The sequence below is a fragment of the Miniopterus schreibersii genome (genome assembly GCF_964146895.1).
Source record: "Miniopterus schreibersii genome assembly, chromosome: X".
NCBI classification, from domain to species: domain Eukaryota; kingdom Metazoa; phylum Chordata; class Mammalia; order Chiroptera; family Miniopteridae; genus Miniopterus; species Miniopterus schreibersii.
In genome coordinates this window covers 70946380-71200856 of record NC_138104.1, presented here as the reverse complement: position 1 = coordinate 71200856, position 254477 = coordinate 70946380, and the positions used below count along the sequence as shown (strand labels likewise).

Here is a 254477-nt window from a genome sequence, read left to right as displayed (position 1 = left end):
ACTCCCAGCCCCTGGCAGCAATGGAGCTGGGCCCCAGGCTCACTTTATAGAGAGAGGTTAAAACAATAGTTACAGTTCCTGGAGCCCAGGCAAAATGTCCCCAGGGGCCCTCAAGACTGTGCAAGCCCAGCTCTCATGGACAGGAACTCACATTTTACAGAGATCCTGCTCCTTGGAGCCCTGGGCCGAAAGCCAGTCTCCACAGTTCTGGGGCAGGTCCTAGACTGACAGTCTAAACAGAAGAGATACAGTTCTGGTGGGGGAGATGGACACTGAAGAAACAATGGCACAAATGCCTATTTAACTAGAAACAGTGATAAGGCCTAGGAAGGAAAAGAGCTGTTTGTTATGTAGGAGAATATGAGGGGACTGGTTTAGAGCAGCTTTCACAGTTCTTGTGGTTTCACTTCTTTTGTCCAGATTTACGACGGCTATTTTATTCATTACTTTGCCCCCAGAGGCCTTCCACCTGTTGAGAAAAACGTGGTGTTTGTTATTGACGTGAGCGGCTCCATGTTTGGTACCAAGATGAAGCAGGTAATAAGACACCTGGGGACCTCTCAGACCTCCTCTTTTTAAGTCTTAGCAAGTAGACATTGCTGAAACATTGGTTCCCTGGGGCTGGCGCCCCTACCATTCCATCACCCTTGGATCGTATAGGCCTGGGTCTACTTTAGGGTCCTGGTACCTTAAGTAATCAGGAACCATGCAGACCTGGAGCTACATAATTTGAGGCACACTGAAACACTGGACTATGGGGCCTGAACCGTTGAAACCCCGCACCACAAAACTCCTGGGCTGGTAAGGTCCCAGAATCGTAGAGTCTTTGACCTAGAGTACTCTGGTATCATAACACCCGAGTCAAAAAATAAATGAAACCTTTGTCATTTTAGACTATGAACATTTCCAAGGCTTCAGGTTTTCTTTATTTTTTACTTCATAGCCAGAAAAATACAGTGTGCTAGCATTATAATGCTTAGAAATCATAGAGTCTTGCATCCAGCTAGACTTTAATCTTGTAGCCCTTCTACCAGAGCACCCTTGAATCAGAGCGGTAGGCCAAAAAGATTTTGACTTTAGAGCCTAAATCCTTAATGTTCTGGAAGCAGTATTTATAACCACAGTACTCTGGGACTCTAGAATTATAAGGCTTACGTTTTCTGGGACAGTATTGAGTTTTTACCTAAAACATTGATCCACAGTACTCTTGGGAGGTATTGTGTAGGATGCAGGATCTACTGAATTTTAGCATCATGGGTAACTGGATGCTGAACAGGAAGTCATGGGACATTAAGTTCTATAAAGTTAGCTTGCTTTCACCTCATAAAGCCCCAAATCTCTAAGCCTAAGTATCTTAGAGTTAGGGTGATCGTTTAGCTTCTGAGCCATAGTATTTTTACATGACAGTGTGTTCTCCTGTGTCCAGTCTAATGTTAAACTGATATAGTATTTAATTTCAGGTATTATATTTTTTAGTTTTAGAAAGCATTGTGAGTGAATTCAAAGACATGTCAGGAGAAAGTTTCCGAACTGAGGCATTAAGACCCAAAAATAATGAAAAGAATATAATAAAGTGTTAGAAACATGTTGCAGAAAGACAAATGATAAAATGCATTAACTTATAGATTCTAATAGCTGAGAGAATATCAATTAGGAACAACAAAGAAAACTATTTAGGTACACCATCTGTAATCTGTTGGAAAGCAATGGAAATGAAAAATGTAAAGAGCATTAATAGAAGGATTATCTTTTAGGGATCAACAATACCTCTTATAAATGAACTTTGAAAATAAATTATAGGGAGATTAGAGATGGTGGCGGACTGAGAGAAAGCTACACTGATACTCTCCCAGGACCAAACTGGAATTACAACTAAAATATAGAAAAACTATGCTGAATAATCAACTGCAACTGAAGACAAGCTGGAGAGCACCCTCATAACCTAGGAGGAAAAGTGGAGGCTGCATAGAGACTGGTAGGAAGTGCAGAGGTGCAAGAGGGCTGGCCAGGATCCCATAGGCAGCAGCTGAAGGTTCAGAGGGATATCTCAGCTGTGGGGGGTTCCCACTGAGAACTGTGGGGCCTAAACCCCAGGCTCGGCTTCCCAGCCAAGAGCACCCGAACTGAGAAAGGTGCCCACATAACATCTGGCTGTGAAAAACAGCAGGGTTTCTGTCTGCCAGAAAGAAACAGGCTGGAAATGCACGCACCCTCTTAAAGAGCCAACACACAAAGTTTTTTGTTCAGCCACTGACCTTGGGCTCCAGCACAGGGAAGGCAGAGTGAACTGGACCTGTGTGAGGAGAATCTAGGGTTGTCGGGTCTGGAGACAGAGCTCAGAGGGCTCCCCCTCCTGGATTCCTGTGTGGAATCATTCTCCCATACATCTTGCACAGGCAGACATTTACCTTTTAAGAAGCTTTTGCCTGAGGGGGAAGCAATTGCCCCACCCTGCTGGAAAACCTCTCCCGACTACACCATGGAGTTTCTACAGCCTGAAGCTCATTAAGAGAATCAGATTAATCAGTCTGCAGGCAGAGACAGACCTCAGAGTGCTTTGAGTCTTTGCCTGATCTGCTTTTGGACCTGGGCCTTGGAGAAACAGACTTTGGTATGCATCTTGGTCCTGTCCAAATACACTTAGCCCCAACAGAGGGGACCTCAAGTCGTGGGTTGTTGATAGCTCCAAAGAGGGTACTTAAGGCCAGTCACAAACAGCGTCTGACATTGGCCTGCACCAGGGACTTTCCAAAAAGACTGAGAGTTCCTAGCAGACCTACCTAATACATAGAAACATACCCAATAGGCAGCCTAAGTGGGAGTAAAAAACCCCACAAAAACAAGCCCCAAATGAAAAAAGAAAAGAATTCTCCAGAAAAAGGGTTAAATGAAATGCAGATAAGCAATTTATCAGCTATATAGTTCAAAATACTGATTGTAAGGGTGCTCAACAGCATGAAAAAAGATATGTAAACTATGAAAAATTACGAGTCAGAAATGAAGAGTGACATAGCTGAAATAAGAATACATTGGAAGGAATAAACAGCAGATTAGAGGAAGCTGAGGATCGGATCAGTGAATTAGAATACAAGGTAGAAAAAATCACTCAATCAGAGATCCAGAAAGGAAAAATAATTAAAAAACAGAGCAGTCTAAGGAAGGTGTGAGGCAACATGAAATGTAACAATATTCTCATCATAGGAGTGCCAGAAGAGGTCAAAAGTAAGCAAGGGTTAGAGAACCTGTTTGAAGAAATAATGGTAGAAAACGTCCCTAACCTGGTGAAGGAAAAAGTCACACAAGTTCAGGAAGCAGAGTCCCAAGCAAGAAGAATCCAAACAGGCCCATGCCCAGACACAGCATAAGTAAAATTCCAAGAATTCAAGACAAAGAATATTGAAGGCAACTAGAGAAAAGCAATCTGTTACCTATAAAGGAGCTCCCGTAAGGCTGTCAGCTCACTTCTCACCAGAAATTCTACAGGCCAGAAGGGAATGGCATGAAGAATTCAAGGTAATGCAAAACAAGGATCTGAAACCAAGACTAATCTATGGAACAAGGCTATCATTCAAGAGAGATGGTAAAATAAAGAGCTTCCTAGACAAAAAAAAGACTAAAGGAGTTTATCACCACCAAACAGCCTTATAGGAAATGTTAAAGGGACTACTGTAATTAGAAGTAGAAATAGAAGCATTGCAAAAAATGTTAAAGGGAATGCTGTAATAATAAGAAGAAATAGAGAGAGAAACATAGGCATAAAGAATTAAAATGACAATAAATAAGGACCTATCAATAATAATCTTAAGGACTTTAAGGGAGAGATCAACAGCAATACAGTCATAGTCGTGGACTTTAACACCCCACTGGATAGATCTTTCAGACAAAAAGTCAACACAGAAACAGTGACTCTAAATGGCACACTAGATCAGATGGATTTAATTGATATTTACAGGACATTTCACCTCAAAGCTGCAGAATATACATTCCTCTCAAGTGCACATGGGTCATGCTCAAAGATAGACCGCATGTTAGGACACAAAATGAGTCTCTATAAGTTCAAGAAGATTGAAATCATATTGAGCATCTCAGATCACAATAGCATGAAATTAGAAATCAAGTACAGTAAAAACATTCAAAAACATTCAAACACATGGAGGCTAAATAGCATGTTATTAAACAATGAATGGGTTACCAATAAGATCAAGAAAGAAATAAAAAACTTCCTGGAAACAAATGAAAATGAACAAACAACCACCAAAATCTATGGGACAAGGTGAAAGCAGTCCTAAAAGGAAAGTTCATAGCACTACAGGCCTACTTCAAAAAGGAAGAAAAGCTTTTTGGTAAACTAACCCTACAGATTAAAGAATTAGAAAACTCCCCTGTGAAGCCACCCAGACCAGGGCTTTTGTTTGAGGGGAATTCTTTTATGACTGCTTGCTTTATCACTTGCTATTAGCCTATTCAGGTTTTCTGATTCTCCCTGATTCAGTTTTACATGATCTCACTCATATGTGGAATCTAATAAACAAATAGACTGAGGATCAAAATAGATCCAGAGACACAGGAACATGAAACATATTGATGAATCTCAGAGGGAAGGGGAGGGTGAGGCAGTGGGTGGGGAGAGATTAATCAAAGAACTTATATGAATATATGTGTAACCCATGGACACAGACAAGAGTATGGTGAAGGCCTGGTGGGGGAGGGTGTGCGGAGTGGAAGAGATTAATGGGGGAAAGTAATCCCATCTGTATTACTTTCAACAATAAATATAAATTTAAAAAAAAGAAAAATAAACTTTGGAAACTAGTAGGCATTTGAGTGACCTTTTCAAGGAGTTAGGAAAAAAGTAAACCCAAGGTAGTGTTGTGTACCCAACAAAAATATGTTTCAAAAATGAAGGTAAAACAGTGATGTTTTCAGACAAGTACTGATATAATTTAATTCCCTCAAACTACATAATGTATTAAAGAGTCTTCTTTAAGCTAAAATGAAATGAACCAATATGGATAAACAGAATTGTAGGAAGGAATAAAGATTTTTTGGAAAATATATATATGTGTATATGTAAATATAAAAGAATACTGACTGTTGCGAAGCTATTGTTATAGCATAGAGAAGCAAAAGATATGAAAGCAATAGTGTACATTGCATAAAGAAGGTAAATGTAGTAATGGTTCTTTCATTCTTTGGGAACTAATTAAATTCTAATACTAATTTAAGGTAGAGTATAATAAGGGAAAAACTGCATATTTTAATATGTAAGATGATCAGAACTACAATGCAACATTTTGTAACTAAAAATTCTAATTAGTGAGATAAAATGGGAAAATACTAATTAATCCAAAACAAGGCAGGGAAGTATTACTTAAACTAAACAATAGCCCGGCCTGTGTGGCTCAGTGGTTGAGCGTCGACCTAGGATCCAGGCGATCGGGGTTCAATTCCCGGTCAGGGCACATGCCCAGGTTGTGGGCTTTATCAATGACTCTCTCAACATTGATGTTTTTATCTCTCTCTCTCCCTCTCCTTTCCTCTCTCTGAAATCAATAAAGATATATTTTAAAAAAATAAAAAAATAAACAATATCTTTTTTTTTGGTTTGTTCTTTAAAATATTACAGATGTCTCTTTTTCTCCCCAGTGCCCCATTCCACTTTATCCCGTCCACCTCCCCATTCCCTCTCTCCACCATTGTTTGTGTCCTTGGGTTGTGCATATATGCATATAAATTCTTTGGTTAATCTCTCTCCTTCCACCCACCTGCTCTCCTCTATCCCTCTGACATTCATCAGTCTCATCTATGCTTCCATGCCATTGAATCCATTCTGTTCATCAATTTATTAAGTTCCTTAGATTCCACATAATAAGTGAGATCATGTGATGTTTGTCTTTCTCTGCCTGGCTTATTTCACTTAGCATAAAATCCTCCAGGTCTATCCATGTTGTCCCAAAGGGTACGAGATTCTTCTTCTTTACAGCTGCATAGTATTCCATGGTGTAAATGTCCCACAGCTTTTTTATCCACTCATCTACTGATGGGCACTTGGGTTTCCAGATCTTAGCTATTGTAAGTTGTGCTGCTATGAACATAGTGAACATAGGGGTGCATATATTCTTTTTGATTAGTGTTTCAGAATTCTTAGGGTATATTCCTAGAAGTGGGATCACTGAGTCAAAAGGCAGCTCCATTTTTAATCTTTTGAGGAACCTACACACTCTTTTCCATAGTGGTTGCACCAGTCTGCATTCCCACCAGCAGTGTACCAGGATTCCCTTTTCTCCACATCCTCGCCTTGTCATTCGTTTTGTTGGTAGCCATTCTGACAAGTGTGAAGTGATACCTCATTGTGTTTTCATTTGCATCTCTCTGATGATTAGCAACGTTGAGCATTTTCTCATATGTCTCTTGGTCATCTGTATGTCTTCTTTGGAGAAGTGTCTATTCAGGTCCTTTGCCCATTTTTAAATTGGATTGTTTGTCTTCCTCTTGCTGAGTAGCATGAGTTCTTTGTACACTTTGGAAATTAGCCCCTTATCAGGTGTATCCTTGGCAAATATATTTTCCCAGACCATGGGGTTCCTTTGTATTTTGAGGCTGTTTTCTTTTGCTGTGCAGAGCTTTTTAGTTTGATGTAGTCTCATATGTTTATTTTTTCTTTTATTTCTCTTTCCCTAAGAGATGTATCAGTAAAAATTCCACTACGTGGGATGTCTGTGACTTTACTGCTCTGTTTTCTTCCAGGATTTTTATGGTTTTGTGACTTACATTTAAGTCTTTTATCCATTTTGAGTTTATTTTTGTGTGTGATGAAAGTTGGTGGTCTAGTTTTATTTTATTTTTTGCATGTAGCTGTCCAATTTTCCCAGCACCAGTTATTGAAGAGATTTTCTTTACTCCATTGTATGTTCTTGCCTCTTTTGTCAAATATTAACTCTCCATGATGGCATGGGTCTATTTCTGGGGTCTCTGTTCTGTTACATTGATCTATATGTCTGGTGTTGTAGCAATACCAGGCTGTTTTGATTAAAATGTCTTTGTAGTACAGTTTGATATCCGGTAATGTGATCTCTCCCACTTTGTTCTTTTTTCTGAACATGGCTGCAGCTACTCGGGGTCTTTTTTTGGTTCCATATAAGTTTTTGAAATGTTTGTTCTAGATCTGTGAAATATGCTGTTGGTATTTTAATAGGAATTGCATTGAATCTATAAATTGCTTTGGGTAGTATGGACATTTTAATGATATTAATTCTTCCAGTCCTTAAGCATGGTATATTCTTTCACTTGTTTAAATCTTCCTCTATTTCTTTTTTCAATGTCACATAGTTTTCCAAGTACAGGTCTTTTACATCCTTGGTTAAGTTTATTCCTAGGTATCTTATTTTTTTAGTTGCAATGGTAAATGGGATTGTTCTTTTAGTTTCTGTCTCTGAAAGTTCATTGTTGGTGTATAAGAATGCCATTGATTTCCGGATGTTGTTTTTGTATCCAGCTACCTTGCCAAATTCGTTTATCAAATCTAGTAGTACTTTGATGGAATCTTTAGCGTTTTCTATGTACCATATCCTGTCATCTGCAAATAATGACAGTTTTACTTCCTCCTTTCCAATTTGGATACCTTTTATGTTTTCTTCCTGTCTGATGGCTGTGGCTAGGACTTCCAGTACTATGTTGAATAAGAGTGGTGAAAGTGGACATCCCTGTCTTGTTTCTGTTTTTAGGGGAAATGACTTTAGTTTTTGCCCATTGAGTATGATGTTTACTGTAGTTTTGTCATATATGGCTTTTATTATGTTGAAGTATGATTCCTCTATTCCCACTTTGCTGAGAGTTTTTATCAGAAATGGGTGTTGGATTTTGTTGAATGCTTTTTCTGCATCTATTGATATGATCATACAATTTTTGTCCCTCATTTTGTTTATGTGATGTATCACTTTTATTGATTTGTAAATGTTATATCAGCCTTGCATCCCCGGAGTAAATCCCACTTGGTCATGGTGTATGAACTTTTTAATGTATTGCTGGATCCAGTTTGCTAGTATTTTAGTGAGGATTTTAGCATCTATGTTCATCAGGGATATTGGCCTATAATTTTTTCTACCTTGTCTTCTAAGTCACTTATTCTATCCTTTGCTTCATTGAGCCTGCTTTTAATTTCTTCCAGTGTATTCTTGCTATCAGATACAGCATTCTTTTTTTCTGTCTAATTTTTGTTTATGTTATGTATCTCTTTTTACATGTTTTCACTAAAGTCCTTGATCTTATCCTCTAGTGCCTTATTTTTCTCATTAAGTTCCTTGAACATCTTTATAATCAATATTCTGAACTCTGTTTCTGATAGCTTGCTTAACCCCATCTCATCAAAGTTTCTGGTGATTTTTTCTTTTCTTTAATTTGGGGCTTGTTTCTTTGTCTCCCCATTTTGGTAGGTCTTAGTGTTTGTATCTATATATTATATATATTTGCTGTCTCCCAGTCTTGTGGAGTGGAATTTTGTCTTGTGAGACCGGCGGAGCCCAGAGATGTGTTTTCCTTATACTTCTGAGCTCTTTGCTCTAGGCCTGTCCCTTTTGTGTGTGTCCCTTTTGTGGGTTCTTTGGGTTCTGTTGTGGTTGGGTCTAGATTGTTGTTGACCAGTCCTTGGGAGGACTCTCCTCTCAGGTTGGCTAACTGTGTATCTCAGCCCCAACCTTGTTGTGTAAGTTGCTGTATGGGTGTGGACTCTATGATATTTCTTCAATACTCCCTACTCGCAATATGTCCACCCAGGTATGTTTCTCTGTTTTTTCCGAGCTGGTTATGTAGTATTTTAGTCATAAATAGAGTCCATGGCTGGGATTGGGGATGCTCTCTTGCTTCTCACAGTGCCATCTTTCCTTCCCCCCATATCTTTATTATATTAAATATAAAATAGACCTCACATTTCAGTGAAAAGTTAAAAAATGATGGAATTGTGGCCCTGTAGCACCTAAGGAACTGGATCAGCAGCCCACCACAAAAAGTTCTTTTAAAAGGCCCTGCAAAAAATAAGATTAAACAAGGAAAAGCTGGAAAGGGAGAACCTGTAGTCCTTTCCAGTGCTTTGTTTTTAAAGGAAGTAATTTCAATATACACAGCTCCATTTCACAGGAGAACCCTGCAGTGAAACTCATGAAGCAATGAAAGACTGTGGATGTGTTATCTAGAAAGTTAGCAACAAAAAATAAGGCAGTTTCTACAAAAGTTATGAATAGTGGTGTGATGAAGAAAACTGCCAGTTCTTGCCTTGCTAGCCTGTCCTGTGACTGTTATGCAACAGATAAAGATTGCAGTGTTTGCCTTTCAAGGCAGCAACAGGTTGCTCCTAGGGCAGGCACAGCAGGATCTAGAGGTCTTGAATAAGTGCCCCCGTCAAACTACAGCAATTGGCATGTGGCCTGTAGGTTTCACATTATTACTTTGCTTAATGGACAATATTCATTTTATAAAGCAAGTGATTATTTAATGCCTTTGGCTCAAATTATGACAATTTGTGGATCTAGAGAGACTAGCCAGGCTGGTAAAACCTTTGGCAAATCAATATTGTGCAGCAAATACATCCCAGCACAATACTTGAGAAAACTCTGTGAGAAGCTCAGAGGTATAGATTCTAACACTCCCGAATCAACAAGTGACATACAAGGGTTTGCTTCTCATGACCCAACTTATTCAGAGAAGACTGACAATAAAGCTTCTCACCTTATACAAAAACACCTCAAGCACAGCTCTCAGGGAATCCATTGTATAAAAGGAACAGAAATGACTGTGGCAGTAGTTTTGATGCATATACTACCAACCTAGAAGGCTGGGACAAGGTGTCTGATGAAGCTTATGACCTGCTTGATAAACTTCTAGATCTAAATCCAATTTCAAGAAGAACAGCAGAGCTTTGGATGGGAATCTCCTCTTTTTCGTGCCACAAGTAAATTAAACTACCTTATGACCCCAAATAAAGGAAAAAAGAATTTCATTATATGTTTTTGTAAAAATAGATAGAACTTAAATATCAGGACACAAAAAGGCTGAAACTAAGCCCAGATAGTGTAGCTCAGTGGTTGAGGGCCAAGAACCAAGAGGTCATGGTTCGATTCCCAGTCAAGGCACGTGCCAGGGTTGCAGGTTCGATCCCAAGAAGGGGGCGTGCAGGAGGCAGCTGATCCATGATGTTTTTCTCTCAAAGATTTTTCTCTATATATATATCTCTCCCTTCCTTTCTCTCTAACAATCAATAAAATTTTTTTTTAAAAGACTGAAACTAAAAGCATACTGTTGTGCTTATATTAATATCAGACAAAATAGACTTTGAATCAAGAAGTATTATGAAATATAAGGAAGAATATTTTATAATGATAAAGGGATAAATTCAATTGGAAAGTATAACATTAAAAAATTTGTATGCAGCCATTATACAGTTTTGAAGTATATAAAACAAAGATTGGTACAGACATAAATTCAAAATAATAACTAGACATATCTGTGACTTTACTGCTTATGTTTTCTTCCAAGATTTTTATGATTTTGTGACTTACATTTGTCTTTTATCCATTTTGAATTTATTCTTGTGTATGGAGTAAGTTGGTGATCTAGACATCTCATATAGTGGAATTTTCACTGATACAATTCCTAAGGCAAGAGAAACAAAAGAAAAAATAAACAAATGGGACTACATCAAACTAAAAAGCTTCTGCACAGCTAAAGAAATCAGCCTCAAAATACAAAGGAACCCCACAGTATGGGAGAACATATTTGCCAAGGATACATCTGATAAGGGTCTAATTTCAAAAGTGTACAAAGAACTCATACAACTCAACAAGAGGAAGACAAACAATCCAATTAAAAAATGGGCAAAGGACCTGAATAGACACTTCTCCAAAAAGGACATACAAATGGCCAAGAGGCATATGAAAAAAATGTCCCACAGCTCAACATCATCGATAATCAATAGAGAGATACAAATAAAAACCACAGAGAGGTATCACTTCACACCTGTAAGAATGGCTACCATCAACAAATCAACAAAAGACATGTGCTGGGGAGGATATGGAGAAAGGGGAACACTGGTACACTGCTGGTGGGAATGCAGGCTGGTGCAGCCACTATGGAAAACAGTATGTGGGTTCCTCAAAAAATTAAAAATGGAGCTGCCTTTTGACCCAGTGAGCCCACTTCTAGGAATATATCTTAAGAATTCTGAAACACTAGTAAGAAAGAATATATGCACCCCTATGTTCACTATGTTCATAGCAGCACAACTTACAATAGCTAAGATCTGGAAACCCAAGTGCCCATCAGTAGATGAGTGGATAAAAAAGCTGTGGGACATTTACACCATGGAATACTATGCAGCTGTAAAGAAGAAGGATCTTGTACCCTTTGGGACAGTATGGAAGGACCTGTAGAATATTATGCTAAGTGAAATAAGCCAGGCAGAGAAAGACAAATATCACATGATCTCACTTATACGTGGAATCTAAATATAATCAACTGATGAACAAAATAGACTCAGTGACATAGGAACATGGAACAGACTGACTAATCTCAGAGGGAAGGTCAGGGTGGATGGGTGGATGGGTAGAGACTAACTAAATAATCTATATGCATATATGGATAACTCATGAACACAGACAATAGTGTGGTGAAGGCCTGGGGCAGAGAGTGGGTGTGGGGTAAAAAGGGTTAATGGGGAAAAAAGGGGACATCTGTAGTATTTTCAACAATAAAGATAAATTTAAAATAATAACTAGAGTGTTTTAACATATTTCTCTCAGTAACTAATGAAACAATTAGTTAACAAATATATAATGATATAGGATATTTGAATAACAACATTATGCAGTTTGACCTAAGTTATATCTATAGAACACTACCTCAAATGATAGCAGAATATACACTCTTTCTTGTTTTCCTTCGTTTGTTTATTTATTAATTAGAGTTTATATTCAATATTATTCTGTGTTAGTTTCACATGTACATCATAGAGGTTAGATGATCATGTACTTACAGAGTGGTCTCCCTGATATTTCAAGTACCCAACTGACCCCGTACATAGTTATTACAATATTATTGACTATATTCCCTATGCTGTTATTTACATCTCTGTAACTAATCTGTAACTATCAATTTGTATTTCTTAATACCTTCATCTTTTTCACCCAGCCTCCACAACTTCCCTTTGGCAATCATCAATTTTTTCTCTGTATCTATGATTTTGTTTCTATTTTGATTGTTTCTTTATTTTGTTCTTTAGATTCTAAATATAAGTGAAATCATACGGTATTTGTCTTTCTCTGACTTATTTCACTTAACATAATACCCCTCAGGTCCATCCATGCTGTCGCAAAAGGTAAGATTTCATTCTTTTTTATGGCTGAGTAGTGTTCCAGTGTGTGTATGTACCACAACTTTCTTATCTACTTGTTTATTGATGGGTATTTGGGTTGATTCCATATCTTGGCTATTGTAAATAATGCTGCAATGAACATGGAGGTGCATATATTCTTTCAAATAAAATGTTTTGAGTTTCTTCAAATATATTCTCAGAAGTGGAATCACTGGGTCATAAGGCATTTTCTTTTTTAAAAAATATATCTTTATTGATTTCAGAGAGGAAAGGAGAGGGAGAGAGAGAGACAGAAACATCAATGATGAGAGAGTCACTGATCAAGCCCGCAAGCCGGGCATGTGCCCTGACCTGGAATTGAACCCTGATCGCCTGGATCCTAGGTCGACGCTTAACCACTGAGCCACTCCCGGCCGGGCGGCATTTTTATTTTTTGAGGAATCTCCACACTGTTTTCCATAGTGGTTACTCCAATCTGCATTCCCACCAACAGTGCATAAGGGTTCCCAGTTCTCCACATCCTCATCAATAGTTGTTTGAGGATTTATTGATGATAGCCATTCTGACAGAAGTTAGTGATATCTCATTGTGGTTTTAATTTGTAGCTATCTATGACTAATGACATTGAGTATCTTTTCATATGTCTATTGACCATTTATATGTCCTCTTTGGAGAAGTGTCCATTCAGGTCCTTTGCCCATTTTTTTAATTGGATTGTTTGTAATTTTAGTATTGAGTTGTCAGACTTCTTTATAAATTTTGGATATTAACCCCTTATCAGATGTGTCATTGATGACTATCTTCTTCCATTAATTAGGTTGTATTTTCATTTTGTTGATGGTTGTCCTTGTGCAGAAACTTTGCAGTTTGATGTAGTCCCATTTGTTTATATTTATATTTTTTTAATTTATTGGGGTGACATTGGTTAAAAATATTATATAGTTTCAGGTGTAAAATTCTATAATTTATCATCTGTATATTGTATTGTGTATTCACCATCCCAAGTCAAGTCTCCTTCCATCTTATTTATATTTCTTTTGTTTCCCATGCTCAAAGAGATATGTTAGAAAAAAAAATTACTAAGAGAAATGTCAGAGAATTTACTGCCTATGTTTTCTTCTAGAAAGTTATAGTTTCATGTCTTACACTTAAGACTTTATTTCATTTTGAGTTTGTTCCTGTATGTGGTGTAAGAAGGTGGTCTAGTGTCATTTTTTTGCCTGTATCCATTTAATTTTCCCAACACCATTTATTCAATAGACTGTCTTTACCCCACCGTATGTTCTTGCTTCCCGTCATAGACTAATTGGCCATATAAGCGTGTGTTGATCTCTGGGCTCTCTATTTGGTTCCATTGATCTATGTGTCTGTTCTTATGCCAGTACCATGTTGTTTTGATTACTATATCCTTATAGTATAGTTTGATATCAGGTAGTGTGATACCTCCCACTTTGTTCTTCTTTTTCAGGATTGCTATTGCTATTTGGGGTTTTGTGTTTCTATACAAAATTTCAGATTATTTGTTCTAGTTCTGTGAAATACATAGTTGATATTTTGATAGGAATTGTGTTGAATCTGTAGATTGCTTTGGGTAGTATGGACATTTTAATGATGTTAATTCTTCCTATCCAAGAGCACAGTATATGCTTACATTTATTGGTAGCTTCTTCTATTCCTTTCTTCAGTGTCTTATAATTTTCTGAGTACAGGTGTTTTACCTTCTTGGCCAAATTTTTTCCTGGGTATTTTATTTTTGTGATACAATTGTAAATGGGGTTTTTTCTTTAGTATGACTTTCTGATAGTTCATTATGGTGGGGGAAAAAATGCAACCAATTTCTGAATATTTACAGGGGTGGGCAAAAGTAGGTTTAGAGTTGTGAAAATGTGAAACACAGAATTTATTCTGGTATTATTATTTATTTATTCATTATTGTATTTATTATTATTAAACTAATTTTGCCCACCCCTGTATTTTGTATCGTGCTACTATACTGAATTCAGTTATCAGTTCTAGTAGTTTTTGGTGGACTATTTAGGGTTACTATATACAGTATCATGTCATCTGCAAATAATGACAGTTTTATCTCTTCCTTTCCAATTTGAATACATTTTATTTCTTCTTCTTGTCTGATTGCTGTGGCTAGGACTTCCAATACTATGTTGAATAAGAGTGGTGAAAGTGAACATCCCTGTCTTGTTTCTGATCTTCAGGGAAACTCTTTTAGTTTTCCCCCACTGAGTATGATGTTGGCTGTGGGTTTGTCATATATGGCTTTTATTGTGTTATGTCCCCTCTATTGCCACTTTACTGAGAGTTTTTATCATAAATGGGTGCTGGATTTTGTCAAAAGCTTTTTCTGCATCTATTGATATGGTCATATGATTTTTATCTTTCATTTTGTTTATGTGGTGGATCACATTCATTGATTTGTGGATATTAAACTATCCTTGCAGTGTATGATTTTTTAAAATGTATTGCTGAATTTAGCTTGCTAATATTTTGTTGAGGATTTTTGCATCAGGAATATTGGACTATAATTGTCTTTCTTTTTAATGTCTTTATCTGCTTTGGGAATTAGGATTATGCTGGTCTTGTAAAATGAGCTTGGGAGTCTTTACTCCTCTTGTATTTACTGGAATAGTTTGAAAAGTATAGGTGTTAATTCTTCTTGAATTTTTGGTAAAATTCAGTTCTGAAGGCATCCATTCCCCGACTTTTGTTTGTTGAGAGATTTTGATTACTGCTTTTATTTTGTTGGATACAATTGGTCTGTTCAGATTTTCTGATTTCCCTTGATTTAGTCTTGGGAGCTTCTATGTTTCTAAGAATTTGTCCATTTCTTGCAGATTTTCCAATTTGGTGGCATATTATTTTTCATAGTATTTTCTCATAATCCTTTGTATTTATGTGGTGTCAGTTGTTACTTTTCCTCTTTCATTTCTGAGTTTATTTATTTGGGTTCTTTTTCTCTTTTTCTGGATGAGTTTGGTTAAAGGTTTATCAAACTTGCATATCTTTTCATTGATCTTTAGTATTTTTTAGATTCTACTTCATGAATTTCTGCTCTGATGTTAATTATTTCCTTCCTTCTACTCCCTTTGGTCTTTGTTCTTTTTAAACTTCCTTTAGGTGAAAGGTTAGACTGTCAATGTGAGGTTTTCTTGTTTCTTGAGGTTAGCCTGTATTGCTCTGAATTTCCCTCTTAGAACTTATTTTACTGTGTTCCCTAGATTTCGGGATGTTGTGTTCTCATTTTCAGTTGTCTCATGGTATTTTTTATTTCTTTCTTGATCTCATTGTTAACTCCTTCATTGTTTACTATCATGTTATTTAGCTTCCATATGTTTGTGTGCTTTTCAGTTTTTCTTGTAATTGATTTCTAATTTAATAACATTGTGGTTGGAGAAGATGCTTGAAATGATTCCAGTCTTCTTAAATTCAGTGTGGCTTGTTTTATGGCCTAATATGCTGCCTATCCTGTAAAAAGTTCCATGTGTACTTGAAAAATATATATATCCTGTTTTCGGGTATAATTCTCTGAAAATATCAATAAATCCATCTGGTCCAATGTATCCTTTAAGGCGAATGTTTCCTTGTAGATTTTTTTTTTTTGGGTCTGGAAGATCTATACATTGATGTCAATGGGCTATTAAAGTCCCCTGCTATGATTGTATTACTGTTAGCCTCTCCCTTTATGTCCATGAATATTTGCTTTATATATTTATGTGCTCCTATGTTGGGTGCATAATTGTTTACAAGGGTTATTGCCTGTTGTTAAATTGATCCCTGTATCAGTATGTAATGACCTACATTGCCTCTTGTTTTAAATAGCCATTGTTTTAAAGTCTATTTTTGTTTCATTTGCATGAAATACTTTTTTCCATCCCTTTACTTTCAGTCTGTGTGTGTCTTTTGTTCTGAGATGGGTGTCTTGTAGACAAGACACTCATATATATGAATCTAGTTTTCTTATCCATTCAGCTACCCTTTTTTTTTTAAATAGGAGCATTTGATTCATTTACATTTAAAGTGTTTATTGATAGATACATCTTCATTGCTATTTTATTCTTTATAATTATGTTCCTTTCTTTTTTTCTTTTTCTTCTTATAGAAGCCCCTTTAACATTTCTTGTAATTCTGCTTTGTTGGTAATGAACTCTTCTAGCTTGTTCTTGTCTGGGGAGCTCTTTATTTCTCCTTCAATTTTAAATGATAGCTTGCTGGGTCGGGTAGTTTTGGTTGTAGGTCCTTGTTTTTCATCACTTTGAATATATCATGCCAGTGTCTCTGGCACAAAATGTTTCTGTTGAGAAATCAGGTGACAGTCTTATGGAAGCTCCCATGTAGGTAACTAACTGTCTTTCTCTTGCTACTTTTGAGATTATTTCTTTATATTTAACCTTTGCCATTTTAATTATGATGTGTCTGCTGTGGGCCTCTTTGGATTTATCTTGTTTGGGACTCTCTGCACTTCTTGGACTTGTGTGTCTTTCACCAGGTTAAAGAAGTTTTCTGTCATTATTTCTTCCAATATGTTCTCAGTCCCTTGCTCTTTCTCTTGATCTTGTGTCAGAGGTCCCTTAGACTTCCCTTATTTAAAAAAATTTTTTTCTTTTTCCTGTTCTGATTGAGTGTTTTTTTTGCCACCTTGCCATCTAAATTGCAGATTTGATCCTTTGCTTCATCTAACCTGCTGTAGATTCCTTCTAGTGTATTTTTCATTGCACAGATTGTATTCTTCATTTCTGAGTGGTTCTTTCTTATGGTTTCTATTTTCTTTTTTATGCTTGTAGTCTCTTTGTTGAAGTTTTCATGCATTCATTCATTCTTCCTCTAACTTCCCTGAGCACCCTTACAACCATTTTTTTTTTTTTAACTCTGTATCTTGTGTCTTGGTTGCCTCTATTTCGTTTAGTTTTTTTCCTGAGGATTTCTCTTATCCATCCATTTGGGGCACATTTTTTTGTCTCCTCATTTTGGCTGCTTCTTTGTATTTTTTTCTGTGTATTAAGTAGGTCTGCTATGTCTCCCAATCTTGGTATGTAGGGCCTATGTAGTATGTGTCTTGTGGGGTTCAGTGGTGCATTCTCACTGGTTACCTGAGCCACTTGCTCCAGGATTGTCCCTTATGTGTGTTATGTCAGCCCTCCTGTTGTAGTTGAGTCTTGATTGCTGTTAGCTCATTGTCAGTGGAGTTGACTCTCAGGCTGGCTAACTATGAGGACTGACCTTAACCACAGTGTACTAGTTGCTGTGAGGGGGTTGACACCCTGAAGTGGAATTGGCCCCAGCAGGGTCTGGTGCCTGTGGGGATCTTTCTTTGGATGTGCCTCTTGTGTGGTGAATTAAGTTGTGCTCTGGTGTGCTCTGAAGCTTGCCACTAGTTGTATTGGTTCTGGGGCCTCTTAGGAGGGATTTCAGTGCAGGTTAATGTTAGACACTGCCTGTAACCAGCCTCGGGCTTCCTGTCTGGAGCTACCAAGCAATCTGCATTTATGGCTGCCTCTGTTGGGTCTGAGTGCATGTGGAAGCACCCAGCTGTGTACCAAAGTTGGCTTCCACTAGCTCCAAGCTTGCAATATCTTCTACAAGGCATGAGCTCAGCAGCATGGTACCACTGGGATTCGTGAGGACAGGAATAATGGATCTCCTGTGGGGCAGAAGGGCTGGTTAAGCATGCAGGGAGTGAAATGGTCTCTGTTTCAGAGCCAAACAACTCAGTCTCTTCTGGATCAGTCTCTGACAATCCCTGAGACTGCCCTGATCTCCTCAGGTGCTCCCTAAGAAAGATCACGCCATGAGCTCAAGAAGGGTGCAGCTAGCAGACTTTTCTGCAGGGCAGGAGCTCAGCAAGGTGGGGCCACCTGGAGTCAGAAGGATGGGGTTAGTGCACTACCTCACGCTGATGTTGTATGGAGAGGGGTGCTCAGCCCAGGGAAGACGGTGTCTCTGGTCAATGTAGGATAGGGACTAAGCATAGGGACCTTGGCAGCTGACCGTGCAGTTCTATCCTTGGGGCTACACAACCCAGTTTTTCTCTGTATGGTTCCAGTTTGCTCTGAGTTGTATTCCATCTTTTGGCGCCTCAGGCAAATGGCTGAGAATGAGAGTTTGTGCACTGACCCTTTAAGAGGGTGCCTGGGTTTCTAGCAGACTCCTATCTCTCCCTGGCAGACAGAATCCCTGCTGATTTTCACAGTCAGATACTATGTGGGCTCTTCTTCCTGGCTCTGGTGCTCTGGGCTGGAGATCCTGGTGTGGGGCTGAGACCACTTGCTTTTAAGGGGGAACGTTTGCAGTTGAGATAGCCCTTTGGATTCTCAACCATTGCATGTGGGTGCAGGGCCAGCCTTTTCTGCATCTCTGCCCTTCTAACCAGTCTCTGTGAGACTTCTTCTGTAAATCGTTGGTTATAAGATATCTGTTCAGCTAGTCTTCAGTTGGTTATTCAGGTTGATTAAGCTATAATTTAGTTGTAATTCTCATTCGGCACTGGGAAGAGGTGAATGTAGCTTCCACTTACTCTGACACCATCTTGAATTTATTTTTTAAATATGTTTTATTGATTTTTAGAAAGAAAGGAAGAGGGAGAGAGATATAAAAACATCAATGATTAGAGTCATTGATTGGCTGCTTCCTGCATGCCCTCTGCCAGGGATTGAGCCTACAACCTGGGTATGTGCCCTGACCAGGAATTGAACCGTGATTCCCTGGATGTTAGGTCAACACTCAACCACTGAGCCACATCCGGCTCGGCCACCATCTTGGATTTTTTCCCAGCATACACATTCTACCAAAAGAGATCACATTCTGGGATATGTTGTGTGTTTTTTTTTAATTTTAAAAATGCACAATGCAATCATGAGATACAGTACACATTAAAATGTCTTAAAAAAGAAAAACACAGTTCATAATACTAAGTACTGGTGAGGCTACAAAACAAGAGAAACTCTCATATATTGTTCATGTGAATACAAAATATTATAGCCACTATGGAGAGTGGTTTGGGAGTTTCATATTAATTTAGAAATAAACTTTCCCTATAAGCCAGAAATGATATTCTTAAGATATTTTTTCCAGTGGAAAACAAAACTTAAATTCAGAAAAAAATTTGTGAAGGAATGTTTTTAGTAACTCTGTTCATAATCACCTATTAAAAGAAAACAACTCAAATGTCCTTCAACTGGTGAATGGTTAAATAAACAGTAGTACATTCCTCTAATGGAATGGCAGGTATTTACCCTAGAGAAATGAAAACTCATGTTCACGTGAAAACCTGTGAACATATATAGCAGGTTTATTCATAATTGCCAAAACCGGGATAAAACTCCAGTGTCTTTCAATTGGTGTATAAATAAATCAGCTATGATACAGCCATACAATAGAATATTACTCAATAACAAAAAGAGACAAACTACTAATACATGCAGCAACATTGATGAATCTCCAGTGTGCCATGCTAAAAGAAAAAGTTACATGTTAAAAAGGATAACTACTGTATTACTCCAAACATATGAGTTTATGGAAAAGGCAGCATTATTGACAAACAGATCTGTTGTTGTCAGGATCTGAGAGGGGTGGAAAAGTTGATTTCAGTACAAGAGAGTGTTTTGAAGTGATGGAATTGTTCTGTATCCTTGTTTTGAGTTACATTACCATAGGTATCAAAGTTATAAAATTATACATTAAAAATAGTAACTTTTAACTAATTCTAATAAGGTAAGTAAATAAAAAGTACTCATTATGAACAACTTTATGCTGGTAGAACTTGGAACTTCAATGAAATGATCAAATTTCTTAAAAAATAGAATTTACCAAAAATCAGATTAAATTAAAGGTGTGAATAACTCTTTGTATGTTAAATAAATTGAATGTTTAACTGAATCCTTTTCTATCAAAAAAACTCAGATGTAGGTGGATGCACTGGTAAATTCTTTAAAACATTTAAGAAAAAATTATTTACCTATGTTACATAAACTCAGAGAATACAATAAAAATTAAACATCTTCCAATTTTTAAAAATATATCTTTATTGATTTTAGAGAGAGGAAGGGAGAGGGAGAGAGAGAAAGAAACATCAATGATGAGAGAGTCATTGATCGACTGCCTCCTGCACACCCACTACTGGGGATTGAGCCTGCAACCCGGGTTTGTGCCCTGACCAGGAACTGAACTGCCATCTCCTGGATCCTAGGTCGATGCTCAACCACTGAGCCACACCTAGCCAGGCTCCAAATTGTTTTATAAGGCAAACTTACTCTGATACCAGAACATGAGGTTATTAACTGTCATGAACAAGCAAAAATTATAAATAAACTTTGCACATTGAATTCCATGATATATGGAAAAGATAATACATTATGACCAAGAGAATTTTATTCCAAGAATGCAAGTTAAGGAAACAATCAACAGAGTGAAGAGACAACCTACAAAATGTGAGAAAATATTTGCAAATCTTATGGGATTAACATCCAAAATATACAAGGAACTCCAACAACTCAACAGTAAAACACCTTAAAAACCCAATTAAAAATGATCTAAGAAATTAAATAGACATTTTTCCAAAGAAGACATCAAATGAGCAATAAACATGAAAAAATGCTCAATATCACTAGTCATCAGGGAAACACAAATCAAAACCACAATGAGGTATTACCTTACACTTGTCAGGCTGCCTATTATATGCATACACAAAAAGACAAGTGTTGGCTAAGATGTGGAGAAATCGAAACCTCTGTATAGTGTTGTTGGGAACACAAAATTGTGCAGCTGCTATGAAAAACAGTACAGAGATTCCTCAAAAATGAAAAATAGAACTAACGTTTGTTCCAGCAATCCCACTTCTGGGTATCTCTTTGAAAAAATATCTACACTCTCATGTTCATTGCAACACTACTATGCACAATGATCATATTGGTATATACACACAATGGAATAATATTCAGTCTTAAAAGGAAGGAAATTCTGAAATATGTGACAACATGGATGAAACCTGAGGACGTTATGCTATTGAAATAAGCAGATTGCAAAAAGACAACTGCTGCATGATTTCACTTATATAAGTTATCTAAAATAGTCAAAAGTCATAGAATCAGAAAGTGGAATGGTGTTTGATAAGGGCTGGGGTCAAGGGGAACTGTGGAGTTACTAATCAAAGGGCATAAAGTTTCAGGTAAGCAAGATTAATAAGCTCTAGAGATCTGAGCTGTACAATATTGTATCTATAGTCAACAATAATGTATTGCACACTTACAAATTTCTTAAAAAGATAGATTTCTTGTTAAGTGTTCCTACCACAATAAAATACAAATTTTAAAATAATAATTGTTTAAAGACATTATAAAAAATGGAACTAAAAGAAGTAGAAAATATGTATACCTTATGTCTACTAAAAACTGAATTCATAATAAAATATCAAAGCCCAAAGAAAACTCCTGGCTTAGATATATTCAGTGGTAAAATGATCAAACACTTAAGGTAGAAATAATACCAAACCTGCACAAACTTCAGAAAATCAGAAGAAGGAAATATTTCCAATTCATTTTATGAAGGGAACATTACAAAACTACATTAGAAAGTAGAGACTAATATTCCTCATTAACACTGACACAAAAATTCTTAATAAAACATTAAACATAATCTAGCAATATATAAAAATATCATGTCAATTCAAATGGGTTTTATCCCAACAATGTAAGTTTGGTTTAACATTCAAATTTGAACAATGTAATTTACTATATTAATATACTAAAAGCAAAAAAAATATGATCTTTTCAATAGATGCAGAAAAAGAACTTGTCAAAGTTCACCACTCATTCATGATGAAAATGTTCAACAAGCTAGGAATTTCCTCAACCTGATAAAGAATATCTACAATAAACTTACAGGTGACACCATACTTGACAGTAAAAAAACAGAATGTATTTTCCCTAAGATTAAAAACAAATTAAGGCTCTCCACTCTCATCACTTCTACTTAACATTGTTATATAAAACAAGAAAAATACGTACAAGTTATACAGCTTGGAATGTAAGAAATAACATTGTTCAGTCAAAGGTGAAAAGCTTATATATATACAGTCTTAAAAGAATATACAAAAAGCAACTAGAACTAATAAGTGAAATTTGCAATGTGGCAAGAAACCATATAACATACAAAATAAACTATTTCTATATACTAGCAAAAAGCCATTTAAAAACAAAATTTGAAAATACCATTTAGAACAGCACCTTAAAACATGTTATTTATAGGGATAAATTTAACAAATACAGAAATATACCATGCTCATTGATTGAAAGCCTCAATGACAACTCTCCAAAAACTAATACATAGTTAAAATGACAACTCTCCAAAAACTAATACATAGATTTGATGCAGATTTAGTCAAAATTTCATTAGGCCTTTTAATAGAAATTGATAAACCTATTAAAATTTTATATGGAAATGCAAGACTCAGAACAATTTTGAAAAAGAACAAAGATGAAGAATTTACACTACATAATTTCAAAACTTAAGATAATCAAGTTACTATGTTATTCATGTATACATACAGATCAATTTGATTAGAATAGAATATTCCAAAATTAGATCCACACATATATATCATCAATTGATTTTCAAGAAAACCTCCAAGATAATTCAATTGGGGGAATAAGGAGGAATATTAGTCTCTAAAATATGGTTTCAGAACAACTGGATATCCACTTGGTAAAAAACAAACCTAGACCTTTATTTCGTTCTATCTACTGCACTGAACTTGAAGTGAATCACAGATTTAAAGGTAAAAGCTAAAATTCTAAAATATCTGTGCAGAAAGCACAAAAGAAAATCCTCAAGAACTTTGAGTAGACAAATGTTTATCAATACAAAAACAAAGCATGAATCATAAAAGGTAAACTTTATTAATGGACTTCATCAATATTACTAAGCTCTGTTCTTTGAACGACACTGTTAATAAAATAAAAAGGCAAACCAGAGACTGGGAGGATATACTTGCAATATATATTGGATGAAAGATAGGTTCAGAATATATTTTTAAAAACTTTTTAAAAGCAAGAATAAGAAAACACAGCATCAATTAACATTTGGGATAAGCAATAATAAGTAAAGAATCCAGGCCCCAAGTCATACAATATGATATTTTCAGAAAACGAAACTATAGGATGAAGGACAGATTAGGGGTTGTTCAGGATTAATGGTGTGTGAAAGGTTTGATTGCAAAGGCATAGTATGAGAACATTTTTTTGGTTATGGAACTGTTCTGTATCTTGATCATGGGGGTGGTCATATGAATCTATGTTAAAATCCATAGATCTGTATACCAAAAAACAAAAATTTCCACATGTAAATTAAAAATAAGTAAAAAATTAGGCTAAATATTTGAACAAACCATTCACAAAAGAAGATGTACCAGTGTTCAGTAAGTATGTGAAAAACATTTAACATCACTACTTATCAGGTAAATAAAAATTAAAGCCACATTAATTAACCACTACACAACCACTGGATGAATAAAGTTAAAAGACTGAACATTCCAAGTGTTGGTGAGGATGTAGTGAAACTCTCATACATTGCTAGTGGTAGTGTAAAATGTTATAGCTACTCTTGCAAACAGTTTGGAAATATTTTAAGTTTAAACATACAGTTACCATATGACCCAACAACCTCATTCTTAGGTAGTTACTCAAAAGAAATAAATACATATCCTCAAATGATGTGTAAATAGATGTTTATAGAAGCTTTATTCACAATGGCCCCCAAATTGGAAACAAGCCTAATACTTATTGACAGGTGAATGAATAGGCATATTATATTTATATAATGTTATATTACTAGGCAAGAAACAGAATGAACTTATGTGTGCAAAATCATGGAGAAATTGCAAATACATTATGATGAGTTTCAAAATCCACTCTCAAAAGAATGGATTAATCATCCACTCAAAAGAGTGTGTGATTCTATCTAAATGAAATTCTAGAAAAGACAAAAATAATCTTTTCTGAAAGAAAGCAGAAAAATTGTTGTTTAGGGCTTTGAGCTGGGGGATTTGTCTGCTAAAATGCATGAAGAAACTTTTTTGGGTAATGGGAATATTAAATATCTTGGTGGTGGCTCTTTCATGGGTGAAATAAATAAAAACTTATTAAACTGTAAATGTAAAATGGGTGCACTATTCTGTATGTAAATTACACCTCAAAGTTAATCTTAAGAACTAAATTCTTAAAATTACCAGAAAAAAGCAAAAATGGCAGTCTCAATAGATGCACCAAAAGCATTGATAAAGTTCAATACCAGTTCAGGATTAAAACTCTTGGCAAACTTATTTCAGTCTGATAAAGGGTATACACAAACAACCTACAGATGATATCTTAATTTCTCACTTTGATTTCTTTCATCAGAGTATTGTAGTTATCTTCATATTTTGCACATATTTTGTTAAATTTATAGCTAAGTATTTCATTTATTTTGGTGCTAAGGTAAGTTATGTGTGCATTTAATTTCAAATTCCAGTTGTTTATTACAGGTATATAGGAAAGCAATTGACTTTTGTACATTAACCATGTATCCTGCAACCTTACTATAATCATTTATTATTTCTAGGAGAGTATTTTTGTTTATTCTTTGGGATTTTTTACATAGACAGTTTTGCCACCAGCAAAAACAACAAACAAACTTAATTTAGACCTTTCATTCCAATATGTATACATTTATTTACTTGTCTTGTCTTATTGTATTATCTAGGACTTTCAGTATAATGTTATAGAGGAGTTGTGAGTGAAGACATTTTTGCCATGTTTCTGATTTTAGGGGGAAAGCATCTAATTTCTCATGGTTAAATATGATGTTAACTGTAGGTTAATTGAATTCCTTGGGGTAACATTGGCTCACAAAACCATACATGTTTCATGTGCACAACTCAACAAAACATCATCTGTACATTGCATCATGCACCCATTGCCCCAAGCAAAGTCTCCTTCTGTCCACATTCCACCCACCCCCTTTTGCCCACCTCCACCTACTCCCCAACCCCACTTTCCTCTGGCTATCACCACAGTGTTGTCTGTGTCTATGGGTTATACATATGTTAGTTTTTGCTTAACCCCTTTACCTTCTTTCATCCAGCCCCTCGACTACCCTCCACTCTGACATCTGTCAGTCTGTTCCATGCATTCATGCCTCTGTTTCTATGTTCTTTGCTTTGTTTTGTTCATTAGATTCCACATATAAGTGAGATCATATGGTATTTTTCTTTCTCTGACTGTCTTATTTCACTTAGCATAATAATCTCCAGGTCCATCCATGGTGTCACAAAAGGTAAGAGTTCCTTCTTTTTTATGGCTGCGTAGTATTCCATTGTGTAAATGTATCACAGCTTTTTTTTTAATCCTCACCCGAGGATATTTTTTCCATTGATTTTTAGAGAGAATGGAAGGAAGAGAGGGAGGGAGGGAGAGAGAGAGAGAGAGAGAGAGAGAGAGAGAGATCAAGGTGAAAGGGATACATAGATTAGTTGCCTCCCAAATGAGCCCAACCAGGGCAGGGGATAAAACCTGCAATTCAGGTATCTGCCCTTGACTGAGGATCAAACCCAAGACCTTTTGTTTTGCAGCCCAACGCTCTAACCACTAGGCAAAACTGGCAAGGGCTACCACAGCTTTTAAATCCACATATTGGTGCACAGTTGAGCTGTTTCCAGATCTTGGCTATTTCAACTGAGTTTCCAATTTCCTCCTTTAAACAGGAGGAATCAGCTTAGCCTTTACCACATTTTAACCTGTCTGGGGCTATGTAAAGGACTGTTCTCTGTTTTGCCCAACTTTGTTCTCAGGCAGGAGAAGCAGTCAGAACACCCTGGGAAAGCTGCAGGGACACTGAGAGTGGAGACACAAAAACCATCAAAGTCTTCAAGGAAAGACTCCTTCAGAAATTATAATATTTAAGAGCAACTGAGTATTTGGAGAAATTCAAAAAGCCACACAAAGGCTCAGGCAAGACATGCTCAAAAGAGGCCTCAGATGATGATAAGCTTTCTCCTCATGCAGATCCTGAGGCTCAGAAACAAGGCCCAGCTAATTAGGACTTCCCCAGTACAGGGCCAGTGTGCAAAGAATAAGACAGTTGACAGTTTTTTCATATTCCCAATTTTCAACAACAACAACAAAATCACAAGGTATACAAAGAAACAGGAAAAACAGCTCATTCTAAGGGAGAAAATAAAGTGACTGAAACCATCCCTGATGACACACAGATATCAGACTTAGTAGGAAAAAAACTGACTTAAATATGTTCCAAAAGCTAAATAAAACAAAGACAAATAACTAAGAAATCAGAACAATAATATATGATCAAAATAAGAATATCAACAAAGAACTAGAAATTACAAAACAGAAACAAACAAAAGTTTGGTGTTGAAAGAAATTAAATAACTGAATTTAAAAATCACTACAGAAGTTAACAGCAGACTTGAGCAGATAAAAGAGTCAGTGAACTTGAAAATAGGATATTTGAAATTAGTGAGTCTGAAGAGCAAAGATTAAACAGAATAAAAACAAGTGAAGAGAGTCCAAGGTACATATGGCACACAATAAGTAGGCCAATATATGACTTATGGGGGCCCAGAAGGGGAAGAGAGAGACAAAGAGATTATTTGAAGAAATAATAGCTAAAGTTTTGCCAAATTTGAGGAAAAGACATGACCCTAGAAATCCAAGAAGCTCAACAAACTTTTAAGTAGGATAAACACAAAGAAATCTATACCACAAAATATTTATAATTGAGTTGAGAGGTAAAGACAAAGAGAGAATTTTGAAAGTAGCAAGAGAAAAGAATTTCATCATATACAAGGAGTAATCAATAATATTATCAGCTGATTTCTCAGCAGAAACCTTGCAGATGAAAAGATAGTGCAATGACATGTTTAAAGTACTGGAAAAAAAACCCCACCTGTCAACCGAGAATACTTTCTTTTCAGCTTTATTGAGGTAAAATTGACAAATGAAACTGTATATATTTAAAGTATACGACATGATGATCCACCGCCTTTAGAGGTAAAGGCCAACCTAGAAGATGCCTGAGTTGGCTACACCTCCTTGGACATTGATTTGGACATCTCACCAACCCCTGAAGGGGCCAGTCTTTCAACCTGATTAGTTCTCTAATTGTTCCCAGAGTCCTTCTCTCCCCCGCCAGATTGCTGCTGGAGCCTAGTGTGCCTGGCAGCCAAATTGTTGACATTTCTTTTCTCCTATGCACCAGTTTTGCATAGTTGTCATTTTTCTTTAAAAATTGCAGCAGTCCCACAGATGTGTGCATTTGGACGAAAATACTAAAAACAAAACAAACAAAAACAGGCACTCAGCCCAGCTTCTCAATACTACCTGGAAAATGAACTTGCATTCTTATCAATAAATATCAAGCACTACGAAAAAAAAAGTATACAACATGATGAATTGATTTACATACATTGCAAAATGATTAACACAATCATGTTAATTAACACATCTATCACCTTTTTTTGTGATGTGAACACTTAAGATCTACTCTCTTGGTAAAATTTAAGTATGCAATACAATATTATTAACTATAGTCAACATGCTGTACATTAGATACCAGAACTTAGTACTTTTATAACTGAAAGCTTGTATCCATTGACTAGCATTCCCCATTTCCCAGGCCATCCAGCCCCTGATAATCATCATTCTACTCTCTGTTTCTCTGAATTTGACCTTTTTTTAAAAAAAAAAATTCTGCCTATAAATGAAGTCATACAGTATTTGTCTTTCTCTGGTTTATTTCACTTAGCATAATATGCTCCAGGTTCATCGATGTTGTCACAAATGGCAGAATTTCTTTCTTTCCCATGATTAAGATTCCAATATATATATATTTCACATCTTTATCCATTTACTTATTGATGAACACTTGTGTTGTTTCCATATCATGTCTATCATGAAAGATGCAGCAATTAATAACAGAGTGCAGATATCTTTTTGGGATAGTAATTTTGTTTCCTTTGAACATATACTTAGAAGTGGGATTGCTGGGTCATGTAGTAGTTCTATTTTTAATTTTTTGAGGAACCTCCAAACTATTTTCCATAATGGCTGTACTAATTTACATTCCAAGTGCATAAGGGTTCCCCTGTTTTCCACATCCTTGCCAACACTTATTATCTTTTGTCTTTTTGATAGAAGACATCCTAAGAGATGTGAGGTAATATCACCTTTTATTACCATCATCTTTGGAGGTTTTAGAGGGACACAAACATTCAGACCATAGCTCTCTCCATGCTACCTCACCCCACCCATACAGATGAGGTTGACTTACCGCATTCCATCAGGATTGACAAAGGAGAAACCTGTATCTGTATCATCTTCTACCCATCCCTGTGAGGCCAATCTGCTTAGGCCTCATGGCAGACTTCATGGTTCAATATAATGAGGTTATGGAGGATATCACTAGATGTGTATAGATCAGGGACCCAGAGAAGTAGAAAGAGCATGGTCTTTGGAGTTGATACCTGTTCTTCTATTTCCTAGCTGTGTAAGAGTAGCTAAGTTCCCGTATCTCCTTAAGTCTCAGTTTACTCTGATAATTGACTTCTTGTTAAGATGTTTGACTGAGTTGATGTGGGAAGCCCTCCTCTTGCACCCCCTTACATACTTCTGTGAGAAACTCTGGATATTTTCCTGTTCCCTAATCTTACAAGTAAATGGAGCACATAACATAAAAAGAAAGCATACACACGCACACACACATTAGACAGAGTAAAATTTAAACTTAAATTTACTAAATAAGATAAAGATGGTCATCAATAATAACACGTCATATTTTCTGAAGGAATCATAGCAATATAGGAGCTAAATAACTACCACCAAGATTAGTAGAGTGGGAAATGGAAACATACATTTATAGTACAGATTACAATTGTCTTATTTCAAAATTGGAGCATGTCTAGTAGAAAAATGTTAAAAGACATAAAACAATTAAGTAAAACCTTCTAAAATTGAATATGCGTATATATTTATACATCTTTCAGATAGAGGATACTGATTTTTTTCTCCATCTATACATGAAACTCATCATCAAATAGTTCCCAAGCTTTCATATTCTGTGTCTGCCCTCTGCTTTCTAATTTTGGGACTCCAAGTTTAGTCAGACCTACCTTCATGCCTTGTATGGGTTAAAAGTCCTACTAGGAAGCAGATATGTGAACAAATAACAGAACTTGGTCTATGTGACATGTAGACATATCTACCAAATTATTGGAACACAAATAAAGAAGAGGTTATTTTTACCTGTGTTGAGGGTGAGGGATCAGAGATGGGGGGACAAAAAAGGCTTTGTAGAGAAAGGAATATTTGAGTTGAAACATAAAACATAAATGAGACCATAAAAGGTGGACAAGATGCAGGGAAATATCATGACAGCCAGAGGGGATGGTATGTGTGGAAATATGGGAATATGAAACATCATGACATGTAGGAAGAAAGCATTTCATCCATGCAAAACTGGAGGGAGCTTCTACTCTAGAGTACACTGCCATCAGGTGGCAATAGGAGCCTTATTCTTGCATTCTGAGGCATAAATGTGGTTAGTTAAGGGAGAAATTTGTTAGATTTTCCCACTTATAACTGTTTCTAAACTTAACTATATTAATAGTGTAAACTAAGTCTACCAACTTAAGGGTGTAAGAAATTTTGCTTTTTTCTCTAACACTGATCTTTTCTTTTCTTTTTAAAAATTTCCATCATACCAGAATGTGGAAACTTAATTTCAGCTATTTAAGGACTCTTTTCCCTTTGACCCTCCACTTTTCACCAGGGTTGTATTTATATTCTGGAGGGAGGATACAATTAGGGTTTTAATACTCTGTGCTCTTATATATCCATGTTGGCATCACTTAGATATTTTCTTGTGTAACCTTTGGTCATTTGTGGATGCCAGTCACTGATACATCTTTCTTGTTCTAATCACAGAGTCACTTTGGTTTTCTTACCTGGGAAATGTTCCATTGTTCCTTTGCTGCTCTTGACTACAGCAAATAATGGGCTAGCCTACTTTCCTAGATACAACACAGCATTTCTTCTTTATTCTTGTATACTGTGATAAACTAGAAAACTCTGGGACCTTTGTCAGGTACCTGTCCTCTACACTAGGGAGGGAAAACAACATTTAATTCTTCTTTATATTCATATGAATGTGGGAGTTCTGGAGTCTTAGCCTCAGCTTTAGCAGGCTATCGGCTCCCATTTCAGAGTCCACAGTGTAATCCAAGCTGTCTTTGCTTGTCTTTGCGATTTTCCTCTTCTTCTTTTTTTTACTTTATTTTTATTGTTGACACTATTATAGATGTCCCCATCCCCTTTCCTTTGGGTTATGCATATACAGTATGTTCTTTGGCTAATCTCTTCCCCTTTTTTCATCCAGTCCCCCCTGCCCCTCCCCTCTGACAGCTGTCAATCTGTTCCATGCATCCAGGCCTCTGTTTCTATTTTGTTCATCAATTTATTTGTTTATTAGATTCCACATATAAGTGAGATCATATGTTTTGTCTTTCTCTGATTGGCTTATTTCACTTAGCATAATAATCTCCAGGTCCACCCGTGCTGTCGCAAAGGGTAAGATTTCAGTTGTTTTTTGTTTGTTTGGTGTTTTTTGTTTGTTTGTTTGTTTTTTATGGCTGAGTAGTATTCCACTGTGTAAATGTCCCACAGCTTTTTTATCCACTCATCTACTGGTGGACACGTGGGCTGTTTCCAGATCTTGGCTATTATAAATAGTGCTTTAGTGAACATAGGGGTGCATATATTCTTTCCAATTAGTGTTTCAGATTTCTTCGGATGTATTCCCAAAAGTGTGATTGCTGGGTCAAAAGGCAGTAATAAAAAAACTCCCAGCAAACAAAAGCCCTGGGCCAGATGGCTTCACAGGTGAATTTTACAAAACAGTCAAAGAAGAACTAACACCTATCCTTCTCAAACTATTCCAAAAATTTCCAGAGGAGGGAAGACTTTCAAGCTCTTTTTAGGAGGGCAGCATTATCCAAAATTCAAGCTGATTGGAAACCAGGTCCTCAAACAGCAGATTTTAAAGTATGCGAATATACCTCTTTCAGGGGAAGACTGGGAGATGGGCATTTCTGTCTGCACCCTCTTCACTGAACCCTTGAATGATAGCCAGCTAAGAACTGTTTCTTTCTTTGCTACAGTCTTATTGAACTTGTGAATATGAGCTCCACTGGCCACCAGAGCCTGGCAACTAAGGGGATTCCCCTGGGTAGCTGCCACAAAAACTGTCATCATACATAAAAACCAGGGTATAAGATGTGTGTACAATCTACCCATTGGGAGTTACTAGTGTTATAGAGCATGGCAGGGAAAGAGTATTAAGATAGTTACCACCCTCTGTGGTCTTTGGAGAGGATTACGGTTGGCCCTTACATGTGTGTTTAATCAGGCTGCAGCTATGAGAATAAGCTAATAGATCTCTTACACAATAGACTGGGTGCCTCAGACTGTTGGCTTTCTTCTGTGCCCTAGGGGTGGTAGCTGATTGAAGACTCTTTCTGAGAGTGACATCAGCATTATGGCAGAATGAGAAGGCTTCTTTGTATCTCTCTTTAAATCTACAAGTTAGACATCTATAACCCAACAAAGGTTTCTCTGTTTAACATACTAGCACAACTAATAGATCCACAAATTGGAAGTGTGCATAATGGAATACACAGGAGAGGCAGGAAGGGGGAAGGACAGAGACAGTGTCTGCAGATGTGGTTCCCAGCCCACAACAGCTGAGACCATGACACCAGCTAATGTGACAGCAGTGAAGAATTCAGGGTATGGACCTCTTACCACTGCCCAGTGGAGGGTTACAGGGGCAGAAGCAGCATTAGCACGTGAGAATCTGGCTCCCTCTCCCCACTTAGGCAGTGGTAACAGCAGTGGGGAAGTTTCTGTGGCCTCTCAGCTACAATGCAGCAGCCATAATGAACAACTAAACAGTACAGTGAGCTCACAAACCCAGCCTCCTCCCCCATATGTCACCTCCCCACCACCACCACAATGGTGGTGCCCCATGACTCAGGTGACCTGGACACCTACCATCCAAGTCATCCAGGCACTGACTCTCACTACCTTTCTGATGCCCCCCACCCCCAACACTGCAACCACAGTGGTGCACGTAGAAAAGGTAAGAGAAAACAAAACGAGCACTGTAGCACAATTTACTGGAAAACAAAAAGAAGGACCTCTAACTATCAACCTACTGAATTGTTAAAATCAAATGGGTATCAAAATAAGAAAAGTGTTCACTACTTCAAATGCTTCGACAGAGGAACGATACATCAAGCGCTATGAACAATCAAGGTAATATGGTAACACAGAATGAAAATGACAGTTCTCCAAAAACCAAACTCAAAGTCATGGAAGATTGTGATCCATGATAGAAAATTCTAAATAGCAGTCATAAAAAAACCCAACAAGAGAGAAGAAAACTCAGAAAGGAAGTTCAATGAGATTGAGGATAAAGTTAATGAACAGGAGGAGTACTTTACTAAAGAGATTGAAATTATTATTCAGGTTCTTCTCTATTCTATTTGTTCTATCAGTTATTGAGAAAGGAATGTTGAAGTCTCCAACTATTATTGTTGATTTATCTTTTTTTTTTCCAATTACATAAATCTTGTCTTATATTTTTGAAGCTATGTTGTTTGCATACACATTTCAGATTGTTATATCTTTTTGAAGAATTAATTTTTTACCATTATATAACATTCTTCTTTATCCCTGATAATATTCTAGTTCTGAACTCTGCTTTGCACCATTGTTCCAGCACCATTTGTTAAATAGGCTTCCTTTCTCTATTGAATTGTCTTTGTATCTTTGTCAAAAATTAATCGACCATAAATGTGTGGGTTAATTTATGGACTCTATTCTGTTTTATTAATTTATATTTTCTTTTTATTCCCCCAAATTTAAAACTATGGTGACTATTTTAGCTTCTTTTTTCCCCTTAAATATTTTTTATTGTTGACACTATTACAGATGTCGCCATTCCCCCTCTCTTTGCCCTCCCACCTCCACCCAGCCCCCAAACTCCTTCCCTCTGGCCATCACCACATTGTTGTCTGTGTCTATGGGTTATGCATATATGTTCTTTGGTTAATCCCTTCACCTTCTTTCATCCAGTTATTTTAGCTTCTTAGTAAGTCTTAAAACCAAGTTGCCTTCTGGTCCAATATGTAAGGATCTTGAAAATCATCACAATGACATCAAAGGAATGGAGGTGTGAAAGATCCTCTTGGTCTCTTCCCCTGAAATTTCAAAAAGTTGAACAGATATAACTCACAAAGGATTCCATGCTCAACATATAGGCACACCTGAGAGATTTTCACATTGAAGCATCTAAAAGGGAACAAATGGGAACAAACAGGGGAGGCGAGAAGGGAGGAGAGCTCAGACTGGCCACAAACGCAGTCCTGCAGCAGGGGGCTCACAGCAGGCTCAGCCCAGAGAGGGGAGGAAGCCTGCTGTAGCTGGTGCTTCCTTCAGCCAGGAAGAGCAGAGACTCAGTGGGCACTCCTGCAGGAGTGAGCAGTACAAACTGTGGCTGAGTTGAGAGACTTAGGAATAAACTTAACAAAGGATGTGAAAGACCTATATACTGAAAACTAGAAAGTATTATTAAAAGAAATTGAAAAAGACACAATGAAATGGAAAGATATTCCCTGTCTATGGATTGAAAGAATCAGCATAGTTAAAATGGCCAGATTACTCAAAGCAATATACAGATTTAATGCAATTCCCATCAAAATCCCAATGTCATTTTTTAAAGAAATAGGACAAAAGTAATCAGATTGTATGGAACCACAAAAGATCTTGAATAACCAAAGCAATCCTGATAAAAAAGAACTAATCCAGAGGTATCACCTTACCTGACTTTAAATTATATCTTGGAGCTATGATAACCAAAACAGCATGGTATTGGCAGATAAACAGACACACATGATCAATGGAACAGAACTGAGAGCCCAGAAATAAAACCACATGCATATGGGCAGATAATTTTCGACAAAAGAACCAGAAACACACAATAGAGAAAGCCTCTTCAATAAATGGTGCTAGGAAAATTGGAAAGCCACATGCAAAAGAATGAAACTATATTACAATTTGTCCCCGTGTACAAAGATTACTAAAAAAATGGATCAAAGACCTAAATATAAGATCTGAAACATGTAACCCTTTTCTCCCACACATGCTCAGCCTCCTCCCATCCTCCACCACAATGGTATATTTGTTACAATTGATGATCCTACACGGGCATATTACAATCACCCAAAATCTATTGTTTACATTGCTGTTAATTCTTGATGTTGCACATTGTATGGGTTTGGAAAAATGCATAATGACATATTTCCACCATTGTAGGATCTGCCCTAAATATTTGTACTGATTTTTATTTAATTTGCTGAGGTTTTTTTTTTCATTCACTTGATCTAGAGCCCAGGTGCAAGGAGAAAATACTGCAATAGGGTATGGTTTTCCCTTGGCTGTACTTTGAGATTTTACACAGTACAGGTGCTTAAAACTTAGTACCTTAATAAGTAAATTTTTTACATTGAATATTATTTTGTATTAGCTTCAGGTGTACGACATAGTGGTTAGATAATCATATACTTAAAGTAGAAGAAAACATAGGTACTAAACTTATCAACCTTGATCGTAGAGAACATTTTATGAATTTGACCCCAAAAGCAAGGGAAGTAAAGGCAAAAATAAATGAATGGGACTATATCAAACTAAAAAGCTTCTGCACAGCAAAAGAAAACCCCCAACATAAAAAAGGTAACTGACTGAAAGGAGATGATATTTGCAAACAATAGCTCTGATAAAGGTTTAATATCCAAAATATATGAAGAACCCATAAAACTCAACACCAAACAAACAAACAAACAATCCAATTAAAAAATGGTTTGAGGACATGAACAGATACCTCTCACAAGAAGACATAAAATCAGCCAACAGATACATGAAAAGATGCTCAACTTCACTTGCTATTAGGGAAATGCAAATCAAAACTACAAAGCGATACCACCTCACACCTATTAAAGCGGCTGTTAGCAACAAGACAAGGAATAGCTAGTGTTGGAGAGGTTGTGGAGAAAAGGGAACCCTCATTCACTGTTGGTGGGAATGTAGACTAGTACAGTCACTATGGAAAACAGTTTGACTATTCCTCAAAAAATTAAGAATAGAGTTACCATACAACCCAGCAATCCCTCTTCTGGATATATACCCAAAAAACTAAAAACCATGGATTCACAAAGATATATGCACCCCTAAGTTTACTGCAGCATTATTCAAGGTGGCCAAGACTCAGAAACAACTGAAGTGTCCTATGATAGAGGACTGGATAAAGGATATGTGGTACATGTACACAAGGGAATACTACTCAGCCATAAGAAAGGAGGAAATACTGCCATTTGTGACACTATGGATGGACCTTGAGAATATTATGCTAAGTGAAATAAGTCAGTCAGAAAAAGCTAAGAACCATATGATTTCACTCATAAGTGGGATATAAAACTGAAACTTGTGGACATGGAGAGCAGTGTGGTGATTACCAGAGGGAAGGGGGGGGGAGGTGGTGGGGATTGGAGGGGGCCTAATATATGGTGACAGAAGATGGTTTGACTTTGGGTGGTGGGCACACAGTGCAATACACAGATCCTGTATCATAGAAATTTATACCAGAAACTTATATGATCCTATTAACCAATGCCACCCCAATAAACTTAATTTAAAAATTTTTAAAAAAGAAATTGGCAGAGTTTCCATCAGAGTTTTAGCTACCTGTGCTGCTTCAATCCATGAGTGGGACACAATTTCATTGCAAGGCTGAGAAAGAAAAAAACCTGGATAAGTTACACTCAGGCAGGTGACTTGTCTATGTTTTAACTTTCCTCCATTACCTGCCTGCTTTTCGTTACTTCTCAGAGTCCTCAGGTAGAATTTATCTTTTTAAAATTTCGTTCCGAGTTTATAGGTGTAATTAATGGAGAAGGTTGTCTGTTGGAGGGTTTACACTGCCGTTGCAAAATGCAGTCTCCCAAGGGCACTGTATTTTAAATCTCATTCTATTTCTTACTCTTTCATTTAACATTATGTTGCTAACTCTCCATGTTATTATATGTAGATTTAATTGATTCTCTCTTTCCATTGCATAGAATTCTATCAAATGTTCATATAATATTTTACATATATATTCCATGATCATACATTCCTAGGTTGCCCTAACTTTTTGTCACCACAAATAATACTGTAATAAACATACAGTACATGTTACTTGGTAAGCCTGAGAGAGTGTCTCTGGAGTAGCACTGCTCAATTATAGTGTGAATGGATTCTACATTTCATTTAATACTGCCAGAGTGCTCTTTGAGATGATTTCACTGGTATACATTCTCAACTGAAGTAACTGAGGGTTCCCATTTCCCCATATCCTCACCATCAGCTGACATTATCTGATTTGCTAATTTTCCCCATTTGATAGATGTTGACAGAAGTCTTATTTTTTAAAATTTGTATTTATCTGATTACCAGTGATAATGGGTGTTTTTCCATATACTTATTAACTATTAGGTTATACACTTTTGTGAAATGTCTATCGATAGTTCTAACTTATTTTCTACTCGATTTTTCTAGCAGAAAAAAAGATTTTGTGCGTCTTTTTTTGCTGATTTTCAAGAATTCTTTACATATTCTAGATAGCAGTCATTTTTTAGAGACATTGTAATTTTCTGCCAGTCTTGTACCTATCTGCTTTATTTTGTCTCTTTCCACTGAAAATATTGAATTTTGATGCATTTTCATACATTTTATCGTAACGGGTTGTGCTGTTTGTGTCTTGTTTAACAAATTCTTTCCCACCTCAAAAATCACTAATATATGTTCTATTATAAAGAGATCCTCAAAGCCTTGATAGTTGTATATTCTCATGTAAGTGTTTAAAACTTAAAAATTTTGTATACAGTGAAAGGTAGAGATAAAAAGGTTTTTGTTTTTACTGTACTAACAAGCATGAGGCAAGCTCTTTTTACCGTGATTAATGTGTGCTCTTTGCTTTCAGGCATTTGTGACAGCAGCGGTATGGATGCTCATGGAATAGAAAATCAAACGACTTTGAATTTTAATAAATTTTTATAAACCGTCAAAAAAATGTATTTTTTACATATTTAGAGGTCAATTTTCACAGCACCGTTTCTTTTCTTTTTTTTTTTTTAAGTGAAACACGGAGTTTATTCTTGTATTATTATTTATTACTGTATTCCTTTTACTTTTTTTGAGACAGAAGTTTCAGTTTTATTTCATTCACTTTTGTAGCCCCGTAGCTCTATACATGTTAGCACTCGTTAAATAGTTACTGAACAAATTAATGAAATAGATAAATACATGTTGCTTTCACAGCTCCCAACCATTCATTAGAATACCTCAGGGCCTTTGTAGAAACACAGATTAATATAGTTTGTGTCTGGAATTCAGATAAGTAGGAATTTTTATTTTTTAAAATTTATTTTATTGTTGAGAGTATTACAGATGTCCCCCATTTCCCCCCCTTTGTCCCCTCCCCCTGTCTCCCCTCCCCCAGGCCTTTGCCTCTCTATTGTCTGTGTCCATGGGCTATGAATATATGCTTGTAAGTCCTTACATAATCTATCAACCCCTCAGTGATTTATCTCTACCATATGTCAAGTATCCCTATAACATGAATGTTTCTGGATTATCTACTCTGTTCCAATGATATATTATTGATTTGTTACTGTGTTACTAGCACACTTAAAAAAAAAACCCCAAAACCTATGTGTTTTCAGGATTCTTTATATCTCCTAAGGAGATTCCATCTTTTTTGCTATTTTTCAAGTTTGTTTTAGCTATGTGTATCATTATCCTTCTAAATATATTTTAGAATTAGTTTGTCTAGTTGCCCTTTCAAAAAATTCTTGCTGGAATTTTAGCTGAGATGGCACTCAACTTACAGATAAATTTGGGAGATATTGAAATGTTTATAGTGTTAAATCATTCTATCCATAGATGTGATACATCTTTTCATGTACTCAGGTCACCTTTTATGTCTCTTAATAGAATTTTAGGTTTTATTGTGAAATATGTAATACTTACGATGCATTAATGTACAGATTATAACATAGTGAACACTTGTTAACACATTATCCATACCTATCAAAACTTAACACTTTTAAGGTTTGTTTCCAGAGGTGATATTCAAAATAGTTAAAGACCAGTATGGCATAAACATTGACTAATAAGAATGATCCCTGGCTACCATTTTCTACCAGCCCAATGCCTATGAAGCTCTGCTTGATTTATATATTTTTAAATATAGAGAATATTTTAGATAGAATTAAAGGTACTTTTGTATCTCTTTACAAATTCAATTTTTCTTTCCATTTCTGTGCATTTTTTTTCATACTATTACTATAAATGTCTGTATCCATAAATAATGTATAATGTAGTTTTGCATATTTTCACACTTTGTATAAATGGTATCATACTGAATATATAAGTAGGTAAATGTCCATTTTGATGCATATTTTAACTGTTGTATAGTATCCTATTGAATGAATATGCCACAATTTACTTAACAAATTGCCAGTTTCTTTTCTTTTTAAAATTTTGAGCAGCCTTCTAATTCTGTTCTAGTACAAATAATTGTGCAATAAACATTCATCTTCATGGATCCTTAGGAACAAGTTTCTCTTGTATACTACATAGTAGTGGAATTTTAGGTTCTAGGTTATATTCATCTTTAATTTTATCAGATAATGTAGTTGGACAAATGCATACCAGGACAAATACTCAATGAGATACTCATACTCTCCCCAACACTACGTATTATTAATATTTCTTTTTTTAGATTTTAAGGTGTTTTTTTAGTTTTTACTAATTAGATAAAAATATTTTATGCTAATTTGCATTTCCATAATTATATGGTAATTGATTTCCACTTTGGCTAGTCTCAGATGCAGCTTGTTATTTTTGTAGAACCTTTTTTGAGGAAACCTAGATGTACCAAACATACTCTCATACTCCATACTTTTCTAACTTGTGTCCTCTGTTGCAGTCCCTACCTGAAACAACTTGGTACATTCACTGTGCAGGTATGGTTTTGGCTGCACTTAAGAGAAAATCCAACCCCAAACCAACTTCAAAGAAGTGGGGCTTGTATTATGTACTAGGAAAGTTCAGGGATAGAACTGGATTTTGGGACAGCTTAATGAGAAAAACAAAAACAAAAAAATACATTGGGAGAAAGGAGGACAGAAAGGATAAATAGCAGAGGAGGAAACAAAGAAGACGAGGTAATGTAATGTTTCGTTCATTCAACCAATAAACACTTTCTGATGCCCACGCCCTGAAGCAGGACGAGCTTTGGGGTCTCAGAAATGAACCAGATCTGCGTGATAAGGCTCTCAAAGAGCTCAGAATCCACCAGGTAGGACAGAGAGTAAACCAGTAAACAGAGAGCTCTCACCAGTTTGTTAAGTGCTCTGACAGCGCCATGCAAAAGAGTAAGTGGGGTGACCTGAGGCTTCTTGCAGAAAGCAGCATTTGAATTAATCCTCTCAGGAGGGCAGGCCTTTTACAGGTGGGCGTGGGGGACAAAGACATTCCAGGTAGAGGAACAGCTTGAGCAAAGGTATGGCAATGACAGAAGGCAGGACATGTATGGGGGATGGTGAGCAGTCCACTGTGACAGGAAGTCCTTGAACAACAGGCTGAGGAGCTTGGATTTAAGCCTGCAGGCCAGAGGTCCCTTGGGGGCTGTAGGCATGGTCAGCTTTGTGGTTTGAAATATGGCTGTGAGAGCCTCTGTGAGAATGGAGTGGAGTGGAGCAGGCACACTAGGGCAGAGACCCATCCACGTCTGAGTCACGTGCCCCTACACTCAGAAGGGGCTCCTCTGAGCCTGCAGGCCTCCAGGACTGCTCGTTCTCCCCTTCCCTTCTGCAAATGTCCGTCTCCCACAGCACTCAGCTCAAACATACCCCATGTGGAAGCTTCCACTGCCTTCCTGTCAGTAATTTCCTCGGTGAGGCCCTCAGTACCCTGACCTGGGATTCCTAGGTGACATGAAGTACTGTTATGCATCCCAACCACACGGAGGACTCTTCAAGCACAGGGTACAAATCTCATCCGTTTTTGCATCTCCAGTGTCTAGCATGGGTTTCGCACATGGAAAAGCACTGGGAAACCCTTCACTAGGGAGTCAGAGAAAGTACATGAAGGGAAAGAAGAAATGGGAGAAAAAGGGGAGGAAACTGGGGAGGGGGAGGGGGAGTGCAGATAAATAGGGTGTTGGGATGGGCCAGAGAAAGGAGAGGAAGAGAGTGGAGAAAAGGGGAGTACAGGGCCAATGTGGGCTTCTTTTCCCTTCCCATGAGCAGAGCCAAGCATGAGCCCTGGCACAGTGAGCGTCAGCCTTTAGCATCATGTGAATGTGGGTTCATATCCCGGTTCTGTCACTCATTGCCCATGTGCTTTTACACAGGGCACTTCACCTCCCAGGCATTAATTTCATCAGCTGTGAAAGGATTACAATAGTTCCTCCTTCCTGGGGTCTTGGAAACTTAAGACTAGATGTGAGTTCTTGCGGACAGGAATCCTCCCTCACTTGTCCCTGTTAGCCTAACATCCAACAGGGCCTGGGCACAGCTGTGTGCTCACAGGTAACTAAGGCTTCAGTGAGTCAATGATGCCTAGGAGACCTGGAGAGCGGTCTAACCACTTGCCTGGTCTACAAATAAGGGAGGACCATGGCCCCAATAAGAAATTTCAGCTATGTTGATTTTCTTTGACAGCACCAGTGTAGTCATCAGGGACTCAGTGGAAACCTTGGGCAGACTCTCTAACATGTACGGTTTGTATTCTGAATTGCGGATGCTGTGGGGCACCCTACCTTTCAGTGTTTCTTTAATCGTCATACTTGAGACAGAAATAGATGTGACCTAGTGCCCTGTGCCCCAGAGGAGGTCCCGGGGAGAGACCCCGGCGCCCCCCCCCCGTGGAATCCGTGTTGGCACCGACAGGGCCGTTGCAGGCTCTGTGTGGGAGCCCAGAGGCGCTCGCTGCTCTGCGTGGGAACAGAGGAGTCAAACGGGATCCCGCATACACGCTGCGGGACGGAGACATCAGCTGCAGAACCGGGAAACTGATGGCTGAATAGGGCAGTCAGCAGAAAAGAGCACACCGAGGAGAACGTGAAGAGGGACGTGGGGAGCGGGAGGGGGGTGCCGGCGGAGAGGGAGACCCCTCCGCAGGCGGAAAGAGGCAGGACCACTTCCGGCCCGGGCGGGGAGCGGGCGGCTCAGACCTCAGGACAGGCTGGGAGGGAGCAGACGCCTTCTGGACTCGGAGGGACCAGGTGAGCTAAGGTGCCCAGCGTTAGTGAAAACTGGGGCACAGGGCACTAGGTCACATCTATTTCCTCAGGCCCCTAGTTTTCAAGAAAACTTGCTAGCGTTCGGAAGCTAACCGCATGGAAGTTGTTGGATTTAGAGGTACCTGGATCCGGTTCGCAAGGGAGAAAGGAGGGGGCAGAATCTCCTTTGGGCCACAGAATGGAGAGATTTGGACTCGGCCCTGGCCACAGGATGGAGAGATGTAGACCCTTTGGTACTGCAGAAAGGAGAGACAGAGAAATCGTTCAGGCAGCAGAAGGGAAGGAGCAGAACCCAGTTCTGGAAGGAGATAGTCATGGCAGAAATCCTTAAGCCTGGAGAAGGGTATCGGGACCTGATCTGAACCACAGAGAGTAGGAATCAGGACATGGAGAAAGGGTGAAGCACAGTGCCATTTGAACAACTGCAGTGACCTGGCTCAGACGGGAGAAAAGAGGGGCTAGTGCTTGGTAGACTGTGGTTTGAAAAGGGAAGGGACAGAACTTGGTAGGTTTTGGGAACGAGGAACATACAAAAGCATAATACGGTGGATGAGGAGTCCATGTCGCAGAAAGGATGGGACTGATCACTTGTAGATGTGGATGTGAGGGAGCGGTTTTGGGGAAAGGGTGGTGCAGGGACTTACTGCAGGGAGGCGGGAGGGGGCGTATTGAAGGGAAGGGGAAGTGCGGAGAAGTACTGCAGGGCGGAGGGAGGGGGCGCATCGGGAAGGGGCTTTGAGTGGCGGTGCTGCGGAGGAGAGGTGGGCGGTATTAGGCAAGGGGCGGTGCAAGGACATACTGCAGAGCGGAAGGAGGGCGTCGATGTCGGGGGAAAGGTGCACTGAGATGTGATGCAGTGAGAAAGAGCGAGCCGAGATGCTAAAAAGGCAGGGAGGGAGATTGTGTGGGAGTGAGGCAGTCAGATTGTCCTGTCCACCGAAGCCTCTCGTGCGCTGAGGTCCTGAGATGGGCGGGGCTCTCTGTTGCGCAGACGCAGTATTGAATTGCGGTAGACTTGTGCAGGTTAAGGGGGCAGAGTGGTAGAACTGACTTGTGGTTTCTTAGAGGCAAAGGGAAGTAAGGTTTAGAAACCAGATGGTCTGGGTTTCTAGGTATGAGAAGCCAGTAGTTGAAGGGTTTGGGGCCCAAGGTTAGATGAGGTTTCCCCCTCCTTTGGAAAGCCTGATGAATCACCTCTTCCTTCTCATTCTCCCCTAACTCAGACCCCTTCCCCTCAGGTTCAGCTGTTACATGACTTCCCAGAAAAATGAATAGGAGAAATGACTACGGTTATAGGATGCCCCCGGTCCAGGTGAGGCCTCTCTGCACTCTTGCCAGGCCAGCTTCCCCATCTTGAGTTCACTTCCCGCTTCGAGCCCCCTACCATTCTGTAGTTGCATAATTTTCTGCCTAGCCCATCTCAGTCCTCCCTGCATGGTGGAGGAGGAGGACAAAAATGTAACGCCCGACTCTTTCTTTTGCTCTCTTCCTTTTCCCTCACTCTTCAGTCACTGCTTAGAGGAAGGGGAGACATTCATGGAAAGGGTGGGCTGTAGGAAGGTCAGATGGATCAGCAGATCATTATCCTAAATGTATAGGGTCCTCTGCCTCCCCCTGGGAGCTTGGGACTTCACTTCCTCCAGATGTACAAGCTGAGACCACTGAAGAGGACAGTGTCTTGCTGATTCATACCCTCTTGGCAGCAACAAAGGACCCCCTGGCTATGGACCCACCAGTTGCAAACCGGCCTAAGAAAAGCAAGACCAAGAAGGACCCTATTAAGGCACTTACTAAGACAATATTTGTTGCCCACCCACCCCAGTCCCATCATCCACTGTGATTACCATCAACAAGCCTAAAATACCTTTGCAGGCTTTAAAACTGCCAATCATCCCCCAGATAACCGGGCTTCAACTACCACCAAGGCAGCCAATATTCAGGCTTCTTCAGTCACCACTCAGCCTAAGAAAGCCAACAAGACAAAGAGAGTTACTGCTAAGGCAGCCCAAGGCCCCCAGTCTCCAACTGGCAGTGAGAGTGTCACTACACAGATCAAGTCACTCTTCTAAGCCCTAAACCTAACAGTCATCCCACAGACTATCCAGGCTCCACTTGCCAGTGAGTCAGCCAATTCCCAGACCTTAGTAGCCACCATGAATCCTAAGAAAGCTTCCAAGGCTAAGAAGGCTGCCAGTAAGGCCACATATAGTGCCACTGAGATCTCACTGGCTTCAAACACCACCCACACAGCTATCATCCAAGGTCAGATTACCAGTGAGACAACCAATACTCAGGCAATAGCAGCCTCCATTCGAACTAAGAAAGCCTCCAAAGACAAGAAGGAAACTGTTAAAGGCACAAATACTGACACTCTCCTAGGGACCCCAAATACCACTGAGAGAGATATTAGGCAGATTGAGGCCTCAGCAGCAGCTATCCGGCCCAAAAAATCCAAAGGCAAGAAGGCTGCCAATAAGGGCATACATTTTGCCTATGAGGTCTCTGAGGCCCCATCTGCCATTCAAATGGTCACAAACCAAGATCTAGGGTCAAGAGAGGGTCCAGGGCTTGGAAGACTCCTAGTAAGGGCTGGGAAACTGAAACCCAGACTCAAATTGTTGACCAAGGAGCTCAGGCCAAGATGGCCAGCTCTCAGACCAACATAAGTACCCTTGAGACTCAGGTTGCTGCTGCTGTCCAGGCCCTGGCAGATGACTACCTGGCTCAGTTGAGTCTGGAGCCCGCAACCAGGACCCGGGGCAAGAGGAACCGAAAGGTGAGACCTCTGACATTACATCCTTAAATTTTCACTTGGTTTTCATTCCTATCCTCTTTGCTTGTTCATTTATTCTATAAAATTTTACTGAGCCTTTTTACTCTGAGACAGTCTCTGTGTTCAGATAGGCTGTGAGGAATGTTGAGAAGAATGTGATGTAGTTCCTACTCCCTGGCACTTCACAGATTGGTGGGGGAAATAAGACATCCATACATTTAGCTACGAACTGAATATAATACAACATGTATTTACATAGTAGTTACCATGTGCCAGGCTTTGTGTTGGGTACAGTCACACAGGTTATGTTTTTATGTTTTGAAAGTAACTCTTACCAGCTAGGGATTATATGTCCCAGTTTTACAGATATGAAAATTGAGTCCCAGAGACATGAAGACACTTATCCAAGGGGTACAGCTTGCAGAATTAGTGGTGGCCAAAAGAAGAGGAACCCCAGGCCCTGACCTTGGGTTGCTCCTTTCCAGCAGGGAAATGAAACTCCTGCCTGGAAGACAGTGAAAGACAAGTCTAGGACTCAGGGGGACCAAAAGTAAGGCCAGGAACCCACTACAAGGAGGGTTTAAGGGACTTTCAGGAAGAGGCAGGGTAAGGAGACAGAGCCATCTCTTTCACTTGGTGACTCTGGTCCTTCCTTCTTTCTGATGATGCAGTTCAAGCATCTGAATGGGGATGAGAGAGGTGGCCGTAATTACAGGTGGATCCCGTGGGGCCAGAGGCCTCCACCACCCCGAGATGTGGCCATTTTGCAAGAAAGGGTAAGAATCCTATGCTGCCCAGTCTTTTCTTCACCTGCCCTCTTCTCTGTCATTCTTCCAAGTTTTCTGAAACATATTGAGATTTCCCCATGTGTTCCTCCTCTCCCAGGCAAATAAGTTGGTGAAATACCTGTTGGTTAAGGACCAGACAAAGATCCCCATCAAGCGCTCAGGTAGAGCCATACCAACCCTCCTCCCTTAGCTCTCTCCACTCACCTTTCCCCCATGCCCTGGGGGTAATCATTTACATTTATGGCCTACTCATTCTCTCATATGCCCTCCCCTGCTCTCTTCACGCTGTGTTAATGGCATCTCCCATTAAACATAGCTTAGGACTCAGACTCTACTGACCCCACAGGGCTAGCAAAAAGGCTGAAGCTTTGTGGCCCCTGCTCAGCCAAGTTGCTCTCACCTCTCCCCTCCTGCAGACATGCTGAAGGATGTCATCCAAGAATATGATGAATATTTCCCAGAGATCATTGAACGAGCAAGCTACGCTCTGGAGAAGGTGAAGGGGCAGCCTTGGGGGATGGGTACAATGGCGAAACCTTGAATCAAACAAAGGTGTACTTGTCCCTTCTGGGGAGACCACAGAGACTCAGTAAGCCAGCCCCATCACTGTGCAGATGGGTAGACAGTGGCCTAGGGAGGTGCATAGATTTGCCAAGGGTCACATAAGTCAGTGGTAAAAGCACAGCTATGACTCAAGCCACCCAACTTATTCCTGGCTTCTGACTGCTGCTACACAGTTCCTGGAAAGTATTTCAGATGCTCACCTCTTCCTCCTACTCCCCATTCTCTGTCTGCTTAGATTCCCCCTAATCACAAGGGTGATATTGATAACAATAGCACATTTGTTGCCTGTTTGCTGTGTGCTGGCCTCACAGCTAAGTGCTTTACATTCATTTTTCTCACTGAGTTCACACACACACACACACACACACACACACACACACACATTCACTCACACTGGCCCCTAGGTACAAGGGGAGCTGTGGGGTGCTCAGGAAGCTCATCGATGCCTAGGCTGAATTTTGTAATCTCACAGGTTATTTTTTTACTTGGCAGATGTTTCGAATCAATCTGAAGGAAATTGATAAGCAAAGTAGCTTGTATATTCTCCTCAGCACTCAGGAATCCTCCGCAGGCATACTAGGAACGTAAGCTGGGAAAGGGCTGGGGTGGGAGGGAGGCTTCTGCCTTTGTCCATGGTACTTCCCCATCCCTGTCCTCTCTCCCCAAACCCACTTGGAGAGTCAGGAAAGATGGGGTCTAAAAAGCCCCTGTTCCAGCTTCCGCATGTAGCTGGAACCCTGCCCACAAAAGTGGTGCCTGATTATAATTGACTGAAGTGTGTAGAAGCCTGGGGTGGGGCATTCGTACTGTCAGGTTGTCTGTTTGTCCAGAAGCTCCCCAGGAAAGCAGACCTGTCATTGTTTGTCTCTTCCTACTGGTCTTGATAGAGTGGTTCTCAAGGGAGGACTTCCTAGTGTGGGTGGATCGTGATGCTCGAGGGCAGGAGGATCAGTGGGCTGTGAATTCTCTCGTGGCTGAGGGTTCTGAGAGAGAAATAAAGGACTCACATTGACTGAGTGCCTGGGTTGAACCTTGTTGCCAGGACTTCTTCCATCCTCTCAGCAACCTGGGGAGGGGAGGATGTGATTTTCCCATTTTACTGAATAGGAGGCTGAGGGTCAGGGGTCTAAGTGTCTTGCCCAGGGTCACATAGAGCTTGAAGCATAGACTGGGCAGAATCTCCCATATCTGAGGAATCTGGGAGAGGCTAGCCTGGTGAGCTGGCTGGTGTGTTTTTTGCAGATGGCTGTGGGACATAAACATTCTCTCTGTCCTATTGTTCCTCTAGGACCAAGGACACACCCAAACTAGGTCTTCTCATGGTGATTCTGAGTGTCATTTTTATGAATGGCAACAAGGCCAATGAGGGTGAGTGGCTGAGCATGCAGCTGAATGGGTGACCATGGTCAGAATTCCACATGTTCACTTTCTGTCCCTGTCTCCTCTTGCCTCCCCTTGCAGCTGTCATCTGGGAGGTGCTGCGCAAGTTGGGGCTGCGCCCTGGGTATGATTGGGCTCTCTCAGTGCTTGCTGTCCGTGTTGTCCTTTGGCAAGAGAGGATGGTCCCAGGATTGCATCAGCCTGGTGGTCTGGTGGAGTGGGCTGGGGTGCTGGACTGGGTAGAGGGCCCATGGCTCTGACCTGGGTGGATGGGGAAATGGTCCTGAGCTCCCTGCTCCCTCTCTCCTCTATGCCCCTTATCTGTTCTAAGATGAGATATAAGATAGATCTTCACGGTATCCCTGACAAAGAACCATTTGGTCTCAACTGCCTACTTCTAGTGGTCATCTATGTGTTTACTACTTTTCTGGTTTCATTAAGATGGCCACATGTGCTAGAAAGGTCTCTTTCATGTTGGGGAATGCCTCTGCTCTCATCTGAGAAGTTCTGATTTCTGTTCATGGGTTATTTTTCCCATTGTCAGGGTGAGGCACTCGCTCTTTGGGGAAGTGAGGAAACTCATCACAGAGGAGTTTGTGAAGCAGAAGTAAGTGGTGTTTGGGGGCCTTATGAGGCCCCAAAGTGTTCTGGGTATGCTGGTCTGGTTCAGAAAGACTTGATTAGCCCTTTTCTTACACTAGCTTTAGAGGTATCAGCATTCTGTGCCCTAAATCTGAGTCTTGTCTACAATTCCCACGGGTGGACCATTCCAAGGCTGGACCAGATTAAACGAGAGGCCCTTATTATAGGGTGTGCTCAGAGCAGGGTGTCTGAAGAATGGCTCCTCTGTTTACAACACACCCAACAGGAACTTGGGTTTACTCCTCACAGGTGGCAGGATACTTTGGCCTTCTTGTGACATCATACCCTACACATGCCTCCCCTGCAGCACCATGTAACTTCTTTGCACAGAGCCAATGGGAAATGGCTTAATGTTGGAGGTCAAGACAGTGAACTGTGTTTGGGTGTGAGTCTGGGGAAGGATGGTCTTGGAAACCTTCTCCAGGAGCTGAGTTTAGTATGTGTTTGAAGGAGGTTGCCACCTGGTCCTAGTGGTTAGACAACAGATTTGTTTGTTTAGAAGCAAGTTTCATTTCCTTTCTCCAAGGTACCTGGAGTACAAGAGGGTCCCCAACAGCAGACCACCTGAATATGAGTTCTTCTGGGGCTTGCGCTCCTACCATGAGACTAGCAAGATGAAAGTCCTCAAGTTTGCCTGCAAGGTAATAGGAGACCTGCCCTGACTTGGCATATTAAGGGTACGGGTTGCCCCTGATTGGGGCAGGCTGTGTGCAGGGATGGGCAGGTACAGGGCAGCCTGCAGTTCATATGTAAACATATGGAACTTCATTTTGTCCTAGGATGCTGCTCAACACAAAGTTTATATTGTTACATTGTTTCATTCATTCTTCATATTTTGTATTAGTATGCTGAGAATGCTATAACAAAATACCATTGACTGGGTGGCTTAAACGACAGAAATTTATTTTCTCATAGTCCTGGAGGCTAGAAGTCCCAGATCAAGGTCCAGTAGTATTAGTTTCTGGTGAGGACTCTTTTCCTGGCTGGCAGATGGATGCCTTCTCACTATGTCTTCACTGGTGGAGAGAGAGCCTCTTCTCATGGGGGACACTAATCCTAGTGGATCAGAGCCCTTCCATTATGACTTCATTTAACTTTACCTCCATAAAAGTCCTATTTCTAAATATAATCACATTGGGGGTTGGTGCTTCAACATATGAATTTTTTTGGGGGGGGGGCACAGCATTTAATCCATAACATATTTACTCTCTTATCATTTCCCATATTACAGATGAAGACACTTGGGCTCAGTGAGGTTAAGTAACTTATCCAAGGTCACACAGCACCTAAGTTATTACAGCTGAAATTGGATCTTAAGACTGACCAATGATAGAGGCTCAGTAGCTAAGAACTTAAAAAAAATACTACTATTGGCTTTATACAAAGCCCATAATATGTACTTAATACATGATTATAATGCTATTTTCCTTTTAATGATCATCATTCCCATTTCAGGTGCAGAAGAAAGACCTCAAGGACTGGGCTGCTCAGTACCGGGAGGCAGTGGAGATGGAAGTTCAGGCTGCAGCAGTGGCTGTGGCTGAGGCTGAGGCCAGGGCTGAGGCAAGAGCCCAAATGGGAATTGGAGAGGAAGCTGTGGCTGGGCCCTGGAATTGGGATGACATGGATATCGACTGCCTAACAAGGGAAGAGTTAGGTGATGATGCTCAGGCCTGGAGCAGATTTTCATTTGAAATTGAGGCCAGAGCCCAAGAAAATGCAGATGCCAGCACCAACATCGACTTCAGCAGAGGAGCTAGCACCAATGGTGCTAGTATTAGCTTCAGTGGTGCACCCAGTCCCAGTGGTGGCTTTGGTGGCAGAACTGGCATTAGCTTTGGTGGCACACCCAGCACCAGTGCCAGCTTCAACAGTGTAACCAGTGTTAGCTTTGATGGCACACCTTGTACCAGTGCCAGCTTCGGTGGTGGGGTCAGCTCTAGTTTCAGTGGCCCACTCATCACCAGTACCAGTTTCAGTGGTGGAGCCGGCTCTGGCTTTGGAGGCACACTCAGCACCACTGCAGGCTTCAGTGGTGCGCTTATTACCAGCACCAGCTTTGGCAGTGCACCCAGCACCAGTGCAGTCTTTAGCAGTGCACTTAGCACCAGCACTGGCTTTGGTGGCACACTCAGTACTAGTGTCTGCTTTGGTGGCTCTCCCAGCTCTGGTGCCAGCTTTGGTGGCACACTCAGTACTAGTATCTACTTCGGTGGCTCTCCTAGCACCAGCACTGGGTTTGATAGCATACTCAGCACCAGTGTCTCCTTCAGTGGCTCTTCTAGCACCATCGCTGACTTTGGTGGTACACTGAGCACCAGCATCTGCTTCAGTGGCTCTTCCAATACTAGTGCCAGCTTTGGTGGTGCAATCAGTACCAGTCTTGGCTTTGGTGGTGCCCTCAACACCGGTGCTGGTTTCAGCAGTGCTGTCAGCAGCAGCACCGGCTTTAGTGGTGCACCCATCACCAACTCTGGCTTTGGCGGTATGTTCAGCACTAGTGCTGACTTCACTGGGGCACTTAGCACCACTACTGACTATGCAAGTGCTCCCAGCACCAGCATTGGCTTTGGTGGAGATCCCAGCACCAGCCTCTGCTTTGGTAATGTGTCTAATACCAACCTATGTTTTGGTGGCCCTCCTAGCACCAGCACCTGCTTTAGTGGAGCTACTAGTGCCAGTTTTGGTAATGGGCTTAGTACCAGTGTGGGCTTTAACTTTGGCAATGGGTTAAGTACCGGCACTGGATTTGGTGGCGGACTGAGCACCAGCACTAGCTTCAATGGTGGACTAGGCACCAGTGCTGGCTTCAGTGATGGACTGAGCTCCAGTGCTGGCTTTGGTGGCGGACTGATCTCCAGCGATGGCTTTGGTGGTGGATTGGGCACCAATGCTGGTTTTGGCAGCACACTTGGCACCAGTGCTGGCTTTAGTGGTAGCCTCAACATCAGTGATGGCTTTGGTGGTGGGCCTAATACCAGCTTCGACGGAGGACTGAGTACCATCATTGGCTTTGGCAGTGGTTCCAACACCAGCATTGGCTTTACTGGCGAACCCAGCACCGGCATTGGCTTCAATGGTGGACCCAGTTCTATCGTTGGCTTCGGCAGTGGACTGAACACCGGTGCTGGCTTCAGCGGTGGACCGAGCAACGGTGCTACCTTTGGTGGTGGAGCCACCAGCCTTGGTGCCTGTAGCTTCTCCTATGGCTAGTGAGGTTTCAGGTAATTACAGCATTTCCACAGCCAAAGCCCACTTATGGATATAAGTGCTGGGAGATGTTATAAGAAACCCCGAGGTGGGAGGGCAGGGTGGGAAGATGAGGACAATGGAAGAAGTATAAGAAAACAGTGTATTTGGTGCTAAAATATGTTCCTTTTTGGTGTTTTGTTTTCAGGTTTATTTCCCATATTTACGGATACCACTAATGAGTTGCAGCAGTCCTTCCTTCCCATGGAGCCAAGGTACATCCTTGGAATATTTGTCCACCCAGCAGTCTAAGCAGTGCTACCAATCAGCTGAGGTTGACATGCTATGAAAAATCTGGTTGGCAATCCTGCTTTATTGTTTGCTTTCTGTGTGCTGTCGTATTTTGGTATCAGAGTTACATTAAAATTTGCAAAATGAATTGGAGTTTTTTTTCTTTCTTTTATTGTATTTAGGTTGTTGTGAGTGACATTTTGGGTTCATAGAAGAGCTAGAGATCAACATAGCTCTTTGGGGAAGGTGGAGTTTAGTTTTAGGCTAGTACACTGCTGGTGAGAGTGCAGACTGGTGCAGCCACTACAGAAACAGTATGGAGGTTCCTCAAAAAATTAAAAATGGAACTGCCATTTGACCCAGTGATCCCACTTTTAGGAATATATCCTAAGAAACTTAAAACACCATTTAGAAAGAATATATGCACCCCTATATGCATAGCAGCGCAATTTACAATAGCTAAGATCTGGAAACAGCCCAGGTATCCATCAGTAGATGAGTGGATAAAAAAGCTGTGGGACATTTACACCATGGAATACTATGCAGCTATTAAAAAAGAAGGATCCTTTACCCTTTGAGACAGCATGGAGGGACCTGGAGAGTATTATGCTTAGTGAAATAAGCCAGTCAGAGAAAGACAAGTATCACATGATCTCACTCATGTGGAATCTAAAGAACAAACTGATGAACAAAACAGATACAGAGACATTGAAGCATGCAAAAGACTGATGACTCTCAGAGGGAAGGGGGGAGGGTGGGAAGAGGTTAATCAAAGAACTTATATGCATAGCCCATGGACAAATGATAGTGTGGGGAAGGCCTGTGGGGGCGGGAGCAGGGTGGAGAGGGCCAGTGGGGAGAAAAGGAGGGGACATCTGTAACACTTTCAACAATAAAGATAAAGCTTATTAAAAAAAAAAAGAAAGCATGACTTCAGTGGGATAGAAACCTGGAGAAAGCATAGAAGGCAAAGGGATAATAGCTTGAACAAAGATAGGAGGGGGAAAGCCTGGAACAGAATGCAGAGGGAGAAGGTTCTGGACGGTAATTATAGATTAATTTTTGAGATGTTTGTGTAAGAATGGAGGGACAAAGAGGGAGGTAACTAGAGGGGAACACAGGAATAAGAGAGGGTTTTATTGGGATAGGAGAGAGACCTGACCATGTTGCATAGACCATGGGGGCAAAACCCAATAGAAAAGGACAGGAGATAGAAAAGGAATAGTCAGGAATTGACTGAAGTAGGCCATCCCTGAGAAGGTGGGATGGGATAGAGTACCAGAAAGTAGTGTATGAGTTTGTCTTTTCAGCACTGGGTTGCTGGTACCTGCCCAGAAATACTACATGTATGTGCCTACTCTGCAGGAGACGTGCTGCTACGGATCCTGTGCATGACACAGAAAGTTGTAAGGACTAGGGGTCAGTGGCCAGATAGTGGGATGCTTGTATTTAAGAAGTCAGACTGGGGAGAAGTCTACATGATGCCAATGTCCATGGAGTGGGTGATGAGTGGAGCTGACGGGGACTGGAAGGCCAGGGTATTGTTTGGATTACTTATATGGACAGTGACAACACTCAGAATGGCAGCAAGAGTTGGAGAAGAGAGGAGCACTGCGGTCCAAGTACATCTCTGAGTATAGGGATGATAGTGTCATGTGTCCAGCCACACTGTCCACCAAAGAAAAAGGCCTATAGGCAATCACAGAGACCCATCTCCTCCCTCACTTTTGGAGGTGCTACTCCAGAAGTCTTTTCTCCAGGAAGCTCTCAGCCATTCCACACCCCCACAGTGCCAGAGCCACTTCACAGGGTCAATATCTTAAGATCCTGTGGGAGATGCCTCACAATGACCATCTCTCTTCTCTTAGAGGCAGAAGTTTTCATTGATCAGGGAATAAAAATAAAGAAAAAAAGTTTTGTCCAGAGCTAGACAGCTCCTTGGTTGTAGCTAGAAATCTAATGACACCTGTTTTGGAACGGTTGAGGGCTTCTTCCCTGGAAGCAGGGCTCTCCCAGTGAGGCCAAATCCAGAGTCTTCTCAGTGTAGAAGAGCAAGGATAGAAGCTCCTAAAGGTGGAAGACAGTCAGGAAAGAGGTAGTTTGACCTCCTGGAAAGGGCTCAGTAGTGGGCAGGGACGGTGTCCAGGGCTTCCTCAGGTTCTCGGGTGATGTCCACATTCTGAGAGAAGAAAGCCCATGATTAATAGGAAGAAGACAGCAGTGTGGAGCCCGCAGCTCCTCCCCTGTCTGTTGTCCTCACTACCAGGCTCTCCTCCTTCAGCCAGGCCTGGATCCTGATCCTTTTCTCAGGAAAGCCTGGCGGAATTTCAGCCTGAGGCCTTTTTGACAGGGTTTGCTCTAGCCCTGCATCTCCATGATGCCTTAGTCTGGGCCGTGATTCCAGCATTTCTAGGTGCTGGCTATCTACTTGGTGATGCGAAACACCCAAAGTCTGTGGCACTGGAGTGGCCTTTCAGTGGGGGAGGGTGCTTTCACCGTGTGCCTGCTTAGGACACAGAGTCCTCACCTACCTCAGGCTTCTCCCGATGTGTGTTTACAGCCTCCACATTCAGGTAGATGGACTCCACTTTGCAGCCTCAAAAAGAATAAATTGTCCATACAAGGAGCCCATAGGTCTTCCCTGAGGTGTCATTCCCCAACGCCCCCATTGCTACCCACATCCCCAGCTCCACCCTGTGTGCAGTTGTGACTTCCCTGTAGGGAGGGGAATTTAGACCAGCTCTGTGATGTGTGGGAAGACACCAGGCCTAAGGGGCAGCCTCACAGCTTTTCCCCAAATAGTCCCAGTGTTCCCTGAGCCTCAGTTGCCCAATTGTCAACGGGAAGATGAGAAGAGATGATCTCTGGGGCCTCCCCTAATGCTTGTGTTCTGTGAGGCAGCAATCTAACCTATACAATAATGATGGAGCTCTGCAGGTTCTCTGAGCTGTGTCAGGTGGTGAAGTGGTGGAAGAGTCCTGGGGCCACTCCCTTGGGACCATCAGTTCCAGGTAAAGTTTACTTAGAGGACAATGGTTATGGCAACATCTGAGGTATGGAAGGTCACAGGGAGTTTGGGGGAGCTTGAAGAAGGAGGATGGTGGTATCACCAGGGCCTGGGGCTGGCAGAGGAGGCCCAATGCCTGTGGAAACCCCCTTAGCTCCGTCTCTGGATTGCAGTCTACTCTAGGCTTCAGTACACCAACTGCCTGTTCACAGTCCAGAAAAGATTTGAGTCTGTCTCTTCCCTGCTCATGAACATTTCACAGCTAACTAATGCCCCAAGAGAGAGTCTAGATTGCCTAGGCTAGCCTTTGAGCCCTTTCTTCAGTTTGACTCCAGCATACACTTACTTGTTCCTCTTGTCCCCTTTGGAGACACCTCCCCCCACCCCACCGCTATAGCTTGGTGTTCTATGCTCAGTGCACAGGGAGAGGCAGAGAAAGTTGGGGCTAGGCTTCAGTTTAGAGGCTGTCCCAGTTTCCCCCCATTCTTATCCTGCCACCACCAGTCCCTCCTCTACCAGGACATCCAAATATCCACCCAAGGAACTGCCCCCAGGACTCTACTGGGCAAATGGTAGGCACTGGAGGCATGCTCATGGCCTTTATGTGCCTTTCCCCAGATGAAGGTGGGGGCTCTCACCATAAGCCACAGGTGTGAGTTTGAGCACTGTGTGCAGAGGGCACTTGAGATATGGCAGCTCATCTGGAAAGGAGGAGAAAGCAGCCATCAGAGACAGGGTGCTAGGGAGGTCCCCAAGTCCCCAGGCCTGCAGGTTTACAGCACTCTCCCCTGTCCACACCCCTTCCCCATGGTCTTCCTCCCCAGGGGCCCACTCCTCTGCACCCTGCAAGGTGGCCAGGGAGGAGGAGAGCAGAGGGGAGACAGGAGGGCCCTGGGGAATGCAGCCAGACTGTGGGTCCCCCAGGATTGTCAGGATGGTCACCTTGGAGGTGAACTACCTCCTCACTCACAGGGCAACCACGACACAAAGGCAGGCCTCCCCCCCCTAGCCCCCGCCCCAGCCACAGTTCCTCCACAGGCTCCCCAGCCACAGAGGCCCACAGTGCATCTCCCCATGTGTTTCCCGAGACCCTACTGTGCACCAGGCCCTCGGATGAGGTGTGCGGGTACCTGGGAGGCTCCCACAGCTTTTTCCCCACCCAGGCCTGCGCCCTCTGACTCCTCTCACTCTGGTTGATGGACAAGCACTCCTCGATTCACCGATTCGGGTTGTTGACTATTATGCATAAAGTTCCCTGAATGTCCACTTACCATTTCTTGTGTGGGCCTAGGTTTTATTTACCGGACAGCCCTCAGGGTCATGCCCATTGCACGGATGAGGAAAGCGAGGCTCTCAGAGTGAAGACACTCATCCTAAGGCACACAGCCAGGGAGTGGCAGCCCTGGGCCTGGAACCCAGAACCCTCTTAGTTCAAATGTGTGCTCTGCCCACTGCAGTCTGCCGTCACTGCCTTCGAGGGGCTCACAGTGTTTTGGGGGCAACACCCCCACCTCTCAGCACTCTCTGATCACACCCACCTGCCCACCCACCTGGACTGGCCGTACCACTCCTCGTCTCCCTTCATTGAGCCAGAACCTAACCCCTCACGGCTTCCCACGCTGGAGGTTCCTCCTTCACTTCTAAGGGGCCAGCCAATGCCCTGCCAGCCCCCTGAGACATCTGTTTTGGCAATGTCCTGGGCGCCCATCCTGCTCCTCCTCCTCGCCTTGGTCAGCATCACCGTCAGGCCCTGGGTCCGGCACTTTGGTGCACTATCTGCTTCCAACCTCGCTGATGCTCTGCGGGAGTTACTGTTCCTCGTGGCACAGGTGACCGAAGAGACTCCCAGCAGGGAACCCAGTTGCCTGAGGTCTGGCACCCCGCTCTGCCACCGCCTCCACAAGTGGCCTGGCCCTGCTTTTTCTCCCTTTGGCCCTTAGGGTTCCCATCTCTCACAGCATAGGGTTGGACTAGATGTCCTCCGAGGGTGCCCCAGCTCTGAGGTCCCCTGGGTCTGCATCCTTAGTCTCGTCATCTCTCGGCCTCTGTTTCCTCACCTGAGTAATAGGGGCAGGAGCATGTGCTCAGCCTGCCTGGCTCAGCTCCCAGGGCAGCTGTGAGCAGGTGGTGTGGCCTGTGCATGGGAGCAGGTAGGAAGTGGGTAGTGTGCAAACAGGACACGCGCTTGCTACCCACACACTCCATGCATGTGTGTGTGTGTGGGGGGGGGGCTGCTGGAATGCAGATGGGATCCATGTCCCTCCAGCCCCTCTGAGCCCCGTGACCTAGGTGGGGAGTCACTTCACTCTCAGAGCCCCCATTTCCTCACCTCCACAGTCAGGTTACTGTGCCTGCCTCGCCGTCTCAGACAGCACCGAGCAGTAGGTATGTGGACAGTATCAGAAATCCAGTAGCACGGGAACCCCCACCCCAATCCCTACCACCTTTTTTTCAGTAAGGAAATTGAGGAAATGATTTGTCCAATGTCAAGTTCTCATGTTCCCCAGGTTCCAATTCTGGATGACTCCATACTACAAGTGCCCTTGATTTTAAACTTAACAACATAGAAACCATACAAATCGGCAAACGTTGCCCACTTCAAATATGGCTTTGCGCTGTCCTCACACACCCTCACAGTGTCCTGGAAATGCCAACACTTCAGCATCCACGTGGACTCTACACCTGAAGGTGGCACAACAGTCCCTTGCCAGGCCACCTGCCCTAGTTTGCAATTCAGTATATGTAGTCAGTATATAAATACTCTATAAATGACAATGCCTAGATATTTTTTAAAAAAGAAATGATTTAAATTTAAAAAAATGAAAACACTATCTTGAGAAAATCATCTCTACAGCAAATATAGAAACCTGTCATCAGTATCATGAGGGCATGAAAGGTCCATTCCCACCTGATGACAGCAAGCTTCAGAGAAATACTAGTTTTGCTTTTCCAGATTGAGGCAGATTGTTAAGGCTGGCTTTGAAGACATTAGCTCAGAATGGTAGGAATACTAACGATAGCACCTAACACTTATGCAGCTCACACTATGTGTCATGAACTGTTCTAAGCTCTTTACATATGTTGATTTATTTAAACTTCATCATTATTGTCCCCGCTTTACAGATGAGGAAACTGAGGCCAGAGAGGTTGAAGTAATTTGCCAAAGGTAGTATGTGATAGAGAAAGAACTTGAATTCAGACATCTCTGTTCTAGATACTGTGCTCTTAACTAATATATAAACCACCAACTGCTAGTGCCAGGGTCTCGAATCCACCCATGCCAGAAACGGAGAGGATAATAGTACCTGAGCTCTTATCCAAGAAGTAGGCCAGGAGGCACCGCATGACAGCCTGGTGGCAGATCACCAGAACATTTTCCTGCCGTTCTAGTTCCATTATAACTGGCTCCAGACGCTGAACCAGATCCTCATAGGACTAAAAATAAGAAAAACATTTGGGTAAGAAAGGGAGATGAGGTACATTTGCCCAGAGGAGAGGAACTCTAGACTAAGGATCAGGAAAACTTAGATGTGGTGCCACTTGAGTTGTTGACCCAGCAGTATGACCTTAGGCAACTCACTTCCCTCTTAAGGTCTTGGTTTCCCATCTATTAAATGGGGAGCAATCAATATATTCAACTAGATATCAATAACAATAATAAAACTTCCCACTACAAAAAATTACTCGAAAAGTTAGATAAAATAAATGCCTGCATTGCTGACTTTTCAAGAAAATAAGGGAAACATTATAAATACAGGGTTCCAAAATGAAGAAAACCTTCGTAAAAAAGAGTGATAAGTGGATGTAGAGGCCACAACTGCCCTGGGGATATTTGTCAATCACATTATCCAAAAGACTTGAGTTTTTAAAACCTTATAGAGACAGAAGACAAGGCCTTAGGTATGCACGAGGTAGGGAGTTGGGACTGAAATTCTCAAATAAACCTGAGACCCTCAAAGGGCTACACCTTCAACAGAAGTATGAACTAGAAAAAAGTATATATAAGCAAAAGGAAACAATAAAAACCTATATCTGTCTCTGTTTGACTCTTAGTACAAAAAATTAGAAAATGCCTCCTACAAGAATGTACAACCATAAGTCTACCCTCAATGGATTTGAGGTTCAGAATTACACTACCCATGTGTTTCAGGAAATGCTAAGCTGAGAGTTTAATAAAAAGTGATTTCAAGTTGTTAGCTCCTAGGAGTGTCTAGAAGAAGCAAATAAAAATTTTCTCTGGATTTTCTCAACTCAGACTGCATGGGATTGTCACAGATAAATTTTTGCCAAACTGAGGCTAATATAATATGCAAGGAAAATGAACTATCATGAGTGAAAATAAGCAGGAAAAAAACCCTGAGAGGAGAACCTTAAAAACTTAAGATAAATAATCCAGAATATAAAACAAATATGTTTAAAATTTTTAAAGAAATAAAAGATGGAGTAAAAAATGGAAGGAAGAAATAAGATGCTAGTAAATACATGATGTAGATTTGAAACAGAACTAAATAGAATTCTAGAAACAAAAAATATATATTCATTAAAACTGAAGTCTCAATGGATGGAGTAAACAGAAGTTTAGATACAACTGAAGAAATCAAAATTTGGAAGACAAAGCTGAAGAAATTTCTCCAACTGCAGCAAAGAGATCAAAAACAAGGGGAAAAAGTTAGGAGACCTACAGAATAGAGACAGGACAAATACACATCTAATTGTATTTCCAGAAGGAGATAGTAGAGAACATATGAGAGAGAAATAGTTAAAGATATAATGTCTAAGAGTTTTTCTAGAATTGATAAAGAATTCCAATTCTCAGATTCAGGAGTCCAACCCAGCAATATAAATAAAAAGAAATTAATATTTAGACATATCAGAGTGGAACTCAAAAGCAATAAAAATATGACGACCCTAAAAACAGCCAGAGCGAAAAGAAATATCAATTAGACTGATAGGAGACTTCTTAGCCACATTAAAAGTCAGAAGACAATGGGGGTAATATCTTCAAAGTGTTGAGAGAAAACAACTATGAACCTAGAGTTTTATACCAAAAGTATCATTTAGGACTGACCTCCTCCCACCCCAAGACCTTTTTAGACAAAAATGGTGAGTTTATTACCAACAGATCCTCCTAAACAAACCTCTAGAGGAAAATGGAAACTGAACCCAGAGGGAAAACTTGAGATGCAAGGAGAAAAATTGACCGAGGGATTGATAAACATGTGGTTAACTACAAACAAACTGTATACGATAATAAAATTAATAATAATAATATGAATTCATTTGAAGATTAAGACACAAGGTTGGACTAAAATACAAAACAATAGATTTATTTCAGGGATGCAAGGCTGGTATAACATCCGCAAATCAATAAATGTGATACATCACATAAACAAAATGAAGGAAAAAAATCATATGATCATATTAATAGATGCAGAAAAAACATTCGACAAAATCCAGCACCCATTTCTGATAAAAACTCTCAGCGAAGTGGGAATAGAGGGATCATATCTCAACATAATAAAGGCCATATATGACAAACCTACAGTCAACATCATACTCAATGGGCAAAAACTAAAACCATTTCCCTTAAAAACAGGAACAAGACAGGGGTGTCCACTTTCACCACTCTTATTCAACATAGTACTGGAAGTCCTCGCCACAGCCATCAGACAGGAAGAAAACATAAAAGGTATCCAAGTTTGAAAGGAGGAAGTAAAACTGTCATTATTTGCAGATGACAGGATATGGTACATAGAAAACCCTAAAGACTCCATCAAAGTACTACTAGATTTGATAAACGAATTTGGCAAGGTAGCTGGAAACAAAATCAACATCCAGAAATCAGTGGCATTCTTATACACCAACAATGAACTTTCAGAGAGAGAAACTAAAAAAACAATCCCATTTACCATTGCAACTAAAAAAATAAGATACCTAGGAATAAACTTAACCAAGGATGTAAAAGACCTGTACTTGGAAAACTACGTGACACTGGAAAAAGAGAAGATATTAACTAGTGGAAGAATATATCATGCTCAGAGATTGGAAGAATTAATATCATTAAAATGACCATACTACCCAAAGCAATTTATAGATTCAATGCAATTCCTATTAAAATACCAACAGCATATTTCACAGATCTAGAACAAACATTTCAAAAATTTATATGGAACCAGAAAAGACCTCGAATAGCTGCAGCCATCTTGAGAAAAAAGAACAGAGTGGGAATGATCACTTTACTGAATATCAAACTGTACTACAAAGCCATTGTAATCAAAACACCCTGGTATTGGTACAACACTAGACATACAGATCAATGGAACAGAACAGAGACCCCAGAAATAGACCCACCCCATTACGGTCTGTTAATATTTGACAAAGGAGGCAAGAGCATACAATTGAGTAAAGACAGTCTCTTCAATAAATGGTGCTGGGAAAATTGGACAACTACATGCAAAAAAATGAAACTAGGCCACCAACTTTCACCATACACAAAAATAAACTCAAAATGGATAAAAGACTTAAATGTTAAGTTGCGAAACTATAAAAATCCTGGAAGAAAACATAGGCAGTAAAGTCACAGACACCTCACATAGTGGAATTTTCACTGGTACATCTCTTAGGGCAAGAGAAATAAAAGAAAAAATAAACATATGGGACTACATCAAATTAAAAAGCTCTGCACAGCAAAAAACAGCCTCAAAATACAAAGGAACCCCATGGTCTGGGAAAACATATTTGCCAAGGATGCATCTGATAAGGGGCTAATTTCCAAAGTGTACAAAGAACTCATACAAGAGGAATATAAGCAACCCAATTAAAAAATGGGAAAAGGACCTGAATAGACACTTCTCCAAAGAGGATGGATATACAGATGGCCAAGAGACATATGAGAAAATGCTCAGTGTTGCTAATCATCAGAGAGATGCAAATGAAAGCACAATGAGGTATCACTTCACACCTCTCAGGATGGCTACCATCAACAAATCAACAAATGACATGTGCTGGTAAGGGTGTGGAGAAAGGGGAACCCTGGTAAACTGCTGGTGGGAATGTAGGCTGGGGCAGCCACTATGGGAAACAGTATGGAGGTTCCTCAAAAAATTAAAAATGGAGCTGCCTTTTGACCCAGTGAGCCCACTTCTAGGAATATATCTTAAGAATCCTGAAACATTAATCAGAAAGAATATATGCACCCCAATGTTTATAGCAGCACAATTTACAATAGCTAAGATCTTGAAACAGCCCAAGTGCCCATCAGTAGATGAGTGGATAAAAAAGCTGTGGGACATTTACACCATGGAATACTATGCAGCTCTAAAGAAGAAGGATCTTGTACCCTTTGGGACAGTATGGATGGACCTGGAGAATATTATGCTAAGTGAAATAAGCCAGGCAGAGAAAGACAAACATCACACGATCTAATTTATATGTGGAATCTAAACAACTTAATAAACTGATGAACAGAAATGATTCAATGACATGGAAGGATGGATCAGACTGACGAATCTCAGAGGGATAGAGGATGGTGCATGGGTGGAGGGGGAGAGATTAACCAAAGAATTTATATGCATATATGTGTTACCCAAGGACATGGACAATGGTGTAGAGAGGAATTGGCGGGGGGGGGGGGGTGCGGGGTGGAATGGGTCATTGGGGAGAAAAAGGGACATCTGTAATATTTTGAACAAAAATAAACAAACAAAATAAATAAATGAATAAATAAATAAAATTTAAAATAAAAAATAAAAATAAACAAAACAGTAATAAACATGTAAGTTATGAGACAGAGTGACTAGGATTTAAAATTCTTATTTTAATTTAGGAAAATGTGGAAATATTCATTTTAGATTTTGCTAATCATGAATATTAAAATGCTGAGCAACCTCTAAAAGAGTGGAAACAGATTATATAATTCAAATATAGATTTAAAAACTCTACCAATTCTAAAGGAGGGAGGAAAAGAGAAAAAATAAACAAAGCATAGAGAGCTCCAAATGAGAAAACAGAAGTAAGCTGAAATAAATCAGTAATGACAATAAAAGTAAATGCACCAAATCTACCATTCAAAAGACATATATTTTCAGTCTGTATTAAAAATCAACCAAAGCCAATTATGTTCTGTTTACAATAGACACAAAATAAAAATATAAAAAGAAGCACAAAATAATGAGTAGATACAGATGAACTAGGCAAGTACTAACTATACAAAATCTTATGTAGTTATATTAATATTAAATGAAATACACTTTTAGGTAAAAAGCATTTTTAGGAGAAAAGAGGTTTTCTCACTATATAATAATAAAATGTACAATTTACTAAGAAGATATAATTGCTTTAAATATATCTACCTCTAATAACAGAAGCTCAAAATATATAAAGGAAAATGAGGGCAAGCTCAGGCAGACTTTGTAATGTCATTTCTGGGGATGAAGATGAAAATGTGAGAGTGCTTTGCAACAAAGGAGAGCTACTGTTTTATCTTCCCTGATGTTGGCTTTTGTGATAACTGTTCTTAGGAATTTGTATCAGAAATGGAGTATGACTAATAAATACTCTAAAATGTAGAATTGGCTAAATGGAGGCTGAGTAGAAAGGAATGAGGATGCACCTCATACAGGGATAGAGAACTGATGGTCTGGTTCATGTGGTGGCAAAGAAGTAGGTTAAAATATTAGCCATTGTCCATTTGGATTCCAACCCACTGCTCAGAGAGGCTGGAGCTTTAGACCACTTGACAATAAAACGCCAGGAAATTAGAGTATGCTGAAGTACCTCAAGTGCCTTTAGTGAAAGTATACCAGAGACAAAGTCTAGGATAAAGGGAGTCCTCCTGAAAGCAGAGAGGAAATAGTGGGCAAAATGTAGCCTTTATTTTTATTTTTTATTTTTTTGTTAACTCTCACCTGAGGATATTTTTTTCCATTGATTTTTAGAGAGAGGGAGGGAGAGAGGGAGGGATGGAGAGAGAGAGTAAGAAAGAAAGAGAGAGAGAAAGAAACATGAATGCGAAAGAGGAACCCTGACGGGCGTGGATGAACCCGCAGTGCAGGTATGTGCAGGGAATACAACACACAACCCTTCAGTGAGTTGGCCGACACTCTAACCACTGAGCAACACCGGTCAGGGCAAATATGTAGCTTTTGAAACAGAAGAATCTGTTGCTCATAGCCAAGAATCTGAGACAGCCCCAGGCCAGATAATCATGTACCTTGTGGGATGGCAGTTGCTGCAAAATATGCTTTATCCTGTTTCTAAAGCAACCTAGGAAACTATGGAACCTAGCAGTTGGAATGGAGACACTGGGGAGGAGTTCTGGGAATCAGTCCAACCTTCAAAGCTTACCTCTCCCTTGGGATAGCGGTAGCGATATTTATCTTGGTCCCGTAGTGCAAATTCTTCAGGGTAATGTTCCTGGATTTCTTCATAGGTCATCTCCTCACAGACACCCTGAGAAAAATTATTTGGGGACAAAAGTATTTAGAAGGTGAAATCCACACAGCCTTTACCACAGTTTTGAGGCCAAATGATTGTAGAACTGTAGCACCTAGGTGTCTGTAAACACAGCTCTAGGTTTGTGCTGTTGCCTGAATGTATATGTGTGTGCGCACACAAGGTATGTGGCTGTGCAGATGTGAGAGTGAGTGCATGTGTATAGATATGTTCAGCATGAGTGTATGGTGGGTCTCTGTTGTGTTTCTATATGATTGTCCCAATAAGTTTGTAGGTGTACATTGTCTATATATATGTACGTATTTTTATAAATATGTGGGTTTAAGGATTTGTGACTTTGCATGTGTGTGTGCAGTATGCTTATGATGTATACCTGTGGCATGTTTAGGGATCTATACTTTGCGTTTGTATGTTTATCTCATCATATGTAGTGTGCCTGTGTGATTGTGTGTGTACAGGGTGTCTGAGCATCTGAAAATGTGCCTGTATGAATGTTTCTGTGATCTGTCTTTGGCATGTGTATCTGTGAGTGTGTATGTGCCTGATTATGTTTCTGGTGGATATGTGTGAACACATGTATGCCTATGTCTGAGGTCTGTGTGAATTTGTAGTAATATGCTTGAGGCTGTATGATGTACCGTGTATGTGTCCATGGTATGCCTCTGTGTTCATGTGATGTAGAAATAAGCAAAGACTGCATGTGTGTCTATGGTGACTGTGATTGTGTCTATATGTATCTCTAGGTGTGTCTGTAAGTGTGCGTGTGTGTGTATGGTGTAGATGTTTTGGTAGATGTGTCTGACAGAGAGCCTGTGTCTGACTAGTGGGCCCATGTGTAAAGTAAAGGTCTGTGGCTGTAAGCATACTTGTGGTGGGTGTCTGTGACTATGGATGCAAGTTTATGCACATCTACAGCAGGGTTCTCCTATTAGATAGCATTTCTCATCCCTCCTGCCCTACCTCTGCTCCAGAATCTCTGGCAGATAAAGAAACAGCTATCCACAGACATCTCAGAAGGCAAGAATTAGTAAATTCCTAATGGTTTCAGAGTGGGCGTAGGGGAGATACACTCTCCTTACCCAAAAAAGAAATTGAGAGTTCAGACACTGTCCCTCAGGAGCATATGAGAGATCCAAGTCCACTGAGAAATTCCAAGAGTGAGATGGCTGTTGGTAGGGTAGGGAAGTGATGTTGAGTTTATATGTTTTCCTTCTGGTGTGTGGATTCCAAGGATTAGAGCTTCCTGTAGGGGAAGCAGCAGGCTCTGGTTGCCGTCTTTTGAGCAATCTACCAGGTTTCCCTTACGGGTGAGGTTCACCTCCACCCCAGCCCACAAACAGCTCTGCATTGTCAAACTTCTCCAACTGACACTGCCCATGGGAGAAAGTGCACCCTACAGGATGCACACAGTCCTTCCAGGTTGGCTTTGACTCTCTATTCTGAGGCATTATGAGAACCTGTTGCCTGTGGAAATGGTCACTGATTCCCTGTTGACTTCAGAAAAATTGCCTAACCTCTCTGAATTTTATTTTCCTCATTTGCAAAATGAGAATTACAATTAGCCTCCAAAAACGTTTTGAATATTAGAGGTAATATGTGCAAAAGGGATGTACAAGGCACATTTTAAAGACTCAATCAATGGAACGAATTATTAATATATTATTGATCATGGAAAACACACCAGAAATTTAGGCATCATTCTAAATTCTTGCTTCATCCTCACCCACAGCCTCATTACCGAGTGCTGAGACTTGACCTTCTAAATTCCTCTCAGATCTATCCCCTTCTTCCCTCTTAGTCCCCACTGCTACAGCCTTAGCAGCTGTACAGACACACACACACACACACACACACACACACACACACACACACACACTACCCTCTTTGCTTAAGCTATTCTCTGCTTGGCACACCACTCCAGATCTTCTCTGCCTGGCTCCCTATTAACCCTCCAAGTTGACACTGACATCGCTTCCTCCAGGCAGATCCTGGCTGGGCCAGATGCCCTGCCCCAATGTCTGCCACCCACAGTCTAGCCTATCAGAGCCTGTATTGCACACCCTCTTTGGTACTCCTCTGTTTATTCCTCTGTTTAACCTGTTTAGCTGGAAAATCCAGTGAAGACAGGAACCAATCTCCGTCTCCAGCAAAATCTGTTTCACAGATTTTGTGAAACAAAGTAGATATCAAATAAATGTTTACATCACATGTGTGCCAGAAACAAACCATAACTGAACTCTTAGGATGAAGAATTTACATATTTTCTTGCATGTATTTTATAGCAAATACCTGTGATATGTAGAACAATGCTATATATCCCTTTTGTAAGTATGTGCATCGCTGTGCACCTGTAGTTAAGTACATATGCATGTATGTATACACACACATACTTTTCTGTATTTATAGAGGTACATTTAGTAGGCAAGCAAGTTAACCTACCTACATTCGAGTTATCTACACCTGTGGTGAAGCTTTTACTTTGGGGTCTAATGATCATAACCTGTGTGCTGCTACCTGATGTCAGTGATCTATAGTGCAGGTGACAATGGAGAGGAAACAGTGCTTTTTCAAAGAGCTCACGGGAAACCCTGACCCTGAAGAGAGATTGCCATGTCATGAGGGTCAAATGACATATTTTTCAAGTTCCTCGTTCCAAATCCAGTGCCACTACTCTGGTCCATCACACCCTCACCTCTTGCTTGGACTAATGCAGCCATCTCCATACTAGTCTACATGCTCATTCTGGCCCTCTTCCTACCTAGTGTCTACACATGACCAGAGTGGCCTCTTTATTTTAAAAAATGAGAATCGCATTCAAGCCACTCCTCCTTGACTTAGACCACATCAATGACTCCCCATTTACAGGTCAGCATCCAAATCCCTCAACACAATATTAAAGCCCTATGAGCTGCCTTCCTTCCCAGCCTTATCTCCCTTATCTCCAGACTTCATGATCACTGTCCCAGCCTCTCTGCTATTCTATCCTCAGTTCTCTGAACATGCCATGCTCTCTTCTCACCTCTAGGCCTTCACATGAGCTGCTCCTTGCCACCAAAACCAAATTTCTTCCCTCACTCCCAGTCTGTTTCACCTGTTTCTTTTCTTTTCTCACCTCTACCTTCATCTAGCTTTCCTTGTAAATCTCCTACCACCAAGTGTTGTCAGGAGTACCCTCATCTTCTGAGCCTCCATAGTCCCTTGTATTTCCCTTCTTACAACACTTTGTCACATGACATGTAGTGTCTTATTTACTGTCTGCACTTGGGCTCCATGAGGGTAGAGAACTTGTCTGTTCACTGGATCCTCAACACACAGAATAGTGTCTGGCACATGGCTGGTTGTGGAGAAATGTTTATTGAATTAATTAGGTTACCAAAGGAGCAAGAGCAGAGGCAACCCAGGGTATAAGCTCAAAGACAAGCCCCACCACCCGTCAGGAAACCCATTCCCCTACATCTCACCGCATCAATCTCATTCAGGGCCTTCCACTGCTCATAGGGGACACCCAAGGCCTCGGCTGTCTGGATAGTCCTCTTCATGTGGCTGGTCCACACTTTCAGGGAGCTGATGCCCTGGGACTGAATGAAGTTGGCCAGGGCATAAGCATACTGAAAATTGGGGAGTACAGGTGAAGAGAGGAGGGGAGAAAGAGAGAGATGAAAGAAGACAGGGTAGCCATGAGAATAAGGTCAGATCTGTCACAAATGGTAAAATGATGATGAACAAACAAGAATATAATTTAAATGTTTCCAATTTATAAAAAGTCATATTCTTTCTCATGTGACTAAGGATCAAGGGAATATAGTATGTGTGTTTGTGTGTGTATATGTGCATGTTTCTTCACTGAAGCTTGCTCACTGAACCCCCTACACAGTTACTCATTCACTCAAACAGTCCACCTCTAACATTTGTGGAGACTGGGACAAGAGTACCTATGGAGGCACTCAGCCCACACTCCACCTCCCTTCTCTTCATGCTTCCATCCTTCACTCATAGATGCCTTGAGGGGATAAGCCAGTCACATGACCAAGTTCTGTCCACTTCGTATCTTCACAGATGCCCCTGATCCACAAAGAGTGACCCTTTGGCCACCTCTTCACCTAGGGGTGAACATTCCTGTGATGTGGCCTGTTCTTAGGTGGACAGACTCTGGGATAGGGCCACACAGGCACTGGAAACAGGCGCTAGACCACAACGGCAGGGATTTCTAGGGTTCTGGGTACTCAGAATATGGTCTAGATGTGGAGTGGTGGGATTTGGGGAATATTTCTTTGACTCTGAATTCTTATTGCTTTAGTAGTGGTGCTGGTACTCAGGTTCTAAGGGGATTCAAACATGTACTAAGTGCATGTGGACCTGTACTGAGTACCAGAGTGTCCTGTTCTCAAGACACAGCCAGTCCAGTGAGGGAAACAATGACAGCACCGAGAGAAACCACGAAGGGCTGTGGGAGCCCAGATGAGCAAGTGATTCACTGTCCTTCAGTGTATAGGCATGCTATTAGTCACGGATGGTGTGTGAGGAACACCTGCACAAGTGCACAGATACAGGCACACATTGATATGTACAAATAAGGGCACTGTGTACACACATTCTAGTTATGGCTTCTGAGTCAGCAGCAGTCAGTGTGCTCTGGTGGAAGGAGCCCTGGACTGGGAGGTAGGTGATGGGGGTTAGACTGCTCCAGCTTCCTCACACAGTCTCCATGTGCCTGGGGACATGTCCCTGCCCCTCTCTGGCCTGGGATCTCCTGCCGGTAAGATGTGAACAGCATTAGCTCACCCAGCCTGGTCTCTGCCAGTGCAGATTAGATAATGGATGGGGAGCACCCAGAGCACTCCCTGGCACACAGTAGGTGAGAGCTACTGTAATTGATGTGAGTGACAGTGGATGGGAAAGTGCAGGGTGCACTGTGCCCATGACTGTGAAGGTTGAGGCCAGGCAGGGGCGTGTCCATGCTCACATTTGTGTGGAGGGAAGCATGCGTGTGGAGATGACCACGTGTCCAAACTGGGTGCTGAGCTATGAGGGCAAGGCCGAGGCCAGCCCAACCAAAGAGACCTCTGGCTGCAGGTGGTGCCCGGAGGTGGGAGTGATGCCTCCGGTGGCCTCTGACTCTTCTCTGAGGAGTGAGAGAGGTGGGAGCCAGAGGTCAGAGTCCACCTTGAGAGGAGGTTGCCAGTGTGAAGGCAACAGAAAGGGAGCCATGAGGACGTGCCTTCTGGTGAGGTGACTTGCCTGTGACATTGCCACCACCACAGTGGGGATGCTAAGGGGCAGGCAGGAAGGCCTGGTTTTCAGTCCTGGCTCCTGTTGTGTGTGACCTGGGACCACTCTCTGCTCCTGTGTGGGCTTCAGCTTTGTCATCCCTAGACTGGTGACAGTAATGCCCACCCCACAGAGCTGCTGTGAAGATTAAATGAGGCCACAGGCATGGAAGCAGATGGTGTCATGGCTGTGCAGTGTCCAATGAAAGAGGGTGTTCTTTCCTTCTTGCACCCCACTTCCCACTTTCCTATCCCCAAGAGATTCCCCCCAGCAAGCTGTGCTAACAAGCCCAGGCACAGGGCTGACCACTCAGGAAAATGTGTCCCTTTATTGAGCTGGCACCCAAAATGTGCAGGTCACTATGCTTGGCTGGATAGAAGGGACTTGTGCCATAGTCAGAGATGGGCTAGTAGTGGGATAGATGGAGGCCAGGGCATGGTGACCTGCCTGGGTGCTGGAGGGACGGGGGAGGGCTTCCTAGACCAGACCATGGAGCAGGAACTGGACCCTGGAAGGGGGTGTGGAAGGTAGGGCAGGAAAGAAGCACTAACTGGTAGGAAATAAGTGCTGATAGTGTGATGACCCACAGTGGGGTGGAGGCGGTATAGCATCAGCCCTGAGTAAGGGAGAAGATGGATTCAAGGGTGGGGCACCTCAGGGTCCCTGTCTGTGCAAGTGATAGTCACCAGCTTACAGAGGAAGGCAGCATAAGTGGGGAAACTGCACAATTGAAGGCACAGAGTTGTGAAAAAGGTGAGAGGCCCAGTCAGGCAGGGGTCAAGAGTGCTCTTAATGCAGGGGCTGGAGAAGCAGCTAGATCTGGGCAGGCCTGGAGTGCCAGGTCCAAGCTCTCAGATTTGCAGCTCTTGTGGGCACATGATAGCCATTGGAAGATGGCTCAAGACCGAGTGGCTGACAGGGCAGAAGAGTGGGAGTGACCAAACCCTGCTTCTACCCTGTAACTGAGACCCCCAATCCTCAAAACCCAGGCAGTGGTCACTCTACCCCCCTGTGGCCCCCCTGGTCCAGCTCAACCAATGCCTCTGGGTACATGGGGCCCTCCCTACCTGCTTGCCCCGAGCTGAGAGGCCAGAGTCACCTCCGATGCGGCCTCTGAGATTGAGTTCACTCTCACCATGCCGGCATAGGTAGATGGAGCGGGGTGTGACGTGGATGTTCATAAGATAGTAAACTGTGCGGCTCTGGATGTGGTCCTGCACTCTGTTCACCATGTAGCGCGTGCCCACGTCGAAGATCTTAATGTAGGACAGGTGGCTGGGCCAGTCCAAGCAAGAGCAAGTGCAATTCAGGGGCTGGTGGTGGAGAGGCTAATCCCAAGAGAAACCCCAACCACACACCCTGCCTTCAAGCCTCCTCCACAACCCAGGTCTCATCTACCTTTCCTCTAACAAGATGCCATGCCTTGTCTTGTTCTAGGTGCCTGTTCTAGAGACTTGGTTCCTGGCCACCTTCAGAAGCTCCCTGCCTGCTACCATTTCTGTCTGTGTCCTTTTCTCAGTCTCAACTTGAGTCAGATTGTCTTTTCACCTTCACTTATCATACTGCAGGCATCTGGGGTTCTCCCTTCTGTGGTTCACACTCCTGACATACTTGGAGAAAAGCAGTAATCCTCTGTGTCCCTGGATACCTCCAACATCTCACTGGCAGCTCCAGACTGGTCCACTCCTTCACCCTTTCAAATCATGAGCTGAGCTCTGCCTCTCTGTTCTTTGAACTTCTGCTATGATATATTGTACTTGACACTATAGGCAGTTACCAGATTGTGTCTGTGTGTGCTTGTGCCTCTGTATGTCTCTTTCCTTACTCAAAAAGGGGAGGGAGTTGGGTCTTTTCCCTATCTGCCATGCAGTCAACAAACACACCCCTGTCTGTTCTAAGCATTGTGCTTGGGCCGAGGAGTCAGTATTTGCTCTTTGGGGGCTCATAGGCCAGTTAGGAATATATACTTAGAAATGCATGATCAATGCTCATCACCCATTCCACAGTCACTAGTCACTTACTCTAAGGTGTGCCAAGTGCCGGGGTGTGGAAATACAGAGGTGGTTCAGAACATCAATGGGGAACTTGTGGTCCTTGCTTAAAGCCCCCTTTTAATCCCCTCAATTCTATGCTTTGTTATAAACTAATAACTATAAACAGAATGATAATCAAATTACTCAATAACCTCTTTGCAGAGGAACTCGAAATGGGGGACTTTGACTAACCAAAAGACTAGAACCATGGAGCAAGACTTCTGAGGCACCTGCTGTGCCAGGCATTAATTCCTACGTTGTTTTATTATAAGGAGTTCAGGGTGATCCCTGGAAAGAGGTGGGGGAGGCTGGGGCAATGGGGTGACACACCAGCAACCCTGTGTGCACAGTAAAACCAAGTGAATGGAATTAACTGCACTAACCCAAGGCAGGTAAGGTAGTGACTGATGAGTTGGGTTTCAGAAAGCCTCTCTGATATTCCTAAAGAAAGCCTTTCTATCTGCACCATGCTCATCATGCCCATCCCTGTCACTCATGTCCAACGGTTCCCATAGGACATTCATTTTTGTTGAACATGTTGGGGGCTTCTGGCAGGGAATGTAGACTTCAAAGTGCATGAATCCTCATAACAATCCCAGGAAGCAGAGATTATTATCTGTTTTATGGGTGAGGAAACTGAAACAGAAAGAGGAAGTGATTTGCCTAAGGTCAATTTCTCCAAGGACTCTCAGAGCTTAGGGGTAGAAAATATATGACACAGCACTGTTGTCTGCTTACTGTCTGTTCCTGACACTGGATTCTTGGTGGCTCTAAGAGAATTTCCAAATTCCTCAGCTTAATCTGACATTCTAGGTGCCTTCACACACTGGTCCCACTTGGCCTTGCCTTACTGTCCCATGCCTGTGCTCAACCTCTCTGTTTCACTCTAGCCTTCACGCCATTGCTGGAATATTCTCCGTACTCTTCTACTCTTATTCAAATTTAACTAGGCCATTACAAAGTGCTGTTCTCCTTGCTTGAAAATGTGTTCATTGCCTGGTCTCCAAAGTTGAGCTCCTATGCATCCATCCTTCAAGAGCTAGTACATTCACTCTCTCTAGGAAGACCTTTGAGCCCAGGATCATGTGAACTCATTTGGAGGTGCTTCACACTGAAAGTATTATAGTAGCTAATACCCATCCCCACCATGTATAATTTAAAATAAAAATTATAAACTATATTACAGTATAAGGAGGTCCTACCAAGTTCTGGTTTTATTTTTTCTATTTTGACTACCTTGATGCTGGAAATATAAAATATTAAAAGATTTCAAGATTTATTTCTTCTTTTTTTGGTAACCTCTGCCTTGCTGGTGCCCTAAACACATGTATAGTCTATCTACTGGGTAAATCTGCTCTTCTAGACCTCTTCCTCCAAGCTGGGCTGGGTCTCCTTCTCTGGGTTCCTCCAGTCCACTTGTTTTACCATCCTCACTACTCTGATCAACTGCATACTCATTGTCTTCCCCAACCAAATGGTCATTCTATCAGAGCAGGGACAGACCTTCCCTCTTTGGGTTCCTAGGGCACAGCTTAGGGCTGGGCCCTGAGGCATGGACTATAAATGTCTGTTCACGGAACAATGATTAAATAAAGCCAACCTTCATGCCCAAACTGATTCATCAAATACTAACCAAGCACCTGCAGGAGTATAAATTGAAGGCTAAGGGCTTTCTCGGTGCCATTCTTTCACTTCAGCTCCTCCCCTTCAAATTTCTTTCACTGTATGCTGCTAGCCCCTATGCTGCCTTTGTGGAAATTTGAAAAGTTACACTTTCCTCAGGGCAAAAACAGCCCCACTCTAGCACACATGTTGGTGAGAAAAGCAAGGATACCCTTGACCTAAATGTCCTTGCACAGTGAACAATCTTCACAATTGTACATAAGGTCCTGCCCCTTGTACTGAGTATCTAAGCTTCATGTGACACTTTTTATGACCTAGGGATGTGAGAAGGGAAGAACCAGGCTGGAAGTTTGAAGATAAGGGTTTGAGTATATATTCTGCTGCTGGTTAAATATGTGGCATTGGGTTAGCCCTTGCCCTGCTCTGGGTCTCTGTTTCCCTATCTGAGGAGTGAGGCAGTAACAATGCTCACCTCTTAGGACTTTGGTTAGACAAAACTGAAAGGATGTTCTTTAAACTTCTTAGGGTAGTATTCATTGTTTGAAATCTCCTTACCCTTCTCACTTGGGTTTCAAAGAGTCTCAGTGACTCTGAGAGTCTCTTCTCATCACAACTCATTTTGCCAAAGGGTTGGACTCTGGGAACACCCTATATCTAAAATTTATGAGTTCCCTCTACTGCCAGCTAACACCTCTATCTTTATCTAGTATTATGAATAAAAGTTTCAAAATTTTCATGTATCTTCCCATATTTCAAGGCACTATGGAAGCTACCTGAGGATAGAATTCACCTCTCTTGACCTTATTTACACTCCCTATGTACACCACAGCCCAGAGGGACCAAATACTTATTCATTGATGAGGTATATGTGGGCATTGTAAGAAGAGACATGGCTAGGAGATAGAATATGTGGTTAGAATCCTAGCTCTACCATTGACTTACGGTGGGAGCTTGGGCAAGTGGTTTCAGCTCTCTAAGACTCAATTTCTTCTTGAAAATTTATGGTGTAAGACCTATTTCATTCTCCTTTACAGGGGTGCTGAGGGGATTCAATGAAACAAAGAAGGTGAACATGTTTGGAAACTGAAATACCATCCATGGGTAAAGAACACATTTAAAAAGTAATAGCAACAAAGACAGGAGGGAGGCTTTCTGCTCCCCCCGCCAAGAGAGCAGGTCCCTGATCTGTCCATATTGCTCAGGAAAGCACTACTTCAATCCTCTTGTAAACACCTTACACATAAATTAATAATTAGAGATAGGAGGGCCCTTGAAAACGAATCAAGTCCAGCTTCCTAATGTTACAGATAGAGAAGTTGAGGCCCAGAGTGGGAAGAAATTTCCCTAGGTCCTACAGGATATCAAACAGGGCTAAGGATCCAGACCTGGACTTTGGGGTTCTTGGCTCTTACCTGTCCAGTTCGTCATCCAAGGGTTGGTAATTGAGCTCATAGCATTCAATTCTTTTTAGAAAGTCTTCCAGAACCTTTTCTCGGTCACAGTCTATGTAATCAGGGCTGCCGAGTTTCACTTGCTGGGAGAAGGGAGAAGGACAGAGGGACCGTGGGAGACAGAGACTCTGACAGTGCCCTTGGGAAGGGCCTTTAGAGATCACTGAGTACTACATCTCTCATAATAAAGATGGCAAAATTGAGACTTGAAGAAAGGGTCTTGCTCAAGTTTATGAAATGAGTCAGTTGAAGAAAATCTAGACTGTGTGATTCTTTATTACTTATATCTCTGTGTGGTCAAACAAGATATGTTACATTATATTCAATTCTAGAGCACACACTGTTTTAGAAGGTTTATAAGAGGACTGGAAATTGTAATGTGAGAAATGGTTGAAGAAGAGGAACAGGAGATCTTGGCCAGGGATTAATGGCTTGCATGTATCTAGTGTTTACTGGGAGAATATGGCATGTTGGCTTTAGATTTCTGAAGGGCTAGCATCTCCAATTCCCTTAATACCTACCTTCTCCGCCCATCTCAGTGATCACTATCATCCACTCAGTCATCTGAGCCTAAAAGGAATCTGGGAGGCATCCTAGATGTGTTCCCTTCTAAGATTCCCCACCTCTCAGCAGGCACCAAAATCCTCTCCATTTTATCTTCTAAATATCTCTTCAATTGGCCTTAATTTTCTCTTGTCTGAATGTTCATGATACATTTGTGACTTATCACTGTCTAAAATCTTGTTACTTCTGATGTATTCCCCATACTAGTAGCCAGAAGGGTATTTCTAACATGCACATCTGACCATGGAATTCCCTTGCTTAAAACCTTTCACCATTTCCTCATATAATTTAGGACAAAGTATGAAATATTTTAGTGGCTTGCCCTGATTGGGCACCAAATGATTTTTTCATCTTCATCTCCCATTACTCCCCTATTCCTCCACACACTTTGCTTTAGCCAACCTAAGCTATTTACAGTTCCCTGGAGATGCCACACTTGGTATATGCTATTCACTTATTTCCCATTCTTTGCCTGCCAAACTCCTATGCATTCTTCAAGATTCAGGTCAGCTATTACCTTCATTGAGAAGCCTTCCTGATATACCCTTCCCCTCCCATGCAAAGTTAGATCCTCAGCACTGTGCTCCCACAGCCTCCTTTATTCCCTCCTCTTAGCATTGATCTCACAGAATCATGTCTCTTTCACTAGACTGTGAGCACAAGAGCAAGACTCTTCTCCACCCATTTCTGTCTCTAATACCCAGAATGGCTCAGCGCAAGTATATGGATTCATTTTCTGTTGAATCAATAAATGGGTGGGTAGATGGATAGATATAGAGGAAAAAGAGGGATTGGACATGTTCTGTGCCCTAGAGGCAAAAAGAGGACCAAATGAGTGGAAATTACAAGGAGGCGGATTTCAGCTTGATTGGGCTGCATTTGATGAAGGCAATGAACCTCTTGTCACTGGAGGTATGGAGAAAAAGCCTAGACAAACATTTAGCTGAGATTCCAAGTATCTGATGGAGGGTTGAAGGAGATGACTTTTAAGGTCTCGTGTGTCCCTGAGCTCCAATAATTTGATGAAATAAGAAACAATAAGATGTGATAAGTGATCTAGTTCTAGACCACATGCCTAGAATCTAAGAGCAGTGATAGCTGTGATATGATTTGTGGGGCAGAATAAGGAGCTTTTAAGGCAGATAGCCAAGTCTGAGGTCTAGTCCCAGTTCTACCTCTTTCTGGCTGTATAAACCCCTGACAAGTCACTTCTCCTCTTGGAACCTCAGTTTCTCGTTTCCAACACTGAAGCAATTCCTGACATACAGGTTTGTTGTGAAAAAAACCAATGAAAGCTTGGAGACTAGTGCATATTAATAACTCTATATATGTTGGCTTCATTTAATTTCATAGGAAAATTGTAGGCCACAATTGTCAGAGAATGTTTCCTATATGAAGTGGGAGGAGAATATTGGGGGAAAATACCTCCTTTAATCTTATAGAGCTATTTTTAGGCATGATCCAAGCCTAAGGCTAAATAAGGAGGAAAGGTAGCTGGGGCTCCTTACCCTGATGTTCTCTGCAATGATGCCAGGGTCATTACAGATGGACTCAATAAAAAACACCTATAAGAGAAACAGAAGAGATATTTCCAGCAGGGAATTGTTTGATAGGAGCTTGACCCCTTCTCAGTGGCTCTGAGTCATCCCTAGAGGCATGTATGACAACATAATTTCATACAGTGGTGCTTTTAGGATTTAGAGTTTTAGGAGGCAGATTGGCTCTAAATTGAATGGCTCCAGATTGTTGCTTTGCATTTTTACTGTCTTTTAAAAAGTGGGATCCTATAAGTAATGTCTACAAAATAAATTAGGTTCTTAGAAAGACATAATGCTCCAAGAGGGATAGACAGTCTTTTGTAAGTAGCATGCTAAGGTAGTGATGGGGATTTAGTTCACCTGATACCATTTCATCTGAATTCACTTCTTCTGATGCCAATTCATCTAATTAATTCACTTAAAATGGTCATTTTCTGGAGCAGCTCTGTTCTTTCTTTTATTGCATAGAAAATTTTTTAAAATTCCCCTTCACTGTTTACACCCATCTCCCCAACCCCTCTCCCCTCTGGCAATCAACAGTTTGTTCTCTGTATCAATGGGTCTGTTTCTGTTTTACTTATTCATTTTTTTAGCTTCTACAAATAAGTGAAATCATATGGTATTCATCTTTTTTGTCTGACTTATTTCACTTAGTATAATACCCTCTAGGTTCATCCATGTTGTCACAAATGACAATATTTCATTCTTTTAATTGTTGAGTAATATTCTGCTGTGTATGTGTATATATGTATATACACATTCCTCTTGGAGCATCATGTCTTTCTAAGAACCCAGTTGCTCTCTATATACCATTGATGGACAACTAGGTTGCTTTCATAACTTGGTTATTATAAATAATGCTGCAATAAACATAAGGATGCATATATCTTTTTGATTTAGTGTTTTTGTTTTCTTTGGATAAATAGACAGAAGTGACATTGCTAGGTCACATGGCAATTCTGTTTTCAATTTTTTGAGGAACCTCCATACTGTTTTTCATAGTGGCTGCACCAATTTACAGTCCCACCCACAATGCATGAAAGTTCACTTTTCTCCACATCCTCACCAACATTTGTTATTTGTTGGCTTTAAATTTTTTAAAATTGATATGAGGTGGGGAGAAAGAGAGAGAGAGAAACATTGGTGTGAGAGAGAAACATCGATCTGCTGCCTCCCTCACGTGCCCACATCAGGTATCGAACCAGCAATCCGGGTATGTACCCTGACCAGAAATCGAACCCACCACCTTTTGGTGTACAGAACCACACTCCAGCCAACTGAGCCACACCAGCCAGGACTTCTTGGCTTTTTTATGATAGCCATTCTAATTGGTGTGAAATGATATTCATTATGGTTTTGATTTGCATTTCTCTGATGATTAGTGATGTTGAGCATCTTTTAACATGTCTATCTGTCATCTGTATGTCTCCTATGGAGAAATATATATTCAGGTCCACTACCCCCTTTTTTAATTGGATTATTTGTTTTCTTGATATTGAGTTGTATGGATTCCTTATATTTTGGATATTAACCCCTTATCAAATATATCACAACTGTCTTCTCCCATTCAGCAGGTTGTTTTTTATTCCCCTTTTGTTAATGGTTTCCTCTGCTGTGTCTACTGGTTTTTAGTTCTTATATATGCTTTTTGTAGTGGTTCTATCTCCTTTTTCCTCACTGCCCCCCCCCCCGTGTCAGCCTGTCAGAAATCATCTTCGTTGCTAACAAGGCACCTCTCCTTTCCTGTTCTGTTCTGTTTTGCTGCTTCTAACCATGATCTGGAAAGCCAGCTTAACCAAATTAAAATGTTGAGTCTATGGTAGCTGAGTTGGGATCTATGAGTCCTCTGGTTTGCCTTTCTTTGGGATTTGTGCTGGATCAGTAGGCTCTAGATAAGAGTGGCAGTGTTACTGTACCTTGTAACCATGTTCCTTAGCAAACTGCAAAATCAGTGACCGTCGTTCTCTAGTAGTGTTGGTGGCATCAAAAACCTAGAGGCAGATGATGAGATTGGTTTACTGTGAGTATGGTGCTGATAGAATGCCTACTCTTTGACCATCCCTGTGTTTAGCTAAGTGAAGTGCTACCAGGAGGGGGTAGAACTTGGACTGGGTGATGAAAGATAGGAAGGATTTGGAACTGGCCTATACCAATTTTTCAAGTACTCACTGAGCCCCGCTATGTACCCCAACATGTAGCAGACTCTGTAGGTATAATAAGACAAGAGACAAATTGTAGGTTTTTATTAGGGTTATTATACATGGGAAGTAGCTGAGCCTTAGAGGAAGGATTTGCCTTAACCAAGGTCACCAAGAGTTGCTGACAACAGAGCTAGAACTGGTTTCTCAACTCCTAGGTGAGGATTCTTCCTTCCCTATCACTTTGGAGCTTTTTAAGAATAGGAAGCAACTCCCTATCCCCAGCACCTTAGATGGGACAATTTGCATATTTGAGGATCTTTTCTCCTTTTAGAACTTGCAAATCCTATCTCAAAAGTCTATGAGATTAAATTTACTAAGATGTTTAGGTAAATCTCAGAACTCAAAAATGTTTAACTGTAGTTTTAAATTCTAGTTGAGTGGTAGGTATAGTAGTTAACAGTGTAGATTCAGGAGATACACAACCTGGATTTCAGTTCTGTCCTGACACATTATATACTGTGCCATTTTGGGAAATTATTTAATCTCTCTATGTGTCATTCTTCTAGGATATAAAATGGGGCATAATAACAATACTCATCTCATGAGGTAAGGTGGAATTAAATTAATATGTACAAAGCACTTAGAATAATGTGTGGAACAGTAAATGCTCAATGTGTATGAGCTGTTCTCCATCCCAGCAGAAACCCTAGGGAACAATGCAGATCTTTACCGCAACATGACCTTCCCCATGGCTGAGATAATCATGGACATCCTTCAGGGCTGCCAGAGCAAACCTCCTGGAAAAGATGGAGAAAGAAATAGAAAAGGCCTATCCTTAAGATTGGTTCCTCTCAATTTTTTTTTCTGTAGTATCTTTTGCACCATCTCTCAGATGTCCTAGATTAAATTATTCACCTATTAAACATCTACACAAGATATCCTATGTTCTAGGCATCATGACAAGCATAGGTGAAAACAACTCTGTGTGTACATCTTAGGGGCAGGAATAAAGTGGCATACCCAAAATTGTATAATGACAGAAGCCATAATATTAAATAAAGGTTCCAACCCTTGAGCTAATAGAGCTCAAGCTGAACTGGTTCTTGAACCCAATTAAAGTCTGAGTATATGGTTCGTGAAGTAGAAGGCATTACTGACATGGGTAACAGTGCAAAGCACAGGTATGACATTGGCAATGTATTTATGGTTTTGGTAAAAATCTATTTAGTGATTACTCTTTTCAAGGTTCTATTATGAGGGCATGGATCAGTAAATGAGACACAGGCTCTCTTCTGAATGTGCTCAGTCTTGCAGAGGAGACTTTGAGGTTGAATAAATGAGTTGGGAGAGACTGAAGTATGCCAAAGTATTGAGACTCTTGTCTCAAATGCTAGACTGAGAAGTTTCCATTCTTTCCTGTTAGAAGTAAGAGCCTGTTTAAAGTTCTTAAGCAGGGGATGGCTATGACTAGAAACAGGCTTTGGGTAACATAGTAAAAGGGCTGTCTGAAACATCCTTTGAAAGTCTAGAGGGCCTCCTTGCTAACCCTAGTGGCTCTGTCTCAGTCCCTCATCATCTGAACAAAGCCTTCCCTCAGCCAGGGGGCAGCACAGTTCCCTAAAATATTAGGTACTTACTTCCTGATAAGTTGGGCCTCCATATTGTCTGGGAGAAAGAATTCGTAGTTCTTGTAGCTCACTGCCTCTCGTCGATACTGACCTAAATTAAATACTGAAAGCAGGGAACACTGGTGAAGAATTTGGGAAGTTCTCAGTAACAAAAAAACATGTCCTTCCTGGGAGAGATTTTAGAGGTAGAAGAAGGTATAATTTGTACCTACATAATGTGCTTATAAACATTCAAATTTTGGCTACCAGATCATTTACTGTTTGCAACAATCCTGCAAAGTGGAAATCACCATTTCCATTTTACAAATGAGGAAACTGAAGTTCAAAGATAGTAAGTAACTTTTACAGTTAATTAGTGGGGAGCTAGGATTTAAACCCAGGGCTGTTTGGCTCCTAAGCTGGTTTTCTTTCCACTATTTTATTTTATTATAAACTCCAACACTTTTCCTGCCCCACTCCACTGAAGAGATAAAGAAACTGAGATCCAGGGAGTAAAACCAATCACTAAGAGTCAAACAGTGAGTCAGAACTAGTATGGGCTTGCTGAATCGTAGTCCAATGTTATTACATTTTTCTGTATCCTGACAAAGAATCTAAATTTATGCCTTCTCTAGGCCATATTTCCCATTTGTGAAGGTGAAAAACCAGAGAGGAGGGAGGGAAAGGAAAGGGGATAATAGGCAAAGAGGTAATGCAATGTTTCGTTCATTCAACTAATAAACATTTCCTGATGCTCACGCCGTGAAGCAGGACGAGCTTTGGGGTCTCAGAAATGAACCAGATCTGCGTGATAAGGCTCTCAAAGAGCTCAGAATCCACCAGGTAGGACAGAGAGTAAACCAGTAAACAGAGAGTTCTCACCTAGTTTGTTAAGTGCTCTGACAGCGCCATGCAAAAGAGTAAGGGGGAAGGAAAGACTAGTTAACGTGGGGTGACCTGAAGCTTCTTGCAGAAAGCAGCATTTGAATTAATCCTCTCAGGAGGGCAGGCCTTTTACAGGTGGGCGTGGGGGACAAAGACATTCCAGGTAGAGGAACAGCTTGAGCAAAGGTATGGCAATGACAGAAGGCAGGACATGTTTGGGGGAAGGTGAGCAGTCCACTGTGACAGGAAGTCCTTGAACAACAGGCTGAGGAGCTTGGATTTAAGCCTGCAGGCCAGAGGTCCCTTGGGGGCTGTAGGCATGGTCAGCTTTGTGGTTTGAAATATGGCTGTGAGAGCCTCTGTGAGAATGGAGTGGAGTGGAGCAGGCACACTAGGGCAGAGACCCATCCACGTCTGAGTCACGTGCCCCTACACTCAGAAGGGGCTCCTCTGAGCCTGCAGGCCTCCAAGACTGCTCCTTCTCCCCTTCCCTTCTGCAAATGTCCGTCTCCCACAGCACTCAGCTCAAACATACCTCATCTGGAAGCTTCCACCGCCTTCCTGTCAGTAATTTCCTCGGTGAGGCCCTCAGTACCCTGACCTGGGATTCCTAGGTGACGTGAAGTACTGTTATGCATCCCAACCACACGGAGGACTCTTCAAGCACAGGGTACAAATCTCATCCGTTTTTGCATCTCCAGTGCCTAGCACGGGTTTCGGCACATGGAAAAGCACTGGGAAACCCTTCACTAGGGAGTCAGAGAAAGTACATGAAGGGAAAGAAGAAATGGGAGAAAAAGGGGAGGAAACTCGGGGGGAGGAGCGCAGATAAATAAGGGTGTTGGGATGGGCCAGAGAAAGGAGAGGAAGAGAGTGGAGAAAAGGGGAGTACAGGGCCAATGTGGGCTTCTTTTCCCTTCCCATGAGCAGAGCCAAGCATGAGCCCTGGCACAGTGAGCGTCAGCCTTTAGCATCATGTGAATGTGGGTTCATATCCTGGTTCTGTCACTCATTGCCCATGTGCTTTTACACAGGGCACTTCACCTCCCAGGCATTAATTTCATCAGCTGTGAAAGGATAACAATAGTTCCTCCTTCCTGGGGTCTTGGAAACTTAAGACTAGATGTGAGTTCTTGCGGACAGGAATCCTCCCTCACTTGTCCCTGTTAGCCTAACATCCAACAGGGCCTGGGCACAGCTGTGTGCTCACAGGTAACTAAGGCTTCAGTGAGTCAATGATGCCTAGGAGACCTGGAGAGCGGTCTAACCACTTGCCTGGTCTACAAATAAGGGAGGACCATGGCCCCAATAAGAAATTTCAGCTATGTTGATTTTCTTTGACAGCACCAGTGTAGTCATCAGGGACTCAGTGGAAACCTTGGGCAGACTCTCTAACATGTACGGTTTGTATTCTGAATTGCGGATGCTGTGGGGCACCCTACCTTTCAGTGTTTCTTTAATCGTCATACTTGAGACAGAAATAGATGTGACCTAGTGCCCTGTGCCCCAGAGGAGGTCCCGGGGAGAGACCCCGGCGCCCCCCCCCCGTGGAATCCGTGTTGGCACCGACAGGGCCGTTGCAGGCTCTGTGTGGGAGCCCAGAGGCGCTCGCTGCTCTGCGTGGGAACAGAGGAGTCAAACGGGATCCCGCATACACGCTGCGGGACGGAGACATCAGCTGCAGAACCGGGAAACTGATGGCTGAATAGGGCAGTCAGCAGAAAAGAGCACACCGAGGAGAACGTGAAGAGGGACGTGGGGAGCGGGAGGGGGGTGCCGGCGGAGAGGGAGACCCCTCCGCAGGCGGAAAGAGGCAGGACCACTTCCGGCCCGGGCGGGGAGCGGGCGGCTCAGACCTCAGGACAGGCTGGGAGGGAGCAGACGCCTTCTGGACTCGGAGGGACCAGGTGAGCTAAGGTGCCCAGCGTTAGTGAAAACTGGGGCGCCCTGCGCTCTGCAGTTTTCACCTGCTTCACTCCTCAGGCTACCTTCATCCAAGTGTGGGTCCCTTCCACCTGTAGCTTCGATGTGCTTGATTCCATATGCTGCTAAGTTTTGAAGAAAACCTTAAGGTTGTGATGAAATGCTAAAATAATAATAATAATAATGTGTAATAAAGAAATAGTGATAAAAATAGTCTGCGACTCATAGAGTTGTTTTGTGGTCTTGCAAAAATGGAGGTCCTTTAGGAAAGAGTTTTAATCTTACTAGTTTTCCTGCCTAGCACCTAGCATGCGGTTGGGCACAGAGTATGTGCTCAAGAAATTTTAAAATTTATAAAAGTGTAGTGGTAGTGGTAGTGGTAGTAGTAATAGTAGTATCACTAGCAGTAATAGTCCATATATTATTAATTATTGAGACTTTCCTAGTACTGAGGCATGCTACCTTACTCTGTTTTCAGCCACTAGCCTATAGGGGGCCTATATAACAAAAGGTTTAATAGGCTTACCTTTAGTTGGTGTTCCTATCCAGTTCAGATATCGGGTGAGCTTCGAAGAGATGTAAGTCTTTCCTCGAGCGGGTAAACCCACCATAATCACCATTGTGGGGGAATTGGTAAACTGGGGTATGGTTGCTGGAAGACAAACAGAGCCTCAAAAGCTTATCTCCAGATTCACACAATCTCCTGGTATCAGCTCAGGGATGTAGAATTGGAAGGACCTTCTCTCCCACCTTTATAACTACATAAAACCCCCTGGAAATTGCTACTTGACTACTCTTGAATTCATCAGAATACTGAGATTGCAGTGCAAACAGCTAACCCAAAATCTGTAGAGTCAAGCATCTGCAGGGAGCAACAGTGCCCAGATATTTATCTTTCATAGATACAACTGAACAACATATAAACTCATAAGAAATTCAGCTAAAATGGTTAAGGAATTGCTAAATGTTAGCTGTGGGCTAGTGTAAGAATGTGTAGACCCTGAGGTGCAGACATAGGTGGTTTTGCATAGTCTTGTAGACTTCCCTTAGGAATTCCACCAAGTGCTGACAGGGAAGACTGAGAAGAACCCGAGAAAGATATCCTGTTCTGGCTTGGGTTGGGAAACAAAACTACAGCCATTGCTGAACTTTTCCCCAGCCCATTCTCCCTACATACCCTATGGAACAAAAAGTCTTAATCATCACAGGGAAAGTCAATAAAACCGTAGCTTGAGAGCACTGGTGGAAATTCAGTGAAGCTGGTAGAGAGGAGTGGCCAACACCACTGAAACTCTGCCCAGACCAAACTTCTCTATCTCTGCTAAGGAAAATAAGCCTCAATCTTCAGAGGGAAGGGCAACACGAACTGAGGGCACTGGTGGAAACTCAATACAGCTGGAGAAGAAAAATGGGAAAAATTTTCTAATCCAGGAAGAGTAGGAATATGTAGTAAGCCCACCATTATATTTAGAGGGGGGGCAGGAACACTTGGGAAGGTTACACTTCCAAGACTTAGGACAAGCCTGTCTAAGACTTAGGCTTAATCGGAATAGCATAGAATGTCCTTAGTCCCCTATTACCCACTACCAGGCTAAAAAATCAAGTAAAATAATAATGGACTATATCTTTAAAGGATGCAAGAAATAAATTTGTCTCCAGAGAAAAGCACAAAGGGAAGAATCAAGGCAAGAAGATAACAAATCTTCTGAAGATACAAATCATCAGGACCAGACTGATTTATAACACACATGTTGGAATTATCAGGGAATTTAAAATAGCTATGACTACTATGTTAAAGGCTTTATTGGAAAGGTAGACAACATGCAAGATCAGAAAGGTAATTTCATTAGGGGAATGAAAAGTATAAGAAAGAATTAAATGTAAATGCAAGAGAAAAAAGAGATATGAATGCCTTTAATGTGCTCATCAGTGGACTTGATACAGCTAAGAAATCAGTGAACTTGATAGATCAATAGAAATTATACAAACTGAAATGCAAAGAGGAAATAAAGAGTAAAAAACCCCAAGACATCCAAGATCTTTGGGACACTATTAAACAGTGTAATATATGTGTAGTTAGAGTATCAGAAGGGGAATGGGGAAGAACAAATATTTGAAGAAATAATTGCCAAAATCTTCCAAAATTAGTGATGGAAACCAAACCATAGAACCAAGTATCTCAGATAACACCAAGCAGGGTAAATAAAATTGTTAAAAGAATCACATATCAAATTCAAACTGCAGAAAATCAGGCAAAAATAAAATACTGAAGGCAGCAAGGAAAAAGGGGTGGGGGGGATATCTTAAAACTGAAAAGTACAATAACAAAAAAACCCTCACTGAATGGATTCAATGACAGAAGAGAAATGATAGAGAAAGGAGTCAGTAAACTCAAAGATCCATTAATAGAAATCATCTAATATGAACAGAGAAATAAAATATTGAAAAAAAGAAGAGATTCATGGGCCTGTGTAGAAAAAAAAGACTAATGTTCATGTTACTGGTGTTCCAGATGGAGAGGAGAAAGAGAAGGGCCTATAAAAGTATTTGAGAAATTATGACCGAAAGATTCCAAAGTTAATGAAAAATATAAACTCGGAAATTCAAGAGGCTGAGTAAACCCTAAATAGGATAAAACCATAAAATCCATTCAGACACAAAATAATCAAATTGCTAAAAACCATGAAAAAGTAATCTTGAAGGTAAATGGAGAAAATGACACATTATTATAAGGGAACAATAATAATTCAAACGACAGCAGATTTGTTAGTACAAACCATGAAGGCCAAAACAAAGTGGCACAAAATTTTTTAAGTACTGAAATAAAAGAGTTGTCAACCTAGAACTCTATATCCAGCTAAAATATCCATTATCCAAGACCGTGAAATAAAAACTTTCTCAGTGAAGAAAAACTAAGAATTCATAGCTGTCAGACCTTCACTAAGAGAAATGCTAAAAGATTTCTTCAGATAGGAAAGAAATGATACCAGAACAAAGCTAAGAATGCCGGGAATGAAGGAAGTGCAACAGAAATGGTAATTATCTGGGTAAATATAATAGGTTTTTCTGCATTTTTGAGTCATTTAGAACATGCTGGATCCTAGAAAGCAAAAAATAGGACATTGTATAACATTGTAAGATGACAAAATTCAACATCCATTCCTGATGAAAACTCTCAGCAAACTAAGAATATAAGGGAACTTCTTCAACCAGATAAAATATATTTTCAAAAAGGAAAAACTCCTACAGTTAACATATTTTATTTTGATAGACTGAATGATTTCCTAATATCAGGAACAAGGCAAGGATGTCCACTCTCACCATTCCTATTCAACATAGTACTGGAACTCCTAGTCAATATTGTAAGAGGAAAAAAAGGAAATAAAATGCATATGGATTGCAAGGGAAGAAATCAAACTGTTCCTGTTCACAGACAACATGATTGTCTAAGTACAAAATCCCAGGAAATCTACAAAATTCCTCCTAGAACTAATGAGTGCATTTATCAAATTTAAAGGAGACAATGTCAACACACAAAAGACAATCATATTTCTATAAACAAGCAATGAACAATTCAAAACTAAAATAAAAAGTAAACATTTATAATAGTTCTAAAAAGATAAAACATTTAGGTATAATACTAAAAACAAACCTGTATAAGATCTATATGCTGAAAACTAGAAAATTCTGCTGAAAGAAATCAGAGAACTAAATATACTGTGTCCATGGACTGGAAGACTAAACATAGTAAATACACTCATTCTCTCCAAATGGATCTATAGATTAAACACAATACCAATAAAAACATCTCATCAGGATTTTTTGAAGATAAAGACAAGCTGATTCTAAAATTAATACAGGAGGGCAAAGGAACTAAAGTGGCTAAAATAATTGGCAACATAAAAACATTTTGGAGGAAATTCCCTACCCGATACTATAAAGCTACAGTACACTAGTCCTCCCTTATCTGTGGTTTTGCTATTTGTGGTTTCAGTTCCTTGAAGTCAATTGTGGTCCAGAAATATTTAATGGAAAATTCCAGAAATAGTTCTGGCCAGTGTTTCTCAGTGGTTAGAACATCGCCCGCACACCGAAGGGTCTTGGGTTCAATTCCCCGTCAAGGGCACATACATGGGTTTCAGGTTTGATACCCACCCCAGTTGGGACACATGTGGGAGGCAATCAATAGATGTGTCTCTCTCACATCAATGTTTTTCTCTCTCCTCCCTCCCTCTCCCTTCCACTCTCTCTGAAAAGCAATGGGAAAAATATCCTTGGGTGAGGATTAACAAAAAAAGAAAGAGAGAGAGAGAGAGAGAGGGGGGGGGGAGGGAGGGAGGGAGGGAAGGAGGGAGGGAGGGAGGAAGGGAGGAAGGGGAAGGGGAAGAGGAAGGGAGGGAAGGAAGGAAGGAAGGAAGGAAGGAAGGAAGGAAGGAAGGAAGGAAGGAAGGAAGGAAGGAAGGGGAAAGAAAAAAAAGAAAGAAAGGAAGAAAGGAAGAAAGGAAGAAAGGAAGAAAGGAAGAAAGGAAGAAAGGAAGAAAGGAAGGAAGGAAGGAAGGAAGGAAGAAAGAAAGAAAGAAAGAAAGAAAGAAAGAAAGAAAGAAAGAAAGAAAGAAAGAAAGAAAGAAAGAAAGAAAGAAAGAAAGAAAGAAAGAAAGAAAGAAAGAAAGAAAAAGAAAGAAAGAAAGAAAGAAAGAAAGAAAGAAAGAAAGAAAGAAAGAAGAGAAAGAAAGAAAGAAAGAAAGAAAGAAAGAAAGAAAGAAAGAAAGAAAGAAAGAAAGAAAGAAAGAAAGAAAGAAAGAAAGAAAGAAAGAAAGAAAGAAAGAAGAAAGAAAGAAAAAGAAAGAAGAAAGAAGAAAGAAAGAAAGAAGAGAAAGAAAGAAAGAAAGAAAGAAGAGAAAGAAAGAAAGAAAGAAAGAAAGAGAAAGAAAGAAAGAAAGAAAGAAAGAAAGAAAGAAAGAAAGAAAGAAAGAAAGAAAGAAAGAGAAAGAAAGAGAAAGATTCATAAACAATTCATAAGTTTTAAATTTCGCGTCTTTCTGAGTAGGGTAATAAAATCTCATACCATCCTACTCTGTCCAGCCTGGGACATAAATCATCCCTTTGTCTAGCAAATCCATGCTGTATACACTACCCACCCATATCCATCATCGTTATCAGATTGACAAAATATAGTATCATAGTGCTTGTGTTCAAGTAACCCTTATTTTATTTAATAATGGCTCCAGAGCACAAGAGTAGTTAGTGATGCTGGCAATTCAGACATGCCAAAGAGAAGCCATAAAGTGCTTTCTTTAAGAAGGAGACGACCACTTCGTTACAATGTTCTTCCAAAAGGTTTTGGTAAAACAAGGATCAAGGATCCCCAACCATCCACATCATCTGCCTTTGATGTAATGATCCAGGATCACCCCAAGTAGACGATTCTCCTTCTGACATGTGGTCAGAAGGTCATTATTAGCCTAATGCTATGTCACAATGCCTATGTTATTCACCTCACTTTATCTCATAATATAGGCATTGTATCATCTCACATCATCATAAGAAAAAGAAGGGTGAATACAGTATAAGATATTCTGAGATTGAGAGAAAAACCATATTCACATAACTTTTATTACAGTATATTGTTATAATTGTTCTATTTTATTATTGTTGTTGATATTCTCTTCTTGTGCCTAATTTATAAGTTAAACTTTATCATAAGCATATATGTATAGGAAAAAAACATATTATCTATAGGGATCAGTATTATCTGCAGTTTCAGGAGCCTACTGGGGGTCTTAGAATGTGTCCCCTGCAGATAAGGGGGGACTGCTGTTCTCAAGACAGTGTGGTATTGGCAAAAGGGTAGACAAATACATAAATGGAATAAAACAGAGAACCCAAAAATAGACCCACTCAAATATAGTCAACAGATTTTGGACAAAGGCAGTTCATTGGAAAAAATAGAGTCTTCAACAAATGGTGCTAGAACAATTGGAAGTCCATATGCAACAAATGAACATCATCACATACCTTTTATCTTATGCAAAAAGTAACTCAAAGTGGATTATTGGGCTAAATATAAAATATTAACCTAGAAAACTTCTAAAAGTAAACATAGGATAAAATTTGCATGATATTGGGTTTGGCAATGAGTTGCTAGTTACATTACAAAAAGCACCATCTGAGGGAAGATGGTAGCCTGTGAGAAGCAGCAGAGCGCCCCTGGTCCCAGCCACGAACTCGATTTACTCTTAAAATCCTACGTGGCCAGCTTGGAAAAACCAGAGAAACATACCTGAGTGGACGGAGTGCGAGCGGGGAGCACCGAAGAAGCATCACAGAGTCCGGTAAGAGGGGGGGCGTAGGAAGGGGGAGTTCCCCTGAAGCCTGTGTTGGGCTCTGAGCCCTGGGGCTTGGAGGATGCAAAGCTCCCTCCCCTCGGGAGTGCGGATGGCAGTCAAAAGCGGGGATCCCACACCCGGAGAGACGAGAGGGGAAGGAGAGCCCCGCGCACAGGGCAGAGGGACCCAGGGGAGCTGTGAGCCCCGGAGGGATCGGCGCCTTCCTAGGAAACAAAGCCTCTAATTGCAGGCGCCGCCTTCCTAGCGAGACAAAGCTTCTAGTAGCGACTGGCATCTAATGGTCAGGGCTAATGGTCAGGGCGCTGACCATAGGAAAGGTTGTCCTAAAGTGTGTGGCACCTGAGTAGTAAGGGACCAGAGTACTGCACTGAGCAGCCACACAAGGGACCCTCTGCCTCCCTGTGGGGCATTGTGTTGAGCCCCAGAAAGCACTGAATCTGCGTGGCGTGGGGAGGGGAGGAGCCCTCCTGCCCTGAGCTCCCGGTTCGGAGAGTCTGGGATCTGTGACCAGCCCTGAGGGGTGCCATGGTGGCGCATGGAGCAGCTGCAGCTTTGCTGAGACCAGCGGTGCAGGGAGCTGACTTTGGGTCCCCTCCCACTGGGGGCCTTGGTGCACGGGCTGTGGGACTTTGCAGGGCAGACGCTGCCTTTGTGTTGCTTTGTGTGTTTTTGAATTCTGATCACGGAAATGACTCCCACCTTCCCGACCTGCACTGCAGATAGACCAGCGGAAGCTGGGATTGGGGTCTGCACACTAGAGGGTCTGAGGGGCGGGCCTGGTGCGACCAGCCAACCAGAGCTGAGCAGGGAGGGGCAGAGCCCGCCTGCCTCTCCTGCAGCCAGGAGCGCCACCCCCAATAGGAAAGGGGGGGTGTTCCAGCTCACTGAGGTCCCAGAGACACCCTCAGGTCACAGTCCTGAGGGAGAAGGGAGAACAGCTCCCAGGAGGACTGTACAAGAATAAGACTTTCAGGGACTGTTGTTTGGGAACTGGAGGAAACACTGAAAACCCCTACTGGGGGATGGGCAGGCATAGGGCTCACCAGAATGTTCTTTAATCGAACCCACTGAGCCCAGGCTGCTAAAACGGCCCATACAGAAAAGGCAACAGGCTGAGATCAATCTGAAACTCCAGCAGGCCAGAGCCTGGGGAGCTAGAATCAGAGGACAGGGTAGGGACTGAGGAGCTGGCTATGGAGCAGAGACTAACTCCCGCACAGTGAGTGCCTGATAGCGAAACCTCTAAGTAAGGGGAGTGATACCCTGAGCTACACTAGCCACCCTGCACCCTAAAGACTTTACAGAAGACTCTGGAGTAAGACCAGGCAACTACAAGGTTGCAAAATAGCTGACAAGAGGAGGTGGTCCACGGAGAGCCTCAGATCAACCATCTACCTAAGGACACCAGAGCCCAACCTAGACGGCTCCTCACATTGGCTGATACACAAATACCTCCCAGGAGAACGGAAAGCAGCCCACAAAACAGTGTGCCTCAGGCAACATAAGCTACCTAGAAGAAACCCACCTGATTGGCTTTTTTTTTTCTCTGTTTTTTTTGTTTGTTTGTTTTGTTTTGTTTTGGGGTTTTTAAAATTTTTTTTGCATGTTTGTTTGTTTGTTCTCTTTTTCCTTTAGGAAGAAGACAAAGGGGGAATAATTATTTTTTATTCTTTTTAAATTTTATAATAATTAAAAAAAAATTTTTTTTAAAAAATATTTTTAACTAAATTTTTCCGCTTTTTTTATAAAAGAATTTTGTTTTGCTTAGCTTGTTTTTAGTTTTCTTTCTCTTGTTTTGTTTATTTGCTTTGTTTTGTTTTATCCTTGCTTCAACTATCAAGACTTTCTTGATATCCCTGCTTAATGACTGAGACTTCATCATTATAACCAAGTTTACTGCTTTCCTTTATAGTTTCCCCCAAATCTCTTATCAGACTCCCTCTCTGCCCAGGCTTTATCTCTCTCTCTCCTCTCGATCCATTGGCATAACTTTTTTCTTTTCCTTCCTTTTCTTCTTTTCTTTTCTCTTTTCTTTTCTTTTCTTTTCTTTTCTTTTTCTTTTCTTTTCTTTTCTTTTCTTTTCTTTTCTTTTCTTTTCTTTTCTTTTTTTTCCCTTTGTGTTCTTCTTTTCTTTCATTCTTTTGTTATCCTCCATTCTGTCTTCCTTTCTTTCTGTTCAGTTGTTAGTTTCTCTTTTTATTTTTTATGTTATTTTCTCATTTTCAACTATTATCCTATTCCTATTCTCTCCCCCAATTTTTTCCTGGACCTTCTTTCAGAATCTTTTCTCTGCCTCTATTATCTTCCAGTAGCTTCTTTATTTTATATATTCTAGTTTATTATTATTGTTTTCTAAATATTCACCACTGTTAAAAACAATTACTTCTCTCTCTCTCGGCATTACTTTTCTTTCTCTCTTTTTTTTAAGTTGTGTGTGTGTGTGTGTGTGTGTGTTCTCCCTTCACTCTCCAAGTTCTATTTTCCCTTGGGTTGTTTTCATTATGACTATCAAGATATTTTGTAAGATACTCCGTGTTTTCTGGAAGTTTAGTTATGTATTGTCCTGCCTTGCCAGTACCCATACAACAGCTTACACGACGAGGTTGGGGCGAGACACACAGTTAGCCAACCTGAGAGGAGAGTCCTCCCAAGGACTGGTCAAAGACAAGCTAGACACAACCACAACAGGAGAACATAAAGAAACCACAAAAGGGACACCCACAAAAGGGACATGCCTAGAGCAAAGAGCTCAGAAGTATAACGAAAACACAACTCTGGGCTCCACTGGACTCAAAAGACAAAATCTCACCCCACAAGACTGGGAGACAGCAAATATATCTAATATATAAATACAAACACTAAGACCTACCAAAGTGGGGAGACAAAGAAACAAGCCCCAAATTAAAGGAAATATTGCCAGAAAAGGTCAATGATGAGATGGAGTTAAGCAAGCTATCAGAAACAGAGTTCAGAGTATCGATTATGAAGATGTTCAAGGAACTTAATGAGAAAAACAAGGCAATAGAGGATAAAACTGAGGATTTTAGGGAAAACATGAAAAAATAGATACATAACATAAAAATCAGACAGACATAAAGAATGCTGTATCTGATATCAAGAATACACTGTAAGGAAATAAAAGCAGGCTCAATGAAGTAGAGGATATAATAAATGACTCAGAAGACAAGGTAGAAAAAAATCACTCAATCAGAGCAGCAAAAAGAAAACAGACTTGAAAAGCATGAGGACAGTCTAATGGAACCTTGGGAAAACATGAAACAAAACAATATTCGCATTATAGGAGTGCCAGAGGGGGAGGAAAGAGAGCAAGGGATAGAGAAGTTCGTGGAGGAAATAATGACAGAAAACTTCCCTATGCTGGTGAGGGAGAAAGCCACACAAGTTCAAGAAGCACAGAGGATTCCAAACAAGAGGGACCCAAAGAGACCCACTCCAAGACACATCATAATTAAAATGGCAAATGTCAAGACAAAGAGAAAATATTAAGGGCTACAAGAGAGAGACAAGCAGTGATTTACAAGGGACCCCCATAAGGCTAACAGCTGACTTTTCAACAGAAACTCTTCAGGCCAGAAGGGAGTGGCATGAAGTTCTCAATGTAATGAAAAGCAAGAACATGCAACCAAGATTGCTTTATCCAGCAAGGCTATCATTTAAAATTGAAGGTGAAATAAAGGACTTCCCAGACAAAAAAAGGTTAAAGGAGTTCAGTACCACCAAACCAGCATTGCAAGAAATGCTAAAAGGACTTCTCTAAGAAAAAGACGGAATAGAGACAGAAAGGTACATTAGCATAAAGAGGAAAAATGACAGTGAATACATTTATATTAATAGTAACCTTAAATGTAAACAGAATAAATGGCCCAATCAAGAGACATAGAGTAGCTGAATGGATAAGAAAACAGGACCCAAATATATGCTGTCTACAGGAGACCCACCTGAGAGCAAAAGATTTACACAGGCTAAAAGTGAAGGGATGGAATAAAATATGCCATGCAAATGGAAAGGAAAAGAAAGCTGGAGTAGCAATACTTACTTCTGATAAAACAGACTTCAAAATAAAGACCATAACAAGAGACAAAGATGGTCACTACATAATACTAAAGGGATCAATCCAACAGGAGGAAATAACCCTTATAAACACTTATGCACCCAATATAGGAGCACCTAAATATATAAAAAATTTCTTGGGGGACTTTAAGGGGGAGAATGAGAGCAACACAATCATAGGGGGGGACTTCAACATCCCACTGTCAGCATTGGACAGATCATCAAGACAAAAAATGAGCAGGGAAACACAGACCTTAAATGACTCACTAGACCTAATGGATTTAATTGACATTTACAGAACATTTCAACCCAAAGCAGCAGAATACACATTCTTCTCAAGTGCACAAGGAACATTCTCAAATATAGACCACATGTTAGGGCACAAGGCAAGTCTCTACAAATATAAGAAGATTGAAATCATATCAAGCATCTTCTTGGATCACAATGCCATGAAACTAGAAATCAACCGCTATAAAAAAACTTAAAAATATTCAAACACATGGAGGCTAAATAGCATGTTATTAAACAATGAATGGGTTACCAATGAGATCAAGGAAGAAATCAAACACTTCATGGAAAATAACAAAAATGACCAGGCAACAACCCAAAATCTATGGGACACAGCAAAAGCAGTCCTGAGAGGAAAATTTATAGCATTACAGGCCTATCTCAAGAAACAAGAAAAAGATCTAATGAACCATCTAACATAACAACTAAAAGAACTAGAACGAGAACAGCAAGAAAAGCCCTGAGGAAGTAGAAGGAAGGAAATAATAAAGATCAGAGCAGAAATGAATGACATAGAGACTAAAAATGCAATACAAAAAAATCAATGAAACCAAGAGCTGGTTCTTTGAATAGATAAATAAGATTGATGCTCCTTTAGCCAGACTCACTAACAAAGAGAGAGGACCCAAATAAATAAAATCAGAAATGAAAGAGGCGATATAACAACTGACCCAACAGAAATACAAAGAATTGTAAGAAAATACTATGAGCAACTATATGCCAACAAATTGGACAACATGGAGGAAATGGACAAATTCCTAGAAGCATACAGCCTTACAAAGCTGAATCAAGAAGAGGCAGAAAACCTGAATAGGCAGATTGCCGCGGTCCAGCCGCAGCGGGAGTCAGGGGTGCCGAAGGTGGGCAAGGCGTCGGCGCCGGGAGACAGCAGACTACACGACTTGGAGGTGGTGTGACACTGTTCCACTTTATTGAGAATCAACATAATCTTTTATAGTTTCTTTTTTGGCTATGATTACATTTTTTCGGTTAGCAAGCAAGAAATATTATTCACAGGTTAAACAATACAAGTTTCGATTTCATCAGAACGGAACAATTTTTACTTTTATTTTTTAGAATAGAGAAGAAAGGAAAAATCAGTGACCTATACAGTGATAGATGTGGCTTTGTTTGCAGCAGTAATATATTAGTTTGTGAGACAGAAATTTTATATAATGTTTGCCTATGGTTACCACTTCTTCTGGTTATATTTTAACTATGGACCTATTCTTAAGCTATTATATTCTTCTTGCCATTTTCTTCTACGAACAGAGTGCCTTTTGCCATAGCTATTGATTAACTGCTTAAGAATGCTTTTCTTTTGTTTCTTTGGGAGCAAGCACCAGCGTGGCCACTGCCTTGCCAAGCGTTTCATGAAGGGCAAGTTCTCATACTGAACATGCCTTCCATTTACATTAACTATTCTGATACCGTTCTCATTGGAAGCACCTGTCTAAGGCAGAGGAGGGTCTGGTAGCCTTTTCATACTGTTAGTCCTTTTTAGGGGGATGCCGTAATCTGCCATTTATTCTATGTGCTACCCAGGGTGGTCCTTGTGCAGTAGGCAAGGGGAGATGGCCTTTTTCTTGTCCTCGACTAATCTTGCAATCATACGCGGAGGCACTTGAGGATAGGTGGCTGCGTGAGCTCAGCTTTCTCTAGTTCCTCCATAAATTCCTTATTGGGGGCGCCAGGGGGGTTTTCCTAGCTTCTTCTAATAACAATTTGTTAAAGCATCCGGCACATGTGATAGTGACTGGACTTGGGGAAATCGGTATTTCTTCAGAAGTGAGAACATTGTTTACCATTCCCAGGTTAGTTATTGATTTTACGACCCAAAATCCCCCTCCAAGGAGGAGAAGAGATAGTCCCATTAAGCCAATTACTCCCACCCACATGCCATGTTCTCTCCTCAGAAGACGCCTTCCTTGAAGCTTCCCCTCCACGTCCGGATTTTGTCAGACGACATGGTTGGGAGAGGACGCGGCAGCAGATAACAGCTAATGAAATCAAAGTAGTAAAAAAACTCCCAGCAGTTCCATTTTAAATTTTTTGAGGAACCTCCATACTGTTTTCCATACTGGTTGCACCAGTCTGCATTCCCACCAGCAGTGTACTAGGGCTCCCCTTTCTCCACACCCTCTCCAGCATTTGTCATTCGTTTTGTTGGTAGCCATTCTGACAGGTGTGAAGTGATACCTCATTGTGCTTTCATTTGCATCTCTCTGATGATTAGCAACGTTGAGCATTTTCTCATATGTCTCTTGGCCATCTGTATGTCCTCTTTGGAGAAGTGTCTATTCAGGTCCTTTGCCCATTTTTTAATTGGATTATTTGTCTTCCTCTTGCTGAGTAGCGTGAGTTCTTTGTACACTTTGGAAATTAGCCCCTTATCAGGTGTATCCTTGGCAAATATATTTTCCCAGACCATGGGGTTCCTTTGTATTTTGAGGCTGTTTTCTTTTGCTGTGCAGAGCTTTTTAGTTTGATGTAGTCCCATATGTTTATTTTTTCTTTTATTTCTCTTTCCCTAAGAGATGTATCAGTAAAAATTCCACTACGTGGGATGTCTGTGACTTTACTGCTCTGTTTTCTTCCAGGATTTTTATGGTTTTGTGACTTACATTTAAGTCTTTTATCCATTTTGAGTTTATTTTTGTGTATGGTGAAATTTGGTGGTCAAGTTTTATTTTTTTGGCATGTAGCTGTCCAATTTTCCCAGCACTACTTATTGAAGAGACTTTCTTTACTCCATTGTATGTTCTTGCCTCTTTTGTGAAATATTAACTCTCCATGATGGCATGGGTCCATTTCTGGGGTCTCTGTTCTGTTCTATTGATCTATATGTCTGGTGTTGTAGCAATACCAGGCTGTTTTGATTAAAATGTCTTTGTAGCACAGTTTGATATCCGGTAATGTGATCTCTCCCACTTTGTTCTTTTTTCTGAAGATGGCTGCAGCTATTCCGGCTTTTTTTGGTTCCATATAAATTTTTGAAATGTTTGTTCTAGATCTGTGAAATATACTGTTAGTATTTTAATAGGAATTGCATTGAATCTATAAATTGCTTTGGGTAGTATGGACATTTTAATGATATTAATTCTTCCAATCCTTGACCATGGTATATTCCACTTGTTTAAATCTTCCTCTATTACTTTTTTCAATGTCACATAGTTTTCCGAGTACAGGTCTTTTACATCCTTGGTTAAGTTTATTCCTAGGTATCTTATTTTTTTAGTTGCAATGGTAAATGGGATTTTTTTTTAGTTCCTTTCTCTGAAAGTTCATTGTTGGTGTATAAGAATGTCATTGATTCCCAGATGTTGATTTTGTATCCAGCTACCTTGCCAAATTCGTTTATCAAATCTAGTAGTACTTTGATGGAGTCTTTAGGGTTTTCTATGTACAATATCATGTCATCTGCAAATAATGACAGTTTTACTTCCTCCTTTCCAATTTGGATACCTTTTATGTTTTCTTCCTGTCTGATGGCTGTGGCGAGGACTTCCAGTACTATGTTGAATAAGAGTGGTGAAAGTGGACATCCCTGTCTTGTTCCTGTTTTTAATGGAAATGGTTTTAGTTTTTGCCCATTGAGTATGATGTTGGCTGTAGGTTTGTCATATATGGCCCTTATTATGTTGAGGTATGATCCCTCTATTCCTACTTTGCTGAGAGTTTTTATCATAAATGGGTGATGGATTTTGTCAAATGCTTTATCTGCATCTATTGATATGATCATATGATTTTTGTCCTTCATTTTGTTTATGTGATGTATCACATTTATTGATTTGCGGATGTTGTACCAGCCCTGCATCCCTGGAATAAATCCCATTTGGTCATGGTGTATGATCATTTTAATGTATTGCTGGGTCCGGTTTGCTAGTATTTTAGCATCTATGTTCATCAGGGATATTGGCCTGTAATTTTCTTTCTTTGTAGTGTCTTTATCTGGTTTTGGGATTAGGATGATTCTGGCCTCATAAAAAGAGTTTGGGAGTTTTCCCTCCTCTTGATTTTTCTGGAATCGTTTGAATAGAATAGGTGTTCATTCTTCTTTGAATGTTTGGTAAAACTTGCCTGTAAATCCATCTGGTCTAGGCCTTTTGTTTGCTGGGAGTTTTTTGCTTACTGCTTCAATTTCATTAGCTGTTATCTGCCTCTTCAGGTTTTCTGCCTCTTCTTGATTCAGCTTTGGAAGGCTGTATGCTTCTAGGAATTTGTCCATTTCACCCAGGTAATTTTAAGTAGTACAATATTTTACACAGGTTTTCATATAGTAAAAAATATCCAGGAATATTTTCATTTCTGGCATTATTTTAGACTAGATTTTAAAGAACCCTTCTTAGTACAAAACACCCAGAAAATACTGAATTTAAAACAAATTAAACATGGCTGAGCTGGTATTGAAAGTAATGGAAATCCTCAGAGGCCAGAAATGAGAAAAAAGTACAGATCTGAGAGATAAACTAGCACTGAAATCTATGTTTACTTTGGTCGCCTGGAGCAATGTTTTACAAACTATGGATCATAAACCCATCATAGGCCATGAAATCAATGTAGCAAGTCCAATAGGCAGCATATACTATAGACTCTAATGACTCTGTGCCTCTTGTTATTCATGGCATTGTGTAGCCACTTCCCCTGGAGTGTGGGCTAAATCTAAGGACTTGTTTTTAACTGATGCAATACTACAAATGGGATGGGATATCACTTCTGAAATTTTATCACAGACTCTGGCCTATATCTTGTTGGTGCTATCTTACTCTCTCACGTGTTTTCTCTGATGGAAGCCAGCTGTGTGTATGGTGGTTACCAGAGGGGAGTGGAGGGAGGATGAAGTGGGTAAAGGGGTAAATTATGTTGAGGGAAGGAGACTAGTCTTTGGGTGGTGAGCACATAGTGCCATATATAGATGATGTATTATAAATCTGTACACCTAAAGTTTATATATTATTAACCAATGTTACTCCAATAAATTTAATTAAACTGATAGAGCTGAAAAGAGATATAGACAAATCCACAAGTATATTTTAGGGCTCCAACACACTCTCAGCAATTAATAGAATTATTAGAGAATCATCAAGAAATATAGAAGAGGGGAGATTAAAGATCGTGGCAGACTAAGTGGAAGCTACACTGACACTCTCCCAGGACCAAACTGGAATTACAGCTAAAATATAGAAAAACCATCCTGAATAATCAACTGCAACTGAAGATGAGCTGGAGAGCACCCTCATAACTAAGGAGGAAAAGTGAAGACTGCATAGAGACCGGTAGTAAGTGTGCAGGCGTGAGAGGGATGGCTGGGCTCCCAAAGGCAGCAGCTGATGGTCCGGAGAGATATCTCAGCTGTGGGGTGGGGGGGGGGCTTCCCACTGAGAACTCTGGGGTCTAAACCCCAAGCTGGGCTCCCCACCCAAGAGCACCAGAACTGAGAAAGGTGCCCACATAACATTTGGCTGTGTAAAGCAGCAGGGTTTCTGTCTGCTAGAGAGAGGCAGCTGGAAATACAGGCACCTTTTTAAAGAATCAATGCACAAAGTTTTGTGTGCAGCCACTGACCTTGGGCTCCAGCAGAGGGAGGGCAGTGTGGACTGGACATGTGTGAGGAGAATCTAGGTTTGTGGGCTCTGGAGATTACGATCAGAAGGCACCCATCTGGATTCCTGTGCCAAGTCAATGCCCCTTACTGCAGAAGACATCTTTCTCAGGCTGACAATTAGCTGCTTTTGCCTGGGAGGGGGGGGAGCAATTGGCCCACCCTGCTGGAAAACCTCTCACCCTACCCAGAGGAGTTTCTGCAGCCTCAGGCTCATTAAGAGAATCAGATTAATCAGCCTGCAGGCAGAGGCAGGTCTCTGAGTGCTTTGAGTTTTTTGCCTGATATGCTTCTGGACCTAGGCCTTGGAAAAGCAGACTTTTGGGTGCTTCTTGGTCCTGTCCAACTGCACCCAGCCACAGCAGAGGAGACCTCAAGCTGAGGGTTGTTGATAGCTCCAAACAGGGTACTCAGGGCCAGTCACAAACTGCGTCTGACATTGGCCTGCATCAGAGACCCTCCAAAAAGACTGAGAGTCCTAGCATATCTGCTTAATACAAACCCAAACAGGCAGCCAAAATGGGGAGACAAAAAACAAGCCCCAAATGAAAGAACAAAAGGAGTCTCCAGGAAAAGAGCTAAATGAAATGAAGATAAGCAATCTATCAGATATAGAGTTAAGAACACTGATTGTAGGGATGCTCAACAGCATGAGAAAAGATACAGAAACTATGAAGGAAATGAAGAATGACATAGCAGAAATAAAGGATACACTGGAAGAAATAAAAAACAGATTAGAGGAAGCTGAGGATTGGATCAGTGAATTCGAAGACAGGATAGAAAAAAATCAATCAGAGACCCAAAAGGAAAACACAATTAAAAAATAGGAGGACAGTCTAAGGGAGCTGTGGGACAAGATGTCAAAAGTAAGCAAAGGTTAGAGAACATGTTTGAAGAAATAATGGCAGAAAAATTCCCTAACCTGGTCAAGGAAAAAGTCACACAAGTTCAGGAGGCACAGAGTCCCAACGAAGAAGAATCAAGAGATCCACACCCAGGCACATCATAATTAAAATTCCAAGAATTCAAGACAAAGAATCTTAAAGGAAGCTAGAGAAAAGCAATTTGTTACCTACCAAGGAGCTCCCATAAGGCTGTCAGCTGACTTCTCATCAGAAACTCTACAAGCCACAGGGGAATGGCATGAAGTATTCAAGGTAATGCAAAACAAGGATCTGAAACCAAGACTACTCTATCCAGCAAGGCTGTCACTCAAAATAGATGGTGAAATAAAGAGATTCCCAGCCCAGCTGGGCGTGGCTCAGAGGCTGAGCATTCACCTAAAATCCACAAGATTCCTGGTCAGGGTGTATACCTGGGTTGCAGGCTTGATCCCCAGTCAGGGGAGTGCAGGAGGCAGCCGATCAATGACGACTCTCTCATCATTGATGTTTCTATCTCTCCCTCTCCCTCTCCCTTCCTCTCTCTGAAATCAATACAGATATATTTTTTTAAAAAAGAGCTTTCCAGACAAAAAAGGGCTAAAGGAGTTTATCACCACCAAACCAGCATTGCAGGAAATGTTAAAGGGCCTGCTGTAATTAGAAATAGAAATAGAGAGAAAGCGAAATATAGGCATAAAGAATTAAAATGGCAAGAGATAAATATCTATCAATAATAACCTTACATGTAAATAGATTAAATGCTCCAATAAAAAGATATAGGGTGGCTGAATGGATAAGAAAACATGACCCAAATATATGCTGTTTACAAGACACCCATCTCAAAACAAAAGACTCACTCAGGATGAGAATGAAGGGATGGAAAATTTTCCAGGAAATAGAAATGAAAAAAAAAAGCTGGGATAGCAATACGCATGAATAGACAAAATAGACTTCAAAATGAAGACCATAACGAGAGACAAGAAAGGTCATTATATAATACTAACGGGAACAATTCAACAAGAGGATATAACCCAGGTAAACATATATGTACCCAATATAGGAGCACCTAAATTTATAAAAAACTTCTAGAGGACTTTAAGGGAGAGATCAACAGCAATACAGTCCTACTAGGGTTCTTTAACACCCCATTGATTTCACTGGATAAGTCTTCTAAACAAAAAAATCAAGGAAACAGTGACCCTAAATGACACACTATATCAGATGGATTTAATTGACATTTACAGAACATTCCACCCCAAAGCTGAAGAATATACATTCTTCTCAAGTGCACATCAGTAGTTGAATGGATAAAAAAGCTGTGGTACATTTACACCATGGAATACTATGCAGCTGTAAAAAAGAAGGATCAGTTATCCTTTAGGACAGCATGGAGGGAACTGGAGAGTATTATGCTTAGCAAAATAAGCCAGTCAGAGAAAAACAGGTATCACATGATCTCACTCATATGTGGAATGTAACAAACAAAATAAACTGATGAACAAAATAGATCCAGAGACATAGAAGCATGGAACAAACTGAGGGATCTCAGAGGGAAGGTGGGGAGTGGGGGAGTGGGTGGGGAGAGAGTAATCCAAGAATTTATATGTCACAGACATTGGACGCAGACATTATTATGGGGAAGGCCTGGGAATGGGGTGGATGCGAGTTGGAAGGGATCAATGGGGGGGAAAAGGGGACATCTGTAATACTTTCAACAATAAAGATAAATTAAAAAAAAGAAATATAGAAGAACTAAACACAATCACTTAGCAGAATCTAACTGATACGTATAAAACACTACACACATAAACACCAGAATAAATATTTTGTTCAAGTGCCCATGGTACATTTACGATGTTCTGAAACATTAAACAATACTCAAGTCTCTAAACACTTGAAAATTAAAGAGCATACTTCTAAATAATCCATGATTGAAAAAAGAAGTCTCAAAAGGAAATTTTACAATATGCATAAAGCTGATTGAAAGTAAAAATACAACTCAAAAATATGAGAAATGCAGCTGAAGCAGTACTTACAGGGGAATTTATAGCACTAAATATTTATCTTGGAAACAAGAAAAAAGTCTCAAATCAGTAATCAAAGTTCCCACTGCAAAAAACTGAAAAATAAAAGTAAAATAAACAAAAGCAAGCAGAAGGAAGGTAATAATAGATAAGAGCAGAAATCAATGACATCGAAGTAAATAAATAAATAAAAAGCTGATTCCTTAAAAAATGAAATGTATAAACCTCTAGCAAGACTGACAAATAAAAAAAGAGGACACATATCATAAATGAAATAAAGAATATCACTATATATCCTGAAGTCATTAAAATGCCAATAAGGGAATGCTACATACAATTTTACACTTATACATCTGACTACTTAAAACATATGAACCAATTCCTTGAAAACCACAACCTCCCACAACTTAACCAAGATCAAATAGACAATTTGAACAGTCCTATAACCATTAAAGTAATTGGATTAAAAACAAAATCTCCAGAAATAGAAATCTCAAGGCCCAGATGTATTTGTTTGAGAAGTCTACCACACATTTAAAAAGGAATTAATGCAATTTTTATACAATATCTTCAAGAAAACAAGAAGGCGGCGGTACATTCCCAGGTACTTTTATGAGGTCATAGTTACCCTGGCCTCTGGTAACCAGAGTTTCTAGAGATACCAAAACAAGACAAAAAAATACCAAAAAGCCCTATAGTCCAGCCTCTCTCATAAACTTAAATGCAAAAATCCTCAAGAAAATATTGGCAAATAGAGTCCAGCATCACATCAAAAGAATCATAGTGGAATTCTGTCCAAGTATGCAAGGTTAGATGACATGTTCAAAAGCATCAATCAACATGATCCATGATATTAACAAACTAAAGAAGAAAAATATATCAATTCATAAAGAAAAAACACTTCATAAATTAAACAGCCATTGATGATAAAATTTATTGGCAAGTTAAGAATAGAGGTGAATTACTTAAACTTGATAAGGAACTTCTATAACAAAAACCTATCATTATCATTAGCCTTAAATGTGAAAGACTAAATGCTTCTCCCCTAAGATCAGAAACAAATAAGGATGTCCACTCTACACTCTTTTGATATAGTACTGAAAATTCTGACCAGAGCAATGAAGCAGTAAAAGGAAATAAAAGGTGTATAATTTGAAAAAGAATAAATAAAATATTCTCTGTATGCAGATGTCATGATGATATACATTAGAAATTCCCCCAAACTATAAAAAATCCTAGAATTAACAAGTGAGTTCAGCAAGGTTGCAGGATCCAAGGTCAATGCACAAAAATCAATTGTGAGACTTTCACTTCTATAATTAGGAGCTACATGCACCTACTCCCCAGTGAAACAAGCAAAGCTGGCAAACATAAGAAAACAACTTTTTTGTTTAAAAATAAAATTAGAGCAATCAGTTAGTAAGTAGTGGAGCCTAGAGCATAATAGCAGTTGAGACTGATAGTTTAATAGACAGATCAGGCCTGGAAAGAGAGTCAAAATGAGCCCAATGGCTCCAAAAGCAACACCACAGGGAAATAGACCTCATTAAAATATCCTAACCAAGTCACAGAGCAAAGAGTTATACAGATATGTATTGCTCAACAGTGGGGATATGCTCTGAGCAATGTGTCATCAATCAATTCTGTCACTGTGTGAACATCATAGAGTGCACTTATACAACCTAGATGGTATAGCACACACCTAGGCTATATGGTATAGTCTATTGCTCCTAGGCTACAAACCTGTACAGCATGTTAGTGTACTGAATACTGTAGGCAATTATACCCCAATGGTACATATTTGTGTATCTAAACATAGAAAAGAAACATATGTAAAAATTAACTCAAAATGGACCAAAGACCTAAATATAAGAGCTAAAACTATACAACTCTTAGAAGAAAACCTGAACATAAATCTTTGTGATTTTGGATTAGATGTTTTTTATAACACCTAAATCAAAAGCAACAAAAGAAACAATACGTAAATTGCACTTCATTAAAATGAAAACTTTGTGCTTCAAAAGATACTGTCAAGAACATGAAAAGACAACCCACAGAATGGTAGTAAATATTTGCAATTCATATATCTGATAAGAGCTTAGTTTCCGGAGTATATAAAGAATTCTTACAAATCAATACAAATAAAAAGACAAATAATTTAATTTTTAAAAAATGGGCAAAGTATTTGAATAGATGTTTCTCCAAAGAAGATAAAGAAATGGCCAATAAGTACAACAAAAAATGCTCATCATTAGTCATTAATGAAATGCAAATGAGAATAACAATGAGAAATTTCATATCCACTTAGAATCGCTATAATAAAAAAGGACAACAAGTGTTAGTGAAGATATAGAGAAATTGGAACTCTCATATTTTGCTTTTGGGAATGTAAAATGGTGAAACTACTTTGAAAAATAGTTTGGCAGTGTCTCAAAGTATTATATAATAGTCCCTACTTATCCTGGGTATCGCTTTCTGTGGTTTCAGTTACCCAAGCTCAACCACCATCCGAAAATATTAAATGGAAAATTCCAATAATAAACAATTCATAAGCTTAAAATTGCACACCATTTTGAGTAGCATAATGAAATGTCACACCATCCAGCTCCGTCCTGCCCAAGACATAAATCATCCCTTTGTCCAGCATATCCATGCTGTGTACATCACCAGTCTGTTAGTCACATAGTGTCCTTCTCAGTTATCGGACCGACGTCATGGTATCAAACTGCTAGTGTTCAAATAAACCTTTTTTTACTTAATAATGGACCCAAAGCACAAGAATAGTGTTGCCGGCAATTTGGATATGCCAAAAGGAGCTGTAAAGTGAAAAGGTGAGTATAGTACCATATGATATTTTGTGAGAGAGAAACTAAATTCACATAACCTTTATTACAATATGTTATAATTATTTTATTTTCATTGTTAATCTCTTACTGAAATTAATTTGTAAATTAACCGTTATCATAAGTATGTGTGTGTAGGGAAAACAATAGTATATATAGGTTTCAATACTATCTGTAGTTTCAGGCACCCGCTAATGCTGAGGGTATTAGAATCCCCTGTGGCTAAGGGAGGACTGCTGTAGATAGAGTTACCACATTAGTCAGCAATTCCATTCCTAGGTATACAAAAACTTGTACAAGAATGTTCATGGCAGTATTATTCATAACAACCCATCAATTCATGAATGGATAAACAAAATGTGGTATATACATACAATGGAATATAATTGAGCTATAAAAAAGGATGAAGAATCTATATATATTACTACATGAATTAACTTAAAAATATGCCCAATGAAAGAAGCCAGATACAAAAGGCAACATATTGTTTGATTCCATTTATATGAAATGTCCAGACTAGGCAAATCTGCAGAGATAATAATATTAGTGGTTGCCAGGGGCTGAGGGGAGAGGGGAATCTGGAATAATTCTAAAGGGTATGTGGTTTCTTTTGGGGGTGATGAAATGTTCTGGAATTAGTGGGGATGCTATACAACCATGTGAATATACTAACCACCACTAAGTTGTACATTTTAAAATGGTGAACTTTATGGTATGTGAATTATATCTCTATTAAAAACAATTTTTTAAAAAGTATAGGAAAAGATATACCAGGCAAATATTAATATAAATAAAACTAATATGTATATTAATATCAGAAAAAATTGATTGCAGAACAAAATGCCAGTGATACCAGATCAATACTAGATTACCAGAAATAAATAAGCTCCTTACAGATCAATAAAATGTTCAAGTCACCAGGAAGATATAGCAATTCTAAAGTTGTTTATAACTATTTACAAAGCTTCAATAGTGACACAGTTACAAGGAAACTTTAACAAAATTTGCATATCAATAAGCAGCCAAAACTCCAGAAAAAATATAGAGCATTTAGCCAGATAAACAAACAAGACTTAAGTATATAGTACACTGAACCCAACTGTAAAATGTACATTTTTTTCAAGTGCTCATAGAACATTCACCAAAACCTTTCATATGTTACACTATAAAGAAAATCTCAGTAGATTTCAAAGAACTGAAATCATACAAAGTTTGTTTTGTGAAGAGAATGAAATCAGACTGGAAATAGCAAGGGCACTGATCTGTTAAACAGAAACTTGCCCTAGCCCAAGGTCTGGCAGGGATTAAGGGATGCCTCCTGCTGTGCCAGGCATTAACCCTTTAGTTGCAAGATGATAATTAGTAGGTCCCAGCAATCCTGGAAAAGGGACTGAGATGGTCAGGACAAGTGGGTAAGTGTCGGAGAAACTAAGAAACCTTGAGCAGTGCTTACTTACCCAATTTTCTGGAAATATTTTACAAATTCATATGTCCTTACAATTGTGCATCTGTGGAATATCAGCCCTGTTTAATAGGCCAATTATAGCATTAGAAGCTTATATTTTAAAAAGTCTGAAAATTAATGAACTGAGCATCCAACTCCAGAAGTTAAAAAAGAACAGCAGAATAAATTCAAAGAAAATGAAAGAAATAGGATAATAAGAAAAATAGTTGACTAGAAAACAAAAACATACAGAAAGAATAAAAAAGCCAAAGGTCGATTATTTTTAAAACCTTATAAAAGTAACAAACTTCTGGAAAGATTGATCAAGAGGAAAAAAGATACGGTAAAAATAAACAATATTAGAACAAAAGAGAGGATATATGTGCAAATGCAATAGAGATTTTTAAAATATAAAGATAGGAACTTTATGCAAATAAATTTGAAAATTGATGTGAAATAGAAAAAATTCTAGAAAACCATAACTTAACAAAACCGACAAGTAGAAATAGCAAACTGGAGTGATTCAATAATTATTCAACAGATTGTATCAGTTAAAATATTTCTTACGAAGAAGATACCAGGCCCCAATGTTTTTACATAAAATTGTGCCAGATATTTAAAGAACAGATAGTTCCTTGGACCACCTATGTCATAAAATAGAATAAAAGAAAATAGCTCCCACTTCATTTTATAACACCAAAACCAAATAAGGAAATAGAGAACGAAAAAAATTACAGGCTGATCTCATTTATGGACAAAATTCTAAATTCCTAAACAAAATATTAATGAACTAAATCCAAGCAGTTTTTATTTGTCATGGTACTGCAAGATTGGTTCAACACAATAAAAAATCTCTAATGTAATTTACTTTAACAAATTAGAGTATAAAATGAGCATGTTGCCCAGCCGGGTGAGGTTCAGCGGTTGAGCATCAAACTAGGATCCAGGAGATCTTGGTTCGATTCCCGGTCAGGGCTGGGGGCTCGATCCCCAGTCCGGGGCGTGCAGGAGGCAGCCAATCAATGACTCTCTCATCATTGATGTTTCTCTCTCTCTCTCTCTCTCCCTCTCCCTTCCTCTCTCTGAAATCAATAGACATATTTTTAAAAAAATCAGCATGTCATCTCAGTGGATCCAAAAAACACCTTTAATAAAATTCAACATCTTCTCACTTGAAAATAATCCTATTGGCAAATTAAGAATAAACTGAACTTCCTTAGCCTGTTAAATGGTATCTACAAAAAAAACTACAGCAAACTTACTCAATAGTGAAACTTTAAAAGCATTCTCTTTAAAATTAGGATCAACATAATGTACACTATAAACATTTCTATTCAACGTTGTACTGAAAATGATGTGTGTATATTGAAGTGCAGTAATAGAAGAAAAAGTGACTAAAAAAATAAGGATTGTAGGGGAATAAAGAAAACTCGTTTACATACAAATTATCAAAATTAGCCCTTGGCCAAGTGGCTCACTTGGTTGGAGCATCATCTCGTACACCAAAAAGGTTGTGGGTTCGATTCCCTGTCAGGGCACATGCCTAAGGTTTCAGTTTTGGGTTTGATCCTGGTCTAGGTACGTACAGACGGCAACCGATGGATATCTGTCTGTCTCTCTCTGTCTCTCTGTCTCTGTCTCTCTCCCCCTTCCTCTCTAAAATAAATAACATACTCAGGTGAGGATTTTTTAAAAAGTACTGATTTGGTCAGGTTTGCTAGTTACAAATGCAATATAAAACAAACTAATTATATCTGTATACATCAACAATAAACTGCTATAAAATGTAATTTTCTAAAAAGGTATTATTTAAAATATCAACAAAAATAATTTAAAAATTTTCTTCTGATGATGTGCAAGCCCTTTTAAATTACAAAACTTTACTCAAATGACATGAAAATAATCTAAATAGATGGAGAGACATACCATGTTTACAGAAGACTCAATATTGCAAAGATGTTAACTCTCCTTAAATTGATCTACAGATTGAATGTAATTCCAATCAAAATTCCCAAAGGTATTTCTCTGTGTGTGTGTAACTTGGTGTAACTTGAAAAGCTGATTCCAGAATTTATGGGGACAACTTTTTCATTTTATTTAATTGCATTTTATAACCCCAAACTAGAAACTAGCTAAATACTCATGAACATCAACATGAATAAATACACCGTGGGATAGTCACAAAATGTAATATTACACAGCAAGGACAATAAACAAGCTACAATTGCATGCAACAATAATATAGATGGCCAGCAAAACAGCGGTGAATGAGAGAAACAAGTCACAGATTAATATACACAACTGTTCAAGCACTTTATACATGTTAATGCATTTAATCCTCAGAACAACCTCATTAAGTGATTGTATGCCTCCCCTCCCCAGCCACCCCCTTTGAGGCCAGGCAGGTCCTCTAGAGAGGATGCTCCAAGCAAAAGATTTAGATATTTCTGGGGTAAATAACCTGGCCTCCCCAGCAAAAAAGGTGAGGCAGACATTGCCCAGGCAGCATGTGGCAAACGTCATCTAAGTTTATTGCATCTGTGATCTTACATAATTCAATTAATCACGTAGTCTTTCACACAAACAGCTCCTTGCTTGGCTATGGTGAGTAGTAGAGTGGAAGTAACACAGAGGGACCATTTGCTGAGCACCTCTATATGCCATGCTCTGTGCTTGATGCTAGGTATATGATGGGGGAAAGACCACACACCCACCTTTCCGTTTAAATAATATTTATTAAGTGTTTACTATAAACGGGACACTTTTCTAAGCATTTTATGTGCTTTAGCTCTCTAATCTTCACAACACTATTACTACTTTATTTTTATAGATGAGAAAATGAAAGCACAAAGAAGTTAAGAGACTTGTCCAAGGTCACAGAGGCAGGAGCTGGGACTGAAACCTAGGTAGTCTAAATCCAGAACCTCTGAATCACTGAATCGCCCAACAATATGGGGAGGTAGGTATTGATCCTGTTTTACAGCTGAGGAAAGAGCAGCTCGGTACTAAAGTGAGCACATATTTATTTTGTACCCTTTATGTGACAGAGACTATATTAGGTGATGGATGTATATTATTTCTCCAACCTAAAAGGAAGTTCCCAGGAATATAAGGGTCCTAACTCTGGAGAACCCAGGTATGCAGAGAGTGGCTTGTCTGCATGCCAGCTAAACCCAACAGCCCCTTAGAAAAGATCAAGAGTGACTGAGTGGGTTACAGTGAGATGCAATTCTGTCTCATCCAGGTTCCTAGATCTCCAAATGAGTTTGTGAAACTGCTGGTGGGAAGGAGGAGAAAGGAGAACATAAAGCTGGGTTTCCCCCACTCTTTCTCTTCTTCCTACATCTACACCCTATATCCTACATACTGTATTTACCATCCTACATCTTCCTGGATCCTCTAAGCAACTACCTCTCCCCCCACACTAGCCTTGACCCTGGACCTCCTGTAGCATTAGCATAGTGAAAGCTTTGTCAGCTGATCCTTGAGCTGTCTTGGTCTCACAGTCCACAGCTGTCTTATCTCTGCCCACCTTATGGCTCCTCAGGCCATAATCCTTGAGCTAGAGGCACCTTGGTCCACAACTGTCCCTTATTATTTATGGGAAATGGTATGCTCCAGTTTTTTAAAAATTGTTTTACAGGTTTCATTTGCTTCTCCTTCACCCTTCCGTTTTCTTAAATTTCAAAGTGAACATTACACCAACAGGCTGTCCCTGAGAAGACTGAGTGTCTTCTTCTTCTCTCTGAGGAGAGCAGTAAAAGTGTCCATATGTGCCAAGAAGGCAATGTAGGAGACAGAACACCCAGCCCTTCCCAACTCAGTGAAGTATAGATTTATTAGAAGAGGCTTGAGAAAGGGGAGGAGCAAAACTGACCAATGATATGGTTGTGTACCCAGCACCTGTCCCCTGAGAAACTATTCTAGGCACCATCACCTTATTTCACCCAAGCACTATCAGACAGGACCAATTTTTAGACATTTCACTGAGGTCATCAAAATGAAATATTCTCAGCTAAGCACTGAACAGCTCCAAACTAGAAAAGTCAAATTTCAAACAAGAAGCATTCCAAATAAGCTCAAGATGAGAAAGAAAAGTTCCTAGTCAAAAACGCCTCTGATTAAATGGTCTTGACCCAATCAACCCTCATTCCTTCTGTCTTTATCTCTTTTTGTCTTTCTCTGTCTCTTTCTCTACCTTTTCTGACATTACCCTCTTGTTAAGTTATAGCTACTTCATCCAGCTGTTCATCTATTCCAGCTTCCAGGGTGGGGTATGGGTGGAAGGGGGAAGCATGTCCTTTGCTCTTCTTCTATACCCACTTTACCACCACCACCACCTTGAAGCCCACAGAAGCAAACCCCACTTACAGCCCCGCCTCCGTTGCAGCCCACTGCTGTCGTTGCTGTGTGGAATCCAGATCTTCTGTAACCTGGTTTGGGTAAGCTCTTCCATCTCTTGAGACATCTTAGGTGTCACAGCTAATGACACTACTGTCCACAAGGTACCGGGCCTCACTTCCTGTCTTGCTAACTGTCTCTTCTGTTGATGTGGCCACAGCAGCAGGTGGACAGTGTTGGGACAGGGAAGTGAGCTGGGCTTCTGAGCCCTCTGGCAGCCTGTCTCCAGCCTCCTCTCCTTTTTCCTAGTCCTTGCCTGTCTTTGCTCCTGTATGTACCAGTGGGGGCTTGGGTGCAGAGAGGGAGAGGTTGGGCAGAGGTCAGCAGAGGCCTCTGAACTCCAAGAGCTGTGTACATAGGAGATAAGTTCCTTCCAGCAAAGGAGGGCAGCCAGCAAGACAGCCCAGGTCTGGCCAGTAACTTCCCTCCAATGAAGACAGGACTAGTAGAGTATGCAAATAAAAGACCAAAGATCATGTGCTTACATCCTGTGTAAGGTGGGGAGGCAAAGGTGATGGAGGCAGGTCCCAGCAGCTTTCACAGCTTTGAAATAAAATATGGGCCCAAGTAGAATGTCAAGGTTCAACCCGGAAACAGAGATACACATCAGAAAAGAAAGTTTCCCAAGTACGAACACACATAGCCGGTACTGAAGAATGCAATGTTTTGATCTAGCAATCAAAGGCCCAAACTGGAAGTGCGAGGTTCACTACCTTGCTACCCACCCTCTTCTACAAAATGGCATTGCAACACTTGTGTTCCCCAGAATTCTGCTGCCTTTCCTATTGCAGGGCCTCTCCTCCTAAAATGTGCTGCCTGGGGCAGTCTTGGAGAGATGGGCACTATCTAATCGTCTTTATGCTCTCTCCAGCCAAAGCTAAATAAATCAGAGTAAACCTGATACCTCTGGGAAGAGGAATGAATGCAGCCATTGCTGGGGGAGAGATGGCAAGCGCTACCCACCCACATGGCTGCCAGCAGCCATTGGATGCCCAAGGGAGAAAGGCAATGTGATCTGACTCAAAACCTGGCTAAAGTTTCTCATGCCAAGCCATAGCAATGAAGGTTTAGGGTGGAGGCTGCAGCAGGCTGAGTGTGGGGAGCAGGGAGCAATGGACTCAAAGTAGGACATCCTACCCAGATGTCTCCACTTTACCCTCCCTCTCTCCCTGGTTGTATTGAGACTTTTGTGTAGAACTCATCTAAAGACACAGCTTACCTGGAAGGTGTCCAAGTGTGCTCTTACTTCATTATTTTGCAACCTTCCCACCCCCTGATGAACCTCCAGTGATTGGCTACAAGGAAGCTCAACTTTCTTCCACTCAGCTGGGCTATGCAGGGGCAATCTCTTGGGGATAGAAATCTCCAACCCCTGCCCTCCAATGCTCTTAGCTCCACTTTGCCTTTTAAGAAGTTCCCTAAAGTACATTCTCAGTGTCCTAGTCTATACGGGTTAGATTCCCTCCAGTTGTTGATAAATCATATCAAACTTTCAATACATTTCGTAGCCTGCCCATGTAAATGAATCTACTGAGGCAGTGGATCACAGTGGTGAAGAGCAATGGGCTCCTGGAACCAGCTCTGCCCCTTGTTATGAGACCCAGGGCAGAAGACAACTTCTCAGTGCTTCAGTTTTTTCATCTGGTAAGAGTCCCTACTCCCTTATGGTTGATGAAGATTCAACATGTTAATACATGTAAAGCAACCTGGGAAATGCTCAATGTATATCACCTAACACTGTGATTCCCTTTGTGAAGTAAATGATCAATCATCTCTTTGGCAAATGTAATGCTCAGCAGACAGGAAACAGTTGGTAAAGGAAATTTACAACATTATGACAAAGGGTTCACATTTATCATAAATAAAGAGCTCCTGCCAATCAACTAGAAAGATGAATTCACTTTTACTTTTTTGGCTTTGTGAAGTCCGCTAGAAATTGTTTCATCCAACTCTCTCAGGTAAGAAAATGGAGGCCTAGAGAGGGAAGCATTTTCCTAAGGCCCTGTAGCAAATAAGTCACCAAGTCAGAAGTAGAACACTGGGCACCAGATTTCTCCCAGTCCAGGGCTTTTCTTTGGTTAATTGATCAATCTAGCTTGATTTAAGAGTATGTTCTACATTAGCTCAGAACCTTTAAAGCAGGGGTGGGAAACCTTCTTTTTGCCAAGGGCCATTTGGATATTTATAACATCATTCACGGGCCATACAAAATTATAAACTTAAAAATTAGCTATGAAAAAAGCGCCCAGATTTATTGAATTTCAAGTCCCGCCTACAGTTGCCTTGGGAGGGCCAGACCTATACAGCCTGTGGGTCGGATGTTCTTCACCCTTGCTTTAGAGTCTCAGAACTAGATTTTGAAAGATATATAACTCTCTTAATCCTAATAAGCCTCTTAATAAATATCACTCTGCTAATGCTAATAATCTTAATAACTCTTTACATGTATGTTTTTCATGGCCCACAAAGCAGCAACATATTCCTTATCCTAGTTGCTCCTTACAAACATTTTCACTAGCCTCACAGGGAAACTGAGGTCTAGGGGAGGGAAGGGGCTTGTCCAAGGTAATCGAGCCAGTAACATGAACCCTCTTCTGTTTACAATTTTGTCCTCATGATACTGCCAAGAGGCAGAAAGATAATTTTAGCAGTAGGAAATCTGATATAGGAGGCCAGCAGGCTTTTGGCAAGGTGTAAAATGGTAAACTTAGGGTCCAATCTTGAAAATCCAACTTAAAACTACCTGGAATTAGCTATTTATTTATTCTTTACCACTGTTATCAATTCTGGTCCCAGAAGCAGAACTAAACAAGCTTATGGAAAGGGCTCAGACTAGCTTTTGTCAATCAAGCCCCAACCTACCTCCCCACTCATGTATCTGTTTAGACCCTTATGCTTAAAGTACACTGGCAGACTCACTGGGCCTCAAAACATACCATGTACTTTTTTTTGGCCTCTGGGCCCTTGCTTACCCTGGAATGCCTTCTCTTCCCTTCCATTCTCAACAAAATACAACTCACTCTTCAAGCCCTGGTTCAATGTTTGCCTCTTTGGGAAACTTTCCCTGTATCCTCGGGACAGATTTTGTCTTTGGTTATCATATTAACTATATGCTTCCATGTATCTGAGCAAGTATCCCTACTAGACTGTGAAATCCTTGAGAATGGGAACTGGATCTCAGCTATTTGTGATGTATCTTTCCAGCTTCCAGTTAAGGCCTTGGCACTTGCTCAATGAGTGTTTGTACAATCTACATCTCTTTGCCCTAGATGAGATGAACATGTTGAATAATCCCCATTCAACAAGATAATGTTATACAGAGAGCTATGCAGGACCCTGGGTGGAGAAACTAACTTGGTCTGAAGACAGAAAGTGGCATCCAGAAAGTTTCTCAACCTTGAATGGGGCAGAACAGAATAAATAAAAGAAGGAACTCCTCCCTAAAAAGGTCCAGTTAACTGGTTAAAGAACAAGGGTTCACTCAGTACCAGAGACTCACCCAAGACCAAAAGCTGAGCCACAAATTCTAAAATGGGGTAAACTCTGGAGAGGAAAAGCCTACAATGTGACTTCCTGAGGCCCACAGATCCTGATCATCCTCCCAAAGTATGAGGTATGTTAGTGAATCCCATTAAAAGCAGTATCAAGATAGGACGGATGGGTAATAAAATCACCAGTGGGGTTTCCCTACTGGTAATTCTTGGAGTGTGTGGGTGTGAATGCATTTGTGAGGGGTTAGGGTGCAGACGGGAGATTGGCCACATGCTTACAGGTCAGGTGCCTATATATAAATATCAGGTCTTCCAATGCAGCAGCCTAGGATCTACTTCTTTCTTAGCTACTGCCTTGGCCCACCATCCCCCACTATTTTCAGCCCCATGCATTGGGCCCAAGGCTCACTGCATCCTAATTCTAGGACTGGCTCTTCACAGACCATAGTCACTCAGGGAGAAGAGCAGCTAGAGGGTTGTGGGTGGCATTGCCTGTAGAAGCTACATAAAAAGCAGGATAACCAATGTCAGACAGAACATAGAAGTCCTGAAATATCTCTAAAGAGCTTTGGTTCCTGTCCTTCCACTCCTCTTCACCTAGAGACAGTCCTCTAAGGGAAGTAGGCTAAATACTTCAATTTCCATTTTAGTAAGGAGGCTATTGAAGCCCAGAGAACTAAAAAGCCTTGTTTAAAGTGCCATAGCAAACCAGCCCTACCTCATACACTGGGGGAAGTAAAAGACATAATCTCTATCACCCACTTCATTCAAAACTGAAGTAGACCAAGTTAGAGAGACTTCTAAAGGCACTAGGGAACTACCCTTTGGGCCAGTGTCCCACAAAGACAGGTCAGAAGGATGATAGATAGCTAGATAGATAATTAGATATAGATATCATCTTTTCCCCAACTCTCCCACACCCTTTAATGCACACTCCAAGTGACCACCTATGCAAATAAAAAATCACAACACTTTCCAGACAGCCTAAAGAATGGATTTGGATTTGTGTAACTCCTTTTTCCTCTGTTTCACCTACCTGTTCTCTTAGAGGTTTTTTCTTCCATTGCTAATTATCCGACACGCAGTCCTCTTCTACTTAGACCCCCCAGACAGGTCCAGTGGGTGGCGTCAAAGAGGGAGCCTGGAGCCTTCCGTTGGTTCCCTGGGAAGGCTGGGGAAGCACCCTTGGTAAGAGGGGTGTGTGTGTGCTCTGTTGAAATATCAGCTGTTGTAGTTGCCAAAGAAGTTCCTGAGCCACCCAGAGCCTTTTCTCTTCAGGCTAACCATGTGTTCACCTTGCCCCAAAGGTCAGAACTAATATTAACAAGCCACTGCAGAATGGGAAAATTAAAACCAGCAACTGAGACAGGCGAGATCTGTATGTATTTCCTTGGGGCTAAATTTCAGATTGTTCCTCAGTGTAAGTGGGCATGATCCCTTACTGGAAAAGTGATTTGGCAATCTGAAGCAAGAGCAATAAAAAGGTTCATTTCCTTTGTCCTCGTTATCCCACTCCTGGGACTCAATCCTGAACCAAAATCACCAAAGCATGAAAAAGTTCAAAGCACCACATTTTAAATTTTAATTGCAGAGCTGTTTTTCTGATGGCAACAACTGGAAGGTAACCTTTAAGTCCTCCAGGAGGAAAAGCAGCTCTTCGAGTATTTTCTGCAGACATTGAGGATGCTATCGAATTCTGGGGGGTAAATAATTATGCTGCAGTTCTGGGTGAGGAACCTAAGGATGCAAAGTTATGCTTTTCCCTGTCTATTATTTCTCTTTTTGTGTTCTCAAAAACCAGTCACTTAACCTATTGGTGTTCTTGCTATTGTTCTTTGCTTTTAATTCATTCAACAAATATTGACTCCTCTAATATGTGTTATCCCCCATATTAGGGGATGGAACTAACAAGACGAATCAGAAATGTTTATTGCTCTTAAGTTGCTGACAGTCTAGTGCTGTGGAGGCCTGGAGGAAAAGATATAACTGGGGAGGTGAGTGGTTAGGGAAAACTTACTCCAGAAAGTATTCCTTGAGCTGATTAAGATAGGGTTTGAATCATGACTCTATCACTTCTCTGGGAATGGAGTGAATTCACTCAACTTCTCTTACTTAGCCGCAATGTCCCTTAAAGGGTTGTCCTGAGAATGAAATGAGATAATGCATAGGAAGAGCCGTGGGCTACACTGAGAGACAGTGCTGTTTTGGAGCTTGAGTAGCCCACTTAAATTCTCTGGGCCTCAATTTTACTCATCTGAGAAATGGAGCCTAGAGAATGTATGTCAAGCCATGTCCTTAAGGATGTTTTAAGGCTCGAGATAAATAATGGCTACATGGCAGGCTTGAGACGGCGTCCTCCGGCCTCTCCCCGCCCAACAAAGCCGGAGGCCCTCTTCTAAGTCCAATTCTAGTAGAGCGCTTCCCAGCGCTTCCTCCACCTGCGGCGAAGTTCCATTCGCTCACGCCCCCTCCCACGGAGGCGCAGTTACGTCAGCTACTCCCAGGGCGCCAGCGCCACAGCTATCTGTTGATTGGCGGGGCGGACTGTCACATTGAGGGAGGGGCTTCGGTGGCTGTACGGTTCCGCTCAAGGTTCCTCTGCTTAGAAAGTGGAGAAATTCCATTAGTAAGTAATCGGAAGTATCAAAAGGACTTTTGAGCAAAGCTGAGACGCAGTCAGACTAGGGTGCGTGGGCTAAAGTGCTGCGGGAGAAGCAGAAACCCAACCGGAGGCCTTTTTCCCGCCATTCATTCTTCCTAGGCGTCTGCACCGCCCCCTTCACTTCCTCTCCTCCAGTCAATGGGAACTGAGGGGTTTGAAGCCCCGCCCCACGTGCACCCTACACTTCCGTCGCACGTAGTAGAGCGCCTGCGCAAATGCGCGCGGAAGGCCGGGCCTCGCCGGCCCGCGGGAGTCCAGCCGCTTCGTTTCCCCTAGGTTGGGCGCGGGTGGGCGGCATTAGCGCTTTGTCAGAATGTTGCGCCTGGTGAGCTGGAACATTAATGGGATCCGGAGCCCTCTGCAAGCGGTGGTACAGGAGCCCAACAACTGTACCGCCAAGTCCATGGCGCGCATTTTGGACAAGCTGGATGCCGACATCCTCTGTCTTCAGGAAACCAAAGTTACCAGTGAGTGCTCAAGAATCCAGGACCCCAACCATACTTTCCCCTTTCCATTAACCTTTACCCGCTGCTCCATCTCATTTCATTCTTCCATGTCTATGTCTTTAGAGTCCTGCCCCTTAGACCTTCAGAATCCTGGCCCCCTCCTTTTTAAACTCCTATTTCTTAATTCAGCTAGATCTCCTAATTCCCAGTTCATCTCCTGTCCTCAGCAGAACCTTAATTCCCTCCCCCTTGCAACCTCCATCCTCCCTCTGGTCCTCTAATTTCCCACTTATTCTCCTGCCCAGGCTCAGCCCCCATCATTTTCTCCCCTCCGGTACATTTCCCCCTTCCAAGCCAGACTCCCCAATTTCCTCCTTTTTACATCTTCAAATTTGATCCCTAGCCCCCCTTATCTATACTCCCATCTCTCTTCCCCAGCTCAGCCTTTCATCATTTCTACCTCATGTCCCATCCCAAGCTTAGTCCTAATTCCCTCTCCTTCCCATCCATCTCCCAGCCCCAGCTCACTCTCTTGATCCCCACCCCCACTCCCTTCTGAGATTCCCTAACTGCTTTTCCTTCCATCTCCAGTTCAGATCCTCTAATTCCCTCCCCTACCTCCTACCCCTAGCTCAGATTTCCAGTTCCCTCTGCAGTAACCCAATTTCCCACCCCCAGCTCCCTCCTGTAATTTAGTCACCTCCCTCCTCTCACCTAATTCTCCACCTCCCATTCGATATTTCCCTCCTTCTAATTCCGATATCAATTCTCCCTCTAGTCCCCACCTTGCTAGTTCTTTCTCTAATCATAGATACTTCATTTTCTTTCCCAGCTCTGACTCTGATGTGTGCAAGGAATTAGTTACAACTGTAATTCCAGGCCTTTGTGTGTCCTGGGTCTTAGTTTTATCTCTGACATAATCTTACATCTTTTTTCAGGGGATGTGCTGACAGAGCCCCTGGCTATCATTGAGGGCTATAACTCCTATTTCAGCTTCAGCCGCAACCGTAGTGGCTATTCTGGTAAATGGGGGTTTCTGGGGACTTTAAATTAGTCAGACTTTAAATTAGTGATGAAAGCAGATAGGGGAAAAGGGTTTCCAATATTTGATGAGAAGGTAATAAGAAATTTAGGCTTTTAGTCCAGAGAGCTAAAGCCACATAAAATTATGTATAAAATTATCCTATTGGACCTCAGAAGCACAATAGTGTGGTGGTTAATTGTATGAGCTCTGGAGTCAGACTGCCTGGATTTAAATCCTAGCTCATTTCCTAGCTGTGTAACATCTGGCTAGTTACTTAACTTCTTTATGCCTCAGCTGGAAAATGGCGATAATGCATGCCTCCTCAGGCAGTATACGGATTATACAAATAAGTCCATGTGATAATGATAACAGCTAACACTTGTTGAACACTTACCTTGCATTCCTGTACAACACTTAGAATATTAGCTGTTGTAGATAAAGGAATTGAAGCTTCAGGATTTGAGTAGAGCTTCCCTAGGGAGCCTCAGTGGCCTTTGAGTTGGGAAAGGCATCAATACAGCCACACTTGATGAAGATGACTCAGGTGACTTGTGTGCGGGCAGCAGGGTGTTGGCTGCCAGGCCTGCTCAGAGCGCCCTGTCTGTCTCCAGGTGTAGCCACCTTCTGTAAGGACAGTGCTACCCCAGTGGCTGCTGAAGAAGGCCTGAGTGGCCTACTTGCCATGCAGAAAGGGGACGTGGGTTGCTATGGAAACATGGATGAGTTCACCCAAGAGGAGCTTCGGGCTCTGGATAATGAGGGCCGGGCCCTCCTCACACAGCACAAGATCCGGTAAGAGCCCACCTCCTCCTGTCACTGAACAGTGTTCTACTGTGTGAATGTGGTGATTCTGAGGCTAGCCTTTATAAATATGGATTCAGCACAGAAAACTTCCCAAACTTGCCTTTCCTGGACTCTAGTCCTAGCTGTGTCACTCACTATGTGACCCTGGGAAAATCATGTCCCCTCTGAGCCTGAGTTCCCCATCTCTACAGTGGGGGCATGGCTGGGAGGTCCAGCTCTCTTATTTATATAGGCACAAACAAAAGCAACTTAGCCTAGGCTGAACTCATTGCCCCAAGAATCTCTCTTTCGGTGTGTCCTGTCTTTGTCAGTGGCAGCACTATCACCTGGTTTACCTGGGTGTCATCCTAGATGGCCCTCTCCTTGCTGCATCCATAGTCAGTCCCCAAGTCCTGTGCATGCCAGCTCATTCATGCCTTTCTTCCCCTTTCTTTGCACCCATCCCACGGAGAGGCTTGAAAATGACTCTTTCTTGGGGGGTTTTGTTCTCCCCAGTACGTGGGAAGGGAAGGAGAAGATCCTGACCCTAATCAATGTGTACTGCCCCCACGCTGGGAAGCCTGAGCGGCTGGCCTTTAAGATGCGCTTCTATCACTTGCTGCAGATCCGAGCAGAAGCCCTCCTGGCGGCTGGCAGGTACTGTAAGCCTGGGCAGCAAGGCTTCTTTGAGTTTGTGTCTTGTGCCCAGCTCTATGTCAAGCTCCATTGGAAGGGATATGGGATCTTTGTCTTTTGAGTTTTTTCACAGCCTAGTTGGAGACACCAGCATGCCTGTCTGAATGGGCCATGCTCTTTAAGCTGTGAGGACCAGGTAAAATGACATAAATATGGGTTTTGTACTCAGATACCTCTGACTACCTAACCTGGCACCTCCTTTTACTCACTGTGATCCCCAATAGTCCTGCCTCCATTTTCTCTTTTGTCAAATGAATGTATGAATCCTTATCTCAGAATAGTTTTGAGGATGAAATAAGATGAGGAATATAAAGTTCCTGGGAGCAAATAATGTTATCCCAGGGAGGGTCAGGAAGTGAGGGTGGGTTAGAGTAATCAAGGGATGCTTCATAGAAGAAGTGGTATCTGAGCTCAACTTTGAAGGACCAGAAAAATACTATTAGGTGGATATCAGTCAGTCATGTTAGATGGAAAAGTGTCACTTTTAGGGGTCAGAATTGGGTTGGTCAGGAGTAAAGGGCAGCAAGGTTATGATCAGATTGGAGAGGTAGGCTGCTATGAGTTGCTGTTGGCTCTCACCTTGGCCTCAATTTGGGAGGTGGCCTATCTGAGCTCTTGAGCCCAGGAGAAAGTAGACAGGCCAAGACTACTGCTCCCTCTCTTGAATATCCAGTTGACAATCCCACTGCTGTGTTTTTCAGCCATGTGATCATTCTGGGTGACCTGAACACAGCCCACCGCCCCATTGACCACTGTGATGCAGTCAATCTGGTAAGGCTCCCTCTAGGTCCCTGACCTCACTCCTGACTGGTTCTGTTCACCCAGCCAACCAATGCTGTTTTTTTTGGCCCGCGGACAATTTCATTCATGGAAAAGCAGAACTTAGTTTGAAATACTGTTCTCATAGCACTGAGGATTGTTTATTCATTCAATAGACATTACTGACCCTATCCTTGTCCTGCCCTGAGTTACATGCTGGGGACCCAGTTCTGGCTCTCAGCCCTTCGGAGCTCTCAGCGTGGTGGTAGGCTGTGGACACATGACCAGCCAATTATAGAATGCTGTCTTCAGGGCTGAGGCAAAGATGGCAGCTTAGGCAGCTAGGGAGCTCAGAAATGGGATTCCTGGGCCAGCCTGGACATCAGGGGAGGCATCTGAAAATGTCTGAATCTTAAAAGATGAATAGAGTAGAGCTTTAGGTGAGGGCAGCAAAGCATTCTAGCATGAGAAAAGGTTGCAGGTTGAGAATTTGCCTGGTGTGTAGAGGAAACTTGCAAGTCCCGTTCTTATTGGGGGGTGACAGGAAGGGAGGTGAGTGGCAGGAGATGGGGCTCCTTTGGGAGCCAGATTTCAAGGGCCTTGAACGTCACATTGCCTTGTTCATTTCTCTATGTCTCCTATTCGTGAACCTTCAGTACCTCCCTATTACCTCTGTGATGCTAAGAAAACATCTAGGCCTGGCTTTCAAGGTTCTTTCTGGTCTATGCCCAGTCTCTATATCTTCAGTACCCCTACACACTCTCCACTCTAGCCAGGTTGTCTTCTCTCTGCCCATTGAAAAGTCATTCTGATTCTGGCTTTTCTCACTATACCCTGAATTGGTCGACATCCCTTCTGTCTTTTTTCTTATATGAACCTCTCGTTTCTGAATCCCTCTAGGCCAATGGTTATCAACACCTGACAGCACATTAGAACAAGGAGCTTTTGCAAAAATATCAATAACTTGACCAATTAAATCAGAAACTGTTGGGTGTAGGGCCAGGGTAGCAGAATGTTTTAAAAGCTCCCAAGCTGATTTTATTGTACAGTCAGGTTTGAGAACCACTGTCGTGCAACCTACAAGCCAGTTCCCCTCTTGCCTTATGAGTGTGGAGATCAGTAACTCATGCTGGCACAGTTCAGCTCAGCACTGGGCTTGACTCAGAGAAGGAGCTGTAGGAAGATTCCTTGATTTAGTTTGCAGAAGAGGCACGGAAACATATATGTGGCTCCAAGCTTACAAAAGGAGCCAAAATGAGATAATAGTGTTGGTGTGGTGAGGAAGGGTGTGTACACTACAAGGTAAGCCTTCTGTTCCTCCCTACCTTACTCCTCAGCAGGCATTTACTCAGCCTCTTGTCTCTGCTTCCTGTGATAGTGTCCTACCTTTGTGCCTTCTCTCCTCATTTCAGAACTATCCTAGATCTAAGTGTACCTCCTACCTTCTTTCTTCCAGCAAAAGACAACTAATAGTACCAGGTCACATGACAAACAGTGTCCAAAGTAGCAGAATATGTCTGCTTCCCACAAGACCAGCTCTTCTAGTCTTCTCATCTCTCAAAATGGTACCATCATGCCCTTGGTTGCTCGTACCAGAAGCCTGGGAATTGTGTTAGTATTGTCCTTCCCTCCCCCACCCTTCCCACATTCAGTTGGTCAGCAACTACTGTAGAGTCTAGTTCCATCTCTTAATTCCATTTTTCTCTGTCTCCTCTGGTACTACCCTAGTCTAAGTGACCATCATCTCTTGCTTGCATGAACTACAGTAGTCATCTGCTGGTATTCTGGCCCTCAGTTTGGTCTCCCCTCAGGTGTTTGGGCATTCTGTCCCCTCCACAGGCCCGTCACAGAGGCTGTTCTCTCAATTTGTAATACCCTCTTCCTGGGTTACTCCTGCTCAGCCTTTACTTTTTAGCTCCAGATCACTTCCTAAAAGCCTCATTGGTCCCCAGAACGAGATCAGGTTCCCACTTTGTCCCTAGCATCATATCTGGCACATAATCAGTGTTCTTTGTACATTTGTTGCACTGAATGAATAAGTGGGTGGATGGACAAATTAGGAAGCGGAATCAAAAGAAGTGTTCAGGCATGGCTCCCCAGAGCTCCTCAGCTCTGGAATGAAGAGTGGTCAGTGAGGGCTTCGACATAGATATGCAAATAGTGCCAGAGGGTTTAAATAAAAAGGCAGCAGTCTTAACTCTTAGCCTCCCCCCTACTTTCTAGAGGCAGCCACTTTTAGCTTCCTGTTTTGCATTCTTTTGGTGAGCAATTCGAAGAACTGCTTTGATTAAGCAAACAACAAATCAGTAAGGATGGAAATTGAATCCCAGCTCTGCCAGTGCTGGACTGTGTGACCTTGAACAGTAGTCTTTGGAACAACCACATTTTCTTGTCTGTAAAATGAAGCAGTCAGTCTAAGTCCCTTCCTGTTCCAGGCATCTAGTTCTGCCTCTCTCTTCATCCCTCTTCCCCTTCCCCAGGAATGCTTTGAAGAGGACCCAGGACGCAAGTGGATGGACGGCTTGCTCAGTAATCTGGATTGCCAGGGTGGGTCCCCCGTAGGGACCTTTACTGATAGCTTCCGCTGCTTCCATCCAAAGCAGGAGGGGGCGTTTACCTGCTGGTCGACAGTCACTGGTGCCCGCCGTCTGAACTATGGCTCCCGGATTGACTATGTGCTGGGGGACAGGACCCTGGTCATGGACACCTTCCAGGACTCCTTCCTGCTGCCTGAAGTGATGGGCTCTGACCATTGCCCTGTGGGTGCAGTTTTAAGCGTGTCTCCTGTGCCCGCAAAACAATGCCCACCTCTTTGTACCCGCTTCCTCCCTGAGTTTTCAGGCACCCAGCTCAAGATCCTTCACTTCCTAGTTCATCACAAACAAGATCGTGTGTCCAAGCAGTCAGCGCTGCAGCTCAGCACTCAAACCCAGGTACAGATGCGCCAAAACAAAGCCCGAGTGCGTTCAACCAGGCTTCGACCAAGTCAGGCTGGCTCCAGCAGAGGGCAAAAAAAATTGATAAACTACTTCCAGCCATCCTCCAGCTGTTCCCAAGCTCCTAATTTGGAGCTTCCTAGCTTGGGTACCCTTGTGACCCCAAAGACCCCAGAAGACAAGGTGATGGTCAAAGTGATGGAGGGGCAGACCAAGGCTTCAGAGGCCAAGGATGAGAAGGAGGTACGGACCTCATTCTGGAAGTCTGTGCTGGGGGGTCCCTTGCCCATGCCCCTCTGCAGGGGCCACGGGGAACCATGTGTGATGCGAACTGTGAAGAAGCCAGGACCCAACCAGGGCCGCCACTTCTACATGTGTTCCAGGCCCCGGGGTCCTTCCACTGACCCCTCTTCCCGCTGCAACTTCTTCCTCTGGAGCAGGCCCAGCTGATGTGTTCCAGGCCCCGGGGTCCTTCCACTGACCCCTCTTCCCGCTGCAACTTCTTCCTCTGGAGCAGGCCCAGCTGAGCCAGCCCAGGCCTAGGGATGTCTGGCCTGGTCAGTCCTGTACATGATCGGAGGCAAGCACCTTCCTAAGCTGCCACCTCCTCCCCCAAGGCTTCCTTCCCCTCCTCCTCCTCCCTCACCTTCCTCAAGGACCCTTCTGTTTCTTCTCTCTTCTTCCTCCAGGGCGTCTCTTCCTCTGTCTAGCTCCTCATTGGGGAGCTTCCTGTGCCTTAATGCTGCAACCCAGTCCTCCACCCCACTTCCCATTTTCCTGTAAGAAGTACACAGGAACCAGTTGCTCCAGGAAATTTAAAAACCCTTCCTTTCCTTGTTAGGAAATGTATCTGTGCCTAAATAAAGTCTGTGTCTTTGTTTTAGTGCACCATGTCATTTAAAGATTTTGGATATGCTCTATGAAATGTTACCAATACTGGGTTTGCCAGCTGCCTATAGCCTGATGATATAACTCTCAGGAAGAGGGGAGGAAGGAGGAGTGGTGCTCACCATAAAGGGCTCTGCTGAGCTGTCGGGGTTCCCTGCACTGCTGAGGTTGTCTAAGCAAGGGAGGTGGGTGTGGTGTGACAGAAAGCTCAGGTGGGCTGTGAGCTGTAAACACTTCACAACTGGTGTGCCCAACAGCTGCCATAAATGGATTATAGGGTGGAAAGGCATAGATTTCTCAGCTCTAATGTTGCCAGGCAGGGTCAAGAATTGCACAAGTGTCAGGAAAGATTGTCTCCTAGGCAAGTACAATTAGTTTATTCAAGTGTGCTGTGCAGATTGTTTTCTGTGTTCTGTGAACTGGAAAGGTTGGGAGCATTGCCTTAAACAAATTGCTTGTTATAGTCAAGCCTTTCTCACCTGGTAAGTCCTGTTCTGTAAGGTGTGGAAAGGAAAGAGGATAGTGGATTGAGGAGGACTGTCATTCCTTCTGCTGGAAAATATAACTTCAGAGTTTTAGGGAACTACTCTCCAGGCAGTTTGGTTTGAACTGATTACCTCCGGGCTTCATGAGGCCCAGGCTTCCTCGCCTACCAGTGAAGAGTCAATCTCTGGATTTTTGTTGAAACCATTAGGTAAGAGTCATTTCAAATAAGCCTGCCAAGTGTCTCAGCTCTTTGCTCAACTTACTGTGTAGTCTCCTTTCTGGATTCAGTTTCCCTAACAGTAAAATAGGGTAGTCAGATCAACAAGCGACCTGTGGTTTCCTGCTGACTGCCACTTGTCTTAGGGAGTTAGGTATAGTGCTGTCCAGCAGAGGGCTCCAAATGCTGCAGTTTGCTCTTTATTTGTTTTCAGACTCAAGTCAACTAGAGGCACACAACAAAGCAGAGGACAGGAAGCAGCCCAGTCCCAAGCGAAGTATAGGTGGGGTGGGGATCTGAGGCAGCTGGCTTCTCATGCATAGGTGGTGACATACTGGGGCCCCATGTTCCCAAAGTAGGAGCGTTCCCACTCACTCATGAGCTCGAAGTGCACAGGGCGGCGACAGAAATTGCAGGCAGCCACAGACACATCCTGGAGGGGCAGCCCCACCTCAGTCCAGGCTACCAGCAGCTTCTCTGAAGGTGGTGAGAGGAGAGGAGGGAAAGAATTGGTTAGACTAGGTTTTCTTAATCCTTCTGTCACAGTACAAATGTGCCAAGATATAGATCCCTTCAGCCCTTGAGATGTCTTAGAACCAGAAGTAGCTCCTGGTTTGCTCCATTGTATATTATGAGTGTTACTGTTTGTGTATGGGGCTGTAATGTATAAAAGATTGGGAAGCACCTATTTGACACAATTTATAGCTCTACTGGCCTGGCCTGGCCTGGATCACACCCTAAGTACAGGACATGCTGTGGCCCAAGAAATGAATCCATCTACTTGGGAACTCCTGGCCTGGGGAGGAAAATGACACTGACAGTAACCACACAGTCATTGTTGTGACATGGGAACCTGGGGTGGGGAGTGTTCCTGGAGGGGGTGGGAGCACAGGAAAGAACCTAACCCCACTGTCAGAAATGCTTCAGGTGTGTGTGCCAGGGCTCTGTCTGTGGCTTTTTAAGTGATCACTACCTGGGTGATCTCATCCTGTCTCATGGCTTTAAACACCATCTTTATGCTGATGATTCTGAAATTTTCATCTCGAGTCCAGACCACTCCTGAATTCTAGACTTGTATATTCAATTGCCTTTATCTCCAATTTCAAAGAGGCATCTATAACTTAACATGGACACAACTGAGCTACTGATCCCCCTTACCCTCCACCAAAGCCTATTCTACTTTCAGCCTTACCCATCTCAGTTGATGGCAATTCCAGTTGCTCAGTCCGTACATTTTAGAGCCATCCTTTATTTTTCTCTTCTACACATCCAATCTATCAGCAAATATCATTGGCTCCACCTTCAAAATCTGACTACAAATCAAGATTGAGCCACCATTGCCTTTTACTTGGAATATTCTAGTAGCCCCCTGTTGGATCACCCTGCTTTTACTCTCTCCCTTTCAGTCTATTCTCAACATAGAAGTTGGAGCAATTCTATTAAAACCTGAGTTAGATATGTCACTCTTCTGGTCAAATCCTTCAAAAGGCTATCCATTTCTTAGTTAAAGCCAAAATCCTGCCAATGGCCTACGATACCCTACACAGTCTGGGCCCATATTGCCCCTCTGTCCTCAATTTTCTCTCTCCCTCTTGCTTACACTACTCCATCTACACTCATCTTAATGTTACTCAAATATAAAAGGAATACTCCTGTTAGGCTCTCCCCTGCCTTTTGCCCTTTCCTCTGCTTGTCATGAACTCCCCTTAGATATCTGTCCAGCTAACTCCTTCACCTCCTTCATATCTTTGCTCAGGTGTCATCTCAATGATTTCTACCCTTAACTCCATTCATTGCTACAACCCCCCTCCAATCTAGCCCCTCCTATCCCCCCTACCATTAACACTTTCTATCCCTTTTATCCTGCTTTATTTTTTTCATAGTGCTTAGAACTACCAGGCTATATACTGTTGAAACTTGAACAATGTGGGGGTTAGTGGCACTGAACCCCACACAGTCAAAACTCCACATGTAACTTTTGACTCCCCCAAGACTTATTTATAGTCCCTCATTATCCGTAGGGAATTTGTTCCAGGACCTCCTGTGGATACCAAAATCCATGGATGCTCACGTCCCTTACATAAAATGGTGTAGAATAATGCACACAGCACTCCACATCCTCGGATTCCCAACCACTAATCAAAAATACTGTTTTTGATCCGTGGTTGGTTGAGTCCATGGGTGTGAAACCTGGAGATATAGAGAACCAACTATATTTATTGAAAAAATCCTCATATAAGGGGACCCACACAATTCTAACCTGTGTTGTTTAAGGGTCAATTGTAATTTGCTTATTTTTAAAATGTCTTTTGACTGCCCTGGCTAGTATGGCTCAGTTGGTTGGAGCATTGTGCTGTACACCGAAAGGTTGTAGGTTCAGTTCTGGGTTAGGGCACATGCCCAGGTTGCGGGTTCAGTTCCCTGTTAGAGCAGGTACAGGAGGCAACCAGTCAATGTTTCTCACATCTCTCAAATCAATAAACATAAAAAATGTTAAAATGTTTTTTGACTATCTCCTATCACTAGAATGTAAGCTCCAGAAGGATAGGGATTTTGCATCTGTTTTGTTTGCTACTGAATCCCCAGCACCTAGAACAGTGTCTAGTATACAATAGACTCAATAAATATTTGTCGAGAGAATGAAAGAATGGTTAAGTCTAGAAGATGAAAGAAAAGGAAGTAAGCCAGAGGAAGGATTTGAGGAAAGGCATTCCAATTAGAAGGGAGCATTAATTAGCAAAGTCCCAGAGGTAAGGGAATAGAGCAAAATGAGGGAACTACAAGTCATTCAGTGTAGCTGTAGAAATAAAATGAATGAGAGAAGAGGTAAGGATATAGAGATCACCATGTTGAAGGCATTGAATGCCATGCCAAGGAGCTTTGACTGGTCTATGGACCAGTAGTCTCCAAGTTTTGGACTATACATTCTATCAGTACAAACATTTTAGCATGTACTTCCAATCCATCTATGTTTGTTTAAATACTCTATACATGTATCATTGTCAGTCTATAAAGATCAATATTAGTAATGCTTAGTTCCCAATTTTTAAGATAAAAAGTAAACATAAAATTCCAGATGTGTTATGTAATTTCCTGCTTTTGCAAGTAATAAACCTGTATCTTAAAAAAATTATAATAAATTCCCTCATCTTGCACACCTCACCTTGGAGGCCACTGCTGTAGTCTGGAGAATAAAGAAACATGAAGAGGTTTAAGCAAGGGAGCTATATGGTCAGATTTTTAGAAGAATCCCTCTAGTGGTCAGTATGGAGAAGGGATTAGAAGGAAGCAAGAGAGAAGTAGAAAAATTAGGGAGAAATTGCATTGATGTGGATTTGTAAAGTATCAATGGAGGAAAGAAAACAGATTTAAGAGATTATAGAGACCATTTGCAAGATTTCAGGATGGTTTGGCTATAGGTTTGAAGGACTGGTGGAGTCATGGTGGGTACCACTCATATTTCTTTCTTGCAAAAGCCTAGCATAAATCGACACTCAGTGGACTGAGGGTGCCTAGAGCTCTATAATTGAAGCCCAGAGCAACTGAGAAGACCGAGCTAAAGTTCCAGAAGTCTGGATCATCAGCTCAGAGAGGCAGTAGACAGAGTGGTTATGACCATGGTAGTAGAGACAAACTCCCCAGTTCAAATATAGTAGCTTTGACTGGTCTATGGACCAGTAGTCTCTATGTGACTTGGACCAGTTAATATATCTATATCTATATATCTATATATAGATACATATATTAATTGATTTTAGAGAGAGGTAGGAAGAGAGAGGGAGAGAAACATCAGTAAGTTGTTCCACTTATGCATTCAAGCATTCATTGGCTGATTTTTTTTTTTTTTAATATATATTGATTTCAGAGAGAGGAAGGGAGAGGGAGAGAGAGAGAGATAGAAACATCAACAATGAGAGAGTCATTGATCGGCTGCAGCCCGCAACCCGGGCATGTGCCCTGACCGGGAATCAAAGCCCGATTGCCTGGATCCTAGGTCGATGCTCAACCGCTGAGCCACACCCGGCCAGGGTTGATTCTTATATATGCCCTGACCAGGGACTGAACCCGCAAACTTGGCATATCAGGATGACTCTCTAGTCAATGGAGCTACCCGGCTAGGGCTTTCTATATATTCTGAATGCCTCAATTTCCACATATGTAAAATGGAAATACTAATAATAGCATCTCTACCCCATGAGGATTAGATGAGTTAATACAGGTAAAGTGTTTAGAATGGTGCTTGGCACGTGATAAATACTTAATTAAATGTTGGCTAGCATTATTTGATGTTTTTTAGTCAATGAATGAGTGAATGGCACCTACCTATCTTGTCTTCCTTGAACTCTCATACTGTCTATGCTCTAGTCTAGACAAACACAATGACTCTTGCCAATGCATGCCCTCTGTTTTCCTGTCTCCTGGTCCTTGCTGATGGAACTCCCTTATTCTGGAATGTCCTTATACAATACAAAAATGCACTTCAAGATGCTGCACAAGGACTTCCTCGTGCACAAAGCCTCCCTGATTTCACCCTTCCTGCCCTCTCTGGCCACAGTGCTCTTCCTCCAGCCCCCAGAGCACTGTAGCTCATCACACTGGACCAGTACCATCCATGTCTATGCCTGTCTCCTCTGCTGGATCATCAACTAGCTACACATCTTTTACCCAACAGACCTGGAATGAGTACCTTCTCTTTGCCAGGCCCTGTGCTAAAAACTGCACACTACAGGAATCCAATAAGCTTTAGGTGAATTGACTAAACTGCCATCTTTCAGGATAAAAACCAAGCTATTCAGTTAGCACTATAAGTCTCTCAATACAGTCCCTGTTTTGTGTTGTCTTTGTAGATTCATAGGTTGACACTCTCCTCTCCCACTCCATTCCTACTATCCTACATTCCTGTAACATCTGCTTGTTTTTCTTGATATATCCAAGACTGCTTCTTACTCTCTCCTCTTTGCCTTTCTTTATGCTCTTCCCGCTGCTGGGAATACCCCTCCGTACCCTCTTTCTTCTCTTGGTCCAATACCATTCACCTTGAAAGACTCAGTTCAGGTGTCATCTCCACTAGGAAGCCAGTCTTGAATCCCATATGTTGGGTCAGGCCCCTCTTCTCTGCTCCCACTTCCACATGCACTGTCTTTGTTGAACTTTCACCCCTTGAAGTCAGTGTGTTTGCTATGGGATCCTCAACCAAACTGGTCTAGGGACTGTTTCTCATTCCTTTATGACCCTAGTATAGAGTCTGGCACACAATAGATGTTTCAGAAATATATTTTTTAAGTGAACAGCTTACATTCTCTCAACTTCTTCAGATCCTGGGGCCAAAAGTAGGGAGAGTGCTATAGGCAACCATGTTGAGGACTTACCCACAAAGTCTTCCATCATCTGAGGGCTGTGATGGGGGGAGGGTGCCAGGCGCAGCAGCTCCTCACCCCGGGGGACAGTTGGGTAGTTGATGGCCTGCACATAGATGCTATGTTTGGAGAGCAGGAGATCACAGATCTTGGTGTTCAGTGCTGCATCACCCACCTGGGCTCAGGAGAAAAGCCTGTCAATATCTGCCACCCTGGCCCTACTATCACTAGCTCCATTAGGCAAATGGAGGGAACCAGATAAAGGAACAACACTGAGTTTTTAGCCAGATTTTTTTCATAAGAGCCTTAGTCAGTGGCAGCTCCAGAATATCTATCCAGGAGTTGCTCAAAGGCACCAATCAAATTTTAAGGAGTGGGGTGGAGGTGGTGCTAGGGAACTTGCCTTGAAGCTGTATGCAGAGCAAGCATACTGGTTTTACTTAGCTAGTATGTTAATTTGAGGTGCTTCTGGATAAGCAGATAAATAAATCCCTTAAGGCCCCCTCTGGGATGCTGCCACTGGGTTAATTCAAAATACAGATATTTATAAAAGCAAGCTTTCAAGGGAGTATTGGGTTGGTCCAAGGAGCAGTGACTATTTCTTTTTCATCCATAAAACAGTTACATAAAAGTATCCTCCCTACACCCCTACTTACTGACACACACAAATAGATGTTATTTAAGAAAGAACAACATATATGCATATATGAACGGCCCGGGGACACAGACAATAGAGTGATAAAGGCCTGGGGTGGGGCTGGGGCTGGGTGTAGGGGGACAAAGGGAGGGGGAATTGGGAGACATCTGTAATACTGTCAACAATAAAAAACCAATAAATTTTTTAAAAAGTCACAGTTAATTTTTAAAGGCAGTGAACACTCAAACATAGTTGAAGATCCAGAATAGCAGCTAGTCCCATGGCTTTTGATTTTATATTGATTTTATATTTTCTGACTTCATTTCTCAGTAAGAAATACATTTTATACCATGACCATACTATACTCATACACATACTACATGCATGTGCATATATTCGTATACAAAATGAAACAAATTTCCCATAAAATGAAACCCTTGCTATATATGATGTACTCCAACATGTTCTTTGTTGTTGTTTTTTTGTAAACAACTATATTAACAGCCATGATACTGTAGATGTTGTAAGCAAGCCAATGGCCATTCCTTAACAAAATACAAGGATTTTCATCATGCATAGTTTACACGCTCCTTAGAGGCGGTCTCTTTAAGAAGCTGGATATTCAAGAAAGATTTGTTGCCCAGCTGGGCGTGGCTCAGCAGTTGAGCGTCGACCTAGGATCTAGGAGATCGCAGTTCAATTCCCGATCAGGTCACATGCCCGGGTTGTGGGCTTGATCCCGTCGGGGACATGCAGGAGGCAGCTGATCAATGACGACTCTCATCACTGATGTTTCTATCTCTCTCTCTCCCTCTCCCTTCCTCTCTTTGAAATCAATAAAGAAATATTTAAAAAAGAAAGATTTGTTAATGCTCATCATAACCTATTAAGATGATGTTATGGTCCAATAATGGTCTTGATGCACAGTTTGAAAAACACTGAATTATATATAGGTCATGGATACTCAATGTTGTGAGGGTCAGGACAGTCTAATAAGGATGACATAATAGCTAATGCAAAAAACTAAAGAAAGGAAAGACTGGTTAATCTAGAATGGCTGAAACTTTTCAAAAATGGTTAACAGGAAAGCAGAGTTGATGACAGGAGCAGGTGTCAGTTTGCTAGGTGTGAGAAGGCTCCCAGAAGAGATAGGAAGGGAGAGCAATGGGCAGTGTGAGGCTCTCACCCGGATGGGTATGATGTGGCTGGGACAGGGAATAACAGGAAAGCCCCTGTCCATTAGTAGCTGGCGCATGTGCTTGACATTGCGCTGGTGGGCCCTCCTCAGGGCTTGGCCTTCCTCTCCCTTGAGCAGCCGCACAGATTCGAGAGCCCCAGAGAGCACCATGGGAGGCAGTGAAGTGGTGAAGATGAAGCCAGCAGCATAGGAGCGCACCATGTCCACCAACTCGCGGGTGCTGGCGATGTAGCCGCCCACACATCCAAAGGCCTTGCCTGGAGACAGGGAGGATGAAGATACGCAGAGACCCCATTATCATTCCCCAGAAGAATAGGATCGTATCCCAGATAACGAGGATGTGCACCAGAAGTGGGAGCGCCAGACTCCCTTCCCGAGGCCTCTGCTCATTTCTCCTGTCTGTGGCAGGAGAATTATTGTCAGCAAGAGCTGATCATTCTGCTGCTTTGAGATAGGACTTTCAAGCCCTGCCATATGCAATGTCTAGATAGGCAGGAGATGGGTGGGGATCTTGAGCTGGTTAGGCCCAAAAGTGGAGCTAAGATGAAGCTTGGGGCTGGGGTGGGAAAGGAGATTAGAACAACTCTCCACTTACTGAGTAGAACCTGGTTATTTGGCCCAGTACAGGGGTCTTCTCAAAAAACCCAGATTTTTTTCAGCAACTTTGTGGTGAGGAGGGAGTGGAAGGAGGGAATCCAGGAGTTCCACAGCCTGAGACTATGAATTCTACCCAAATAGCTCCTGTAGCTTCGGTGAAGAGGAAGAGAAGGATCTTTCAGGGGCCTCCTTTCTGGACTGTATGTAAGGGTAGTCCAAGACATTCACTCACCAAGAGTTCCAGAAATGATGTCAATCTTGTGCATAATTCCATCACGCTCCCCAATCCCAGCACCCCGGGAACCATACAGTCCTACAGCATGAACTTCATCCACAAAGGTCAGTGCTCCATACTGGTGGGCCACATCACACAACTCCTCGAGGGGACAGATGGCACCTGAGCAAAGCCAAGGAATAGAGGTAGGAGATCATGACCCTTTCCCAGCTCCATCTCCAGTGTGGAATTTGTGACCCACAACTACTTTGGGACTGTTTCAAACCTCTTTATGTGTATTGACTGCCTTCATCTCACTCCCACCCAAGCTCATGCATGTTCTCTTTCTCCCTCCCTCTCCCTCTGCTTCCCTCTTTCCTCCCCCTCCGTGTGTGTGTGTGTGTGTGTGTGTGTGTCTCCAGACTATGATCAAGGCTTGCCTCTCTTTCTATTTTTACTTCATTCTGACAATATATGTTCTCTTGTTTATGCCATTTTCCAGCCTCTCTTTACTTTCTTTTTTCCTCCTACAAGTCTGTGTATTTCCATTTAAGGTTGGCACTAGCCTATGTGATACCTTTGTTTAAATAAATTGAAAGAAGTCTCTTTTTTCTCCTGGTTAATGTCATCCTGATTTCAGATACCACTCATATCCTCAGGAAGGTGCTGTTGGCAGCCCTGGCAATATATTTATTCTTCACTGGTCCTGTTTCTATCTTTCTGGCTTTCTGTCACTATCTCTCTTTTTGTGACCATTTCCATCTTTGTTTCTATATCTCTATTTTTCTGACTCTGCCTTATTTTTTTCTCTCTCCCCTCCCATTGCTTCCTCCTTCTTTGTCTTTCTTCCTCCCTCCTTCACTTCTTTCTCATTGTGTCCCTTTCTGTCTACCTCTCTATCTCTCTGCTTCAGACTTTCTTTCTCTGTACCTTTGTGTCCCTTTCTGTGTTTCTTTGTGCCTCTGTCTCTTTGTATTTCCTGTGTCTCTGTGAGAGTGTGTTTCTCATCTCTGTCAATGTTGTGATATGAGGGCACCTCCCCCCACACAGGCTTAGTCTCAGTCTATTGAATGAAAGCGAATTAGAAGTGATCTGTAGGTTCCTCTCCCTTTCCACACAGATTGCAGTTTTTTCTATGTTATTCTAAACATCTTCTATGCTTATGGTTTTTCTAAGGTCTTCAAGTGGCTGTGAATCCCATATGTAGACTTTTCAGCCACTTGGCATATACAGGAATCCACACCTTCTCTATCCCTGGAAACTTCTAAGGTGCAGAGTTTTGTCATACAGAAGAAACTTCAGGTGGGAGCAGGGACTCCAGGCCAGGATTAAAGAATGTGAGCGACTGCCCAGCTGGTGTGGCTCAGTGGTTGAGTTTTGACCCATGACCCATGAACCAAGAGGTCACCGGTTCGATTCCCGGTCAGGGCACATGCCCAGGTTTCGGGCTTGATTCCCAGTAGGGGGTGTGCAAGAGGCAGCCAATCAATGACTCTCATCATTAATGTTTCTGCCTCCCTCTCCCTCTCCCTTCCTCCCTCTGAAATCAGTAAAAACATATATTTTTAAAAAAGAATGTGAGCAACTAGTGGGGACAGCCACAGGGGATGGAGCCCAAGACAAAGGGGACAGATGATAACTCAAGCATCATTTCAATGGGAGAAATTCTGCCCTACAATTGACGGTTTAGGTAGAGTTTCCATAAAAAAAATAAGGAACCATATGCTTGCAAATGTAAAGAAGTAGGATGGTCCTAACATGATTTGTACCAGAGAAATAATAAATTAGAGTAGTTTCAGTAGTAGGAATATAATCATGGGACAGTTTTACTTTATTGCTAGTTGTAGAAATGTGGGAGTGGGCACAACAGTAATTTCTTTACACGTATTAACTCATTTAATTCTCATAGCTACTCTGTTATCACCTCCATTTTTCAAAGAAGGCAACTGAGACACAGAGCAGTTAAGAAACTTGCTCAAGCTAAGTAAGTTGTCATGCTGGGATTTGAAAATGGATAGTCTGGTTCCACAGCCTGTGTATTACCATTACATGATGCTTATGTCACATATGTTGGCTAAAACAGGGAATACTATGGACTCTTCTTTGTTTCAATTGGAAAAGTGACAAATTGAAATGAAGTGAGGACCTTTCCCTTCAATAAATTCAGGAGGTGAGGTCTAAATCACATGATTTCTGCTCAAGAAGGGCAGCAATAAAATGATTTGAGCATTGTTTCAGTTGAAGGGAAAAGAGGTAGGAAGGTAATGGTCATTTTTTCTACTTAGATCATAATAAATGGGATGACTTTCATTATCTCTAATTCTTCCAACCAGATATTTTACCTTGGGGGAAACTGAGGCTCAGAGAGTTAAAGAGTTATCTAAAGTCATAGAGCCCGTAAGTGCCAGAGATGGAATTTGAACCCAGATCTGTCTGATTTCAAAACCTGTTTTGATTCCAGTGCTTCATACTGGACCTTGAAAAAACTTCCAAGCAATAATTTGTGAAATTTTCCATTGCAGAAACTGGACACTGATATCATTGATATGTACATCATTTATCAAGAAGGGAGCCTGGTATGAAGGAATTGGAATCATACGTCCTAGGACGCAAATACTCACTTTGGCACCAATTTACTGCATTACCCAAGATAAATTGGGAGCTGTCTCTGAACTTGAATTTCTTAATCTGTAACACTGTAATAGCTGCCTCCATCTTTTGGCATTTACTGGTTGTGTGATCTTAGGCAAATTACTTCACTTGTTTGTGTCTCACCTTCCTCATGTAAAGGAATAGAAATAATAATAGCACCTACCCCATAGAATTGTGACAATTCAGTAAATTAATATGCATAAAAATGAATAATTTTGCTTGGCATGAAATAAGCACTCTGTAAATGTTAACTGTTATTATCATCATGGTTTTTGTGAAACCAATGTCAGTAAATGTACATTCACACATATACATACCATCCATGGAATGAACAGTCTCAAAGGCCACAATTTTGGGTGTCTCAGGGTTGGACTTCTTTAGAAGTTTCTCCAGGTGGTCAGGGTCATTGTGCCTGAAGACAAACTTGGCTGCTCCACTGTTGCGGATACCTTGGATCATTGAAGCATGGTTACCTGCATCTGAGTAAATCTCGCACCCTGAGGAACCAGATGCATAATTCTTAAGCTTCTGTCCCAGTATTCCCACTTCAACCTCAGGACTGATCTGGCAGGGACAGAGGGCCAGCCTGCTCTGCTTCCTCCTCCTCTGGAAACCTTCATGATACCTCTTGCTCCCTTGGAAGAACTTCCCTTTCCTGAAATTCTGACCCCTACACCTTTCCCTCCAGTCATTTCTAATCCTGGTCTGGCCTCTGACTATCTTGGAGTAGAGAGGAAATTTTAATTTCCCAAGAAGTTCTAGATTTCCTGAGGACAGGGCCTAGGTTTCTTCTCTTAAACACATAAGATCAAGCCTTGGCAAGGAGTTTATCCCAGATAAGGCTTGTTGACTTGGACTGATGCTAGATTCTTCTTGATCCAGATAAAATTCCACCTATTTCAGGTAGCATCCCTGTGCTTATAGGGTGGATAATTATCAGACTTTCACAGTTTGAATCACAAGCTCATGGCATATCAGAGCTGGAAGGGCCATTAATGACCATGGAATCCAGCCCCTTTAATGTATAAGTGAGAAAGCTAAGGTCCAGAGAGGAGAAGACCTTTCTCTAGGACCTGAGGAATGCAGGTCTTTTGACTGGGCAATACTGGGAGTGCAGGTAGAGGTGGAAAATTGTTGGGGGGAGTTGATTCCTGGCTCCCCAAATTGCACTGAAATCAAGGAACTGTGGCCTTTAATTAGAGTAAGGGATCACTCCTACCAGAGGAAATCAGGCACGACTTCCTGGTTAACCTGCCATGAAGGGCAAGTAGACTGGAAGTTACTTAAGAGCAGATACCACATCTTTTTATTTCTGTTTCTGATACCCAGTGTAAGGCTAGGTACACAGTAGATGATAAATAAGCATTTCTTGAATAAATGAATGAATAAACAGAACTGATTTATGTGAGTGAATAAATATATGAATGAATGTATTACTGAATGAAAGAGTGAGAAAAGGGGTATCAAAAAATGAGGCTTAAGAGGTAGGTAGAGGCCAGGTTATTTGGGGCCTTGGAAGCCATGATTAAGAATTTGGATTTGGTCCTAAGGGCAATGAGGATCTATTAAAGGGTTTTGGGCAGGGAAGTAACAAAAATATGTTTTCATTTAAAAAATGTCATTCTGCTTGGTGTGAAGAATAGATTGTAGGAGGGCAAAGGTGAAATAATATTATATTGGTCTAGGCTAGGATGGTTGCAGTGGAAATGGAAAGAAGTTGACTTGTAATGGTTGAGGAAGTGGTTTACTGAAAAAAAATTCCAAGGGTGTTGGATATAGTTGGGGTTATGTTTATAGTGTGCTAAAGAATCAGCAGGAAGTGAGGAAGTAGAGAGCAAGTATGGAGACTTCTCTCAAGCAGTTTGCCAGTTATTAGGATGAGAGATAGAGCAGTAGCTAGAGCATAATGAGGGGAAATGTTTTTTTGTGAGATGCAAGAGACTTCAATATGTTTAAAGAAAGGGAGAGGCTGAAGATACAGGAGAGAGGAAACTTCCTGAGGAGGTAGAGGGGAATGGGACACAGAGCACCAGTGGCAGGACTTGTCAACAAGAAAAAGAGCACCTCTTCCACTGTGACAGGAGAGAAGGAATGAGGAGAGAACATGTGGGGATGCTCATGTGGGTGTATGAGGGCTGAGGGAAAAGGGGATTGGCAAAGCTACCCTGGAGACTTGAAGAACTGACAGTGGAAACAGGATTGCCAGAGAGCATAGAGGAGCTGATAGAAATTGGGAGCCATAAACTTTTAGTGGCTCCCACCTGAGAAATTATATAAGCCCAGATTGACAGAGAAGGTGGAGAGTTATATTCATTCATGGTTGGGACTGTGATGGAAGAATGACAGGCATATAAGTTGAGGATATTTTTGGCTTGAGAGTGGGAGAGAAGGAAAGTGGGACGTTATTGATTAGACAGTGGGGAAGTGGGAAGGTGGGATCCAGATGGGATCCAGTGTACAAGGGAAGGGATTGGCTTTAGGCAGGAGAGATGCACCTTCACATTGTAAAAGGAAAGGATGAAACAAGAACTGTTGAACAATTAGATAAGTTTGTAGATTTGGTGGCTGTGAGTTAAAGGAGTTCCTGTCTGGTGATTTGTTTTTTTGGTGATGTAAGATGTGAGGTAATTTGCTGAGTGAAGGAGGAGGTAGTCACAGGTTTTAGAAGAGGGAAGAAAGTGTAAAAAAGTGGATGTGGGGACAAAAAAACACTGTTTATGAGTATTAAGAGCCTAGCTGAGTTGGGAGGCGACAAATTTATTGTTACTCTTCTGTGAAGTTAGGCAATGTTCCTTAGTAGTGGTCTTCAGCCTATGCGTGGAAGGGGAGAAAGGAGGGGGATGTAGTCATCCAGTGTTGAGAATACACAAGGTGGGTAAGAAAGAAGGGCAATGGGAGCAAGTGAACTCAGAATAGAGGGAAGGAGTAATAAAGACAGTAAGACTGCATGCTGTATAAAGCTTAGACCTTAGGCTTACCTGGCAGGATCTTGGCCAAGGTGAAGAGAGTAGAGTCATTGGCCACAAAGCAGGAAGAGAAGAGCAGGGCTGAGTCCTTCTGGTGCAGCTCAGCCAGCTCTTGCTCTAGCTCCACATGAAACTTACTGGTACCAGAAATGTTGCGGGTGCCACCAGCTCCAACTCCATGACGCTGCAGGGTTTCCCTAGTCAGGAAAAAACAGAGGGGAGACAAGAGAAGAAACCCTTGTCAGACACTGAGGAACTGGGTAGGTTTCTCTTCCTTGATAGGGATCAGTGATGACTTAGTGATCCTGTGTGAGCTGTGTCCTAAGTGACCAAGTAGAAGGCAGGATGGGAATGGTGGAGAGACTTGGACCCTCCTTCTCAGGCTGAAGGCACTCGAGGATGGAGGGAGAAGCTAGGTTGAGCTTCAGCAGCTTGGAAGACTTTCTAGAGGAGGTCATATACCATATCTATCAATATTCATTCTGCAGCCAGCCAGAATGAGAGCTCATGGAGAGTGGGCTTGCTTGCTCTGCCATCCTCTCCTCCATAGCACTGGACACCCAAGAGTTTAGAAAACATGGTTTGTTGACTGATTTAGTTCACATCTGAGGATTAAATATGCTGGAGGACCTTGTACAACAGAGGTGGTGGGTGGAACCCAGGTTCCCGCTGCCAGCTCTGCCTCTTCCTCCCATGTGTGGCTTTGGCTTTTCTCTGGATTGTTCCCACAGCTCATAGCCCAGACCCTACTACTCACTGTGTGGCTTGCAAGACCCGAGGGTGTCGGCTCATGCCCAGGTAGTCATTACTGCACCAGACAGATACATCTTTTGAGGACATAGATGTTTCAGAGAAGTGTTGGGCAAAGGGGTATGCATCAGCCCAGCGGTTCACGGTCTTGAACACACGGTAGGTATGGTCCTGTTTCTTCTCCATGATCTTGTCCCTGAAAAACTGGTCATATCCAAAGACATGGTTTCCTGCAGGAGTAGAGATGGAGATGAAAAGAATTCATTTAAAAATCACTTCCTGCCTGGTCCACATTTTATTCATGCTGTTGATTTTGCCTTCTCTAATTTTCTTTCAATTTATTCATTTATTTGATTAGTCATTAACTTACTGGGCCACATTAACTCTCTACTACTTCATTCAACCATCCCTTTGCTTACTCACTCATTCGCTCATTAATTTATTCATACATTCACTTGGGCTTTCTACCCTTGGCATGGACTCATTTCTTCCCCTGTGGTTAGTATGGGAGACTCCTTACTGGAATCACTACTTCCAGTTTCAGTGGAAAGAGTATCGACAGATCTAGTTTCAAGTAACTACTTTGCCACTTTCTACATGTATGACCTTGAGAAAGTCATGAATCATCTCTCTTAGTTTCAATTTCCTCATCTGTAGAATGTGGCTAATAATACCTTCTTGAAGAGTTGTGAACATCTGACCACAAACAATGTAACACATCCAAACTAATATCTGGCACATATTAGTATTATTATGACTAAAGTAATAGTAGTAGTGGTTAATAATAATAACTAATATTTGATTACGTTATTATAGCCAATGTTTAATGACTGTCTATTACATGTAATGCCCTCTCTTATGAACTTTATAGCTATTATTTTATTTATTTCTCACAACAACCTTATGTGGAAAATTCTAATAGTATCTTCATTTTACAGATGAGGAAACCAAGGCATAAAGAAGTTAGGTAACTTGACCAAGGTCATACAGCAAGTAAGTGGCCTATAAGTAAGTGATCTAGAGTCCACTTCTTTAACTACTACCAATACAAAATGGGGCAACTGTATTTTCAGAATAAATTGAAATAACATATGTCAAAGGGTTTGTTAAACTCTAGAACTCTATACCTGAGATAGAAATCATGATTGTTGCCAATGGTAACTTATGAGGTAACGGTGTATACTGGTAACATTTTTGCTGGTGGGATGTTTGGAAATACATATAAAAAGTTTTTAAAATGCACAGATGACATACCTACAGAAGCTTTGTACCATATTTAAAAAATTATTGATATCTAGAATTTATTTTTTATAAACTGAAAGATTACTAGGAAAAATTTTCAACCCTGTAGAAAAGTAGGTAAAGAATATAAACAGAGAATTCAATAAATGTAGAAAAAGATGCTTAATCAAGGAAAATCAAACTGCACCAACACATTTTCACCTATCAAATTCATAAAGATTTAAGTTTGATAATATCAAATGCTGGAGAGGGTGTGAGAATATGGATACTTTCTCTGATGACTGGTAGATCACTTTGGAGGGCTAGTTGGCAATATTTATTAATATTGAAAATGTACACACCCTTAGACCCTGAGAATTCCTACCTTAGTGTTTATCCTAGAGAAACGCTTACCAATGTGCATGAAGGGATGCATTCAATGATATTTGTTGCACTACTGTTTGTAATAGCAAAAATCGGAAGCAACCCAATAGAGGAGTAGATAAATTATCTCAAGTATATTCATACTAAGTCTAAGATAATACTACATATTATATTTGGGTACATTTATATGTATGTAATATCAGCATACAATATAAACTGAAAGAATGTGCACAAAAAATTTGGAAACAATAACCTGAAATATAGGTGCTTGATTAACTGAATGATATTGCATCCATGCTACAGAACATAGTTCAACATTTAATAATTATCATGCAGCTCTATGTTTAGAGACATGGAATGGTGCCCATGACATATGGTTACGTGAACAAAGCAAAATAACAAACTCTGGGTAGAATAAGATCACATTCCTAATAAATATGTGTGTGGAGGAGAGTGTGGGAGGCATGTGTGTGCTTAGTCATAAAAAAATATCTGGAAGAAAACAACAAAAAATAATGGTGGATAGTAGAACTCTGATTTTAAATTTCTCTCTTTATACTTTCCTGTATATGTTGGAAAATATTTTACAGTGAATCATTTTCCTTTTATATTAGGAAAATAAAATAAATTCCATTATGAAAATGAATATAAACACATACAAAAGAGGGAAAAGGCTCTCTGTAAAGGATGAGTGTTTCTGAGGGAAGCATGGAGAAGAAATACAATAAGAATAAACTTAAAGTTTAATGAGGCCTCATAACAAGCTAGAAACACATCCATAAATGTAATTTTATTTCCTCCTCATGATAACCTGTGGAAGCAGGTATTAAAATCCCACTGAAGGAAAGTGAAATACTTGCCAAAGCACACAGATCCAGCAAGTGCCAGAACTAAAATTTAAACTCAGACTCCCTTTGATTTCAAAGTGCTTCCTTGCCATTTTCCGTACTATGTCAGAAGCCCTTTCAACACTCCTTCCATATTTCTATTTCCTTTATTTCCACCTCAGCAAATTCACTAGCCATGTTGTTCTATATTAGGCATGTGACCTTCTCTGAATTTGCTCCGGCTCCTGGGGACTGGAGAATGGATTCCTCAAGCTGGTTGAGGCCAGGAAGCTGGGTAGGTCTGAGAGGGAGTGTGGAATTCATTGGCCATGAAGATGCAGGGGGAAGGAGGGGCGAAGAAAGCTTATGTTGTCCTTTTTAACTCAAAGAAAAATATGATAATTCAAGTTTACAAAGTAGGTAAGCATTCTGCAGAAAAAAAAAAAAATGTTCTTCAAAGTGAGCACCTATTCATCTCCCTGAGTGGAGATTCCTGTGTCAGGAGCCCTTACAGAAGGTGAATCACGCTTCTCTCCCCTAGAACTTTCCCTTGGGTGAGGTAACTGAGGCAGCCACCCTGGGTCTTGCACATGGGAGGTAGATGAAGCACAGTGTATCTTACTCTTCTTTCCTGAATATCATTAAATTCAATTTTGAAAATTTTACCCCTTAATGATATCCCAAAAGGGCCTATGAAAGATGTCAACAATGTGACCATCTCTCAAGTGTGATGACCTGGAGTGATCTGAAACATTTGAGCTGACCTAGGGCTCCATAATCTTGTATAGTATGTACCTGTTCCCAACACTTATTCTTTCATGAAAATCCAGATTGTCACAGAGCGGTATTGCTTAATGTGGGAGCCCAGCCTGTTGGGATACATTTAGCCACTTGGAAGAGAAAAGGCAGAACTCTAAAGGGCTCGTTTTAGACTAATGGCTAAAAGTTACAGGAGCCTCTGCATGTATATGTACTGGGGAAGGTGCATTTCAGTGCACAGTCTAAGCTATTGCCTAACATGGTTCCCCTGGAAAGACTGGACTCCCCATCATGGGATGCATACTAGCTGCCCTTGGATTAGCCTCACTCAGGACTATAGTGAAGTGAGTTCAAATGTTAGGAGTAGAGGTTGGGTGAATGGAACTTGGCTCAAACCTGTCTTGAAAGTCTTCACATCCTCCTGGACTTCTGGGGCCGCCTTCTGCACAATCTTGCTCTTCCCATCCTGGAGTTCTGACAGCATGAAGGGACAGTGGCTCTTGGCCCAAGATGGAGAGTCTATGCAAAGGTAAGAGAGTAAGTGGCAGTGCATTTCTAACCATAAGTTCAATTTAACAATTATTACTGAAATCTACTATGTCCCAAAGTGCTGTCTCAGGTTGTGGTAGAGACACAGAAATGGATGAGTCTGGTCCCTATGCTAGGGGAGCTCCTAAACTGGCAGAAATGGCACACACTGAAGACACATTATGAACAGTGCTGGGATGGGAAGAGGACATACACTATGAAAGTCTAGAACAGGGAGGAAACATGAGCCAGAATTGGAATTGGACAGGTTGGAAGTCTAGGCAGGCTTTGCAGAGGAGATGATGTCCAAGTTGTGTCTCGTGAGAAATATGAAATACTCTGGTAAAGGGTATGGAAGAGGATCGTTTGACAGGAGCGAAGGCACTGAAGCTTGAGATAAGAGTTGATCTTGGCAATTTTAAGTAGTTTCAGAATGACTGAAGTATATAGAATATGAGGGACATGAGAGTGAGACTCTTTAGAGATACTGGCAGAAGTCAGATCCCAGGCATATTTTTAGGCCAGCTCATTCTGCCTTAACACTTTTTACATAAACCTTACCAATTATTAGGCAATTATGAATAGTATGACTTAGAATCTTTTTTATAGGACCCAGACATTATCCCCATTTTCCAGTAGCCTTTTCTTACCTCCTCCAGCGTTGGTTGCCTTGAGGTGGATTTGAGAGCAGCTTGGTCCTTGGGTGTCCAGGATGGGACAGCATCCACTACCAAAAAGGAACTGGTGAGTCTTAATCACCTTGCCCAGGGGGCCAGAGGGACCCCGGGCAAACACTGGACAGCGCTGTAGCAATACGACTGCTGCCACCATCTTGAGCCCGAAGTCCTGCAGAAGATGTGGAAGAGATGAGATCCCATCATGAAGGCCTGGCCGAAAGCCAAGGGTCTTTCCTGTGTTTGATTCTTTGTCTTTAGCTTCCCACCCAGTGCTTGCTCTTATTGTCCTTTCAGGGTAAGAACTTTCCCAGTGTTTAAATGTACCAATAGGGCATCAGAGAGGAAGAATTAGGAAACTGACTGTTAAGCAAAGAGATGAAGGAAAGAGTTCCAACTGGAGGTCAGAAAGCCTGAATTCTGGTTCAGACTTTGCCACTGATCCCCTCTGTGATGCAGAGGGTCATTGAAGTGTGATTGTTTGTGGCAGGATGGGAGTTGATAACCCACTAACCCTTTGAATCAACACTTTAGGCCAAGAATTTTTCTAAGAATATTGGCCTGAGCCAAGTGGAGATTCAGCCTGATAGTGCACAAAGATACTTTTAACCAGAGCTTCCTGAGCAGGCCCAGGCAGAAAGGGAGAAGGAGTTTGGGGCCACAGGTACAGGCTTAAGTATATTCAGGGATAAGGACAAAATGGCAGGCTCTAGGCCTTACAAACCATGTTCCCCAAGAATGGTATTTTGCTATTCTTGGACTTGCTTCTGTATTTTGGGAAAGCACAGATAGAGAAGTAGGTGCAAGCAAGACCCAAAGTGCCTGAGAAACAAGTCTATGGGTGAATAAAAGAGGTAGAGGCTAAGACAGAGGAGAGAAAGGGGACAGAGAGAACATAAAAAAGAAACTAAATATAAATAGTAGGTGTTCAATAAATATTTGTTGAATGTGGAAGCAAATTAATGAATGAACAGAGACTCAAATGGAGAAAAGAGTATGGGAAGAGTCAGGAGAAAGAAAAATTAGGAAAGCTGAAAGAAGGAAAGTGAGAGAGAACAAAGATACAGTGGTAGTACTGGAGTTAGAAGTACAAAAATTGTGAGAGAGAAAGAGATCAAAGCCAGAGGGAAAAGGGAAAGGGTGCAGATAAGAACAAGAAGAGGACTGCTCCAGAAAAACAGAGGACAAAAGGATGATGGGAAATACAGATGGGTAGGGAAAAAGACCAAGCTGAGAGAATGAAAGAGAGAATAGAGAGAGAGAGTGGGAGGGATGAATGGTGAGGGAGGGAGGGAAAGGAGGAGAGAGATATTAGTGAGAGAGAAAGCAGAGGTAGAGTCACAGACAGAGACAGACAGAAGGACTCAAAATGAGGACAGATCAAGGAGCATAGAGGAATATACAAAGGCTCAGAAAACTGAGAGTAGAAATGGATAGAATCTAGCAGGGGCAGAGAGTCAGTCAAGCACAAAAATAAAGAAGAAAAGCTGCCAGAGATTGTGGGGGTGAGGGAGAGCAACAAAGAAGAATTAAGGGAAGGTGAGCTTGGCCCTATTGAGGGAGATGAGACAGAGACCGAGTGACAGAAGGGAGTAAAGAGAAGATCAAATGATAGAGACAGGGAGGTGACTAAGGTGGGTTGGAGGTTGGGATGAAGGAGGGCTGAGAGATACACGGAGAAAGACAGCTAGAAACCAAGAGGGAGGAACAGGTTAAAAGAAAAAGGCCAAATTGGATATCCAACATCAGAGGATCAAAAAGCAAGATATGGAACAGGACAATAGTAGATATATCAAGGAATGTGGGCAGACTAAGGCCTTGGCACCACCAGGAGAGCTACTGAGTAGAATCTAATAGCACCTCTAGTGCTATTAGATATAGGGTCTTACGTTGTGAGGGACAAGTGAACAGAAGGAGCTCGTGACCCTGTTCTTATATGGCAACCTCCTTCACCTCTGACAAAACAACACCCCTCCCTTCCAGATCTCACAAAGCAGCTCCCTAACTCACAAAGCAATCTCTTCCCCTTGTTTCATCCCAGAGCATCCTCCTTCCAACTCTCACAGGCTGTCATAGGAGCAAAGGTTAGTATGTAGGGCATGGTGTAGGCCCTGAAATTGGGAAAGGCCAAGGGGTGTTTAAAGGAATAAATGAAACTCATCATGTTAAACCTGTAAGAAAAGACCTGGCACATAGTTTTCAATAAATGGTAGCTTTTCTTATTTCAATTCCAGCTCCCCAACTCCCTATTGGATATTCTTGAAAAGTCACTTCCCCTCTTGGTCTCAGCTTTCATCAGCTGTCAAAATAAGGTATTTATGCCTAACTCATATGGTAGGTAATGAATTGGATCCAATGCCTACCTCATATCTGGAGATATACGTTTTCCTTCCCCTGCTTGCCTGCAAAGGCTAAAGCACTTGAAGCTGAGCCTGCAGACCACAGATAAAGCTCCCAGAGTTTATCGCCACTGGGGTCTGACCACTCCCCAGATGAGACCAGGGTGTGGGAGAGAAGAGGAGCTCTTTTCTAGAATCACGTCTGAGCATCTGGCTGGGGCTGACTCTGGCTATTGGTGGTGAGGAGGGGTGGATAACCCAGGGAAAGGCGTGCAAAACAAATGGCTAGGTTCCAGGTTCCTAGAAACTCCTTTCTCTAATATCAACACTGAGAGTAATGACAACAACAGTGGGCATGTAATGGAAAGGAAAGCCCCAAAGATTGGAAGCAAAGTCAAGACCTGCTTTGGGATGATAGTGTATTAAAGTCTACTCCCATTCTCTTGTATAAAAATAGAAGAAGTATAATACACTCATCATCTCTAAGGGGTTTCTGGCCATGTTTTTCTCAGGGACCTAGAAAATTATAGACTACTTGGAATTTGTTAAATTATCAAGTTTTTTCAAGCTTCAGTTCCAATTTCTCTGTTCTCATACTCCTTTCTTGGAATTTGTCCCTCCTCACTTTGCCTGTCCATCTTTATGACCCATCACTTTGCAGTCTATTTACCTCAGGTTCTATTTATATTCTTTCTCACTACCTGTCATGAAACTGGAGTAAAGTTGAATAAAATAAGTCTTTAGTGATTTAGGGCATTAAGAGTACAGCCTCTGGAGCTAGACTATTTGGGTTTGAATCCTGTCTCTACCACTTACTAGCTCTGGGACCTTAGAAAAGTCATGTATCTGCTCCGTGTCTTGTATCTGTAAAATGTAGATAGTAACAAGGACATTCTACTTCACAGGGATGTTGTGAAGATTCGGTAAGATAATCTCTATAAAGTATATAGAAGAGTGTCTATTCCATAGTAAATACTGAAAAAGTGTTAGCTGTTATTTTTATTTTTTACATTTTCGATGTAGGGAACATGAAGATACAGCCAAGAGAAGTTACATCCTGAATACACCAGACCAGGTCTCAAAAGTTGATTCTTGTCTCAATCCTGATTCTTGCCCTTATCCTGTTACAATTTACTATGTGAACTTGGGCCCTGTACTTTCTTTCCCTGGACCTCAGTTTCTCCACAGACACTGGACTAGATAACTTCGTAGATTCCATCAAATTCTAATAGGCAAACACTCACAGAGTACTAACTGTTGGAAATGCTTTACATGCATTGACTTATTTAATCCTTGTAACCCTGTGTGGTAGACACTAATATTGACTTTATTTCAAAGATGAGGGAACTGAGGCTCAAAAAGATCAAGTAACTTACCCAGGTCCCAGAGCTAGTAAGCAGGAGAACCAAGATTTGGGCAACCTGGTTCCAGAGCCTACTAAATTAACCACTGTGGATCTATGATTCAAATATGCCTACATATATTCTTGACTGAGAGCTCAACTCCAGAGGTTAATCTCCTCTGCTGCACTAACAGGCCCCTTTCTGGGATTTAATTTTGAATTGTGACCAATGCCTTTACAATGGAACAGATTTCTAACTGAAGTAGAATTTCAGGCACTGGTGAACATTCATTCATTCATTCACTCATTCATTCATTCTTCCACTTAACAATTTATACACCCATTGTGTGGCAAACCTTGCTTGGGGGTCTCCTTAAAACAAAGAGATAATGGTGCAATTTTAAGCCAAATAACAGATCATTACTAAAAAGTTTTCCCTGCACCTTAAAATCCTCCCTCATATCAGCAGCCAATCTGTAGCCCCAGATATCAAAAGGGTCAACCACAACTCTACCCCAGCAGAGAGCCAGAAAACACTAATTGCAGCATTCCTTGCCCCCTCTTTCCCCTTTGTGGCCTGCTTTGTAAGGATCAATTAGGTCTGGAGTAGATGTGGTCATTTCATTTCAGGAGTTGAAAGCATCTGGCTTTACTTCCCTTCCTAGCACCCTCTCCCTATCATAGAAGAATCATAGAGAATCTTAGATAACGGGAAGCAGAAATCAGAAATTCTTAGAAACAGAAAAAATTAGAAGACCACAAAATCAAAATTAAAAGAGGCTGTGGAAAAATCATAGGCCAAGCTCCATTTTCAGAGGGTATCACAATGAATTAGGGTGAGAATACAAACTTGACTTTCAGCATAGGGCCCTTTCAGTGACACAACATTCCTCTTTCACCTTTCTCCCTTACTTCTGCTAATCATCTCTCAGTTCCTTCTAATCTTTCCCTACCCAATTCATTATTCCCATCATCTCCACATGCCCTCAGTTTTCTCTTCCTACTTCTGCCCCCTACATCAGCTAAACGGAGAGAAAGAGTCAAAGTGAGGGAGGAATGGAGAATTGCTGCAAGTAATATCAGGACATCTTTCTGGGAGACAGAGAAGGAGAGGAAGAGAGAGACAGAAAGACAGAGACTGAGAGATACAGGATAGAAGAAAGAGATGGAGGGAGGGGGGGAAGAATACAGGCAGAACTCAGACAAAGGGAAAATAAGAGAAAGCTAAGAGGTGAACTGAAGTGAGTGACCTTGAAAGAAGAGGAAACAAGGGGGGGGGGGAAACAAAGAAAAGCTGAAAACAGGGGAAAGCAGAAAAATACATGGAGGGAAAGGGAGGGAGGAGAAAATGACAGAGAGACAGATTCTAAGAAAGTCAGATCTAGCCAGGCCAGAGAGTCAGCATGCGCAGCCTTGAGGTGGACAGGCAGACCAGAAAGAGGACACCAGGCTGAAAATTACTCTTACCTGTTGCCCTGCACTGAGGACGAACGAACCACTGGGTGGGTGCTGTGGGTCAGGACCTGGCATTTATCCCTTCCTCTTTGGCTCAGCTCCACCCACCCCGCCTCCTGCTGGCCTGGCCCTGCATTGGCCTCAAAGGTGTCTTAGGCCCTTGTTAGAGATAAAACCCAATGTAGTCCCCTCTTGCCTCCCCCCTCACCCAGCACTGACTCTCTTCTCTCTGTTTTCTTTCTCTTCTCCCTCTGATGTGGTAAAATGAACTTCCTAGGCTTTGGAATCAGATCTTCCATATATAGCTAAGGCACCTTGAGCAAAGTTACCTCTCTGACCCTGTTTACTCAACTATAAAAAGTTAGGCAATAAAACTCAGATGCAACTGTACCACAAGAGGGAAGGGCTCTCTAGCAGTCAGCTTCCATAGGTGACATTTAGGTAGTTGTGACAATTCAGTAGCATCATACACAGAAAACACTAAGCACGGTGCCTGGTCCAAAGACGTAACAGCTAATGTTAAGTGCTTATTATGCACCAGACCCTTCGTTAAGTGCTTTACATGGATTAATTTAGCCTATCCTCATAAGGACCTTACAAGATAGGTATTATTATCCCCATGTTACAGATGAAGAAACAGGCTCAGAAAGATGAGGTAACTAAATAATTAGCCAGCTATTGAACCCAACTATGAACCCAGGCAATTTGGTTTCATATCTACCCTCTCGTTTAATCCCTTCACCTTTTTTCACCTCAACGCCCCTCCCCTCTGACAGCTGTCAGCCTGTTCCATGCTTCCATGCCTCTGTTTCTATTTTGTTCATCACTTTATTTTGTTCATTAGATTCCACGTATAAGTGAGATCATATGGTATTTTTGTCTTTCTCTGACTGATTTATTTCACTTAGCAAAATAATCTCCAGATCCATCCATGCTGTTGCAAAAGGTAAGATTTCCTTCTTTATACGGCTAAGAAGTATGCCATTGTGTAAAAGTAGCACAGCTTTTTTATCCACTCATCTACTGATGGGCACTTGAATTGTTTCCAGATCTCAGCTATTGTAAGAACACAGGGGCGCATATATGCTTTCAAATTAGTGTTTTGGGTTTCTTCAAATATATTCCCAGAAATGGGATCACTGGGTGAAAGGCAGTTTGATTACAAGGGTTATATCCTCCTTTTGGATCGATTTCCTCCATATTATTTAGTGACCTTCTTTGTCTTTTTTTTTTTTTTTAATTTATATCTTTATTGATCTCAGAGAGAGGAAAGGAGAAGAAGAGAGAGAGACAAAAACATCAATGATGAGAGAGTCACTGATCGAGCCCACAACCCAGGCATGTGCCCTGACCGGGAATCGAACCCCTATCACCTGGATCCTAGGTGAACGCTCAACCGCTGAGCCATGCCCAGCCGGGCTTCTTTGTCTTTTGTTATGGCTTTTGTTTTGAAGTTTATTTTGTCTAATGTAAGTATTGCTGCCTCAGCTTTTTTTGTTTGTTTGTTTCTATTTGCATGGAATATTTTTTCCATTCCTTTGCTTTTACTCTGTGTATCTTTTGTTCTGAGGTGAGTCTCTTGTAGATAGCATATATATGGGTCATGTTTTCTTATCCATTCAGTTGCCCTATGTCTTTTGATTGGAGCATTTAATTCATTCACATTTAAGGTTATTTTTGATAGGTACTTATTTATTGCCATTTTATGATTTATACCTATGCTTCACTCTCTATTTCTCCTTCTTCTTAAAGCAGGCCTTTTAACATTTCTTTCGATACTGGTTTGGTGGTAATGAACTCCTTGAGGGTTTTTTATTTTATTTTATTTGGGAAGCTCTTTATTTCACCTTCAATTTTAAATGATAGTCTTGCCGGATAGAATAGTCTTGGTTGTAGATTCTTGCTTTTTATCACTTTGTATATTTTGTGCCAATCTCTTGGGCCGGAAGTGTTTCTGTTGAGAAATCAGCTGACAGCCCCATGGGAACTCCCTTGTAGGTAACTAAGTCTCTCTCTCTCTCTGCTTTTAAGATACTTTCTTTGCAATCCTGGATGAGTAACTCAGTTTGTTAGTCCCAAGGTTGTGGGTTCAATCCCTGGTCAGGGCACATACCAGAGTCGACCAATGAATTCATAGATAAGTGCAAAAACAAATTGGTGTTTCTCTCTCTCTCTTTCCTTTCCTGTCTCTCTAAAATCAATAAATTAAAAAAAAAATTTTAAGATTCTCTCTTAGTCTTTAACCTTTGCCATTTTAATTATGATATGTCTTGTTGTGGGCCTTTGGGGGTTCATCTTGATTAGGACTCTCTGTGCTTCCTGAACTTCTGTGGCTTTTTCCTTCACTTGGTTAAGGAAATTTTCAGCCGTTATTTCTTCAAACAGGTTCTCTGTCCTTTGCTCACTCTCTTTTCCTTCTGGTACTCTTATGATGCAGATGTTGTTAATGCTTGATGTCCCATAGGTCTCTTACAGTTTCCTCATTTTTAAAAAATTCTCTTTTCTTTTTGATGTTCTGTTTGGGTGCTTATTCTTATCTTGTCCTCTTTTTTTTTTTAAACATATCTTTATTGATTTCAGAGAGAGGAAAGGAGGGGGAGAAAGAGAGATAGAAACATCAATGATGAGAGAGTCATTGATGAAGCCTGCAACCCGGGCATGTGACCTGACCGGGAATTGAACCCCGATCGCCTGGATCCTAGGTCGATGCTCAGCCGCTGAGCCACGCCCGGCGGGGGTATCTTGTCCTCTTAATCGCTGATTCGATCCTCTGTGTCATCTAACCTGCTGTTGATTCCTTCTAGTGTATTCTTCATTTCAGATGAAATTGTATTATTCAGTTCTAACTGGCTCATTTTTATGGTTTCTATATCCATTTCAAAGCTTATTATCTCTTTGTTTACATTCTAATTGAGATCATCCATTCTTCCCCTAATTTCTATGAGCATCCTTATAATCATTGTTTTAAACTGTGTTTCAGGTATCTTGGTTGCTTCCATTTCATTTAATTCTTTTTCTGGGGATTTCTCTTGTTGTTTTTTCCATTTGGGGTATATTTATTTGTCTCTCCATTTTGTCTATGTGTATTAAGAAGATCTGCATTGATTTCCAAACTTGTTATGGTGGCTTTGTGATGTAGGTGTCTTGTTGAGCTCAGTGACGTAATCTTACAGATCACCTGAATTTGGTGCTGCAGGAATGTTTCTTGTGTGTTAGGTGCACCCTCCTGTTGTAGTTGTGTCTTGAATGCTATTGACTCTTATGGGTGGAGTTAACTATTCTGGCTGGCTGACTATAAGGGTAAACCTCTATCACTGTGTAAGAGCTACTGTGCAGGGACTGCCTCCTGAAGCAAAGTTGTTCCCAACAGGATCCGGTGCCTGCCAGAACTCCCCATTGGGTGTGTGTGGCTAGTTGGGTTGAGCTCTGGTGTCTTCTGATGCTCACCGCTGGTTATGTTGGTTCTAGTTCCACTTGGGTGGGGTTCAGGTACAGGTCGATGTCAGGTGTTGTGTGTTACCAGCCTTGGGCTACCTGTCTGGAGATACCATGCAATTCACTGTTTGTGGCTGTGTCTACTGTGCCTGAGTGTGTGGGGGAGGGGCCAGTTTATGTTCAAGGGTTGGCTTCCTCCTGCTTAGAGCTGGGAACAAATCTATAAAAGGTCCAAGGCTCCCTGAGGTCTGCCTTCACCTGTCAGCTACTCTACCTCCCCCAAAGGTTGCCTGGTCATCCTCCAGGGCCTTCTGAAGAAACACTGTAGAGTGGGCCCAAGGCGGCTCTGACACACAGACCATTCTATAGGTCACAATCTCAGTAGGGCAGGGTGACTGTGGTCAGGAGGATGGAGCTAGTGGGTCCCCTACTTGGGGGCTGTACAGTCAGGCACTCAATGTGAGTAAAGTGACTCCTACTCCAGAGCCAAACCACTCGGTCTCTGCCAGAGCCTCCAACTCTAGCTTACCCAGGAGGAGTGTGCCATGGGCTCAGGTTGGGTACAGCCAGAGGGCCCCTCTGCAGGGGCAAGCTCAACAGGGTGAAACCTCCAGGGCTCAGGAGAACAGATCAAAAGAGTCTTCTATTGGAGGTGGTGCAGTCTGAGCCCACACAATGGAGCCAAGAACTTCTTCCTGGTCTCAAACAATAGCCTTTGGGGGAGACACACTCCAAATGTCCCAGCTTCAAGCAGTACACACTTCCCCCTGTGGAACTGAGCTCAGCTGGGGGAGGTCATTAGTACTTGGAAGGGCTTATACAAACAGTCTCCCATTGGAAGTATTGCCATCAAACTTGTAGAAGGCATGTGGGCACTTCTTCCCCTTCCCAGGATAGTATGAGCTGAGCTCACGTGGAAGATAGTTTTCCTCCCTGTGATGTAGTCACACAATCCAGCATTGTGCATTTGTTTCCAGGACAAAAGCCTCCCAGGGAGATGTTCAGAAAGTCCCAGCTGTGTACAGCTCTCTGATTTCCCTGTGTGACTGAACCCAGCAGGTCAGAGCCACAGAGTGGCAGGGCAGGTCCAATGATTCAACAGGTAGGGGGTGGGGTAGGCATTGGCTATGTCCTCAAGGTGGGAAAGAATGGTCCCCTTTCCAAAGCTACACAGATCAATCACTGTCTGAGTCTCCGCCAAGACCTTTTCCAGTAAAAGAGCCCTCCAAAGGTCCTTCTTGGGTGTAGCGAGCAAACCCCTCTACAGGACCAGAGCATGGCAGAGTGGTGTCGCCAGTAGTTGGAGGACCAGGTAATGCACTCTCCAGGCTGGTGCTGTAAAAATAATTGTGGTAGACCCTGGGAAAGTTGTGTCTGAGTCTCTAGCAGACTCCCTTCTCTCCCAGGCAGACTGACTCCCCACTGATTTTCAGCACCAGATGCTATGCAGCTCCTCTTCTTGTCTCTGTTGCTCTGGGTTGGGGATCCCTGTATGGGGTTGAGACCCCTTGCTCCTGGGGGGAGGGAGTTTTGCAACCAAGATATCCCTTTGGCTTCTCAGCTGCTGCACGTGTGTGTGAAAGCCAGCCCTTTCCATGTCTCTGCCCTCTTTACCAGTCTCTATGTGGCTTCTATAAAACCTTGGCTATAATATTTAAGTTTAGCTAGCTTTCAGTTGGTCATTCAGGTTGATTGCTTTCTAATGTAGCTGTAAATCTGGTTTGGCACTGGGAGCAGTTAGTATTGCCATCTTGGAATCTCCAAATTTAGTTATTTTCTTATTTTTAAAATTTCTGAATAAAATAATTGTTTTGGTATATCAGAAAAAAATTAAAAATATTTAACAATTGACTATGACTGCTATTTAACAATTCACTACTATCGATATTTTCCCTACTGTCTATTTTGTTTTGTTTTACTCAAGTTTGCTTGTTGAACAATTTGGAAAATTTAGGTTTTGGGTGTTTTTTTTTTAAGTTTCTCTTTTTAAAAGACAAACAGTTCAAGATGAAAATTAGCCTGAGTATAGATTTGGATGATTCCTTTAGCTCTGGATGTATGTTTTTATTGATTCCAGTTCAAATTATCATGTAATTAGATTTTTAAAATTTCATCTTTACCTTATGATAATTTAGGAGAAGTTTGTTGTTGTTTTTAGTCTGTGAATATGGGTGAAGGTAGCTGGCATGGAGTGGAGTATAGAGTCTCAGCTCTAGCCTACAGCTGAGCCTCTGAGAGGAAGGCTAGGACCAGGACTTATATGAGTAGGGACACCTGAATCATTTGAAATAGAAGTAAAATTGGGAACATATTCTCAGCTCTTCAAGCTCTTTCCTCACAATTTAAAGTCTGGTTGCCTCCTTTAAATTACTCTATTTTCTACAGGGAAAATACTGGCAGTAATATCCTTATCCTGCATCCCCTGCCCCTTGACACCCTGTGGGGGCAGGGACCGGGAAAGCTGGGGGTAAGAAAGGATAGGGAAGCATGGGAGAGAATTTGGACACCCTGATGTCCAGGCCCCTATAAGGGGTAGGAGTCTTTTAGGCCAAGGAAGAGAGGACTTGAGTGTACTCTTACACCCTGTTGCAACTAAAAAGTGGAATCCAGAAATGGGGAATCTTGAGACTAGGACTACAGAGCCAGTCTGAGGGCATGCATTTGGGACCTGCTAGCACTGAAGCTTATCCTAGATAGTTGAATTTCTAGGAAATCCCTTTAGGGTATGATAAGGACCACAAAATGGTTAATTATAGGAGAGTTCATGGTAGAGGTTGGGAATTAGAATGGTGGCATGGATGCCAATGGAGATAATTTAGAGTGAGAACACAATGCTGGACTGGAGAAGATGAAGGCAGATCTCAAGCGAAAAGCCTTTCTTTAGAATGCTATGTGGAGGCATGGATGGGAGTGACTGAGAGCCTCAGTTCTGGAATAGCTTGCCTCTTAGGGATTCCAGGAGTAGTGCTGGCCTCTGTCTGTTCTGTGTGTCAAACTTCTTCTCTGCCTTCACTCATTTCAGTAGACATAAGGGAATGGAATCGGAGAGCAATAAAGTATGGAGCCTTTTTCTATGATTAGTGATAAGAATCCAATTCTATATTTCAGAAAGCGAGACAGGAAGGAGTAGAAATAAAGATGTTTATTCTGCCAAGTGTTCTTAGTCTTAGGATGTCTTGTCAAGAAAACCTTAGATTTTATCCCAGATGGGTGAATTGACTAGTCCAGTACCAAATGATGCACAGATGAGGGCAAGGGAATTTGTGCTTTACATGTGGGATTAATCTCACTCAACCTCATTCATAGACTTGATTTATTTTGGGTGGGTAATGGCTAGAGCAGTAGAGAATTATTAGACTGTGGTTGGGTAAGGCAAGGGAGATAAGGTATAATATTTTTTAGCTTTCTTCCCCCATTCTTTGTTTTTCCTTTTCTCTCTTCTCATGACCAGAAGTCTAGACAGGAAGCAGTTCGGTTACTAAGGAAACTGAAGCTGAATATACTTGATTCCTCAGCTTGTGAGATAAAAACAAAATTGGTATTCAAAATGGAAGACCTTATGGAGGATGGGTGTTTTAAAATTTTTATTGAATGTATTGGGGTGACATCGGTTAATAAAATTATATAAGTTTCAGTTGTACAATTCTATACTACATCATCTGTATACTGTATTATGTGTTCACCACTCCATCAAGTCTCCTTCCATCACCATTTATCTCCCCTTTACTCTCTTCTACCTCCCCTTACCCCTTTCCCTCTGGTAATCCCATACTTGTCTGTTTCTAAGAGGGTTTTGTTTTTGTTTTTGCTTAATCCCTTCACAATTTTCAGCCAGCTACTCCCACCTCCTCCCCTCCGATAGCTGTCAACCTGTTCTCTGTATCTATGGGTATCTATTTCTATTTTGTTTATTGGTTTATTTTGTTTATTAGATTCCACATATAAGTGAAATTATATGGTACTTGTCTTTCTCTGACTGACTTATTTCACTTAGCATAACACTCTCCAGGTCCATCAACAAAATGAAAAGATAACCCACTGAATGGGAGAACATATTCACCAATGATACATCTAATAAGAAGTTAATATCCAAAATTGATAAAGAACTTACAAAACTCAACACCACTCCCGTCAAACAATCCAATTAAAAATGGGCAAAGGACATGAATAGACACTTCTCCAAAAAGGACATACAGATGGCCAAGAGACATATGAAAAAATCCTCAACATCACTAGTCATCAGAGAAATGCAAATTAAAACCACTATGAGGTATCACCTTGTGCCTGTCAGAATGTTTATCATCAATAAATCACCAAACAACAAATGTTGGTGAAGATGTGGAGAAGAGGGAATTCTTGTACACTGTTGGTAGGAATGCAGATTGGTGCAGCCACTGTGGAAAGCAATATGGAATTACCAGGAAGATTGGTTTTAACTAAACAAGCTTAGACTCATTCATTGTTATAATTCTTTTACATACACAATATAACTACACAAAGATAAACAGAGAGCTTTTTCTAGAAGTTTAGTTGAGAATCACTCTATGGAATGGCTTTGAATCCAGCCCCTGCTACTTTCTACTCTCTCATTTGGCCCCATGCTGCCCATTTCATGCTGAGAGGAAAAGAAGGCATCATTTCACCTAGCTTTAAAAGCAACAAAAGTACATATCACACCAATCAACATCTTCCCCTCAAATTCCAGAAAATCGGTCTTTCAACGTCTAATTAATATGTGGTTTTGTAGGGGGTTTTTTTGTTTGTTTTATTTTTGGTCAAATATCAGTGTCTGTTGGAAATGTTATGGGAATATAGAGCCATTCCTTATATGTTGCTGCCTCTAGTGTAAAAAAATGTAGACTGCATTCTCTTGACAGAGCAGTTTTTCCATTTGTATGTATAATTAAAATGTAAAAACAATTTTAGCCTCTAATCTGTACTTTTCTACATGTACAGTTGAATAAATATGTTAATGTTTTTGACAATAGAGTATTGAAACAGGTAGCCTACCACTGGGCATAATACTCTTCTGATGGTAAAACAGATTCTACTCTGTGGCGACTGCTTTTTGATCCAGTCTCTGTTCTCATCTTGTGATCTCCACAGAGACCTTATAAGTTAAAGTGAACTGCTTTTAAAGTTTAAGAAGGGAGTAAAAAGGGGCTATTTATATCTGTAATCTCTTCTAAGACTGGAGGATTTTCCATAGAAATCAAAAAACTTAGATCTGAATGGAATTTGTGTGTATGTGTGTGTGTGTAGAGGAGATAAGGGTAGGATGATAAAAACTTGTATGCATCAATATTTATTGAGCACTACTGTGGTAGGCAGTTAGACAGACATGAGCAGAGGGGCATGATGGTCCAGGTACCGAAAGTCACCAGGGTGGAAAGCCCTGGGTGCCTAGCAATGGACAATTGTAGAGTGGGACCTCATCCCCAGGGTGACCTTTTCTCCACTAGCATATTGCTGGTCATCTGGTATGGACCCCCTGAACTTTCATATCACTGGTCGTTCAGTTTAGACCTTCTGAGATAGCATCTAGGCCTCAGTTGTATTTCAGCCACAGGCCCAGAAAAGCAGCAAAACCAGAAAAGTGATGCCACAGCTGCCTCAGGACCAGCTGCATTGAATAATGCCCCCCCCCTGCCCTGGGACTAATCGACCAGTGGAGACCCTGAACCTGAAAGGACACACCTGAAAAACTGATGAATATTCTATTGAGATCTTCCCCTGGGACCTCCCCTAAAATCTCCATCCTTAAAACCCTTAGGAGGGAGGACCCAACCAGCTCTCTCTCGCTCTCTCTCCTGGGAGTATGCCTGAGTAGTTCCCCTCCCTTTCCCCCTCCCCATAATCTCCAAGGACCCTTCCTTTGCCCTTATAACTTGTTTCCTACACCCATTTCTTCCATGAATTACTTCTACTTCTGTGATTTTCTAAATAAATGTTCTCTTATAGTTTGAGTCTTGGCTCTGAATTCTTTCCTAGCCAGAACTCAAGTACCGAGGTTACTGAACCCAGGTCTAGTCTGACTCCACCAGTCTAACACCTGGTGCCATTCTCACTGCTGCCAACACTACTAGGTATGAGTTAATTTGCATTGTATATTTCATCTGAGCATTACTAACATGCAAGTGGTTGGGTATATGATGTCCTTACGAGCCTTTTGCAGACCAACATGGGAGACCCATCAAGATACTTTGTTGTATAAGAGCCAAGAAAGACTGGTGGGATGTGCCATTACAGCTCTCCACATAAGTTCTTGGCAAAATGCTCTGAAATGTATGGTTCCTAGGAAGATGTGTGGTAGCTGAGATAATTGCCAACTTTGCATCCTTGTTCCAAAGCAGTTCTTCCCATATGGGATGAACTTCCTGCATAAGATGCCTTCTTCCCTCTTGAAATGGACTTATCCAATCAAGTGCTTGGGTTTGCATCTGAAAGCTGTCAAAAGATTAGGAAACGCCAAGCCATGGCATTGTGGGATGATTCTCTTATTGGTCATCTCTATGCTCAACAGCGTCCCGGAATTGCTGTAGGATCCCTATGCAAGAAGCTCTTACTAGACTTGTTTATAGGATCTTTATTTGTAATATCAGATAAATGAGTGGCCTCATTTCCACCTATCCTTGGGCAGATGAGGGCACTTCATGATGGAAACCTGAAGGGTATTCATTTTTCCTTGTTGAACATATCTAAAAACATGACTACTATATATATCTTGCTGTCTCCTGAACACCTCTGATGAACCATGGAACCAGTCTTAGACACTGAGGGGCCAAATATATTGGGAAAATAGACCAGAGAGATACAGACCTGACAAATCCATGGCTTAGTGTGTGTGTGTGTGTGTGTGTGTGTGTGTGTGTGTGTAAGAGAGAGAGACTTAGAAAGTTCTGAGAGTGTGTATTGACTGAAAATTACAGTAAGAGAGCAAATCAAATGGTGTTCAGAGAAGTCCAGAATATTATAATGTAGCACAGCAGCCAAAGGAATTCCAGGGGCTAGGAGGTAAGATCATATCATGGCCAAGATGGTGGCTGATACTTTCAGTGGGGTGTTGGTGCAAGTTAAATTAGATCCACTCAGATTGGGAGATTGCAAAAGTTTCTACAGTCTGATCTATCTGAATAGAGGAGCTGTATATGCCCTTTTCTTCCTAAGGCATCCTGAATGATAAGCAATCTAGTGAAATAACTTCTTCTGGATTTCAGGTGCTATGTTTCATCATGCTCTGGATATCCAGGCTGCCTCAAACCATCAAAGACCCAAGAGCTCAGAGAAATCCTATTGCAGGTATTTTTAAAAAATAACATTTGTAATATTTTTCATAAGTTAGTACAGAATAGGTACTCAACTTCTCCTTCATACTCAGCTTCTCCTCCCCTCATTCCCTCCATATCTAACTCCTTCAGCAAGAATGAGCCACAGATGGTACCAAACTTGGTTTAAAATAAGAGATATTTTACTGATTTTTTGGAGAGAGAGGAAGGGAGAGGGAAAAAGAGAGAGAAACGTCGATGTGAGAGCAATATTGGTCTGCCTCCTGCACACCTCCTACTGGGGATGAGCCTGCAATTCAAGCATGTGCCCCAGACTGAGAATCGAACTGGCAATCTTTCAGTGCATGGGACAATGCCCAACCATCTGAGCCACACTAACCAGGGCATAAAATAGGAGATATTTTTAAATGAAATAAAATAGGATTATACTGTGAAAAAAATCAAGAGAGATGAAATGAGGTGACTGCTTGTGTGTCTCCACTTTAGCTATACATCACAATTTCCTCTCGAATGATTTATTTATTTATTTATTTATTGTTTACATGAACATTCATGGCATCTTTTTTTGTAATATTCAAAAAATTTAAAACAATTACAATAAGAGTTCAAAGTCATTAATGGGTGAATGGTTAAACAAACTGTAGTACATCCACCAAGAAATATGACCCAGCAAAGAAAACGAATTACTTACTGATACACACAACAATTTAGATGCACTGCCAGGAAATAAATATTAAGTGAAAAGAGCCAAACCCACAAGGTTACATACTATATGATTTCATTTACATAACGTTCTCATAATGACACAATTATAGAAATGACAAATAGATTAGTTAGTGGTTGCCAGGATTAGGAATAGGGGTTGACATCTGGGAGGGAAGTGCTTGGGATTATAAAAAGGCATAAAGAAGGATACTTGTGGTGATGGCACAGCTCAGTATCTCAGTTGTGGTGATAGATACATGAGACTACATGTATGATTAAATCACATAGAACCACATACATCCATCCATACACACATCCATAAATGAGTACAAGTAAAACTGGGGAAATGTGAATAAGATCAGTGGATCATACTAGTGTCAATATTTTGATTGTACTACATTTTCCAAGATGTTGCCCTTGTAGGTGCCTCAATATAAGGTATATGAGATCTCTCTGTATAATCTCTTACATCTGCATGGGAACCTACAATTATCTCAATAAAGATTTCAATAGAAATATATTATAGACAGTGACATAAACTTAACTGTAAAATCAAATCTGATTTTTTAAAAAAAGAAAAGAAAAGAAATAGGAGAGAACATGTAAGTTGGGGAAGCAAGTTGTAAAACTCCCAGGCCACCTCAGATCTCTTGGCAATTTCTATCCAGAGCACCATGTTAAGAAGCCTTATCTGAGGTCCTGTCTAGGCTCAGTGGGACATAGTGCCTCATTTGTGATGTCTGCTCTGCATGCAAGAGGTAGGGTCTTCAGAAGAAGTGCTACGTATTTGCCATCCATCCTATGAGGAGCGCATTTCTAACTACTAACGTGGAATGCGACATCTGGGGTTGGGGAAGGGATTTTGAGGCAGTAACGTCTGGTTAGTGCTCTATAAATCCCACCATTGTAAGCCACTGCCTACAAGTCCAATTGGGGTCCCATTGGTGAGCAAGGTTTTACACTGCCCGGCTCCTTAAGGGGCAGGGACCACGCTAATCTAATTGTAGCTGATATTCAGTGAACATATTCTAGTGGCCAAGCCTTCCCAGATGAAAGTCTTATAACTAGAACAATGTGAAGTGGTTATTTAAGACAGAAAGGAATGCAGGTTATTACCTAAGGTGCTGGAGAAGGGAGCAGGTTGCCACAGGTCTGAAATAGAGTCTCATATAGTGGAGGATAGAATACAGTCAAAGGAGACGAGGTTCATTCCAAACTTCATTTCCTTAATTGGAAATTCATATGTTTCTCCCTCAGTTCTGATCAGGGACTTACTTTAAAGCTTACTACTTTTTTTCCCTAATATTTATTTTATTTTTTTTAAAAATCTCCCATTAGCAGGTGGTATTTGGAAAAACAGAACAGCTTTTCACATTGTATAAGGGAAGATTTTCAAGAGATTGAAACAACTGCTGGTGAGGATGTAGAGAAAAGGAAACCCTTGTGCATTGTTGGTGAAGTTGCAAATTGGTGCAGCCACTATGGAAAACAGTATGGAGGGTCCTCAAAAAAATTAAGACTAAAGTTACCATATGACCCAGCAACCCCTTTCTGGGTGTTTATCCAAAGATATCCAAAACACTAATTTGAAAAGATATATGCATCCCTATGTTCATTGTAGCATAATTTATGATATCCAAGATATGGAAGCAAAACAAAGACAAATACCATATGATTATACTTATATGTAGAATCTAAAAAAACAAAATAAATGAACAGACAAAAGAGAAACAAATTCATAGATACAGAGAACAAATTGGTGGTTGCCAGATGGGAGGAGTATTGGGGTTCTGGGTGAAAAAGGTGAAGGGGTTAAGAAGTACACATTGGTAGTTACAAAATAGTCACAGGGCTGTAAAGTACAGCATAGGGAATATAGTCAATAATATTGTAATAACTATGTATGATACCAGGTGGGTACTAGACTTATAGGGGGATCACTGTGTAAGTTACATACATGTCTAACCACTGTGCTACACACCTGAAACTAATATAATATTGAATGTCAAATGTAATTAAAAAATAAAAATAAAAATTGAAAAAAAAAGACTGTTACATTGAGCTAAAGTGGTATTACGTGCAGAAAACAGGAGCACTTCATAACAAGCCAGTCACTGACAGAGAAGAGTTGACTGTGATGAGAGTTCAGTAAAGATTCAACAGAATGAGGAACATAAATGTGTAAAAGAGAGCCCTTAACTATCTCCTCTGTTTGCATAACATGGCTGTAGCAGAGATGGTCTTCATACAGAGAGGGAGTCTTTTTGCCACTGAGTCTAATTGTTGGCTATAACATCCTATATGATGATCTCCATGTTTCTGAGTTAAAACTCCTAAAGCATTTCCTTTATTTTCATGTACAAAAAGAGAGAAAGAAAATTTATAATTAGGGTGTCCTAAAACAGGAGCTTTAGACAATTCTTCCTTTAGAACCTCTACAGCTTGTTTTCCTTTGGGGGTCCACTGGATTGGATCAAGCTGATCTGATTTTAATAAGACATATAGATGTTGAGCCATCAATGAAAAATTTGAAACCCAGTTGTGACAGTGTCCAGTTAGCCCTAGAAATCCCCAAAGTTGTTTCGTAGTTTTTGGAGGAAGGAAGGATAGAAGTCTTTCAGGGTTAACTAGTACCCATCTTTAGATAAAACATTGCCAAGATATTTTACTCGGGGCAAACAGAATTGAAGCTTGTCTTTTGAGACTTTATGCTCCTTAATGGCTAGCTGTTGTAATAGATAAATTGTGTCCTTTGGGGAGTCTAATAATGCCCTGGAGAATAAAAGCAAATCATCCACATATTGGGTCAGAGTAGAATCTCTGGGAATTACAACATCATTTAAATCAGCCTTTAGTATTTAAGAGAAATATGTAGGACTCTCTATAACCCTGGAGAATTGTGGTCCAAGGGAATTGGTGACCTTCCCAGGTGAAGGCAAAAAGATATTGACTACCCTTTTCTATAAAAATGCTGAAAAAACATACTACATAAATCTATTACTAGAAACTATTGGCAGTATATAGGAATGACAGATAAGAGAGTATGTGGATTTGGATCCACAGGATGTCTGGGAATAACTATTTTGTTTATAGCTCTGAGATCCTGTACAAATCTCCATCCTTTCCCATTGGGTTTCTTTACTGGAAGGATTAGAGTATTACAGGGGCTCATGCATGGAATGATAAGCCCTCTCTTTAAGTAATCTTGTATAATGGGTTTTATTTTGGCCAGTGCATGAAGTCTTAAAGGATACTGAAAAATATGAGGTAGAGGCAAAGTATTGTCAACAGTTATTTTAACTGGAGTGGCTGACTTAATTTTGCCAATATCCATACTGGAAAGAGCTCAGAATTTCATAGGAACATTTTGTAGCAAACATTCAGTCTCAAGACTAGTTTCCTCTTGTTGAGGTTCCTTTAAAAATCATTATTTTTTCAATTGTTTCAATGCCTGACTCATTTAGTTTTAAATATATTTCAAGAAAATCTCATTCTATCAGGTGAATTGGGGCAGATTTGACTAGTAAAAATACATGTTGCTCCATAACATATCCCCCAGCTGGAAGGGAACGATAGGTTCTGACTTAAAAGCAGACATTGGTTGGTTAGATACCCCTACAATTTGTACAGAATATTTACTCCAAGGGAGAGGGTGATTTAATTGGGTAGGATTAAGAATAGATAAAGTAACCCCAGTATCTATATGGACCTTGGCAGTTTCCCCTTTTATGCTAATTTCAATTTTTCCTAAAGTATTGGTAAGAATAAGTGGAAATGGTCTCTTATAAATCTCAGAGCAGCCCTATGCTTGCTTCTGCTTCTTTTCTTTTTCTAAATCCCATTTGTTTTATGCAATCTTTCTTAAAATGACCTGGCTTTTTACATTAACAGCAATTTGAATTTCTCCTCATTTGCTTGGGACATAACATCAGTTATAGATCCATACCACCCCCCTCCACTCCTCCTTGACCAGATAAGACATTGTTATTTTCTGAAGGATGGATTGAAGGATGGATTGTGGGATGGATTCTGAAGGATGGATCGTTATTTTCTGATTATAGCCCAGAGCTGTTGTAGCTGGTGACCCACCAGCGGGGTGTTGCAGCAGGGTGAGGCCTGAGACCTAATTCTAGTCCTTCTGTTCTCCCTTAGGTGAAAGACACATAGCCCAGCACTGGCCCATAAGGAGGCATTTGCACTGTGCCTGGGTAAGCCATAATCATTGTAGAGGGAAAGGATGACAGATCACTGGGGTCCTAAGTCTGTCCTTGGTTTGTGATGAGGGCATTGGGTGAAGGGGCAGGGTTGGTGCTGTTTTCCAACATGTGTATGTATTCTCATTAGAAACAGATGTAAATAAATGAATACAAATTGTATTCTTTGATGTGTACACTAAAAGAAATAACATCAGTCAATCACATGGAGATATCTGCCTCCTTTAAACCCTACTTATCACCTCCTCTTGCCTGGACCCACCCTCTTCTCCCCCACAACCCCAACCCCACCACCAGAGTCACTCCACTGTTACATCATCTCCAGTGCCTTGGAAACTCTTCTTTTGTCATCAGGTGTCACTTGTCCCAGTAAACAACTAAAACCTGGGGGAGGGCCCCTTCAGTGGTGCCACCATCCAGCTAGAGGTAGGGGATGGGGTGTTAGTTTCAGGGGTCTCAATCAGGTTAGTGCTTTATTTCACATGAAAAGAAAAAAATCCTAACCAGCTTGTAACATCAAGAAGCTGATCACCATCAAGCCCCTGAACAGTCCTCTAGTCACCCCAGACCAAAGGGAGGAAACTTAGAACCTTGTTTTGTACTATCCCTGTAAGGAAACCTCCAGTCCTTCAGAGAGTCCTGCTTTTTCTCAAGAATCACTTGCCACATCACATCACTAATTCCTGCGGATTGGCTGCTCAAGAAAGAAGCTTCTCTAAGATCTCAGGAGGACTTTGGTTCTGAGCTGTCTTTTATTTTCTCCACGGGCAACACTTCGTTTTGTGGCTAGAAGATCTGAGGCACCACTTGACACTGAAACATCGTGAAGGTGATCCAGAGAGAGAGAAGAGGGAGAATCTCCTAAAAAGACCAGGTGGGAGTTAGTGTTTTCATAATACCGTATGTGAATGTAATCTTTATTGCTAACCATAAGTGAGGCTTTCTAAGTGAACAATTGTAGCCCTCAGATATTCTGTCTCCAACCTCATATTTCTCATTTAAAACTCTATGTGTGGAAAATTTTTTATTGTTCTCATTGTAGAAACAGGATCTTTACACTTTTTATGGCAGCCAGGAACTGAGTTTGAATCAGTATCAGAGATTATTCCTTGGCACAGTGCCATAAAATTCACCACTATCCCTCAAAATAGATAAAAATTAATTTCAGTAAATAAATAATATATGTGTGGTAGGAAGAATTCTAAAGATATTCCCCCAAATTCCCTTCCCCTGGCTATTCAATGAAACACATATGTAGGTACTGCTGTGAAGGTACTTTGCAGCTGTAATTCAGTTGACCTTAAAATAGATTATCTTGGATTATCTGAGTGGGCTCAATGTAATAACATGAGCCCTTAGAAGCAGAAGGAAGCCAGAAAAGTCAAAGAAATGCAGCAGAAGGGGAAGGCAGAGAGAGTCACAGTGTCACAGAGGAACTTGACCCACTGTTGCTAGAAAAAGCCACATGGAAAGCGTGAGAAGGAATGCAGGCCCCTAGGATCAAAAACCAGCCCTCAGCAGACATCCAGCAAGGAAATGGGGACCTCAATTCTGTAGCTGCAAGGAACCGATATGCACTAATCTGAATGAGCTTGGAAGCAGGTTCTTTCTCAGAGCCTCCAGTAAGGAGCACAGTTCTGTGGACATCTTGATTCTGGCTTTGTAAAACTCTAAGCAGAGGACCCAGACAACCCCACCTAGACTTTTGACACACAAAAACTGTGAGATAGGAACTTAGTGTTGTTTGAAGCCATGAAGTATGTGATCAATTGGTCAGGCAGTGATGTAAAATTAAATCAATATGGAAACCTACATTTTCCATATTGATGTAATTGAAAAACCTCACTTAAATATATAAAGTATCATTAGACATGTTTTTCATTATATATTTTGTTCCTCACATTTCTTTATACTTATTTAAATTGAATAACCAGTTTGCTGGAGTGGAGCAGACCATGGGCATTAGATTTTCACAGTATTAGATATGTGGTCATATGACTAAAATGTCAAAATAATCAAGTGTTCATGTTTTTGCCTGAATCAGTTGCCCAGAGTTATTAGTGGCAGAGAAAGAGAAAATAAGAAAGAATTTTCATGTTGTAATGAGCAAGCATTTTTAGCAACGCCCAATAACTGGTGTACATGAATTTAGAAAATCAAAGAGACATTATCTCCTGCATGGGAGCTCCCAACATTTGATAAAATCCACTATTGTAGGATGTCATGAATGGCTTTAGACAGGAGCAGTGGTTTTCCAGTTGATAATTGCATGCAGATAGAGTTTTTAAGTTGTATTTTATACTTAGTGTAACAGGCCAGTTAACACTTTGACAGCAGTGATCCATTTTCATTAACCCACCCTGTGGATGGAATACAAATGAAAGCTTAATGTTCAGTTTTAGGTTGTGCCAAGATGTAACAATCCACTGTGCAAACAAATCAAATTCTGAGAGAACCAAAAGATGTTTTTATTATACTTAGCAGGTTCTAAGAACGTAACAGGTAAAGCAGGATAAGGAGGAAGTACAGACGGTGAATGTGAATAAAACAGGTGACCATGTCATTGTGGGGACATTGGTAAAATGCACAGTGTAAAGGACTTTGCATTTCAGTAGGCATTTGTTGAAAACGGGTTCCACCACTTCAGTGGATTGCTTATCCTCTCTGATCTTCAGTTACCTCATCTGCAAATGAGGATGATAATATTATATTATACCAACCCCAGGAGAAGCTATTCCTGAAGACCTGGGGTTGAGGCATTTCTCTGCTATGTTTGGAGGATCCCCTGGCTTATGCCTGCCATGGTCTCATGACACTTGTTTGGTCATTGTCTTCAGTACAGCTCCCTGCCCACTAGACTCTGAGCTGTTTGAGGACTGTTATCCTGCCTGAAATATTCCTGTGTGCACAGTCTACCAAAGCACAGGTTCTGGAGCCTGGTGCCCTGCAGGTGTTCAGAACATGTTTATCATGTGAGTAGTGATGACATGAGGTACACACTCAGAGCAGTGTAGCTCTTGTTATACTGTCAATTTGTTTATTGGAAACAAATATCATAAATGAGTGGATAGAGCAAATCTCTTAGCTAAGTTTTCTGTTGATCGAGAGGGTGTTTGTGTTGGTTATCACCACACTGTCCAGAGCCTTATTGTACCAACGTAACTCTCACATTCCCCTCTTCATCATGTACCTTGGACAATGCAGAGTGGGGCTGCATTGAGGAATTCCCTGAAGCCTTCTCACATACAGTGGGCTGATGTAGCAGAGCTGGCCTTCAATAAATACTTATTGGAAGAATGTCACCCTAAAAGTTGCCTTAAATAACCCTAAAAGTAGGCTATTTTATTTTTTAAGTGGGAGGCATAGATGCCATTTAGGTTTACCTCAGCAGGTTCAAGAATTTGAACCCAGTGATCAGTGGACTTCTAAAGTCCAGGTGACCTTTGTCACTTCCCCTGCAAGGTGACTGTCCTTGATTTCCTCCTGTTTCTTTGGTCACTCCTCAATCTGTTTCACTGAGTCCCTTCTCCCTGCTCTCAGGTATATATGCAGTGACATATCGCAGCACTCTCTTAACATCCAATTCTTCAGTTGGGCCCTCCCTGTGATGATCATCAGAGATACCAACAAGATGTAAGTGCAAAATATTCACCTGAGCAATGGTTTTCAGGTATTTCCTGTCTCCATTCCACCTAGATATGGGATCCAGCCTGAGAGGAGACTCTACCCTTCTGCTCCAGGCATAAGTCTCAGATCTTATATAACAGAATAGAGATTTATCTTTGATTCAAATTTGCTCTGAAAAGTAAGAAAAGGGAGACTGCCCTGTGCCTGAGAAAATACAGGAAATCCCTGAAATGCAGTGGGCAGAAAGAATTTGAGAAAACCCTAAGCAAACACTATAAACAGGTGTATGAGAGGAGTGCTACAAAAATACAAAGTCCCTCAAGTGGGAGTTCTAAACATGAGCTGGGTTCACAGTCAGTCAGTAGCTGGGGTACTGAAGTAAGAACAGCACTGGGAGCAGCCAGGCAGTGAGGCCCCAATCCCTGCTGTGAGAAACAGTTGGAAGCAGAGGCCCCAATCTGCAGATGTGAGCACCTTCATGTTAGTGCTGTTGTCCTTTGCTTAGGTGTTCCATGATCCATTCTTTGGTCTCTAGTGCCCACTCTTGACAAATGTGAACAGGTCCCTGGTGCCTCTAGCATGAGGCCCAGGGCATCACTAAGCTATTTCAAAATGGTGCCAAGGTTAACATGTGTCTTGATTTTCATGACATGTAAAGAATTTGGTCTGTTTTCTCTGTAGATCCCTCTGACAAGTACCATACCAGTTACCATGACAGTCTCCCAATGAGAAACTAAGCACTACACTGGGAAAACCTATTTTTGATGACACATCTAGAGCTGTGTTACAGAAAAAAAACATCAACTTCTTGTCTACCTGAAAGGGATTTCTGAACATGTAAGTTCATATGAACTCAGTTCCTACCCTATGATCTCAACGGGGAGCTTGGGAATTAAAATGACCTGGTATGGTCCTTCCCCTATCTCAGGAAGAGAGGGGGAAAGATAATGATATCTGTACTCATAATTGATAAGCCTAAATTTGAGCAAAGGTCTCAGGATGTATGCATGTTATTATTGATGATAATAAATTGACATAAGCTGAGGTATACTGATTGTGTTATGTGGAGGCCTGCTATAGAGTATTTCACATGTTTTACTTCCCTTAATCATCTCTGATAACTCTATAAAGTATATACAATCATTACTCTCAATTGACAGATGAGATTGTGAGGTCCAGAGAGGTTACACAACCAGACCAAGACACACAGTCTGTGAATGGGGGAGCTGTGATACAAAACTAAGCTGTATGACCCCAGAGCTGGCATTCCTGATGGCTTTCATCCACTGCTTCTCTAAAGATTGGATGTCAAATACTACAAGAGGGTTATACTTGTGAGCACCAACGTTTATATTTCTTATCTTATGTAATCATCAATATAACACAAGAGGCATGAGCATATAATTATGCTCACTTTGCAGAGACATCTCAAGATAGCAATGTGGGGGAGTTGAGACTTAGGTTCTGGACTATATGGGTGTTTCTCCGAACATCATGCAGCTCGGAAAGGATCTACTGTGTCATTCTAGAAGCCACACCTTGTCAGCCAATCAACTGTCTTTTACCTCCTCTTCTTTGAACTCTAATGCTTTGTACCTATTCTACAAGATACCTGTCTGGGCAAAGCCAGAACCAGAAGGCAACACTGCCTATCTTTGGGGTATAGACATTCTGTTCAGGGGCAGAAAGCTAACACATGTAAATGAATTAGAAAACACTTAAGTGATCCTTTATTGGTCACATTCCAACAGATCAGAAAAGATACATAAATAACTCAAAATAGTTCAAACCATTAGATGTGCTATTAATTCTTTGGTGATGTTTTTATGCCAGCTGTTGTTTAGAAATACTTTTCCTTGGCACCATTCTCCCCATATCACTCTGTCATCATCTTGCCCTACACCCCCCCCCCCCCAAATAACTGAAATACTTTTTTAAAAGTTCATGTCTCCAGTATTGGTAGCATCAGAACAAGAACATCTTTTTTCCCTACAGTGTGTGTGTGTGTGTGTGTGTGTGTGTGTGTGTGTGTGTGTGTGTGTGAGAGAGAGAGAGAGAGAGAGAGAGAGAGAGAGAGAGAGAGAGAGAGAGAGAGAGAAAGAGAGAGAGATGGGGGACCAGTTGGCATGTGACTTATGAATACATCCAATTTTATTCTCTGTTTTCTGTATTACTATGGACTCATTTAGACAATTTTATTAAAATAAGTGAAAAAGCAGCAGTGCATATAATATTTAGAAAGTGGGTGTATTTTGGGTGACAGGTTTTTGGAGTAGAGCATGTACCAGTAATGGAAGTAACTATACAGTGATAAGAAATTCAGTCATATTATCAATCGCTGATTTCATCTCACATTTTGGATACTGCTTGCCTATACAGTACCAAATCCTATGTTGGGGAATGCTGTTTGTTTGTTTGTTTGTTTGTTTGTTTGTTTTCAAACAATTGTTAGTGGTTTTGCTTACCTGTACCTCTCAGGGTACCAGCAATTAGAAAGAGATGGAAAGAAACTTTATATCACCTCAAAAATGTTTAAAATGTCCCATTATAGATGGACCCAGTTCTATTTTGCCAGATATTTGAAGAGGCAGAATTCAATGCAGTCCCTACATTTGAGGGTGCAAAGTTTCCATCAAGGGACAGAAAATAATCACACTTGAATGAGAGAGCACATAGGAGCTCCATTTTGAGATACAGATTTCAGAGGACATGGAAGAGAGAAAGTCAGGAAGAGTTCAGGAGTAATGGATGGAGACAGCAACAAGAAGGGGATTTGCTGTGGGAGCAGGTAATCTCAGTTTTTCCTAGGAATTTATCTGGTCATGGTGTGGGTAGAAAGACAGTGCATGTTGGGGAATGACCCTCAAATTGTCTACTGGATGGCGGATCTCAAACTTACATTTCCATACTAGCACTCTGAACTGCTCTTTAGTCCATGCTCCACTTGCATTCTGGCCAGTGCCTCAGAGGGCCTCATTTATTTGGTTGGCTCTCTGGCCCAATTCTTTTTTCAGTAGCTGTTGTGAATGCTGCATGTCCTTCTTCAATTGTGCTAGATTATGTCTCCCCTTAAATTTCATTCTTAGTCATAGAAGTGTGAGAATTAGCCCTTGGGTGTCTCTGTCTGGGTCATCTTTGTGTCCCCTATGCTCCCAGCACAGTGCCTATCACATAGGTGTCAAGAGTTTGCTGGCAGTAGTTGAATCAAGGCTCAACACCCCCTCCCCACCTTCTCTGCGATATTGTAACAAATAAATGAGGCAAACTGCTTTACCTAGGACTGAGCATGTATGTTAGATGCTTTAATATCTTCCTTTCCTTTTGATCCTAGGAGCGTTAAATGTCAAACTCTTTGATCAGTACTTCTACTATGCAACCAACTGTTCTTCCTCTCTTCCTTTCTCTTTTTGAAACTGGAAGGATGGTGGTTGATGTTCAAAAATGACTCATGAAAAATTGTTATTTGATATAGTTATGTCTATATTAAATATATGTCTAACACCCAGATGGTAGAAACTTATGAACTTGAAAGTTGTTTTATTTTTCCTTGAAAAAGAAAAAAATGAAAAACAAAAGCAAACGTGGTTTGCTATTCTTCCCAGGAAACTTCTTTGTGTTTAATTGAATTTATTGGGGTGACATTGGTTAATAAAATTGTACAGGCTTCATATATACAATTCTACAATACATCATCTATATATTGTATTGTGTGTTTACCATCCAAAGTCAAGTCTCCTTCCATCACTATATATTTGACCCCTTTCCCCCTTTTCTACCCACCACCCACCTTTCCCTCTGGCAACCACCATACTATTGTCTGTGTCTATGAGTTTTTATTTGTGTGTCTTGTTTGCTGCTTTCAGTTTTATATCCCACATTTGAGTGAAATCACATGGTTCTTGACTTTTTCCGTCTGACTAATTTCACTTAGCATGATATTCTCAAGATCTATCCATGTTGTCGCAAATGGCAGTATTTCATCTTTTCTATGGCTGAGTAGTATTCCATTGTATATATGTACCACATCTTTATCCAGTCATCTATGGAAGGACACTTCGGTTGTTTCCATGTCTTGACCACTGTGAATAATGCTGCAATGAACATAGGGGTGCATGTATCTTTGTAAATAAATATCTTCAAAATTTTTTAATAGATACCCAGAAGATGGACTGCTTGGTCATACGGTAACTCTATTCTTAATTTTTTTAGGAACCTCCATACTGTTTTCCATAGTGGCTGTACCAGTTTCCATTCCTACCAGCAGTGAATGAGCGTTCCTTTTTCTCCACAACCTTTCCAACACTTGTTACTTGTCTTGTTGGTAACAGCCGCTCTAATAGGTGTGAGGTGATGTGTTATCATGGTTTTGATTTGCATTTCTTTTATAGCTAGTGAAGTTGAGCATCTTTTCATATGTTTGTTGGGCATCTGTATGTCCTTTTTGGAGAAGTGTCTGTTCAGATCTTCTGCCCATTTTTATATTTTAATAAATATATATCTTTATTTATTTCAGAGAGAAGAAGGGAGAGGGGGAGAGAGAGATAGAAACATCAATAATGAGAGAGTCATTAATCAGCTGCCTCTTGCATGCGCCCTGCTGGAAATCGAACCCTCAACCCGGGCATGTGCCCTGACTGGGGATTGAACAATGATCTCCTGGATCATAGGTCGATGTTCAACTGCTGAGCCATGCTGGTCGGAACTCTGCCCATTTTTTTAAATTGTATTGTTTTTGTTGTTGTTGAATTGTATGAGTTCTTTATATATTTTGAATATTAATCCCTTATCAGAAGTGTTGGTTGCAAATCTCTCCTCCCATTTGGTTGGTTGTCCTTTTGTTTTCTTGATGCTTTGTTTTGCTGTACAGGAGCTTTTTAGTGTGATGTAGTCCCATTCATTATTTTTGCTTTTATTTCCCTTGCCTTTAAGATCAAATTCATAAAATCCTCTCTAAGACCAAGGTCCATAATTTTGGTACCTATGTTTTCTTTGTTTGTTTCAGGCCTTATATGATGTCTTTTTCCTCACCCACAGCCACCTTGTTCATCATCCTCTAACCAGACTCAAATTCTCTCCATTTATTAACATCTTCTAATAGAGTGCTCAAAATAATTTTATCATTTTATTTTACTAAGTTTTTCAGATTTTTCACTAAGGTTCCTCAATATGTTATTTGAAGAGACCTTCCCACGAATTCTCTTGCCTTTCTTAGGTAAACAATCATATCAATTAAAATTAATGGCAGGATTTGTCAGCCAGTAACAGTGTTTATTTCTAGTAGTTTTCACAGTATGTTTTTATATTTGCTCAGGTTTTACCCCAATACTTATACTGTTTTCCAAACCTTGTTTTGTCTGGGTTTTTTTGTTGTTTATTTTATGTTCTAAATAATTACAGTCATGATTAGAAAAAGAACTGTAAATAATTGTATAAATGTGCTGATATAAAACTGTATAGAGAACATCACCTCAGCAGTGTAAATTATACATATATCCAGAGCCACACATAAAGACAGAAAAAAGATTGAAAGAAATATGTTTACTTAGGGGCCATTTTTCTCTTTTCATGGTTTGATGACTCTTTAAATATTCTGTTTCATAGTCATATACAATCTTTTAGACATTTTGTGACACTCCAAATAGTCTACTTTCATAACAACCCTAAAAATCATTCAACCAAAATAAAACATTTTACAAACATGCATTCTGGCAGACAAAGATATCAAGCATAATAAGCAGAGTCTACTTTTAAGTATCTTTTTCTGAACCAGAGTTAGACCTTAGTCCACTCAGGAAATTTAAAAGCAGTCTCCTTCATGTTTCCTCTGGTAAAATTTATGTGTTATTGCTGTTAATTTTTCAAACAGCTTGATTAACAGGAAACTGGCCACGCATTCAAATCTGCCTATTAACCCCACTCCAGTAGTTGTCCTTATACTATGATACAGTTTTTCTCAGCAATGTTGATATTACTTGAAATGTGATGGAAAGCCCACAGGCTTTAGAGACAGACTTACCATGATTCAAGTCAATGTTCTGTCACTTACTAGCTCTGTAACCTTAGTCAAGCTTTGTTTTCATCCTCTGTACAAAGGAGTTAATAGTTATTGTTATAACATTGACATTTTCAAGACATAATGATTGGAAATAAAACCTTGTCATTACTTTTTTGTTGTTATTTTTGTGTTAATAAAAATTGCCTTCTGTAATGAACTCTTAGATCAATTCTTGCTGAAAGAAACTGGAATTAGATTTTTTATCTTCCCGTATGTAATGCCTTCAATTCAATGATGAATTAATTACCGGAGTCAGCAGTTATCTCACATTTCAATGCTCTGCACTGCATGGTACAGCGTCCTTGTTTGCTGGCCTGATTCGGAGGGAAAGCGTACTTACTGGAGTGAACTTTTTAATTTAGGGAAGCTGTTTGATAGAAGCCTTTTTCTTCATTCAGGGAGATGTTGCCATTTCAATATTTAAATTTATTTATTTTCAAAATCTCTCTTGGGGCCTGACCGGCGTGGCTCAGCAATTGGTCACAGATCAGTTCCCGGTCAGGGCATGTGCCCGGGGTGCGGGCTTGATCTCCTGTAGGGGTCGTGTGGAAGGCAGCCAATCAATGACTCTCTCATCATTGATGTTTCTCTCTCTCTCTCCCTCTCCCTTCCTCGCTCTGAAATCAATAAAGATATATTTTTTTAAAAAAAGTACAGAATCTCTCTTGGGTAACTGTGTGAGTATTAATGACTATATGCACAGGCAGGTACATTATTTGTGTGACGTAAGACAAACTGTATCGCCTCCCTTTGTTTTCTGTTTACTGGTCTTTGAAATGAAAAGATTACATCAGGCAGGTTGCTGTTTGCCAAAATCCTGTAGATGGCACTACGTGTTAAGAAAAAAATTAGAGACAGGTTAGGTTAAACCACCTCAGGACTTCTACTTTTACAATGCAAATTGTTCCTTTATTTTCTGTTTCTGTCCAGCCCTTAAAGTAAGAACTTACCCAGGGAGTATGCGAGCAGCTTTGACTCTAAACTCTTGTAATTGGACAGATGAGAGGGGCTTATCATTCTTTGGATCATTTTTACTGGCTGGGGACACAGCATTCACCTTGCCATTCTTCCTTTTTTTAAAAAAAAAAAAAAATCTTTATTGATTTCAGAGAGAGGAAGGAAGAGAGAGAGAGAGAGAAGCATCAATGATGAGAGAGTCATTGATCGGCTGCCTCCTGCATGCCCCCTACTGGGGATGGAGCCAGCAACCCGGGCATGTTCCCTGACCAGGAATCGAACCACGATCTCCTGAATCTTAGGTCAGTGCTCAACCGCTGAGCCACACCATCCAGGCTGTCATTCTTCCTGATTGTTCTTTTCTTTTTTTAAAAAAATATATCTTTATTGATTTCAGAGAGAGGAAGGGAGAGAGAGAGAGAGAGAAACATGAATGATGAGAGAGTCATAGATAGGCTGCCTCCTGCATCCCCCCGACTGGGGATCGAGTCCACAACCCAGGCATGTGCCCTGACCGGCAATCAAACCACGATCTCCTGAATCCTAGGCCGACACTCAACCACTGAGCCACACCTGGCCTGGCTTGATTGTTCTTTAACAGAAAGGAAGAATCAGATTGGAACAAAACCATTCATATTTCACAGGGTAATATGTCTGTTGTTAATATTTACAACTAGATAAGAGGTGACTGGGATTTTGAAGCACTTTAAAGTAAACGTGAGGTTTGATGAGGTGTCATAGGGGGAGCTACAAAGGAATCCAGCTCCTGCTTCCTGCCTCCATGTCACCCTTCATGCTGAGGGTGAATGGTCTGATTAATAAGGACAACCCCTCCTTTGGGGGAGTGAGAAACATCTACTCAGTCGAAAACAACTGCCAGGGCTTGGGCCAGGACAATTAGGTGGATGACATTTTCCTCCCTCTGTGTTCAGCAATTTGCACTGTGCTCTCATTGACTGTCTCCTCTCCAGCAACACTCAACCAGGGAAGTAGCAATAATAAAGGCTGCCATTCTCTGAGCACCTACTCTGCACTTCGTTCATTCCAGCCACAGATATTTATTGAAGTCACCTATGTGCTGGGCAGTGTTCTATGAGCTGGGGGTACACCAGTGAACTAAGCAGACTAAAGTGCCCACCCTTGTTGTGTTTATATTCTAGCTATGGAGAGAGCAATAAACAATGAATATAAATAAATTAACAAATAATACAATGCAGTAGAAGGCAATATGTGCTATTGGAAGAATAGAGCAGGAAAGTGGGATTGGCAGTGCTGATTGGTTTGTATACAGTTTTAAATGCCTCATTGAGAAGGTGACATTTGAGAGATCATAAAGATGGTGAGGGATGAAGGCACAGGGGTATCTGGAGGAAGTGGGAACAGGAAGCACAAACATGTGAGGTGGGAGTGTGCCTGGAGCCTGTGCCAGGACATGCAAACAACACTATGCTAGGCATAGTTCAGTAACCTAATGGGGAAGACAATTAACTACGCAAGCAATTACAACCAAATGGTAAACATTATCTACGATATAGGGAATGACAATTAACAGGATCATGGAAAGTTGACCATAGGAAGTGCCATGTGAGTTGAGACCTGAAGCATGACTAGGGTTTTGTCAGATGTGTATGTGGGAGGATGGTGGTAATGGGGAAGTTTCAAGAAGGATAGAACAGCATGTGATGTCTTGGGAGTCAAAGATAACACAGTTATTTTAAACCCTTTTCTACAGGAGACAGATGTCACTTCCTAGGTTTGTCTTGATCATTTGAAAGCACACTCAGAGGGTTAAATCCATAGCATATCATTGCAAATATGAAGCCTAATTTATCCAACCACTTACTCATGGCCTTTGTTTCCCATTTTCCACTGTTAAAAAAAAAGCTAAGATAAATATATTTGGTCATAAATCACTTTCTGCTTCTTCAGTTATTTCCTTAACATCTTTAGAAAGAAAAATGTTAACATTTTAAAACCTCTGTAATGGGAGTGAGAATAAAAATAAAATAAAATTTATTCTGGAAAGAAACTGTTAAATTGTTCAAGAATTAGGGAAATTTGAATATTGACTGGATATGTGATATTAAGGAGCTACTATTTGTATAAAATCTAAAGCATAACTTTTTAAAAAGGTGCAAGTAAACTAAGTGTTCATCAATAGATGAATGGATAAAAAAAAAATTTGGCACATACATACAACAGAATATCATTCAGCTTTAAAAAGAAAAAACAATTAAAAATAAAAAGCTTATAATGAACAGGCTCTGTGTTGATAACTCATACACAACATACCTGGGAATGATGGGTCTTATTATCCTTAATTTACAAAGAGCAATCAGGTTCAGAGAGATAGAGGGTCTTGCCAACAGCCTCGTCCTCCTCTGTTAGTGTTCCACTTGTTCTTCCACGCATCAGCCCCCTCACCTGGAGGCCGAGCTCCCACTACCACGTGTCCATATCTAGGAATTATAAATATATAACCCCTTATATTATATGGATCAGTTGAGCTCATGCTCAGTTCCACCCCCAGAGAGATTGCAATTGCAACTACTTGGCTGGATGGAGAATGTTTCAGGCTATGTAAGATTGTCCGTGCCTTTGTTACTGCTCTTACTGTGCAATTCAATGTCCCCCTCCCCCATGACCTGACCATCACTTCCTCTCCATTCTCAGCCCAATTTCACTCCCACGTTCACAATTTTCATTGACATCGGTTTTTTGGTGTAATATAGAACACACATGAATTCCAGTGCTGGCCCTGACACTTAAGTCATTCTGCTATTAAGCCTCAGTTTCCTCATCTGCAAAATGATAGTTTGAAAGTTTTTGGGTAAGATTAATGAAGTAATGGATATAAAACATCTAACTCATAGTACCTAGTCCAAAAGTATCATTAAATGAGTAAATGGTGACTGTTATCTGTCACATATCTCTGTATCACCTGGCACAAGGGAGGTCATGCGACAGGCACTCAGTAAATATATTTAGGATTGGATTAGAGAGAAATGTTGCCAAAGGTTAGAAGGGTAAAATGTGGAAAATCGTATACCAAACTAGATCTGTGACCAATCACTTTCTCTTTAGGCTCCTTTCTTTCCTTTGAAGTGTTTTACTTGTCTTAAAAAGGGGGCATGAGTTGGTGCAGGAAACTTAAGGTAGTGGGCAAATTAAGCACATGTTTATTTCTAGGAATCGTAGGAGCTTTTTTCCATCTGGGGTGAGTGACCATAGCTGAGGAAAAGAGGGGTCATGAGAAGTTAAGAGCACTCACTTTCATTGTTTCTGTTCTTTCTGCCCAAACAAGTGGCAGTGTGAATATGTCATTGTCCTTAACACCTTACCTCCTAGAATCAGGAGTAAATTTATTTATGGGGCCTGAAAATCTCAATGTCTCCCTTGAGATAGGGCTGCCTCATATTACATTACACAAAGTTGATGGAGAGAATGAGTTTTTTGTTAAATATATCTTTATTGATTTCAGAGAGAGGAAAGGAGAGGGAGAGAGAGAGAGAGAGAAACATCAATGACGAGAGAGTCATAGCTCGGCTGGCTGCCTTCTGCACGCCCCCGACTGGGGATCGAGCCTGCAACCCGGGCATGTGCCCTGACTGGGAATCGAACCCCGATCACCTGGATCCTAGGTCGACGCTCAACCGCTGAGCCACACCCGGCTGGGTGAGAATGAGTTTTTTTAAAACATGTTAAAGAGCAGACTTTTTGTGAAGTGCTGCTTCAAAATATATCAGTATTTGTACATTAAAAACTATTCTATAGATAACAATACTGTACACTTTTAAAATTTACTAAGAGGTTAGGTCTTATATTAAGTATTCTTATCACAAAGAATTAATCAATTCAATTCACTAAACTAACAGAATAGAGAAGAACCAAATGATCATTTCAAAGGAGGGTGAGGGGGGAGAAAGAGAAAGAAACTGTGATCTGTACTCTCCACTTGAAGAAATGTGATCCTGGGGTTTCTTGTGGCATGTGTAATCCAGGGAGGAAATTTGTTTTAAACAAATTCCAAATTTTCAGACTAAATCGTTTTCTTATGTTGGAATTCATCAAAAGAAATGACCAAGCAAATAACTTTGAAATATAGATTTCAGTTGCTTAAATTATCAAGGACTCTTTCTGAAATGTGTGTATGTGTGTTTGTCAGTAGATTTTCTAGGACTGATATATGACAGGACATGTTTTAAATATACTCTTTGAGTTTCTAATATATGTATATTTTTTTTTTGGAGAGGATGGAAGAAGAGCAGCAATGGGTAGGTTCAAGGGTACCTCAGAAGAAAAAGGGAAAAAAGTTAGTGGAACGCACCAGACGAAGATATGTCAAGTCCATGGCACCTTATCAGACTGACAGAAAAGCAAAAACCTCTGCTTCACTTGATACAGAGCAGAACAGATTCAAATGTGAATGCTACTACTGCCTGAGATATATGGGCACCACTTCTGGGATCTCAACTAGGACGGAAGCAACCTCTCATTCTTCCTCCTGTGATAAGCTAACACAGGAACTCAATAACTTAAAGCTCAACTCTGGTACCATCCAATCCCCTTTTGGACTAGAAAGGGAGGAGGAAAGAAATGAGAAGAGAAAAAAACAGAGGCAGCAAAAAAGCAAAAGGATTATTTCAGAGGTTCCCTCAGGTGAAGGAAGATCAGAGTAGATGGGGTCATGAGTGCCAACATTGCCAACCCCTTAGGTGGAATACTTTTGAGAACATAGAAGGAATAACAGAATCCAGCCTATGACAAAGACTCTTATCAGCTGGTGAGTCAACCCAATTCCAGGAATGTAGCAACTTTCCATTAGTAATTTTAAGACCACCTTAGGGCATTCTGGGAGCAGTTCCTCCATGGCAAGAGCAACTAGATAACAATGGTTCTATACTGTCCATAACTCTGTACCCTTGGTGCAAGATGTCATTTTCCCTCTTTGGATTTTGGCTATTCTTCCCTTACCTTGTTGCCAATAAATTATAAAGCATCTGTGTAGTATTCCTGGCTCGTTTTTTAAAAGTACTTTCATTACATTTTATTGATTGAATCCCAGAAGAAACACTAGGTTTGATGGAGTGTGTGTGTGCATGCGTGTTCTGCTTTTTTTTTTTTTTTTTTACATTTTAAAAATCATTTTAGATGCACATGAAGTTGCAAAGATAGTACAGGTAGGTCCCACGCACCCTTCACCCAGTCTCCCCCAAGATATTTACTGTTCGTATATCCCCCAAGGCAGTTATATCTTGCATAACCGTAATACCATATCAAAACCAGGAAATTGACATTGGTTCAAAGCATGTGTATGGTTCTATGTCATTTTGTCATATGTGTAGCTTTGTGTAACCACCACTGCAATCCAGAGGCAAAACTCTCCCATCACGACAAAGATCCTCCTCAAGCCAGTTCTTTGTAGTCACATCTCTAGTACCATCCCTACGCTTGGGCAACCACTAAACTGCTCTCCATCTCTATAATTGTTTCATTTTGAGACTGTTACATAAAAAGGAATGCAAAAGAGGAGGAGGCAGGGGTACGTGGAGGTGGGCAAAGGGGGGGAAATGTGGGAAGTCTGCAATAATATCAACATTAAAAGTTTTTAATAATAATAATAATAAAGGAATCATGCAGTATGCGACCTTTTGGAATTGGATTCTTTTCACTCAGCATAATGCCCTTGAGGTCTATACAAACTGTTGTGTGTATCAAAAGTCCATTTCATTTTATTGCATGATATGGATGTACCACAGTTTCTTTAGCCATACACATGTTGGTGAACATTTTGGTTTCCAGATTTGGGCTATTACAAATAAAGCTGCTATGAACAGTGGTATACAAGTTTTTGTGTGGATATAAGTTTTCATTTATCTGGGATAAAGACCCAGGAGTGTAATTGCTGAGTCATATGTTGAGTGTAGGTTTAGTTTTTAAAGAAACTACCCAACTAATTGCCAGAATGACTGTTCCTTTTCATGTACCCACCATCAATGTATGAGACATTCAGTTTCTCCGAATCCTATCCTGCATTTGTTATTTTTTATTAAAATTTGTTTATTTAGCTATTATAATACTTGCATATCCATACAGCACCACTATTTTAATTTGCATTGCCTTAGGGTACAATGATATTGAATATATTTTCATGTGTTTGTTAGCCACCCATATGTCCTCTTCTGTGAAATGTCTCTTTTTCCCATTTTCTAATGGGTACATTTGTATTTTTACTGTTTTGACAGTACTTTATATATTCTAGATACGTGCTTTGCAAATGTTTTCTCACAGCCTGTAGCTTGTTTTCTCATCCTCTCAACAAGGACTTTATCAATGTTTTTTCTTTTGTGAATTGTGCTTTTGTCGCTATGTCTCACCATGTGGCAAGAGGACTGAGCCTAAACCCTAGCTCTAAGGGTATTTCTGAACCATACATGGATTGAACGACCACAGGTGTATTAGAGGAATCATATCTGTCTAGAGATTTACGCGCAGTAACGCAAGCAAAGAAGTTAAGAAAGCAGGGGTAAATGTATTTAATCTATGAAAGTGAGCAAATTCCTTGTATGCATGACACAAAACCCAGAAGCACAGAAGGAAGTGATTCATCAAAGCATGTGTACAAACGGTACTAAAATACTTAAAATACGTTTCTGTCTCAGCCATGTTTTTGAGATACATTCTCCATTAAGGGTGACCTTGGACTGTCTGGCCACAAAGTTTCTGGAAGCGTAAGAATGACTGGAGACGGGAACGATCACACTTCAAGCCCTATTTCCTGTCATGGCTGAACAAGTGCTTTCAAGGCTATGTGGCCTTAGCTGGAAAACCTCAGCTCCCACCTCAAGAGCACAAGTCAGGGTGCATGTGCATAGCTGAGCATGCTCCTGCCTGTGCATGCCCATTTCAGACCATGCCCATTGCGGGTGCGTGCCCTTTGCCGCGCATGTCCATTGCCAAGCAGGTCTATTTCAGCCCATGCCCGTTGCTGAGCATGCGCCTTGGTGCCCGAGTTCTGGGAGAAAAGCTGTGCAAGAGGCGGCCGTGTTCCTTCCATCTTGATTCCTTCTTGCTGTTTGAGACTCAACTGGTAGGTCCACAAAACAGCCCTCCCAGACTTGAATTAAGGACAAGTGAGTGTGAGAATGCCCGCGGGCTGCGGGATCTGCGGCCTCCCAGAGGAAAGGTGCTCGAGTCATCGCCTTTCTCCTCTCAGGCATCAAGGCCGCCATGGCGCTTGAAGTCCTGGCGTGACCTGGACAAGGAAGATGGTGGCCCGACGAGGGGAGGGGACAGAGAAAGAGTCTTGGGGGCATTATGTCAGGTATCTGGGTCCTGGAGGCACCGGGAACTGCCCGCAGAACACAGAATCCCGAGTCCTCCCTGGGGCCCTGGGCAGGGGGCAGGGCGGGCGGTAAAGGAAGGGCCTAGAAACGGGAATGCTGTGGGACTAACTGCGTCTCCCAGATTTGTAGTGCACCAAGGGGAGAAGCCGCACATCTTTCTGTATCACAAAGACTTGGAGAAAACAATCAGAGATATTAAGTAAAGAAATGAGTCTCTGCTTTCCCAGAAAACTTTACTGATGGGGGAGGGGTGCCCAGTAAATAGGAGTATGATAGAATCAGTACTTACTCAAATTCCTGCTTTCATGAGTCCAGTTGTGAAACCAAACTTCTTCAGAAAAGTCCCCAGTCTTTCACCATGTGCCTTAAGGCGATTCCTATGCTTGTTTGATGCTCACATTAACAAAGGCCTATTTGGTGTTATTACAAAGTATGGACACTTGCCTGGGACTTAACCTTGAAATTATTTTCGAAATTAAAATTACATGTCAAAATTAGTCCAGGAAATATTCAGATATAGCTATCATCCTAAGTGAATTTTCTAAATCTCAATATTTCAGTGTGAAACATGAATGAGCAAGCAAGGTCAACATTCAAATCTAAAGGAGGAAGAGATGATCAAGAGTTTCCACAGTTGATTGGGCCTGTAACTGTAAGTACTTCAATATTTCATGTTTTCTATTACCAAAAATCTATTTTGGGAAAAATGTTTTTGAACTAGTATAGATACACTGATGAAAGTTTTCCACGCTGATAAGAAGTAAAAATTGAATCTCATGAAGGAAACATTCACCTAGGATTATATTCTTATGTTGCCTAGATGGATGTTGTTATGATTACGGAAATTTCCCAATGACTCCTTTCTTTTTTTTTTTTTTTTAGATTTATCTTTATTATTGAAAGTATTACAAATGTCCCTTTCCCTCTATTGATCCCCTCCCTCTTGTACCCCTCCCCAGGCCTTCACCTCACTATTGTCTGTGTCCATGGGTTATGCATATATGCATATAAATTCTTATGTTAATCTCTCCCAACTCCACTCCCCCATCCCTGCCTTCCCTGTGAGATTCATCAGTCTGTTCCATGCTTCTATGTCTCTGGATCTATTTTGTTCATCGGTTTATTTTGTTCATTAGATTTCACGTATGAGTAAGATCATGTGACACTTGACTTTCTCTGACTGGCTTATTTCACTTAGCATAATATTCTCCAGGTCACACCATGCTGTCTCAGAGGGTAAGGGATCCTTCGTTTTTACAGCTGCATAGTATTCCATGGTGTAAATGCCAGAGAAGATGCTTGATATGATTTCAATCTTGAACTTGTAGAGACTTGTTTTGTGTCTTAACATGGTCTGTCTTTGAGAATGTCCCATGTGCACTTGAGGAGACTTGCCTAGTCTGCAGCTTTGAGTGGAATGTTCTGTAAATGTCAAATAAATCTATCTGATCTAGTGTGTCATTTAGAATACCAGGGACTCCTTTCTCATGTTTATTAACAACAAATTGCTCACATCCACTCCAGTGTAGATTAAAATAGCTTCTAAATTCCTTGTTGATAACTTTTTTTGGAGTAGCCTCTGTGTGGGAAGAATAACTTTGTTAAGAATAAGTATATAGAATAGTACTGGAAAAATGTCACTAGACTTATGATTACATCATCTATGTGTTATGTATATTTATATTATTGACATATCTTGATAATAAAATTTTTATTACATACACACACTCCCCTAGACCCAGCAGCCCAGTAATGAGCAACCTCAACAAGAGGAGCCACCAACTGAGAATCAGGATATTATACCTGGTCAAGAGCCAGAAGATGCAAGAGCACCTGAGGTTCAAGGTGAAAAGAAAGGGAAGAAGACTGCCTGTCGGGGGAAGGGGTGTACATGTACACCATGTATTATGACATACTGGTAATAGGAAATAAAGCATTAGAGAGGATATTAAACATTTCCTACAATTTGGCTGGAAAATTGAAGAGGGCCTGCAGCCAAGTGCAGTTAGCCAACTTCATAAATGAGAAAACTGAAGATTGGTAATTACGTCTTACCAAAGGGCATTTGAATGGTGGAGACGGAATTCATGTTTCATTCCAAAGTTCTTGTTCTTCCTACCATCCATGTTGCTATAAGAATGTTTAAGATACTTAATATTCAAATTTTTTTACTGTAAGATAGCTCAGCACTGGCACAGGAATAGACTCAGTTCAAGGAAATAAAGTCTAGATAAGGTTAGAGTCTAGAAAAGAGTTCAATGAATGATGACTATTGTTTCCTTTGATATTTTTATGTGTTAGCTTGGTAAAAGCTAGTAGTTCAGGGTGCTAGCACACAGGTATCTGATTTAGTGTGATTATTTAAGTGGCTTTTAAATGATGGTTAAATCATTTTATGATTAAGAAAATCATAAGATTTAGTGCCTAGCCCTGGCTGGTGTTGCTAAATGGTTAGTGTTGGCCCACGCACTAAAGGGTCGAAGGTTCTATTCCCAGAGAAGGGCACGTACCTGGGTTGTAGGTTAGATCCCTTGCCTTGGTCAGGGCACGTGTGGGAGGCAACCAATTGATGTGTCTTTCTGACATCAATGTTTCTCTCTCCCCAACTTTCACTCTCTCTAAAAATCAATGGAAAAATTATCCTCGGGTGAGGATTAACCAAAAAAAATTTGTAGTTCCTAAAATTAAATGCTAGTTCTGCCTTGAGCTCACAATTTAGTCAGAGGCAGACTTAAATCACTGATTTAATGTGATAGATATAATGACAAATGCAATCATAAAAGTACAAAAAGAGCAAATAAGTTGTCTGAGAGCAGACTAGGGAAAGAAAAAGGGTAATGACATTTGAAAAACCCCGCTTTCATTTTTTCTGGCACCAGACTCCTGAAATAATGCTTTTGGGGTTCTAATTTATTACATTTATTACCACACTAGCCTACAGGCTTTCCTAACACTGACAGGATGAAAAAATATATATAGTGCTTAAATTGACAACCATGTTATTTGTAAGGGCCTGTCCTGGAGCCTGATCAACAGGAACTCACTCTGCAAGAGATTAGGGATCAGTGTGGAGATGGTCCTGATGTCATGGAGCAGATTCTGTCAAATTTAGAGCCTATTATAGTGCCAGAAGCAGGTATGTGATCCAGTAAGAATGAAAGTTATAGGGTTTGTTTTCCACAATATTGTATCTTTATTATTATAGAGATATCATTACTGCTACTTTAATAACAAAGTTTACATATAAATATTCTTTGAAAGGTAGTTTAGACTCCACATGCATGACTTATAAACTATGAGAGAAACAAATTGGATCAAAGCCATATCGAATTATAAAATGTGAAGATATTTTCTTATTGTTTAGTATTAAGTCCTTTAATGAACAGCTAATAATTTCCAGATACTATTATAAAGGTCTGCTTTTTATAAGTATATAGTACATTTGTAACATATCAATTTGTGTGAAACATGCTGAAGCATGGAAGTAGTTTTGAATGCCAGTTCTAACATGTTTTGTTTTTAACTGTATTTATTTTTTGTTTTAATTTATCTTTACTGTGGAAAGTATTACAAATGTCTCTTTTGCCCCCCATTAATCCCCTCTACCCTGCACTATTGTCTGTGTCCATGGATTATTCATATATGCATATAAGTTCTTAGGTTAATCTCTCCCCACCCACCCACCCCTGCCTTCCCTCTGAGATTCATCAGGCTGTTCCATGCTTCTATGTTTCTGGATCTATTTTGTTCAACGTTTATTTTGTTCATTTGATTCCACATATGAGTAAGATCATGTGATACTTTTCTTTCACTTAGCATAATGCTCTCGTCCCACCATGCCATCTCAAAGGATAAAGGATCCTTCTTTTACAAAGTTGTGTAGTATTCCATGGTGTAAATGTCCTAGAAAATGCTTGATATGATTTTAATCTTCTTGAACTTGTAGAGACTTGTTTTGTATCCTAACATGGGGTCTATCTTTTAGAATGTCCCATGTACACTTGAGGAGAATGTATATTCTGCAGCTTTGGGGTGAAATGTTCTGTAAATGTCAATTAAATCCATCTGATCTAGCGAGTTATTTAGAGTCACTGTTTCCTCGTGGATTTTTTTGTCTAGAAGATATATCCAGTGAAGTCAGTGGGATGTTAAGTCCCCTACTATGACTGTATTGCTGTCCATCGCTCCTTTAAAGTCTTCCAAATTTTTTTTTTCTTCAGCCTGTGTGAGTCTTTTGTTCTGAGGTGAGATTCTTGTAGACAGCATATATTTGGGTCATGCTTTCTTATCCATTGAGTTACCCAGTGTTTTGATTGGAGCATTTAATCCATTTATATTTAAGGCTATTATTGATAGGTACTTATCTATTGCCATTTTATTTCTTTACGCCTATGTTTCTCTTTCTCTGTATTTCAACTTTTTATTGCAGCAGTCCCTTTAATATTTCTTGCAATGCTGGTTTGGTGGTGATAAACTCCTTTAGCCCTTTTTTGTCTGGGAAGCTCTTCATTTCACCATCTGTTTCGAATGTTAACCTTACTGGATAGAATAGTCCTTGCTTTTCATTACCTTGAATACTTCATGCCATTCCCTTCTGTCCTGTAGAGTTTCTGATGAGAAATCAGCTGACAGTCTTATAGGAGCTCCTTTGTAGGTAACAGATTGCTTTCCTCTTGCAGCCTTTAAGATTCTCTCTTTGTCTTGAATTTTTGGAATTTTAATTATGATGTGTCTGGGTGTGGGCCTCTTTGGGTTTTTCTTGCTTGGGAATCTCTCTGCTTCCGGAACTTGGGTGACTTTTTCCTTGACCAGGTTAGGGAATTTTTCTGCCATTATTTTTTCAAACAGGTTCTCTAACCTTTGTTTACTTTCTGTATCTTCATGTTGTCCTACAGCTCCCTTAGACTGTCCTCCTGTTTTTTAATGTTTTTTCCTTTTGGTTCTCTGAGAGGTTTTTTTTCTACCCTATATTCTAATTTGCTGATCTGATCCTCAGCTTCCCCTAATCTGCTGTTTATTCCTTCCAATATATTTTTTATTTCTAATATGTCTTTCTTAATTACCTTCATAGTTTCCATTTTTTTTCCCATGTGGTTGAGCATCCTTATGATCAGTATTCTGAACTCTATATCTGATAGAATTATCTCCATTTCATTTAGTTCTTCTTGTAGAGAATTCTTTTGTTCTTTCACTTGGGGTTTGTTTTTTGGTCTCCCCATTTTGGTTGCCTGTTTGGATTTGTTTCTATGTATTAGGTAGATCTGCTAGGACTCCCAGTCTTTTGGATGGTCTCTGGTGTAGGCCAATATCAGATGCTTTTTGTGACTGGCCTTGAGTACCCTGTTTGAAGCTTTCCTCACTTCACAGCTTGTGTTTCCCTCTGCTGGGGCTGGATGCCTTTGGAAAGGACCAAGATGCACAACAAGGTCTGCTTTTCCAAGCCCTGGGTCCAGAAGCAGATCAGGCAAATACTGAAAGCACCCAGAAGCTGATTGTTACTCATTCTCTTAATGAACCTCAGGCTGTACAAACTCCACAGGGTGGGCAGCTGATTATTATTCAGTTCAACCTCTTAATAAGCCTTAGGCTGTAGAAACTCCACAGGGTGGGGTGGGAGGTTTTCCAACAGGATGGGGCAATTGCTCTTCTTACCCCAGGCAAAATCTGCTTGGACTGGAAATGTCTACTTGAGAAAGATATCCCCTGCAGTATGGGGGAATGACTCAGCACAGGAATCCAGATGACTGCCCTCTGAGCTCTATCCCCCACACCAGCACCTCTGGATTCTCCTCACACAGCTCTAGTCCACTCTTCCCTCCCTCTGCTGGAGCCCAGGGTGAGTGGCTGCATAGGAAACTTTGTGTGCTGGCCCTTTAAGAATGTGCCTGCATTTCCAACTGTCTCTCCCTGGCAGACAGAAACCCTTCTGCTTTTCACAGCCAGATGTTATGTGGGCATCTTTCTCAATTCTGGTGCTCTGGGCTGGGACGCCCAGCTTGGGCTTTAGGCCGCAGAGTTCTCAGTGAGAAACCCCCACAGCTGAGATATCCGTCTGGACCTTTAGCTGCTACCTGTGTGATCCTGCCCAGCCTTCTCATGCCTCCGCACTTTCTGCCAATTTCTATGAGGTCTTCGCTTTACTTCCTTGGATATGAGGGTGCTCTCCAGCTAGTCTTCAGTTGATTATTCAGGATGGTTTTTCTATATTTTAGTTGTAATTCCAGTTTGGTCCTGGTAGAGTGTCAGTGTAGCTTCCACTCAATCTGCCGCCATCTTGGAATCTCTCTAACATAATTTATATGACTCTGTACAGATTTCTTTATTTCTAACCCCTACTTTGCTATTATAAAAAATAAAGTTGAAATCAGGTATTTAAAAATAAATTTCAGTCGTTATTTTTGCATTCTCTGGTTCTGTTGAATACAATGCGTAGGTTACAAAGATAATCTGCTTTGCATGAGTTTTTATCATAAAACATCAAACACTAGCCAGAGTCAAATTATAACATCTGAATTGAGGTTTCATGGCTTCTAAGAAAGTGAAATCTCTACTTGATGTATGTTTTTCCATATGGAGACCTAACCCCTATCTTAGATTCTGTCAATTTTTTAATTCTTATGATTCTAAATAATAACTTTATTTTAAATTCTTCCCCAAATGAAGCCTAAAATGACTGAATAATAAAGTGGCAAGAGACAGTCTAGTTTCTGGTTTCTGCATTTGATCAAGTAGGGACAAGTACACATAGTCAGTGATGTTCAAGGCGGGGATGAATAAGACAATAGGCGAAGCACACTCCTTATGTCCACTCTCAGTCTTAATGGGCTACTGTTTCAATTAAAAAAATATGGAATATAATACAGACATCTCTAATCATGTCAAAGATCGTTTATCTCCACTTTTTCCTTGAGACCCCAACTGATAAGATTTGAAGTTCAAAGACTATATTACTAATGTATTTTCTGAATAATGAATTTAAGTGTTTCTTACACTTGTGTTTTCCAGAGTGCTGACTCTTAATTACACAGTTACTGAATTTAAAGGAGGCACTTGAGCTTAGGAAAAAATTATCCTGCATTATTCCCTATTTGTGTTCACTCTGCATTCCTGATCCATTCCATCAGAATATTTACATTAAAATACTATTTTCAGAATCTGTTCACAAACTGATTGAATATGGCTAAAATACATTCATTCATGTGTAGAAAATGCTCACACATGTTAAGTATATTATATATTAAAAATGAATACATTCTTGAGCTCTAAACAAACATTTTTAAAATATGGATGAAGTTTGCTAAGAAAACATAAATTATCTAACATACCTGCATATCTAAACATCAAAAATACTATGGATGGCCTTTTAAAATTTGTCTGAGTTGTCCCTCAAAAGCATATATCTTTTAGAAGAAAATAATGATCTGCATGTGAGATCATTCCCTCTCTTGTGTGTGTGTGTCTCTCTCTCCCCTCCCACCCCCCCTTCTTGCCAGATCTCAAGATATGGTAGTATTTCCCTTCATATTTTGTTGTCCCCTATAATAATATGGCTTAAAACTAATGTGACCATATAATTTATTTTGCAAACTGAAACTCTTTTAATTGCATAAAGAGACATTAATTATAACTAAACCAAGGATATGAGTGAAAAAAGAGGACAAATTATTATGCTAATTAAATCACATAAAGCCTGAAATAGCCCAAAGAAACATTTTTACACTTTTTCACAATACAGAGAAAAACAAATGTAAAACTGGCTTTTCTATTTACTTCACCTAAGCAGTTACAAGCATGGCATTATTACTTTACCTATCCTTTTTTTCAGAGTATTATTTCAAGTCACAACATCTAAAATGATACTTTAAAATTTTTATTTTGTTTGCTAGGTGTTCGCTTTACTTGCATTTTTACTAAAGTTACAGGATTTTTGCTTTCTACTTAAAACTCACTTTGAATAGGTTGATTTGATTTAATCTGTTCCGAAGTCTCTTTGTGTCCTATACCACTAGAAAGAGTGGTATGTTTAAAAAATGTCATTGATATATCTTAAAGTCTACCTCGAGAGTCTCTACAGAGGTTTAAGTATATGTAAGCTAAAGTATCACCCTTAGAATTCTAGTTTTAGTTCACTTATAAAATTCAAACTGTAATGTCCTTTTTATATCTATAATGTCATGTAACTAAATTCTGCTAAGTAATGGTTCCCAACTCTTTTTACATTATAGGTGAAGGACAACCTTACCTTTAAATGAAGACAAGCAGAAGCCATTCACCATACATGCTGTCCTTATTTGGGGAATTTGACTGTTTAAATTCTCTAAATAAAGTTTGGCAATTTTCTCAAAAGAATTCCTGCTCATCTTTTATTAAACTTTCTCCCAGATATTTGATGCTATCATAAATTGTGTTTTTTTTCTGAACTTTTATATTCTGTTGGTCTGCTATATAAAGGTACATTTTTTTGGATATTGATGATCTATCCTGAAACCTTGCCAAATAATGTTTATTAATTCCCAATTCCCCCATCTTTCTCATGAGTACTCAGTGAAAGTATATTCATTTTTTTAAATATTTTTAAATTTTATTTTTGTTTAAAATATTATAGATGCCCCTTTTTCTCCCCAATGACCCTTTCCACCCTGTCCCGTCCCCCTCCCCAGTCCCTCTCCCCACAATTGTCCGTGTCCTTGGGTTGTGCATATATGCATATAAATTATTTAGTTACTCTCTCCCCCTCCACCCACCCGCCCTCCTCCATCCCTCTGACATTTGTCAGTCTCATCTGTGCTTCCATGTCATTGAATCTATTCTGTTCATCAGTTTATGAAGTTCTTTAGATTCCACATATAAGCGAGATCATGTGATGTTTGTCTTTCTCTGCCTGGCTTATTAGTGAAAGTATATTCAGAAAAACTTGCAGGAAGACACACTCTCCCCTTGTATCTGTGACTCTCAAGAGTTCCATACTCTTACGCTAGCCCACACTGGCCTCTTATCAGCTTGTTAAAATGTTAACTGAAGTCTTCTCATCCACTTGTATGATGGCCTTGTATTCTTCCTGTCTCTGGCCTAGGTGAGTCAGTGTTCTTGTCTTGACTCCCCTTGAGGTGCTTTTTCTTAGATTTCAAGCTAGTGAGTCACCTTGAAAGTTAAGCTCTATCATGGATTAAAGAAGAGTTATGATTTTTGTACATTATATGGCATTTTCTTTCCATTAGTATGGTAGTATGATTTTTTCCTCCCAGATTTTAAAATCCTAAGCAGAAACTAGAATTCCCTATAAGTTTTTTAACTTTACTAAATATAAACTCAGTTGGGCTTGTAACAAGACTTTTTGTTCAATAAAGGAAACCTGTCAATGTTTATCTTTAATTGATATTATCCCCTCATCCTGGCTCATGAAAAATATATTATTGCAATTTTAAATATTAAATGATCTCTTTCACCCAAATTCAAATATAACCTGAAACCTAATCAATGTGCAACTGATACCTGGAAAGCCACAACTTTTTCCAAAGAGCTTTCAAATTATGGTACTACGTGGAATTTTATTAAACTCCAGGAATCAGTATGCTGGGGGAAATAGCCTTTTGATTTTTCACATTTATGTGCACCATGTGTGGGGAGAGTTCATACATATTCTGCTGATTACCATGTAGAAATATTTAAATTTCTTCTCTCTAATGCTGATACATGACTAGTTCATCCAAGCAAAGCCATGAACAATAGATTTTGCAACAACCAAACTTGAGTATTTTACATAGAGAAGTTATTAAAATTATTAATAATAGATCTGATCCACTCTTGCAAATTAAACCAAGACTCCACTCATTACCTAGAAATATTGAAAAATTTGACTATAGTATCACCTTCTCATGGAATTAGGAGTAAATTGGGTGGTCTGATGCAAAAAATAAAAACCCACCTCAAAACCATTTTTGAACAATTTGTAACAATCTTCCTAGCTGATAGGTCTCTATGCTTGACACCACCAATAGAAGATTTTAAGATCTTATTTGTTCACTAATAAGAAAAAACTCTAATTTGAGAAAAATATTCCATACACAAATTATGTATAAAAATTCTATTATGCAATTTAAGATGAGTAAAAGGGAAAGATAATGTTGTATCATGGAGTTTTAGAAATATGAACTCATATGCCTGGCCTGCTTTTAGGAGATACTTTCTTTTTCTCTCTGTCTCTGTCTCTTTCTTTTTGTCCATATTCATCTCTATCTCTGTCTTTATCTCTCTCAGGTCCATGCTCTCATTCTAAGGGTTACTTCAAATTATCTATCCACATCCGCTAAATTAAGGGCCACCAACCTTAGAGATCAGAGGTTAAGATGCATGAGAGAAGCACTCCTCTGGAAGTCCTAGATTTCCTTAAATGACACAGGGAGGATAAGAGTTGTGAGGCACTGATCTTGAGGTCACTAGTTAAGACCCTGCTTGAAAAACTGAACTGTAATTTTCCTCCGTCAGGCATGGGGTGGTGGAGGCTGGAGGAAAAAAGGATGGGGGTGTGGAAGGGGTGGTAAGCTTCTCTGAGTAACACAAAATAAAACTCTACGCTGAGGAGAAAGGGTGTCGAGTCCCTGAAATATAACATTGCAGCACATAAAAGTGGGAGCAGTTTTCTCTCAGTAAGTGGGATTGGGAGCAGAATGGGAGCAGCTTTCTCTCAGTAAGTGGGATTGGCTGGAACATGTGATTCCTGAGGAGGAAAGAAGAGTTTCTGGACAATGAAGATGACTTCACAGAGAAAGGTCCTATTAGAGAAAGTGGGCCCTGGATTCTCCAGCTTCAGCTCAGAAGGTGGGAATAGAAAGACTGAAAAGAGGTGGACTTCTCGATGTGATAGTCTGATAAGTTTATTTTTATTACAGTCATATGTATTTATTATATTACACTATGTAAGAAAAATTACCTGCTAATGTGAAATTGCTTACTTACGATTTTTTTGTTAAGTAATGCATGTACAAGATAAAAATATCCAAAGCATCTTTATGTCTAACCAAATGGAAGCATGTATAAGTGGAGAGATTCCCTTCTTATTCAAGAGAACATCAACAGCAGAACAGCCCTTTGTGGTTACAGAAAATAGTAAATATATACTAAAGGAAGAAATGAGTAATTATTCCAATTTTCATTATTCTTATTTACAGATGAGGAAACTTAACCATATGTAAATAAATGATAATCTCCAAAGTCACACCAGGAGTAATTGTTGACAAAACCATATGTTGATGAATCTCTATCCACATTTTCATCTCAGGCCTCCCTCTTAAGCTACAGGCTTTCTAGACAACTGTTGGTCCCACAGGCAACTAACACTTAACATGTCCACAATGAACTCATCTCCCTCCTACTCTGAAAATGTGCACTACTCTAGTGTTGCCAAACACAGTGAATGGCACCACCCTCTATCAATTTTTACCAAGCCAGAAATCTTTAAGGCCATGTATTACTCTGAGAGACTTACTCTGGCCTCTCAAATTCAGGTGGGTTTCTCCTACTATGTGCAGAGCAGAGACTACAGAAAACTCTATTTTAATGAACATTTCCCCCATTTTGTCATCATTGACTGTTTCATTGCTATGTTCTCTAGTACCATGTATGTCTTGCTTGCTTCTTAATCCCACTTACTAATGCAGTTTCTGGCACCCACTTTAGGGGAAAGAAAACTGTGTCACCATTATAATAGGACTAATAAACTGATGTGTATATGAACATAATTTTCCAGTTCATCAAACAGAGTTTAAACCTTAGTGAACAAATAAAACTAAAGGACTTGAAATTTTAACTGGTTAGAACATGTGAACCATTTATTCAACTCATTAACTAATGAGGGAACCAATAAGGTGTTAACATGGGTTGGAAGGAGAAATTGATGAACAGGGATTTATATACTCATGCAAAAGTATACTTAAATGAATTTTTAATAGGTACAAAAATGATTAACAGCCTAAAAAACAATAAACTATAGCATTTGGTGTTATCTTTTTTACCTGATAATTTCGATACCACACAAACTTCACTTCCATTGACATAAAAATAATTTGTATTTCACTCAGACAATAATTATTTTCATTTCTACCAGTTTTCTTCAAAGTAACCTCTACCCCTGCAGAATTGTAAAAGATCCCAGCCAATACAAAGTCAATCAATACTATAATATCCAGCACTGCACTAAGAAAACACCCAAAATTTGGATAATTTTCAAAGTCTCCTCCATTGTGGTTATAAATAATCTCACAAAATGCCTGGTCTCATTTGATCTGGCATAATTATTGGCTTAAGTAATATATAAATTACTTTTAGCTAGTATAACAGTATTTATTAATAATATAAACATCCTTAAGTTTGCTTTTCAAATCTACAGTAACACAATATTGAGCAACTCTTAATCCTTGATGATGAAATCTGCCAGGAAGTTGTCATAATGAATCTTGGATTAGACCTTTTAAAGTGTCTTCTATTGGACCTGAACAGACACCTCTCTCAGGAAGACATATGAACAGCCAATAGATATATGAAAAGATGTTCAACCTCAATTAGGGAAATGCAAATCAAAACAACAATATACCACCTCACACCTGTTAGAGTGGCTATTATCAACAAGACAAGGAATAACAAGTGTTGGAGAGATTGTGGAGAAAAGGGAACCTTCATTCACTGTTGGTGGGAATGTAGACTAGTACAGTCACTATGGAAAGCAGTCTGGTGATTCCTCAAAAAAATTAAGAATAGAACTACCATATGACCCAACAATCCCTCTCCCAGGTATATACCCAAAAAACTCAAAAACATGGATTCGCAAAGATATATGCACCCCTATGTTCATTGCAGCATTATTCACAGTGGCCAAGACACGGAAACAACCAGTGTCCTGCGATAGAGGACTGGATAAAGGAGATGTGGTACATGTACACAATGGAATACTACTCATCCATAAGAAAGGAGGAAATACTGTCATTTGCAACAACATGGATGGACCTTGAGAATATTATGCTAAGTGAAATAGTCAGAAAAAGATAAGAAATATATGATTTCACTCATATGTGGGATATAAAACTGAAACTTCTGGACACAAACAGCAGTGTGTTGGTTGCCAGGGGGTAAGGGGTGAAGGGAGTCTTAATATATGGTGACTGGAGAAGATATGACTTTGGGTGGTGGGCACACAGTGCAATATACAGATCTTGTAACATAGAAACCCACACGTGAAACCTATGTGTTCATATTGACCAGTCACCCAACATGGAAGCATCGATCAGGCTGACGAATCTCAGAAGGAAGGTGGGGGTAGGTGGGGGGTGGGGAGAGATTAACCAAAGAATTTATATGCATATATGCATAAACCATGGACACAGACAATGGTGTGGTGAAGGCCTGGGGTGGGGGGGGAGTAGAAGGAGTCAATGGGAATAAAAGGAGACATCTGTAATTCTTTCAACAATAAAGTTAAATTAATATATATATATATATTAAAAAGTAAAAATAAAGTGTATTTTATTATTTGCTCTTCTAGCCTAAGAGTAGAAAACCAAGCCTAAGAAATTAACTTCTCCATATTTCACTTGAAGCCCCTATAAATTTCAGGAGGTTTCTCTCTTCAAATCCCCCCAAATTTACTATGGTTTCTGGCTTGCCAGGAAGTATCTGCCTTACTACCTAAAAGAATGGGACCCAATCCTGTAAGTTAGGTATGAGGATAACTTTCCTGGGAATATGTTGCAGGCATTGGCTCACATGTAAAGTCAAAACTTACTTAGTAGTTGGCTTGATATAGTAAGAATCATTCACAAGTGACACTTAAAGAGTTGCCTGAGTCCACAATGATTTGCCCAAAAGTCTTCAATGAGAAGTGGAGGGGACCTCTCTTCCAACAGGGAATATGTAGCAACATCTGGAGACATTTTTCAGTTGTCACAACTGGGGAGTGTAGGTTACTTCTAAAACCTGTGGATAAAAGCCAGAGATGCTGCCCAGCTGCCATGGCTCAGTGGTTGGGTGTTGACCCATGAACCAGGAGGATGACTTTGGATTTCTGGTGGGGGTTACGTGCCCGGGTTGCAGGCTTGATCTCGAGTGGGGGGCATGCGGGAGGCAGCCAGTCTATGACTCTCTCTCTCTTCATTGATGTTTCTGTCTCTCTCTTCCTCTCTCTGAAATCAATAAAAATATATGTATATATATTTTTAAATTTTTAAGCCAGAGATGCTGCTAGCACCCACACAAAATAATTATCTGACTCAAATCCTAATAGTTCTAAGACTGAGAAACCCTGCCCCAAAGAATTAGTGGTTAAACTTACTCAGAAAATTCTAAAACTCATTAGGTAAGAAGTATATAAAATAGACTTGCAGATGTCAATGTTTTTCATATATAAAAAATACTCAGAGGATGTGATGGTAGAGAAAATCCTACAGTTTCTGTATGTGATAATGACTTTTTAATTCTAAAAGTCTGTGAGCAATTATTTTTTGATATACACTGATTGCTTGGATTATTTGCTTCATGTGCAGTGGTGATAGCAACAAAAATAATGATAATGATGATGCTTTATATTTTCGAAGCACTCCTAATTTATTTTACCAGATGTTCCCAATAGCTGTGCTTTTACTCTTGAATGTTAAATAAGTTCATGGCTGGGAGCACAGTGTTCCGTTGCCATGGTTTCCCTGGATTTCATAAATGGTTGCTTAGCAATCCCACTTATCATCCAGCTACTTTCTCTTTGTACTGTCTACACATTTTGTCCCTAGTAAAATGTAGCTGAGCCTCTTGACAAGGGAATATGCTAGTCTCTGAGCAAAATTTAATCGTTCCACTTTGGGCTTTCTTTCCTTGTATTTTCTTCTTTTTAAAAAATCAGAATGCCAGTTGTCAAATAGCTTTGTAGTTTAGTGGTAAAAATAAGATCTGTGGTATCAAGTACACCTGGATTCATATCCTGGGTTTTCTGATTTATTAGCAATTTGACCTGTAGTCTGTAATTTAATCTTTCTGTGTCTCTTATTCCTCATCTGTTAAATGTGATAATTATATTCATGTCATAGGTATATTGTGAGGATTAAGTCAAATAATATATCAAGAATGCTAAGTGACAAAGGTCAGACAGAGAAAGCCAAGTATCTTTTTTTGCTACAATGATATGAAAATATAAATCAATAACAGGAGGAAAACTGGGGAAATCACAAATATATGGAAATCAACACATTCCTGAACAACCAATGGATCGCAAAATAAAAGGGAAATAAAAAAAGTTTCTTGAGACAAACAAGTGTGGAAATACAATACATCAAAACTTATGGGATGCAGCAAAAGCAAGTCTGAGAGAAATGTTTATTGCAATAAATGCATATATTAAGAAATTAGAAATATCTCAAATAAACAACCTAACTTTACACCTAAAGGAACTAGAAGGAGAACAACAAACCAAACCCAAAGTTAGCAGAAGGAAGAAAGTAATAAAAATTAGAGCAGAAAAAATGAAATAGAATACAGAAAAACAATAGAAAAATAACAAAACTGAGGTGATTCTTTGAAAAGATTATCAAAATTGACAAACCTTTAGCTAGACTAACCAAAAAAAGAAACAAACAAAAAAACAGAGAGAGGACCCAAATTAATATAATTATGAATGAAGGAGAAGACATTACAACTGGTACCACAGAAATACAAAGGAACATGAGAGACTACTATGAACAACTATATGTTAACAAACTGGACAGTCTAGAAGAAATGGATAAACTTATAAAAACAAACAATTTACCAGAACTGAATCAGGAAGAAGTAAAAAACCTGAATAGATCAATAATGAGAAAGGCGATTCAATCAGTAATTTAAACACCCTTCCCACAAAAAACCCAGAACCACATTGCTTCACTGAATTGAAGCCATTCTGAGAAAGAAGAACTAAGGTGGAGGCATCACATTTCCTGATTTCAAACTATATTATAAAGCTATAGTAGTCAAAATATTTGACAAGGGTGCCAATAATACTCAATGGAGAAGACAGTCTCTACAATAAGTGGTGCTGGGAAAACTGAATATTCACATGCAAAAGATTAAAACTAGACATCTTTTTTTACATCACTCAAAAAATTAACTCAAAATGGATTAAAGATCGAAATGTATGACCTGAAACCATAAAACCTCTAGAAGAAAACATAAAGGGAAAAAGTTTCTTGACATTGGGCTTGACAATGTTTTTTGGATATGACACTTAAAGCACAAGCAACAAAATAAAAAAAAATAAATAAGTGGGACTACATCAAACTAAGAAGTTTCTGAAAAGTAAAAGAAACAATCTACAAAATGAGAAGGTACCCTACAGAATGAGAAAATATTTGCAAACATCCACCTGATGAAAAGTTAATATTCAAAATACATATATACCTCCTACAACTCAATAGCAAAAACAAAACAGAACAAAAAAGCAACAACAAACAAATAAGCCAATTAAAAACGGTCAAAGCACATGAAGAGATATTTTTCTTTTTTTTTCTTTTTGTTACATTTATTTTTTTAAATTTATCTTTATTGTTGAAAGTATTGCAAATGTTCCCTCTTTTCCTCCCCATTGATCCCCTCCCCCTATACCCCTCCCCTTAGGCTTTCACCACACTATTGTCTGTGTCCATGGGTTTTGCATATGTGCATATAAGTTCTTAGGTTAACCTCTTCCCACTCACCCACTCACCCCTGCCTTCCCTCTGAAATTCCTCAGTCTGTTTCATGCTTCTATGCCTCTGGATCTATTTTGTTCATCAGTTTATTTTGTTCATTAGATTCCACATATGAGTAAGATCATATGACATTTGTCTTTCTCTGACTGGCTTATTTCATTTAGCATAATACTCTCCAGGTCCCATCATGCTGTCCCAAAGGGAAAGGGATCCTTCTTTTTTCACAGCTGCATAGTATTCCATGGTGTAAATATCCGAGATGATGCTTGATATGATTTCAGTCTTCTCGAACTTGTAGACACTTGCTTTGTGTCCTAATATGTGGTCTATCTTTGAGAATGCCCCATGTGCACTTGAGGAGAATGCCTATTCTGCAGCTTTGAGGTGAAATGTTCTGTAAATGTGAATAGACATTTTTCTAATGAAATTATTCAAATTATCAAGACATACATGAAAGTGTTCTCAACATCACTAATTTTTAGGGAAATGCAAATCAAAACCACAACGAGCCCGGCCAGACGTAGCTAAGTGGTTGAGCGTCGACCTGGGATCCAGGCAATCAGGGTTTGATTCCCAGTCAGGGCACATGCCCAGGTTGTGGGCTCGATCAATGACTCTCTCATCATTGATGTTTCTATTTCTCTCTCTCCCTCTCCTTTCCTTTCTCTGAAATCAATAAAGATATATTTAAATTAAAAAAAACCCAAAAAACCAAAAACAAAAAAACCACAATGAGATATCACCTCACAGCTGTTAGAAAGACTATTATCAAAAAAATAAGACATAACAAATGCTGGCAAGGATGTGGAGAAAAGGGAATCTTTTTACACTGTTGGTGGAAATGTAAATTGGTACAGCCATTGTGAAAAAAAAACAGCATGGAGATTCCTCAAAAAATTATAAACAGAACTAACATTTGATCCAGCAATTCCACTTCTGGATATATATCTAAAGGAAATGAAATCACTGTCCCAAAGAGATACCTCCACCCCCATATTCATTGAAGCATTAGCATTATTTATAATAGTCAAGACATGGAAACAACCTATGTGTCCATAAACAGATGAATGAATAAAGGGCACTATGCTAAATGAAATAACTCAGACAGACAAATACTATATAATCTCACTTATATGTGGAAAATTAAACTAAAAACTGATAGAGGTAGAAATCAGATTTGTGGTTGCCACAGGTGGCGGATGGAAGCATGGCTGACGTGGTCAAAGTGGTGAAAAGGTACAAACTTCCAGTTATAAGTAAATTCTTGGGATGTGATGTTCTACATTATGACTATAGTTAAGGATATGAATTCTATATTTAAAAGTTGTTAAGATAATAGATCTTAAAAATTCTCATCAGGAGGAAAAACTTGTAACTATGTGCAGTGATGAATGTTAATTAAACTTGTGGTAATCATTTTGCAACATATCAAATCATTATGTTGTACATCTTAAACGTATACGATGTTATATGTGAATTATACCTCAATACAACTGGAGAAAACTTGACAAAACTGAAGGAAGAAATAGACACTTCTCTTTTTAATAATATATCTTTATTGATTTCAGAGAGAGGAAAGGAGAGGGAGAGAGAGAAACATCAATGATGAGAGAGTCACTGATTGGCTGCCTCCTGCACGCCCCCGACTGGGGATCGAGCCCGCAACCCGGGCATGTGCCCTGACCGGAAATCGAACCCCGATCGCCTGGATCTTAGGTCGATGCTCAGCTGCTGAGCCATGCCCGGCCAGGCAGACATTTCTAAAATATTAGTTGGAGAATTCAGTATTCCACTTTCAATAACAGACATACAAACATACAAAAGACAAGAAATGAAATAGAAGACTTGAACAATACAATAGACCAACTAGATCTAACAAACTCTATAGAGAACTATCTACCCAACAACAAAATAAACATTCTTGTGAAGTATACGTGGGATATTCTCCAGTATAGATCTTACATTAGGCCACAAATTAAGTCTCAAGAGATTGGAAAAGACAGATAACATGCAACGTACCCTTTTCAATCACAACAGGATGAAGTTAGAAACCAGTAACAGGAGGAAAACTGGAAAATTCACAAAATTGTGAAAATTAAATGCCACCCTCTTACATATCTCACTCGACCTTGGTGTATACTCCTTTTTAAAACTGCTAGTTTTACCTGGCTGGGCGTGGCTCAGCGGTTGAGCATCGACCTAGGATCCAGGTGATCAGGGTTCAATTCCCAGTCAGGGCACATGCCCGGATTGTGGGCTGCAGCAGATCAATGACTCTCTCTCATCATTGATGTTTCTATCTCTCTCTCTCCCTCTCCTTTCCTCTCTCTGAAATCAATAAAGATATATTTTAAAAAATAAAATAAATAAAATAAAATTGCTAGTTTTGGTTGCTAGTATTTTGTTAAAGATTTTGTGTCTCATGTGACTCATAAGAATATTGGTCTGTTAATTTGTTTTCTTATGAAATATTTATCTGCTTTAAGTGTCAGAGTGATACTGGTTTCAGAAAATAAGTTTGGAAATATGTCCTGCTAGTCTTTGCTCTAAAGCTTCAGGAAGGATTGGTGCTGTTCTTCTTTAAGCTTTTTAGGAACTAACCAGGGAAGCCATATGCTCCTTGGCTTATCTTTGTGGAAAGTTTTTTTAAATTTATTTTTTACTTATAGTTGACGTACAATATTACATTAGCTTTATATATACAACATAGTGATTAAACAATTATATACCTTAAGAAGTGATCCCCACAATAAGACTAGAACCCATCTGACACCATACAGAGTTATGACAATATTATTGACTATATTCCCTGTGCTGCCTTTTACAGCCCCGTGACTGATTTTATAACTGGCAGTTTGTACTTCTCATCCCCTTCACCTTTTTTGCCCATCCCTCCCTAATCTGGTAACCATCGGTTTGTTCTCTGTATGTATGAGTTTGTTTCTGTTTTGTTTTATTTGTTCATTTATTTTGCTTTTTAGAGTCTACTTATAAATAAAATTATAATGGTGTTGGACTTTTTCTGTCTGATTTATTTCACTTAGCATAATATTCTCTAGTTCCACCCATGATGTTTCAAATGACAATATTTTGTGGGTTTTTTATGGCTGAGTAATATTTCATTGTATAAATGTACCATGTCTTCTTTATCCAATCTTGTATCAATGGACACCCAGGTTGCTTCTATATCTTGGCTATTGTAAATAATGCTGGGGCAAACATATGAGTGTATATATCTTTTTGAATTAGTGTTTTTTTATTTCTTTGGATAAATACCCAGAAGTGGAATTGCTGGGCCCTACTTATATAATGTATATGGGCACAGAAACAGGTAGCAAATATATACAACTCTCCATGGGTATAATAATCACTGAATTCTTGATAACAGATCCCACTGAGGAAAAGAGAGTGACATGGAGTCTGGGGAGAGGTAAAAAGAGGGTTTGACCAAATCTGTAAAGTGAAAGATAGGCTGATGTGTTTTTTAAATTTTAGATGTAGGGGCACTGGTTATGTAGGTGTTTGTAATATTAATCTTTATTCTTTTCCCTAAGTTTGAAAGTGATTCACAGTAAAAATATTTCATCCTAAAAACCAGCAAACAAACCTTGAAAGTAATCACATGACTTTTGTTTAATGACAGTAAATGTGCACATGCTATAGACTTCCTTGCAAGACCCTAATTCTTGGAAATTGTAAAATAAGTCCATACTTGCACTGTGAAATGATTCAGAGGAATCACCATAGACTGGAAATAGGAGTCTCTGAATGAAGGACAGCAGATGGGTCAGACTCACCTGTTTGAGTAAGCTGTGGCCCACAATCTGTGCAAAAGTTGTTGCAAATAGGGTACTGGCCCAAGAGTGCTCTTTCCCCTGGGAGGTGCTTGCTGGAATTATAACAGGACCCACAAGGTAATGGAAAGGTGATTAGTTTGTGTACTGCAGCAGGGGTAGTGTGGACTGACGCCTGCATTTCCTTCTCTATACTGTTCCCGACACTTACCACCAGGTGGTGGCTGTGACAATGGTGAGAGCAATTTTGTGGAAACTTGGACATACAGACAGGACAGTGTGACAGCCTCAGGGAAGAACACAGTGCATCAACACCCACAAGAATTGCTGCCAAAGTATCCAGCCCAGTCTCATATCCGACCCCAACCTTTCCCACTACTTTTACTGAAAATATGGCATTAATATAAATTCACTTTAACAATAATCATGGCTCTTATTAATTAGGCATTCCTTATTAGTGAGTCACAAATATGCCTTGTGCATTAGTTTCTTTTTGCTGATGCAACAAATTATCATAAATTTAGTGGCTTAAAGCCACTAGAGGTCGGAACTCTAAAAGGCATCTGTAGGTCTGCATTCCTCCCAGAGGCTCTAAGGGAGAACCCATTTCCTTGTCTTTTCCAGCTTCTGGAGACTCTCTTTATCCCTTGGCTCATAGTCTCTTCCTGCATCTACAAGGCCAGGAGTGTAGCATCTCTTTTCCTCTTTAATCTCTGCTTCCATCCTTAGATCTTTAACTGACTCTAACTCTACTCCCCTCCTAAAAGGATTCTTGTGTTTATGTTGGGACTGCCCAGATAATCCAGGATAATCTTCCTATCCAAAGATCTTCAAATTAATCACATGTGCAAAGTTCCCTTTTGTATATAAGGCAACATATTCATAGGTTCTGGGGATAGGACGTGAACATCTTTAAGGTCTGGGGAGAATTTTTCAGCCTACTCGATCTTGCACAAGCTATTTCCATTTGATCTTCAAAACACCACTATGATATACCCATTTTCAGATGAAGGAACTGAGGTTTAGAAAGGTTAGGTGACATGCTGGACATGACACAGCTTAGAAGAGGCAGATGTGGGTATGAAAAACCTGGTAAGGTGAGTAAGGATCTCTGCCTTGCTATTTCTCTCATCTATCCCTTTTCTCACCTTGCCCCTGCTTTTATCCCAAGGGAGCAAAACCAGTCCCCTGCATGTTAAGTTTCTTTGTACCATCAAATGCACACTCAACTGAAGCAGCGGTGAGGCGTGTGATGCAAAAGCCAGGGTTTGGAAATATGAAGATGTGAGCCCAACTCTTGACAGTCACCAACAGTGCTATTATGATCTTGGCAAGAGAGTTACACTCTCTCTAGCTTCATTGGTAAGCTAAAGTTGTAAAGATTCCAGCTGGGAGGTAGTTTAGGCACATAACCTACCACAACATTAGTTTACCCCCTCTCTTTGTACTGCTAGAGTTGTCACAAATCAGTTGACCTTGCTTTGTCATGTGCTACTTATTTCAAACAGTCTTGTGGTTCCAGTGTCCCAAGGCATGGTTTTATGATTTCTTCCTGTTAATAACATGCCTCGTGATAGTCTGGCTATTAAATATACAGTGTTTATAGACTAATAATCTCTGTGGCCTGTCTAACATGCATGTGATTTCTGTTAAGCTTTTGGGAACACTGAGAGTAGCTCACAACTTAAACCCTGTTTCTGATGACTCGTTTGAGGAAATGGGTTGAAAGCTGCAGCCCTAGGTTGTACACTGTTAAGGACAAGCTGTGATCTACTTAGGATGCCTTGCAGAGCTGTCTTGTCCTTGTTGTGGAGTAGACTAAAAGTTTACTAAGACAAAGGCTGTAACCGGGAAATGGCACCTCATCCTGAGTCAGCTGGTTGGTGGGCAAAAGGCAATGCAGAAAAGAACATGCACTGTCCCCGATTGGATTATGGCTAGGCTTCCCCAACAGGAGGCCATGGTAGGCTCTGGATATACAGAACATTTCAATTAGAAAGTTGTTGGGGAGAAAATTAGTTTGCTACATTACATTCCCATAAAATCCCATCAGAATGGAGAAGCTATTTGAAAGAATATTGGTTAATTTTGCAGTCCTCTCAGCACACAGATTCACAAACAGCAAATATAAAACAAACAGCAAACAAACAAACAAACAAACAAACAAACACAGCTGAATTCAAAGGAACCTGCTCTAACCCAGGGTCCTTGGTATGTGCTCTTGAATTCCGAGAGTGCCTCACAACAAGCCTGGCAGACAAGACTGGAGAAATTAGCCTTTTCTTTTCTTTTCTTTTTTTTCAGAGGACAAATCACAGAGCACAGATGCTAGGAAAACCATCAAGGTCAAGGAGCTTGTAAATGACACAGGCTGGGCCAGCACTCATGTTCCCAGGTCTGAGTTCAATGCTCATCCCTCTATACCAGGCATTCCCCTTCTACACATGTACAGAGAGCGCTTCGCCTCTTTGGGAGCAATTCAGCTGGCAATTCAGCTTTCCGAACAGGTCACAGTGCCCTACCCCAGAACTTGTTCACCAGGCATAGAACTTATTCCACAAACTCTACCAAGGGCTGGGAGACATCAAGGGGCTACACAGAGCTCCTTCCCTCACTAGGATTAGTCTGAAGTCCTGACAAGCAATCATTTAATCTTTTTCAGCCAAACTAGTAAAAAGCATTCACTTGCTTTTTAACAGTTCAGGTAAAAACATGTGCAAAGTCGTTTCCATCATGTATTCCTTCAATGTGCATTTATTAAACGCCACTCTCACACATTGCCTAAACACCTTGAGTGGCAAAGGCTGTGCTTCCTGTGTGATAAGCGCTTTTCACTTATTATCTCATTTAAGTCTCACAATCCTATGAGACCAGTACTTTAATTAATCCCTCTTAATTTTTAAAATATGTTTTTATTGACTTTAGAGAGAGAGGAGGGGAGAGGGAGAGAAACATACATCCCCTGCCACCTGCAGGGCCCCCCACTGGAGATGGAGCCTGAAACCCCGGTAAGTACCCTGACCAGGAATCAAACCAATGACCTCTTGGTGCATGGGACAATGCTCAACCAACTGAGCCACACCGGCCGGGGCAATTAACCCCACTTTAAAGATGAGGAAAGGGAGGCTCACAGGTAAACAAAATAGAAAGAGTCATAGATTCAGAAAACAGACTGACAGCTCTCAGAAGGAAGGGGAGTTGGGGGCTGGGTGAAAAAGGTAAAAGGATTAAGGAAAAAAATAAAAGGAAAGAGAGAAACTCATATAGACACAGACAACAGCCTGGTGATTACCAGAGGGGAAGGGGGCAGGTGGTGGAGGTAGAAGAGGGTAAAGGTGGGATAATAGTGATGGAAGGAGACTTTGACTTGGGGCGGTGAACACACAATGCAACATACAGACGATGTAGTATTATAGAATTGTACACCTGAAACCGATACAAACTTATTAATCAATGTCACACAAATAAATTCAATAAAAAAATTTTTAAAAGAAAGATACGCAGTGCTTGCCCTAAACACCCCTTTCTCAGAGGGGGCAAATACTGACTTGTTGCCCTTTGGGGCAGACCAAGACAAGCTTGGGGACAGAAAGGTCTGTGAGCAGGCAGATGGAATTTAGATACTTGGAGATGAGAGGAAAGGCAATTTGGGCAGAGTAAACAGTGAGCAAAGACCTGGAGTGGATAAAGTTCAGAATATGCTCCCAATTACATTCAGATTACCGAACGAGAGAAAGAAGCAAAATAAGTCAAGCATTCAGGTAGACTGAAGCCTAGAAACCTCAAAGCCAACCTACACTCCGCTACCCTCTCCCCATTTCCCACTTTCACCCAATCACTAAAGCCTGTCAGTCATCACCCTTAAAATGCCTTTCTGCCTCTCCATCCCCATGGCAACCACCTTAAGGCTCATTTTCATTCCCTCCTGCTTCTTATTCTAATTGCTTCCTAAGTGACCTGCCAGACAATAGTCTGCTCCTCTGTAAGGCTGTACAGACGCAAGTCCGATCCAGTTAGTGCCCCGCTTAATAATCCCGTGAATATATAACATTTTAAAGGCTCTGCGCCTCTTGCACAGTTTGCTTTTTCAGTTCTGTCTCCTCTTATCTGGATCTTAGATGGGCCCACGAATGAATTAGTCTACACATGAATTCTTCTGAAAACAGGGCGAGCGAATGAATGAGCCGCGTAAGTCAAGACGGAAAAGGAGAGCTGATTCCTTCCATGAATACACTCTCCAGCCTCTGCATCCCACCTCCCCCTAACACCCAGTCTGCCTCAAGTGGGATTGGAGCAGAGACACACTCCTTCCCAAGACAAGTGAACTGATCATTATAGAATGCAGGGACCTGTCACCCATCCATTTCCCCTTAGCCCGCTACCCCCTCCCCATCTCTTCCCCCCCCACCCCACTTGACTGCCTATGTCCCATTTCCTCTGCCTTAGGAAGTTGGCAAAAATGCACAGTTCCATTTCCTCTGCAGGAGTCAGAGCGGACTTGCTGGAAGTGGGATGGGGTGAAGCCACTGGAGAGGATCTTTCTTGCTGGAGGCTGCTGGGATGGAAGTCAAGGAGGCCGGGGGCAAGCATGGTTAGCCAGGAAGCAGCTTCATTGGAGCTAGGCACTTTGGGGCAAAGGGTGGCACTTTGCTTTCCCGTGGCAGGGCAGCGTTGTCCACAGTAGTAGAAGTGATGGCAGTAGAAGTGATGGTAGCAGTTGGTGCAGCTGTGGTGGCAGAGGTAAGAAAGGTAGAGGGACAGAGGCTGTGGTTGGGAAAGTAGTGACAGTAGTCATAGAGGAAGCAATTACATCAGTGAGAGCAATTTCAGCCTAAGAGACACGTTTCCAATGACGCTCTAGAGTACACTACTCTCTCCTGCTCTCTAGGGTGCTCTAATCTGTATGCACCCTTCTCTGATTTGCTTGAACAACCCTCATCCCCCACCCCTGCCTAGATGGACACAAGCTACAAGAATGGAATAGTGGGCCTCATTGCAGTTCACAGGGTGTGGTGAAGATCTGAGATGCCAGCAGCCATACAAAGGTCTCATGGCTTCACAAGGCCCAAGAGCTTCCAGGACCTCCACAGCCTCCCTTGGCCCAAGTATCTTGGTGATCCCAAATGACTTGGAGACCCTGGGTCCCTATTCACTTTTCCCCAGCCCTACCAAGAGCATGGGCTGAGATCCTGACACCCCGTGGAGGCTGAGTTTTTCCACAAGGATTGAGCACTTCTTGGTGGAGGCCAGCTGTCTGAAGGGGTTCCAAAGCTTGGCAGAGACCAACTGCTTGGGAGGGTGGGCTCCAACTTTCTGGCTGGAAGCCCCAAGTACTTCACAAGGCCTGAGTAACTGGGAAGCCCCAAGCACTTCCAGTGGTCCAAATGCATCTACAGGTTTAAGCACCTCAAGGGACCCAAGCATATGTAAACATCTAAGTGATCTCAGTATCTCAGAGGTTACCAACACCTCCAAAATCCCAAGATCTTGAAAGCTGAATCACCTCAAAGGGTCCTAACACTTTGAGGGCCCCCAAAGTTTCTAAGAGTTTAAGTACCTCTGAGGCCCTCAAACTTTCAAAATTTCTGAGTATCTCTGAGGCCCCCAACACCTCAAAGGCCCTTAGAATCTTTGAAGCTCGAAGCACCTTGAAGGACACCAGCATGTCTGAGGTCTCAAGTCACTTGAAGGTCTTTAGCACATTGAATGTTCCAAACACCTTAGACACAATCGGTACCTCAAAGGCTCTAAGTATCTCAGAGATCCCAAGTACCTAAAGGTCCCCACCACCTTAAAAAGCCCCTGCATTTCAGAAGCCCCAAGCACATCTGAGGGCTCCACCACCATAAAGCCCCTCAGCACTTCAGAGGCCCCCAAGCATGTTGAAGGCCCAAAGTACCATGAAGCAACTCAGAGGGTCCTGGTATCTCAGAGGAACCCAGCACTTGGGAGATTCCTAGCTCCTCAGAGACCTCTGGCATTTCTTGGAACAAAAAATCTCAAACACTTGAAGTACTTCGAGGGTCTGAGATATCTCAAAGTCACCAAACAACATCAAATGCCAGAAGAGCTTCAGAAAGGGTATCCTAAATGTGATGCTAGACATCATTTTCATGGTAGGCACCTGTGTTAAAAAGACCCTCATCTGGGAAATTCTGCAGAGGTTAGAAGTACAGCTGAGGAAGATATACAGATATTTGGAAATATGAAGAAGGTAATCACCCAGGAGTTTGTACTGGAGTGGTACCAAGAGTATAAATCAGTAAACCATAGCAGTCCAGTGAAGTATAGTCTTGGATGAGGCAGAGAGAAGATTAGACCTGGGGCATCTCTGAAAGTTAACCTGGCATTTCTCTCAGGAACTACGGTGTGTTAGGGTGCACAAATTGTTTTAAAGGTGCAGTGTGTTACTATGGGAGAACATATTAGCCAATGATACATCTGATAAAGGGTCCATTTCCAAAATATGTAAAGAACTCATACAATTCAACAAAAGGAAGACAAACAATCAGTTAAAAATGGGCAAAGGACCTGAACAGACATTTCTCCAAAGAGGACATACAGATGGCCAAGAGACATGTGAAAAAATGCTCAAAGTCACTAATCATCAGAGAGATGCAAATTAAAACCACAATGAGGTATCACTTCATACCTGTCAGAATGGCTACCATCAACAAATCAGTAAATAGCAAGTGCTGGTGAGGATGTGGAGAAAAGGGAACCCTAATACACTGCTGGTAGGAATGCAGACTGGTGCAGCCACTGTGGCAAACAGTATGGAGGTTCCTCAAAAATTAAAAATGGAACTGCCATTTGACCCAGTGATCCCACTTCTGGGAAGATATCCTAAGAATCCTGAAACACCAATCAGAAAGAATATATGTACCCCTATGTTCATAGCAGCACAATTTACAATAGCTAAGATCTGGAAACAACCCAAGTACCCATCAACAGAGTCGATAAAAAAGCTGTGGGACATTTACACATTAGAAGACAATGCAGCTGTAAAAAAAAAAAAAAAAAGGATCTCTTGCCCTTTGGGTCAGCATGGATGGAACTGTAGTATATTATGCTAAGTGAAATAAGCCACGCAGAGAAAGACAAACATCACATGACCTCACTTGATTGTGGAATCTAATGAACAAAATAAACTGATGAACAAAATAGGTCCAGAGGCATGGATGAATGGAATAGACCAACATATCTCAGATGGAAGGAGGTGGAGGGGATGGGAAGAGTACTTATATGAATATATGCATAGTCCATGGATACAGACAATAGTGTGAAGGCTTGCCTGTGTCCATAGCCCTTGGACACAGAAAATAGTGTGAAGGGGTGGAGCAGGGACTGGCCAAGAGGGGAAAGGGGACTAAAATGGGGGACAAATGTAATACTGTCATCAATAAAAAAATAAATAAAGTGCAGTATGCATGTGTCCAAGGGGTGGGGCAGAATTAGCACTCAGACTGTCTCCCTCAGCCAGCGTGGTAAATCCAGAGGGCTATCTGGCATGGTGGTGGCCCATGGTATATATTAAGTCACGTGCTATCGGCTTTCTACCCTCCTCCAGCTTTCATACTTACCTCATTGTACTGACGAGTTCCATGCACTTCCCATCCATCCTATCACCAGGGCCTTGGGAAGCCTCTACCTCACCCTGCAGCAAATGCGGAGATGTGGGAGTCATCTCTTACACTTATCAGCTACAGTCAAAGAGCACGCATAAGGAGATCTGGCCACCCCCAAAGTGACCACATTTACCCCCTAGAACTCAACACTTTATGAACTAAGTCCACTAATGGGGAACACCAAGGAAGGATGCCTCACCTAGCTTTGTGGGGCTCAGAGGGAACAGCCATCACACACAAAAGAGGGGCCAGGGCACCTTCTTCTGTCTTTGCCTTTAGTCAGTCCTACTCTGCTTCCAGCTGTGTGCAAGGCAAAGTTCCTGGGGACAGGGTTGGCTAGCAAATGACTTTCTGACAAAGGCTCAGGGACACATAGACATAAGCCTGCAGGCTACGGAGGCTTCAAATGAAAGTAGGAACTAGGAGCCCTCAGCAGCTTCAAATCCATTCAGCAAATAAGAAAACAGAGAAAGCCTTCTTTGATTCAGGCAGAGTAACAGAAACTGGGCTGCAAAAAATCAAAAGGCAGGTAACTGGCCCTGGAGGGGACATATTTGTCAATACCACCTGCAGAGGTAGACAGGTATGAATTTCAGGTTCAGATTACTAAGTGACTTCCCTGTCTAGAGCCACAAGGGTGGCAAGTGACCTATCTTAGGCAAGACCCCATTTCCTTTCCCTATAAATCCAGAGTGCTTTCCTGCAGGCCACCCTGCTGTCCTCGGCTTGCCAACGCACTCACAAAGTCTCTGTCTTCAAAAGAAACTGGTGAAGTCAGTGGAACAGGTCTCAGTAACCCCAAATGCAGCCTCAAATTCTCCTGGGGATAAGGCGGACTTTAAACTCTCCCCCTTTTATAGAAAGGGGCTCACAGAAGTCAGACAGGCCCAGGCAGGGTAGCTCAGTTGCTTAGAGCATGTTCCTGATAGGCCAAGTTGGCAGGTTCCATCCTGGTCAGGGCACATACAAGAAGCAACCAATTTATGTATAAATAAGCACAACAACAAATTGATATCTCCCTCTCCCTCTCCCCCCCCTCTCTCTTTCTCTCTCTCTCTCTCTGTCTGTCTCTCAGGCTCTCTCACCTCCACTCAAATCAATTAATAAATTTTTTTTAAAAAGTCAGCCAGCTCCAGGTCAGCCAGTTAGGAAGTGGGAGAGCCTGCAGAACAAAGGTGTACTGAGCATCTCCTCTGTCCCAGGGGCTTGCCGCATATGATCTCTGCCAAGTCAGTAAAATCACCCCACACCCCCACCCCCCCATTTCATAGGAAGCACCAGCTAGATCAGGGGAGGAAATAATGTCCTTCTAGAGCCTGTCTGAATCCATGTTTTCTTTGGCTCCGGTGGGGAATAATCACCCAATGGTCTAAAATGATGATTTGGAAGTGTGGGTCAAGAAGCTTAATCCAGTCAGAGAGCCAGTACAGAGGGAGAAAGGTGGGAGCACACCACAGACTGCACTGTAAAATGAGGACTGCTGGACTCCTGAGGGCCCCAGGCAGAAGGCTCCACAGGGAAGCACAAAGGATTGGGTGACCTGGCCTCACCCAGCCAGGAAGCTATCATTGGCCCAGGCTCATTCCCTCCCACCCCTTGGTGGAGGTTTAGTGTGTCTCCCACCCCTCCCCCACCCCGCACACGCTGCAGTGGTACTGCAAACAGTTAATCTTCATTTGATGAGCTCAACACTAAACAAGGGCTGGATCTCCAGTGGCTGTGGAGTGGATGACAGGGCTGAGGGAGAGGCAGGAAAGGGGGCTTCTGGAAGGTGGTGAGATAAACAGAATATTCATTGTTTCTTTTCCATAAATTCTCACATTGTTACTGAGCTTTGTGCCGCATCCAGATGGGAACCAGGCTGGGAGCCTCTTGCTGTGTAAATCAACAACCTAAGCTGCCCCCACCACCCAGCAGAGTTTCCACAAAGTGAGTTAAAAAGTGGCAGTTTTAGTTGCCAGCATGCCTCTAAAGTGAATTGAGTTTCTGGGTCCTAGAGCCCTCCAGTTGTTTAGGAAGCTCAGGTGGAGACAGCCCCCAAGTCCCCAATGCATAGCAAGACTGGCAGCTGCCATTTCCCGCGTGTCTCCATTGTGCCAGACACTTTGATGGCTGTTTTCATGCATCGTCTCCCCCCTCCAAAAAAAGACAAGCTGAGGGGTGTCCTCCTTGGGCCCAGAGCTGTGGCCTTGGCCTTAGCAGTCGGGGGGGGGGGGGGGGCAGAGGAGACCATAGCCATGGTGAAAGGCAGATATGGATTCTGCCTGGGCTCACAGGCACCGCTGTGAGGTGGGTAGTGGCCAGGATCCCTCTGCCTCCAACCCTTGGGCAGAAGCACAGAATCCCAGCTTTGTGAAGGAAGTGATTTTGAAGTAGTGGTGCTGTTGCAGAACAGTGATTGGCATGAAGATGTACTGAGATCTGTAAACAGGTTACTGCAGGGCTCCCAATGAGGGAAACAGTTAAATATCACAGAGCATTAAGGAAGAATGACTCTGCAGCCATCCAGGGCTTGGAGAAGAGGCTTTGGGGGAAAAGTGGACGCTAGGCTTGTACCGCTCATCACCCAACAGGCACAGAACTCTCAGGGGTAGGTTGAAACAGAAGGTAGAGTCCATACATAGCTGGTGAAAATCAGGCCCAGTTCCGGACTGGTCCATTTTTGCTGCAGCTTGTTACTAATGACACCCTTGCAAATGTTATCTCAAAATAAGCAATACATGAGAAGTGCCTGAAATCCCTCCTGTAACTCTGACCCAGGAGGCTCTTGATTCATGCTCGGGCTCCAAAGTCTCAAAAATAAGTGGGCCCACGTTATTTTGGATGGTGAGATTCTCTAACAATTCATCCATTCACTCATTCAACACATGTTTTCAAAGGTCTATTTGTGCTAGTCACAGTTCCCGTTGCCTGGGAAACATATATGAACAAAACACAAGCTCTCAGGCACGGAAACAGAAAATAAAAGGTAAACCTTTTCAATAACAAATTATACAGTGCCTTAGAAGGTGATAAGGACTCTGGTTCGTTGGTTGGGGGGGGGGTGTCGTAAACCCACAGAGAACAGAGAAAAGTGCACTGGAAAGGCCCAGAAAGAAGGGGAGTATTACATTCAAAGCTAAAGGGTGGTGAGGGTTGTCCTCATTGGGGGGTTGGCATTTCAGCTAAGAAAGGAGGAAAGTGAGGGGGTTCACTTTGCTGATATATAAAGGAAATATTGATCACGCGATAAAACCATTGAGTTCAAAGTCTCCAAGGCCCAGGAGCATCTAGCATGTTTGAGGAATGGTGGGGAGGCCACTGTGACTGGCATGTTATGAGCAAACAGGACAAGATATGGTCAAAGAGATTAACAGAACCCCACATTCTGGAGGGCCCAGTAGGCCATTTTAAGGAACTTGGCCCCTTGATGGCAGTGAAATGTGGGGGGGGGGCAGGAGGAGGGAGGCAGGGAGGGATTGAGCAGAGAAGTAGCACCATGTGACTCACCTTTTGACAGGATCCTTTTGAATACTTACTCCATTGAGAACAGAGTGAAAGCAGGCAATAGTGGGGGCAGGGAGACCAGGTAGGAAGTTGTAGCTGTAAGTCCAGCTAGAGAGGGTGGTGATTTTGATCATCCTGGTAACAGTAGATATGGTGAGGACTGCTCTGTTTCTGGGTATATTTTGAAGTTGACCTAAGAGAATTCCTGATGGGTTGGATGTGGACTGTCAGTCAACTATGACTGCGTGTTTTTTTTCTTCTCCCGAGAAGCTAGTAGAATGGAAAGGCGGTCCACTGATATGGAGGAAGGCTGAGGATGGAGTAGGTTTTGTAGTTGGGACAGGGGATCAAGAATTCAGTTTGGATATGTCGAATTGAGTAAATATCTCTGACATGCATGTGCGTTGAATAGGCATTTGTATACTGTTGAGTTGTGTGGAAGTCAGGAATTTGGCTGAACGGTTGTGCCTAAAGCTAAACCTGAAGCTAAAAGACCATAGGCAGTCAGGTAGGGGGGTGAGTGTTATATAGAGAAGAGCAGAGGAGAGAAGATCGTGGACAGTTGCCCGCAGCATAAAGGGATCAGGGAGAAGATGAGGCACCAGCCTAGCAGAGTGAGAGGTGTCCCCAGTGCTGTAGATGGAGAATATAGTGCTTTGGGAACCATGTGAAGCAAAGGGGATCAAGGGAGAGCCAGTGGTCAACTATGCACAGGGTGCTGATGCCGGGCGACATAAGAGTGAGAGTGAGAAGTGCCCGTTGGATGTAGTGATGCAGAGGTCCCGGGTGACCTTGATGAGAGTGGCTTCATGGGAGGGTTGGGTGATAAAGCCTGCTTTGCAGTTTAAGGGAGACAGGGGAGAGAGGAGTCGGTGAGTATAGAAAAGTCTGAAAAGGAGTTTTGCTGCAAAGGGGAGGAAAAAAATCGGGCAGCATCTGGTGCAGGAAGAATCAGTCAGGAGAAAATTTACATCAGATGGAAGAAATGGCCCTGTGCTGAAGGGAGGTGCTTGGCAGAGAGGAGTGAACTCAATAGCATGGGGCAGGCAGAGAGAATTGCTGGAGCAGTCACTGTGAGTAGGCCTGAGGGCAATGGGCCTTGCACAGAGAGGAGGACTACAGCACGCACACAAAAAAAGGAGTTGTAAATCACGTAGGTGCTGGATCACGAGGAGGTGAGCTAGGCTCTCTGGCCCCCTGAACTCCTCTACTGAGGTCAGGCGCCTGCCTATTTGACTCGCCTCCTTGTCTGTTGAGCATCTATTATGTGCCAGGCGCACTTCAGAGCACCTTAACGACATTTACTACTCCAAACAACTCAGCGTGGGTTATACATGATCCCCATTTCACAAGCTAGAGATGTGCCGCACAAGGTGGTCAGATGGACTGGCAAGGGCGCTTAGCCAATGACTGGAGGACTATAGCTTTGAGCCCAAACGGGCTCATTCTCAAGGCAGACTTGTACCATAGACTCAGACCTGCTGGCAACTCAGAGTGCCATCATGCTTGCTGCCCCCCACCACTGGTAACAAGGCTCCCCACTGAACCATAGCTGCTTCGAATGACCGTGGATAGCCAGTCTGTTTGTCTGAGTGCCTGCTTCAGGGTCTGTATGACAATCTAGGGCTGTGCTAGAGCTCTATCCTGAGTCTGAGACTGAGTGTGGGAGAGCCCCTGTAATCTCGACTTGCTTAGAACAGGCCTCTCCTCCGAAGGCTGGCTCAGCTCCAAGGGGAACTGACATCCCAGAACAACAAACTGTCCTCTCCTTGACTGTTAGAACATCCTTATCACAGCAAGGCCCGTGGGCTGACCAAGCCAGGACAGGAATTCTCTGGGCACATTAACAACTCTGATCAAACTAATAGCCACTGTGTCATTTGGGACACTATCCTTTACACTGCTGGGGACACACACGCACACACACACACACACAACCACACACTCCTTCTCTTTGTTCCCGTTGGGGGCTTTCTCCCATTGGCTTCATTCTGATGTCTCCCATTCCCTACCAAACCTGTCTGGCAAAAGATCCCATCTGATATCACCCCAAGCAGCAGCTTCATGAGGAGGGAGAGGCTCATCTGCAGGGAAAGCCTGAGGCCAGATAAGGCTTTCACAAGATTGTGTCTCAGGTCACAGGGTCCAGGCCTATCCCGGGGGGAGAATAATCTTGTGACTGATCTGAGCCCGTGAGAATGAGTTCAGACTCCGTGACAGGAAAGGAACAGGAGAAGAGATCGCATGGGGGCCATGGGAGAGCCAGACTTGGAGGGCGGCTTGTTTTATAGATGAACTCCTGCCAGGTACACACTCACCTTCTACCCACTCCAATAGCCCTGCCCCAGAAATGTCTATCAAGGCCTTAAGGTGCCCACTCCTCTGCAAATGGACAGTTAGTGTCATCTTACTGTGGTTTCCACTCAAAGGGCGCTTCAGTTAACTGCTTGAAACTGTGTCCCTCTTTTCAGAGGGGAGCTTCTCTGAGATGCTCCCAACCCTGCAGCAGCGACTGCAATTTAGGCTATGGTGGAAATGATCCTGGGGCGTCACTGCCCCATATGGTGTCCTAAGGTGAAGAGCAGCCACCGGGACTGTGTCGTAGGCACTTCTGAAGTCCTGACAAGGCAAACTAGTTCTGGGCTCCAGTGGAGCAGCAGTGGAGGAAAACTATGCAGGTTGAGTGGAAACGTGCTGGTCCCAACCCCAAGGTGCCTACACAATGGGTTAGGGACCTAGTCAAAGTTGTCTGACTTGTGTCAGCTTCCGTGAACACTACCAGAAACATGAATAATGCCTCCCGCTTTACAGGCACACTGTGGAAAATCAGCCGACTGGTCTTCACAGAGCCCTTCGCTTTCTTCTTCTCCAGCTCCCTGTGCTGAAGGACAGTATTTATTGTTTACCAAGTCAGTCACTCTCAGATCAACACATTTGGACAACGTACGGGACATGAATTAACAGAAAGAAGGAAAATGACAAAGCACAATCTGATGTTTTGATCATAGAGATTCTCGCCTCATGCTATGGAATTCTCTGAACATGTACTCTCCAACTCCGCACTTCCCGCAGGTAGAGCAGCGAGAGTCCACAGACAGACCGCGGTTCCGCCCTTCTGCTCTGGGACACTGCCTGGCCCACCAGAGACATTCAGTCGGTGGTTGCTATAGCAAGGGAATGACTCCAAAGTGTGGTTCTTCTCATGAACAAGATGAAATAACAAGAAATGGCCAGTAGAAAGAAGAAACATCAATGACTCCATTGCTGACGGAGTGTGGAGAGTTGTGTGCACAGGCATTAGTTCGGGAGTTCAAAAAGAAGACACCGCAGTGGTCAAGTCTTCTGCTGAGCCTTGGCTGTCAAGGAAGGATGAAAGACATTGTAGCTTTTTGTATTTCAGGCTTGTAGGGGAGCTTCATGCTCACCACACACATTTTTGCAAGCCCTGAGAGCATAAAGTGTTTGAGAAATATTCAGCCTTAATCCCAACATCCAGAGGTTACCTGTGCTAACGTTTGTGTGTGTACCTTCAATGCGTAGGCAGGAAGATAGTAATAATGAATACAGTAAAAATCGTAATAACAGATGTAGGTGTATGTATATATATCCTGATTGCTATACATACATGTTTCTAAACGTTTACACCACTTTTCTGTATATTGATACAAATCTGTACCCTGATTCAGAGCCCCCACTGCTGTCACTGTTGACCTCATCAGCCCTCTTGGCAAAGATTCGCACAGTTGCTGTGTCTGGGAGTCCCAAAGGGATGACACGAATTGCTGTCAAGACCTATCTGTTCACAACAGTCTCCAACAAACAATCTTAAAGTCCCTGAGAGAGCTTTAGTGTAGCCTCCAAGTTAAGGTGTTGACACTGCTGATGTGGACATTGACCGCACTTGATACAGCTGCCAGGGCCCAGATGCCATTGCCGAGCTGCATTTTGCTGGAGGTGAGTGGCATGGTCCTGGCCCCAGCCCTCTTTGCAAATGGGGATGCTGAAGCAGCTCCACCAAAGCCACCCTGCCCCTCCTCCCCCAAAAGGTTGTCTGCAAACAGCTGCCAGATCTCCAACACAATGCACCGCCAGGCAGTTGAAAGCCCTGAAACCCTGATCTGGGCAGTATACAGCACACACACACACACACACACACACACACACACACACACACACATCTTCCACGGACGTGGCAGGGTCAGAAAGTGGAGGGTCTGCAAGATGGTTCCAGGTCTGAGCAGCAGTAATTGTGAGTAGGTGGCACCTGCAGCATAATACCTGGAGCCCTGGGGCACAGAAGATCCCAATTCCTGGCACCCAGCCTAGATGACTACAAGAGCCAGAGGCAAGGCAGCCTGCTTCTCAGCTTCTTCTGTTCACTGTTCCCTGCTTCCTCTTCCTGCTGTTAAGCCTCCCTCCCCCCGCATGACCTTCTTGGAATGTGGCTATGAAGAGAAAGCAGATATACCTGCTGTTCTCGTCAAACAGTAGCCTCAGGACTCCTGCCTCGGACGGAAAGAAGAAGACTGAGTGTACGTGTGCAGGGCTGATGCAGGAGTACAAACAATCTACAGGCCAGGACGGGAGATAGGAGCTCAGCATGCACAGCAGCAGACAGGTGTCTGGGAGGCAAGAGAGGAGAGACAAAGGAAGACCATGGATTCCTGCCCTGTGACCTGGAGCGACAACACAGCAAAGACTTCCCTAAAACTCCCAAGGGGTGTCCTGGCACCCCCTTCCTCCCTCCATCTGTGTATAATCAGACTGATTCCCTGAGAAAGCCTCAGTCCATGGCGTGCGGGCCTTTGATATGAGGCTTGGGACCTGTAGCTAACAAGCGCATGGGCTGAAGACTCCTAAGGACGGTCAAGAGCAGAGGGCCCTAGTTATCAGCTCAAGCTGCTTGCAGAGGAAGAATGGCCCCTCCTTCTCCTCACCATGGGTCTGATGCCCCCAAAGCCCTCTGCCCTTTCGAGGGAGACTCCCACAGGACAGGGTACAGAACTCTAGCGGCGGGCTGTGGGGGCTGCCCAGGGGAGAACCTGAGGCCCAAGGACCGGGAAAACCGTGACGCCCAATCTTCCCAGCCAGGCTTCTGGTCAGAACCTGTGTGCCTCTCCAGTCCCGGCAAGAATTATGTGGGTCAGGGATGAGATTATGTGAGGATAAGACCAGGCAGTAGATGTTGGAAAAAAGCCTCTGAATGATCGGTTTGAAGAAAATTGTCAGAACTGGGCATGCCAGGAACGTGGAGGAAGCAGTACCTAGAGCAGGGACCCAGTTAGGTGGCTCTGCTAGCGCTTTCCTCAAAGTAACCTTCACAGTCTATGCACATCCGTGTCCCCACATGCATGCTGAAAACAGCTCCATGAGTGCAGCTGGCGCCAAAGAGGAGATGAGAAAGCAACGGGGGAACTAGTGGGATGCACCATATTTATCACTCCAAGAAACCACGGGCTGGGTAGACTTCCCCTGCCACTGCACCCTACTATGTACTGCTTTGTTGGAGGGAGGGGTCACCAGCCAAAGTCATGTTCATGGCTTTTGGGCGCCAATGGTGGCAGCAAACTTAGGGGCTGTCGCATCTGTCTCCTGAGGCAGAGAAGTGAAGGTTGGGCTGGCTGCTGAGAGTTCCTTGTCCATATCTATCCCCCAGTCCCACCCCAGCTCTGGCAGACTACAGAAGGTGCTCATCTCTTACCAAGGATATGGCTAGGAAACAACTATCTTTCCCTGTCCCTTGGATTCACGAATGTCAACCTTACTGCCAGTGAGATCTCTGCACAGCAAGAGTAACCCGTGGGTGGGTGAGGCATTGTAGTGCTTGGGAATGGAGGACTTGGACCATTTATCCTCAGACTGGTGGACGCAACCAGCAGGCCATTAGGTACGGTACTGACTTCTTGACCATGGGTGGGAGCTCCCAGAGCTGAGGAAACATCAAATAATTGCACCGAGGCAATCGCCTTTCATTCTTTGGTAAACAATATCTCTTTCCGTGACACCCCCCCCCCCACACACACACACACACCCTGCCCTCAACACCCTGGTCTACGGTTATCAACTTTCTCAATTCTCATGGGTTGGGGCTGTGGGTGCTGCTTGCACCCTTTGGGAAAGATTGGGATTTGGCATTGGAAGGTGTGACCAAGCCCCTTTCACTGGGCTGTGTGACAGTGGACCAAGCCTTTCATTTTTGAGTCTCAGCATCCTCAACTGTAAAGTGCAGGTAACAATGATAACACCTACTCAATGAGATGGCTGGGAAGAGTAAATGAGGCACAGTGCATGCAACTGCTTTCGAAAGTGCAAGGGGGCTAAGCAGCTACTGAGTGTTATTATTGCTAAATATAACGATAGATAGGAAAGAGTACTATGACGCTGGTCCACATTCCCACCAAGGTGGGAAGAAAGCCTGTGTGCCCTGTCAGATTCCTCTGGAAATCATAGCAGAGTCTGTGGCCAGTGGGTAGGGCCAGGGGTCAGTCCCCTCACCATCATTGTACTAGAATGCAAGCTCCGTGGCATCAGGCCTTTGTGGGTTTATTTGCTTTATCTGCTGATATAACCCAGGTGCCTAGAACGGTTCCTCGGGAATATTCAAGTCAGAAAATACTAGGTGTGTGAGTCAATATATCCTTTTGAGTATCTAGTGGGAAAGACGTCAATGATAGTGATGACCCTTTCAAATTATTGAGGATCCCCACAAAGAAATCAGTGACAGCAGAATATTACCTCACTCATCTTTAAATGAAGGACACAGAATTATTTTAAAATACAAAAACCACTGGAGCCGAGGGGGCACGTGCAATGAATCATCAAGCTAAGGGTCAATTGTGCGATAGCCAAACCAGGGAAGTTGCTAGGATGCTCTGAAGCTGTTACAAGATTCTCCCCTTAATCCTGGGGCAGATTCTTGCATGAGCAAGGAGTGCAATTCATAGCTACAGCTTGTATTAGTTGAGCAACCACGACGTTCTGGGTGTGTATTTATACCATTTATTTATGTTTTCAAATGCCACCCTCACCACAACCCTGTGGGATAGGGTATATAATCCCCCATTTTCCAGATGACAAACCTGGAATTCAGACAGGTTAGATAGCTTATATAGGGCCATGCAAGGTTGCTATTGAGTGACAGAATGAAGATGTAACACCGGGTCTCTTCAAGTCCAAAGCATGTACTTTGCTCTTAAATCTGAAAAGGCACCACCCACCCTTCAATCTCTCTGAGCTGGTTAAAAGTGCTAATGTGGGACACGCCAGGTTTCAGGTGAAGTGAAAAACCACTAGAGGGATTAAGACACAATCGACTGATAGGGAGGCACCTTGACGCAGACTACTAACCGAATCTCACGCTTGGATACAGTGCGCTTTGTTGTGCAAAGACAAGACAACTTCTTGGTTTCCAAAGTTAATCCTACTTGGCCAGGACACACTTCCATGGGTACCAGAGGTGGACAGGGGATGACCACTTACATTTCATGGTTAAAGATTCTTCAGGATCTTCCAGTCCGGCTGTTTTGTTTTAGGTAATTAAGGAGTCAACTCAAAGTTCTACTTACTTCTCCTTCTCCTCTATAAAATGATGCCTGGGGATTGGAGGGAAGGGTGTGGCTTGAGGTAGACTGATATAATGGTGCCAGTACAAAGAGGCCTTGAGTCTGAGTGCCGTTCTTTGGAAGCCGCTTATGTGGCTATGCAATTTACTGCTTCCTTACAACACTGCTCTCCTGATAGACTTATGGGACTCCCTGAGATTACGTTGCAACTCAGAGTAGATTCCAGTGTGGCTGTCCAGTGTAACATTCAGTACCACAAGGGCCTCTGGTCATTTTTCCTTACACCTTGTGCCTGGCTGAGTGGTGTGACCCCAAGACTCACATCTATCCGGAACTTCAGAGTATGACTTTATTTGGAAATAGAGCCCATGCTGATGTGATTAGTTCGAAGGAGGCCATGCTGGATTAGGGCGGAACCTAAATCCAATACAACTGTGGTCTTCATATAAAATAAAGAACACACAGAGACACAGACTCACGGGGAGGAGCACGCCATACAAAGACGAAGGCAGGAATTAGAGTGATGCACATACAAGCCAAGGAACACCAAGGATTGTGGCAAACACCAGAGGCTAGGAAGGGCAAGGAAGGATCCTCCCCTAGGGCCTTCAGAGGGAGTGTGGCCTTGGCAACGCCTTGCTTCAGACTTCAAGCCTCCAGAACTGTGAGAGAATGTGTTTCTGTTGTACTCAACCACCCCGCTTGTGGTAACGTGTTACAGCAGTTCTGAGAATCTAATACATGCACCGGTAATCAAAGATTTTGAGCACACACATCCAGTGTATGTACATATTTATTAACTTACAATTTATATAATGGTGGCACCATACTAGTATGCAGTGCTCTTCAAAAAGCATACACTAAAATTAGAAGTGGAAAAGGGTGTGATAAGAAATAAATATGCTTAGAATTTCTAATATTGTCTTCCTACACCTCAGTAGCCTTCTTACCCACCTCGTATGTGCGCACACCCCGCTTTGTAGACCAACGTGCTCCAAGATCCCTTCATCCAAGTTACAGGGACTCTGGTGTGTTCAACAACAAACGTTCAGCTGCCTTCTGACACTTCTGTGAGGCTGGTGACATGTTCTTGATCTCTTCTAAAGCCAATGGCAGCTGTGGGAAGGTTCAAGATTCCGGGGTCTGATCTCCCCATATCTACTCTGGGTAAAGTGTCCTCACGGACTGCAAGAAAGCTTTGGTCTTCCAACAGTCATAATGGCCCATTGTGGTTGGCACGTGCCGACTCTAGGTCCAGCTTTCCCATCCATCCAAATGTGACCACTTACAGGAAATGTCAGAACGTGATGTCAGGACACACCTATGATAACGAATTTTCTCTTCTCTCTCCACCTCTCTCCTCCCCTTCCCACATTTCTTCTGAGAGAAACAAAACCCTTTATCTTACTTCTTCTTTCTAAGAGCCAGTGACCTAAGTCTCCTGTACCATGTCACCCTTCTTCCCAAAGCCACACGCACACTTTCCCTCACCTCAGGGCCATTCTGGCTGTTGGAAGGCAAAATATTTCTTGAAAATTTAATGACAAATACTTACACATGTTATTGCGATCTACTACCCCCATTGTACAGCATTGCTTCCGGAAATTACACAATCCCGAAAGAAGCAGATGGAGAGACCATCTCTTAGCTTGAAAGTGCCAAGGAGGGACTGCTCCGTTCTTGAATATAAGGCAAGAGAAGATGGCAGGGAACCCCGGAGGTGAAGATGATAGCTGGTAGACACTAGTCTCTAATTTCTACTATTACTTCCTGGAGAGCCCAGTAGCATTTCTCATTATGCCACAGCCGGGTTTCTAAATTAGGACCCCTTTGTTTCTCCAGTCCTGGCAAGAGGTGAGCAGATTATGTTTACTTAAAGCAATGGCCCGGAGAAGACGAGGGGGGAAAGGCAGTATATTCAGAGAGTCGAAGCAACTTAATCAACCACATGAGTTGGTGGAACTCTTAAGATCCTGATTTGATCAAATGAATTGTATAAATACATTTAGGACACAATTGGGGAAATGGAAACATTATTGGGTAGCAAGTAGATAATGTTAAGTCTGTCTTGGTCATTTCCTTGGGTGTGATATTGTGCCGTGGTTATGAAAAAATGGGTGTTTACCTATTAACGTGTATTTCTGGGTGAAATGACTTGATGCCTACACTTTGCTTCACAGTACTCCAGAAAAACAAAATTGTATAATGGGATGTACATGAAGCACAAATTGAAGAAAGTTAATGATTGTTGAAGTTGATGACTCTTGAACTTAATGGGTACACAGAGGGCATTTTACTATTCCTTCTGCTTTCATGTGTTTGAAATTTTCCATAATAATAAAAAAATGAAATGCTTGACTTACTAAGGGTAACGTGGGGGCAAGAGAGGAGGAACAGAAAAAAGCAGTCACATTCGTGGGAACAAAATAGCAAGTGAAATATGAAAATGGCTGTGAACTATCGGTCACTTATTTGTAGATGCCATGGCAATTGCAGATTCCGGCAGATATAAGCCATCCTTAAACAAAGGGTGCTGGAAATGATTCTGCAACTTAAAGCAAAGTTTGTTTACCCAGAGAAAGAACTTGGAAAGAAGGGGATGTCTTCCCAATCACTTAAACATGTGTTATTTCTTAAAAACCACCTGTTTTTCTGCTTGTTGAAGGATGTATGAGCAAACTATGTATACAATTTATGCCCCTCTGGTAAGAACGTCAAGGGTGGTGTGCTTGAAATCCTTTTACCTAAAAGGAACCAGGCGACAGGAATTACTGTCTTTCTCATATGTAAGCTTAGTAGAGAAAATAACTGAGGTGCAGAGACATTTCCAGGGATCAGAAGCAAGGGCGCATGCCTTAAGGTCATCACCATCTTCAAGGCAATAGGAACAAGGAATCTTTCACTCTTTAGGAACTTTTCTGCTTAAGGGACCCTTTGTCTCAGGGGACCCATTATCCTGGAAAGAGGAGGTGAGAAGATGTCCCAGTCTACAGAAACTATATTTTAAAGACAAAGATGGAGAAAAGTCATGCAAGAAAAGGTGCTATATGTACTAATCTTCCATTGAATATATAACATAGACAAAGCTCTGCTCAAGGCACCAGCAAAGGTGGGATCACTCTCCTGTCCCCCTCCCTCCAAAAAGAGACAAGCACACCGAGAAACGGCTAGTCTTTATGTACTTATTCAGGAATTTGACATCAGAAATTGGTATTTAGCCTAATATAGGTTTGGGGACTATAAATTTGTTTGCTATGATGTATGTGTGTGCACTTGGGCACGTAGGTGTCTGTGGCCGTGGGTGGTAGGAGAATGCGGGTGAGTATGCATATCGCCCCTTGTGTATGTGGGTGTGTATGGGCATGTGTGCAAGCACGCATGTAGGTGTGTGTGTATGTGTGGCAGGTGTGCCTATGTGTGTATGTGTGTAGAGGTCAACAGAGCGCTATATCCTTTTTATCGCCCAGGGTGCTTAAAAGTCACGATCTGGCCTGAGATTCAGCCACTGGTGCTGTATCTGTGAGCAACATCACGACTGCCGCCACCACTAACAGAGAAATTCCACTTACTTGGGGGCCTACGGAGCTAGGTGCTTTCCGCACATCATTTCTGACCGTCCTCACAACCTCCAGGTGACCTCGGTGGTAAAATCCCAATTCACAGCTCAGGAAAGCGAGATCCATGGGGCTGCGATTCACACCCACGTTGCCAGATACCAAAGTCCTGCTCCACCCAGGGCACCAGGACACAATGACAGAAGGGCTTACTGGGTTCTCTGATGGGAGAAAAGTGAAGAGGACCCTCAGCAGGGGATGCGATGCGCGGAGGGAGGACGTTGAATTGTGAGATGGGAGATAAGCAATTTTGTTTGATTAATTCCATGCTTGAGTTCCATAGCTGGGCCAGTCTGTTTGGAGCTCCTCCTTCAACAGTAGCTTAACTGCCCAGAGTGCAGCATTGGAAAAGAGAAAAGGGGGAGGCCAGTCCTCCTCAGCCTCTCAAGTGAGAGAAAAATGGTTTCCTCCAAATCACACAGACAGGTTCCTGGGGACTATCTGGGATGGGGTCTCCAGGCAGGCTGATTTGAAATGCTTCCAAAGGGATATCGTGCTTCAAAGAGCTGCCCCTGTGGGCCAGAAGCTCAACCTGAGTGTGGGAAGGGGCCAAGGGGGCTGGAATTCAGGCTGCTCTCTACTCCCCCAAGCCCCCAAGGAGGGTTCGTTTAAACCCTCAGGGGTGCTGTGTTCCTTCTTTGCCCAGGTGGTTTGTGGCTTAGTGAAGCCATATTTGTAGAGTGCTCTGTGATTCTTTGGTGGATGTTTGTCCTATAAATGAACGATCAGATTAATTAGCAATGAGTAACTAACCAGTCTTCATGAACGCTTTTCGATGATACAATCTTACAAGGTTTTAATTGCCAGATTTTAAACCCCAAAACCCATGCATAAGTGCATGAGTAATAAAATATCTTCTACTTGTGAAAAAAAGAGAAAATGTAATATAGGCACATGATAACAATTTGCGGAAACAAACAATAAGGAAAGACAGTGGGATATTATCACCATAAATTCCCACTGTTGGTATTGCAATATGTTTGCTTCCCTCTTCTGTTTTGTGAACACGCATGTTTTAGATGGCTAAGATCATACCATAAATAGGACATTATGCCCTGATTTTTTTTACTTTATTTTGATTTGTGAATGTAGGCATATGAGCCTTCACAAAGACATAAAATTTCGAATCCCATCTGCCCACACATTAAGCAAATTGCAGTTTTCAAAATGATAACATTAGATGTAATCAGACCTGTCCCTGAAGATCCAGAGCATGCGATCCCTATGGGTCTGAGGGACTCTGACGGCAGGTGGAAGGAGCCTCATGTCTCCCCATCACTGGCAGACTGTGGGGTGGGGCTGGCAGGGGGAGAGGAAAAGAAGATGGCTGAGGGCTGCCACCTAACACTGGAGCCTCTTGCCCGTTTTACCATCCAGCTCATACAGAGCGGGCCAAACCCTGCTCCCGGGCCCTCAGAATGCTTAAAAATGGAGCTGCAATAGCATAAATCCTAATGAGGAATCAAGGGACCAACTGAGAGCGGAAGAGAATCTATCCTGACTCCCAGGACTCCTTCTGCCTCTGAACGACGGCCTGCATGGGAACGAAACACGAGACCACACACGAGGCCGTCATGGTCATGCAAAGATGATCTTCAAAATACTTTGCAAATGGTGTGGGTTTTTACATCAACGCTGCATCAGCATTTAAGGGAAAAATTCAAATAGATTCCTTTTTGTCTCCTGAAGAAACTATAGCTTAACAACCAATCTCTATTAAAGTGTACAGACATTGCTTGATATGATTTCCAAGCTCTTTGGCAGCTCTGCCCCTACAGGGAGGCTGTTGAGGTCCAAGGATTCATCCTGTTTTCATGATTTCAATGTCTAGCTTTTTAGAAGGTTAAGTCTCTCTGCCGGTTATTCAAAGTCAGTTGGTAGACACAAAGTTTACTGGGAAGCGACTTTTGAATATTTACTTTGCTGCTGTTTGTGTGTCAACCAGAAATAATTGAACACGTACCACCAAACTAAAACATTTGCGAAACTCCCTGACAGGTGGGCTAACATTGCAGACTCTCTCCCTACCGTTACACTGGTAACATCTTTTCAGATCCAGTACATATTCATCTGAGGATTTTCCCATTGACTCCATTCTCTCAAGCAAAGACAATAATGTTCGGTAAGTTATTTCCGGTGGTGTGCCTTCCACCTTTCACATCTCCAGTAAAATTTTACAAAGCTTTTTGCTTGAAACAGTTGAAGGAGGACCAACCGACCAATTGGCTCAGGACTATCCCGATTTTAGGACCAAAGGCCCTGTGTCCTAGGGAACGAGCCTCCTTGTGGGACATGAAAAGCCCTGGTTTTCACATATGGAGGCAGAAGGTTGTGGGGGGAGGGGACAGAGGAATACGGAATTCTTATGGCAGCTCCCAAGATAGGGGCTGAAAGCAACAGTGCTTTTGGTGTCAAATCGATACAGCATCGATTACAGCCTTCCCTAGTTGCTGAGCTGTTTCATCCCCTGACTATTGATGCTGACAGGCGTGATTTGGGGTTCTCAGTGATGGATCAGGCATTGTTACATCACTTTGTGTGATGTGACCTGAGTGTGCAACTTAAGCATCTGTAGTCCTGAGTGTGAGTCCCCAGCCTGGCACTCATTCAACACGGAGGGGACAGCTTGTATTTGATCCACTGACAGACAGGCAGATGTGTGAAATGACGTTGTACAAGTATATTCTTTGCAGCTTTGGTTGCAGTGACAAAAAGTAGAAAGAAACCAACCATTATCTACCTTAATGGAACTGGTTCAAATGATCAAGGTCGAAATCTTATGCATCCATTCAAATATAAAGCAACTCTTTAAATTCTTGTACAAAAAACTGTAATCACCATATTGCACTTTTAAAAGCATGGTTTGTTACATAAATATTCCATATATTTAAGATGTACAACATGATGGGTTGATTTGCACATACATATGGAAATGAGTACTAAGTCAAACTAATGAGCATATCTCCTCAGTTACATTGTGTGTGTGTGTGTGTGTGTGTGTGTGTGTGTGTGTGTGTGTGACGAGAGCACCTGAAATCTGCTCTCTCCAGCACATTTCCATACTGTGTTCTTGAGTATGGTTATCAGCTACATTAGATGTCCAGACTTGTACATCCTCCCCAACTGCAATTTTGTAATTCTTTATGTTCTGATGTGGAATGCTTTCTAGGACATGCTGTTTGTTTAAAAAACACTTTGAAGCACAGTGTTTGTTATTGCTGCCATTTGTGTTCAAAATGAACTAGGCAGTATCCATTTAGCTTTGTTTTTCAGGAGAATAACCCTGGAAGGATACACATGGAACTTAATAAAACTGGCTATCTCTGGCAGGGAGAAGATGGTAAATGGGGTCAGGAGAAGGAGGAAAACATTTCACTATATACAATTGTGTCCATTTTGAATTTCCTGCCTGTGCACATTATCTACTTAAAAGCCCAATTTCAAAACGTGGTACATAAAATAATCCACTGATTCCGAAAATTAAATAATCGGGTGGATTTTCATGTCATATATAGTCGCTCTCTGATGTTTTGCAGAGTCTTTCACTGTTGAGAAGATGATACAGACTACTGTATTTTTTCACAATGCTGTGAGATGAGCCAGGCAGCAGTTCATTTGTACTATTATATCTCTCTTAATATTCAGAAGATTCATGGCTCTTACATTTAACATAAAAGCTTAAATAATTATCAAAATTGGTGGTCTCTTGATTCTGCATGTGTTTGCTTTTGTAATTTAAAAATCTTAAAATTTTACATACCAAGATTGTACCCATTGGCACCTTCAACAAGAACGAACAATAACTGAAATGAAAAAATCAACAGAAAAAGAAAATTAGGTGCACCAATTATGTCATTTCAGCATGATGAAGCAGAGGCTTGTTCTCAAGCACTGAGTACTTCATAAAGAATGGAAAACCAAGCTAGACTTGCCACCATGAGGCAGGTCAAACCTGTACTCAATAAGCACGGTGGACGTTTCTCAGATGCCACAGTAAGAGCATGTCCATTTCACAGGGGTCAGCATGACATGTAATGATTTATGTGACAATTTATATCATTACTTTACCACTACTCACAGGTGCTATTATATATACTCGCTGACATGTAAATATTTCAGTATTTAAGAAATGTGTGGTTACCGGTGTGTACAATCTATATATCAACTCCACACTCTTTCCCTTCTGCTGAGTCCCCAGGGAAGCCTCTCTTTCAGAGCCTCTGCATGTCAGACCTGAGGGGACCCTCAAGTTACGGCCCTAACATTCTCGCTCCTCCCCTACTGGGACATGCATTCTGTTGGCTTCTTCCGTGAACAAGGTTTCCTGACTCCCTAACACAAATATTCAGTAACCTACTCAGACTTGTGTGGAAACACAGTGAACTGAGCTCATGGACCCGTTACACCCTACACTTCAAAGAGCTAAAGCAAATAAATGATAAGGAGACAGAATATATAGCACTGTGTCAAAAGTTCTGAAGGCTCCAGGACCAGCACTCCCCAGTCTCATCTGGGAAATTACCAAAATATATAGAATAATGGAACTGTGTAACTTAAGCTTTTTGTATTATGATTGTTTACATTCTGTCTTTACTTTGGGTGTGTAGCAGCTGTTTTTATTTGTATTGAGATAGTACTAGTTCAACTTTCAATACTGTGAGTATTGGGATTGTGTTTCCTACGAATTCAGATAATAAAAATGAAAATTATTATAACACCTCTGCCATCACAACTCCAAAGAAGGGCTATTTTGTTAGTTTTATGACAAATAGAAGTACACTTACAAATGGATTAGGGAGGTAAATGACCAAAACAGAACATACTACACAAAATGCTGAAAACAATTTTGTGTCAGGTTTAGTGTACACTGGGATGTGAATGCAATCAAAAGACTCTCCAAAAAGGACACCAATGTTCACCTGAAAGCAGAATCCGCTGAATTCACTTGGACATTCCATACTAAACCAACAACACTCATTGTCATTTCCTTTCCTTGATCTCTCTGTAAAACTGAGTAAAGTTACACATCCAGATTCAGTGATTGTAACAAAAAGGTAGATTATCAAAAATGGAAAGTTTGATCACAGATGTGTTGAGTCCTTATAATGTAGAATTGATTCTGTCAGGTTTTACCAACAACCATACTTTCTACAGTATATCAATAACTTGCCAATTTACAGCAATGACAAAAAAGTTCCCCCTAGCTCTTTTGTACTTTGATTTAAACAATGAAGTTTCAAATCATCTTCTTGGATCCTGTAAAGATTTTAACAAAACCAGACTCGTAAAACAAATGATTGTTGATATCTTGTCCAAAGACAAACTAAATTTTGCTCATCTATCTGCATATTTCAAAGGCAGGGCAAATGTAAAATTTGGCAAATTCCATTCAGTCTACAAATTGACCAAAAAGGGAAAAGAAAAGATCTCACTTGTTGAATATCCCGCACAAGTTGTCCACAATACTGATAAAAGGAGTGTGACTTGCTTACCTGAAATTTTGAAGCTTACATAATGAAAGTCTGTAGTTACTTTTTAATTTTCTCAAATCATGCAGAAGCATGTAACGAGATTTGAACGAGAAATGGGTCTACAAGATGGCTGTCATTGATGCCCACCTTAGAAAAGATGCTAAAATGGCAGCCAACCCATAAAATCATATTTTCAAAATGTGAAACAAGAAGAATGCCCTTCTAATATTTGAAAATATATTGAAGATGAGAAAGAATTATAGTAAAGCAAAATTTATCTGTTGTTTCTCAAAAAATGTTTGACGATGTTGGAAGAATTTATGAGGATCCTAGGAAAGTATCAACCTACTACACCTGATTTTTTCAATGTTCTGTAGGTTGCAACAAAAACTGATGTAGCTAAAAATATGACTCATTTTTTTTGAAATAAGACTGCTTAAGAAATCAAGAAAAAAGTCACCAGCAAAAGGCAACCAAGTTTAACAGAACCTTTTGGCTTCTTGACTAAATATGTAACGTATACGGAATCCAACTTCAGTTTTGCAAGTTCAGATTTCCTCTGAGCTGTAAAAATATCTTTCCTGAGAAAGTGATTTTATATATGAAGACATCAGATGAGTTTCAGAGTGTTCAGAAATTCTAGACATTTTAGACATGGACAGCCTATAGGATGAATTTATAGATGTGAAGAACATGATTGAAAGACAATATATAGGCTCTGCCCAGGTTGCTCAGTTGCTTAGAGTATCGTTCCATTATGCTAAGGGCTGCAGGTTCGATCCCCAGGCAGGGCACATTCAGGAATCAACCAATGAATGCATGAATGGGTGGAACAACAAATCGATGTTCCTCTCTCCTCTCTCTCTCACTCTCAAATCAATTTAAAAAAAATAAGAAGTCTATAGATAGAAAGTCGATAACATTACTGGAGATGCAGAAACCAATTCCTACAAATTAAAAATCTGCTGTTATTAGTAAGTAAAATCCATGCTTAATTGCTTTTGTTGAGAAGATATCCATGCCATCATATTGGTCTGACACCAGGAATCAGTTTAATGGGGGCTTCATAAGAGCAGAGTTGCAAGTCAAAGTAAATTTTAAGTTTGATTGTATACTGTTCAACCATGACATAAAAGAAAAAAAAAAAAAAAAAGATGTTCTAAAGGCTGCAGGCAGTTTAGAGAAGAATTAATACAAAAGGGAACAGAAAGAATAAAAATATTCCCCTGTATCATGGGACAGAATGAAGCAAGTTATTGTTTTCACTAAATGTAGGTAATAACTGTATAATTATTCCTGCTTTATTGGCATTCTTTTCTTATAAAATCTTACACTTGTGACTATTAAGAATAAACAATAATATATCCAACAAAATTCAAAAATCTAATAAAATTTTTAAAAAATAATTAAAATAAATCAGTGTATTAGAGGACTAAAAAAGCTTTATAAAAGTATTCTATTTTTTCACACATATTATATAATTTGTTCTACTACTAATTACTACTATTTACCACTGTTAACTAGTCCCATTATTGTTCTGTTTAAACAATAGCATTTATGAAACAGGAAAGAAAAAAACAAAGTGTCATTAAAAATAAACATCTATTTCTCGTAGTTTGTGTTAAAGTAATAACATGTGTATCATTATTTATTACATTATGCTTTTTCATTTCCTATGCTGTGTCCGAGGTTAACACCCTTAAAAATTGGTCACCCAAAGCTTCATTTTTTAAAAATATGTCTTTACTGATTTCAGAGAGAGGAAGGGAGAGAGAGATAGAAACATCAATGATGAATCATTGATTGGCTGCCTTCTGCACGCTCCTTGCTGGGGATCAAGCCCGAAACCCGGGCATGGACCCTGGTGGGGAATCGAACTTCAATCTCTTGGATCATAGGCCGATGCTCAACCGGTGAGCCACACCAGCTGAGCTAAAGGTTCATTTTTTTATTGTAAGATTTTTAAATAGTTGCCTTCTCACTTCAGTGGACAGTTTCTGCAAGAGAGACTATTAGTATAAGTTGCAAAGATACACACATCATGTTTTTTGAAGTTCCATTAATATTTCATTGCTGAAAATTGTTATTATGCTATACATATTCCTAAAAATTCCGATGATATTTCCGAGTATTTTTCATTTGTTCTTTGAACACTCAGATAAAATATTTTTAATTTTTCTATTATTTCAAATGCATTATTGTGTAAAACTCATGCATGATGATAATTTAATTTGTTCATCATTGATGACTATAAATTTTACTTATTTGATTCATGAATGTAACAGAACAAGACTGCTATTCTGTGAAATTGTGTGTGTTTAGCAATTTAAACTTTTAAATATATATATAGCTTTCAAGGACCATTTGTACTCAACATTTGCATCATGTGCAAAAATAAAACAATTCTGGCTGAGAGTGGAATTTTGTATCAGATGACCAAGGTTAAATCTTAACTATATTATTTATTAGCTGTGTGGGACTGGGCAAATGACTTCACCTCATCTGTGAAATGGGGAAGTGAATAGTAACCACCTCATTAAACTGTTTGTTTCACTTAGTCTATTTATGATTTTAAAGGTTTACTGTGTGTCAGGCTTTCTTCCAGGCATCGCGAATACAGCAGTAAGCATAAAGAAAACCTCCCTTGGGCCACTTCGGCTCTATTGAAGGAGACATGGTGTAAACATATATTATAAAGTGGGTAATAAAAATGAGAGGGATAAAGAAAACATGCCTGGAAAAGGAAAATAGATTTACAGGGTTTTGCTACCTTAGATGGCCGGTTAGAGAAGGGCTGTCTGGGTGATATTTAAGCAGAAATTTGAATGAATAAAAAGCAAAATATGGGGAAAGACTGGTCGAGGTAATGGGCACGAAGACCCTGAAATGAAAATATGCTTATGTTTTGAGAGGAGCACAGAGTTTACATATATTTAGCCTTTACTATGTAGGGGCTCTGTTCTAAGCACTTGATATTTATTATCTAATGACACATCTCCACAACTGTAATAGCTAGGTGCTACTGTTACTATTGGCCTCATTTTATAGATGAAGTATTCAAGACAGAGTGTGTGTTTATGCAACCTGATGAAGGTTACATAGCCAGTAGTGGACAGTCAGGATGAAAACCCATGTTTAAATCCACAGGCTGTGGCCTTGAGTGACTCTTTTATGCCTGTGGCACCTCCCATATAAATGATGAAAGAAGAAAGGACCAGAAAGGGACATGATTTGCCCACATTCACACAGCAAGTCAGGAGAGATGTTGGGATCAACATCTAATTGCAGTGCTTCAACTGAAGGACTAGTTAACTATCACTGAGCCTCCTGTTATGGCAAACCCTGTGCCAGGCATCAGGCATAGAGGAGTAGAAATGATCCAGAGAGAACATGTCCTTGACCTCACATTAGAAATGATTTATTCAGTATCACTTTAATTCTTGTGGTTGATGTCTGTCTCCTGCTATACTCCATCTTCCTCCATACTACCCCATCCTTTCCTGGCTATCACTATCTGGTGATATATCTGTATCCCCTGCTGAAGTGTGAGCTCCTTGGTAGCAGAAAGTAAGTTTGTCTCAGCCTGGCATTCAGTAGACACACAGGGAACAACATTTGAATAAATTTCCAGGTATTTGTCCCTCTGATAAATACATAGATGTCTGAAATGTTACACAAGGATATTCTTTGCAGCATTGATTACAATGACAAAAAGTAGGACATAACAATTACCTATGATACGTTAACTGGTTGAAATGACTAAGATCAGAAACCTTATGCAGCCATTAAAATAGAAGACAACTTTATATATATTTAAAACTATTGATCACTATGCTGTATTTTATTTTATTTGTTTCTAAGATTCTTACTAAGTTGCTATGAGTTTGTAGATAAGAACTGCTAATAGCTCAAAGAGTTTTAAAGCTTGCAAAAAACATTGGGGACAATCTAAACAAACCTCCTCTTTTCTTACTTGGGCCAAATGAGTCAAAGATGATGTGTAACTTGCATAAAAACACCTGTCTCTGTACTCCCAGGCAGTTGTAATATACCCTACACTATGAGGGCCAGGATGCCCTGGTAATGAGGAAACAGGAAAACATACAGGTGAGGCCCTTGGCTCCATTTGGGAGGCTTTTGTCCTCATTTATTTTTCAGCCAAACAAGTCCTTACTACAAAGAAGTTTGCTTGTTTGAACCAGGCACTGATGCAATTCTTCACTGTGGTGGGGGTAATCCAGGCTTGGGGCTAAATATCATTATTTCAAGGCCTGGACCTGGGCTTTGAGGATGGGCTGGAGGTTGTCCCCACACTACTAGCACACAAGAGCCCTATAAGACAAACATCTGCCCAAAAAGCTGCATCTCATTATGGTGGAAGAACCAAGACCAGTGTTACCAAAAGTTGGTAAATGAACAGATTTCCAATGTCCAAAAAAGGACAATAGTCAAGAATTATTCAACAGCCCCCCCACCCCTTTCTATCACCCTATTCAGAACCGGATGTTGCCCTTTATGTCAGGTCATTCACCAAATGCCAATTGTAGAGCCTCACTCATTGTCAGGTCCAGCCATTTCTCTGCTGCCTTCCCTAGACCAGAATTATCAGGCTTCCAATGCCCTTGTTACACTTCTGTTTTGGGAAGAATTCTGTTGGCAACAGTCAGAGTCACCTCCTTACCGATGTCTCTGGGCTTTGCTCTTCTTAGGGATCCAGACTCAGCCTAGAAGGATACAGATTCTGAGATACAATAGGCAATGGGAGATAAAATATTTACAGAGAAACTTGGCAGTCAGAAGGTCTGGCAGGGAACAAGAGTATCCCAGGACCTGAGTTCTGTTCCTGGCTCTGCCACTGATTCTCTGGGTGACTTTGAGCAAGCCCCTTCATCTGTCCCTGGGTCAGTGTATCCTGAAAGCAGTGAAAAATCTGAAGGACAAAGGCTCTGTAGAGATCCTCCTGATTTTCAAGTCCATAAATTTGGTGCATTCAGAGGTGAGTATTACCTGGATATTATTCCAGTATAAACAGAGGAATCAAATAAGTTCCTGGGTTGCAGCCAAACCTGATGGTTAGGGACCTGGGCTCAGTACTTTATGCCCCAGTTCTCTCTCTTAATTACTGTGTGCCTTGAGGAAAGACATTTGACTTCTCTGTCTCATATTCCTTGTTTGTCAAGTAGAGCCAACATTAAGACAGACCCCACTGAGGTGCCTATAGCACAGGAAGAAAAAAACTCAGTGAGAGGAGAAACCTGGCTGAGGAGGATTTATAGAAAGAAGTCTACTTGGGTGATGCCCTTGTGGTCTGTAGGAAAATGGGTTTCCAGAGACCTAGCAGTTATTATATCCTGGGGATACCTGGGGAACAAAGGGAATGTTTGGACACTGAAAAGTGGGGCAAAAGAAATGACCTCTTTAGTTCCAACCAGATGCCCTGCTCTACACTAAATGTAAACACTATTGCATTTAGACCTCCCAACAGCTCTGGGAGGGCTGTGCATAAAGTTTTGCGACTGGCCCAATGTTACCTGTTAGTAAGTGGTGGATCTGGGATGTGATTTCAGTTCAAGTCTGTCTGGTGCCCCAAAGTCATCTTTTCCTCTTGTCTAGGACTGCCTTACCACACCTCCCCCATTACAGAGTAGAAATTGCAAGCCAGTCAGTTTATTTCTCTATCAGAGGTGTGGCAAGAAGCTTTAAAATATAAGTTTGCAAATAGAATAAAGATGTATCTCCTTTTAAGCAGACCATTCTGAAAACATATCTACTAGGATATGATTAAACTCTCAATAAGGCCTCATTTCGACACAAAAAGGATTCTTTACACCTGTGCTTAGTAACACCAACTCCTCTGGTGTTGCATTTTAAAATGCAATTCAGTTTTTTACAATTTGATTCACAATGCAACCCTTTCTTCAAATCCACTTGTTCCATCCTTAGCCCCAGTCCCCTTTTTTAGACTCAGATACCCTCCTGGTGTAAGGAAAAAGGAAACCTACCCTGAGTGGTAGCCAACATGGCAAAACAAAGAACTTTGAAAAAGTCTGTCATTTTGGACTTAATCAAGATTAGTTTCAATAGAGTGGTATAGGCAGAAGCCATGTGGAGAACTAAATATGGTAAGTGGAAATGACATAAGAAAGACATGTGTAGAAAAGTTTGGCAGTGAAAAGACTGAGAGAAATAATATCAGGGACAGAAGCATCATACAAAGGTTACAAATTGTTGTTTAAAATGTGAACCCCAAATCAATATCTTACATGGACTTTTTGGTCTCTTCTGGGACAATATATACTTCAGGAGGAAATATTAATATTTGAAGGACATTTCTTATGTCTCATAAAGATGATGGGACAAAGTTTTTAAGAACCATCATAGAAAGCCTACGATGTTTAGTTGCTGAATATTAACTATCTAAAGAAAACAGGACTGCTGCTGGAATAGAGGGGAGAGTTTGGGAGCAAGGCCCCTTGACTTTCAGGAATGGGTCAGAGGAAGGAGGCTACTGGTACAACATCAGAAAGAAAGCAGGATTTTTTCTTCTGAAACTACAGTGAAGGTGTGGAGGATGGATGGAGACAGAAGTGTGTTAATATGGGTGCTGGGTGTAAATCAGGCATTCTTATGTATTTTGACTTCAGGAAAAAAGGACATGAAGTCAACTACTGAAGCCGAGTGTAAAATGGAATTTATTTGTATTTATTCATTCATGCATTCATTCAGCCAGCATATTAAACATGTGGTAGGCCTGAGAGATTTACAGACACATAGTTCCAGCCCTGGCCCAGAGTAGCTATACTGTGTGTTTGCAAGGGCATCAAGACAAAGGAACTAAAAGTAGTGCAGAAACAACAGAAGGTAGACATTGCAAATCAATATTGAACCACCGAGGAACCAGATCCTAATAAGCAAGCTCCTCCCCAACAGGCAGGTGGGAGGGATCTGTCATTGAATGGCTGGTATTGTGGGCACTCTTGGAAGACCAGGTGGAAGGTGAGTGGTGAAAATGACAAAGTACTGACCATAGTACAGAAGCTAGAAAGGAAATGGTGTAATGAGAGCTGATGGTTTCACAGACAATAAAATGGTGTGATCTTACAGCCAGGTTTTGGTGCTCTGCCAAGTATATGACATTGAGTGAGAATGTATGTCTAGCAATGAAGTAGGATTTCGCGTCATTCATCTTGGGTATTCTTAGGGAAGTCATTTAGCTTGATCTGACTATTCAGATCAGCCATTGGCATAGAGGCACATTCACCTGTAGCATGGGCAATTTTGTTACCAGTTGATAGATCACTCATCTCACATTTTCTGCATTCAGGTTTGTCAAAGGCTGTCTGCCTTCTGCACCATTCTGGCTCCTTTCCATAGCAACATCAAGAAAAGCAAACAAAATAAAATAAATTTGTATTATCTCTACTGAATTGTAATGGAATGTGCATGGGCTTTGGGGACCTGGGTTGTAATACTGGCTCCACTACTTAAAATACTACAGTGAACTTAAGCAAATCACTTTTTCATTCTGAATTTCCCTTTCCCAGTCTGTGAAGTATGTTCAGTGATGATTGTCTCCCGGGATTGTTGCATGGGCTCAGTGAGGTAACGGAGGAAAAGCAGTTCCCATAGTGCCTGGCCTATCTTGGTACTCACGGAACATCCTTGCCCTTTGTCTCTTTAATTGGGAATAACTACATCATTGCTGTAAAGTTTGAAACCTAGCACAGGTCAGTGGCTGAACTAACACCTGTTTCTTAAAGACATGCAGACATTCTCTGTTTTCTCAATCTTATATGATGGAGTAGTCAATCTGAGGTCACTCTTCCTTACCTTCTCTACCTTTGTGGCCTTAGGAACAGTATGCCCCCAACTAATCATATGGCTTAGCAAGAATGTTCAAAACCTTTGGCTGCAAGTGACAGGATCCCAATTCAAATTATCTTAAGCGAAGCAAAGGCCTTTATTGGCTCATATAACTGGGAACTTTGGGGTTTCTGGGCTTTGGGGACCTGGGTCCTCAAAAGCTAGATCCACAAGGTTCAAATGTTGCTCTCCAGACTTTCTCCCCATCTGATTCTATTTTTCTCTTCTTGGTATGGATATCAACCTATGAGAGTCCCAGATTCATGCCATCCTAGCTTAGAGGCTCCAGCATGGTTTATGGAATGGGGAGCAAAGGTAGGGAACAAGACACTTCTTTCTCCCAGTATCTATATATATTCAATTTAGCAATGAACTCTGATTGCACAGGACCCTGTTGGATCCTATGGCCATCCTCAGAAGAATCACTCTTGTGCGAGGCCTGTGGGTGGAGGGGTGGGGGAATTGGAACTCTAATCTGGCCTAGTATGAGTGATAAGCCCAAATCTGGGCAGGGGTGTGAGGAGCAAGGCAGTGATTGGTAGCCCCACTGAAACCTCAAAGAATGAGGGGGAGCTATAGGTTGCTAAGCAGACAAACTATAGCTCTTCACTAAACACAGCCACCACACATAAATCCTCCATTGCACAGCCATGATGTGCCGTGCGCTATAAAACACTGAAATGTTGACACACACTGTCCCCTGGGAAGGTAAACTAATGTGGTACACCGTGGAGAGGTGTGATACACAGCTGTAAGGTAAAAGACACTGGTGGGAGCTTAGGGACACTGTATGAAGGACAGTGTTGCCACACACACACCAGAGAGCCCAGCTCTGTTTCAGCTGCTCCTCCCCCTTGCCTCCCAATCTCTCATGACTACCAATTTTTAGGCTTGTGCTCTTTCCCTTTTATTGTACACGAGACTCCCTCCACCCAACCTGGCTATTTCCTGCTGAGCACCTCCTTTCTTAAGCCATTCCCTAAAGCTGAGTAGCATTTGATACACTGTCTTTGAGGAGGATACAACACTGATTGCACTGTATTATAGCACTGGGCACTTAATGAGGGCTTGACGGTTGAATGGGTCAGAATACATTACTGAGAGGGTGAACAGAGCAAATAACTGAATGCATCTTCATATTCAACAACCATTTATTAACACAGAAATGAATAAGGCTTGGCCCCCGTTCTCAGAATGCTTGGTGCAGAGGGGCAGACAATCACAAAGCTGTGGTAGAATCACAGTAGAGTAAGTAGTATCACTGAGGTACAGACAAAGTACTTTGGAGGCACTGAGAGAGGGATACACAGGTGAGGGAGAAACAATGTTCCAATTTATACCTGCCTATAGCATTCAGGGAAGGCTCCAGAAAAGTCATTTGTAAGTTGAGACTCAAAGGAGGAATAGAAGCCACCAGGTGAAAATGAAGGAAGGAGCCCTACAGGCTGGGACTGAGAGATGTAGGTAAGATCAGGTAAGTGAGGGCTTCGGGGAACCAGGCATGAATGATGGAAGAAGGGAAAAGAGAGTAAAGAATGAGTAGAACCATCAAGCACAAACCCATAGTTCTACTGTGGAAATTTAAAGGTCTTGTTTCTCCATGGAGAGGGAAGGAGAGAGGAAGGTGAGAGATCCTAAGGTATGGGTCCCTGCCACTTCCTCAATCAGGCTATCAGGCTCAAACACCAAGACTCGAGCTTCACAGTTGTGATCTAATATCCCTAAGCCACTAAATTGTCAAAAGCCCCTTTTCAGAAGGGAATAATTTGTATGAATGCAGTTCTAAATGGGAGAGAGTCCCTACTATATTCATCTTTTTCAGATGCTGTTGATTCTGCCTAAGAATAGCTCTACTTCATTCAGGAAATAAGATGGTGTGTGGAACCTGAAAGGGGAAGGCGGGCTAGGGTTGAGGCCTTGCAGTGATCTCACAACTGAATTGTAAGATGATGATTATTAAAAAGTCTCTATTTAATTTTATTTTTACAAAATTCTACTTATGTGTAACATAAAACTCAAAAATATATATATTTACAAACCTCTTTGTTATTATTCCTGTCTCCACTATTTACTTCTTTCATACCCGTATGTATTTTAATATGCTTAAATTTAAAAAAAACAAAAACCTTTTAAGTTTTTTAATTTTAGGGTTTTTCTATTTAAATATATTTACTTTTTCATTTTTCAAATTTTATTTAAATGTTACTTTTAAAGGTTTTAATATTTTATCCTTTTTGATTGAATATTTAATTTTTATTTAAATCTCTCAAATTCAATTTGTCTAAAGTTCTTTGTATATATTTCTTAAATCCTCTATTCTCTAATTTCCCTTTTTAAATTTTTTAAATTAAAAAATTTTACACAAATTTTGTATTTTTATCTTGACTTGTTTTAAACATTCCTTTTACAACTTTTCTCTAAACTTACATTTGAATTTTCATTCCATTCTATATTTTTTGAAAATTTATTTTTAAGCAATAAACTTTCACAAATTTTGCTAACCTTTGAATTTCAACACATATATTTTATGCTCTAACTTTAAAAGATTTATGTTAACATTTTGTTTCATTTAAAATTTTAAGTTCCTTCTTTTTAAGTTTTTAATTTTAAAGCTGATTGTTTCACTTTAACTTTTTTGGATAAACCTTAATTTTTAATCTTTTTCTTTGTTTTATTCATTTCACTTTTCTTAAACTAAGAATTTCTAAAATGTGTTAAAGCCTTATTTTAACAATTTTGAAGTTTTAAATTTAAAAACTTCAATTTTGAAAACATTAAAAATATCTAACAAAAACTTTCAATATTTAAAAACATTTTTCTTTTAAAATAAAAAAAATGTTTTTAAATGTTTTTCTTTTAAAGCTTTTTAATGTCTTTTTTAAAAATATTATCCTCTTTTTCCCAAACTATTTGGTCAGCCACAGCTGGAATACCAATTGTGAAGCTTTTTGCTGATGAATACTCCCTGATTTCCCACAGTATTTTTTTTTAAAAAAAACACACAAATGACATATAATAGTGCCAGAACATTCCCATTCTCCCCACCTAAAGCATTCTTTTCATTTAATTATGCTTTATGTGACCATTTTCGACAGTTCCTCCCTCCTCCCATTTAAGGCTAAATGGTCACTAGTTAGTATTTGTTTTTCCCACAGGCCATGGTAAAATACCTTCTTTTTATCAAGGTGATAATTGTCATATACGTGCTGTTGTCATTGTCCATTCCAGGAGGTTTTTGTTATGTTTCAAGAGGTGCTCATTGTTGTATAGGTATTATCATCGTCCATTCCAAGCAGGCTTGTGTCACTGCAGGATCCTTGCCTATTTATTTATTTTACTTTGTTCTGGTAAGTGGTCTGATAACACTAGTCTTTCTCTAGACCCTGTTTGTGATAGAACAGTAAATACCCTTCACTGTAGAGTAAGTCCTCAATGGTAGCCTTGGTGATGACGGCATCATCACAGCTGAACCACTGGTCCTTTTGTTGCCGGATAAAGCTGGTGTAGTGTCCACTTTCCAAAGTTCCATGGTGATTAATCACTGCAAACAAGGAATACTTATTCTCATTGGGTGCACAATCTGTTGGTGGCTGGCCATCTTTCATTCTGTTCTCTTTAGTGGAGGCCAAAAATGGAGTCATGTCCAGTTCCAAGGGAAAAGAGATAAAAGTATTAATCTTTCGTCTTTGTTTGCCTAAATGTTCAAACCGCTTTAGATGAAAACAGGCCACAATGGGTAATTTCTTCATTGTGAGCTGTTTGGTAGATTCCTGGTAACTTTGGCAACTACTACATTTGATTTTGGCACTGCTTCCTAAGTGTTCTGGCCTTGTAAACCACCGTAGGCAGTCTGTGAGTGAGGGGATTCCTGATATGTGGTCATTCCTAGTTACTGTGCCATCAGCCCTTTCTGGACTCTGGGAACTGAATGTGGCACAAGAGCCAGGCAAGTCCAAACTGATGTCCCAGCATGGGTCTATTGTGGTGGAGACACTGTGGCAAGCTTGACATGTGACATCTGACTGCAAGCCACCTGTAAAAATTTGGTCTATAATGCAATTACAGCAGTTGAGGTTACTGGCTTCCTGCCCAACACTATCATCTTTGCTGTGTCTATGCAGCACATCTAATATTGCAATAAGGAACTCATGGGCATCCTGCTGCCTGTACCCAGCTAAGTGTTCTGCATGAATCCATATCAGGTGCAGTAACTTATAGGGAATGTGAGGAGTTCGGCTCCCAGAGTACATTGCATGAACAAGTGAAGACATTTCACAAACAAGACACAAGCTGGGGCTTGTCATTATACATTTGTGCTTGTCAGAGAGAAAGAAATCTTTCAGTAGAGGAATATGGGTAAGTGCCTGGACAATACAATTCATAAAGCAGGTGTTCCCAAGATTGATTAGCCCTCTCAGGCCTACAGTATAGACTGACTTTTTTCTCCTCTTTTTCTTGGGTTTCACCAATTTTGGCTCCTGTTCCTTTGACTCACAGGTTGATCGCTTCTCTTCAACACGTGATTTCATACACTGTTTTTGAGAAACATGTGCTGAGGTGGAAGTTAATAATTTCAAATTTTTCTCTTTTGTTTCTTTGGCAATCTGTTCTATGTCTTTGTCATATACGTAATCCTTACACATAAAGCAATATATAACCCCATGATAGAGGTCTACAGCTAAATTGTGCTCTTTTGTTTCTGCATGTTTATGAATATGTTTTTCAGTAAAGCAGCCAAAAAAGACACAAGAGAGACAAGAGTGGAGTCTGTTCATATGGGTGCTACATACATGACAGATGCACGACTTCGCCTTACGCTTCCTAGTCTCTGGGGTTCCACTCCAAACAAAACGCTGGTAGATCAACCGAAGGTTCCTCTGCCAGTTCTTCGCTACTTTAAAGCTCTCCACATGACAGCAGCCTGTGGGACCCTGATCAAACTTCACCTCCAGCAGCCAGTCCCCAAAGCCACCTCGATCGCCAGAACCGCCTAAGTCACCAAAACAGCTTTGCAGCATCTGGTGCCTAGGCGCCGGCCGGGATCTACGCCGAGGTCTGCGCCAGGCCCGGGGTCGCGGAGGCGGAGGGGGAGGATGGGCGGGGGGCGGGGGTGGGACTGAGAGCCGGGGCGGGCCTCTGGAGCCGGCCCAGGGCTGGGGCCGAGGGCGGGGCTTGCGGCGCAGGCAGAGGGGTGAGGAGCTACTGTGCCAGCGAGGGGGGGCTGAAGGGAGCACCTTCTCATCGCCGCGGCTGCTGGTCCTCCACGTCAAGTGCTCCTCAGGCGCGGGCTTACGCTCTTGTAATGGCTCCAGCTTCATCTCAGCTTCCCGGCCTGCACACGCCTTCGTCGTCCCCACAGCCTCCTCCATCTCCCCCGCCTTCTCGGCCACCTCCTCGGATGAGGCTCCTCCCCTACCTCCCGAGCTCCAGCGGACCAAAGAGGTGGAGGGCAAGGAAGCTTCTCGAACTTGGGCCATCGGCTCACAGCGGGGTCTGGGGGAAAAGGCGTCTGGAACCGAGCTGCGCCTGTAGATGGAAAGGGACGGGTCATTGTGAAAGATCTGGCTAGCTTCACGGCCGCGGCGGGCCATTAGTGCCTTCAGGACCCTCCCAAGAGCCCTGGAGCTAAGCAGCGGACGCTGCAGACTCCACCCCCTCTCTTCAGAGGTTCCCAAGCTAGTGTGGATACTGACCCAGGTGGTTACCGGCTTTAAAGGCGATCGGACAGCGCCCGGGGCAGAGGGGGATGGTGCGGGGTGGGGAGGGAGGCAGAAGGAGGGTGGAAAAGATGGGGGTGGGAGTACGGCCAGAGCTTTCGGGTGGAAAGAGATGGAATCTTTAAAAAAGGCGCCACCCTCTGACTGCCTTTCCTGCGCCTTGAGCAGCCTCACTTTGGTACAGCTTCCTCTGACGTTCATTCCTTATATCCTAAAACACACTGGGGTCAACGTTTTACCTTAAAAATGGCTGAAAGGGGGCCACCTATGGAAAATAGGCTAGGGGAAGAAAATGGCCCCCTACTCCTACCTTACCTATGCTTCTGGGGCTGCGTGTTCCACCTTCTCCCCCACCTCCAAGGGCTGTCTTTTGCTCAGCCACGCTCTTGCGCCCTCTCACGCTCCTTCGCGCTTGTGTTCCCTCTCACACCTCGTTTCTCGCTTCAGCACCCTCATTCCCTATGATTCCTCCGAGAGTTCGGAATCCTTCTGACTCCCTCCACGCGTTCGCCAACCCCGTCTTTCAGTATTCAACCTTCAAAGTCCCTGCCCCTTCCCGCCCCCGCCCACGCAGCGCCCCCAGCCCCGCTGTTTGTTTAAAGGTCTGGGTTACCTTGGGCCCCAGGCGCGTGATTCAGAACGTCAGCAGCTGCTGCTGTCCAGGCGCTCCTCAGCCAGCCTTCTCTCCTGACCTCTCCTCAGGGCTGGTCACAAGGGGGCCGCCCCCTGGCCCCTCCCCTGTCGACGTGCTGCCCCCAGCCCCGGATTCTGCCCTCCTGCAGTGATGAATGGCACCGCTGTCCCGCGCAGACAAACCTCTTCCTGAAACAGATTCTACTGGAAGTAACCACAGCGACGGATTCTAGAGAAAGCTTCTGAAATGGAGGTTCTGGCCTCACCTGGCTCCAGGCCCGCGCGCTCCACACGAAAAGATTTGTTGGGGAAGGGGGGTTTCAGGGATGGCAACTCCCTGGCAGGAATCCCTCAGGGACCCATCAGAGTCCGATATCTGGGAGTTAAGTGGAGAGAGGAATGTTATTCTGGAGTGTGGGAGAGGGAGAATAAGCAAGGGCTTCAAGAGAGCCCCAGGCACTTACTAGCTCTGTGAGCTCAGATAAAACATCTAACCTCTCTGAGCCTTAGTTGTATCATTTGTTACACAAAAATGGCAATAATAACAATAACCTGTTATCACTAAATCAGTATATATTAACTAAAGGAGCTTTATGGCAAGTTTTATCTTTTATAACTTTTTCTCAATCCCCAATTTAAAATCAGCCTATACATAACGTACGATACTTAAAAGTGTAGCAAAAGAGAACACTTCTGTCTTTGGAAGCTCTCTCAAAGTTATTGCCCAGTTCACTGGATTATCCCTCCTAAACAGTTCATGTAGATGAGCATTCAGTCAACAAATGTACAAGGATCCCTTAACTGTACTACTGTGCTAGGTTGTGCTGTAAGAAATGCAGAGTAAAATAATGTGTGTCCTTCAAGAGTTCATAACCCAGGAGACTTTCCCTTCCCTTTAACAGAACCAACATCCAAGTACACAACGGGCATGAAATTACCTCCAGGACTTGTTGCCCTCCCTGACCAATCCCCAAAATATTCCTTCTTATCAGTGACAATATTTAATGCTACATTTAATCTCTCCAGGACAGTAATGCACCATTTTTGTAAACTTCATGATTAGGATTACGTTTTCTGAGGCTTGAGAGTGGTATCTTGTAGGTGCCTTCCTAAAATGGATGTTGGTGATTTTAGGAGGTCAAAGAAAGTCAATAATCTGTATGAATTTTCAGAGTAAGCACAGATCAACGTGATCTTGGAAAAGAACCACCATGACTGTCCTATAGCTCAGAATGACTGTAAGTTGAGAGATCTAAATAACAGGCTCCTTCAGAGGAATGTCTTCAGGAACATTTGCCTGGGGTACAAGAGAGCAATTCTCTTATACTTTTCAGTCATTAGCAGCTGTGATTGTAACTTAGGCAAGCTACACATAATCTTTAGAACTCAGTTTCCTCGAGTCAGAAAAGAGCTGGTTTGACCTGTTAGCAGTTCTTATCATAAACTCATGGCTACTTAAAAAGGAATCCTAATGAGGTTTCCAATTCACAGATACTTGGCCCCCAAGTGAGCTAAGGGCCTCACAGCTGCCTGGAAAGGCCACTGTCACTCTCACAGTTCTAACTGCCACAACCTCACATCAGAGAAAGAAGGCTAGAATTTTTAGTATCTCTAGATGCAGGTAAGTTCTCAGTACAGGAACCTTGAGAAGGAGCCTCAAAAGATGGGATGATGTGATCAAACTGCAGTGCCTTTTAGGACATTAGTTTTTCTTCCCCTGGAGTTTTCAAAGGACTTTTGGTAAAATAGTAATAATAATAATGACAACAGGGTTTTCCAACTCATGAAACTTGGACCTGTGTAAATATTAGACATTTAGATGTGGGATTTAGAAAGATTACACTAGAGAGTGGAAGAGCACATACACAAAGGGGCAGTGAGCTGAGAGAAGCAGAAATGGAGTCACCAGTAGGTGCTCTGGAGGACTTTGAGGGGAGACAGGATCAGAAGGAGGAAATGGAATGCCCTTCTGCTAGTGAGGGGGTAGGTGACACTGGGGAAGGTGAAGACTTCTGGTGGCCAGATGGGTAGTCCTTCCTACCTCCCTGGCTTCTTCCCATCCATTTGAATAAACCCTTTGTTTTGAGTGGCCTTCCTTTGGCAGAAATCTGGAGTGGGATAAAGAAAGCTCAGTGGCCCTGGAAGTCCCAGCAGTGCCACCCCTACCTGAAAAAGAGCCAGTCATCACCCCCATATACTGGCTTACTCCATCCAGACCAAACCTTGTGATTTGGATCCACCTTTTGACAATAGATATCTAGGGGCTACAACAGGGAGAGGAAGCTGGTCCTCAGGATTCCATGATGTCTCCAAAATCACCCCAGAGGTCCTGCTCCAACTGCATCCCCAAGTTGGCTTCAGTCTGGACCAATCTCCAAGGATCTGATGTCCCTCCTGGTTTCCCCCTGCTTTATACTGAACTCAAAGTGTTAGCTCCTCCAGGAGGCTTTCTCTGATCCTCCAGTTCTGGATGGGGTCCTTCAGAGTACAACAGAACTACACAGGCAGGACTCTGCTGGACCCAGCCTCCCTAAGGAGGATCCTGTTGATTCCCTCAGTTTGGACCCTACCCCAGCCCCTCACCCTGTCAACCCTAACCCCTTTCCAGCAAAGGGAAACCTGCATGAAGAGAGCACCCACAAAGAAAGATGTCCTGTGAAAGTGTAGCTGGAAAACATGCCCAAATCTCAGTTATATAGAAGTACCTGGAAGAAAAGTTCTTTGGAATTGTAGACTAATTTATGAAAGAAAATTACCCCCCCCCCCCCCCCCCCCCGATAAGGGCATTTGCTCAGCCACAGCTAACAAAAGAGCTGCTCATTTTGGATTAGCCGACCTAGATGGAAATGCTGACTCAGTCATTTGCTGGCTGTGTAACTAAACTGAAGCCCAGTAATTTAGGTTTCTGACAATTTAGTAGCTAATGCTGGTGCTGAATGCTTGTGCTTCTGGTATGGGGACTGGACTTTGAGAACTACTGCTGTGGGTTAATGTATAAAGAACCACAGGTCAAGGCCATCTGGTCTTATGGTTTTCTAACTGCAGCAGGTTTGGGGGTGGAGTGGAATAAGAAAGAGAAAGATCTGGGAAAAGCCTGTTTCTGAGCTCCTGATGCCTCAGGACCTTTAAAACAAGACCCCTGCAACCTAATGCAGCATCTTTCTCCCAACCTGGGCCACTTCTCAACCATCTCACTTCTCTGAAGCCAGCATTCCAAAGCAAACTCACAGCCATTGCCTGTCCCTGACAAGGTCTGCAAAGAAAGTGCTGTGGACTAGGTTCAGGTCTTTTGGGACCCACATTGCCTGCCAGCCTCTGGCTCCTCCTCTTCTGGATTCCTTCTGCTCCCTTTCTTCCCTGTACCCAACTCCTAGCTGCTCTGTTTCTAACCAGCTCACTGACCCATGGTGACTCACTTTGGCCTCTTGGTTTTTTAAAATGGAAAAACTGCCCAACTTACTTCAACTTCCCCAGCCCCAAATATACCCAACCTCAGCTTCACTTTTTGCCCTTCATGAGTCTAGTGCTTCAACCACAGAAGCATCTACATTGTTCTTGTCTGTAAGATAACATATGTGAAAACACCTAGCATGTCAGTCCAATCCCTTCCCATGGATTTCCATTTAAAAACATCTAGCACAGGCATTCTCAAACTTTTGGCACCTTGGGTCCCTTTGGCTCTCTTGACATAATAATATTGTTTTTAATGAATGCATAAACCTAAATGCACAGGATTATAACATTTATTATACTGAAATATGGTTTAAAATTTTAAAATATTGTAATTTGATAAAATATGTACTTACTTATTAACACATTAAATAACAGTATCTAGTACTTGACATAATAACTACCACAGTTCCAAATAGTGAACATAAACAATATTTTGAGAAATGTGAAACAGTGTAATGTGAAATGAAAGTCTTTATTAGTGACATTGTCACATGTAATACTAATATTACTGTGATTTCTTGCCTAGGTTCATAATTAGACACGCTCAATTTAAGTGAGAAGTAGATGAAAATAAAGGCAGGTCTTTCCCCATCCATTTGCACAGACCTCTCTGAATTCCATTTTCTGACTGCTCTTGCCTCATAATGCCCTGAGCACTTTGTATGCTTAGTGGGTAAATGTATTACAAACAATCTATTAAGGGCATGTTATGTGCTCTTCTTTCTACACCCACTAAAATGCATTCTATCATTCTATCACTTGTGGTGCCAAGGAAGGTATTGTTATTCACACCTTCCAGTTGGGAAAACAGAGGAATCATTTCCCACTGACCTAAATCCCACAGATGAGACTGGGGAGTGCTGCTGGCCCTGGAGCCTTCAGAACTTTTGACACAGTGCTATATATTCTGTCTCCTTATCATTTATTTGCTTTAGCTCTTTGAAGTGTAGGGTGTAACGGGTCCATGAGCTCAGTTCACTGTATTTCCACACAAGTCTGAGTAGGTTACTGAGTATTTGTGTTAGGGAGTCAGGAAACCTTGTTCACGGAAGAAGCCAACAGAATGCATGTCCCAGTAGGGGAGGAGCGAGAATGTTAGGGCCGTAACTTGAGGGTCCCCTCAGGTCTGACATGCAGAGGCTCTGAAAGAGAGGCTTCCCTGGGGACTCAGCAGAAGGGAAAGAGTGTGGAGTTGATATACAGACTGTACACACCGGTAACCACACATTTCTTAAATACTGAAATATTTACATGTCAGCGAGTATATATAATAGCACCTGTGAGTAGTGGTAAAGTAATGATATAAATTGTCACATAAATCATTACATGTCATGCTGACCCCTGTGAAATGGACATGCTCTTACTGTGGCATCTGAGAAACGTCCACCGTGCTTATTGAGTACAGGTTTGACCTGCCTCATGGTGGCAAGTCTAGCTTGGTTTTCCATTCTTTATGAAGTACTCAGTGCTTGAGAACAAGCCTCTGCTTCATTATGCTGAAATGACATAATTGGTGCTCCTAATTTTCTTTTTCTGTTGATTTTTTCATTTCAGTTATTGTTCGTTCTTGTTGAAGGTGCCAATGGGTACAATCTTGGTATGTAAAATTTTAAGATTTTTAAATTACAAAAGCAAACACATGCAGAATCAAGAGACCACCAATTTTGATAATTATTTAAGCTTTTATGTTAAATGTAAGAGCCATGAATCTTCTGAATATTAAGAGAGATATAATAGTACAAATGAACTGCTGCCTGGCTCATCTCACAGCATTGTGAAAAAATACAGTAGTCTGTATCATCTTCTCAACAGTGAAAGACTCTGCAAAACATCAGAGAGCGACTATATATGACATGAAAATCCACCCGATTATTTAATTTTCGGAATCAGTGGATTATTTTATGTACCACGTTTTGAAATTGGGCTTTTAAGTAGATAATGTGCACAGGCAGGAAATTCAAAATGGACACAATTGTATATAGTGAAATGTTTTCCTCCCTCTCCTGACCCCATTTACCATCTTCTCCCTGCCAGAGATAGCCAGTTTTATTAAGTTCCATGTGTATCCTTCCAGGGTTATTCTCCTGAAAAACAAAGCTAAATGGATACTGCCTAGTTCATTTTGAACACAAATGGCAGCAATAACAAACACTGTGCTTCAAAGTGTTTTTTAAACAAACAGCATGTCCTAGAAAGCATTCCACATCAGAACATAAAGAATTACAAAATTGCAGTTGGGGAGGATGTACAAGTCTGGACATCTAATGTAGCTGATAACCATACTCAAGAACACAGTATGGAAATGTGCTGGAGAGAGCAGATTTCAGGTGCTCTCGTCACACACACACACACACACACACACACACACACACACACACAATGTAACTGAGGAGATATGCTCATTAGTTTGACTTAGTACTCATTTCCATATGTATGTGCAAATCAACCCATCATGTTGTACATCTTAAATATATGGAATATTTATGTAACAAACCATGCTTTTAAAAGTGCAATATGGTGATTACAGTTTTTTGTACAAGAATTTAAAGAGTTGCTTTATATTTGAATGGATGCATAAGATTTCGACCTTGATCATTTGAACCAGTTCCATTAAGGTAGATAATGGTTGGTTTCTTTCTACTTTTTGTCACTGCAACCAAAGCTGCAAAGAATATACTTGTACAACGTCATTTCACACATCTGCCTGTCTGTCAGTGGATCAAATACAAGCTGTCCCCTCCGTGTTGAATGAGTGCCAGGCTGGGGACTCACACTCAGGACTACAGATGCTTAAGTTGCACACTCAGGTCACATCACACAAAGTGATGTAACAATGCCTGATCCATCACTGAGAACCCCAAATCACGCCTGTCAGCATCAATAGTCAGGGGATGAAACAGCTCAGCAACTAGGGAAGGCTGTAATCGATGCTGTATCGATTTGACACCAAAAGCACTGTTGCTTTCAGCCCCTATCTTGGGAGCTGCCATAAGAATTCCGTATTCCTCTGTCCCCTCCCCCCACAACCTTCTGCCTCCATATGTGAAAACCAGGGCTTTTCATGTCCCACAAGGAGGCTCGTTCCCTAGGACACAGGGCCTTTGGTCCTAAAATCGGGATAGTCCTGAGCCAATTGGTCGGTTGGTCCTCCTTCAACTGTTTCAAGCAAAAAGCTTTGTAAAATTTTACTGGAGATGTGAAAGGTGGAAGGCACACCACCGGAAATAACTTACCGAACATTATTGTCTTTGCTTGAGAGAATGGAGTCAATGGGAAAATCCTCAGATGAATATGTACTGGATCTGAAAAGATGTTACCAGTGTAACGGTAGGGAGAGAGTCTGCAATGTTAGCCCACCTGTCAGGGAGTTTCGCAAATGTTTTAGTTTGGTGGTACGTGTTCAATTATTTCTGGTTGACACACAAACAGCAGCAAAGTAAATATTCAAAAGTCGCTTCCCAGTAAACTTTGTGTCTACCAACTGACTTTGAATAACCGGCAGAGAGACTTAACCTTCTAAAAAGCTAGACATTGAAATCATGAAAACAGGATGAATCCTTGGACCTCAACAGCCTCCCTGTAGGGGCAGAGCTGCCAAAGAGCTTGGAAATCATATCAAGCAATGTCTGTACACTTTAATAGAGATTGGTTGTTAAGCTATAGTTTCTTCAGGAGACAAAAAGGAATCTATTTGAATTTTTCCCTTAAATGCTGATGCAGCGTTGATGTAAAAACCCACACCATTTGCAAAGTATTTTGAAGATCATCTTTGCATGACCATGACGGCCTCGTGTGTGGTCTCGTGTTTCGTTCCCATGCAGGCCGTCGTTCAGAGGCAGAAGGAGTCCTGGGAGTCAGGATAGATTCTCTTCCGCTCTCAGTTGGTCCCTTGATTCCTCATTAGGATTTATGCTATTGCAGCTCCATTTTTAAGCATTCTGAGGGCCCGGGAGCAGGGTTTGGCCCGCTCTGTATGAGCTGGATGGTAAAACGGGCAAGAGGCTCCAGTGTTAGGTGGCAGCCCTCAGCCATCTTCTTTTCCTCTCCCCCTGCCAGCCCCACCCCACAGTCTGCCAGTGATGGGGAGACATGAGGCTCCTTCCACCTGCCGTCAGAGTCCCTCAGACCCATAGGGATCGCATGCTCTGGATCTTCAGGGACAGGTCTGATTACATCTAATGTTATCATTTTGAAAACTGCAATTTGCTTAATGTGTGGGCAGATGGGATTCGAAATTTTATGTCTTTGTGAAGGCTCATATGCCTACATTCACAAATCAAAATAAAGTAAAAAAAATCAGGGCATAATGTCCTATTTATGGTATGATCTTAGCCATCTAAAACATGCGTGTTCACAAAACAGAAGAGGGAAGCAAACATATTGCAATACCAACAGTGGGAATTTATGGTGATAATATCCCACTGTCTTTCCTTATTGTTTGTTTCCGCAAATTGTTATCATGTGCCTATATTACATTTTCTCTTTTTTTCACAAGTAGAAGATATTTTATTACTCATGCACTTATGCATGGGTTTTGGGGTTTAAAATCTGGCAATTAAAACCTTGTAAGATTGTATCATCGAAAAGCGTTCATGAAGACTGGTTAGTTACTCATTGCTAATTAATCTGATCGTTCATTTATAGGACAAACATCCACCAAAGAATCACAGAGCACTCTACAAATATGGCTTCACTAAGCCACAAACCACCTGGGCAAAGAAGGAACACAGCACCCCTGAGGGTTTAAACGAACCCTCCTTGGGGGCTTGGGGGAGTAGAGAGCAGCCTGAATTCCAGCCCCCTTGGCCCCTTCCCACACTCAGGTTGAGCTTCTGGCCCACAGGGGCAGCTCTTTGAAGCACGATATCCCTTTGGAAGCATTTCAAATCAGCCTGCCTGGAGACCCCATCCCAGATAGTCCCCAGGAACCTGTCTGTGTGATTTGGAGGAAACCATTTTTCTCTCACTTGAGAGGCTGAGGAGGACTGGCCTCCCCCTTTTCTCTTTTCCAATGCTGCACTCTGGGCAGTTAAGCTACTGTTGAAGGAGGAGCTCCAAACAGACTGGCCCAGCTATGGAACTCAAGCATGGAATTAATCAAACAAAATTGCTTATCTCCCATCTCACAATTCAACGTCCTCCCTCCGCGCATCGCATCCCCTGCTGAGGGTCCTCTTCACTTTTCTCCCATCAGAGAACCCAGTAAGCCCTTCTGTCATTGTGTCCTGGTGCCCTGGGTGGAGCAGGACTTTGGTATCTGGCAACGTGGGTGTGAATCGCAGCCCCATGGATCTCGCTTTCCTGAGCTGTGAATTGGGATTTTACCACCGAGGTCACCTGGAGGTTGTGAGGACGGTCAGAAATGATGTGCGGAAAGCACCTAGCTCCGTAGGCCCCCAAGTAAGTGGAATTTCTCTGTTAGTGGTGGCGGCAGTCGTGATGTTGCTCACAGATACAGCACCAGTGGCTGAATCTCAGGCCAGATCGTGACTTTTAAGCACCCTGGGCGATAAAAAGGATATAGCGCTCTGTTGACCTCTACACACATACACACATAGGCACACCTGCCACACATACACACACACCTACATGCGTGCTTGCACACATGCCCATACACACCCACATACACAAGGGGCGATATGCATACTCACCCGCATTCTCCTACCACCCACGGCCACAGACACCTACGTGCCCAAGTGCACACACATACATCATAGCAAACAAATTTATAGTCCCCAAACCTATATTAGGCTAAATACCAATTTCTGATGTCAAATTCCTGAATAAGTACATAAAGACTA

General features: G+C 41.4%; 5 protein-coding genes across 14 annotated transcripts; 2 read left to right on the top strand and 3 right to left on the bottom strand.

Moving 5' to 3' along the window:
• The first annotated feature begins 43057 nt into the window (after positions 1 to 43057).
• Positions 43058 to 51596, top strand: TRO (trophinin). Its single transcript, XM_081125171.1, is given in 17 exon segments — positions 43058 to 43133; positions 43420 to 43450; positions 43453 to 43631; positions 43634 to 43721; positions 43724 to 43887; positions 43891 to 44359; positions 44362 to 44597; positions 45266 to 45370; positions 45480 to 45543; positions 45799 to 45878; positions 46439 to 46530; positions 47235 to 47314; positions 47408 to 47450; positions 47871 to 47933; positions 48495 to 48609; positions 49424 to 51192; positions 51366 to 51596. Coding segments are annotated over 16 exon segments (3612 nt in total). The 5' UTR covers positions 43058 to 43088; the 3' UTR covers positions 51182 to 51192; positions 51366 to 51596.
• A 28-nt stretch (positions 51597 to 51624) lies between these two features.
• Positions 51625 to 115572, bottom strand: PFKFB1 (6-phosphofructo-2-kinase/fructose-2,6-biphosphatase 1). 6 transcript variants are annotated; one of them, XM_081125172.1, is made up of 15 exons: positions 110816 to 111118; positions 83468 to 83593; positions 82986 to 83066; positions 80164 to 80257; positions 79257 to 79323; positions 78302 to 78376; positions 76356 to 76412; positions 74245 to 74366; positions 70244 to 70451; positions 67370 to 67516; positions 63801 to 63905; positions 57761 to 57890; positions 55094 to 55156; positions 53980 to 54044; positions 51625 to 53627 (listed from the first exon to the last, which is right to left on the bottom strand). In XM_081125172.1, the coding sequence occupies exons 1-15, from the start codon at positions 110910 to 110912 to the stop codon at positions 53568 to 53570; spliced, it is 1497 nt and encodes a 498-aa protein (XP_080981298.1). In that variant the 5' UTR covers positions 110913 to 111118; the 3' UTR covers positions 51625 to 53567. The 6 variants fall into 6 exon arrangements, with proteins under 6 accessions (XP_080981298.1, XP_080981300.1, XP_080981301.1 ...); XM_081125174.1 differs by lacking the exon at positions 110816 to 111118 and adding an exon at positions 89222 to 89906; XM_081125175.1 differs by lacking the exons at positions 82986 to 83066; positions 110816 to 111118 and adding an exon at positions 115373 to 115572.
• Positions 115573 to 116882: 1310 nt separating this feature from the next.
• APEX2 (apurinic/apyrimidinic endodeoxyribonuclease 2) lies at positions 116883 to 124525 on the top strand. 3 transcript variants are annotated; one of them, XM_081125169.1, is made up of 7 exons: positions 116883 to 117465; positions 118383 to 118466; positions 119080 to 119260; positions 119768 to 119908; positions 120649 to 120718; positions 123187 to 124093; positions 124171 to 124188. In XM_081125169.1, exons 1-6 carry the CDS (start codon positions 117312 to 117314, stop codon positions 124090 to 124092), a joined length of 1536 nt encoding a protein of 511 aa, XP_080981295.1. In that variant the 5' UTR covers positions 116883 to 117311; the 3' UTR covers position 124093; positions 124171 to 124188. The 3 variants fall into 3 exon arrangements, with proteins under 3 accessions (XP_080981295.1, XP_080981294.1, XP_080981296.1); XM_081125168.1 differs by having other exon boundaries at positions 123187 to 124525; XM_081125170.1 differs by lacking the exon at positions 119768 to 119908 and having other exon boundaries at positions 123187 to 124525.
• A 359-nt stretch (positions 124526 to 124884) lies between these two features.
• Positions 124885 to 149250, bottom strand: ALAS2 (5'-aminolevulinate synthase 2). 2 transcript variants are annotated; one of them, XM_081125166.1, is made up of 10 exons: positions 149146 to 149250; positions 143974 to 144169; positions 143192 to 143314; positions 139612 to 139834; positions 138867 to 139051; positions 136206 to 136385; positions 133255 to 133419; positions 132414 to 132682; positions 130603 to 130765; positions 124885 to 125710 (listed from the first exon to the last, which is right to left on the bottom strand). In XM_081125166.1, exons 1-10 carry the CDS (start codon positions 149206 to 149208, stop codon positions 125547 to 125549), a joined length of 1731 nt encoding a protein of 576 aa, XP_080981292.1. In that variant the 5' UTR covers positions 149209 to 149250; the 3' UTR covers positions 124885 to 125546. The 2 variants fall into 2 exon arrangements, with proteins under 2 accessions (XP_080981292.1, XP_080981293.1); XM_081125167.1 differs by having other exon boundaries at positions 136206 to 136337; positions 149146 to 149215.
• A 90764-nt stretch (positions 149251 to 240014) lies between these two features.
• Positions 240015 to 245487, bottom strand: USP51 (ubiquitin specific peptidase 51). 2 transcript variants are annotated; one of them, XM_081126192.1, is made up of 2 exons: positions 245204 to 245487; positions 240015 to 244399 (listed from the first exon to the last, which is right to left on the bottom strand). In XM_081126192.1, exon 2 carries the CDS (start codon positions 244348 to 244350, stop codon positions 242239 to 242241), a length of 2112 nt encoding a protein of 703 aa, XP_080982318.1. In that variant the 5' UTR covers positions 244351 to 244399; positions 245204 to 245487; the 3' UTR covers positions 240015 to 242238. The 2 variants fall into 2 exon arrangements, with proteins under 2 accessions (XP_080982318.1, XP_080982319.1); XM_081126193.1 differs by lacking the exon at positions 245204 to 245487 and adding an exon at positions 244906 to 245088.
• Between the last annotated feature and the right edge of the window lie 8990 nt (positions 245488 to 254477).

Bases quoted from the DNA above. Each gene is read 5' to 3' on its own strand.
- ALAS2 (XM_081125166.1), bottom strand. From the start codon at position 149,208: ATGCCAGGTCCTGACCCACAGCACCCACCCAGTGGTTCGTTCGTCCTC. The intron at 136,386-138,866 runs GTAAGCCTAAGG...CTGGTTCCTCAG, and splicing joins CTTGGCCAAGATCCTGCCAG to GGTGCGAGATTTACTCAGAT. The intron at 132,683-133,254 runs GTGAGTGAATGT...CCCTGTCTCCAG, and splicing joins CATCATTTCTGGAACTCTTG to GCAAGGCCTTTGGATGTGTG.
- APEX2 (XM_081125168.1), top strand. From the start codon at position 117,312: ATGTTGCGCCTGGTGAGCTGGAACATTAATGGGATCCGGAGCCCTCTG. The intron at 119,261-119,767 runs GTAAGAGCCCAC...TGTTCTCCCCAG, and splicing joins CTCACACAGCACAAGATCCG to TACGTGGGAAGGGAAGGAGA. The intron at 119,909-120,648 runs GTACTGTAAGCC...TGTGTTTTTCAG, and splicing joins GCCCTCCTGGCGGCTGGCAG to CCATGTGATCATTCTGGGTG.
- USP51 (XM_081126192.1), bottom strand. From the start codon at position 244,350: ATGGCCCAAGTTCGAGAAGCTTCCTTGCCCTCCACCTCTTTGGTCCGC.
- PFKFB1 (XM_081125172.1), bottom strand. From the start codon at position 110,912: ATGTCTCAAGAGATGGAAGAGCTTACCCAAACCAGGTTACAGAAGATC. The intron at 76,413-78,301 runs GTACAGTAACAC...TTTCTCTTATAG, and splicing joins CTAAGGAACATGGTTACAAG to GTGTTTTTTATTGAGTCCAT. The intron at 54,045-55,093 runs GTGAGAGCCCCC...ATTCTTTTTGAG, and splicing joins ACTCACACCTGTGGCTTATG to GCTGCAAAGTGGAGTCCATC.